The following is a 288,358-nucleotide window of genomic DNA, read 5'->3' as shown; positions in this document are numbered from 1 at the left end:
AAAGTCTCAAAGAACAGATGACCTTTGGAGCGTCTCCAAAGATGTCACAGAAAATTTCTTCCGCTCCCCAAGTGGAATTGACACAAAGATGCTTTTGCGCTCGTAGTTCTAATCCCTGATAGAACACGAAAATTCGGCGCTGGAGAAGCCCTCATTATCATCACGAAAGAGATACTCGAAAAGGTCGGGTATTCAGAGATGATACATCAAACCTCCGGGTAAGAAATCCCGGGTATTTCATCGATTTCTTTTCAAACTACCCAGAAGGTAAACGGGGTGTTTCTTTGAAAAAGAAAAGCATCTTGACTAGCTGGTCAAGATATTTCATACGATATTCAAGAATAGCCTCAGTTGTCTATTTCTCCGATGAATACGTATGTGTTTGCACAAAAAAACTTGTATGACAGGAGACACGCCCTTAAGAGGCAGGAACGTGCTTAGGTAAGTACATTTTACCCATGCCTGATTCCTAAAATCCATGTACCTACGATTGTTATGGTACCCTTTGAACATCGGATTGACCCCTTTGTTCACCCTCTGAACATCGGAGTGACCCCGTTGTTCACCCTCTGAACATCGGATTGACCCCGTTGTTCACCCTCTGAACATCGGATTGACCCCGTTTGTTCACCCTCTGAACATCGGATTGACCCCGTTGTTCACCCTCTGAACATCGGATTGACCCCGTTGTTCACCCTCCTGAGCATGGGACTGACCCCCATGCTCACATCAAATCCTCGGGCGAGGACCCCCAGGTGCTCATCGTTTGAGCCTTTTCAAGACCTGCTGGCGAGGACCCACCGGGCAAACCATCAAATCCTCGGGCGAGGACCCCTAGGTACTTTGTCAAAACAAAATCCAGTCAGTCAAGGCGACCGAAGAAAGGTTCGGGTCCTAGACAGACCAAATGAAATCCAGTCAAGGCGACCGAAGAAAGGTTCGGGTCCTAGGCAATCGATTTCCCCAGTCGAGGCAACCGAAGGTAGATTCGGGTCCGAGACAAATGAAATCCAGTCAAGGCGACCGAAGATAGGTTTGGGTCCTAGGCAAGCGATTTCCCCAGTCAAGGCGACCGAAGAAAGGTTCGGGTCCGAGACAAACGAAATCCAGTCAAGGCGACCGAAGATAGGTTCGGGTCCTAGGCAAGCGATTTCCCTAGTCAAGGCGACCGAAGAAAGGTTCGGGTCCTAGACAAAAGCAATTTCCGTCAAGGCGACCGAAGATAGGTTCGGGTCCTAGACAAACCATTTTTCCCGTCAAGGCGACCGAAGACAGGTTCGGGTCCTCGACACACAATATCAACTATCTTGAATTACTCTACCCTTCGGCAAGGTAAGTAGCCCCAGGTACGTTTTTATTTGCTTTAGCATGCATCATCTTATATCGCATCATAAAAATGGGACTCCGGTCTCGCCAAAAATAACATTCATTGAACATGCATGGGCCAAATTTAGGTGCCATTTTATCTTTGAACGTAACCTCTGCGAGCTCAATCTCTGCGTGCTCACCTTCAAAGAGGGGCAGCTGTTGACACCTATTTTTAATTTGCCCAAAATTAATTGCACAAAATTTAGGAATTAATTTTCTTTAATTCCTAAAACAAAAAAATTTCTATTTAAATGCATTGCATATAGACATTAGGCATATTTGCATTAATAGGGTCTATTAGAGCATATTTTCTTAATTAATTTTCAAAAAATTAAAAAAAAATTATTATTTAAAAAAAAAAAAATCGGATCGGGCAGGGCCAAGGCCGGCCCAGCCCTCTTTTTCTTTTTTCTCCTCCTCCCCGCGCGGACTGGGCCTAGCCCGGCCCAATCCCTTCCTTTCTTCTTCCCCCTCGCCAAGCGGTCGCTCTCCTTCCCCCTGTTTTCCTCTGCCGCCGACGCAGGCGACGAGCACTGAGCGCGCCGCCCCGTCCCCATCCGGCCGAGCGGGACCGGGCAAAGACGCCACGTGGACCGCCATTAAGGCCGGGCCCCTTCTCCCCTCGTTTCCGGTCTCTCTTTTTCTCTCTCTCTCTCTCCTTCTCCTCTCCGTCTCGGCACATTGAGCAGCCCCCCTGCTCTGCACCGGCCTGCCATAGCCACGAAAGTCGTGGGGTGGCGTAGGTCGGTGCGGGCCATCGTCACGCCGACGCGGCCGGGCCCACTGCTCGTCGTCGTCGGCTATGAAAGACGAAAGAGAGAGAGAGAGGGGGTCGGCCATTTTGGAGAAAAATACGAGAGAGCGTGAGAGCGTGAGCCGGGAGAGACGGGGAGCCTCCGGCGGCCACCGCGCCTCATCCACCCATCCCCGCCGCCGAGACGACGGCGGCGACACAGAGAGAGAGAGTGGGTCGGCCGTTTTGGGAAGCAGAGAGAGAAACCGAGAGAGAGAGAACACAGAGAGAATAGAGAGAGAGAGAGGGAGCCGAGAATTCGCCGGAGCTAAAGAAGAACTAGCAACGGTCGTCGACGCCGTCAGACTAGCCGGAAGCCGCCCAGACGCGCCGTCGACCGGTGAGCCCCCCTCGGCCGCGAAGCTCCCCTGTTTTCCCCTGATTTTTGGCTCGGTTTGGCCGGGACTCGCGACGGCCGTTTCGCGCGAATCCCGGCCCATACCGACGTTGTTCCCGGCCCCCACTCGCTGTTGAAGACAAACCACAGTCGCCGGAGCCGGCCGGGTCGCCGGGAGAGGTCGAAATCCTTCATTTTTTGTTGCGCACGCCCAGTGCTCGACAAAATGCCTCAATGAGGCCGGTTTTTGTCTCGTCGCCGGCCGGCGAATGGCGGTCCGACGGCGGCTCAGGTGAGTGGCACAGCCCACAGGCGGTCCTAGTCGGGCGATTTGGGGGCGGCGCTGGCCTGGGTCAGCCGGCGGACGGCCAATTTTGGCCTCTCCGCGCTCCCTCCCATGGGCCTCAGATGTTCGGGTCGGATTCGACCCGAATCAATCAACAGATCCGACCCGGTCAACACCCGGGTCGGATCCGTTGACTCGGGTCGGTTCCGACCGACCCGGATTAACAGATTCGACCCGGGTCAACGCCCGGGTCGGATCCGTTGACCCGGGTCGGTTCCGACCCGATCCGAATTGACCGATCCGACCCGGGTCAACGACCGGGTCGGATCCGTTGACCCGGGTCGGTTCCGACCCGATCCGGATTGACCGATCCGACCCGGGTCAACGACCGGGTCGGATCCGTTGACCCGGGTCGGTTCCGACCCGGATCCGACCCGACCCGGTTAATATTATATTATTATTTTATTTTATTTAAAAAAAAATTTTAAAAATTTAAAAAAAAATTAATTTTTTTTTCTTTTTCTTTTCTTCTGTATTATTATTATTATTATTATTATTTTTTTCGAAAAAAAAAAATTAAATTTTTTTTTAAAAAAATTTGTTTGATATATTCTAAATGTTTTATTTATTATAGTATTATTATGCATAATTTACCATGTTTAAATTAGATAAGCCTAGGATTGCGCGGTAGTATTTTGCATGATAGTTTTTATTACCGTTGTATTGTTATGCATGTTTTTAATACAATTGCATGAGCTGTTGTGTTTTGAATGTCATCTGACTTAGTTAAGGTTAGAACCTTAGGCTGCATGAATGGTTGTGTTCCTGACTGCTAATCGTTTCTGATTATGCACTCGCTTGATCACCTCACATGTTAGGAGAAAGGTCCTAAAATCAATTCAAATTGCCTGACAAATGTTTTCAGAAATGAACAGGGTAAAATGGTACCGAAAGGGCATTAGTTATCCAACTAGTGTAACCAAGTCCCCGAACTCATTTAATCTCTGGTTCGTAGGAATAGGGTGATTCTCCCGTCACCCTATTTGGGTTCCTAATCGACCCACCCCAAATCGATTAGTGGCGACTCCTCGATGTAAACCACTTGCATGTTAAAAACTTAAACCCTAAGTCGCGATATGGTATGGGCTTGGGAGAGCCCGAGTTAAGTCCCGAACCTAGACTTAGCACGTACCAGGCGAGCCCCCCTTCTTTTTGCATGTTCAATCAAAAAGGGTTCGGGAGTTCGGTCGCGACAATAACGTGTACCCTCGTTTATGAGATGTATTTTGGATTCAATTTTTGATATTGAAGGGTGATTATTTGATGCTCATTATAGCTGTGAACCCGGGTAGGGGTTATTGGTATGCATACTGGTTTGAAGATATCTTTTTGGACCGAGCTATTGGCTCATAATAGGTAGAGACCTTGCCAAGGGGAATTTTAGTCATTTTGTCCTTAGGCGTTGTGTCATAACCGTGATTGAATATTGAGCATGAGATGAATCAATGGAATAGACTCTTGATGTGTGATTTGATGAGATTGATTGATGGAATAGATAATTAAATTTAAGTTGATATTGATAAATGGATTAGACCATCGATATGTATATTGATGAATTACTAAATGGACCGAACGATTGATATTTGCTTTGATATTACATATGAAATGAATATTTCTGATATGTATAAAGTTTTGTTGAAAAGATAAAACTCATTTTTTATCTTGTACATATGCTATACTTTGGATTTGAATTAAATGAATTTCAGTATGGTTTTGTATATATATATATATATAGTGAGTGCTCGATCTGCTTACAAGAAACATGCACTACTCATTATGTTGTGGTTGCTCATCACATTCAATCCAATCTTTTCAGGTTTTTTAGCTAGTGACAAAACCCTAATGGCAAGGACCTTTTGGTTGTTGCGTTTTGGATATGAGTATAGTCAAGATAGTTGGATATATATATTGATATCAGGTTTGTGTTTGAGATTGCATCCTTTGGTGGAAGGACGGCCATATCATTCCCCTATTCTTATAGGATTCAGAGTGTGACAAATAGTAGTTGGGGAACTAGATCTTCTACAACCAAAGCAACCGACATTTGCATTTCAACAATTTCCATCTCACAAATACCGATCGCAAGAAGAGGGCATCTGGTCTAGGAACTTGAAATACTATGGTTGAAGTAAGATATGTGTGTTTGTGTTTCAACTTGAAATAGCAATCGCCCCCTCACAAATACTGGGGTTGAAGGAAGACAAATACTCTCTGTACATTTTCTTTATCCAGTTTATCCTTATAGGGAATCAGTATATGTGACATTCTGAAATCTGACCCACTTGGGATTTATGAAATGGATGGTTTTATGAACGTACTTGTAGTTATATTTCGCCCGGAACTGATCATTCCTGGGATACTAATCGTTAGGGAAAGGCTAATTAGGGATTTAAATTCGCACGACCAAAGAACTCGTTCGTGAACCAACTTTCAACTGTGAAAATTGTCGAGGTGACATTTTGAGCCAATGTAGGCCGATCCAAGGATAGTTAGGGATCAGTTCGCCGCTGTCATATTAGTGGATCGCGGGTGATTCCGCTTGACCACGAAATGAATCGACGAATGGCCCCGAACCTATACCAAATGATTGTGCCCGTCGGAACTAGCGATCGATCCTTGCAATTAAGTGACAATCAAAGTCATCCCGACCCGAGTAAACTTGTACGTGGCATGATTCAGTATCGGCCACGGGTCAAATGTGCGAATTTCCCCAAAAGCCACCCGTTAGTCTGAGATATGCGCAAGTTACGTTATTTAGAACTTAGTCATTAATTAGAGACCGAGTTGGGCATTGAAAATTTAGAAAGTCATGACAGATCATTTGGACGATGTTGTCATTTGCTTGGTTAGCCTCGGATTTGCCCGAATCCTTCAGAATAATCGAATTTCGGCGAGAAATGGAAAATGACCATTTTACCCCTGGAAGTTTGTTAAGGCCAATGTAATTGGGGAAGGGCATTTTGGTCATTTCGCCCTAGCATTAGAAATAGAAATTTTTGGATAATTTTGCCCTTGGACTTTTTGTGAAATCCCCAAATTGCCCTTGGATATTTTGGAAAAGATTCGATCCGGACCGTTGATCTCAAGATAAGATCGAATCTAGGCCGTTGATTTGGATTGTGAGAGGGGGGGCCATGATGGTCAATTGGCACACAAATAATTGACCTTAGATTATTTAAGTCCCAAACTCTTTTTCTCTCTCCTCACTCTCTCCCTCACTCTTGGCAAACCCCCCCTCACCGACCGACTGCCTCCTCGCCCTTGTCGCGCCGCCGCTTGCCGGCCACCGTCCGCCGGATCGTCGCCGCTCGGTCACCGAGCCATGCCCTCACGCCGCCGTCTCTCTCTCTCTCTCTCTCTCCTCTCCCGTGGCTGTGAGTGACCGCGGCTAAGGAAGCCACTTGCCGTCGCCACCGCCGAGCCGCTCGTCGCCGCCGCACGCCGCCGTGAGGCCACCGGCTTGCCGCCCCATTCCCACTCTAGCCGCGCTAGCTTAGAGTTTGTGTAAGTCACCCCTTAAACCCTATTTAGGATGTCGGGTATTGATAGACGCGATTAGGGGTTAAATTGGGTAATTAGTGACGGTTTAGGGGTTAATTGAGGCCGTTTAGGGGTTATATTGGTAGACTGATTTGTAGACTTGAATCGGCTGAATTGTGAGTGAAATTGTGATGTTTCGGGACTGATTTGATGTCGGATTGAATGCTGGAAATTGGGACTCGTGTTGACGAGCTTATGGTTCAATTTAAGGGCAATTGGTGTCGGTTTGGTGCATTGTATGGTGGCTGTATTGTGATGCTTGTTATGACTTGAAATAAGTTTAGAAATGCCGAAATTATGCTCACAATATTGGCTGTGATTGTGGGCCCGTTAGTGGCCTTGTATGTTTGTTAAAGCGTGAGCTGATTGATTTAAATGTGGACTATTATGTGCGCGCATGGGCTGAATTGATTTAATTCGTAATTGGCCATGATTGAGTGTGATTGAGCATGAAAAATGTGTGTGGTTTGGTGCGTGCACGGGCCAAGTGCGATTGGCTAAGATATTAGCATGTTGGTGTTGGGCAAGTGAACGAGTGAGAAATCGTGTGTGGTGCGGTATGTGTGGTTACGGAAATCCCTGAGGTGGTACCATTACGCGGGGAATTGATCCGTCCTAAGGTGGTATGACTATGCGGGACGATGCCCGGTATTACCGGAGGACGGCCAACCTGAGGCGGTACCATTACGCGGGTTGTGTTTTAGGTGGTGGGTGTTGAACCTGAGGTGGTACCATTACGCGGGCAAGATACACGGCCTGAGGCGGTACCATTACGCGGGCCCCGAAGTATTGTTAATATGAGTTGGTCGCACTGAACCTGAGGCGGTACTACTACGCGGGTCACTGGCGAGTTGAGTGAAAATTATGAGTTGGTCGCAGTGAACCTGAGGCGGTACTACTACGCGGGTCACTGGTGAGTTGAGTGGAAATTATGAGATGGTCGCAGTGAACCTGAGGCGGTACTACTACGCGGGTCACTGGCGAGTTGGGTGAAAATAGTGTGTGAAATGTGTGTGGAGTGGGCATGTGGTTAGAAATTATGTTATTATGGCTAACATGCAGGTTGCATGCATGAAAAGCCCTGGTATGTGCAATTGTGTGCCTGCTATGTGATGGCTGAGTGTGGTTGTGTTTGTGATTGTCTGGAGGTACGTGATAGCCTAGGTGGGGTTTAGGGTGTGTCCTTATTGAGATGTGTTCTCATGGTTGTCTCAACCAACAATTTCAGAACCCCGTCCTGAGCCGTGAACCTTCCGCCACCGCCGCCGCAATTTTTTTGGGATTCCTATGCACACCGATCACGATGTTGTAGAATACCCGGTAGACGACGAGAGGACCTGGATAAAACATACCACCGTAGTCTGGGTAGACGTAGGACTACCTCTTTGGCAGGCCCATACCTACGTTGCCTGGATCTTTAGAGACGGGATAGATGAGTTTGGTCCCGTCCGAGGCTTCGACGTCCCTTTTGATGGAGTAGGGGATTGGGATCCGACAGCCGTACCCCCTCTTGATGGTGAGATGACTAGTTTGGAGACTAGTCTGGCGTAGTCTGGACATCAGGCCGCTCCTGCAGCATCTGAGCCCCCAGGGGCTGAGCATGATCTGGAGCCTGAAGAATCCCAGGCGGGGTATGATCCGATGGATGTGGATCTCGAGGTGATACCAGAGGAAGAAGAAGACCCTGAAGCAGAACCTGAAGAGGCCCCAGAAGTAAAGCCTGAAGATGAGCCTGAAGAAGAACCAGAGGACATACCCGAGTATGAGCCAGAGTACGATCCCGAGTTTGTGCCAGAGGACGAGTTAGATGAGGAGCCAGTTGAAGAGGAGCGGGTCGAGGTTCCAGGAGAGTCGGGTGATATAAATAACCCGATTGAGATCGAGGCTGAGTTGGAGTCCTCAGAGGCGCAGACAGTTCAGGGGGATTCAGTTTCAAGTGCCGAGGAGTCGAATTCAGAGTGGACGCCGTCTCGAGGGCGTAGGGGCTAACGTAGGGGCTATTGTAGGGGCTAAGTGTAGGCTTTTTGAAGTGTACCATTTTTGGAAGATAGGGTATACCAGACTGCTGATCTTTTCGGATCTCGGTGGTGCATAGTTAGATATACGGTGTGCATGTATAGGAGATGGATTGTATATGATGGATGCTGTATAAAGTTAGTTAAGTAATGAATATGTTTATTCTCCCTTTTTAACCCTAGTTGTTATTGTCCGGGTATTTGTGGCTTTCACTGATTGTTTTAAATCTCTGATAAGTTTGATTGGGTCGGCGATATCCTGGGACATCGCATTATTCGACCAGAGAAGTGTGTCGCGTGCTTGATGGGGTTCGGGGCGTGACATTGTATATCTAACTAAATGTCTTGAATACACAAATACCCTCTGTACATTTTCTTTATTCAGTTTATCCTTCCGGGGAATCAGTGTATATCTAACTAAATATCTTGAATACACAATCTGCTGTTTCATTTTTTGTGGGAACTTGTGATGTGCACATGGACGGCACTAATATGCTAGCTCTTAATCTTAACTGTTAGGAATGTGCAGTAGAAGCTCGATACCTTCACCTAGGGAGATCGCCAAAGAGGGAGCTCAAGTCCGAGTCCGTCAACATATCCAGTTAGACTCACCTTCACTCAAAAGCTTAAGCCAATGAGTAATGGACCAACTAGGATATGTTAACTGCTCAACACCACATCAATTATCCAATGTGAGACTTCTCTAATACAACTCACACGTGTATCTCAACAATCTCCCCCTCACGTGTGAGCTTAGTGTTAGGTTTGCTCCCCCTTAATTTAAGTATTCTTCTGCATCAAATTATCTCAACTTGAATCTCCAAGTCATTGCAATGCACCCGCAACTATGCACAAAAACTATCATCAACTGCTAACTTGGGATTACATCACCCGATCTCTATCTCGCGTCACCAGACCAACTGTCTGTGGTCACTTTTCACCAGACCAACCGTGATGGCAATTTTCACCTGAAATAAGCGTCAATCATGAGATTTCTTTGTTGAGATATTCACCAAACACTGGAACAGATTGGGGGCCCACCAATCAACCATTGGCTCTGATACCATTTGTTGCGAAAGCCAAGCGATCGAATAATAAATTTGATAGAATAAGAAAATAAATCGGACACCAGATTTACGTGGTTTGGTCGTAGTGAACTACGTCCACGGGGAGAGTAGCACGAATTTCATTATAGATTAAGCGATACAACGAAGATTATAATCATACTCGAGTCACTCAAACACTTTCGGTGTTTCCCAAGCCTCAATTACACCCAATATCTCGCGCAGTGTTTAGCCCTACAATTTCTCACGAAATAATTTCTTAATCTCGCAAAAGAATTGTACACAAATCTTACCACAAGATTTAAACGCTATGAACACTTGAACTCTTGGTGTAATTCCACAAACAAAACCATGAACCCAATGCCAAGCACCCAGCACCTATGGGTGTCACTCGCACTCCCACGGCACTCACCGTAAACGGTGCTTCAAGACTACTTCGTAGTCCAAAGAATAGCCCATGAGAATATATGCCTATATCCAGCGCCTAAGGAAGTGCACTGATGCTCAGTCAAAGAAGTTCACGCCGAATGGGATTAGTAAACAAAGTCCAGAATTGACTTTCCTTTTCTTATCTTATTTATTATTTTCTTCCCAATCAGCAATAAAGTGCACGGTAACCTTTCCTGATCAATTTGCACTCTTCACGGTCAAAGTACACAAACAATTGTGACTTTCACGGAAATAAGAAGCCGCCTCCACTACGGAAATTTATTTCCGTAATATTCCCAACAGAGATCAAATTTGGACTTTCCATCTTTGGCTGTTCCAATACAGAAACAATATCCGCAATCTGTATTATTCATTTTTGAACTTTCACGTACCGAGTAATTCAATTCGAGTCGGTTCATTCAACGGCTCAAACTCGAGACATATTTCACATTAACTCCAGGCAAACAGCTGGCTTGGGAAGTGTTATATCATTACCAAATGCACTAATCATGTCGATCTGTTTGACAATTTGAAATTTTTAAGACCCTTTCTTTAACTATCAACATACATAACTTGTGACGTCCTGAGTCCCATGTTGCGAAGGAGAGGCTCAGATTATGTGCAGCCCTGGTATACTCAGGAGAGGCTCAGACAATTTAGATGTCTCTCAAGTATGCCACGGGCGGAATGTTTCTGTTCAGTTCTCTCATGCAAAACAGTCTCCGTTATACTGCAGGTGAGCCAACTAGTGTTTCATTTTGTTAGCTAAAAGATGGGCAGTCTGATCTGCCTGTGATTGGTAAATTGCCAAAACTCTTTAGTATGTTTCAAATTTTCTTGGTAACAATAATATGATCGGCAACTCGTTGGTCAGTTAACAACAAAGTAATGTGTTTATCAATGTGAAATCTAATAGTTAGTGGTTAACTCATTCGGAAATTTACCATTTAAAACAAAATTTACAGTCAATTCCTGGAGAAGATATTCCAACAAAAAAAAAACCATGGAATGGAACGAAAACCATAACTTGGTCCTCCTTTTTGCAGAAAATTGAACATGTATTGACCAGAAGCATAATTTTGAAACATTCTTTGCTAGGATGATAATAACATTAATTGTTTAATTCAATACGAAGATATGTGTGTTTGTGTTACATGTACGTCCAGAAGACAAAGATGCAGTGTGGACAAAAAGGCTAAATTTACCGCATTATAAAGAAAGAAAAAGAAGAAGCAAATGGCGATCCAACTGAAGAATTAAAGATATTCCATACACAGATGCCCAAAAAGATTTAGCACACAAATAACTTGAAAAATTGAGACATTTTTCACATTTTTTTCTTTTCAATTATAGACAATCATCATTCTGCCAAAATGCTTAATATTTTCGATAATCAGCTCATATTTTTGGTCAGAAAAACTTCAAGTTTCAGAAAATCCGAGATTTGATTCTTAGCGAGAATATTCGCAGAAGAGAGTTGGGTGAATCTTCGGGTGCCACCTTGAGGAACAAGCAATCAACAAGGTCAAAACTAGTACCGTGGTGAATTCCTGAGGCAGAAATAAATTGAGATCTCTTGGTGAAATAATTACCGTGGTAGATTGAAGTCCGGAGGCAGAAATAAATCGAGATCTCTTGGTGAAATAATTTGCTGGAATTGTAGAACGGCCATTTGAAAAGAGATTGTAGAGCCCCAAAAAGGAAAATTCAATTTTGGGATCGAAATCAAGAGGAGAAGAAATCTGTGAGTGCAACCTTTGAAGAGACGTCCATCCATGATGCTATAATTTTGAGTGCTAACAATCCGTTTCACTCTACTTCATGTAGAGTATCAATACACAATTTTGTTGCTGGGAATTTTGAAAAGGTTGATCTAACTGATGATGAACTTTTGGATATTTTGGCCAGGGTGATGTTCACATAAATCTGCTAACAGGTATCAATCGAAGTTGTAAGATGTCAGATTTGTTCCTGGCCTTAAGAAAAATTTGATCTCTATAGGGCAATTAGACAGTATTGGATACATAATTATTTTTTGGGACATCATGTAGAAAATAGTTAAAAGTGCTATGGCTGTAGCACGGTGAACAAAGTTGGTAATGTTGTACCTGACCGAATATGATTGAGAAATAATTCGGAAACTGATACCAAATTGTGGCACCGCAGACTTGGACACATTAATGAAAAGGGAATGAAGATGTTAGCATCAAAAGAAAAACTATTTGATCTAAAGTCCATAGATAGTAGTCTACGTGAGGATTGTGTTCAGGGCAAGCAGAAACGTCTCAATTTTTCAAAGATTGGGAGAAAACCAAAGAAAGGAAAACTAGAATTGGTGCATACAAATGTTTGGGGCCAGCCCCCGTGCATTTCCTTGGAAGCTCACGCTACTATGTCCCGTTCATTAATGACTCCACTAGGAAGGTACGGGTATATTTTCTTAAAAAAATAATCTGACGTGTATACTTTTAAGAGATGGAAAGCTTATGTGGAAAATGAGACTGGTCCAAAGATTAAATGTTTAATGTTTGACAATGGTGGTGAGTAACTGAGTATGATAATAAGAAGCTTAAGCAGTATTCCGCAGAGAATGGAATCAGGATGACAAGAACAATTCCTAATAGACCAGAACAAAACAGAGTTGTTGAGAGGCTGAAAGGAACTCTAAATGTAACAGCCCGAATTTCGATGTAATTTCCGGGATCAATGAAACTGATATTATTTCGCATTTCATTTTAGTAAGTCTCACCCAGAGCTGATCACTCTCGGGATACTAACCAATAGGGTATGGCTAACTAGAAGATGGTACGTGGACCGGGGACCCTATCGTGAGACGGATACCAATCACGAGAGATGCTGAGGGAATATTTTGAACCGATGTGGGCCGATCTTAGGAAAGGTAACGGATTTGGTTTGGCCAGGGCCAACGTTGTACACTCGGATCGCAGGTGAATCTGCATGACCGAAAAGTACACGTGGCCAATCAGTCCTGAACCTAAACCGAACGATCGTAGCCTCTGGGGCTAATGATAATTTCTCATTCTCTCAATGATCGAGACCATTACGATACGGGTAGCCCTAGGTCGATACGCGTAATCTCTAAACTGCCGCCCGTTAGTGAGAGACCCTGAAATTGAAAGTTTAGCGGGTTTTGTTCACGGAATTGGGCCCGGATTTCGGTATCGATTTTCAAAGGCTTAAGAGACTATTTTTGGGAATCTGACGTCATATTACGCTGGCCACTCACATGAGGAGTTAGTACGAGTAAAAATTGGAATTTCGGTCCGGGGGTGAAAAATTACGATTTTGCCCCCGGGATGTCAGCGTCGCTTTTCGAGGCCAAATGAGGTTATTTTTCGTGGCCGACGCCATTTTTGGGTGGCCACGCATACCAGGAGTCGTTTTGGACAACAATTGGAATTTCGACAAAAATTGGAAAAATAATATTATTTTATTCCCAAAACTTTGACGTGGATTTTCGAGGGCTTACGCGATGAATTTCGCGATTCCGACGTCATATTATGTTGGCCACGCATATATGGAACGCGTATGTGCGAAAATTGGAATTTCGGTTCGGGATCGGAAAATTACGAAAATGCCCCTAGTCCATTTTTGATTAATTCCGAAAATTGGATTTAATTTTGGGATTAACCAAGGTGAGTTAAGGTTAAACCAGGTCTGGTCAACCATGGTAAGGGGACAAAAGACCATTGTACCCCTAAATTATTGGATTTGATCAAATCTAGTCCATTAGATCAAGGGTAAAATTGTCAAATGGGCTTGGATAATGACACTTGGACTGCACTAAGACTATCTTTGACCCATTTGACCATACCCTCTCTCTCTCCTCCAGCAATTTCGCCGAGAGCTTCCCATTTCCCCAAATTCTTCTCCCTTTTCTTCCGTTTCGGTTTTGCCGTGCACTTTCGCAAGTTCCAGTTCACTGTCACGGAACAATACCCGCGGTCTTGCCTCCCGCCGAGCCGTAACCACCAGCACTAGTTCCACCTCTGTCACCACCACACCCGGTATAGTCCAAAAACAGCTCTCTCTCTCTCCTTTTTCCCTCTTTTCTCATTTTTTCTGTTTTACAAACAATACCGCCGGAGCTTCGCCGGAGCTCCGATCGCTGCCCGTCCGACACCCAGTGCCTCCAAAGACGTCCATACGTCGTCGTTCAGCCCGTCCGTACAGTGACCGTGCGGTTCTGCATTCACCGTCCGTACGGTCACCGTTCATCCGGACCAGTACGGCCGTCGCCGCCGTGACCGGCGCCTCGCTTGCCACTGTTCCCACCGTCCGTACAAGGTGTCCGTACGGTGGTACTTTCACGCGTCCGTACGGGGATCGCCTGCTCACCCGTCCGTACACCGTGCCGCCGTCCGTCGGGAATTCCGCCGCCGGTTTCACTGTTCATCGTGATCGGCCGCCATTCCCCGTCGTCGTGACCCTTGTTTTGGTGAGTAAAATTCCTAAACCCGGATTAGGACTGATAGTGCGTTTTTCCTGGACCGGTTTAGGTATTATCGGTGCATTTTTGACTGGCTTAGATAATAGCAGTGTGTATTTGAGACTGGGTTGAGGACCGATTAGTAGAATTTATTATCGGAAAAATTTAGTGGATTAATGAGAATCGTTGGGGAGGATAATAGGGGTTAATGACCAATTTAGGAGTTCATCGGTGAAATTGCCGGGTATGCCCGGGTTGTCTGAATTATATTGGTGCTCGTGGTTCATTGCATTGCATAACATGGACACGCATTGCGTATGGCAAGAGTGAGGCATGTGATGAAAATTGTGCGAGAATGCGTGTCTGCCATGAGCATGTGATCACCTAAAATACCCTGAAGCGTTATACGCTGGGTTCAGATAATAATGAGCCGTGTGATCACCTAAGGACCTTCGGGTCGATACCGTCCTCATGCACTTTGAAGCAGGACGATGCCCGGTACGTCCGGAAGGCGACCATCCTCATGCACTTTGAAGCAGGCTCTGGTTCGCAAGGAGAACAGTGTTGCGCCTCATGCACTTTGAAGCGTGCTCGAGACACCGGGCCGAGATCGGATGCTGCGCCTCATGCACTTTGAAGCAGCTAGACGCACCGGGCCGTGAAAAATTGATGACTCGAGTCGTAATAATAATTAATTGGGCAAATGTGCCAGTGTGGGCCAGTGGGCCAAAGAAATGTGCATGAAATGTCAATGACATTTGCATGCATAAACATGCATTGAATGGCATGCGAGTGTGTGAGACTCGGTGTATGAGCATGTGATTGGCGTACGTGTGATAATGTGTGCCACGTATGTCCCGTGATTATTACATATTGAACTATCTAACCTGCGGGGTCGTGAGAATTGTATGATTATGGTTGTGTTATGATTTTAAATGTTTGTTTCCGGTCGGAGATTGCATGCTAGCCTAGCCTAGGTTTAGGGGTTGAACTCATTGAGATTCGTCTCACGGTTGTGTAAACCGAAACATTTCGAGACCCAGTAGTAGAATGTCGAGGGCATCACCTCTTTTTGGGATACCGCACAATATTCAGCGGTCGTCAAGCGTGCACCCCTGTGGCGATGGAGCAGCCTATGTGAGATATTATGCTGTTTTGTTTATAAATGTGGAAGAGGCACACTACCACACCCAAGAATATGTGGCTTGGTGCTATCGAGGAGCCGACGGAGCAATCGGACCCCCGCTCAGGACCTTTGATGTCCCGGTAGACGTGAATAATGTCATGATCCCACAGATGGTAAGTGGTGAGATTTCCGATCCTCCAACTACGCTCGATTGGAGCAACCAGGTGGCGAGACCGTGGACGGACTCGCCGCTATGGTCGAGGAGGCCGAGGAACCCGAAGTGTTGTATGCTGGTCCGGAACCCTTGGACCACCAGAATGAAGAAGAGCCGGTAGCCATGGAAGTAGATCACGAACAGGATGGAGAGGTTGAGGAACTGGGATCCGATCAAGAAATAGGAGCCGAGGACGAGCTGGGATTATACTTAGACCCTGAGTTAGAACCGGATTCGGAGGACGAGAGTGATGCAGCAGAGGACATGGATTCCGAGGAGTCCGAGTCCCGGAGAGCTCGATAGAGGAGTCCTCGGGGTCCGACCCGGACCGGGGTCCCTAGGTTAGCAATACTCCTAAGTAAAGCGAGTACACCTTTTGACTCAAGCCCGTCTTAGTCCCATCCAGCACTCTAGCCACCGACCCTTTGACCTAGAGGCTGCTATTATGAGTGTTGACTGCTGTTGTTGTATAAACAAATATTGTAAAAAGGTTTTTATAGCAATGTAAGTATGTACCTATTTTCTACTGCGATCGTGTTTATTGCTTGGCTATCCTTGGCTCGTTTTTTTTTGAATTGTCAGGGTTGTTTATTTAATTGCTTCCGTTTGTGCTTGTTCTCTGTTTGGGCGTTGGGTCGGCGACGCTTCCTGGGACGTCGCACTGCAATCGACCAAGGTAGGGATGTTAGCGCTTCGTAGGGTACGGGGCGTGACATCCCCGTTTGATTTGGTATCAGAGCAAGGTCAGCTCGATTCCTTTGGTCGAGGTTTGGAGTGATAAGGAGCGATGAGACCCCGGGTAGCCGTAGGGTGACCTCGTGTGCTACATGCATCTCCCGACAGCTTGTGATTGTTTTTGAATTGTGATTGTGTGACCCGTAAGTGCAGGTGCGGCAGGATTCGAGGTGAGTACGCGAATCCCTTGGGTGATGTGTTGGATAATTGTTAGACCGCGTGCTGATTGCTTGATTGTTGTTTAATACCTGCCTAGGACTTAGACTGGGATAGATTGGTTTAAGTCTTTAATTCCTTCGTGGAATTATAGCAGGTAGTCGTAGAATCGAGTAGCCAAGATGAGTAGCGAGGGGAGAGGTATAGGAAGAATTCCCAGAAGGGGTGCGGGAAGAGGAATCCGAGGTAGAGGTCGTGCTCGAGTAGGAGCAGTAGACAATCTGGGAGTTAATGTGGGAGCTGCAGTAGACCCCCAAGTTGATGTTAGACCGTGGAAGATCCACGTATGGAAGGAGTTCTGCGAGTATTAGAAAGGATTGGGAACGTCTGGATAGGCGGACTCAAGGGCGAGATAATGTAGCCGCCGCCGCGGTAGATGAGAATCAAGCTAACGCCGGACAGCTACCAATGGGTTAAAGCAGATGCCCCAGCTTAGTAGAACAGTTTATGAAATTGAAGCCGCCCAAATTTCATGGTCGTGGTGACCCTGAGGCTGCGCCAAGATGGATTGAGGAACTGGAGAAAACTTTTAAAGTTCTGGGGTGCACCGATGAAGAGAAAGTGATGCTAGCAGCTTATCAGTTACAGGACGGTGCCAATGACTGGTGGAATGCCGTGGAGAATAGAGTGTTTCCAGTAGGAACGGCCCCGATTTGGGCTGTGTTTGTGGAAAACTTTTATGAAAAGTATTTCTCGGAAAATGCGCAAGAGAAGAAGTTGATGGAATTTATGCGCTTGCGTCAGGGACAAATGACCGTTGATCAGTATGAGGCCGAGTTCGCGAGATTAGCTAAGTTTGCCCCAACTATGGTGGAGAACCCGAGAGATAGGGCGCGAAGATTCCGGGATGGACTGAAACCGGACCTTCGAAGTCTGATTTTGTCTCATGATATCAAGGACTATGGGGAGATGTTCAGACGAGCTCAGATCATGGAACGAGATCAGCAGGAAAGGGCAGCCGCTTCAGGATCGCGGTTTGCTCAAAATCGAGATAATCGCCGTTTGGGAAAGAGGCCTATGACTGGAAATAGGCGATTTGTTTCACCAGCCAGACGGAATATCGGAAAACCGAATCCCCAGTTGGGTAGATATGGGGCGTGTTTTAAGTGCGGGAGTATGGGACATCGGATCCGCGATTGCCCACAGATGCAACCATCAGGACCGTCCAGAGTGCCGCCACCACGAGCTGGAAATCAAGCCGGACCTCCCCCACCGGCTAATCAGGGACGACCGCCAGCTCAAGGAAGGATTTATACAATGACGCGCAAGGAAGCTGAGAATGCGCCGGGCGTGGTCACAGGTACGATTTCTTTGTGTGATTATGCCGCGTATGCATTGTTTGATCCGGGGGCAACCCATTCGTTCGTTTCAGAGCAATTTATTGAGTTGGTTGGTATGAAACCAGTGCTGCTTGAGCATGTGCTTTGCGTGTCGACACCTATGAATGATAGGTTGCTAGTTTCTTTTGGATGTCCTAACTGTAAGATAATTATTGGAGGTAAAGAAGAGAGCATCGACTTGGCAGTAATAGCCATGTTCGATTTTGATGTGATTATTGGAATGGACTGGTTAGTCCGACAGAAAGCTGTAGTGGATTGCAGCGATAGGACGATCCAATTTAATCCGGATGGACGCCCTAGTTTTGTATTTCAGGGAAACCGAGGAGGAACCTCGATCCCTTGGATTTCCTCGCTCGAGGTAAGTAAGCTGTTGGACGAAGGGTGTGAAGGATATTTGGTGAATGTTGTGGATCCAACAGTTGTTGAACCTAAGTTGGAAGATATACCCGTAGTAAGCAATTTTCCTGATGTGTTTCCTGAGGAATTGCCGGGTTTACCGTCTGAGCGAGAGGTGGAGTTTGTGATTGAATTGGCGCCAGGAACAGAGCTGATTTCGAAAGCGCCATATAGGATGTCCTTATCAGAATTGAAAGAATTAAAGGTCCAGATACAGGAATTACTGGATAAAGGTTTTATTCGCCCTAGTGCGTCCCCATGGGGAGCGCCAGTCCTATTTGTCAAAAAGAAAGATGGAACTCTGAGATTGTGTATAGATTATCGGCAGTTGAATCAAGTGACAGTGAAGAATAAGTACCCACTGCCGAGAATTGATGACCTGTTTGATCAGCTGCAAGGAGCCTCAGTGTTTTCCAAGATAGACTTGAGGACCGGGTACCATCAGCTAAGGATCAGAAATGAGGACATTCCCAAGACTGCTTTCAGGACTCGGTATGGGCATTATGAATTTACGGTTATGCCCTTTGGATTAACGAATGCCCCAGCCGCTTTCATGGATTTGATGAATCGTGTGTTCAAGGAATTCCTGGATCAGTTTGTGATAGTTTTTATTGACGATATACTAGTGTACTCCAAGAGCCTTGAGGAACATGAGATACACTTGACTGAAGTGCTACGGACTTTGAGAGAGCACGCATTATATGCTAAGTTCAGCAAGTGTGAGTTTTGGCTCAACAGAGTAGGATTCCTTGGACATATCGTTTCTGGGGATGGGATTTCTGTGGATCCAGCTAAGATTGAAGCAGTTACCAAGTGGCCTAGATCGACGTCAGTAACGGAGATTCGAAGTTTTCTCGGATTGGCGGGCTATTACAGACGATTCGTAGAAGGATTTTCATCAATAGCCATGCCAATGACAAGGCTGCTTAAGAAGGAGGTGAGGTTTGAGTGGGATGACAAGTGTGAAAGGAGCTTTCAGGAACTGAAACACCGGTTGACAACTGCTCCTGTATTGACCATTCCGTCGGGCCCAGGAGGATTTGAGATTTATAGCGATGCTTCGCTAAGAGGATTGGGCTGTGTGCTGATGCAGCATGGAAAAGTGGTAGCATATGCGTCGCGTCAGTTGAGACCACACGAGATGAATTACCCGACGCATGACTTGGAATTAGCTGCTATAGTGTTTGCACTTAAGATTTGGAGGCACTACTTATGTGGGGAGAAGTTCCAGATTTATACGGATCATCAAAGCCTCAAGTACCTATTTTCGCAGAAAGAGTTGAACATGAGGCAGCGCCGATGGATAGAGCTTCTAAAGGATTATGATTACGACATCCTGTATCATCCTGGAAAAGCCAATCGAGTGGCAAATGCTCTGAGTCGAAAGTCTAGTTTGGCGCATCTAATGGTCAAGGAATGGACCTTATTGGAAAGACTCAGGGATTCAGAGTTTAAGCTGGAGATGAGTCACGTATCGAAATTACTAGCCGCCTTAAGGATTGAGCCAGAGATTCAGATCAAGATTAAGGAACTACAGACTACGGACCTAGAAATCCAAAAGATTATGGAGATGGATGCAGCTAAGAGGAAACCGGACTTTCAAGTGTCCGAGGATGGAGTTCAAGTTTAGAGGGCGACTGTATCGATGATGTAAAGCTAAAGGAAGAAATCTTGTCGGAAGCTCATAGGAGCAATTACAGTATCCACCCGGGAAGTACGAAGATGTATTAGAATTTAAGACAACACTACTGGTGGAATGGAATGAAGGTGGATGTGGCCAGGCACGTAGCTAAGTGTTTGACGTGCCAACAAGTGAAGGCACAACATTGTAAGCCTGGAGGATTATTGAGACCGTTAGAAATCCCAGAGTGGAAATGGGAACATATTACAATGGATTTCGTGTCGGGACCGCTGGAGAAGCCGAGAGAGGACATGATTCAATTTGGGTGATAGTGGATAGACGACTAAATCGCGCACTTTCTAGCGTGCGAAAGGACTTTGAGTTGGAAAGATATGCAGACTTGTATGTGAGGCAGATCGTGAGGCTGCATGGAATACCAGTAACGATCACTTCGGATCGTGATCCGAGATTTACGGCTAACTTTTGGAAAAGTTTGCAAATGGCCTTAGGAACGAAGTTACAGTTCAGTACGGCCTACCATCCACAGACCGATGGCCAGTCTGAAAGGACCATTCAAACCTTAGAGGACATGCTGAGAGCTTGTGTGATAGATTTCCAAGGCAAATGGGAGGAACAGTTACACTTGGTGGAGTTTGCCTATAACAATAGCTATCATTAGAGCATTCAGATGGCACCGTTTGAAGCCTTATATGGTAGGGCGTGCAGGACGCCAGTATGTTGGGATGAAGTGGGTGAACGGAGTATCACGGGTCCAGAATTGATCCAACAAACTGTTGAGGCAGTTGAGGTTATTCGAGACAGACTCGGGACAGCGTTAGAATCGTCGAAAAGTTATGCCGACGTAAGACGACGACCCTTGGAGTTTCAGTTGGAGATCACGTGTTCCTTAAGGTGTCGCCTATGAAGGGACTATCTAGATTCGGCAAGAAGGGAAAACTGAGTCCTAGGTATGTCGGGCCATTTGAGATTTTGGAAAAGATTGGGGAGATGGCCTATCGACTCGCCTTGCCGCCCAATTTGTCCCAAGTACACAATGTTTTCCACGTGTCGATGTTAAGAAAGTATGAACCAGACCCGACTCATGTCTTGCGGTACGAGGAGATAGAAGTGGACGATAAAGTGTCGTACGTGGAAAGACCGGTCAGGATCGAGGATAGAAAAGAACGGGTGCTGAGGAACAAAACGATCCCGATGGTCAAAGTTGTCTGGGAGCACCACGGAACAGAAGGTGCCACGTGGGAAAGCGAAGAAGCGATGAGACGTCAGCACCCCCAGTTGTTTGAGTAGATAAGGATAGATTGCAAATTTCGAGGACGAAATTTTGTAAGGGGGGAAGATTGTAACAGCCCGAATTTCGATGTAATTTCCGGGATCAATGAAACTGATATTATTTCGCATTTCATTTTAGTAAGTCTCACCCAGAGCTGATCACTCTCGGGATACTAACCAATAGGGTATGGCTAACTAGAAGATGGTACGTGGACCGGGGACCCTATCGTGAGACGGATACCAATCACGAGAGATGCTGAGGGAATATTTTGAACCGATGTGGGCCGATCTTAGGAAAGGTAACGGATTTGATTTGGCTAGGGCCAACGTTGTACACTCGGATCGCAGGTGAATCTGCATGACCGAAAAGTACACGTGGCCAATCAGTCCTGAACCTAAACCGAACGATCGTAGCCTCTGGGGCTAATGATAATTTCTCATTCTATCAATGATCGAGACCATTACGATACGGGTAGCCCTAGGTCGATACGCGTAATCTCTAAACTGCCGCCCGTTAGTGAGAGACCCTGAAATTGAAAGTTTAGCGGGTTTTGTTCACGGAATTGGGCCCGGATTTCGGTATCGATTTTCAAAGGCTTAAGAGACTATTTTTGGGAATCTGACGTCATATTACGCTGGCCACTCACATGAGGAGTTAGTACGAGTAAAAATTGGAATTTCGGTCCGGGGGTGAAAAATTACGATTTTGCCCCCGGGATGTCAGCGTCGCTTTTCGAGGCCAAATGAGGTTATTTTTCGTGGCCGACGCCATTTTTGGGTGGCCACGCATACCAGGAGTCGTTTTGGACAACAATTGGAATTTCGACAAAAATTGGAAAAATAATATTATTTTATTCCCGAAACTTTGACGTGGATTTCGAGGGCTTACGCGATGAATTTCGCGATTCCGACGTCATATTATGTTGACCACACATATATGGAACGCGTATGTGCGAAAATTGGAATTTCGGTTCGGGATCGGAAAATTACGAAAATGCCCCTAGGCCATTTTTGATTAATTCCGAAAATTGGATTTAATTTTGGGATTAACCAAGGTGAGTTAAGGTTAAACCAGGTCTGGTCAACCATGGTTAGGGGACAAAAGACCATTGTACTCCTAAATTATTGGATTTGATCAAATCTAGTCCATTAGATCAAGGGTAAAATTGTCAAATGGGCTTGGATAATGACACTTGGACTCCACTAAGACTATCTTTGACCCATTTGACCATACCCTCTCTCTCTCCTCCAGCCATTCTGCCGAGAGCTTCCCCATTTCCCCCAAATTCTTCTCCCTTTTCTTCCGTTTCTGGTTTTGCCGTGCACTTTCTACAAGTTCCGTGCTGTTCACGCCGGAACAAGACTTAGCCTGCTTGTCCCCGCCGAGCCGTAACCACCAGCAGCTAGTTCCACCTCTGTGCAGCCACCACAGCCCCGGGTATAGTCCAAAAACAGCTCTCTCTCTCTCTCCTTTTTCCCTCTTTTCTCATTTTTTCTGTTTTACAAACAGTACCGCCAGAGCTTCGCCGGAGCTCCGATCGCCGTTCCGTCGACACCCAGGCCTCCAGCACGTCCATACGTCGCCGTTCAGCCCCGTCCGTACAGTGACCGTACGGTTACTGTTCACCGTCCGTACGGTCACTGTTCATCCAGACCCGTACGGCCGTCGCCGCCGTGACCGGCGCCTCGCCGGCCACCGTTCCCAGCCGTCCGTACAGTGTGTCCGTACGGTGGTACTGTTCACGCGTCCGTACGGGGATCGCTGTTCACCCGTCCGTACACCGCGCCGCCGTCCGTCGGGAATTCCGCCGCCGGTTTCACTGTTCATCAGTGATCGGCCGCCATTCCCCGTCGTCGTGACCCTTGTTTTGGTGAGTAAAATTCCTAAACCCGGATTAGGACTGATAGTGCGTTTTTCCTGGACCGGTTTAGGTATTATCGGTGCATTTTTGACTGGCTTAGATAATAGCAGTGTGTATTTGAGACTGGGTTGAGGACCGATTAGTAGAATTTATTATCGGAAAAATTTAGTGGATTAATGAGAATCGTTGGGGAGGATAATAGGGGTTAATGACCAATTTAGGAGTTCATCGGTGAAATTGCCGGGTATGCCCGGGTTGTCTGAATTATATTGGTGCTCGTGGTTCATTGCATTGCATAACATGGACACGCATTGCGTATGGCAAGAGTGAGGCATGTGATGAAAATTGTGCGAGAATGCGTGTCTGCCATGAGCATGTGATCACCTAAAATACCCTCGAAGCGTTATACGGGTTCGATAATAATGAGCCGTGTGATCACCTAAGGACCTTCGGGTCGATACCGTCCTCATGCACTTTGAAGCGGGACGATGCCCGGTACGTCCGGAAGGCGACCATCCTCATGCACTTTGAAGCGTGCTCGGTTCGCAAGGAGAACAGTGTTGCGCCTCATGCACTTTGAAGCGAGGCTCGAGACACCGGGCCGGATCGGATGCTGCGCCTCATGCACTTTGAAGCAAGCTAGACGCACCGGGCCGTGAAAAATTGATGACTCGAGTCGTAATAATAATTAATTGGGCAAGTGTGCCAGTGTGGGCCAGTGGGCCAAAGAAATGTGCATGACATGTCAATGACATTTGCATGCATAAACATGCATTGAATGGCATGCGAGTGTGTGAGACTCGGTGTATGAGCATGTGATTGGCGTACGTGTGATAATGTGTGCCACGTATGTCCCGTGATTATTACATATTGAACTATCTAACCTGCAGGTCAGAGAATTGTATGATTATGGTTGTGTTATGATTTTAAATGTTTGTTTCCGGTCAGGAGATTGCATGCTAGCCTAGCCTAGGTTTAGGGGTTGAACTCATTGAGATTCGTCTCACGGTTGTGTAAACCGAAACATTTCAGACCCCCAGCCGTAGAATGTCGAGGGCATCACCTCTTTTTGGGATACCGCACAATATTCAGCGGTCGTCAAGCGTGCACCCCTGTGGCGATGGAGCAGCCTATGTGAGATATTATGCTGTTTTGTTTATAAATGTGGGAGAGGCGCACTACCACACCCAAGAATATGTGGCTTGGTGCTATCGAGGAGCCGACGGAGCAATCGGACCCCCGCTCAGGACCTTTGATGTCCCGGTAGACGTGAATAATGTCATGATCCCACAGATGGTAAGTGGTGAGATTTCCGATCCTCCAACTACGCTCGATTGGAGCAAACAGTGGCGAGACCGGGTGGACGGACTCCGCCGCTATGGTCGAGAAGGCCGAGGAACCCGAAGTGTTGTATGCCGGTCCGGAACCCTTGGACCACCAGAATGAAGAAGAGCCGGTAGCCATGGAAGTAGATCACGAACAGGATGGAGAGGTTGAGGAACTGGGATCCGATCAAGAAATAGGAGCCGAGGACGAGCTGGGATTATACTTAGACCCTGAGTTAGAATCGGATTCGGAGGACAAGAGTGATGCAGCAGAGGACATGGATTCCGAGGAGTCCGAGTCCCAGGAGAGCTCGATAGAGGAGTCCTCAGGGTCCGACCCGGACTGGGGTCCCTAGGTTAGCAATACTCCTAAGTAAAGCGAGTACACCTTTTTGACTGAAGCCTGTCTTAGTCCCATCCAGTGCCCCTAGCCACTGACCCTTTTGACCTAGAGGCTGCTATTATGAGTGTTGACTGCTGTTGTTGTATAAACAAATATTGTAAAAAGGTTTTTATAGCAATGTAAGTATGTACCTATTTTCTACTGCGATCGTGTTTATTGCTTGGCTATCCTTGGCTCGTTTTTTTTTTAATTGTCAGGGTTGTTTATTTAATCGCTTCCGTTTGTGCTTGTTCTCTGTTTGGGCGTTGGGTCGGCGACGCTTCCTGGGACGTCGCACTGCAATCGACCAAGGTAGGGATGTTAGCGCTTCGTAGGGTATGGGCGTGACACTAAATAAGCGTGCAAGAAGTATGAGGATGCATGCTGGATTACCAAAGATGTTTTGCGTGGATGCAGTTAACATAGTAGCATATGTGATCAATAGAGAACCTCGAGTTCCACTTGATTTCAAGATAATAGAAGAAGAATGGACTCCAAGAAGGTGAATATCTCGCATCTGATGGTTTTTTGTTGTGCTTTGTATGTCTAGATTCTGAAAATAGAGATAAATTTGATGCAGAAGTTGGAAAATGGTTTTCATTGGATATGGGTTTGATTAGTTTTGCTATCGATTCTAGGATGAACAAAGTATAAAAATAATAAGAACAAATGATGTTATATTAAATGAAAAAATGTTGCCCAATGATAAGTTTGTGGTAGAATCTAGTGTGAGAAAACAAACGAAGGAAACTAGAGACATTGAAATGGAGGGTTTTCTAAGAGTGGTCTGGTTAGGAGTCCCCAAACTATTGCTATAGACTTCAATGAAAAATGAAAACAAGAACCCACTTTAAAAAGATCTAGTAGAATATCTAAACCTATACAAAGATATTCTCCAGCATTGCATTATTTGCTTTTGACTAACGCTGGCGAACCACAAAATGTTAAAGAAGAAATGCAGGTTGAAGATTCTGTTAAATGGGAGTTGACAATGCACGATGAGTTGGATTCACTCAAGAAGAACAAAACTTGGGTGTTAGCTCAATTACTAGATGGAAAGAAGCATTGTAGAACAAGTGGGTGTCTCGAGTCAAAGAAGAGCCTAATAGGTACAAAGTAAGGTTAGTAGTAAAATGTTTTCAGCGGAAGAAAATGAATTGACTACAATTTTCTCTCTAGTTGTGAAGTTGACAACTATCAGGCTAGTGCTAAGAATCGTTATCGCTGAGAACTTACACCAAGAGCTATTAGATGTAAAGACTACGTTCCTTCATGGTGACTTAGATAAGAATATGTACAGGATAAAACGAGAAGGTTTTCAGGTTCCTAGCAAAGAAAAATATTTTTTGGAAATTGAAGAAAAGCCTCTATGGTTTGAAACAGACTCTTAGACAACAGTAGAAGAAATTTGACACTTTTTCGTATGGTAATAGATTCACTAGAAGTAAAATGGATCACCGCTGTTACTTCAAGAAATTTGATGATTGCTATTTATTATGCTATTATAAGTAGATGATATGCTCATTGCAGGATCTCAATTGAGGGAGATCAACAACAGCAATTGTGAAAAGAGTTTGAAATGAAGGACTTGGGAGCAACAAAATAAATTTTTGGGATGAGGATCATACGAAATTGATCAAAATGAATTTTAAAGTAGTCTCAAGAAAAGTACATTGAGAAAGTGTTGGACATATTTAGAGTTCGGATTATAAAGCCTAAAAGTACTCATTTAAGAAGTCATTTCAAGTTCTTGAAGAAGCAATTGTTAAAAACAGATGAGGAGCGGGAGGACATGGCTATGCTGTCTTCTGAGTGACCTGTTGGCAGTTTGATGTGTGGTGTGTACTAAACCAGACATAGCTCGTGCAATGGGAGTTGTGAGCATATATATCGCTAATCCAGGAATAAAGCATTGGGAAGTTGTAAAGTGATTGTTAAGATACAGAGGCACTTCAAGTATGGCCCTTTGTTTTATGAAAAATAGTGCGACTTTAAGAGGTTTTTTTGATGCAGATTTTGGTGGTGATTGGACAATAAGAGAGCACATTGGGTTATGTTTTTACTTTAGGTGGCACTGCAATCAGTTGAATGTCTAGATTTCATAAGTGTGAGTCCCTCTCAATCACTGAAGCAGAGTATGCTACTATATCTCAAGTTAGCAAGGAGGTGATTTGGTTGAAGAAATTTTTGAAGAAGATAAAAGAGGATAGTTGTGTTCTTTTCAGTCGCAGTCAAAGTGTTATCTGTCTTGCAATGAATCCAGTATTTCACTCAAGGACAAAGCATATTGAAGTAAAGTAGCATCACATTTGTCAGCTGATAGATGATGAGACATTATCATTGAAGAAGATTTATCTGTTAACCAAAGCTGTCACCACTAAAAACTGAGGTTGCGTATTAGCTGGCCTCCATGGTTAATAATGAGGAGGCCGCCGTACTATGACAATTTGGATTAAAAAGACGAGGGAAGATATGATGAAGTTGTGGAGTCTGATAGAGGATCGAAATATAAAAGTAGAGACTTTTTGTTATTAATGGGATACATGTAATTTCTATGTTAAAGTAGAGAAGAATTATTACTGTTAATGGCATACATGTAATTTTTATCATAATTTTGTTTTCCCTAAACCCCTGCTATATCACGGGGCAGTGTCTTTTGTAGTTGTAAGTTGTAACTCTTAAAACTACAGCATTGTGTTTTTCCCCTTTCTGATTTAAAGGGTTTCCACGCAAAAATTCTTTTGATTTCTTCTCTTCAACGTTTCGCATTCCTAAGACATCCTGCATAATCAGAATAAGAGAATCATAGGAGAGGCTCCTTTAACATCTGCATAAAAAGGGGAAATAAATACTGTAACAATGCGATGTTTAATTGTGATAAGCTGAAATGGATCAAGGTTCGGATCATTTGTCCACTTTTACTCCTAAATAAGTTCTTACCGATGATTATCTCATCTTTTCGGCTGGATAGTTTAATGTAGTTCTTCAATATAATACAGAGATTGGAGATCGTGTCATAAATTATTTCCGCGATGTATGCTCTTCTCCTTGACCCGTTTGGGTCAATCGTTTTGGCTTACAAAGATTTTTGCGCTTAATACATGTTTCAGCTGATGCTTCTGTTTGCTGATTATCTACAAGACATTTGACCGCTAGTTGTAGTATATAACGAAGCAAAATGCTACCTTAAAGTAATTTGAGTCAAGTCGTTATACAAAGGAAAGCCCCCCGAGGGGAAGAGGTGTGATTGTCAAGGCAAGGAAAAATTTGTAGAATAGTCAATCAACTTGTAAAATAGTCAAGGCAAGGAAAAATTTCACAAGACCGAAAAAGCCACACGGCATGACCATGAACCATCGCGATCCTAATACAATTTTACCAGTAAATAAATAAAGTTAATCAACTATTCATAGGTTGAATAAATTGTAAACCCCAAGAAACGTCACTTGAGTCAATCAGTGTAGATCTGAAAATGATCCAAACCCAAAAAAGAAGCAGCTTGAGTATGGAAGAACACAATTTATGGAGAAGAACAAACTTGAAGCTATCTGACACTTGGTTTTCCTTTAAGTTGCTTCTTGATTATTTTTGTGTAACAGTAACTACATTCATTTTGTGGACTTTCCATTTTGTCTTGAGTGTAGATCTTCATATCCATAACACCGAAATGAACTGTCACAAACTTGAGTGTATTTCTTCAGTAACATAATGGCTTCTGGCTTTAGTGGCCTAGAAAGCATATCAGGTGCCATAAATCACCCTATTCTTGTATACATTAGGAACTAGGAAGAATGGATACATTCAAGCTCAACAGATCACTTAAATGACCAGGAAGAGGGGATACATTCAACCGTTTCGTTGTACTTGTCCCATTCGACACCGATGATCCCTTGTACAATCTAACCACTCGTCCAATCCTAACAGGCTTGGCAATTTTGGAGTGAAGGCAGAGCATTGGACCTGATGGATGAAGTTGATGCCGATGCTTTATCAACGGCCCAAGTTGTTCGGTGCATTAAAGTAGGGCTTCTCTGCGTGCAGGTCCATGAAATGGAAAGACCCATCGTGTTGGCTACGGTCCTATTGCTAAGTGAGGAGTCAGGTCTCCCCCAGCCAAAACAACCGATGTTAGCATTTCGAAGCTCACCAAACTACGAAATCCATTCATGAGAAAAACTTGGTCCAGGAACACCGTCGCCATTTTATGGTTTAAGGAAGATAAAATCGCATTTGCATTTTCTCTTTTCAGTTTGTCTTTCGAGGAGAATAAAGCATTTTCTCTTTTCAGTTTGTCTTTCCAGGAAAATTAGGTTTGAACATACAGTTTGTTGTTGCACTTTAATGTTGATTTTGTGATGTAAACATAAACAAATTGATAAGATTATTATAGTTAATGGGAATATTACCAAAAAATCATAAATCCATTGCACTTGTGCCAATTCACTCCTAAACCATTCGATTGTACCAATTGAGTCATAAACCTTTTCAAATTTTGCCAATTAAGTCCATCCAGAAATTGCTAATGTAGACGTCGGCCATCCCTTTCTATTGGGCAAAAGGACACGATAAGTGCCATAACTTGTGTACGACGCTCACTTTAGTGTCAAAAGTTTTCGCCGGCTCACTTAAGTACCAAATTGGAGGAAAAACGATCATTTAAGTGCCAAAAGTTTTTTTTGGATCACTTAAGTGCTAAAATTTTTGAAAAACGATCATTTAAGTGCCAATCTCCGGCGAGCCACGTCAGCTTCAGAAATTAATAAAAAAATGCCACGTCGGATTTCCGGCGAAAAATTGTGTACGGCATCGGAGTTAGCACTTAAGTGATCATTTTTCAAAAATTTTAGCACTTAAGTTATCGTTTTTCAAAAATTTTAGCACTAAAGTGATAAAAAAAAACTTATGGCACCAAAATGAGCGCCGTACACAAGTTATGGCACTTGTAGTGTTCTTTTGCCCTTTCTATTGGTTCCGTGAAAATGGAAAATAACCCTAGTTACTAAAAGGCAAGGGGAAAAATTAGCTTGGGAATTCCTTGATCCCCTCCCAAGTTTGCAGCATGCCATCCGCGAGTATGTCCGGAATAGTCATTTCCTCTTCTTTATTTTATCTTTCCATAATTTCCCTTTTTTATGGGATATTACACAAACTCCCCCACTTTAAGAACTGATGTCCTTGTCAATGTTAGCCCATCAATATCATCCCTATTCGATGTGTGGCCCGGTCCATTGTTGTCCACCGACATTCTAGAGGCTTGTTACGATTCACATCTTGTTCGAGCCCTATCTGTAACACCCCGGGTCTACACTATGTAATATTGTCCGCTTTGGGCCCACTGACCCTCACAGCTTTAAAACGCGTTATACAGATATAGAACCCCAAGCCTTATAAGCTAGCCCGGAACTTCCCCCCTAGGCGATGTGGGACAAGAGAGATACCTCACTTCCCTGCGCACGTCTGGGGTAGTGGCGCGGACGCATAGCCATCCCTCCACCCCGCGCTCCGCCACTTGGCTTGGGCCGTCACACTCTCCACGCCTTACGGGCACAGCAACTTCGCTGTGGGCCCACACGCAGTCGGGAGTCGGCTCTGATACCACCTGTAACGACCCGAGGCCCCACCTTAGCACGATATTGTCCGCTTTGGGCCGGAGCCCTCACGGATTTAAAACGCGTCGTACTAGGTTATGGCTCCTCAAGCCTTATAAGCAAGCCTAAGGCTCCCTAGGTGATGTGGGACAAGAGAGGTACCCCACTTCCTTGCGCACTTTCGGGGTAGTGGCACGGACACACCGCCATCCCTCCTCCCCGCGCTCCGCCGCTTGGCTTGGGCCGTCACACTCTCCCTCCCTTATGGGCACAGCGGCCTCGCTGTGGCCCCCTTGTAACACCCCGGGTCTACACCGTCACGTCCCGAACCCCTACGAGCTCGCGACATCCCCTGCTCCGGTCTAAATGATGCGACGTCCCAGGAACATCGCCGACCCAACCCAAACATCAGAGCCACATGCAGAAACGGATAATAAAAACCCCGGACAAAAAGATGACGACAACGGGGTATAACATCAGAACTATCAAACAACAGCATGTCCATACAACACCAAATATACAAGCCTTTGATTACAGACGTAATTATCAAACGAACATTCTCAGCCACCGGCATTACAAAAGATCAGGGTTTTGGTTAACCTAGCTTCATTATCGGTCTACTCAATTTTCACAACCCCTAAAATGCCCTAGGGAAAAACCTAAGGGTCGCCCTTCTCCATTCTGCTCCTAATTCATCTAGCTCGATCCTCCGGAAATCTCTTGGGCATCGCCTGCGAATCCACCGGGCACCATGGGCGACTCTTCGTACTTCAAAAAGAGGAAGCGGGCTCCCTGGGTTTTCGGCTGGGGGTCTGAAAGTGGTGGTTATACAACCATGAGACGAATCTCAATAAGTGTACAACCCCAAACCCCACGTAGGCACTCACGTACCGCCAGACAGAACACGCATCTCACACAACGATCAATCAATCTAACAATCACACACGAACCTACCTGGAACCCATCATGCACGTTCCTGCACGTTAGACCATAATACAGCCAGCACCTCACAGTAATACATCACAGACACGCGCGTGCCTTAATTATAAGACAGAAACCACTTGGGCACGTCCCATACCATGCCTAGTAGTTTCTACCCCATAATTAAGCATCACATCACGCGATACAAGCACACTCGCACACTAACTCACACCATGCGTCACTTTCTCAAGCCTCGCACCTCAAGCCAATTCCCGCTCATTCTCAACTCTTCCACCACTATCGCGCCCGTGTAAAACGCATCAGGCCAACGGTCTTCTGACCACGTCAGGCATCGACACCCCGTCGGGCCGGGCATCGTCACCTCGTCAGGGACGGCATCGTCCCGCGTAAACGAACACGCCTCAGGACGGAATCCTACACACACTTTCCTTCTACCGCGCCCGCGTAAAACGCATCAAGCCAACGGTCTTCTGACCACGTCAGGCATCGTCACCCTGTCGGGCCGAGCATCGTCACCTCGTTAGGGACGGCATCGTCCCGCGTAAATGAACACGCCTCAGGACGGATCCTTTACCACAAATCCTACATTTCCATACCCTCGTTCCACTCAAACCACACTTACACACGGCCAACAATCTCACGACCAAACATACACATTTCACACACATTTCACATTCACACAACCTCGTCACGCAAACACCACACGAACACCCACGCTTGGCACGCGAACTCAATGCACAATCACTCTACCACACCGCCACACCTCACGGCCACATACACACGGTACACAGCCACGCCACATTCAGCCCAAGTACAATCCAGAACACAATTCAATCAGCCCACAAACGCAACCAAAACAAACATTCTAATAAACCCATCCAAGCCACAATAATTCCAATCAATCGCACTCATTAATCCCGATCAATCCACAACATCACAGCCATCATCTAGCCTCCTAAACCTCAAAATTTTCCTTGCCAACTCAGTCCCCGAATCAGCCCACAACAACCACACAATTAGCCTTCAATTTAGCCCCAAAATAGCCACATAAACTACCCGAACTAAACCCTAAACAAGTCCTACGATACCCGAAGTCCTAAATGACATTTGGGGAAAACACTTACCTAAGAAAAACAGGGCAACCGGCTTGGCAAGGGGCGGGAACAGGGCAATGCCCGAGCAAGCAAAAGAAGCGCGCCGGCGGCCAGCAGTGCGTGCGGGCGAGCTGCCTTGGGCGGGTGGCTGGCGGGCGGCTCACGGCTGGCTGAGGGCGGCGATGAGGTCGTACAGACCAGGGGAGGACGGCCAGGGGTGGCTCGGGGTCAGCTGGGCTGATCGGAACAGTGAATGGGAGAGAAATGGGAGAGGCGGACGGGCGGTGGGGCAGCCGGAAGGAGAAGCGGCGGCGGCAGGAGGCTGGGCTGGGCGGCGACTGGTGGCGGCGAGATGGTGGCCGGCCTGACTGGCTTCTCACGCACGGGAGGGGGAGAGAGAGAGAGAACCGGTCGGTTGAGGGGTGAGGAGAGAGAAAGATAAGAGAGAAATGAGAGAGATAAAGAGAGAAAAACCAATAAATAATCTAACCCAATAATTGCACCCCGGAAATTACCAAAATATCCCTCTAACTACCCTCCAATCCAACGGCCACGATTGATCTTATCCGCAATCCGACGGTCCACGCTTGTCCTTGCCCAAAAAGTCAGAGGGCATTTCCGTCATTATGCAAAAAGGTGAGGGGCATTCCTGTCCATCAATTTTCGGCCACACTGGGTATTTCTCAGTCCCCCGACTTAACCCAGTCCTTAAAATTTGTTCGCGGTCCCAGGGGCAAAACGGTCATTTTTCGGTCCCTGGTCAAAATTCCATTTTTTGCCTGTACCAACCCCAAATGTGTGTGGTCAACATAATATGGCGTCGGAATCGCGAAAATAGTTTCTTAAGCCCTCGAAAATCAACTGCAAAGTCCTGGGGATTAAAATAATATTATTTTTCACTTTCGAGCCAAAATTCCAATTTTTGACCGTAACAACTCTAAATGTGCGTGGCCACCCCAAAATGACATCGGCCTCGAAAAATAATCTCATACGGCCTCAAAATCAACGTTGGTGTCCAGAGGGGCAAAATCGTAATTTTTCCGGTCCCGAATCAAAATTCATTTTTTTGCAGAAATGGGTGGCCCCAAGGTTGACCAAGCCAAAAACGTCATCGGCCGCTCAAAATTGTCACTTTCAAAATTCTCGATTCCCGGGCCCGAATTCCAAGAAATGACTAAAATTGAACAATCGCAACTTTAGCTTATCTCTGGCTAACGGGTGGCTCATTGGGATTACGCGCTCTCGACCCGTGACCGACACCAAGTCAAATCACGTTTAAGTTTACTCTACCCGGGACGACCTCGGTTGTCATATAATTGCGAGGGTCTGTCGCTAGTTCCCTTCGGACACGATCAATCAAATAGACCGGTCTCGGCTGGCTCAAAACATTCCCTCGTCAATCCATATGGTCGAAGATCGGACCCAGGTCGAGTTCTTTGGTCATGCGAACTCAATCCCGTAATAGCTCTACCCCTAAGGTTAGCATCCTGTGAATGCGCTGTTCCGGGTGAGATCTCACTATAGTGTATTGGTCAAATTCATTTCTTAAATCCCGGGAAAAGGATCGAAAATTCAGACTGTTACATACACTGTGTAATATTGTCCGCTTTGGGCCCGTTGACCTTCACGGCTTTAAAACGCGTTACACAGATATAGAACCCCAAGCCTTATAAGCTAGCCCGGAACTTCTCCCTAGGCGATGTGGGACAAGAGAGGTACCCCACTTCCCTGCGCACATCCGGGGTTGTGGCGCGGACGCACCGCCATCCCTCCACCCCACGCTCCGCCGCTTGACTTGGGCCGTCACACTCTCCACCCCTCACCGGTACAACGCCCTTGCTGTAGGCCCACATGCGGTCGGGAGTCGGCTCTGATACCACCTGTAACACGCCGGGTCTACACTGTGTAATATTATCCGCTTTGGGCCCACTAACCCTCACAGCTTTAAAACGTGTTAAACAGATATATAACCCCAAGCCTTAAAAGCTAGCCCGAAACTTCCCCCTAGGCGATGTGGGACAAGAGAGGTATCCCACTTCCCTGTGCACGTCCAGGGTAGTGGCACGAACGCACCGCCATCCCTCCACCCCGCGCTCCGCCGCTTGGCTTGGGCCGTCACACTATCGACCGAACTATCTCTCCTGCCCCTTGTCAAATCGGGTATGGGCCTAGTCTATCCACGAGCCACGCGCCTACTAGAGGGGTCTTACTCTTATATCATCTATAACGAACCTAATTGGTCATGCCTGCCCAATTTCCAAAAGGAATACTCTGGGTAACCACACAAATGATGACCATTGTATATCCCAAGGCCTAAATTAGAAGGGAGAAGCCTTGTTGAGTCATATATAAGCTAACATTTACATCCAAATGTTCATCACCTTATGTGGTTATTCAGACTACTCATTTTGGGAGCTTGTCCCACATGAACTGGGATATCTTGTTACAATATCATCCACCATTCATGTGTTTTGACTCTTGCCAAGCATCGAAGAATAGTATTTCACCAATTTTCTTCTTAATGGGTATATCATCGTTACCTACTAAGATTTGTTTATTCATATTTTAGATGATGCCTCCTATTGTTTCAACCCTATGGAAATCTACAAGTCCATGAACTTTGATCTAATATGCAATGTCGTTCTTGAACTTTTAATTTGTGTAATGTAGTCCCTAAACTTTAGCCCAATATGGGCAAAAGGACACTACAAGTGCCTTAAGTTGTGTACGGAGGTCACTTTGGTGCCATAACTTTTTTTCGGATTACTTTGGTGCCAAATCAGAGGAAAAGAGATCACTTAATTGCCAACTCCAGTAAGTTTTGCTGGAAATCTGACGTGGCATTTTTTTATTAATTTCTGACGCCGATGTGGCTTGCCGGAGGATGAGTTAGCGTGTATAATCAGCATTTTTTTTAAATAATTTTTTTCTTTTTTTTTCCTCTTCTTTCCTTTTTCCTTTCTTTTTTTTTTTCTTTTCTCCCCTCGCCGGTCGGTTGACGGTGGCCGACCGGGCCACCGGCGAAACCCGGGAAGGGCTGGGCAAGGGCGGCTTTGCCCATGGCCGGCGAGGAGCGGCCTCACCAGATCTGGGCGAGGCGACCCTCGCCGGCGACAGGCGAGGCCGCCCCATGCCGGCCATGGGCGAGGGGCGGCCTCGCTAGATTTGGGCGAGGCGACCCTCGCCTGCGACTGGCGAGGCCGCCCCTCGCCGACCATGGGCAAGGCCGCCCCTCGCTAGATCTGGCGAGGGGCGGCCTTGCCTGTCGCTGGCGAGGGTCGCCTCACCCAGATTTGGCGAGGCCGCCTCTCGCTGGCCATGGGCCAGGGGCGGCCTTGCCAGTCGCCGGCGAGGGTTTCCTCGCCCAGATCTGGCGAGGGTCGCCTCGCCCAGATCTGGTGAGGGTCGTCTCGCCCAGATCTGGCGAGGTCGCCCATCGTCGGCCATGGGCGAGGCCGCCCCTTGCCCATGGCCGGCGAGGGGAGGCCTTGCCTGTCGCCGGCGAGGGTCGCCTCGCCCAGATCTGGCGAGGCCGCCCCTCGCCGGCCTTGGGCGAGGCCGTCCCTCGCCAGATCTGGCTAGGGGCAGCCTCGCCTGTCACCGACGAGGGTCGCCTCGCCCAGATCTAGCAAGGTCGCCCCTCGCCGGCCATGGGCAAGGCCGCCCTCGCCGGCCATGGGCAAGGCCGCCCTTGCCCAGTGTGACATTCCGAAATTTCCACCAATTGGAATTTATTGAATAATTGAGTTTTATGAGATGTGCTCGCGGTAAATTCTCGCCCGGAACTGATTATTCCTGGGAATGCTAACCATTGGGGAAAGGCTATTAGGGGGAATTAAATTCGAGCGGCTAAAGGAAATTCGATCGTGAACGGATTTTGACCATTAAATCGCGTAAGTGATATTTTGAGCCACTGTTGGCCGATCCAAGGATAGTTAGGGGTCAGTTTGCCACTGTCCTAGTAGTGGATCGCGGGTGATTCCATAGGACCACGAAACGACGTGACGAATGATTCCGAAATTATACCGAACGATCGTACCCCTCGGATCAAGTGATTGATCTTCGCGATTTTAATGACAACCGAGGTCGTCACGCACCGAACGGACTTGCACGTGACTCGATTCAGTATCAGTCATGAGTCGATTCTGCGAATTTCCCCAGCAAGCCGCCCGTTAGCTCGAGAAACGCTCGAGTTGCGTTTAATAGAATTTAATTATGGAATTTTTGCCCAAATTGGACACCGGAAAATTAGGAAGTCACGCCGGAAGGTTAGGACGACGTTGCACGTGACACGTGTGAATTTTTTGGTGCGCTCAATTCCTTCAGAAAAATTCGATTTGGACAAGAAACGGAGAAAGTGACCAAAATACCCCTAGGATTTATTAAAGGGTATGTTTTAAGGGTAAAGGGCATTTTGGTCATTTCCGCATTTAGTCAAAATTTACTATTTAGGTCAAGAATGTCATCTTTCTCACCTCATTTTTCTATTCCTTTGCCGTGAAAACACCTCCCCCAAAATTGCCGTGAGCTCTCCCTCTCTCTCCCGTGAATTTCCTTGGCCATTCTTCTTCGCGCCAGCGCCACCGCCGCTTGCCACACCGCCGGACCGCCACCTTGCCGTCGCCGTGCCGCCCTCCAACCTCACCGTCTCTCTCTCTTTCCCCTTTCTTTCTCTCTCTTCCCGTGACCCATTTCCGGTCGTGCAAGACCACGCCGCCGCCGGACCGCCGCCGTGCAAGCCGGAAACCACCGTGAGTTGTTCGCCTTCGCCGTAGAGCGCCACCGCTTTCCGTTCTAGCCGTTTTAGCCTAGAACGCGGTAAGTCATACTCTAATCCCGATTTAGGATTTTGGGTATCGCCGAACAATTTGATTTTGGGTGAAATTGGACTTGTGCGGGTGCGAAATGTTGGGGCTTTAGACCGGGAATGTATGGCGGGCCTTAAGGAATTAATTTGGAATTTTTGGAGGACGATTTGAGGGAATTTTAAGCTAAGAATCACTGTTCACGAGCTGTGATTCACTGTTCACGAGGCTGTGATGCTCGGTTCCGGACTCAAGTTGGATTTTTAGAACCGGTATTTAATGGCGAGGAAGTCCCATGAAGGACCGGAATCAATTTGGCGTCGTTTGGTGGGAGAAAAATAGAAATTTATGTGTTTTACGTGTGTTTTAATTATAATTGAGTTGTGGTGGTAGAATTGTGTGTGCATCTGTGCAATGGGCTGGTGTAAATATGTTTGATTCGTGCACGTTTAGGTTCAATTGAAATGATTGTTCAATTGACCATGAGATATGCTGAGTTAGCCAACGCGGGTAAGTCGCGCCTAAACCTAATTTAGGACTTTGGGTATCGACGGGTAATTCCGGACAATATCAGTATGAAATTAGGTGCGGAATTACATGGATAGGGAGTGGAAATTTTATGGTGGGCCTTAGGAATTAATTCGGGTAATATCTATTGGAAATTCAGAAAATGGGGGCTGCGAATTACTGTTCATACGCTGCGAAACACTGTTCACTGGCTGTGGATTACTGTTCATGGGGTTGTGATGGTCCGATTGGGATGCAAGTTGAATTTTTGGAACCTAGAAATTATGGCGAGAAAGTCCCGTGAAGGATCGGAATTAATCCGACGCCATTTGGTTAGAGAAAATTGGCAATTTACGTGTTTTGGGCATGTTTGAATTATTCTGGATGGGGTTGATTTAATTGAGTATTTGTTTGTGTGTTATATGAGGTAACTCGAGGATGAAATGAGGATGTTTCGAGGCTGGAGTGAGACTAAATAGAGTGTCGGATGTTGTGGGATGGAATTGGCAAACTTATGGCTCGATTTAAGGCCAGGTGGTGTCGGTTTGGTGTGTGGTAGTATGGTTGGATTGTGGTGTTTAATAGGCATGGAAATGTCGAAATTATGCCTATGAACGTGGCTGTGATTCTGAGCCCATGAGCGGCCTTGTGTGTTTATTGAACCGTGGTTTGATGGATTGAAATGTGTTTGATTATGTGCACGCGTGGGCCAGATTGAATTAATTGTTGAAATTGGCCATGTCGAATGCTGAGTGAGCATGTTTTACGTGTTAATTGATGCGTGCGCGGGCCGCGTGTGATGGGCCAGTTGGTTGTGGTAAATGCTTGATGAGCATGTGCATGGGTAAGAAAGAAAAGTGGTGTGGCTTGTGATTGTGGAAGTTATGTGAAGGTGTGTAAGTGCGAGAATGGGATCGGGCCGAGTATCATAAGCTCGGGCAGCGATCACGTAGGTCTGTTGCATTTGGCACAGGCTGAGGCTTGAAAAAGCAAGAATGAGAATCGGTCCGAGGCACGATCAGCTCGGGTGAGACCGGGATTGGACCGAGGCATCCTAAGCTCGGGTTCCAATCACGTAGGCCTGTAGCATTTGGCGCGAGCTGAGTTGGGATCGGGCCTGGGGCGTGTCATGCTCAGGTCGCGATTGGGGCCTGAGGCGTGAACGGGTACGCGGGCCGAATGTGGTGAATGATCGCAGTGTACCTGAGGCGTGTACGTTTACGCGGGTCACTGGCGAGTGATGTGGGAAGTGATGAGTGGTCGCAGTGTACCTGAGGCGTGTACGTTTACGCGGGTCACTGGCGAGTGATGTGGGAAAGAGGAATTGAGAACGGAAAGAATGTGTGCGAAATGAGAATTGTACATGCGTGTGTTTGCATCTGATGTAATTATGATCGAGTGTGGGTGTGCGCATGATTAAGCCTGACCATATTAATTGATGTACCTGTGTTGTGATGATTTGATGTGCGTGAATGTGTGTGTTTGTGCTATTGTTTGGAGGTACGTAATAGCCTAGGTTGGGTTTAGGGGTGTACTTAGTGAGAAGTGTCTCACGGTTGTTTTCAACCAAATATTTCAGAACCCAAACCTGAGCCGTGAATCCTCCATCGCCACCACCCCCAGTACGTTTTGGAGTTCCAGTGCATACAGAGTATGAGACAGCTGAGTTTCAAATGGGAGACGGGATGATGTGGAGTTAGATTCTGAGTGGACGCCAAGCAAGGGGTGTTAAAGGTTGTTACGGGTTGGATGGCAGGTCATCGGTTTTTGTTCTTACTCTTGAAGGGTTCAAATGTGTGCACTGGTAAACTAAGGCTTGTATTTTGTAAATATGGTGGTACAAGTTTGACCGAGTAATGGAAATGTATATATTCTCCCAATGTTTCCCCAGTTAAATTTTTGTTTGGGTGTTTTATGGTTTCCGTGTGCGCAATTAAATCTCTGATGTTTAGATGAGGTCGGCGACAACCTGGGACGTCGCAACTGATCGACCGGAGGCGGGATGTCGCGGGCTCGACGGGAGCTCGGGGCGTGACACCCAGCCCTTCCCGGGCTTTGCCGGTGGCCGGGCCGGCCACCGGCAACCGACCGGCGAGGGGAGAAAAGAAAAAAAAGAAAAGAAAGGAAAAAGGAAAGAAGAGGAAAAAAAAAGGGAAAAAATTATTTAAAATAAAAAATGCTGACTGTACACGCTGACTCATCCTCCTGCGAGCCACGTCGGCATCAGAAATTAATAAAAAAATGCCACGTCGGATTTCCAGCCAAACTTACCGGAGTTGGCACTTAAGTGATCTCTTTTCCTCCGACTTGGCACCAAAGTGACCTCTCTACACAACTTATGACACTTGTAGTGTCCTTTTGCCGCCCGATATGTAATGTCATCCCTATACTTTTAATTTATTCAATGTGATTGTTGAATTATTGGTGTTCAATATAATCCCTCGACTCTACGAAAATGTTTGAAAGTTTAGGGACCACATTGAATAAATTAAAAGTTCAGAAATTATATTACACATGTAATCTAAGTTCGTGGACTGTTATGTCATTTTCCCTAAATGAAAATACGAAAGAAAGAAGGGCAGTTGTCAAAGTAACCTAAACAATTTTTAACTCCAGAGGTAACCTTACTGACTGAAACGCAATCAGCGCAAAATTTGTAAATGATCGATGGTCAACCCAACCCAAAATAGAAGCAATTTGAATATGAAAGAATCAACTTCAGGAGAAGAAAAAACCTGAAACATACAAAGAAAATCAAAGCATGCAGACAAAGTAAAAGAAACAAGGGAGAGCGATGATTTTCCTTTCTGTAAGTCCTGTAGTGAAATCTACATTATCACAAACTTGTATATACTTGCAAAAATATCATCATGGGTTTCAGGTTTGTCGCTTAAGACGAATATCAAGTGCCATATAGCTAGTCATCACCCTATTCCTGTGGACAAAAGGAAGAGTGGATGCATTCAAGTTCCGCAGATGAATTCAATCTCCTAAATCCTGAATGTCTCGATATCCTCATCATTTCATTTATAAGGAAAAAGGAAAATAAGCGATAAATACTTCTATTGGTTCAGTAAGATCCAAATATTACTTACAAAACCGCGTCAACTTTGGAAAAGTGGAGTAGAAAAGCGTAACCTTAGTGGGTCATGGAGGTCCTACTTTAAAAAATGATTACAGTTCTGACTCAAACCATTTTACTATTGCCAAAAGAAACTCTTATGGTCATAAAATACCAATATCCCAAGGGAATATTGGCATTCTGTGAATGCACTTGAACGGTTCTAAACACTATAAGCTCAGTTTGCAGGCCTAAATTGGCAGTAATACTGTTTTTATCCTTTTTGATCTGCCTATAACAGGTGAAATTTCCCAGGGCAATTTTCACAAATGCTTCTTGTATTTGTTCATCATTGTTCCTATGACTCTGTACTTGTGTATTCTTTGCTCATCTTCTCCCTGTTTCAAGCTCTTGAAAGCAGCACAATTTACAATTTTACTGCATCAAGGCCACCCGTTCAGAACCAAACCCTTGTCTCTAGTAGTCAAATCTTCGAGCTTGGGTTCTTCACGCCTAATGGATCCGGAAAGCAGTACGTAGGAATATGGTACAGGAATATGACTCCCTCCAGGGTTGTCTGGGTGGCCAACAGGGACAAGCCACTTGGACACACAGATCAATCTGCAAGTTTAATAATTGGCGGAGATGGACATCCGAAGCTTCTTGATGGGCAACAAAACACTGTTTGGTCTACTAATGGCATGGCAAAGTCGAACTATTCTGTGGCAGTGCTTTCAGACTTTGGAAACCTCGTTCTTCAAGACGGGAATGCTAATGAAATGCGGGAAAGCTTCGATGAGCCAACCGACACTCTCCTGCCAAACATGAAGATTGGAGTAAACGTCAAAACAGGTAAGAAACAATTCTTGATTTCCTGGAAAGGCGAAGATTGTCACATCCCGATTTTTGGGCCTGGGAAGCCGCAGGTAAATGGTAATGAATTGGGCGAGTGATACGACCTGAGAGTCGGCAATGGGATGGACAGTATGGTCGGAATGTGCGTACTGAGGGTTGGTCATGGTTCAATCGAAAGATTGCTCATGAATTGGCCTAGGGATCGACAGTGGAATGACTCTCCGATCGTGCGTGTCAATTAGAGTGATATGACTGTGGAAAGACCCTTCGATCATAAGAGCCGTTAGTGAGACGGTCCGGGACAATCATGGATCGACGCAGTGTCGACATGTGTCGGTCGCGGGTGATACCGCACGGCTATGCTTCGGTCACGGGTGACCATGAGTTGATTCCGGGGTACCGGGTTTCATAAGGCCACATGACAACCGAGGGTCGATCATGAGTCATTGATACTCGAACATGGACCGGTAGAGAATCGGCCACAGATCGTTGCGTTAAGTCGGGTAGGCCATGGATAGGCCATGTGCCAGGCCACGAGCCTAATGGCTAGGCCGTGGACCGGCCATTGTGCCAGCCGCGCCGGCCAGGCCGTGTGCCCGGACATGACCGGCCCTTGTGCTAGTCAGCTAGGCCACGGACCGGCTACGTGCTCCGCCGTATGCTAGCCATTGTGCCTGACCTTCGTGCCAAGTGTTGTGCCGATAAGATCCGACTCCGACTAAGTCCCATGCCCGAGAAACTTGGCCATGAATCGTGCATTATGCCCATCCATGAGCCGCGGCATGTGTTAAGCCCATGACCCGACCCTCGCTTGTGTGGCCCAATGTGATGCTCGGCATGTTGCCCGTGTAGCCGGCGTAGTGCCCGGTCCCTTGCTCGTGCAGCTCGGCACGGCGCCCGTGCGCTCGGCCACGCGCCTGGCCATGTGCCCGGCCGTGTGCCCGTGTGGCCCGGTAGCGTGCCAGGCCATGCGCCCGGTCAGATCAGGCCAAGCGCCCAATTAGCCGGTTGGCTTAAGGTTATCCCATTCAACTTGAATTTTGTCTTGGTTATGTTTGGGGATATTTGAGGACATTCTCGTGTCGAACCTCGGATTGAATGGGATTATTAAGATTGTTTTGTTGCGGAAAACCCTCGAAAAATAGGGGAAACAAGTATGATGCGGGGTTGCGATTTTGGCATCGATTAGTCAATCTTGTGCACCGCGGTTGACCCGAGTTAATTGTAGGTGGAACCAGCATTTTCTGAGGACTTAGATTGGCTTCACGGTTTGGAAAATTATAGAATGAACTAGAAGATAAGGTTGGACCAAGTCAAATCTTCTTCTCCAAGCCATATTAATTAGCTTGGACTTTGAGGCCTCCCGTCATGATGATATGCAATAAATGAACGAAGACTTTAAGGCTCCCTTCATCATGACTTGCATTAATTAGTTGGACTTTGGAGGCACCACCATCATGGCAAGCATTAATGGCCATAAGACTTTATGGGCATTTCATAATGTTATTTTGTCCATTGTCCATTAATGCAAAAATTTCCAAGATCAAGTTATTAATGGCATTTTATGATGATATTTTGGCTCTTATTCATTAATACCGAGATTTTCAAGATCATTTCATTAATGGCTTAGATTCTCAAGATCATTTCATCATGACTTTTGGCTTATATTCATTAATGACTAAGATTTTAGAAGATTTTGTAATGAGGGAAAAATCTAGGAAGATTTAGTAATGATGCTATTTTGTCTCTTCTTTGCTTGAGCCACTATAAATAGAGGAAGCCCTCCCCTCTCTCTCACGCCATTCTCACGCCTCTCTCTCCATTCTCACACACACCACCAACCTTCTCTCTTGCTTATTTGCTTCTTGTTCACGCCGAGAAAGAGAGAAAGAGAGAGAGAGAGAGCTCACCGACTAGCTCGTGTCTCTTCTTGTTGTTCGGCAAACTAGAGAGCTCAAAGCCAAGACGCTATCTTCCACATGTTCAAGCCTCACGCCAAGATCCGTTTACTCACGTGTTCAAGCTCGAGAACTGCCGAGACTCCCGTGTTCCTTTCTTGTTCTTGTTTTTACCGTTGAGTAAGTGAATTCCCTAATATTGGGAAAGGATGTTGAGATGCATTGTGACGTGGTTTGCTTGGACCGTTTCTCGGTCGTTTGGTTGATCGTAGTTGGTTCATTTTCTTAGTTTGATCCTGTTTCATGTTTGATGTTATTTTGAGATAGAACCGAGCCTTAGTTGGTAAAGTGTACATGATGTGGCCATGCGTGATGTTCTCTTGTTTGAATTTTGCTATTGATCTGCCATCGATGCGGGTGCGGTAAGGGCCGACTTATGTTAACAGCGATCGATATATCCTCACTTGATATTAGTGTTTTCACTTGCTGAGTCTCTCCGACTCATCCCCCGTTGTTTCCCCTTTTCAGGTCCGTAGGATGGCATCTCCTCTAGCCAGCGTTGGCAATCCCGTGGAGCAGAGAGACGAAGTGCTCACCGTGATAGATGTCAGAGAAGACCGCGCCTATCGCCGAATCACGACGCTTGTGATGTTCGATGAGGGCCTAATGGACTTGGTGCCTCATCCGTACGTGGCGTGATATCGATATGCGAACGGAGAATGGGTTGGATCCCTATGTGGGTTCAACGGTGCTTTGGCGGTGCGGGCGGACCGGCTCCGGGATAAAGCCACGGGTGGAATGTGAGATGGCCAGGCGGACGGGACCGGGGTGGAGGTGAAGAAGCGAGGGGCGAGAAGCCGTAGTGGGTATAGGACAACCCAAGCCGAGTTTTGCTATTCATAGTGCGTGTGAAATATGTGTTATTTGCCATGGCCCGAAGGGCTTGTTAAAATATGTTTGCATGCCCTGTAAACATAATGTTTGCTCATGATGATGTTTGTCTTAATCCCGCTGTTGTTCTTAATGTGATTGTCCCGAAATTATGCTTCCGCTTGTGTGTAAAGAAAGATAACAATGAACGGGACGTTACATTAATGACCCCGAGGTGGGGGCATTACAAAGAAGATCCCTCATTCGGAAGCTTTGTCGTTGGAGTTACAACGGAGACCCCACCTCAGGGTTTTGCTTGGAATGGATCAAGTCCTTACTAGAGAAGCGGACAGTGGGATAAATCCAAGTTCATCGGAATACCGACCATGAGCGGCAAATACCTGAGCAACTACGAACTCCTGCAAAATATTGACCAGGGAACATCTTATTTTTACTTCAATAATCACAACTCCTTCTTTGGATATTTTTTCATCTCATCAGAAGGATCTACAAAGTTTGATTTGTTTAAAAGGGGCGATGGATGGTCAACATACTGGGAGGCACCGGTACCAACTAACCATTGTGAGATTTATGGAACATGTGGCCCTTTTGGAGTTTGCGACTGGTTTAGTCCACCTATGTGCAGATGCTTAAAAGGTTTAAACCAAGGTTAGATGAAGAATAGAACAGAGGAAACTGGACATGAGGGTGCCTTAGGGAAATGGAATTGAATTGCTGGAAATCCACAGGTGTAGCAGCTTCAACGACCGTGGAAAAAGATGTGTTCTGGCAAATGAAACAGATGAAATTGCCCGATTCTGCTGATTATTTGTTGAGCGTAACCGATGCAGAAGAATGTCAAAGTTGGTGCCTAGGAAACTGCTCGTGCTTGGCCTTTTCTTATGTGGATTCTATAGGATGTATGGCTTGGAGTAAAGACCTCATAGATACTCAACGATTCTCCACGGCAGGCGAAGATCTATTTATTCGACTTGCAGATGCAGACACAAGTTGGAAGGGTTGAATTAATATGCACTTGGTTTTGCCTTGCCTGTGGTTCTTATAATCTATTTTCCCATTTCAGGTGTACTGACGCAGACAAAACTTATCATCAGCCTAAGTACTATTTCTGTCATCATGTTATTTGGAGCAGGCATTTCAGTATGTGTGGTTTATTGCTGTCTTAGGGGTGATTCTGCACTGACCGCTATATGAATCTTGTATGATTGGTAAAATCATGACTTGAGAAGGTAGGCAGTTATTACAATAGAAATACTGCTCTGTTTCTAATTTTCTCATGCTTATCTTCAGTTTTTTTCACGCTGTTCATAAAATGCAGGGAAATTTAAGAAAATAAAAATCCCAAGGCTCCAGAAGTCAGTGGACACAGCCAACAGATCAGAAGAACTGATAAGGGAACGGAAAGAGTAATTGAAGCAAGATGATGCATTGGAATTGTGATGGCCCAAGCCAAGTGGCAGAGCACGGGGAGGAGGGATGGCGGTGCGTCCGCGCCACTACTCCAGACTTGCGCAGGGAAGTGGGGTACCTCTCTTGTCCCACATTGCCTATGGGGAAGTTCTGGGCTAGCTTATAAAACTTGGAGTTCTATATCTGTGTAATGCGTTTTAAAGCCGTGAGGGTCAGTGGGCCCAAAGCGGATAATATTATACAGTGTAGACCCGGGGTGTTACAGGTGGTATCAGAGCTGACTCCCGACCGTATGTGGGCTCACAACAAGGGCGCTGTGCCCGTAAGGGGTGGAGAGTGTGATGGCCCAAGCTAAGCGGCGGAGCGCAGGGAGGAGGGATGGTAGTGCGTCCGCACCACTACCCCGGATGTGCGCAAAGAAGTGAGGTACCTCTCTTGTCCCGCATCGCCTAGGAGGAAGTTCCGAGCTAGCTTATAAGGCTTGGGGTTCTATATCTGTGTAACGCGTTTTAAAGCCGTGAGGATCGGTAGGCCCAAAGCGGAAAATATTACACAGTGTAGACCCGGGGTGTTATAGGAATTGGTGGTTTGTGATCTTGATAGCATACTCCTCACGACATACAACTTCAACGCCAAAAACAAACTTGGGCAGGGAGGGTTTGGCCCTGTTTATAAGGTAAAAGAAAACCTTCTCCAAGGGCAATGCCCAGATCATCCGACATCTGATAATTCTGCTCGTTTGTAAACAGGGAAATCTGAACAATTGTAAGGAGATAGCTGCAAAGAGACTTTCAAGCAGCTCAAGCCAAGGCATTACAAAGTTCAAGAATGAGATCCTTCTAATATTGAAACTTCAGCACCGAAATCTGGTGAGACTCTTTGGTTACTGCACCAAGGGAGAAGAAAAGATTCTAGTGTATGAGTACTTGCCAAACAAGAGCTTGGACGCCTTTCTTTTCGGTTTGTGTCACTCTCTGAAGAGCTTGTTTCCGCTTTCAACCAAACCCGGTACTGAAACTAGATACTGTTCTTGTTTACTTGTTTAGATTCAAAAGAGAAGGCAAAACTTAGCTGGGGCATTCGCTTCTGCATTATCAACAGGGTCGCAAGAGGGCTGCTCTACTTCCACCGCGATTCCTGCCTCAGGGTCATACATCGAGATTTGAAAGCGAGCAACATTCTCTTAGATGAAAAGATGAGTCCCAAGATTTCAGATTTTGGGCTGGCGCGGATGTTTGAAGGCACTCAAGTTTTGTTAAATACTCACAAAGTTGTGAGGACTCTGTAAGCTTTCTTTTGTCACTCTTAAGAGTGCTTCTGAGGCAATTTGTCACCTAGACAGCAGATTAACAGTATAATGCGCTCACCTTTCCTTCATGCATGTTCCTACTGTTGTCCTCAAATATGACTGAGAAAACTCTTTTTTGTACATCCAATGGTTCCAATAATTCAGTTTGCTCAGAGGTAATTATAGACCAGCACTGTAATACGAATGCTGAAAGGTATGAGAAAAACGTACTTCTGGAGTTGGAAGTCTACCACGCTCCAATTTTCTAACCTCTCATATCATTGTCCTTGAGTCTCTGATTTCTTGTTTGAACTATATTTCGTGAATCCTCCACTTATATGATTTTTTATACCTTTATTATGATTTTGGCATCCTATGTACGAGATTATAACATGTCCAAGTTATATAGTGGCTACATGTCTCCTGAGAATGCAATGGGTGGGATATTTTCTGAGAAATCTAATGTTTATAGCTTTGGAGTACATGTATTGGAAATTATCAGCAGCAAGAAGAACACAAGTTTAGATTACCTTGGACAGCATCTCAATCTCGTCACTTATGTAAGTGCGAGATCTAACTTCAAAATAATGTATCTCCATATCAGATTTCAACCATTGGAAGACATTGGAACAATCTAACAATCGACCAGTTGTTGCAGGCATGGCACTTGTGGCGTGAAGGCAGAGGATTGGACTTAATGGATGAAGCCATCGTTGACACATTTTTGCCATCAGAAGTGATGGGGTGCATTCAGTTAGGGCTTCCCTGTGTGCAGGACCATGCCACAGATAGACCCAACATGTCGGCCGTGGTTCTAATGCTAAGTGGGTGTTGACACCTAAATTTCGGCGCATCATTTAGTGGTTAATTGCATAGAAAATTAGGGATTAAATTTTAACCCCTAAACAAAAATATTAAAATTGCATAGCATATAGTTTAGGTTCATATAGATTAATTGCATTCCGCATCGGATTGGCGGTGGCAAGCGAGCTTAGAATTCGTCATGTAAATTGAGCTCGGACATCGAACGAGACTCGGCTCACTCGGAAAGCATGGGCCGAAAATTACAAGTCAGAAGGGCTTGGTTGTCTTAATTTGAGCTTAAATTAGCCCATTATGCTTAATTAAATAAAAGCCCACATTAATTCAGCCCACTTGAAATTAAATGATAATTAAAGCCTAAGCCCAAGCCTAAGCCCATTAGGACTAGAAAGCCCGGCTAATTGACCTAGGTTTACATTATAAATACATCGTTATGTGTCATAATTAAAGGGGCTCTCAGAATTTTCAGAGAACACACGAGTGAATCACTTGAGAAAAGAGAGAGACTGGTGGAGCCTCTCGCGGCCAAGCCCCTCTCCGCCGTTGCTACTGCCGGCCCGACATCATCGCCTTGTGCTACTTCCTCCGTTGATCTGCTAAGCCGGCCCACGACGATCGCTGCTGTCCTCTGCCGCTCCCGAGTTGACCCGTGACGCTCGCCACTGCCCTTCGACGTGAGCTGTTGCTTCCCCTGACTCGGGCTCCTGCTGTTGCTGCCCATCGAAGCCATCTAGTCATCGATGATGACAAAGTAGTCACCGTGGAGGCCCCTGCTATACCGATGACACTTGCTGATCCGTGGCCGATCACTTGATACACGCGGAGGGATAGAGGTCAAACAAGTGGAAATTTTAATTGTGGGGCTTGGGAAGTCAAAGTCTTATAATCAAAGGAGACTTGGGCAAATTGGTCTATCTCCTCTGCAAGGACACCCACTTTCACGAAGCAGGGAGAAAAGAGAAAAAGTTCACTTTTTTTTAGTTATTTCTCTCATATTTGGGTTCTATTGCTTGCGATTCTTGGTCGTTGATTCACCTTGCTTGTAGACGCTGGTTTGTTCGCTGTGACACTACTGCACCATTGTTCATCAATACTCGACACCAGCCGCACATCCCGGATTTCTGAGAACCTACACTTTGGCCGCAATCAGCAACTACGGAGTCCAGCCGCGCCTCCGCTCGACCAGCCGGAGACCACCATCTCGACGCCGCCGTTCCCGACGCCGCGCCGCTGCTCCCGACGCCGTACCGCCGTTCCCGACGTCGCGCCGTCGTTCCCGACGCACCACCGGTCACCATCCCAATCCGCAATCCCGATCCGCTACAGATTCAAATTAGGAAAGAAATCTGCAAATCAGGTAATTATCATATCCCGATTTGATTCGAATATTTGGTTGCTTAATTTGTGCTTATTGATATCTAATTTTGCATATTTGGATAATAAGCATTATCCCAATTAGGATTTATTTCCTTTTTGAAATCTTAGATATCTATTACTTATCAAATTTTGATAGAATTTAGAATTTTCAAAATCCTTTGAATATATCCAAGATATTTGAGATATCTAAATTTTTTCAAGATGTGATCGATTAGGAAAATTTCCTAATCCGCAACCGCACACGTGGAAATAAATCTATCTATCAAGCTTTAGATAGAGTTATTTCCATAGCGGGTATTTCGAATTTTAGGATCGATCTGTCAGGTTTCAGATCGAAACTTAATTCGAAAGATTTAGCGGTTATTTTTTTACTCGATTTTAATTTCGAATTTCGATAAAAAAAATACCAAAAAGATTACTTTAGAATAGGTTAATTTCTTTAGTTTAAAATTGCATGTTTAGATAATTGATATTTTAATTCCGAATTTCATTTTAAAAAAAATACAAAAAATAATATGCCCGTCATTAGAAATAGGTCACGTCGTCGCGTGACATATAGTTTGCATGATATGTTGCATTAACGCATGTCAATTTTTTTGCACGTCATTACATATAGGTTAGCTTTCATTTAAATAAAAGAAAATCAAAAAGAAATTTCTGCACCTTTGAACTCTAAGCCAGGATTTATCAAAATTGTCAAATTGAGTATTTTTCCTGAAATTGGTACCGAAAGGGCGTTAGGGAATCTAGCGTAACCAAGTCCCCGAATTCATAATTTCTGGTTCGCAGAAATAAAATAGTACTCCCGCTATTTTATTTAGGTTTCTAATCAACCTACCTTAAATGATTAGTGGCGACTCCCATTGAAAATATTTGCATGCTCATAATTGGACCTAAGTTGCGATTTGGTAGAGTTTGGGAGAACTCGAGCTAGGTTAGTTAATTTAATTAATCTAGTAATCCATTAGCCTAAGATAGAAAACCTGATTGATTTTTTAGGTCGCGACAGTGGGCAGTCTGATCGTCCACAGCCAAAGGAACCGACATTTACATTTCAGTGCCCAACAACTCACGAAGTCCATTCACAGGAAGAAAACATGTGGTCCAGGAATACCATCACCATTACTATGGTTGAAGGAAGATAAATTCTCATATGCATTTTGTCTATGCAATTCATCTTTCAGGGATTCAGTGTTTATCAAATTAAATTGCTTGAATAACCAATCTGATGTTGCACTATTACGTGGATATATGATGTAAACATAGAGATAGTGAGAAGCTCTGAGTTGGTAGCTCCTCTAGTAGGATAGTTTTATGTGTGCATGGATGCACAAAATGTGACATCCTCGTTTTGACCCCAATTTCAGAAGCAGAAATCAAAAACGAAATTACTATTCGGTATTACGCAAATTGAAGACGTGCCCAATTGAAGAAGACAAGGCCAAGATAGTCTCCTTCTCTTCTTTTGTTTCTTGCATATGAATGCAATTTATGATAGTTGGTAAACTTGACTTGGAAGTTTAATTCCTAGCCAAGCATTCAAGCTTGTGGAGCAAGTTGCATTTCTAGCCAAGCATTCTAGCTTGTGGAGCAAGTGGCATTCCTAGCCAAGCACTCAAGCTTGTTGAGCAAGTTGCACTCCTAGCCAAGCATTTTAGCTTGATGAGCAAGAAGGAATGTGAACCAAGTGTTCTAGCTTGCTTAGGAAGTTTGCTTGAAGCTTGCATATAAAGCTTGCAATGAAACTTGGAGGAGAAGTTGGCAAGAGGGCTATAAATAGAAGAGCCTCTTTTGCATTTTCAACTTTTGGCTCACAATTTCACCACTCATTTCCCTCAATTTTCACTTTGGTCTCCCTCTCTCTCCTCTCCCCCTTGGTTCGGCCACCAACACCGCCCATCACCACCTCACGCCACCACCTCACCGCGTCGCCCTCACGACGCTCACCACTCACCAATCGCCGGACGTCAAGCCGCGCCGGACCGAGCCTCGTTGGTCGCCGACTAGCTCTTCCGCCACGTTCCGCGAAGTTGGTTCGTGCTTTGGAACGCTCGTGTGGCTCCATCGTCACCACACCGCCACTGTCACCGTTAAACGGTGAGTTAACTACCTAATCGTTGATTAGGCCGTTAATTACGCTTAAGGCTAGATTAGATTAGAAGTAAACCTAGTTATTGTTACTTAATTAGGATTGGCGCAATAAGTGATTGGGATAGGTTATCGGTATTTGCGACACGTTATCGTTGTATTGTGGATGCAATTTGGTGGCTTGCAAGTACGGTTTTAAATGTTTATTATGCATGTGTGTTCTTGAGTTCTAAATGGGTGTTGCATGTCCATTCAAGTTGCTGGGTATGAGTTTTGTTGAATCAAATTGGGTGGTTTTCCCATTTGGACTCAATTCTTGTTTTTGTTCTGGAAAACCCAAATTCGGTTCCTCTGTACCTCTTCGTTTTGTCATTTTTGTGGAGAATTTTGTGGACCGAATTTCCAGAAACTTCCCTCTTAAAAGTTGTTCCAAATATCTTTAAATTTAACATATTTTAATTTCAGAATTTTTGGACTTGATATGAGTATTACGAAAGCCTAGTTTTCGGACCGTGGAAAACTGCCCAGAATGAGTATTTCTGTGATGTTTACACATTCTCGATTTTCTACAAACTTTTCTGGATCGATTTTGGAAAATATTCCTTCACAAAAGTTCTTTATAACTTCTTTCTCTACAACATATAAAAATTTGATAATTTTTGGAGATGTTTTGAGTATGGTACAGAACTGATTTTGTGGAACAACGGTTCTGTTCCAGTAAGCAAGTTTTAGTCTGTCTTTGGGTTATTAAAAGAGACACTTACAGAAATATTTGGACTTTAGTTCCTTCATGAAAAATGTTTATCCAGGTTTATTTTATAACGTATCCAAATTTTAGAATTTTCTGAGTACATCCACCATTTATTTTGAACGAATTTCTGTTACTGTGCAAACCTGCTCAAATTTACCCAATTTCAAAGATGCACCATTTCTCACATGAAACCTTGGGAATTTGGACTTGATGTCTTCTGGTGACTTAATGTGTACATTCTGAGCTTTCAAATGAGATATGTTAACGTTTTATTCGAGGTCAAATGATGGGACAAATGTGATTATGCATGTGATGGCAGAATCTGGAATATGGTGTGAAATTTGCCATGAGTTAGAAGGGTGTCACACTACCATAGTGGCCTTTGAGATATTATAATATAAGGCTTGGTATTGAGATGTGGAATAATGTATGAGGTTTATGATGAGAAACGTTTGTCATGTGATGAAATATTTGAGTGCATGATGTAATCTTGGTGTGCAGTGTTGGTGCATTAACTGGTGACACGTGATCACGTAGGAATATTTTGTGCATTTTCACCTGTGAAATCGAATATATTCCGACGTATGAACATATAGCACTCTTGCATCGAGTTAAATGAGACAACTTTTAATTTGGCATGAGTGGCTGTGTGATCACATAATACCCTGATGCGTTTTACGCGGGGTTGAACCCGTCCTGATGCGTTTTACGCGGGACGATACCCGATTTATCGGATGCCCGGAAAGTGTTCGGATGCCTTGTCGCGGTAGAGACCGGACTCGATGCTCCGAAAGGAATGCCGTCCTGAGGCGTATGCATACGCGGGACGATGCCGTGCCCGATGGGGCGGGACGATGCCCGGGTAGGTTCGGAAGACCGCTATCCTTCAGGATGTGCCGTGGCCCGAGGGGTCGTTAATAATCGGAACACGCGTGGTGCATTGCGCATGGAACTGTTGTAATGTGTTCTAATTATATGTGATGTATGCTGCTTATTTATGTGATGTTATAACCTGTCGTATGCAGCAAGTGTGCCAGGACCAGGTAGGGTTGCCTGTGTGTGAATGTGCCTGGTTAATTTATCATGTTATGGTTGAGTTGCCATCCCGCATTGTAACTAAAGGCAGGGCACAAGGCGCATTGCTATTGATCTACTATCGTCATTGAAACGCGGGAACAGGGGACGCCTGAGGCGAATCAGCGTCCTAATCGGGGATTAGTTAGTTGACTCATCGAGATTTTATCTCACTCCCCGTTGTTTAACATTTTTCAGGACCGTAACGATGAAGGTGCATACGGTTTACTTTATGGAAGCCCGTTTTTGGAGTAGAAGCGTGACGTTAAACCCTGACCATCAAACCCTTTTTTGATTGGTTGGTCCTATAGGAAGTACTGTAGTGTTGGTTTATAAATATACTAATTTCTTGGGGTAAGGATGTAATGTACAAAAGCATCTTGTTGATATGTTTATGGATGGTTGTTTTCCTGCACTATTCCCGTCTTTTTAATTGTCAGGAGTTTAGTACACGTTTCCGCATGCTAATAATTGAAAGTTAAAAAGAATGGGTCGGCGACGCGTCTCGGGACGTCGCAACATAACAACCGCAAAAGGGATGTTCGTTTGCCCGTGGGTGCGGGGCATGACACAAAACTTCGTAATGTCTATATGCATAGGGGCTATCTTGATATGAATATGAATATAAATATGTTGGTTTGCTCTTTACTGTGGAATTGATATGAGATTGTTCATTCATTTTTGTTGTCAAACTTTATACCACATTTCTGATGTGGAAGCATATTCTTGAATTTCTCTGTGAAATCTCGATGTCATGTTAAGTGTCCATTTGGCGATACCCTCTCTTTGCAATTCCTGTAACTTCTCCTTCAAGTTTTGAATAATAAGATGAAAAAGAACAGAAGAGCAGGACAGTCCTCCTTAGGCAGTATTGTGTTACAGATGGTCAATGGCCAAATTACTTTATTCAAGATCATTACCACATACCAAATCCTTATTATTTGTGACAAGTCATAACGTTCTGCATGATTTTTGTTCCTCTTGGCTTTTCTTTGTTGAATATTTATACCAAGTGCTTCACAATCATTTGGATGAATAATGATACTCCAAATTCTCAAGAATCCCATGCGAATGGCAGGCCACTTGGCTTGTATGAAAGTATAGTCTAGTATACTTCTATGAATTCAAAGTCAAGGAGCTCTATCTAAAATATTGGGAAGAAGCCCTAAAAGAAACTGTGTTATATTCTGTCAATAAAGACCTGACTTCTTCATGCCAATCTAATGACAGAAGCTTCCTGTTGAGCGCATAATAATATTACTCGTGAGAAGTATGAATAACAGTTCAGTCCGAGGAACTAGTTATACGATAAAACTGTTCCTTAAAGATAGTCTGGTAATGTTTTGGAACTTGGAGACAAATTGCACACATCAGTGAACTACCAGTGCCTCCGCTGCTGCTACTTTTTATCAGTCTTCAATCCTGCAGGCGATACACTCTGTAGTGGCTCATGCTACTAAGTGGTTGCTCCATACCTGATATTGCAAAGACAACCAGTGGACAATCGACTTGTATAATGGTCCTGCATTATCAGCATGACAGAATCATAAGAGAGGCTTCTTTAGCATCTTCATAAAAACAGGAGAGAAATCTCGAAACAAATACGATGTTTACTTGTGACAAGCTGAAATAAATAATGGTTTGGACAATTTGTCCACTCTAATCCTAAATAAAATTTTCATACTGATGATTATCTCATCTTTCCGGCTGGACAGTCTTATAAATACAGAGATTGGAGATCGTCTTCATAGATTATTTCCATGATGTATGCTCTTCTCCTCTACTTGTTTGGGTCACTCGTTTTGGCTTACGAAGATTTTCACGCTCAATACATATTTCAGATGATGCCTCTTTTTGCTGATTCTCTAAAAGGCATTTCACCTTTAATTGTAGTAAATAATGATGCCAAGTGCTACCTTAAAGTAATTTGAGTCAAATAGTTATTCAAAGGAAAGCGCCCTTGGGTGGGAGAGGCGTGATTGTTAAAATGCCTCATAATCAATATACTTGTGGAACAGTCAAGGCAAGGAAAAATTTCACAAGACCGAAAAAGCCACACGGCATGATCATGAACCATCGCGGTCCTAATATAATTTGACAAGTAAATAAATAAAGTTAATCAACTATTCAGAGGTTGTACTAATTGTAAGCCCCAAGAAACTTCACTTGAGTCGACCAGTGCAGATCTGAAAATGATCCAAACCCAAGAAAGAAGACGCTTGAGTATGGAAGAACACAATTTAGGGAGAAGAACAACTTGAGGCTATCTGACACTTTGTTTTCCTTTTAATAGCTTCTTGATTATTTTTGTGTCGCAGTAACTACATTCATTTTGTGGACTTTCCATTTTGTCTTGAGTGTAGATCTTCATATCCACACCAACTTGAATGTATCTCTTCAGTAACATAATGGCTTCTGGCTTTAGCGGCCTGGAAAGCATATCAGGTGCCATACATCACCCTATTCTTGTATACAACAGGAACTAGGAAGAGGGGGTACATTCAAGCTCAACAGATCACTTGAATGACTAGGAAGAGTGGATATTTTCAACCTTTTTCATTGTACTTGTCCCATTCAAAACCGAGGATCCCTTGTACAATCCATCCACTTGTCCAATCCTAACAGGCTTGGCAATTGTGGAGTGAAGGCAGAGCATTGGACCTGACGGAGAAGCTAATGCCGATGCTTTATCAACAGCACAAGTAGTTCGGTGCATTCAAGTAGGGCTTCTCTGCTTGCAGAGCCATGAAATGGAAAGATCCAACCAACATGTTGGCTGCAGTCCTCTTGCATGTTCAGATTTTGAAGCTTGCCAAACTACGGAATCCATTCACGAGAAAAACTTGGACCAGGAACACCGTTGCCATTTCTACGGTTTATGGAAAGATAAAATCGCATCTGGCATTTTCTCTTTTCAGTTTTTCTTTCCAGGGAATTGGTGTTTTATTAAATTAGGTTTGAACATGCGTCTGTTACTGCACTTTAATGGGGATTTTGTGATGTAAACATAGACAAATTGAAAAAATTAGTACAGTTAAGTATACAATAACCATGTATGATACAATTAGTCAGTTTGTTCGGGTTGCATCATGAAGCAACCGTAATCTTTTGCTGAGAGCTATTAGTGATCCAACTCACAAGATCGACCCTCTTAGTGTTCTGATACCACTTGTTAGGGAACGATAACCATGCTCTTTGCAACGGAAAGCGTCTGCACTACCGCTAATTCATTTTCCTCTACCACAGGTATAATAATCTGAAAAATAGTATTGTCGGGAGAAGCAAGATTTAATAAGTTTTGCACATATTTACTGTCTGGCAACTTTCGAAAGAAAAAAATAGATATTTTTATATATGTAATAACAGTAGTAACTTCCTCATGTTGTAGGCAACTGTCACACCCCGAAACCTACTAGGACGAGGGATGACACGACCGTCCTTCCACCCGAAGGACGCAACCTGAAACCACAACCAAAGAACAAACTCCCAAAAGATCCCCGTTGATATCGCTCTCACTATAATAGCTACTAACTAAGGAACCTGAAAAGATTGGGGAAAGAGAGGGGTAAGCAACCACAATTCAGTAAATAATGCGTATCTCTTCTAAGCAGATCGAGCAACCACTATGCATACAGTTGTAAGACAAAACCAAAGCTTATTTAACCCCAACTCCAGCATATAATAAACGTCAATATCAAAATACGTTATATACTTCTTTAACATAACATTTTCACAATAGAAATGCTTATTTCAATCAATAATATCAAAGCAGAAAACAATAGTCCATTCCATTGACCAATCTCATAAAAAAAACACACACACCAATGATCCATTCCATTGGCCAATCTCATGCTCAGAAATCTAACTATCATCACGAATAATGCCCCGTGAAAATGCGACGAAGATTCCCTTTTGGCAAGGTCTCCACCTACTATAAGCCAGTGGCTCGGCCCACAAGGATATTCTAAACCAGTATGCACATACCCACAAACCCTCATTAGTTCACAGAGACATTGAGTATCAAATACTTATCCTCAACAATATCCTCCATAATGCCAAATCCAGAAATCATTTCATAAATCACAATATGGTTCTAAAACCATTTCATAATCAATTTTATAAATCACAATACGTTTCCCAAACTAATTACATAACCTTTTGTAACTCAGTTCATCCATAAAAATACTTTTTCGTAAAACGTTTCTCATATAATTTCATAAATATAATTCACAAATCGATATGTATAATTTTTAATAACATCTTCCATAAAACGTTTCTCAAATCATCTTAAAACTCATTCCATAAACCAATTCGCAACATAATACACATATATCCATTAACAATATTTTTCTTAAAACCATTCTCAAATCTTCTCAAATATCAAAAGGTAGTAATTGCCCGATCCAGGATTTTATGCAACAAACATACTTTAGTAACTCGTACAATACTCAAATCCCTATCGCTTTCAAAACATGAGTTTATAAACTCAAAGAAGAGATAGCACTACTTACCTGGGAAAGCCTATGATCAAACGACAAAAATTACTCAATCTGTCGAACTGCAATCCCAACAAATAAGCGAGAAACAACGTTAAAATCAAGTAAAACAATACATCAACTACGACTCGGCTAAACTAGGCTTAGAAGCTAACATAATGACTAAAAGGCACCCACAAATCGCTTACCCAAAGCGATTACTCAAAACCATCCACAACGCGGAGCTTGAACGCAAAACTTGATTACGCCATAACTTTCTCCACTAAACTCCATTTCAAGCGAGCTTGTAGTCAAAAGAAAGCCCATTCAGAGTACTAAAAGAACCCCAGCTTGCCTGACCCAAAAGCAGGCCAAAGGCAACGAAAATCAGCAAGGAAAGCTGCCGTCGTGCACTGTTCACCCCTTGCGGCCAACTTCAAAAATTCATATCGGGCAAACCGTAAGTCCAAATCGAGTTCCGTAAAATCCCATGGCCCCACAATATCCTAAGCTACCAATTCTATATATGTACATCGCTCGACAACTAAAAAATTGAACTACGTGGCTTGAATTTCACCAAACTCTGAAATTTGAACCCTAACCCGAAAAATACTTCGATTAGAAACGAGGGGTGCAAACACTTACCGAGCATTGCAATACGAAGTCGATTCTACTTGGCGAGGTCCCGTGGCAAGAACCTTTCCCTTTCCCTTTCCCTTTCCCTTTCTTCCCCTTCTTTCCTCTTTCTTTTTCCCCTTTTTCTTTCCCTTTTCCTTTTTTTTTTTTTTCCTTTTTTTTTTTGCCCTTTTTTCTTTCCCTTTTTCTCTCTTCTTCTTCTCTCCCGTAGGTGTCTCGGCCTTCTGTCTTTAAAAGCTGAACGCTACCACTTTTACTTTTGCTTCTCAAATTTCCTTTTTCTTTTTCTTCTTGTGGGTCCCACCATTTTCTTTTTGACTTGATCAAAAATCTCAAATATTACAGCAACTTTCTTTGACTTGGAGAAAACAGAATTTCTTGCTTGGCAATTTGAAGAACAAATTATCACTTATAAAAGCAATAAAGTCATTACTTTTTACCACCCGCCTGGGTGGCGCTTCTGGAAAGGGCACTCTTCCTCTCGCAAAAGGTTGGGTGTTCGAATCCCGGGCGCCGCAGGGTGACTTAACCGGTGCACGTGTGTGGTGGCTAGCACGTGTCGCCCCCAGGGTTTACCTCCCGGCTGTCGGCCGTGCGGGGGTTCTCTGGGTTACAAAAAAAAAAAAAAAAAAAAAAAAAAAAAGTCATTACTTTGGTAACATGGATTCAAATTTGCTCACGGCTAACAAAGAATGAGCAGCCCATGGCTTTGAAGACCACTATTTCATCGATGCATACAACACTACGACTATCCTGTATTTCAATTCAAAGAATGACTAAAGAATGATATAAAAGAAGACGGGTCAAAATACCTTATTATCAATATCAAGCTATGCACGTATTTTCACATTTAAACAAGATCTTATGGTCATTTCCATGAACCTTCACTTGACTTTGTATACTAATAATAATGATGCAGAAGTGAGGAATAAGGAATTTCTATATATTTCGATATATCATAATGAATAGTACATTAACCTATTTATAGGCTTTATGAGATGAATATCTTAGGTAACATATATCAATCAAGATATATACAATCAAAGAGAGATATATATAATCATTAGAATTATCAAATATCTCTAACATAAAAAATTATCTTAGAGAAATCCCTATTTATCTCTACCAACGTTTACTTATTTACGACATCAATTCATAAATCAATACAGTAATCTGATCTCTCGACATCCTCTGGCTTTGCCACATGCAAAAGGGCATGATAAGATGCTGATGATTTCGATTTGCTTACTGTCGTTCTCAACAAACAACTGTGCAAAAGCAGAAGCTGAGATGACCCGAAAATGAAAATTTAACTAGCATCCAGACTCGCACAGTTCGAAACCTGACCCGACCACTAGGTTCGGCATATCTTCTAAGAAGCCTCTTACTTTCTAGACAATCTATTCTCCGAGATTGTTCCCTTAGGGGTCAGATCCATTGCTAGACACCCGGAATTTAGTAATTACCCAGTGCATGTCGAACGAAGAAACTAGTAGGAACTAGGAAGGGAATATTTGAGGAGGGAGGATTATACATCACCTCTCAAAGGAGTCAACTTTGTGCACGGAACCAGAAAACGCCAAGCTTACATGGACGCTATAATCTTTGGTCGCCTTTGAAAGCCGCCATCTTGACTTGTACTATTCTAGTTTTGCCAAAACAAAACACAAGGTCATCATTCAATAGTTATATCCCAGTTGAATGTCGATGTCCGGCGACTGTCCTAGAACCAAGTCAGCCATTATCAGGGCCCAGTTGAAAACTGGTTTATTCTAAGACATGAACTTCTATGAACCACCTTAGTGAGAAATTAAGCATTATAGCTTGGTTAACAAGCCTTGCTTCTCGAGCGATACTGCATTCATCCATTTTGATCTGCCTACGAAAACAGCGAGGCTCTCGAGGCCAATATCATCTCTCTCAAATTCATCGGTACGTCTTGAGTCAGTCTCATCTTGTAGTTGCTCTTATGAATGCGTACTTTTATACCTCCGTCATCTTTTTCCTGCTTCAAGCGCTTCAAAGCAGAGCAGTGTTAAATATAACTGCATCAGAGCCGCTTCTTCAGAACCAGACGCTGTTGTCCAATAGTCAAATCTTTGAGCTCGGGTTCTTCACACCTAATGGATCACAAAACCAATATGTAGGAATATGGTATAAGAACATGACTCCTTCCAAAGTTGTCTGGGTGGCCAATAGGGATCAGCCACTCACAGGTACAGATCGATCTGCAAGCTTGACAATAGGCAGTGATGGAAATCTGAAGCTTCTTGATGGACGGCAAAGCCTGGTCTGGTCTACCAATGTGACGGTCAATTCAAATTATTCTGTAGCAACACTTTTGGACTATGGAAATTTTGTTCTGCAGGACAGAAATTCGAATGAATTATGGGGAAGCTTTGATGAACCTACTGATACCCTTTTCCCAAACATGAATTTGGGAATAAATGTGAAAACAGGAAAGAAATCATACTTGGTTTCCTGGAAAAGCGAAAATGATCCCTCATCCGGAAGTTTTGTCCTAGGAATCACGTCAGAGACACCACCTCAGGTATTCGTGTGGAACGGATCAACTCCTTATTGGAGAGGTGGGCAATGGGATAAGTCGACCTTCGTCGGGATACCTGATATGGATGACACATACATGAGCGGCTTTAGTCTTCAGCAGGATGTTCAGCAGGGAACATCATATTTCATCATTAACAATTACAACAACTCTTTCTTCGGATATCTATTGATCTCATCAGACGGGTCTTTAAAGCTACTGGATTGGGATGACCGTACTGACAAGTGGTTAACAAATTGGGAGGCACCGACAAATCGCTGTGAAATTTATGGAACTTGTGGTCCTTTTGGTGTTTGCAGTTCATTAAAATTTCCTATATGTAGATGCTTAAAAGGGTTTCAACCAAGGTCCAATCAAGAATGGAACAGAGAAAACTGGACAGGAGGGTGCATCAGGGAAACAGAATTAAATTGTCAGAGAAACACAAGCACCTCTGCTCCAGTAAAAGAAGATGTCTTCTTGAAGATGAGCCAGATGAAATTGCCCGATTCCTCCAATTATTTGTCAGACATAGCAGATGCAGAAGAATGTCAAAGTTGGTGTCTAAGTCATTGTTTGTGCTCGGCTTACTCTTATGTGAATACTATAGGATGTATGGTTTGGAGTGAAGAGCTCATGGATATTCAACAATTCACCACAGCAGGGGAAGATCTGTTTATTCGCCTTGCACATGAAGATAAAGGTTCAAAAACTTGAATTCAGATTAGTTTCATTTAGTATGTCCAATATTTCTGGTAATTTACTCCATGACTTCAGGTTTATCAAAACAAACGAAAGTGATCATCAGCCTAAGTACAATTTTTGGCATCATCTTGTGTGGAGCTGCCATATATGGTCTATGCAAGTGGAGAGTTAACAAAAGAGGTATGTATAATCCATATCATAAGCTTTTTATGGTAAATGTGATATGAGAATCTTGCATATTATATGCCCTGGCACTGGAAAATAGGCAGCTTCTATAACAGAATCACTTCTTTCCTTCTCGTGTCCTCATTCTGGGCTTCTTTTCTCCTGTTTCCCATAGTTGGTTTTATGTGAACTATACAGTCGCCGTACAAATGAAGACCAGAACAGTGTCTTCTAAATTGTTAGTTCCTCATTCTCGAATCACATAAAAAACAATGTTTCATCTATTGTGCCTTTACTTGCTCAATCTGTTTATAAACAAAGCATGCTCACTCTGCATACATAAAAATTGCAGGGATGTTTAAGACAAGGAAAACCCCACCACTACTTTACTCAGGGGATACGACGGATAGGTCAGAAGAAGTGCAGAATGCATGCAAAGAGCCATGGAGGCAAGATAATGCATCAGAGTTGACACTTTTCAGTTTTGATAGCTTATTACTTGCGACAAACAACTTCAACACAGGCAATAAACTCGGGCAGGGAGGTTTCGGCCCCGTTTATAAGGTAAAGCCTTCTCTAAGTATAACATAGAGGTCATCAGTCAAAGCTGAAGGTGTAATGATTCCATCAATTTGGAAACAGGGAAAGCTGAATGATGGAAAGGAGATAGCCGTGAAAAGGCTTTCGAGCAGCTCAGCACAAGGCGTGGAAGAGTTCAAGAATGAGATCCTTCTGATATCTAAACTTCAACACCGAAATCTCGTCAGACTCCTAGGTTGCTGCGCTGAAGGAGAGGAGAAAATCTTAGTATATGAATACTTGTCGAACAAGAGCTTGGACACCTTCCTTTTTCGTCGGTTTCACTCTCTAAAGAATTTATTTCCATTTTCTTATGAGGGATACAAAATCTAGTACTCAAACTAGAATTTCTTTCTGTCTGCTACCTTGCTTAGATTCAAGGAAGAAGGCTGACCTGAGCTGGGACATTCGTTTCCACATCATCCAGGGGGTTGCCAGAGGGCTCTTGTACCTACATCGTGATTCTTGTCTTAGGATTATTCATCGAGACTTGAAAGTGAGCAACATCCTCTTGAATGAAAAGATGGATCCGAAAATTTCTGATTTTGGGCTGGCACGGGTATTTGAAGGCGCTCAAGTCTTGGTAAACACACAAAAAGTTGTCGGGACACTGTAAGTTTTTTTTTCTTTCATACTAAGATATGACTCAATCAGGCAAATTTTTATCTAGCCGGGACATAATTAGTATAAACTGTTCACAAATCGCCTCGCACATGTCCCCAAGATCAAGAGTAATATCTTAAAAATTAAGAGCAAAGCTGTTGGTGCCTGGGATGTAAAAAATCTACCAGCCTCAAATTTCTGACCCTTATTTTATCTTAATTAAGGATTTTCTAACTTTGAAGTGCATCCCACAAATCTTCGGTTCTTCTGGTTTTTTTATGATTATGACATTATGTGGTAGAGACTTTGAAATGTTTAAATTATGCAGCGGCTACATGTCTCCTGAGTATGCCATGGGTGGAATATTTTCTGAGAAATCCGATGTTTATAGCTTCGGAGTACTGCTCCTAGAGATTGTCAGCAGCAAAAAGAACACTAACTTAGGTTACCACGAACAACATCTCAATCTCCTCCTCTGTGTAAGCGCAACATCTATCTCACATCTAACATCTCTCCTTTTTGGTGATTGGTAGTCCCTACCTACTCGTAGAAAAATCTGACAATCGTAGCATTCTTACAGGCGTGGCAATTGTGGATTGGAGGTAAAGCACTGGACCTAATGGATGAGGCAATTGCAGATGCCTTTTTACCGTCAGAGGCGATTCGATGCGTTCACGTGGGGCTTCTCTGCGTGCAGGACCATGCCGTGGATAGGCCCAACATGTCCCAAGTGGTTCTGATGCTAAGCGGCGAATCGGATCTTCCTCAGCCGAAACAACCTACTTTTACCTTTCAAAGCTTAAAAACTCATGATATTTTGTCATCACAACAACAAAGTAACTCGTCCACGAACGCCATCACGAACACTGTCGTTGAAGGTAGATAATCAATCATTGTGATCTGTAAAATTTGTATCTATGTATAGATTAGAATGGCTTGCATCTACATTTTGTTCAAAAGGATGAATGGACAGTTCAGTTTTTGTGGAATTTGCCATTCGAACAGCTACATGATTAAGTGGGTTTGGTCTCTAGCTGTCTAATAAGTTGTTTGAATAAACTATTTGAATCCGAAACCTAAACTTAACTTCGATTACATTAAGGACACAAATGGGTAAATTAGCACAGATAGTTCAAGCTGAACCACCCTGCAAGAATCACTAGTCAACTTCAAGTGCATCCTTGAAGCAAGAACACTTTACAATCCTGCCAAGATGATCATCAATAACTACATTTACAGTTTTCTTTAGCCATTCTTCTAAAAAGCCCAGATAAAGAACAATGTTGCTCCATTTCAGTGCACCATCATTGCTGAAGCGCTATCACTGAAATGATGGGAAATGAAAGAACCTCTGAAGGCGCAGTCAGAGCCGATTCTTCGATTTCGCGACATCCAAGTGACTCAATTTGGCGAATATTAGCCACATTAAAAAGGCGTTCTCTCCAAAACTTTATCTGTCGCAGTCGTAGCATAGCTTCTGGAGCTGAAGTCGCCATGATCGACATGGCAGAGTATTGCTGATCTCTTGGCTAAACTGAAAAGCAGAGGAGACATATGAGAGTGCTGAGACGAGGGGTTTGTTAGTGGGCAAATCCTTGCATGGACCTAGATACACGAGTATTCTATTATAGTTGTTGATCATGTGGACTCACCTATGTGCCACACCATTAATGATTGTGATTATTTTGGATACATGGACACTTATACACACTGAGCCCCACTCTTCAAAAACTTCAAATTTCTCCTTTTCTTTTAGGATTAATATTTCGAAAAACCTTATAATGGTACACTTAAGATAAATTTAGTCCAAATTCGTATACCTATGACAAATTTACCATTTGTGATAAATTTACACTTCATTGGTTTCCGTCAAATTGAATTAATATCACGAAAAACCACAAATTGATACACCTATGACAAACGGAGGGTAAAACCCCAAACTTGTACATCCGTCAACCGCCACATATCATCCAACTCAGCAATTTGACAATAAAATTTAACAGAAACTAATGGAGGGTAAAATTGTTACAAATATACCAATTTGGGGTTTTAAGTTATCAAAAAATTAGTTTGGGGGTAAATTTGTCGTGGCTGTACTAATTTGGCGTTTTTCGTGATATTAACCATTTCTTTAATTCTCAGGTTGCTTTCTCTCTTCTGACACTTTCTTTTCTTCTTTTTCCTCCTTGTAACAATCACCCTCGTGGCCATGCGATCCATCTCATCGTCGACACCTTCGTGGCCGCATGATCCTTCAAGCTCGCGCTGCTCAATCAAGTCTCGAATCTCGGTCTGTCGTTCAACGGGTTCATCCTTTTCGCATTGAAGCCACGATGGGTTGTGTTTGAGTAATGGAGCCAGACCTTGGTCACCGCCAAATCTTTCGTCGTCGAACAACTCGCATCGATTTTTGACCGGGCCCAAAGAAGTCGAGCCTAAATTGTTAGGACTCGATCAGTGGCCTAGCCCTAAATCACTAAAAGTTGTTTGAGACGGTTTGGTTACGTCTACCTAGGGTCAAAGCCTAATATTTTCTTTTAAACAAAGGGGTTATTTATTTACTATCAAATTTCAAAACTTCGACAAGCGATCAAGTAGTTAACAAAGTCATTTATATAAATGTCACCTAAAGTAATGAAATCCACACACCTCGATTTTAACAGGATATAAATTTGATTCGGGTAGATTTAGAAGTTTCGCATAGAGAATCATGACAAATTTTTTTAGATAATAAGGAAAAGTGCACTGAAAGTCATAAAACTTGTCACGAAAGTGCAATTGAATCCTAAAATATTTAAAAAGTGCAATTAAATCCTAAAAATTGTCAAATTGGTTCGATGAAATCATTCCTTTAACTATGTCTAACTAGGCGGATGGAAAATGCTGATGTGGCATTTTTTGTTACTTTCTCTCTCCATATGGAAGTTTTCAATATTTTCTTTATCAAAATTTACTTAAATTAGAATAAATTAATTAAAAAGGATAATTTAAAAAAAACCAAATACAAAAAAAGGAGAAATACACTCTCATTGGTGTCCGTTGCCACCACCCATCGTCGGGAAGAGCCAGCAGAGGTCGCCTATGCCTTGCTAAAGCCAGTGACCCTCGTCAGGGCCTATCCGCCCATATCTAGAGCAGGTCGCGACCCTCGCCCCAAATTTGAGCACGGGTCGCCAGCAAAGTGTTGCCTAGGGTCGAGTGAGCATCACCCACCACAAATGTGGTCTTGTCGGCCCTAGGTGAGGGCAGGTGACCCTTGCTCAAATCTAAGGTGATAGTCGCGCCTTCCCTTAGATCTAGGCTAGCAAACCCTCGCCGGGGGCCAGTGGGGCTTTGCTTGGGGCCGACCATCAATGGGGCCCAAGCAACTTCTGTCGGCCCTTTTCGATGACGGTGGCGATAGCAGCCATTGCCAAGAGCTATGATTAAGTTTTTTTTTTGTAGATTGTGTTTTTTTCTTTTTTAAACTTTTAGCTTTTTATTTTTTAATTTAATTTGGTTTGTATTTCTTTTAAATTTTTAAATTTTTTCTAACGTGGCTCTTTGTGGGTGCCACATCGACACCATGTGTCTTATGAAAGTAATAAAATAAGACACGTCAGCATTTTCCCTTAGCCTTGTTGGACGAACCAATTTTTCAAGTTTTAGGAGTTAATTGTACTTTCTAAAAGGTTTAGTACTCAATTGCACTTTCTTGATAATTTTTAGGACTTTAGTGCACTTATCCTTAGATAATATTAGAGTTTGTTCCAGGGTGGGGTCATTTCCACCCCTTCTTTGACCAAAACACCCCAGTTTTTATTAATTGACTTACAATCTCCTTTAATTTAGCGGTCCATTTGTTTCACAGAGAATTCATTTGAAAATATTTTTCTAAAAATGATTGTTGGCATATCTTAAAATAATTATTCAATAAAAGATATTTTCATTACCAACAACAATTTAAGTCTAAATATTTTCGTGAACGATGAAAATATTTGTTATTTATATGTTTTTATAAGAAACACAAATGATCAATTTTAGGCCTATAACGATGTGGATTTATGAGCTCACTCATCACACACACTGACGAAGGACAATCACTCGTATATATAGGCCTTCTCAACCAACTTAAATTACTTTCTTGGTGTTCTTTACAGCAACTTGTGCAATTCTCAACCATGGAATTTACTTTACTGACTACAAATGTTAACTAATTAAAATAATTTTCTTGCTTTAATGTCTTGAAGCAAACTTGCTTCCCACGCATGTCTAGACTTCTCTAGATTTGCTTAGAGAATTCTTAGAAAATGGTTCACAGATTTCATCAATTTGCAATTCCAATTTCCTCTGTTCTTACATGATCTTCACACGCGATGCAGCTCTTTTTGTGGAGGAAGAAGATTCTAAGTGTAGAGGTTGAGTCAAATTTGAACAGCGGCAAGGAACCATCCCTCGTTGAATTAGTCATTGAAGAAATGCTTCTGGAAAAGATTGATTTTATAGCCAGCCTTTTGACTCGAATGATTGTCATGTTAATCTTGATCTTTTGGGTCATTTTGGGCATGCAGTTGCTATCTGGGAAAAGCGTTATCGGCGCCCAGGATTGTGCTTAGTTTGTGCACGAGATGAACTTTAAACAAGCGCAGAAAAAGGACTTAAAAGACATCCTACCCTGAGCACCAAGGGTTGACTCTCAGAAAACCTTGCTCATCAATTCTTGCTCATCAATTCCTGTTCCGGCCAGAAAGTGCAGAATCAACCGACCCACAGAACTCGCTAGGGTCGTTCAGTCATTCTTAGTATGCCACTTGTGATTAGCTGGTGCTCTTGCTTGGTCTTCTTCATCCTACTTCAGGCAAGTCAAATAGCCAGGGGCGTGGTTTCCAATATCACGGCATCGGAGCCACTCTTCCCGAACCAAACCATCGTCTCCTCTGGCCAAATCTTCGAGCTTGGTTTCTTTACGCCGAATGGCTCAGAAAATCAATATGTTGGGATATGGTACAAGAACTTCCTGCCTTCTAAAGTTGTGTGGGTGGCCAATAGGGATTTACCGCTCTTGCACACGGATCGGTCTGCGAAATTAATGATAGGCAGTGATGGGAATTTGAAGCTTGTGGATGGACAACAGAATATAGTTTGGTCTACCATTGCCTCTTGTCGGTCTGATTATACGTCAGCAGCGCTATTAGATAGTGTTGGAAATCGCAAAGGATTTTTCAGATCTCAAGGAGACTCTTCGTAACCCAAGTTCATCTTGATACTTGGAATCTAGAAAGTTGTTACCTAGGAGGTTATGTCTTTCAAGATAGCCTTTAATATTATGAATCTAGACGTGTCTGTTCATGTGATTAGAGTAAACGTAGAGTCGTGTGTTAATCCTATATATATGTGCGTCTTATAATCTTTTTAATATACAAGTGAATACAATAGTATTTCAAATTTTGTTCTAACATTTGGTATCAGAGCCAGTTGGCTAAGTTTTAAAAGATCACGAGTCAGATGGCTTCTGTGAGTAGTGCCGGGAATGTCCAACCTCAACTCCCAAGGTTTGATGGGAAGAATTTTGAGCATTGGAAGATCCAGATGGAGGTGCTGTTCGGATTCCAGGAGCTGACCGAGATTATCGAAGAAGGATTCGTCGAGCCAGAAGCAGCGGCAGATTCGACAACGGAGGAGCAGAGGACAATAAAAGAAAATCGTAAGAAATATCGTAAGGCTCTCTTTTACATCTTTCAAGCGATAGATTCGTCAATCTTTGAAAAAGTGGCGAATTCGAAGACGGCGAAGGAAGCATGGGATACTCTCATCAAAATTTACAAAGGCGTTGAGAAGGTCCAGAAGGTTCGGCTTCAGACTCTTCGTCGACAATACGAGCTCCTTTAGATGGAAAAGTCGGAGTCCATTTCTGACTATTTCTCACGCGTATTGGCTCTTGTCAATCAAATGAAGGCCAATGGTGAGACTTTTGGTGATCAACAGATCGTCGAGAAGATTCTTCGCACGCTAACGTTGCAGTTCGAATATATTGTGACTTCCATTGAAGAATCCCGTGATCTCTCAGTTTTGACTGTGGATGAGTTGATTGGCTCTCTACAAATGCACGAGCAACGACTCAAGGAGAAGTCCAAGACGGTGGAGGAGGCTCTACAAAGCCAGTGGGTGTTACCCGATGAAAAGAAAAATCTTTCTACTCAAAAGAAAGATAAAAGGCGGCAGGAGAAGCAACCTCGACAACAAACAGATAAGTCCCATATTCAGTGTTTTAATTGTAAAAAGTATGGGCATTATAAATCTGAGTGTCGAAGCAAAAGGATTGATGGTCAAAAGTTTCATGCTAAAGTAGCAAGTTCTGTCGATAGATTTGTTGAAAGCAATGATGAGCATGGTAATGCTCTTTTATTCACGTGTAATGCTTCAGTGGAGAACTAGAAGAATGTTTGGTACTTAGACACCGGATGCAGTAATCACATGTGTGGCGAGAAGGAGTTATTCTCGAATTTCGATGACACCTTTCGTTCGGAGGTGAGGTTCGGGAATAATGCAAAATTTCCTATCACGGGAAAGGGGAGCATTAAAATCAAAACAAAAGATGGGTCGGTTCAAAACATTTTCGATGTTCATTATGTTCCCGGTCTTCGAGAGAATCTCTTGAGCATGGGACAGTTGTCCAAGTGAGGCTATCACATGATCATCAAGGATGAGGTTTGCACGATTCATGATGGCAAAGGAGGATTGATTGCAAAGGTAAAAATGGCCCGAAATCGCCTTTTTCGTTTGTATATTAATTATGCTACGTCATGTTTTAGTGCCTCAGTGCAAGATTCTTCATGGCTTTGGCACAAGCGGTTCGGACATTTGAATTTCGACAGCTTGAAGCTGTTGTGTCGAAAGAAGATGGTGCGAGGTCTGCCCGAAATTTCTTCTCCAAAGGAGATATGTGAACCATGCGTCATTGGGAAGAAGTCCAGAGAAAGCTTTCTTTCAGGAAAATCATGGAGAGCGTCGAAGCCATTGGAGTTAGTTCACTCCGATCTCTGCGGACCGCTTGGTGAATCGTCGAATCGCGGGTACAGGTATTTTGTTACCTTTATCGACGACTTTAGCAGAAAAACATGGGTTTATTTATTGAAGCAGAAATCCGACACCATCGATACTTTCAAGGAGTTCAAAGCCTATGTCAAATACCAAAGTGGGCACAAAATTCGGATTCTCCGAACTGATCGTGGCACAGAATATTTGGTTGGTGACGGCTTCTTTAAGCAATGCGGCATCAAGCATCAATTGACAGCACGATATACTCCTCAACAGAACGGAGTAGCGGAGAGAAAAAACCGCACTATTGTCGAAATGGTACGTACTGTGCTTTGTTCTAAACATTTGCCGAAGCATTTTTGGGCGGAGGCGGTTGCTTGTACTGTTTACTTGTTGAACAGATGTCCCACTAAAGGTCTTGAGTTCAAGACACCGACGGAGGTGTGGAGTGGTCGAATCCCTTCAGTTCAGCATCTTCGTGTGTTTGGGTGTATTGCTTATGCCCATGTGCCAAATGAGCTTCGTAAGAAGCTTGATGAGAAGAGCGAGAAGTGCATCTTCCTCGGTTACAGCAATGAAACCAAGGGTTATCGGTTGTATAATCCGGTAACGAAAAAGGTGGTAATCAGTCGAGATGTTACCTTCAACGAGGAAGGTGAGTGGACTTGGAACACGGAAGAAAAGAAGCAGTTTCGCTTTGTCCTAGATGAGGAGGAGACGGTTCAGCCCGATTCATATAGTCAATCTGAACCAGTAGCAATTTTGGTGGAACCAGATTCGATAGCAGATTCGATAGTATAGACTTCGACAGCAGTTCCTTCATCGAATTCTGTTGAAAATCCTATTGAAAATCTTGCTGAAAGTTCTTCACGTCCACAGCGAGAACGAGTTTTACCGGCTCGTTTGAAGGATTGTGTTTTGTCCAATGATGATGATCCCTCTGATGAAGAAATTATCAATTTTGCTCTCTTTGCAGATTGTGATCCGACAAAGTTTCAGGAGGCTTCCCAAGATAATGGTTGGGTTCGCACGATGAATGATGAGATCCACGCGATTGAGAAAAATGATACATGGGAGCTCACATCTCTCCCGGAAGGCAAAAAGTCCATCGGTGTGAAATGGGTCTATAAGACCAAGTACAAACCTAATGGTGATGTTGATCGGTTGAAGGCTCGTCTCGTAGTCAAGGGTTACAAACAAAAACCCGGGATTGACTATTTTGAGGTATTTGCTCCAGTTGCTAGAATGGATACCATTCGTATGATCTTTGCCTTGGCTACTCAGAAACATTGGAAAATGCACCAGATGGATGTCAAGTCCGCATTTCTCAATGGCGTACTTGAGGAGGAAGTGTATGTGGATCAACCTGAAGGTTATGTCAAGAAAGGACAAGAGGGCTTTGTCTACAAATTGAAGAAAGCTCTGTACGGCCTTAAGCAAGCACCGCGAGCGTGGTATACCAGAATTGACTCTTATTTTCTGAATCATGGTTTTACTCGATGTCCTTATGAGCATACTTTATATGTTAAGAATGGCTTGAACGGTGAGATGCTCATTACTTGCTTATATGTCGATGATCTCATATTTACTGGAGATTGTCAAGAGATGATTTGTGATTTCAGGGAGGCTATGACTCATGAGTTTGAGATGGTAGACATGGGTCTATGTATTATTTTCTCGGCCTAGAAGTTACACAATCGGAGGATGGTATTTTTATTTGTCAACAAAAATATGCCAAGGATATTCTTGAGCATTTCAAGATGGCTACTTGTGTCACGCCCCGAACCCCATCGAGCGCACGACATCCTCTACTGGTCGATTAATGCGATATCCCAGGGTATCGCCGACCTCACTTATAAATATCAGAGATTTAAATTAAACAGCGGAAACCTCAAAATACCCGGACAATTAAACTGGGGTAATCAGGAAGAATATACATATTCATTTCTGACTATCAAACTTATACAATATTCACAATTTACAAAACCACCACATATACAAGCACACCAAACTACGATCCACCAATTTACATAAGCACACCGTACTACAACCATCGATATCAAAAAGGACCGATGACCTGGATGTCCTATCCCCAAAAAGGTACTCCTCCAAAAACCTATCTTCCAAACCCCTATGCTAGCCCCTACGCCCCTTACTCGGCGTCCACTCTGAATCAGACTCCTCATCATCCGAATCTGAGCCTCCCTGATCAGCCTGTTCTTCCGAGGACTCCGACTCTGCCTCTATCACGATCGGGTGGTCTATATCCCCAGACTCTGCTGGAACCTCGATTTGTTCCTCCTCGACTGGCTCCTCAAAGAAATCGTCCTCCGGTACGAAATTAGGGTCCATCCACTGCTCAAATGGGAGTATATAATCCGGTTCTTCCTCAGGCTCTGCCGACTCAGCAGGCTCATTCTCGGGTTCCGCCTCGGGCTCTACCTCCTCTGGTTCTTCCTCGGGAATTGGCTCTAGATCTATATCCATTGGGTCGAATTCTGCTTGCGATCCTTTGGGCTCGGGTTCGTGCTCAGCCTTTGAAGATTCCTGTGCCACAGGCGCTGGATGCAGTCCAGACTGAGCCATACTAGTTTCCGCACTAGTCAATTCGCCGTCAGGAGGGGGTACGGCAGTCGGGTCCCAGTCTCCAACTAAATCGAAAGGGACGTCAAAACCACGAACGGTCCAAACTCGTCTACCCCGTCCCTGAAGAACCAGGCGGTATACTTATGCTCTTCCCATAGGGGTACACCTACGTCTACAAAAACTGTAGTAGTATGCTTAATCCAGGTCATATTATCAGCCATGGGAAACTCTAAAACTTCCTGTTCGGTGTGCACTGGTACTCCAAAATGCTCAGGTGGTGGCGGGGGATTCATTGTTCCTGTCGGGGTTCTGAAATGTTGGGTTAAAACAATCGTGAGACTACATCTCAGTAGTACACCCCTAAACCCCACCTAGGCTATTACGTACCTCCAGACAATTACACAAAACACAATCACACACAAACAATCATCACATAGCAGGCACATCAATTGATCTTACCTGGGCCTATCCTGCTTGCACCCTGCACGTTAGTCGCAACCACAATATATGCAATCACATGCATACTCAATTCTCATTCTTGCGCATTCGTTCTGGTCTAATCACATCGTTTCCACACTCTCGCCAGTGGCCCGCGTTACAGTACACGCCTCAGGTCCACTGCGACAAACTTATCACAACACTTCAGGGCCCGCGTTACAGTACACGCCTCAGGCCATGTTTCTTGCCCGCGTTGCAGTACACGCCTCAGGCTCAACATCTACCACCTACTACACAACCCGCATTGAAGTACACGCCTCAGGTTGGCAGTCTTCCGGTAATACCGGGCATCGTCCCGCGTTGAAGTACACGCCTCAGGACGGCACAATTCCCACGATCGCACATGCCACACCACCATACAACATACAATGAAACAAGGTAGTTAGGCATGGCCACGGGCCAGTTTTGGCTCGGAACAGGCCCGGTCAAACCCGGGCCCAGCCCATTGACCGAGCCCGCGCTTCGGAACCGGAACCGACGGTTTCGGGCCCGGTTCCAAATTATTTAAAATAATAATAATAATGAAATTTTTTTAAAAAAAATTCATTATTTAATTTTTTTTTATAAAACAATTTGAACTCTAATTGCCATGCATTGTAAGTGCATTGATCTCTAATTACAATGCTTGGCTTGGGTGTATTGAACTCTAATTACAAGGCTTGACTTGGGTTTTATGCACAATGATTCTAATGCCTCTTCGTTCCCATTCAATGTGGGACTCTCGCCTTGCCTTGAACACCTTCAGTGTGAGACTCTTGGCTTGTCTTCATGCAAATACCAAGAGTCCCACATCGAATGGGAATGAAGAGACCATCAAAGGGGTTGTGTATAAAACCCAAGCCAAGCCATGAGCATATGAAGTTGTATGCCTTTTGTGGCTATGATCATTTGCTAGTTAAGAGCAAAGGGTTTCATTGGACCGCCTAGAACCGGACCGGATCAATGGTCCAGTTTCCAGTTCTATGATTTGCCGGTCCGATTCCTAATTTTAAAATTAAGGGACCGGTCTTACCGGTTCGGTTCCCGGTTTCGAGCGGAACCGGACCGAACCGGGAACCAATCACCCCTACAATTTACATTTTGATTACAATTTATATTGAATAATTCATTATTTCATAATTTTATAATTCATTATTTTTTTATTTCATAATTTATTTTTTTTTATTTTTAAATTACGAACCGACCGGTTTCGAACCGGAACCGGCCGATTCCGAACCGTGGCCATGCCTAAGGGTAGTAGAGAGAGACGAACGATACACATCAACAAACCGCTTTTTAAGAACATAATGTTACTTACAAACGGCACAAGGTACTAGCCTTACTAGAGGCCACTATCGACGAACCGCACACAACAAAAAGGATCGGGTGATTGGTAAGCTTAACTCCTCCACAAAAAGGGGCACTCAAAAGACGAGGTAACTCGACCTATTCTCAATCCCCGTAGTACCTTGGCAGCGTCTCCGGATCAATCATGATCGCGGGTCTGAAATGGTTATATTACAACAATGAGAATAAATCTCAATAAGCAACTACCTAAGCCTCGCTTAGGCCAAAGCGTACCTTCGAACAATTCTAAACATGAAATTCGAACAATCGACGTGCCATAAACAATCACAGGCATCCTTACCTCACCTCGGCACATACACAAGCCCTGCACGTTAGAATATCACCATAACATGGCCAATTGCTCATCAAACAAGCACACTTCAAATCATGGCATAATCATAAGAAACATACTCAATATTCCGGGTTTCGAGCATCCACCAATGCATAGCATACGTTCACATGTATCCAGATTATTAACGACCCCTCGGGCCACCGAACTCCCGCCGGTCTTCTGGTGTAACCAGGCATCGTCCCGCTACGTCGGCGACGGCAACGTTGGGGATCGAACACCCCCCCGCAAGCCAGGTACCCAACGTCATTCTACTTAGGAGCATCAATCCGGCCTCCACCGCGATCGGCATCGTCTGGGATCGAACACCCCCCGGCAACCTTGGGTACCAGACGGCATCCGAACTCCCGCAGGACATCGTCTATAACTCCCGCCTAGACGGAACGTGACATGATCATGCACACACATTATCCACTCAATGCCAATTTTTATTTTTGAGAAATGGTCACATGCCAACCGAATACTTACTCGGCCAATAAAATGCCACCCTTTTCATTGATAACCCCACCTTTGAATAATTCCCCGAAAATGAGAAAACCGAATATACACAAATGGGTGATTCCGGGCAATTCTGGGCAGTAACACAGCCACCGAATTTCCTTTAAAATAAATAGTAAATCAACTCCAAAAATTCTGAAATTTGGATATATTGTACAAAACATCTTGATAAATATTTTTTATGAAGGACACAAAATCCATTTCTGACTGTAAATGCCTCATTTTGACACTCAAAGCTGGATAGAACCCGGTTCGATTGGACAGCCCCTCAAACCATAAAAAATACAACTCATTCAGTACCCAAATCACTTTGGAAAGCTCTGAAATGTTTATATGTCATAGAAACGGATGTTCTCAACAATTTTTGTGAAAAAAGTTTGTTGAAAAAAGGTCTGAAAAAATTTATAGAAATCGGAAAGACAAGAAGGTCGGGTGAACAGTAAATCCGGCAGACTGAATTCGGTCCAAAAATGGACTTACGAATGACCCTAAATGATCTCGAAAAATTCCAGATTTAATATATGTCATACGTCAAGATGTTATGAACAACTTTCATGAAGAACACTTCCTCCAATTCGGCCCACACAAGTCACAGAAAAAATAGCAAAATCCAGCGATGCAGCAGCAACCTTACCGGAAATCAACCAACAAGCACCACCAAGCAAACCAAGCATAACTAGCCACTAAACCAACTATCCACAGCCCTTAAACCATCCCTAACATGTCCATTAGTCACCCCTTAGCCTAGTCAAGGGTTAGGAGCCACTTACTTGGAAAAACCCAAGCAAACCGAGCAAGAAATGAAAGAAATGGTGGTGCGGTGGGCAGCGGCGGTCTCCAGCGGTAAGTGGCGGTTTTTGGTGACCTGGACGGCAGCTGCGGGCAAGGCGTGCAGCCAGAAGAAGCCAAGAAGCAGAACAAGAAGCAGCAGCAGGAGCAGCAAACCAGCAAGAAGGAAAAGAAAACAGAAGAAGAAGAAGAAGAAGAAGAAGAGAGGAGGAGGAGTTGGCCACGTGAGGGAGGGAGAAAGAGAAAGAGTGAAGGGCGAGAGAGAGAAAGAGAGAGTACAAACTAGGTCCTAGCCCTTTCAAGTGTGATCTAAGGGCCACAATTCCATCTTGTGGGTCAAGCCAAGATCCAAAGGCTCTCATTAATCCCAATTTTAAATTTAAATAAAAGGCTAAAATGCATAAAAAGGATTTAAATAAAGAGGAAGGTATATTGGCCTAAATCCGCACTCGGTCCAAATTTCACTTTCCGACAAATTCGGGCAATCTCGAGGTTGGCCACACTTATTTTGACATCATCCAATTGATTTCGTCACGAAACTCCGAGAAATTCGACACCCAAGTTCGGACTTTAAATAATGGCCAAATTCGATCAAACGCGACTTAAGCGAATCTCAAAATTAATAAATGGCTTTTAGGAGTTACGCGTATCGACTTGTGGCCGATTTGAAATCGAGCCACATCGAAGTTTTACTCGAGTCAGGGCGACCTCGGTCGAACCATGGTCAAGTTCTTAGGTCCACGTAATCAATTTCCAGTTAGCCTTTCCCTAACAATCAATTGTTGAGGATGATGTCTTGTATTCTGTTATCCAAGAGATTATGAGGCGGTTCCGAAAGGCCTCCTGATAACTGGACAGCACGGGGGTCCCGCTCATGTTCAGTCATAGAAGGATTTATGTTCAGTCATAGAAAGATTTATATGGGAAAGCTAAATATTTTAGGCTATGTGGGCAACTTTGTAATTTGTACCATGCAGGGTTTCGCTATATATATTAGGGCAAAACGGGTCTCTAGAATAGAGGCAGGGGGTGAGAAAAAGTGGCTGTACACTTTTCTACGTTATTAGTGAAATGGATCTCTTCTCTCCGTGGACGTAGGTAGGCGGAACATCTCCCCTGCTGAAACACGTAAATTCTTGTGTTGTGCGAATTTTCATTACTTTCTTGCATCGTTGATAGGATCGAATTTAGATATTCGACATCAATAACCCAAGAGTGATCAGTTCTGGGCGAGATTATACTACAAGTGCGTTGACGAAATAAACATTTTATAAATCCCAAAAATGGGCCGAAATTCGGAATGTTACGATATACATCTTCGTTTCGCCCGGAGGATCTCTTAAGTTCATGTACTGGGATGACAGAGCTGAGGCATGGTTCAAGGATTGGGCTGGACCAAACAATACTTGCGAGATTTATGGAACTTGTGGTCCTTTTGGAGTTTGTAACTCAATGTATTTGCCTATTTGCAGATGCTTAGATGGATTTGTGCCAAAGTCAAACAAAGAATGGAACAGTGGAAACTGGACCGGAGGATGTGTAAGAGAGACAGAATTGAATTGCCAGAAAAACACAAGCACTCCGGCTTCAACAATCAAAAAGAAAGATGCCTTTTGGCAAATGAGCCGGATGAAACTACCTGACTCTGAGGACTATTTATCAGACATTGGAGATCAAGAAGGATGTTTAAGCTGGTGCCTGAGCAACTGTTCTTGCTTGGCTTATTCTTATGTCAGCACCATTGGGTATATGGTTTGGACGGAAGAAGACCTCATCTACCTTGAGGAATTTTCCACAGATGGAGAAGATCTATTTGTTCGAGTTGCACATGCTAAAACAGATTAGAAATGGTTTCATTGAGATGCATTTGAGTCAACATCAATCGTCTTTTACATAACTCTCTTTCCTTCTTCAGGAGGATCGCCACAGAAAGCAGTTATCATCAGCCTGAGTACTGTTGCCGGGATCATGTTGTTTGCAGTATTTGTGTTTGGTCTTTGCAAATGGAGAGCTAAGAAAAGAGGTACTATTAAAGCGCCACATCAGTGTTTTCAGAGGATTGTGCTTCTATTTTGTTTGATCTTTCATCGCTATGAAGATAGTAAGCTGATTCTTCACCAATAATAAACACAGGAAACTTCAGAAAATTTTCAAGGCTCCTTGACTCGGTCGATAAACCTGAAAAGCCGGGCAAACTGCTACAAGGAAATGCATGGAAAGAGCAGCTGAAGCAAGATGATGCACTGGAATTGACCCTTTTCAGCTTTAATAACATACTACTTGCTACCGACAAGTTCAGCACGACAAGTAAACTCGGGCAAGGAGGGTTTGGCTCTGTTTATAAGGTAAAACCATTCTGCAGGACATTCGTTAAATGAAAATACAGAAATAATTCAAGGTCTAAAAGCTATGTAAATTGCGACACAGGCAAAGATGGATGATGGGAAAGAGGTAGCTGTGAAAAGACTTTCGAGTAGCTCTGCCCAAGGTGTTCAAGAGTTCAAGAATGAGATCGTCCTAATATCAAAACTCCAACATCGAGATCTTGTTAAGCTCATGGGTTGCTGCACTGAAGGAGATGAAAAGATTTTGGTATACGAGTACTTGCCGAACAAAAGCTTGGACACCTTTCTTTTTGGTTGGTTTTTTCTCTCCGAATAACTATTTTTTGGTAGTCTAATTTTTTGAAATAGCACTAAAACTTGAAAACTGTTCATGTTTGTCATGTTTGTTAGATTCAAGAAAGAAGGCAGAACTCGACTGGGGCAAACGATTCCAAATTATTGAGGGAATTGCAAGGGGGCTTCTCTACCTCCATCGAGATTCTTGCCTTAGGGTCATACACCGTGACTTAAAAGTGAGCAATATTCTCTTGGATGAAAAGATGAACCCGAAAATTTCGGATTTTGGGCTAGCACAGATGTTCGAGGGCACTCAAGTTTTGGTGAACACTCACAAAATTGTTGGAACACTGTAAGTTCTCTAATCCTACTTGAATTATCAATCCTTTGAGTCAATCTTTTGAAGGATATAGAAATGATTGATTTACCACAATGGTCCTGTCACTTTGTATATGTGTAATCCCATTGTCCTTCAATACAATTAAAGAGTACATAATATGTCCAATTCAATGCAGTGGCTATATGTCTCCTGAATATGCCATGGGCGGGATATTTTCCGAGAGGTCCGATGTCTATAGCTTTGGAGTGTTGCTCCTAGAGATCATTAGTGGCAGAAAGAATACGGCCCTGTATGACCAGGGATATCTCAATCTCCTTTCCTACGCAAGTGCCAAATTCCAACCTTAATCGATATTGTAAGTTCCAGGCAATATTATGACAGTGTTCTCTTGTAGGCATGGCAATTATGGAGTGAAGGCAAAGCATTGGACCTAAAGGATGAAGCAATTGATGTTAGCTTTCCATTGGAGGTAACAAGATGCATCCACGTCGGGCTGCTCTGTGTTCAGGACCATGACATGAATAGACCAAACATGACGAATGTGGTTATGATGCTAAGCGGTGAATCAGATCTTCCTCAGCCGAGACAGCCTATATTCACTTTCCAAACTGAAATGCCAAATCGTACTATTCCATCGCAGCAAGAAAGCATCTGGTCCGTTAACACTGTCACTAATACAATGGTCAAAGGAAGATGACGGCTATCTTTCTTCATGTTTATTTTCCTTTGTTGGCAGATGATTAAGTTGTTATTTTCCAAGGCATTAGTGTTTATTCGATTCAAGAATGGCTTTAGTCTGCTCTATGCAAAAGGTTGAATGAACTGCACCACATTTACATGGATTTTGTTGGAAATATGGGATAAATTGATGGGTGAATGAATGAGAAATTGATGCTCAAAGAACACCCTTGAGTTGGAAGTGGAATGTGGAAAAACACTAGTCCCACATCGGAAAAGAAAAAAAGGCTATGGAGTGCTTTATATACAGTTACACTTATTTGAAGTGGTAACTATCATAGCACAAACTCTCTGCCTCGCGCGCAGGCGCAGGGGGGGTGCAAATCCGACGCCCGACAAGCTGAAACTTGGGCACGATTGCAGGACCGAAAAGTGGGCCTCGCGACGAGCCCAATTTTGCCTTCTGATTTATATTTTTCTTTCAACTCAAACAGTTACGAATTTTTATAACGGCAGATGTAATCGTCCGTTATTCGTATTGATTTTATAACGGCAGATGTAATCGTCCGTTATTCGTATTGATTTTATAATGGCAGATTTAATCGTCCGTTATTCGTATTGATTTTGTAACGACAGATTTAATCGGCCGTTATTATTCCTGAATTGCTCTCCCCTCTGTTCCTTTTTATCGAAATCATTCTTCCTCTGGTTTTACACTCTCTCTGCATTTGCACTGTTTTTTCGGTAGTGTTCATTTCGAGTTTGTTCAAGTTCGCCGGAAGCTTGGAAGTGCCGTGCTCTCTTCTTCGCTGTCAACCGTTGTATCCTGGGAGACAGACGTTCACGAAACCTCGGTCGCGTACTGGAGGGAACGAAACTGTTTTAAGGAAACTGTGTCAAACATAGGCCTCGGTATTCATTTGTATCGATTCCAACTTTGTTATTCAATTTCGTTTCTTTATAGTTTTATATTGTTTGTAATATTTATACTGATGTCGATTTGAATTTCGCAACAGATTTTAGGCTGTAACGCAGGGGCTTGGAATAGCCAGAACTGTGGGTATTATGAAGGAGAACTACCAAGTAATCAGCATCAGGTCTTATCACAGTTGCATGAGGAAGATTTTTATTTTCTGGCTTTTTAGATGATAGACATGATTACTAAAGCTAGACTAAAGTTCCCAAATAAAAATCGTGATTATTGGCACAGCAAAAGTATTTTTAGCTTTAGTACGATTCACAGATATGATTTACCTTCTCCAGATTTGATAATAAGAGTTGTCTATGCCTATGGGAATTATATTGCTGCCTCGCAGCCATAAAATAATTCTTGGTTATCAAACTAGAGGAAAGAAAACAGAAAGTGGCCAAAAGCTTCAATGACTGAATAATTCACTTCAGATGAGCTTCGCGTGAAGATGGAAGGCCAATGTCAGCTAGTATGCTCAAACTGAAGTATTCAAGAGTCACCCTTTTCCTTGGAACCGGTATCAAATCTAGCTTTGCTGAACATTAAACCTGTGTTATTGCATTGACAGAAACAGATGATCAACAAAATTTGATCGGAAGCGGCTTCGACCCCTCATAAACTATTTGCACACTGGAAGGTTAAGTCAACTTTGAACACTAGTTGCAGGGGTTAAATTCATTTTGTGGGATTTGCCACTTAAACAGCTACATGATGAAATGGCTTTGGTTTGTAGCTGTCTAAGGCTGATGTAAAATTGTTTGAATTGAAAATCTAAACTTAACTTCGATTTCGTTAAGGACACAGGTGGGTAAATTAGCACAGATAGTTCAAGCAGAACTTCCCTGTAAGCATCACTTCTCCACTTCAAGTGCATAATCGAAACGAAAACACTTTTACAATCCTGTTAATATCACCATAAGTAACACGGTAACAATTTTCCTTCAAGCATTTTGCTAAAAAGCAGGAAAAACATCAATTATTGCTTCATTTCATTTTACCATTATACCCGAAGCACCATCACTGAGAAGCTAGGAATTGAATGAAACTTTGAAGATGCAGTCGAGCGGTTCCTCAATTGCGCAACATCCAAGCAACTTAATTTGGCAAATTGTTAGCCACATCAAAAGGTGTTCTCTCGCCTGAACCTCATCTGTCGCAGTCATACTATAGCTTCTCGAGTTGAAGTTGTTGTGATTGACATGGGAGACTATTGCAATCTCTTGGCTAAACTGAAATGCAAAGGAGACAAATGAGAATGCTGAATCAAGGGGTTCTCGGTGGGCAATCCTGGCATAGACCCAGGAACACGTGGTACGCGTCTATCATGATCTTTGATCACGTGAGCCCACGTATATGTGTCATGCGATCATGGACCTGGATTCAAACAAGATGCCCCTCTGTTAAAGGGTTATGCAGGCTAAGCCTAGTGCCATTTTTTGACCGGGCTTAAGCAGGTCGAGGCTAAATTTTCCGAGGCTCAATCCGTGGCCGCTTCAGGGCAATGCCCACTCTGAAAAAAGGAAAGATTTAGTCACTATCAAATTTCAAAACTCCGACAAGCAATCAGCTAATTAATGTAAGAATTATTTATGAATATATAAATGAAAAATTAAAGAAATGAAATCGACGCTTCTCAATTTTAACAGGACATAAGGTTTGATTAGGGTAGAGTTCGGATTTTCGCAAGAACAATGAAAACAAGGTTTTAAGACAATAAGAGAATATGTTTGAGGTTCTGTCACGCCCCGAACCCCATCGAACTCGCGACATCCCTCTTTGGTCGAATTAGTGCGACGTCCCAGGAAACGCCGCCGACCCAAACCAACACATCAGAGATAAAGCACTAGCAAAAGCCACAAAAACCCAAACAATAATTGACTAGGGGTAACAGGGAGAATATACATCTATTACCGATTCAAACTTATACAATATCCACCATTTACAATCCACATAATATACATGCACACCGAACTTCTAGATTGTACACCACCGACATCAAAAAGATCAGTAGCCTGGGTATACCCTAACTCCAAAAATGGGACACTTCAAAAGGTTTACTCAACCCCTAAATTAGTCCTACGCCCTCTAGATGGCGTCCACTCCGAGTCGGACTCCTCAGAACCCAAGTCTGAATCCCCCTGAGCCACCTGCTCCTCTGAGGGCTCAGAGTCTCAGAGGAGCCTCGATATCAATCGGGTTGTCCTCATCACCCGACTCTAACGGAACCTCAATCCGCTCCTCCTCTTCAGACTCCTCTTCTGGCTCTTCCTCTGGCTCATCCTCTGGTTCTAACTCTGGATCTTCTGCGGGTTCCTCCTCTGGTACCTCCTCAGGCTCTCCTTCGGGCTCTTCTTCTTCGGGTTCTTCCTCTTCAGGTTCCTCTTCTGGCACTGCGTCTAGATCCACATCCATCGGATCATACCCTGCCTGTGATTCCTCCGGCTCCGGATCAGGCTCAGCCACTGAAGGTTCGGGTGCTGCAGGTGCGGGCTGATGTCCGGACTGTGCTAGGCTAGTATCCAGACTAGTTATCTCACCGTCGAGAGGGGGTATGGCCGACGAATCCCAATCTCCTACTCCGTCAAAAGGGACATCAAAACCACGGACGAGGCCAAACTCATCCATCCCATCCCGAAAACACCAGGCGGTATAGGTGTGGGCCTGCCAAAGGGATTGCCCTATGTCTACCCAGACTACGGTAGTATGCTTGATCCATGCAATATTATCATCTATCGGATACTTAACAACTCCATGATCGGTGTGCATCGGTAATCCAAAACGCTCAGGCGGTGGCGGTGGGAGATTCATGGTTCAGGCCGGGGTTCTGAAATGGTTTGGTTGAAACAACCATGAGACACATCTCAGCAAGTAAACACCCTAAACCCCACCTAGGCTAACACGTACTTCCAAACAAGTCCAAGCACAACAACACTCAACAAGCACATAACAGGCACCCAATTGCACTTACCTGGGCTTTTAATACACGCAATCTGCAGGTTAGTCTCAATTACACAAATTCCAACCACATGCACATTCCAAATGAATTTCCATGCCACAGACAAAGTCAAATATATGTCATTTCTGAGCTCGACATTTCACACACACTCATTTATGCACCACCACATCGCTTTCATTCGACTTGCCAGCGACCCGCGTTACAGTACACGCCTCAGGTCCACTTTCCATCTACGGTCCACATACGACCGTCTCAATTTCACAACACTTCTTAGCCCGCATTATAGTACACGCCTCAGGCTATGTCTCTTGCCCGCGTTACAATACACGCCTCAGGCTCAACATCCACCACCTACGGCACAATCCGCGTTGAAGTACACGCCTCAGGTTGGCAGTCTTTCGGCAGTACCGGGCATCGTCCCGCGTTAAAGTACACGCCTCAGGACGGCTCAATTCCCCGCGTTACAGTACACGCCTCAGGGACTTTCGTGACCACACGCATGACATTTCACACAAATTTTTCACTCGTTCGCTTGCTCGAACATCATACGAACACACTCGATTGACACATCAATATGCTAAATTACCAACCGATCCAATTCAGCCCATGTACGCATCAATCCTCACACATTTCACATGCTCAATTGGCACACAAATAAGCCCAAATTTCCAGCCAATTCAATTCAGTTCGCATGTGCACAATCAACTCGAATTTTTGCATTTTAAGCCAAATTTCACCATTCACAGGCGTTGTACTCCTACCGACAACCCCCAAACCAACATGTACTATATCTTAATCATCAATATGCACCAATTCGGCCACAGGATGAACAGTAATTCGGCCACCACAGAAAATCACCATAACGGCGTATTTAGGCCCGTTTTTCGCGCAATAAGCCACAATAATCACGCGTAACCATTCCAATCACAAAATCAATCAATTCTAACCTCCAATCCACCTCTAAAACTATCACAATTCCATCCAAACCACTCAGCCAAATCAGTCCAACCATTAATCCACGATTAACCCCTAAAACTTGCTAAAACGGGCCCGAACTAACCCGAAAATACCCATTATCCTAGGCGAGGGTTAGGATATCACTTACTTGTGATTCCTATGTGAAATCGAGGCCTCAACGGTGGCTGGACAGAGAGCAAACAGCAGTGGCAGCAGCGACAAGCGGTAAGGTTTACCGGCGACTCACCGGCGGTCACGAGCGACGACGATTGGCTGCTGGCTTTCTTGGCTGAGCTGGGGCTGAGATGGGGCTGGTGAGGGTGTTTCGGTGAGGGAGAAAAACAGGGGAGAGAGAGACGGTGAGGCGGTGGTGTGGCGAGGACAAGGCGCCGTGAGCGACCGAGAGGCGTCGTGAGCGACCGAGCGGTGGTGATCCGGCTCGGCGGGTGGACGGCGGCGATGGGTGTGGCCGGCTGGCCACTTCACGATGGGAGGGGAGGAGTCGGCCGAGAGAGGGGTGAGGGAGAGAGAGATTGCCGAGATTGAGAGAGAGAATGAGGGGGAGAGAGAGAAAATGGAAGGAAATAGGCTAAATAGCCAATTATTGGTGTCTAATACCCCTAGGAAATGACCATCCTACCCTCCTCTCTATTTCCAAATCAACGGCCACGATTCAATCTTATCCTAAGATCGACGGCCAAGATCGATTCCCATAAAAAATATCCAAGGGCGAAATTGGAATTTCACAAAATTTCCAAAGGCAAAATTGTCCAAAAAATTTATCTCTGATATAGGTGTGAAATGACCAAAATGCCCCTCTCCCATTATACTTGGCCTTAACAAAATCCCAAGGGTAAAACGGTCATTTTCCATTCCTCTCCAAAATTCGAATTTTCTGAAGAATCTGAACAAATCTGAGGCTAACCGAGCTAATAACAACATTGTCCAATTATCCTATCGTGATCTTCATAATTTCCAATGCCCAAACTCGGTCTCTAATCAATGATTAAATTTAATTAACGTAACTTGAGCGTATCTCGAACTAACGGGTGGCTTTTGGGGAAATTCGCACATTTGACCCGTGGTCGAGACTGAATCAAGCCACATTCAAGTTCACTCGGGTCGTGATGACCTCGGTTGTCACGTAATCGCGAGGATCGATCACTAGTTCCGACGGGCGCGATCGTTTGGTATAGGTTTAGGATCATTCGTCAATTCATTTTGTGGTCAAGCGGAATCACCCGCGATCCACTCGTATGACAGCGGCGAATTGATCCCTAACTATCCTTGGATCGGCCTATATGGCTCAAAATGTCACCTCGACAATTTTTATGGTCGAAAGTCGGTTCACGATCGAGTTTCTTTGGTCGGGTGAATTTAAATTCCTAATTAGCCATTTCCTATTGGTTAGCATCTCAGGAGTAATCAGTTCTGGGCAAGATCTAACTACAAGCACGTTCATAAAATCATCCATTTCATAAATCTCAAGTGGGTCAGATTTCAGAATGTCATAGGTTCTATGGTTGGAAGTAATTCCTCAAATCAAATGGCTGAAAGATTTACTCATCTCAAAGTTTGGCTTGATATAAATTCAAGCAATTGAAACTTCTGGGACAATAGTACATATTGCCGACGAAAGTATGAAATCTTTCTTTCTTAAACCTGTGTTGTCATGCCAATCGAAAATTGATCTCATCCGATGTCTTGGTTAACACTTGAGCAATTCGAATTTGTGGAGGAGGATGATTCAAGTTCAAACTAAGAGGCTGAGTCAAAATTGAACAGTGGAGAGGAACAATCGCAACGTCAAATAGTCAATGAAGATATGCTCTTCTCAAAACAATTGTTTTCGAACCACCGTTTTGACTCAGATGATTGTGATGTCACATGTTATATTAGGGCCCAAACAATGAAAATTAACTAGTGGTTGTGCCAGCAACTAGAGGCCCAACTTAGCCCCCTGTCAGTCCAAATAAGCTTGAAAAAGTCTTCCTCATCATCTTGCAGTTGCCTTCGTAAGATACAAGGGAGAGGGAGAAAACGAGGCACGTAGAAACCGAGAGAAAGAAGAGAGGGAATACGCGATTGTTGATTGGAAAACATCTATTGATACAGGAATACGGCTTTTTCATGTGATTGGTAAGTGTTCCTCATTGTTTTGCTCGTCTGAGATATATCTATTTTCGAAATCTTCGGAAAATACGGTAATTCGACTGGGAACTTTCTGTGTCGAATTTCATATGTTGCTAGCCAGATTTTGGGTCAGAGAAGCTTATGGTTTTCTAGTACGATGAAAGAGGTTTCTTTTGACTCTAAACTTGCTTGAATTGGAGTTAGATAGGGAGATATACGACGAGACAAGGTTCGTCGTGCGAGTTGAGTTTTCCGCTGTTTGCTGCGACAATGTGGCTGTCTGTGTGGTGTTTTGTTGATCAGTAGTGGACATTTTGACCCCAAAAATAGGGTCACATTGTAGAGTTATAGATTAGTTTGACATTTTCAACTAAAAAAAAAGATTATTTTGACATTCGGTTAATGCTACTTTGCTACAATTTTGAAGCTTTCTAAGGGACATAGTTACCGGTTTGACTTAAATTAGTGGTGAGTGGTACTTATTTTTTCTATGATTTGTAAACTCGTGTTTTGAAAGTGATAGGATTTAAATACATTGAAAGTTATACAAGGTATCGCACGGTATGATTTTATTAAAACGATAAAATAGAATTTAGATAAATTTCCTTTTTTGCATAAAGTTGGATCAGGCTTTGACATGGCAAAGTATCTTTTTGAAATATTTTGAGTTGATTATTTGTTAATGGTATTTTTTCATGGAACGTATTCTATTTGATAAATTGAATTATTAAAGGTTAAATGTTTTGGTGTATAAACCCGATTTCTAAGACATATTCCAAATTGGTTTTGTGGGATATTGGATGTTTTTTTTTTTTTGGTCAGCGGGATATTGGATGTTGAGTTAGTGGGTTTATGCTCATTATCACTATGTTTTGAACCCATTAAGGGGTTGAGTATGCGTATGTTCTTAGGACATTCCATTTGGGCCAAGTCGCTGGCTAATTAATATAGGTGGCGTCCTAGCCAAAGAGAATCTCGATAAGTCTTATCACAGGACGTTAAGCATAACCATAGTATGATATTGAGCCCTAGATTGGTCAATGGACTAAACCATTGATGTTTGATTTGGTATTACTGATGAAATGAACATTTATAATATGTATAAACCTGTATCGAAGTTATATAACGCATATTTGGCCATTTATGTATTTTGTATCCTCTATTTGGGATAATGATTTTCTGGTATTTCTTTACAAATATACATAGTGGCTGTTCAATCTACTATGAAAAGATTTGTCTTACTCACTAAGTGGTGATTTACTCACACCATTTATCTCAATTTTTTTTCAGATTCTTCGGCTGACAGCAAATAGTCAAAAACGATATCTGTGGGGAATTTTGGGGAGTTGGACTTTTGGGTATGAGTTGAGACAGTTGTATATGTTTAAAATGATATTTGCTGGCTTTAGTTGTTGGTTTGCAGATGCCTATATATCATTTTTGGTGGATTTTAGAAATCTGATTATGAACTAAATCAGTATTTTATCAGATGTATAGACGAATAATAATAACGCATTCATGTTGGTTTGTATTTGAGGTTACATCCGTCGGAGGACAGCCGTGTCATTTCCCTTCTACTGGTTGAGTTGGGGGTGACATCACACCGTAAAATGCAAGTGATCTTCTGGGCCATTCTGAGCATGCATGCACTTGTACTCTGAGACAGGAATTGTCGGCACCCACGATTGTGCTTAGTTTGTTGGTGAAATGAACTTTGGACAAGCATAAAAAGTGGACTTAAAAGATGTCATACCTTGGGCACCAAGGTTTGAATCAAAGAAAATCTTGTTCATCTATTCTTGATCCGCAGAAAACGCAGAATCAACCAAACGACCGAACTGGCTAAGCTCATTCAGTGGTTCTGAATATGCGACTTCTGATTACTTGGTGCTCTTGCTTGGTCTTCTTCTTCCTACTTCAGGCAAGTCATATAGCCAGCAGCGCAGTTTACAAAATTACTGCAGGGGAGCCGTTTTTTCCGAACCAAACTCTCGTCTACTCTGGCCTAATGTTTGAGCTTGGGTTCTTCACACCGAATGGGACAAAAAATCAGTATGTTGGCACATGGTACAAGAACTTGCCGCCTCATAAAATCGTGTGGGTGGCCAATAGGGATTTGCCGCTTGTGCACACAGATCAGTCTGCGAAATTAATGATAGGCAGTGATGGGAATTTGAAACTCATGGATGGACAACTAGGGGTGAGCATGGTCCGGGTTGGGCCGGTCCACCCCCTAACCCTAGGACCAACCCGCACAGTATTGGTCCTCAATTTTTGGGACCGAGGACCGACCCTATTGAGCCTGGGACCAAGGATCGGACCAACCCAATGGGTTCGGTCCAGTTCCAGGGTCAACCCGGGACCAACCGGTAATTTTTTTGTTTTATTTTTTGTACTCCTTAAAAAGGAAAAACTACTATTTCAAATTACATATCATCGACAATGCGGCGCTGTGCAACCAAACTATAAATACCATTACATATTTAACAAATTTAAGATAAGGCAACAATAGAAATTTCACACCTGCTAAAAGTAAAAAACCATAAAAACGATTAAGACCGCTCATAGAGATATGGAACAAGATGGGAAGTTCCTGTAATCATCTATAAATAATACTAGTAACGCCATATGCAAAAACGGTTTCCTACATTCGATCAAGGAGAGTCCAATCAACCAAAAAATGAGCTTCACACCACTTGACTAGCAAATCATCGTAGCAACTGCAATACTACTCTTCAAAAACTTGGAGAGTATAAAATATTGCTGTGTTGATTCCAATCAGACTTCCTGAACTGTCTAGTAGCACCCCCCCCCCCCCCACTATTACCAGGATTGATTACAGCATCTGTCTGTATGACATCTTGTATTGGGCGCCCAAAGGCGGAGAACCGATTTCTCCGCGAAGGCCACCGCAAGAGGAAGGGGATAAAATGAGAGGGACATTCACTTCAAATATACAAAATTCTCTACTTATAACTTGTAAGTCAATCAAGCATGCTTGGCCCAAAAAAAAAAATCAGAAGCATGCATTTGTGTTTCACGTTATCTGCCCGGTTTCTTCTTTAATTCCAGACTTAGTGCAGGATGGATAAATTGGAAACAACTGATTCCTCAAGCATATCCTCCAGTTTAAGAGATCATTTCCTTTTCAACTTGTAAGAACTTTAAGATCACTATTTGAAGCTAGACTTCTTGATGACCCCAACAATCAACTCAAAAATAACCAGCTTCAACCCATAAACTCCAGACTCACCCTTTGAGTCAAGACTCACCCGCTCGAGCGACGAGCGGCGAGCGCTTCAACCCATAAACTCCAGACTCACCCTTTGAGTCAAGACTCACCTGCTCGAGCTACGAGCGGCGAGCGCGCGAGCGGCGAGCGCGGCGAGCGTCGAGCGGCGAGCGTCGGGCGTCGAGCGGCACGAGCGTCGAGATGCTAGAGGCGAGCACCGAACGGGGTGAGTGTGAAGTTTTTTTCTTCGATTTTGGCAAAATGGAGAGTCTGAACTCTGAAGACTAAAGAGACTTTACAAGGAAGACTAAAAGAGAAGATTAGAAGATGTTGTCAGTACCACTACCAGAGGAGGACCGAGGGTTTTGGACGTGTGAGAGGCGTGAAAAAAGACTAAAGAGAGACTCTGAGACTGTACAGGAAAGACTAAAGAGAGAAGTTGTCGAGGATGACGCCGTGAGTAACAGTGTAACACCGTTTTGGACACGTGAGAGGCTAAGAGCTGTTTCCCACCTTTTCTTTTTTGTCAGTTTTTCACAGTATTTCACAATTTCAATTGGGTTCTCTACATAAAAAAATTATAAATAATATATTAAATATATAATATATATAATATATTTCAGATATATTATATATAATATATATAGTCCGGGTTGGTCCGGGTTGGACCAACCCTAAACTATCTGGACCGAGGACCAACCCGCACAGTGCTGGTCCAGGGATCCCAGGACCAAGGACCGACCCAGTCCCCCTGGGAACTGGACCAGGACCGGCAAGGTTGGGCCGGTCCAGGGTCAGTCCAGGGTCAACCCTGGACCGATGCTCACCCCTATGGACAACTGAGTATAGTATGGTCTACCAATGTCTCTAGTCGGTCCAATAGTACGTCAGCGATGCTATTAGATACTGGGAATTTTGTTCTACAAGATGCAAATTATAGTGATATATGGGGAAGCTTCGAGGATCCGACAGACACTCTTCTTCCGGGAATGAAGGTTGGAGTAAATGTCAGGACTGGAGCGAAACAGTATTTAATTTCCTGGAGAAGCGACAGTGATCCATCCCCTGGAAGTTTCTCGAGTGGAATGACATCGGAGATGCCGCCTCAACCTTTCACTTGGAGTGGTTCGACCCCTTACTGGAGAGGCAGGCAATGGGACAAATCGAAATTTATTGGCATACAACACATGCACCAATCCTACTTGAATGGGTTCAATGTCCAACAAGATATTCAGCAGGGGACCACTTACTTCTGGATTGATAATTACGAGAACCCATGCTTGGTATATGTAACAGCCCGAATTTCGATGTAATTCTGGGATCAATAAAATCGACATTATTTCGCATTTCATTTTAGTAACTCTCGCCCAGAGCTGATCACTCTCGGGATACTAACCAATGGAGTACGGCTAACTGGGAAAATGGTACGTGGACCAGGGACCCGATCGTGAATCGGGCACCGATCACGATAAATGATGAAGGAATATTTTGTGCCGACGTGGGCCGATCTCAGGAAAAGTGATGGATTTGGTTTGGCCAAGGCCAATGATGTACAATCGGATCGCAGGTGATTCTGCACGACCGAAAGTGCGCGTGGCCACCCAGTCCTGAACTGGAACCGAACGATCGCAACCTCTGGGACTAGTGATAATTTCTCATTCTCTCGATGATTGGGACCGTCATGACTCGGATAACCCTAGGTCGATACGCGTAACCCCTAAACAGCCGCCCGTTAGTGAGAGACCCTGAAATTGGAAATTTAGGGAGTTTTGGTCACGAAATTGGACCTGGACTTCGGTGTCGATTTTCGAGGTCATGTACGACTGGTTTTGCAGGACTGACGTCATTTTAGGATGGCCACGCATATTTGGAGTAATTTCGGTCGAAAAATGGAATTTCGACCCGGAAGTGAAAAATTACGATTTTGCCCCTCTGGACCCCGACATCGATTTCTGAGGGCGTAAGTGACTATTTTGCGTGGCTGACACCATTTTTGAGTGGCCACGCACATTTGGAGTTGGTACGGGCGAAAAATGGAATTTCGACCCGGGACCGGAAAAATGACCATTTTGCCCCTAGGCCATTATTGGTTCCGAATTTTGAGAGAAATTAAGAGGATTAATTAATTTTGGACTTATCTCAATTATTGGACCTAAAGACCATTTTACCCTTGCATTATTGGATTGGATTAAATAAGAGCCATTAGATTAGGGGTAAGATGGGAAAATGTGTAGGATTGTGACAAGTGTCCCCCTTAGGTCCCCCATATTTGACCGATTTGACCCCCCCTCTCTCTCTCCTCCCCCTCATTCGGCCGACCTTCCTCTCCTTCTCCTCTCCCGACCGACTCTCTCCCTTTCTCGGCCAAGGACGCCGGACCAAGCCGCCGTCGCCAGAGCTGCTGGTCGCCGGCGCCGCCTAGCCTCATCACCATCCCGTCCCACTTTTTTTCTCTCTCTCCCATCCACGTTCGGCGTGAGGATCACCGCCGGACCGCCGTCCGCCGAGCTCGCCGGGAAGCCGCGCCGTGCACCGTCCACGCCGACCGACAACCACCGTCACCCTCACCGAACCACTTTCCCTCCGCCGACTCACCATCCCCTTCGCCCGAGCCGTCTTGGATAGCCGCCATACGGTTCGGCCAAAGGACGCCGTCCGTACCGCCGGCCGCCGTGAGCCGTCGTTGTCGCCGCCGTAGGAACACCGCCGCCGGTTCCACCGTTCACCGGTGATTGGCCGCCGTTCCTCGTCGTCGAGAAGTTGGATTAAGTGAGTGTACCTCCTAAAGCCGGATTAGGACTGGTAGTGCGTTTTCTGGACTGGTTTGGGTATTATTAGTGAATACTGGGAGGAATTAGTGAACCGAATGGTGGGGATTTGTGCTGAAATAATATTGGTGAATTAATGTGATTTAATTGGGAATGATTATGGGCCTCGGAGTGGCCGCGGTAGTGGTTGTCCATTAGTGGATTATTGGACCAGCATGGATTAATTTAGAATTGATTGGCGGAATTGCCGGGTATGCCCCCGGTTGACTGATTAATTGTTGTTGGTGCTCAATTGCAGTGAATTTGGTATTGCCATGTCGTGTGTTCGTCTGGCCAAAGTGTGCGGAGTGTGATTGGTTATTTGATGACCTAAATTGCGTACCGATTGGTGAATTGTGCATTGGGCCGCACTGTATTAAATTGGCCAGTTGAGTACGTTATGGCGACATGGATTGATTGAATACTTAAGTGAGATATGTGATACTCATGTTGCATTGTATTTGCATTGCATGGCCACGCATTGTGTATGCCTAGTGTGAGGCATGTGATGAAATTGTGTGAGAATGCGTGTCTGCCATGAGCATGTGATCACCTAATTATACCCTGATGCGTTTTACGCGGGGTTCTGATAAAATTGGCAGTGTACTGTGTGATCACCTATTGGCCTTCGGGTCGTGCCGTCCTCATGCACTTTGTAGCAGGACGATGCCCGGTACGTCCGGAAGACGACCATCCTCATGCACTTTGTAGCAGGCTCTGGTTCGTAAGGAGATTGGTGTTGCGCCTCATGCACTTTGTAGCAGGCTAGAGACACTGGGCCTGGGGCGTTTTTACGCTGGCCATGGAGTGTTGTGAGCCTTCGGGCCGTGGCCTTCGGGTCGGTTTCAAATTAAAAATGAGCTGTATGCCAGAGTGCATTAATTGAACCATATTATAAGCATGGCAAATGTGTGCCAGTGAGTGTTGGCTATGGTGCGTACTCGGTGAATCGTATGTGAGACGACATTAAGGAGCATGAACATGCGTATGGCGTACGTGTGACCGGTGTGCTCGCGTATGTGCCGTGAGTATTATAATGAAATGCCTAACCTGCAGGGTCAGTGGTACGTTCGATCTGGGCCTGAGAGCCTAGGTTAATTGATTTGCATCTGTTATGTGCTGTTTTGCCTGTTTGTTTGTCAGGAGAATGCATGTTAGCCTAGCCTAGGTCTAGGGGTCGTACTCGCTGAGATTCGTCTCACGGTTGTAATAACCCAACTTTTCAGACCCCCAGCCCTGAGCATGCCGAGGCAGCCACCTCTTTTTGGGATCTCTACGCAGATCCATTCGACTTCGAGAGTGTACCCAGCTGGAAATGGGGAAGCGTATGTGAGATATCATTCCGTAATATTCGTGAATGTGGGTGAGTATTTTTATCAGATGTAAGAGTATGTGGCCTGGTGCTTGAAAGACGCAGATGGAAATATCGGGCGACCCCTCCGGACATTTGACGTTCCGGTAGATATAGGTGGGGTGATGATACCCCAGATGGCCGATGGCGAAGTTGTGGATCCCCCAATCGCAGACGAGCCTGTGGCTATGAACCAGGAGCCAGGGGTATGGTACGAGGACCCCGAGCCAATGGATGAAGAGGAGCCAGAGCCGGAGCCCATGGACCAAGACCCAGGCGAGGACGGAGAGGTTGCTGAGTTGGGATCTGATGAGGAGATTGTGTCCGAGGAGGAATTAGATCTATACCTGGATCCGGAGCTAGAGATGGATTCGGAGGACGAGTGGGCAGCTACCCAGGCCACAGAGTCAAAGGAATCCGAGCCAAGCGAGAGATCCTCAGGGGATTCTTCGGAGTCCTTAGACCCGGCTTGGGAGCCTTAGGTTAGACTGGAGTTTGGTAAGGAGGACTGTTCCTTTTTTACTATAGTCCCCCTTGTAGGTTTAGTCTGACTCACCCTAGCCACCTACCCATTTTGTTTAGTAGTGGCTGTTCACTGACTTTTTGGATTGTATATATATATATATACACAATGTGTATATGTAAATGCTGTAAAAGAGCTTCGATAAATTATATAAAGTGTACATATTTTCAGCTAAGTGTTTGATTGTTGCCGTGCTATCCATTGTCTCGTATTAATAATATTGTCAGGGTTTGTTTACTTATTGCTTCCGCTTGTGCTTGTTCTGGCTTTTGGGTGTTGGGTCGGCGACGCTTCCTGGGAGCGTTGCATCATGATCGACCAAGGTAAGGATTTTGCGTGCCGTGGGGTTCGGGGCGTGACAGTATACATATTCGTTTCGCCTGGAGGATCTCTTAAGTTAATGTATTGGGATGATGGAGCAAAGGTGTGGTTGACAAATTGGGCGAGACCGAACAATACTTGCGAGATTTATGGAACTTGTGGTCCTTTTGAAGTTTGTAACTCATTCAATTCGCCTATTTGCAGATGCTTAGATGGGTTTGTGCCAAAGTCAAATGAAGAATGGAACGCTGGAAACTGGACCGGAGGATGTGTAAGAGGGAAAGAATTGAATTGCCAGAAAAACACAAGCACATTGGCTTCAACAAACGTAAAGAAAGATGCCTTTTGGCAAGTGAGCCAGATGAAAGTACCCGACTCTGGGGACTATTTATCATCCATTGAAGATCAAGAAGGATGTTTAAGCTGGTGCCTGAGCAATTGTTCTTGCTTGGCTTATTCTTATGTTAGCACTATCGGATGTATGGTGTGGACTGAAGACCTCATCGACCTTCAGGAATTTTCCACGGTTGGGGAAGATCTGTTTGTTCGAGTTGCATGTGTAGAAACAGGTTAGAAATTGTTTCATTGAGATGAGTTTGAGTCTACACTAATTGTCTTTTCCATAACTCTCTTTCCCATTTCAGGAATATCGGCACTGAAAGTTATCATCAGCCTGAGTACTATCACAGGGATCATGTTCTTTGCAGTGTTTGTTTTTGGTCTTTGCAAACGGCGAGCTAAGAAAAGAGGTACTATTAAAGAGCCACATCAGTGCTTTCAGAGAATTGTGCTTTTATTTTGTTTAATCTTCCATTGCTATGAAGAAAGTAAGCTAATTATTCACCAATGATAAACACAGGAAACTTGAACAAAATTCCAAGGCCCCTCGACTCGGTAGATACACCTGAAAAACTGGGCGAACTGTTGTTAGGAAATGCATGGAAAGAGCAGTTGAAGCAAGATAATTTAATGGAATTGACCCTCTTCAGTTTTGATAGCATACTACTTGCTACAAACAATTTCAGCACGACAAACAAACTTGGGCAAGGAGGGTTTGGCTCTGTTTATAAGGTAAAACCATTCTGCAGGACATTCGTTGAATGAAAATATAGAGATGATTCAAGGTATAAAAGCTATCCAAAATGTGAAACAGGGCAAGCTGAATGATGGGAAAGAGGTAGGTGTGAAAAGACTTTCCAGTACCTCGGCCCAAGGAGATGAAGAGTTCAAGAATGAGATCACCCTAATATCAAAACTCCAACATCAAAATCTTGTCAAACTCTTGGGTTGCTGCACTGAAGGAGAAGAAAAGATCTTGGTATATGAGTACTTGTCGAACAAAAGCTTGGACACCTTTCTTTTTGGTTGGTTTTTTTTCTCTGAATGACTATTTTTTGGTTATGTATTTTCCACGTAGCACTAAAAACTTGAAACTGTTCTTGTTTGTCATGTTCGTTAGATTCGAGAAAGAAGGCAGAACTTGACTGGGGCAAACGATTCCAAATTATTCAGGGGATTGCAAGGGGGCTTCTCTACCTACATCAAGATTCTTGCCTTAGGGTCATCCATCGAGACTTAAAAGTGAGCAATATCCTCTTGGATGAAAAGATGAACCCGAAAATTTTGGATTTTGGGCTGGCACGAATGTTTGAGGGCACTCAAGTTTTGGTGAACACTCAAAAAATTGTTGGAACACTGTAAGCTCTCTTGTCCTACTTGAATTATCAATCTGTCGAGACAATCTTTTAGACAAAAACTATTGATTTACCCACCAGCTTTGTCACTTTATGTATGTTCCATTTTGTTGTCCTTCAATACAATTAAAGAGTACATAACATGTTCAACTCAACTTCAGTGGCTATATGTCTCCTGAGTATGCTATGGGCGGGATATTTTCTGAGAGGTCCGATGTCTATAGCTTTGGAGTGTTGCTACTGGAGATTGTTAGCAGCAAAAAGAACAGGGCCCTCTATGACCAGGGACAACATCTCAATCTCCTTTCCTATGTAAGTGCCAAATTCCAACCAGAAATGATACCGTAAGTTCCCTGCAATATTACGACTGTGTTCTCTTATAGGCATGGCAATTATGGAGGGACTCCAAAGCATTGGACCTAAAGGATGACGCAATTGCCGTTAGCTCTACATTGGAGGTAACAAGATGCATCCATGTGGGGCTGCTCTGTGTTCAGGACCGTGCCCTTGATAGACCAAACTTGTCGAATGTGATTCTGATGCTAAGTGGTGAATCAGATCTTCCTCAGTCGAGACAGCCTACTTTCACTTTCCAAACCGAAATGCCAAATTGTGCTATTCCATCACGGCAAGAAAGCATCTGGTCTTTTAACACTGTCACTAATACAATGGTCGAAGGAAGATGACGGATATCTTTTTTCATTTTTATTTTCCTTTGTTTGCAGCTGATTTGTTGTAATTTTCTAAGGTATTAGTGTTTATTTGATTGAAGAATGGCTTTAGTCCTCTCTATACAAATGGTTGAGTAAACTGCTCCACTTTTACATGGATTTTAGGCTGTAAAGCAGGGGCTTGGAAAAGTCAGAACTGTTGGTATCATGAAGGAGAACTACCAAGTAATCACCATCGTGTCTCACCAAAAGTTGCGTTATGCAAATTTGATTTTTCTGGTTTTTCAGATGAAAGCTAAACTAAAGATCCCAAATAATAATCATGAGTATTGGCACAGCCAAGTATTTCCAGCTTCAGTATGATTCACAGATACGATTTACCTTCTCAGATTTGACATGAAGAATTATCTATGCCTATGGCAATTATATTCCTGCCTTGCAGCCATAAAGTAATTCGGAGTTACGCAAAAAGAGGAAAGAAAACAGAAAGTGGCCAAAAGCTTGAATGACGGAACAATTCACTTCAGATGAGCTTCGTGCGAAGATGGAAGACTAATGTCACCTAGTGCTCAAAATCGAAGCCATGTGATCCTCAAACTGTAGTACTCAAGAGTCGAGAGTTACCCTTTTGCTTGGAACCGGTATCGAATCTAGCTTCGTCGAACATGAAACTTGTCTTATTGCATGTAATATATGGGCCATAAACTAGCCCATTATTTTATAAGTTAAGTCCAAAGCCTAGCCCATTTTTTTCCTCCAGTAAATCGTGCGTTGGAAGCTTAAAGAAAGGAAAGAAGAAGCAGTAAGCGGCGGAGCTTAAACCAGAAGTAAGAGAAGCTCGATTGTGGAGAACAGAGGAAAAGGGGAAAAAGAGGGAGAGAAGAAAATTTCCACATGTTCACAATCCGAACGTCCTGACAAGTTGAATCAACTACGAATCGCAATGCCTGGTGAGTAATCAACCCGATTATTTGTTTAATTGGAGTAATTTTCGAGTTAAGGCTCAAATTTCGGAGTTGGGTGAAATTCAAGCCGCATAATCCGATTTTTGAGTTGTTGAGTGGCATATATATAGAATTGGTAGTTTAGGGTGTCGGGGAGTTGTGGGATTTTATAGAACTCGATTTGGATTTGCCGTTTACCCAAAAATGAATTTTTGAAGTTAAGCGCGCGTGGTGAACAGTGCGGGACCAACGGCTCTTAGGCCGATTTTCATCGGTTTTCAGCTCGATTTTGGGATGGCCAAGTTAGGGTGTCTTCTAGTTCTTTAAATGGGCTTTCTTTTGACTATAAGCTCGCGTGGAACGGAGTTCAATGGAAAGAGTTTTGATGCAACTAAGTTTCGCGCTTAAGCTCTGCATTGAAAATGGTTTGGATAATCGCTTTGGATGAGCGATTAGTAAGCGCCTTTGAGTTGTCTTGTTAACGTTTAAACGTCATTTAGCTGTTTCATAATTATCTTAGTATTTTGCTTGGTTTTAACATCGATTCTCGATCGTTTAATTGTTAGGATTATGAGATCGTCGATTAGAGTGAGTGTTGTTATTTGGTTTTGGGGAATTCCTATGTGAGTGGTACTATTTCTTCCATGAAATTTACAAACTGATGTCTTGAAAATGGTAGAGTTTTAATATAGTATGAATTATTAAGAGCATGTTTCTTGCATAAATTGGATCGAACTTTTACTGCATTTTTAGTCAATTGAAAAGAGATTGAGAATGTTTTATGAAGTGGTCTAAAATGACCAATTGTGAATGCTTTGGTTAAATTTTTAGTGAAAGAAATTTCCAAAAGTAGTTTATATCGATTACGAAATGTTTTATTAAATGCATTTTAATTGATAAATGGAATTGTGAAAGGTTATGTGATTCGGTTTGTAAAACCGGTTTATGAAATAACTTTCTGGTGTTGATTGTGTGTTGTTGGAGAAATGTTTTGGTTGATATGGCTCATATCGCTATGACGAGAACCCGTTGAGAACCCGTTGAGGGGAGAGTATGCATCCTGTCAGGATATCTTTCTAGACCGAACCGTTGGCTATATAGGTGGTAGACCTAGCCAAGGGGAGTAAACTTAGTCACCTTTGTCACGGTGTTAAGCATGACCATAGTTCAATTATGAGCATAAGATTAGTCGATGGAATGGACCATTGACGTGTGATTGATAAGATTAACCAATGGAATAGACCATTAATGATTGTTTGTTATTGTTATGTAAGTTTTGATGACCGATCTTGTACGTATAGAGTTTTTTTGGAAAGTTACCATTCATTTTCGATATTTTACGTATATTGTACATTGAATTTGAGATTGATATCAATTTATAATGATATATAGTGATTGTTTGATCTGCTTGGAAGAAATGTATTACACACTGAGCCGTGATAGCTTATTCCTTTCATTTTTCATGTTTTTTAGATTCCTTAGTTAGTGGCCGATAGTTCAAGAGTGCTTTTGATGGAGACTTTTGGGAGTTAATTCTTTTGATAGGGTTTGAGGTTACGTCCTTCAAGATGAAGGACGGCCGTGTCACTACCTCTATTCTTGTAGGATTTGGGGCGTGACATTGCATTGACAGAAACAGATGGTCAACAAAAATTTGATCGGAAGCAGCTTCGACCCCTCATTTACTATTTGTACACTGAAAGGTTAAGTCAACTTTGAACACTAGTTGCCCGGGGTGAATTCATCTTATGGGATTTGCCACTTAAACAGCTACATGATCAAGTGGGTTTGGTTTGTAGCTGTCTGATAGGCCGATGTAATGGACTGTTTGAAGCGAAAACCTAAACTTCAACTTCGATTTCGTTAAGAACACAGATGGGTAAATTGTAGCACAGATAGTTAAAGCAGAAACTACCTGTAAAGCACCACTAGCCCACTTCAAGTGCAACATCGAAACAGAAAACACTGTACCATCCTGTTAATATCATCATCCGTAACTACATTCACAGTTTTTCTCGAACCCTTTTGCCGTAAAGCCAGAAAAACAGCAAGGATCGCCCCATTTCCATGCACCATCATAGCGAAAGCACCGTCGCTGAAATGCCAGACATCGACCGAACCTTTGAGGACGCAGTCGAGCGGTCCTTTGAAGTCCATGCGACTTGATTCGGCGAATAATTAGCCACATCAGAAGGCATTCACTCAGCCGAACTTCATCTGCCGCAGCTACAGTATGGCTCCTGGAGTTGAAGTTGTTGTGATCGACATGGGAGACCATTGCCGATCTACTGTGATAGTTGATAATGTGGACTCATGTAAAGGTGGTGACACACGATCAACGGTTGTGATTACTTTGGACTCCTGGACCCGGATTCAAACAAGAGTTTCTATCGTCGGTGTCGTGGTCCAATCGATGCCCCTCCATCAAAGAGGCAATTTCTATAGTCGCTCAATGGTACACATCGACTAACTCGAGATCGCAGTGTCAAGAAGCGAACAGCACCCTAATATATTAGCCACTGAACATAGAATTATGTTTATCAGCTAATATATGAGTAGTAGATCTATTCATGTATCGAATCAACTATGATAGTAGCAATGCACTAGGTCAAGGCTCGAGTAGGAAGCGGAGGGTGCAAAAGGGCTTTGAGGGTAAATTTTATGGGTTCGATTAGTGGCCTAGACCTAATTCACAAATTATTTGGCTAAATCAGTTTAGTTCGGTCTAGGCTGTTTTAGGTCAAAACCCGATTGATAAAAAAACCAAAAGTTTGTTTACTTACTATCAAATTTCAAAACTTCGACAAACGACCAACTAATTAACATGAAGAATAGGCTCGTGTACTCTTTATTATTACACATAAATATCCAGAATATCATAAATAATCTAAATATTTATGACATTATATATAACTATATAAATGTCACCTAAAGAAATGAAATCTACGCAACTCGATTTCAACGGGACGTAAGTTTTGATTAGGGTAGAGTTAGAGTCCGGCAGGCATAACCAAAACAAGCTTTGAAGACACTATTAAATTTTTGTTTAAGGTTCAATAATTGAAAATAACTCATCCACTTTAATGGCTTAGCGAACCCATCTCAATGTTTGGTTTGATATAAATTCAAGCAATCAAAAATTTAGCAACGATATTGCACATTGCACGAAATAATAATGATAATAGTAATAATAATAATAATAATAATAATAATAATAATAATAAAACAAGACAGTGCGTATTGAAGAAACCAGAAACACTATTTTTGTCAACATACCAATTACCGTGTATCTATTTTGGTTGGAAGAAGTTTTTAGGGTTCACATACAATCACTTGTAAGTTGTAAGTGATGCTTATAGACCAGAAAAGATACTAAAGGTTTGACTTTTCTACTGAATTCACGTATGGAATCTTAACCCGTGTTCTCACACCAACCCAAATTGTATGGCCTTAAATTTGCGTTTGGTTCAGCCTTTCCAATTCTCCTTGGGGAAATGCAAAAAATGGGTCTAAGGAGTTGATTACACAACACTTGGACGAAAGGCTAACAACACATGAGCAATTCGAATATGTGAAGGAGAATGGTTCAACTGTAAACTGAGACGCCGAGTCAAATTTGAACAGCGGCGAGGAGCAACCCCCACGTTGAATTGTCAATGAAGATAATATCTTCTGAAAACCATAGTGTTTCAGCCACCCCTGAGCACCATGGCTTATTGACTCACAGGAAATCTCGTTCATCTATTGTTGATCTGCAGAAAGTGCATAATCGACCGACCCGCCAAACTCGCTAGCTTCATTCAGTCATTCTTATCATGTGGCTTATGATTTCTTGGTGCTCTTACTGGGTAGTGTTCTTCCTGCTTCAGGCAAGTCATACAGCCACCGGCACGGTTTACAATATTACTACGTCAGAGCCGCTCTTTCCGAACCAAACTCTCGTCTCCTCTGGCCAAATGTTTGAGCTTGGGTTCTTCACACCGAATGGGTCAGAAAATCAGTATGCTGGCATATGGTACAAGAACTTGACGCCTTCTAAGATCGTGTGGGTGGCCAATAGGGAACGGCCGCTTGTGTACACAGACAGGTCTGCGAAATTAACAATAGGTAGTGATGGGAATTTGAAGCTCCTGGACGGACAACTGAATGTAGTATGGTCTACCAATGTCTCTGGCCGGTCCAATAGTACGTCAGCGGCACTATTAGATACCGGGAATTTTGTTCTGCAAGATGGAAATTATAGCGAAATATGGGGAAGTTTCGAGGATCCGACAGACACTCTTCTTCCGAGCATGAAGATGGGAGTAAATGTCAGGACTGGAGTGAAACAGTTTTTAATTTCCTGGAGAAGCGACAGTGATCCATCCCCCGGAAGTTTCTCAACTGGAATGACATCAGAGACGCCACCTCAACCTTTCACTTGGAATGGTTCGACCCCTTACTGGAGAGGCGGGCAATGGGACAAATCGAAATTTATCGGCATTCAAAAAATGGACCAATCGTACAAGAGTGGGTTCAATGTCCAGCAGGATATACAGCAGGGCACCACTTACTTTTCAATTGATAGCTACAAGTTCCTTCGATACATGTTCGTTTCGCCTGGAGGATCTCTTAAGATAATGTACTGGGATGATGGAGCTGAGGCATGGTTCACGTATTGGGCAGGACCGAACAATACTTGTGAGATTTATGGAATTTGTGGTCTTTTTGGAGTTTGTAACTCATTGAACTCGCCTAATTGCAGATGCATAAATGGGTTTGTGCCAAAGTCAAATGAAGAATGGAACAGTGGAAACTGGACCGGAGGATGTGTAAGAGAGACAGAATTGAATTGCCAGAAAAACACGAGCACATTGGCTTCAACAAACGTAAAGAAAGATGCGTTTGGGCAAATGAGCCGGATGAAACTACCAGACTATGGGGACTATTTATCAGACATTGGAGATCAAGAAGGATGTGAAAGCTGGTGCCTGAGCAATTGTTCTTGCTTGGCTTATTCTTATGTCAGCACCATAGGGTGTATGGTTTGGAGTAGAAACCTCATCGATCTCCAGGAATTTCCCACAGCTGGGGAAGATCTATTTGTTCGAGTTGCACATGTAAAAGCAGGTTAGAGACTGTTTCATTGAGATGAGTTTGAGTCGCACTGATCTTCTTTTACATAACTCTCTTTCCCATTTCAGGAGGATCACCACAGAAAGCAGTTACCATCAGCCTGAGTACTATTGCTGGGATCATGTTCTTTGCAGTATTTGTTATTGGACTTTGCAAAAGGAGAGCCAAGAAAAAAGGTACTATTAAAGAGCCAAATCAGTGTTTTTTAGAGGATTGTGCTTTTATTTTGTTTAATCTTTCATCGTTATGAAGAAAGTAAGTTTAATCTTCACCAATGATAAACACAGGAAACCTGAGCAAAATTCCAAGGCTCCTTGACTCGGTAGATAGACCTGAAAAATCAGGCGAGCTGTTACAAGGAAATGCAAGGAAAGAGCAGTTGAAGCAACATGATTCACTGGAATTGACCCTTTTCAGTTTTGATAGCATACTACTTGCTACAAACAAGTTCAGCACGATAAGTAAACTTGGGCAAGGAGGGTTTGGCGCTGTTTATAAGGTAAAACCATTCTGCAGCACATTGGTTAAATGGAAATATAGAGGTGATTCAGGGTCTAAAAGCTATGTGAATTGAAAAATAGGGGAAGCTGGATGATGGGAAAGAGGTAGCTGTGAAAAGACTTTCTAGTACCTCGGCCCAAGGCATTGAAGAGTTCAAGAATGAGATCATCCTTATATCGAAACTCCAACATCGAAATCTTGTTAAACTCATGGGTTACTGCACTGAAGGAGAAGAAAAGATTTTGGTATACGAGTACTTGTCAAACAAAAGCTTGGACAACTTTCTTTTTGGTTGGTTTTTCTCTTGCCAAATAACTATATTTTGATAATGTATTTTTTTACATAGCACTAAAACTTGAAAACTGTCTTGTTTGTCATGTTTGTTAGATTCACAAAAGAAGGCAGAACTCGACTGGGCCAGACGATTCCAAATTATTCAGGGGATTGCAAGGGGGCTTCTATACCTTCATCGAGATTCTTGCCTTAGGGTCATACATCGAGACTTAAAAGTGAGCAATATTCTCTTGGACGAAAAGATGAACCCAAAAATTTCGGATTTTGGGCTCGCACGAATGTTCGAGGGCACCCAAGTTTTGGTGAACACCCACAAAATTGTTGGAACACTGTAAGCTCTGTAGTCCTATTTGAATTATCAATCCGCTGAGTCAATCTTTTCAAGCAGATAGAAACGTTTGATTTACCACAACAAACTTCTGACTTTATGCATGTTTTAATTCCATTGTCCTTCAATACAATCAAAGAGTATTTAACATGTTTAACTTAACTGCAGTGGCTATATGTCTCCTGAGTACGCCATGGGCGGGATATTTTCTGAGAGATCCGATGTCTATAGCTTTGGAGTGTTGCTACTGGAGATCGTCAGGGGCAAAAAGAACACGGCCGCATATGACCAGGGCCAAGATCTCAATCTCCTTTCCAATGTAAGTGCCAAATTCCAACCGTAATATCTATTGTAAGTTCCCTGTACTATTTTGACAGTTTTCTCTCTTTTGTAGGCATGGCAATTATGGAGTGAAGGCAAAGCATTGGACCTAAAGGATGAAGCAATTGCTATTAGCTCCCCATTGGAGGTAACAAGATGCATCCATGTCGGGCTTCTCTGTGTTCAAGACCGTGCTACGGACAGACCTAACATGTCGAATGTGGTTTTGATGTTAAGTGGCGAATCAGATCTTCCACAGCCGAGACAGCCTATATTCACTTTCCAAGCTGAAATGCCAAATCGTTCTATTCCATTACAGCAAGAAAGCATCTGGTCTGTTAACACTGTCACTAATACAATGGTCGAAGGAAGATGATGCCTGTTTTTCTTCATTTTTATTTTTGTTTTTTGGAGATGAGTTTGTTGTTATTTTCTAAGATATTAGTGTTTATTCAATTCAAGGATGGCTATAGTCTGCTCCGGACAAAAGGCTGATTGAACTGCTCCATTTTTTCATGGATTTTAGGCTGCGAAGTAGGGGTTTGGAGTATTTACTATTTTGATAGGAACACAATCAACGCAGGAATTTGTTCTGATTTACAATTGCCAGAACTGTTGGTATCACCAAGTAATCACCATTGCACTCACCACCAGTTGCGTTATGAATATTTGATTTTCTGGTTTTTGGGACAAAAGATATCATTACCAAATATAAACTAAAGTTCCCACAAAAGAAGCATGAGGATTGATACATCAAAAGGTATTTCCAACTTCAGTATGATTCACAGATATTATTTACCTTCTCCAGATTTGGTACGAAGTCCTCTATGCCTGTGGCAATTAAATTGCTGCCTTGCAGCCATAGAATAATTCTTAGTTATATAAGAAGAGGAAGGAAGACAGAAAATGGCGAGAAGCTTGAATGACTGAACAATTCACTTCGGATAAGCTTCGCATGAAAATGGAAGCGTGATGTCAGCTAATGATCAAAATCGGAGCTATGTGATCCTTAAACTGAAGTGCTCAAGAGTTACCCTTTTACTTGGACCCTATATTATTTCTAACTCCATTGAACATGAAACTTGTGCTAGTGCATTAACAGAAACAGATGGCCACAAATTTTATCAGAACTGGCTTCAACCCCTCATATATCATTTGTACACTGGAAGGCTAAGTCAACTTTGAACAACGGCCATGAGAAGAATGCCAATGTCTACTGGCTTCTCATCCAAAAACAGTTCTCTTTTTAAAAGCCACCATCTGACTCACAATGAAACTGCTATGGCGTAATCGAAACTGATTTGTCAAACACCAATGTCATCATGATCTCTTGGCTTTTTTGGGAATGTAGTTGAACTGGGACAGGCATCATCAGCTTCCAATATAAAACTAATTTGTTCAATAACATAACCTTTGAAACTATCTCCAAAAGGACTTATGACCTCACACCTTTCGCAACACACTTTGGTTTGCAGAAATCTTGTCTTCCTTTCAGATCTGCAGGCAAAAAGGAAAAGTGAAGAATTGGGAGCCTTTTAACATTCTGAATTTCCCGACACCTGAATGCACTAGTATTTTTTTTTGGTTGTCAGTAACGGACTAGGATTACTATGCTGGTTATGATCAGTCTCTACTCTTCGTTGGTTATCTTCTTCATTCTTCAGGCACATCAGAGCCCTGCAGTTTTTAACATTACTGCAGCCGAACCACTCTTTCAGAACCTAAGTCGTGTCCTCCAGTCAATCTTCGAGCTCAGCTTCTTCACCCCTAATGGATCAGCAAATCAATATGTGGGCATATGGTACAAGAACATGACTCCATCCAAGATCTTCTGGGTTGCCAATAGGGATACACCGCTTGCCCATTCAGATCAATCTACAAAATTAACAATAGGCAGTGACGGGAATCTGAAGCTTGTGGATGAGCAACAGAACATAGTGTGGTCCACCAATGTTTCTGTCCACTCAAATTGTACTGCAGCAATGCTTTCAGATGGTGGAAACTTTGTTCTACAAGACGGAAATTCTGTTGAAATGTGGGCAAGCTTTGATGATCCAACTGATACTCTTCTACCAAATATGAAGATAGGACTAACCAACAGAACCGGAGAGAGACAGTACTTATTTTCCTGAAAAAACGGCGACGATCCATCTTCTGGAAATTTCGTCACTGGGATTACGTTGGAGACACCGCCGCAAATTTTCTCCTGGAATGGCTCGAGCCCTCATTGGAGAAGTGGACCATGGGTTAAATCGGTTTTCATCGGCATACCAGAAATGGATTCCTCATATTTTGGCGGGTATGTTCTCCAGCAAGATCCTCAGCAGGGAACCACTTATTTCTCTGCTGATTCTAATAACAACTCTTTGCTTGCTTATGGCTTCATTTCACATGGAGGAATTCTAGCATTAATAAAATGGGATTGTGGATCCAAGAGTTGGTTCACAAATTGGGCAGTGCCGAGCAACAGTTGCAAAGTTTATGGAACTTGCGGTCCTTTTGGCATCTGCAACTCACTAACCTCTCCTATCTGCTGTTGTGTAAAGGGGTTTATGCTTAGATCGAAAGAATAATGGAACATTAGGAATTGGACCAGGGGGTGCATTAGAGAAATGGAATTGAATTGTCAGAAGAACGCAAGCCGGTCGGCTTCGATGCAGGTGAAGAAAGATGTCTTTGTGCAAATGAACCAGATGAAAGTGCCTGATTCTGCGGATTATTTATCAGACATCGGAGATGAAGGAGGATGCCAAAGCTGGTGCCTGAATAATTGTTCTTGCTTGGCTTATTCTTATGTCGGCACAATAGGGTGTTTGGTCTGGGCTAAATATCTGATCGATATTCAGAAGTTTTCAACAGCTGGGCAAGATGTATATATTCGTGTCGCACATGACAATACAGGTATAAGAGGTTTCACTACAATGAGTTTCCTTTGAACTGCATCACATATCCTGCAATTCTTTTCTCATGTCGGGCATGTCGACACAAGCAAGACTTATCATCAGCGTAAGTACCGTGCTTAGCATCGTCTTCGTAGGAGCTGCTATTTTCGGTCTCCACAAGTGGAGAGCTAGCAAAACAGGTACGAATAATTCATGTCTAATGCTTCACTTCACGTTAAATGTAATCTAGAAACTTTACCAAAATTCCCAAGGCTCTTGACTCACCGTATATAACTGATAACACAGGAGCATTGTCACATGGAAATGCATGGAAAGATCAGCTGAAGCAAGATGATGCATCCGAATTAATGCTGTTCAACTTTAGTAGCTTACTTCTTTCGACCAACAACTTTGATGGAACAAATAAACTTGGCCAAGGAGGGTTTGGCCCCGTTTACAAGGTAAGCGCCTTCTCTAAAATGTACATTTAGTGAATTTTTATGAAATTTTTCAAGGTCAGACACTGCTATGAGTTCGGAAACAGGGAAAGCTGAATGATGGAAAGGAATAGCTGTCAAAAGACTTTCCAGTAGCTCAGGTCAAGGCATGGAAGAGTTTAAGAATGAGATCATTCTTATATCCAAGCTTCAGCATCGAAATCTGGTCAGACTCATGGGTTGCTGCACCGAAGGAGAAGAAAAAATTCTAGTATATGAATACTTGTCAAAAAAAAGCTTAGATTGCTTTCTTTTTGGTTGGTCTCACTCTCTTCAAGTCATGCTTGTGCTGATGGAAATAATACATATTTTAGTAGTACTGCAAGTTACGAATTCTTTTCGTTTTCTTCCTCGCTTAGATTCAAGAAGGAAAGCAGAACTTAACTGGGATATACGTTTCCGGATCATTCAAGGAATTGCAAGTGGGCTTCTGAATCTCCATCGAGATTCTTGCCTTCGAGTTATAAATCGAGATTTGACGGCAAGCAATATTCTCTCGGATGAGAAAATGAACGCAAAAATTTCGGACTTTGGGTTGGCCGGATCTTTGAAGGCACTCAAGTTTTGCTAAATACTCACAAAGTTGTTGGAACACCGTTAAGTTTTCAAGCCTTGTTGCTGGAATTATCAGTTCAATTAGGAAACTCTATAACTTGAGTGATTAACATGATCAAATCAATTGCAGAGGATTCATGTCTCCCGAGTATGGCATGGGAGGGATATTTTCTGAGAAATACGATGTCTATAGCTTCGGTGTGTTGCTACTTGAGATCGTCACTGGCAAAAAGAACAGGAGCTTATACTACCGAGGCCAGCATTTCAATCTTCTTTCCTATGTAAGTGTGAGGAATACAGTCTCAAGTGATCATCTATAATATTTTCGGCCATTTATGCGCCCTATGATCTCTAATTCTTGCAAGGATGGCAATTGTGGAGCGAAGATAGAGGACTTGACCTAACAGATGAAGTGATTGTTCATACTTGTTTGCCATCAGAAGCAATGAGAAGCATTCAGGTAGGGCTTCTCTGTGTGCAGGACCACACAATGGACCGACCCAGCATGTCATCCATAGTTCTGATGCTGAGTGGTGAATCAGATCTTCCTTAGCCGAGACAACCTACATTCACCTTCAAACGTGAAATTTCAAGTCACGATATCGAGTCACAATGGGAAAGCATCTTGTCCACGAACACCATCACGAATTCTGTTGTCGAAGGAAGATGATGATCGACATCTTTTTCTGTTTTCATACACTCGTAATATTCTGTGCTGAAAGGTCAGCGTTCCCTCAATTTGAGAAAGTTAAAAATTAACTTTGCCATGAACTAATGGTCGAAATTCTGCATTTTTATTTTCACACAGACTTTGCAATACGAATGTGTATGTCTTGACAGGCGACTTACAGATCTCTGACAGGAAAAGGGATTCATTGAACAAAGGCAATTATTCAAGTGAACCTCTGAGAATCTCTCAGTATTCAAGTGAATCCCTGAGAATCAAGTTGACCTGTATTTCGAATAAGCGTGTCCAGGTTAGTTGGCGCGGCATTTTCGGTACGAGCCATAAGTTTTGTACCCCTTGACAGGGACTTGATGACCACCAGCGGGAAGATTGCCCTGAAACAATTAGTTATCTTTTGAATGACAAAAGACTAAGCAACTCCTGGGAGGTTACATGCGACCGACTAACCAGCCTTTCGAAAGACTTCTAGCCATTTCATATTCTAAGCTTGAAATAGGTTAAAATATGAAATCTAAAGTTGATAGGATTGCCTGGTTTTTAAGAAAACATTGTCAGCTCTAGGCCTTGGAGCCATTTCATAATCTACAATTGGCTTCGAATGCCAGGTGTTGTTTGACCGGTCTCCAGGAATTTTCTAGGAAAAACCGGAACCATATCCTGCTCACTTCAGGACTTCGAATCTCAATTGGGATTCTTTCATTAGAGTCCTGTATAGAGATTTCAAGGTGCGCAACATCAATCCCAAATTAAGTTATACATGTTGACCTGGCATTGATGATTATGTTAAACTCCATATATGTGATGTGGCATGGCAATGCGGGTCCACGTAGCTCAAAACCTTTTTATTGTACCCAAAGATATGAGAGATGACTTCTGCGCAACACTTTGTTGCTGTAATGACCCGGTCCGACAAGGGTGGGAAGTGGTCACCAGGACCAAAGGGCTTGAGCAAGATGCGGCTCCTAACAAGCTTCTAGGATGGTGAAGATGTACTGAACAGGGGAGAGAGAATCTAACATATATGTTGTAGAAGCAAGCGATCGAACGATAAAATTGACAATACAAGAAAATAAATCGGACACTAAATTTACGTGGTTCGATCATAGTGATCTATGTTCACGGGGAGAACAGTAACGAATTCCACTCAAGATCAAGCGGAGATTATAGCCATAATTGAGTCACTCAAACACTCTCGGTGTTTCCTAAGTCTCAATTATATCAAATAACTCACGTAGTGTTTAGCCTACAATTCCTCACGAAATAATCTCTCAATTTCACAAAAAAATTAACAAATCTTACACAAGATTCAATCCGCTACAAACACTTGAACCCTTGAATGTAATTTGCTGAAGAAAGATCCACGAAACTCACTGTCAAGCACTCGTCTAGGCGCTTCGAGCCTTTTCTGTTTATGGACGGCACGATGACCACGCTCTGCACTCATCAACCACTGCCATCCCAGGTGCCCACAGAATATATTATATTTGCCCAAGAGTTGACCGAATCATGGTCCAAATCAAAGCCACGTTGGGCTTTCTTATTCAAGCCGTAGACTCCAACATCAATTAGGAAAGAATATTTGTTTCCTCCTGCAACTTGGAATCCAATATTAACTTTTCTTTTCTTTTCTTTTTATTTCTTTCCTTTGCCTACTCTAATAACTCAAAGGATATTTTTCCGTGGATTTTAAAACATATTTTGTCCAATACTAAGCCCAAGCTGATATCTCTTTCCATTCTTGACCGCATCTTCAATACGGAAATTATTTCCGTAATCTTTAAGATTTTGCTTTGAATTTTCATGCATTAGACACATAATTCAATTCGGATAAGGTGGTTTAATAGGTTCAAACTCGAGACATATTCTAACAATATATATGTAAAAAATTGAAATTAACTCACAAATGCGCCTTTTTATGTAACGGCAAACTTTGTTTTGGAACTTCAAAGTTAAGCAAGCCTAGGCTAGGCCACTACCAGGATGGGTGAACTCCTAGGAAAGTGGCTGCGTGTACGCCAAGAACAAAACCGTGAGGCTCGGTATGAGACCGGCCAAAACAGACAATATCTCGAGTGAGTTAATTCAAGAATGTCACAGTTGCGCGTGACACATTTTAGTTTCCACACTTCCGACTGATGTAATGCTTTAATATACCATATTATTTACCCGGCTTCCGACTGGAGTACTCAATCCTCATGAACAAAGCTCCCAAATGGAATAGTTAAGTCGAAGTCTACTTATGTGTTGGGCCATAAGTTCTCTCCCGTTTGAAATGCTATTAGGATATTGCAAATCAAGTTCTAAGAAATGCTCGCAGAGTATTTGAGACACTATAAGAGCTTTCTGGCTTAAAGTCTAAATTGTGGATTCTGTCGGGGAATTTTTTAAGTAGATAGGATATAATTGGTGTATTTTTGGTAACCTTTCACTGCTCACATGTTTGATAACTTGATCTCTCAGTACACTAGGAAAATTTCTCCTTGTGTTCCATCCTATGATGATTTTTAAAGGTCAGTCGCATGTCTGGTACGATGGAATGAAGAGCAGATGAATGGAAAAAAAACCTACAAAAGATTGGTTAAATGAATGTAAGTTTATCTATGGGGGAGCAATAGTTCAGGTTCTACCCGGAACTATCATGAATAGTCCTGGCCGGTCTAATTCAAGGCCGGTTCTAGGGAGAACCGAGTAGATTCACGAGTTCAAAACTTGGGAACTGACCCTGTTTGGTTTAGTCTCAAGGTTGAGCCTTGAACCCATTTGTTTTATTCACGAACCAATAGACCGAGCCAGTTCCAGTAGATTCAATATTGAAACGGCTCTGATACGGTGAGTGTGTGTGTATATATTAAAAATTGCTTGTTAACAAGTTAACAACTAAAGATAATAAAAAAATAAGGGCTTAAAAAGACACAGTCTCAACTCAAAATAAAATAAAAAAGTTGTTCTTTTTTAATATGCTAAAAACTATAAAAAAGTTGGAGGATAGGTTCATCGTTTTACCCAGGAATTGGTCGGTTTGATTCCAGGCATATTATAGGATAGATCAATTTGGATTCGGGTTTCAAGTTTTCCAGGAACCGGTTCCCCAATTCGGTTCTAGGTTCCAGTTTTGGAGTATAACTGTAACAGCCCGAATTTCGATGTAATTCCGGGATCAATAAAATTGACAATATTTCGCATTTCATTTTAGTAAGTCTCGCCCAGAGCTGATCACTCTCGGGATACTAACCAATGGGGTATGGCTAACTAGGAAACGGTACGTGGACCAGGGACTCGACAGTGAACGGGACACCGATCTCGAGATACGATGAGTGAATATTTTGGGCCAACGTGGGCCGATCTTAGGAAAGGTGATGGATTTGGTTTGGCCAAGGCCAACGATGTACAATCGGATCGCAGGTGATTCTGCAAGACCGAAAGTGCACGTGGCCAACCAGTCCTGAACCTGAACCTAACGATCGTGATCTTTGGAACTAATGATAATTTCTCATTCTCTCAATGATCGGGACCGTCGTAATTCGAATAACCCTAGGTCGATACGCGTATGTCCTAAACAGCCGCCCGTTAGCCAGAGACCCTGAAATTGAAACTCGAGCGAGTTTTGATCACGAAATTGGGCCCGGATTTCGATATCGATTTTCGAAGGCTTAAGAGACTATTTTTGGGAATCTGACGTCATATTACGCTGGCCACACACGTTTGGAGTTAGTACGAGAAAAAGTGGAATTTCGGTCCGGGGGTGAAAAATTACGGTTTTGCCCCTGTGGGCACCGAGGCTGGATTCGGAGGCCGTTTGAGGTTATTTTTCGCGGCCAAGGTCATTTTGGGATGGCCACGCACATTTAGAGTGGTTTTGACCAAAAATTGGAATTTCGACAAAAATTGGAAAAATAATATTATTTTATTCCCGAAACTTCGCAGTCGATTTTCGAGGGCTTAGAAAGTGAATTTCGCGAATCCGACGCCATATTATGTTGGCCACGCACATATGGAACACGTATGTGCGAAAATTGGAATTTCGCCCCGGGACCGGAAAAATGACGGTTTTGCCCCTGGGCTGTTTTCGGGTCCGAATTTTTGGGAAATTTTTGGGATAAGTAACTGTGGTTATCAGCTGCATTATTGGCACCAAAGACCCAATTGCCCCTCAATTATTTAAGCCTATCTCTTTAGAACCGTTAGATTAGGGGCGTTTTGGTCATTTTTCACGGATCGGCGACACGTGGCACTATGGGCTGCCCTTTTTGACCAACTCAGACCAGTTTTCTCTCTCCTCAGCCCTCCCTCTCGGCAGATCAGCCCAGCCACAGCAGCTTCTCCCTCTCTTTCTCTCATTTTTCTCTCTTGATTTTGGCTCGCCGGAGCTTGCCGCCGGCCACCGGAGCACCGCCGCCGACCGCCGTGCCCCGCCGTCAACCCCCACAGCCCCTAGCCTCAGCCTCGCCTCAGTCCAGCCCTTTCTCTCTCCCTTTCCCTCTATTTTTCTCTCTTTTTCTCTCCCGGTAAAGCACCGCCGCCGCGTCCGAGCCTCGCCGGAGCTTCGCCGGAGCTCCGATCGCCCTTCCGTCGCCACCCAGCCGTCCAGCTTGTCGGTACGTCGCCGTTCGTCGCCGGCCGCACGGTGTCCGTACGGTCGGTACTGTAGCAGTCCGTGCGTCGCCGTCCGTACGGCCGTCCGCGGCCGTCACCGCCGTCTCGCCGGCACCGCCCGCCGTCCGTACAGTCCGTACAGTGTGAACAGTCCCCCCGTGAAACAGTGCGCGTGAACAGTACGCGCGTCGGGAATTCCGCCGCCGGTTTCACTGTTCATCAGTGATCGGCCGCCGTTCCCCGTCGCCGTGGTCCAGAAATTAAGTGAGTAAAATTCCTAAATCCGGATTAGGACTGATAGTGCGTTTTTCCTGGACTGGTTTAGGTATTATCGGTGCATTTTGGACTGGCTTAGATAATAGCAGTGTGTATTTCAGACTGGGTTGAGGACGGATTGGTAGAAATTATCATTGGGAAATTTAGTAGATTAATGAGAATTAATTGGGGAGATTAATTGGATTAAATGACCAATTTAGGAGCCCGTTGGAAAATTACCGGGTATGTCCGGGTTGACTGATTGTACGTCAATTGTGCTTAATTGTGATTGATTTCGTACTGCTATGTCGTATGTGGTGTGGCTGATTTTATGGAGTGCGATTGGCCATTGTTTGGTTTACAATGATTTACTGATTTGTGAATCGCACGTTAGGCCACACGGTATTAATTGGGCCAATTAAGCACGTGTTGTGACATTGGGTGTCTGAATTATAGTGGTGCTCGTGATGCATTGCATTGCATAACATGGACACGCATTGCGTATGCCAAGAGTGAGGCATGTGATGAACTTGCGTGAGAATGCGTGTCTGCCATGAGCATGTGATCACCTAAAATACCCTGAAGCGTTATACGCTGGGTTCAGATAATAATGAGTTGTGTGATCACCTAAGGACCTTTGGGTCATGACCTTCGGGTCGATACCGTCCTCATGCACTTTGAAGCAGGACGATGCCCGGTACGTCCGGAAGGCGACCATCCTCATGCACTTTGAAGCAGGCTCTGGTTCGCAAGGAGAACAGTGTTGCGCCTCATGCACTTTGAAGCAGGCTAGAGACACTGGGCCAGATCGGTTGCTGCGCCTCATGCACTTTGAAGCAGGCTAGACGCACCGGGCCGTGAATGTTGTTGACTCGAGTCGTAATAAATAATAAATTGGGCGATTGCCAATGTGCCAGTGTGGGCCAGTGGGCCGGGAAATACACGTGACATGTCGAGGACATTTGCATGCATGAACATGCATGGACTGGCATGCGAGTGTGTGAGCCTCGGTGCATGAGCATGTGATTGGCGTACGTGTGATAATATGTGCCACATACGTGCCGTGATTATTATATATTGAACTGCCTAACCTGCAGGGTCGGAGGATTATTTGATTGTTGTTGCACTATGGTTTCGCATATTTATTTTCCGGTCAGGAGATTGCGTGCTAGCCTAGCCTAGGTTTAGGGGTTGAACTCACTGAGATTCGTCTCACGGTTGTGTAAACCGAAACATTTCAGACCCCCAGCCGTAGGATGCCAAGGAAAGCGCCTCTTTTTGGTATACTGCAATTCATCCAGCGGTCATCTAGTGTGCACCCTTGTGGGGATGGACCTGCAGCCATGGTCGAGGAAGCTGAGGAGCCCGAAGTGATATACGCTGACCCATTTTTACTGAGTGACTGCTGACTGTGTGTTTTCTCGGCCGTTGTATAAATGAATTTGTGTAAAAAGTTTCCTATGGTAATACTAGTATACATATTTTCAGAGGTGCTGTTTACTTAATGTACTACCTTGGTCTCATGTGTTTTATTGTCAGGGTGTATATATATATTTATATACGTGCTTCCGCTTGTGCATGATCTCTGTTTGGGGTTTGGGTCGGCGACGCTTCCTGGGAGCGTCGCACCAAAATCGACCGTGACGGGATGTTGCGTTCCAATGGGGTACGGGGCGTGACAATAACCATCAGATCATGCTCATCTCCAAGTTTTTGAATTGCCATATAAAGTTTAGTTGAGACAGAAAAAAAATACGAGGGAGAAAATGTAAAAGATGGCCAAAAAAGAAAATTAGATTTGAGTCCAATTCTCCAAACCCTATTTTATACCCACGAAGCTACACCTCAGCTCACATTTCTCAGCTTATTTCTCAAATTGCTGCAGCTGGAGTTCAAAGCTTCTAATTAAACAAGTCTCAAAGCTTCTAGTTAGTGACGAGCGACAATTGTTTTAAGATCCAAATCCTAATTGACATATAAGTAAAAAGAAGCGTCAAAATTGTATAATCAGATCTAAACCTCTTGTAAAAATGTCAATTCACTTCTAAAATTTGTAACTTTGCTAATTTAGTTCTAAACATTTGCGGAAAATTCCAATTTGATCATTCCGGCCAATTTTGGCCCGAAATCGCTAACGTTACGTGAGCAATTGGGTGTATGGTTTAAGAAGGATGGTTAAGCCGGCACGCGAGCAATTATTATTGTATTCTTATGTCAACGCCAGTAAAGACGTCATTGATCTTCAGGAATTAGTCACAACTGGGGAAGATCTATTTGTTCGAGCTGAACATGTAAAAGCAGATCAGAAATTGTTTCATTGAGATGAGTTTGAGTCAACACCAATCGTTTTTGACATAACTCTGTTCCCATTTCAGGAGGATCGCCACAGAAAGCAGTTATCATCAGCCTGACTACTGTTGCCGGGATCATGCTCTTTTCTGTATGTGTATTTTCTCTCTGCAAATGGAAAGCTACGAAAAGAGGTACTATTAAAGAGCCGCATCAGTTTTTTCAGAGGATTGTGCTTCTATTGTGTTTAAATCTTCCATAGCTATGCAGAAAGTATGCTGATTCTTCACCAATGATAAACACAGGAAACTTGAGAAAAATTTCAAGGCTCCACAGCTTGGAAGATACATCTGAAAAATCGGCCCAACTTATCTAAGAAAAAGCATGGAAAGAGGAGTTGAAGCAAGATGATTCACTGGAATTGACCGCTTTCAGTTTTGACAGCATACTACTTGCTACAAACAAGTTCAGCACGACAAATAAACTCGGGCAAGGAGGGTTTGGCTCTGTTTACAAGGTAAAACCATTCTGCAGGACAATCGTTGAATGAAAATATAGAGGTAATTCAAGTTCTAAAAGCTATGTGAGTTGTGAAACAGGGGAAGCTGAAAGATGGGAAAGAGGTAGCTGTGAAAAGACTTTCCAGTACTTCAGCCGAAGGAGTTGAAGAGTTCAAGAGTGAGATCATCCTTTTATCAAATCTACAACATCGAAATCTTGTTAAACTCATGGGTTGCATTGAAGGAGAAGAACATATTTTGGTAAACGAGTACATGTCGAACAAAAGCTTGGGCACGTTTCTTTTTGGTTGGTTCTCTCTCTCCAAATAACTATTTTTCTGTAATGTATTTCTCGCCATAGCACTAAAATTTGAAAATTGTTCTTGCTTGTCATGTTTGTTTGATCCGAGAAAGAAGGTAGAACTCGACTGGGGCAAACGATTTCATATAATTCAGGGGATTGCAAGGGGGCTTCTCTACCTCCATCAAGATTCTTGCCTTAGGGTCATACATCGAGACTTAAAAGTGAGCAATATTCTCTTGGATGAAAAGATGGACCCGAAAATTTCGGATTTTGGGCTGGCACGAATATTCAAGGACACTCATGTTTTGGTGAACGCTCACAAAATTGTTGGGACACGGTAAGCTCTCTAGGCCTTTTGAATTATCAATTTATTGAGTCAATCTTTTCGAGCAGACTGAAATGATTGATTTACCACAACGAACCTCTCACTTTATTCATGTTTTATATCCATTGTCTATCGATACAATCACAGAGTACATAACATGTTTAACTCAACTGCAGTGGCTATATGTCTCCAGAGTATGCCATGGGCGGGATATCTTGCGAGAGGTCCGATGTCTATAGCTTCGGAGTGTTGCTACTGGAGATCGTTAGCAGCAAAAAGAGCAGGGCCCTGTAAGACGAGGGACAACATCTGAATCTACTTTCCTATGTAAGTCCCAAATTCCAACCTCAATCAATATTGTAAGTTCCGCGCAATATTTTGACAGTGTTGTCTCTTATAGGCGTGGCAATTATGGACTGATGGCAGAGCATTGGACCTAACGAAAGAAGCAATTGCTGTTAGCTCTCCATCGGAGGTAACAAGATGCATCCATGTTGGGCTTCTCTGTGTTCAGGAACATGCCACAGATAGACCAAACATGTGGAATGTGGTTCTGATGTTAAGTGGCGAATCAGATCTTCCTCAGCTGGGACAGCCTATTTTCACTTTCCAAGACGAAATGCCGAATCGTTCTATTCCATCACAGCAAGAAAGCATGTGGTCTGTCAACACTGACTAATACAATGGTTGAAGGTAGATGACGGGTATTTTTCTTCATTTGTTTCCTTTATTTTGGAGATGATTTGGTTGTTATTTTCTAAGATATCAGTGTTTATTCAATTCAAGGATGGCTTTAGTCCGCTCTGAACAAAAGGTTGAATGCACTGCTCCACTTTTTACATGGGTTTTAGGCTGCAAAGTAGGGGTATGGAATATATACTTTTTGGACAGAACAAAATCGACGCAGGAATTTGTTTTGATTTACAAAAGCCGGAACTTTTGGTCTTATTAAGGAGAACGACCAAGTAATCCCCATCGCTCTCATTACCAAAGATAGTCTAAAGTTCCCACATAAGAAGCATAAGCATTGGCACAGCAAAAAGTATTTCTAGCTTCAGTATGATTCACATATATGATTTACCTTCTCCAGATTTGGTACGAAGTGATGTATGCCTGTGGCAATTAATTGCTGCCTTGCAGCCATAAAATAAATCTTAGTTATCTAAGAAGAGGAAAGAAGACAGAAAGTGGCGAGAAGCTCGAATGACTGAACAATTCACTTCGGATATGCTTCGCATGAAAATGGAAGCCCAATGTCAGCTAATGATCAAAATCGGAGCCATGTGATCCTTAATACTGAATTGCTCAGGAGTTACCCTTTTGCTTGGATCCCGTATAATATCTAGCTTCATTGAACATAAAACTTGTGCTGGTGCATTAACAAAAACATATGGCCGACAAATTTGATCAGAAGTGGCTTCGACCCCTCAGATATCATTTGTACACTGAAAGGTTAAGTCAACTTTGAACAACGGCCAAGGGAAGAATGCCAATGTCTACTGGCTTCTCATCCAAAAACAGTTCTCTTTTTAAAAGCTACCTTCTGACTCACAATGAACCTGCTATGTCAAACACCATTGTTATCATGATCTCTTGGCATTTTGGGAATGCACTTGAACTGGAAAGGCATCATCAGCTTCCAATATAAAAATAATTTGTTCAATAACATAAACTTTAAAGCTATCTCTAAAAGGACTCATAACCTCACACCTTTGGCAACATGCTTTGGTTTGCAGAAATCTTGTCTTCCTTTCAAATCTGCAGGCAAAAAGGGAAAGCAAAGAATTGGGAGCCTTTTAACATTCTGAAGTAACCGACGCCTGAATGCACTATCATCTCTAATTCTTACAGGCATGGCAATTGTGGAGCGAAGATATAGGACTAGACCTAACAGATGAAGCAGTTGCTCATGCTTGTTTCCCATAAGAAGTGATGAGATGCATTCAAGTCGGGCTTGTCTGCATGCAGGACCACATGACCGACCAACCCAACATGTCATCAGTAGTTCTGATGCTGAGCGGTGAATCAGAACTTCCTCAGCCTAGACCGCCTACATTCACCTTCGAAAGTGAAATTGCAAGTCACGATATCTAGTCGCAATGTCCACGAACACCATCGCTAATTCTGTGGTCTAAGGAAGATGATGATCGACATTCTGTTTTGGTTTTCATACACTTGTAATGTTCAGTGCTGAAAGGTCAGTGTTTACTCAATTTGAGAGACCTAAATATTTAACACTCCCGTGAACTAATGATAGAAATCCTGACTTTTTATATACACATAGATTTTGCAGTATGAATGTGTATGTCGTGACAGGCAACTTACAGATCTCTGATGGGAAGTGGGATTCATTGAACAAAGGTAATTGTTAACTATGGCCAAAACAAACACATAGTTACTAGCTCAGAAGTTTATATGTGTCCACAAAATTTTGGCCTGTTTCAAATTGAAGTACCGGAACTCGTGTTCAGAGTTCATAAGCTCGTAAGGTAATAGTATTCAAGTGGACCTCCGAGAAGCAGTTGACCTGAATTTCGAATAAGCGTGTCCAGTTTAGTTCGTGGGGCATTTTCTGTACGAGTCATAAGTTTTATTCCCCTTGACAGGGTCTTGATGACCACCTATGGGAAGATTGCACTGAAACAATTAGTTTTCTTTTGAATGATAAAAGGCTAAGCAACTTCTGGGAGGTTACATGCGACTGACTAACCTTTCGAAAGACTTTTGGCCATTTCATATTCTAAGCTTGACATAGGTTAAAAAATGAAATCTTAGTCGGCAGGATTGCAAGGTTTTTAAGAAAACATTATCAGCTCTAGGCCTTGGAGCCATTTGATAATCTACAATTGACTTTGAGTGCCAGGTATTGTTTGACTGGATCCAGAAATTTTCTAGGAAAAGCCAGAACCATAACCTGCCCTTTAACTAAATAATACTGATGAATGCAGAATTCTAAGACAAAACACTGTTTCTTGGCTGCCAAATCATATTGTACTTTTCTGCTAGAAGAAATATATCCGAGAGGTTACTACTCACTAAAGGGCTTCGTATCTCAATTGGGATTCTTTCATTAGAGTCATGTATGGAGATTTCAAGGTGTGCAACATCAATCCCGGATTAAGTTATACATGTTGACCGGGCATGGATGATTAAGTTATAAACCACATATGCGATGTGGCATGGCAATGTCGGTCCATGTAGGTCAAAACCATATTCTTTGGTAGGATTTTAGAGATGGCTCCAAAAGATATGAGAGGTGACTTCTGCGCAACACTCTGTAGCGCGTGACATTCTAGTTTCGACACTTCCGACTGATGTAATGCTCTAATATGTAATATTAAGGGTTAATACCACGAAAAATTTCAAATTAGTACACCTGTGACAAATTTACCCCAAACTAATTTTTTAACCATAAAAAACCGTAAACTTGTACTCTTGTGACAAATTTACCCTCAGTTAAATTGGATTAATATCACGAAAAATCACAAATTGGTAAATCTGTGACAAACGGAAGGGTAAAATCCCAAACTGGTATACCCGCCAACTGTCACGTTCATAAAACTCAATAATTTGACAGTAAAATTTAATATAAACTAACGGAAGGTAAATTTGTCACAGTTGTACCAGTTTTGGGTTTTTTATGATTAAAAAATTAGTTTTGGGTAAATTTGTCATAGGTGTATCAATTTGGGGTTTTTGACGGTATTAACCCCTATATTAATGACCCGGCTTCCGACTGGAGTACTCAATCTGCATAAACAAAGCTCCCAAATGGAATACTTAAATCGAACTCTACTTATGTGTCGAGCCATAAGTTCTTTCTCGTTAGAGATGCTATTAGGACGTTGCAAATCAAGTTCTGAGAAATGCTAACAGGGTAATTGAGACTCTATAAGAGCTTTCTGGCTTCAGTCTAAATTGTGGATTCTGTCGGGGAATTTTTCAAGTAGATAGGATAAAATTGGTGTATTTTTGGTAACCTGTGACTGCTCACTTGTTTGATACTTTGATCTCTCAGTACAATAAGAAAAATTCTCCGTGTGGTCCATCCTATGATGGTTTTTTAAAGGTCAAATCACATGTTTGGTACAAGGGAATGAAGAGCAGTTGAATGGATAAACAAAAAAACAACAGAAAATTGGTTAAAATGAATATAAGTTTATCTTTGGGGAGCAACATTTCAGGTTCAACCAGGAACTGTCGCGAATAGTCCTTGCCAGTCCGATTCGAGACCGGTTCTAGGGAGAACCGAGTAGGTTCACGAGTTCAAAACTTAAGAACCAACCTTGTTCAGTTTAGTCTCAGGGTTGAGCCTAGAACCCATTTGTTTTATCCAGGAACCAAACAGACCAAGCCACTTCCCGGCAAAATCAATTTTGAACCGACTCTAATGTGGTGAGTATTAAAAAAGGTTAATACCACGAAAAACCCCAAACTGGTATACCTATGACAAATTTACTCCAAACTAATTTTTTTACCACAAAAAACCCCAAACTGGTACATCTGTGACAAATTTACCCTCAGTTAATTTTCATTAAATTTTATAGTCAAATTGCTGAATTGGATGACACGTGGTAGTTGACGAGTGTATCAATTTGGGGTTTTACCTTCCATTTGTCATAAATGTACTGGTTTATGATTTTTTCGTTGTACTAGTCCAATTTAACGGAAACTAACGAATGGTAAATTTGCCACAAATGTATCAGTTCGGGGTTTTTGCAGGTCGAAAAATTAGTTTTGGGTAAATTTGTAACAGGTATACCAGTTTAGGATTTTTGATGATCAAAAAATTAATTTAGGGTAAATTTGTTATTGATGTACCAGTTTGGAGTTTTTCATGGTATTAACTCTATTAAAAATTACTTGTTAATAAGTTAACAACGCATGATAGAAGGGCTTAAAAAGACAGTCTCAACTCAAAAAAAAAAAAAGTAACTCATTTTTAATATGCTAAAAACTATAAAAATAAAATAAAATTGGAGGATAGGTTCCTCGTTTTACTCAGGAAATGGCCGGTTTAGTTACAGGCAATTTATAGGATAGATCAATTCGGATTTGGGTTTTAAGTTTTCCAAGACCGGTTCCCCAAGTTGGTTCTAGGTTCCAGTTTTGGAATGGAGCCATCAGATCATGCTCATCTCCAAGTTTTTGAATTGCCATATAAAGTTTAGTTGAGACAGAAAAACAATACGAGGGAGAAAATGTGAAAGATGGCCAAAAAAGAAAATTAAATTTGAGTCCAATTCTCCAAACCCTTTTTTAAGCCAACGAAGCTACACCTCAGCTCACTTTTCTCAGCCCATTTCTCAAATTGCTGCAGCTGGAGTTCAAAGCTTCTATCGAACAAGTCTCAAAGCTTCTAATTAGTGATGAGCGACAATTGTTTTAAGATCCAAATCCTAATTGACAAATAAGTTAAAAGAAGCATCAAAATTATTTAATCAGACCTAAACCTATTGTTAAAATGTCAATTCACTTGTATACTTTTAACTTTGGCAATTTAGTTTCAAACTTTTGCACAAAATTCCAATGTGGTCTTTCCGGCCAATTTTCGCTAGAAATCGTTGAGGTTACGTGAGCAATTGGGTGTATGGTTTAAGAAGGATATCTAAGCTTGCGTGTGAGCAATTGTTCTTGCTTGGCTTATTCTTATGTCAGCACCAGTAAAGACCTCATCGATCTTCACAAATTTCCCACAACTGGGGAAGATCTATTTGTTCGATTTGACCCTGTAAAAGCAGATTATAAATTGTTTCATGGAGATGAGTTTGAGTCAACACCAATCGTTTTTGACATAACTCTGTTCCCATTTCAGGAGGATCGCCGCAGAAAGCAGTTATCATCAGCCCGAGTACTGTTGCCGGGATCATGCTCTTTTCAGTATGCGTTTTTTCTCTTTGCAAATGGAGAGCTAAGAAAAGAGGTACTATTAACGAGGCGCATCAGTTTTTTCAGAGGATTATGCTTCTATTTTGTTTAAATCTTCCAACGCTAGGAAGAAAGTAAGCTAATTCTTCGCCAATGATAAACACAGGAAACTTGTGCAAAATCTCAAGGCTCCTTGGCTTGGTAGATACATCTGAAAAATCAGCCGAACTGATCCAAGGAAAAGCTTGGAAAGAGCAGTTGAAGCAAGATGATTCACTGGAATTGACCATTTTCAGTTTTGAGAGCATATTACTTGCTACAAACAAGTTCAACACGACAAGTAAACTCGGGCAAGGAGGGTTTGGCTCTGTTTATAAGGTAAAACAATTCTGCAAGACAATCGTTCAATGAAAATATAGAGGTAATTCAAGGTCTAAAGGCTATGTGAATTGCAAAACAGGGGAAGCTGAAAGATGGGAAAGAGGTAGCTGTGAAAAGACTTTCCAGTACCTCGGCCCAAGGCATTGAAGAGTTCAAGAATGAGATCCTCCTCTTATCGAAACTACAACATCGAAATCTTGTTAAACTCATGGGTTACTGCATTGAAGGAGAAGAACAGATTTTGGTATACGAGTACTTGTCGAACAAAAGCTTGGACACCTTTCTTTTTGGTTGGTTTTCTCTCTCCAAATAAATATATTTCTGTAATGTATTTCTCGGCACTAAAAGTTGAAAACTGTTCTTGCTTGTCGTGTATGTTAGATTCGGGAAAGAAGGCAGAACTTGACTGGGGCAAACGATTCCAAATTATTCAGGGGATTGCAAGGGGGCTTCTCTACCTGCATCAAGATTCTTGCCTTAGGGTCATCCACCGAGACTTAAAAGTAAGCAATATTCTCTTGGATGAAAAGATGAACCCGAAAATTTCGGATTTTGGGCTGGCTAGAATGTTCGAGAGCCCTCAAGTATTGGTGAACACTCACAAAATTGTTGGAACACTGTAAGCTATCTATCTAGTCCTATTTGGATTATCAATTCATTGAGTCAATCTTTCCAAGCAGACAAAAATGATTGATTTACCACGACGAACCTCTCACTTTGTGCATGTTTCATCTCCATTGCCTATCAATACAATCAAAGAGTACATAACATGTTTAACTAAACTGCAGTGGCTATATGTCTCCTGAGTATGCCATGGGCGGGATATTTTCCGAGAGGTCCGATGTCTATAGCTTCGGAGTGTTGCTACTGGAGATTGTTAGCGGCAAGAAGAACACAGCCCTGTGTGAGCAGGGACAACATCTGAATCTCCTTTCCTACGTAAGTCCCAAATTCCAACCTTAATCAATACTGTAAGTTCCCTGGAATATTTTGACAGTGTTCTCGCTTATAGGCATGGCAATTATGGAGTGAAGGCAAAGCAATGGACTTAATGGATGAAGCAATTGCTGTTAGCTCTCCATTGGAGGTAACAAGATGCATCCATGTTGGGCTTCTCTGTATTCAGGAGCCTGCCACGGATAGACCAAACATGTGGAATGTGGTTTTGATGTTAAGTGGTGAATCAGATCTTCCTCAGCCGGGACAGCCTATATTCATTTTCCAAGCCGAAAAGCCAAATCGTTCTATTCCAGCACAGCAAGAAAGCATTGGGTCTGTTAACACTGTCACTAATACAATGGTCGCAGGAAGATGATGGCTATTTTTCTTCACTTTTATTTTCCTTTTCTTCGAGATGATTTTGTTGTTATTTTCTAAGTAGTAGTGTTTATTCAATTCAAGGATGGCTTTAGTCTGCTCCAAACAAAAGGTTGAATGAACTGCTCCACTTTTTACATGGATTTTAGGCTGCAAAGTAGGGGTTTGTAATATATACTTTTTTGACAGAAGATAATCGACGCAGGAATTTGATCTGATTTATGATAGCCAGAACTGTTGGTATTATTTAGGAGAAAAACCAGGTAATCCCCACTGCTCTCATCACCAGTTGTGTCATGAAGATTTGATTTTCTGGTTTTTTGGACGAAAGATATCATTATCAAAGATAGACTCAAGTTCCCACATGAGAAGCATGAGCGTTGGCACAGCAAAAGGTATTTCCAGCTTCAGTATCATTCCCAGATATGATTTACCTTCTCCAGATTCGGTACGAAGTCATATATGCCGGTGGCAATTAAATTGCTGCCTTGCAGCCATGCGGTAATTTTTAGTTAATTAAAAAGAGGAAAGAAAACAGAAAGTGGCGAGAAACTTGAATGACGGAACATTTCACTTCGGATAAGCTTCGCATGAAAATGGAAGGCTATTGTCAGCTAGTGATCAAAATTGGAGCCACGTGATCCTTAAACTGAAGTGCTCTAGTGTTACCATTTTACTTGGACCCCGGATCATATCTAGCTTCATTGAACATGGAACTTGTGCTATTGCGTTAACAGAAACATGGCCAACAAATTTGATCAGAAGTGGCTTCGAGCCCTCATATATTATTTGTACACTGGAAGGCTAAATCAACTTTGAACAACGGCCAAGAGAAGAATGCCAATGTCTATTGGCTTCTCATCCAAAAACAATTCTCGTTTTAAAAGCCACCATCTGACTCACAATGAAACTGCTATGGTGTAATTGAAACTGAGTTGTCAAACACCAATATCATCATGATCTCTTGGCATCCTGGGAATGCACTTGAACTGGGACAGGCATCATCAGCTTCAAATATAAAACTAATTTGATCAATAACATAACCCCTGAAGCTATCTCCAATGACCTCATACCTTTGGCAACACGCTTTGGCTTGCAGAGATCTTGTCTTCCTTTCAGCTCTGCAGGCAAAAATGATTAGCGAAGAATTGGGAGCCTTTTAACATTCTGAAGTAACCAATGCCTGAACGCACAAGGATTTATTTATTTTTTTCTGTTGGTCAGAAACGCACTAGGATTACCATGCTGCTTATGATTGGTCTCTACTCTTCCTTGGTCATCTTCTTCCTTCTTCAGGTAAATCAGAGCACTGCAGTTTTTAACGTTACTGCAGCCGAACCACTCTTTCAGAACCAAACTCTTGTCTCCTCTGGTCAAATATTTGAGCTCGGCTTCTTCACCCCTAATGGATCAGCAAATCAATATGTGGGCATCCGATACAAGAATATGACTCCATCCAATATCATCTGGGTCCCCAATAGGGACACACTGCTTGCCCATTCAGATCAATCTGCAAAATTAACAATAGAAAGTGATGGGAATCTGAAGCTTGTGAACGAGCAACAGAGCATAGCTTGGTCTACCAATGTTTCTGTCCACTCAAATTATACTGCAGCAATGCTTTCAGATGGTGGAAACTTTGTTCTAAAAGGGGAATTCTGTTGAAATATGGGCAAGCTTTGATGATTCAACTGATACTCTTCTACCAAATATGAAGATAGGACTACACGAGAACCGGAGAGAGACAGTAGTTAGTTTCCTGGAAAAATGACGACAATTCATCCTCTGGAAATTCGTCACAGGGATTACGTTGGAGACACTGCCACAACTTGTCACCTGGAATGGCTCGAGCCCTTATTGGAGATGTGGACCATGAGCTAAATCGATTTTCATTGGCATACCAGAAATGGATTCCTCAATTTTTAGCGGCGACGATCTCCAGCAAGATCCTCAGCAGGGAACCACTTATTTCTCTGCTGATTCTAATAACAACTCTTTGCTTGGTTTTGACTTCATTTCTTTTTCTGGTCAATATTATGGCTTCATTGCACCTGGAGGAATTCTAGCATTAATGAAATGGGATTATGGATCCAAGAGTTGGTCGACAAATTGGGTGGCACCGAGCAACAGAGCGAAGTTTATGGAAATTGCGGTCCTTTTGGCGTCGACAACACATTAAACTCTCCTATTTGCCATTGTGTAAAGGGGTTATGCAGAGATCGAAAGGAAAATGGAACATCAGGAAATCAACCAGGGGTTGCATTAGAGAAACAGTATTGAATTGTCAGAAGAACACATGCAGGTCGGCTTCAATGCAGGTGAAGAAAGATGTCTTTGTGCAAATGAAACAGATGAAAGTGCCTGATTCTGCAGAATATATGTCAGACATCGGAGATGAAGGAGGATGCCAAAGCTGATGCTTGAATAATTGTTCTTGCTTGGCTTCTTCTTATGTCAGCACAATAGGGTGTTTGGTTTCGGCTAAAGATCTGATCAATATTCAGGAGTTTTCAACAGCTGGGCAAGATGTATATATTCAAGTCGCACATGACAATACAGGAATAAGATGCTTCACTACGAGTTTTGCTTGAACCGTATCACACATCTTGCAATTCTTTTCTCATGTCGGGCATGTTGACACAAGCGAAGGTTACAATCAGTGTAAGTACCGTGCTTGGCATCGTGTTCGTAGGAAGCTGCTATTTTCGGTCTGCGCAAGTGGAGAGCTAGCAAAAGAGGTACGAATAGTTCATGTCTAATGCTTAACTTCACATTAAATGTAATTTAGAAACTTTACTAAAATCCCCAAGGCCCTTGACTCACTGTATTTAACTGATAAAACAGGAGAAATGTCACATGGAAATGCATGGAAAGATCAGCTGAAGCATGATGATGCATCCGAATTGACTCTGTTCAATTTTAGTAGCTTACTTCTTGCGACAAACAACTTTAATGCAACAAAAAAACTTGGCCAAGGAGGGTTTGGCCCCGTTTATAAGGTAAAAGCCTTCTCTAGAATGGTCCTTTAGTGAAATTTTGTGACGTTATCCGAGGTCTGATACTTCTATGAGTTGGGAAACAGGGAAAGCTGAATGATTGAAAGGAGATATCTGTCAAAAGACTTTCCAGTAGCTCAGGCCAAGGCATGGAGGAGTTTAAGAATGAGATTATTATAATATCGAAGCTTCAGCATTGAAATCTGGTCAGACTCATGGGTGTCTGCATCGAATGAGAAGAAAAAAATTTAGTATATGAATACTTGTCAAACAAAAGCTTAGATTCCTTTCTTTTCGGTTGGCCGCTCTCTCTCTTCAAGTCATTCTTGTGCTGATAGAAATAGTGTATATATTAGTAGTACTTAAAGTTACGAATACTTTTCATTTTCTTCCTTGCTTAGATTCAAGTAGGAAAGCAGAACTCAACTAGGATGTACGTTTCCGGATCATTCGAGGGATCGCAAGTGGGCTTCTGTATCTCCTTCGAGATTCTTGCCTTCAAGTTATCCATCTAGATTTGAAGGCAAGCAATATTCCCTTGGATGAGAACATGAACCCAAAAATATCCGACTTTGAGTTGGCACGGATCTTCGAAGGCACTCAAGTTTTGCTAAACACTCACAAAGTTGTTGGAACACTGTTCAGTTTCAAGCCTTGCTGGAATTATCAGTTCAATTAGGAAACTCTATGACTCGAGTGATTAATGTGATCAAATCAATTGCAGAGGATATATGTCTCCTGAGTATGCCATGGAAGGGATATTTTCTGAGAAATCTAATGTCTATAGCTTTGGTGTGTTGCTACTTGAGATCGTGGCTGGCAAAAAGAACAGGAGCTTATACCACCAAAAAGAACAGCATTTCAATCTTCTTTCCTATGTTAGTGCGTGGAATACAGCCTCAAGTGATCTTCTATAAGCTTTTTGGCAATTTTATGCGCCCTATGTTCTTTAATTCTTACAGGCATGGCAATTGTGGAGCAAAGATAGAGGACTAGACCTAATAGATGAAGCAATTGTTCATACTTGTTCGCCATCAGAAGTGATGAGATGCATTCAGGTTGGGCTTCTCTATGTGCAGGACGACACGACCGACCGACCGACCGACCGACCCAACATGTCATCAGTCGTTCTGGTGCTGAGCAGTGAATCAGAACTTCCTCAGCCGACACCGCCTACATTCACCTCAAAAAGTGAAATTCCAAGTCACGATATCAAGTCGCAATGGGAATGCATCTTGTCCACAAAAACCATCACGAATTCTGGGGTCGAAGGGGGATGATGATCGATCTTTTTTGGGGTTTTAAACACTTGTAATGTTCTGTGCTGAAAGTCAGTGTTCACTCAATTTGAGAGACCTAAACATTTAACACCCCCATGAACTAATCAAGGAAATTCTGAATTTTTATGTTCACATAGATTTTGCAATATGAATGTGAATGTCATGACAGGCAACCTACAGATCTCTGATAGGAAGTGGGATTCATTGAACAAAGGTAATTACTAACTCCGGCCAAAACAAAGACATAGTTACTAGCACAGAAGTACATATACGTCCACAATTTTGGCCTCTTTCCTTAGAGTCACGCATAGAGATTTCAAGGCGTGCAACATCAATCACAAATTAAGTTATACATGTTGACCTGGCAAGGATGATTATATTATAAACTACATGCGACGGGGCATGGCAATGTCGGTCCAGATAGCTCAAAACCATAGTCTTTCGTAGGATTTTCAGAGATGGCTCCCGCGTAATGTTTAGTCGGGACGGAGAAACAATGCGTGGGAGAAAACGTACAAAATGGGCCATAAAGAAAAATATTTGTGGAGTCCGATTCTGCAAACCCTGTTTTAAGCCCAGGAAGCCACCCCTCAGCTCACTGTCCTCAGCTCATTTCTCATTTTTGCGGCAGCTGGTGTTCGAATTCTGATTAAGCTAGTCTCAGTTACTAAGTTCTTGGTGATGAGCGACAATTGTTTTAAGATCTAAGTCCTAATTGACATACAAATACAAAAGAAGTATGACAATATCAGAAACTCCCAACCCTGCAACATCATTAGTTTCGAGCAGTGTTGAAAGTGCGGCCTTCCGGAACGAAGTTCATTCATGTGCTTCAACTTATACTCTATGGGGAAGCTCTTCCGGTATAAAGGATGCTCAACTGACTATGTGATAGGTTACAATTACCATATCTTACAGAACAATGTTCCGTACATAGTAAATTGGTAACCCGATTTGTAAATTCTAAAAAACAGCTGTAAAATCGTGTAACCTCCTACCTGCTGATACGACCATCAATGTAATTATACCTTAATAATTATGTTATATATTTACTGCTCAAAGCTAATTTCTAGCGGTGATAAAAGTAAGTTACAACTTAAGTTAATTGGTACTTTCGACCATCAATGCAACTTATCAATTATGTTATATTTATTACTCTCGTTAGTAACTTACAAACAGTTACACACCTAATTGTAAAATCCAAATGCAAGTGGTAATCTGCTATTACATTTTTGGATGATAAAAATATAATTTCATCGGCTGACAGTTACGGGACGGCTTCTAAAAACTATAAACAAATAGTAATCTGCTATTAGGTTGGTGCGTGATAAGAATGTTATTTCGTCGGTAACGTACAAACAATTACATGACCACTTGTAAAATCCAGAATAAAGTTTAGATTTGTGGATGGTAAAATCGTTATGTCATTGGTAACTTGGAAACAATTACATGTCTGCTCATAAAATTAAGACATAAGTGGTAATCTAAAGTAGGATTTGTGGATGGTATAACTTTTATATCATTATTAACTCACACAAACAGTTTATGCGCTCACTTGTAAAATCTAAAAATAAGTGATAATTTACTATTGAGTCTCAGGATGGTAAAATTGTTTTATCATTTGGTAAGGGACAAACAATTGACCTCGGATCCTTACAAAAAAAAAAATTTGACCTCGGATTGATAAACTACCGGTAATTTTGTTTTACTTGCAATAAGTATAATAAATTTACTACCGACGTTACGCGTTTACCATCCATGGAACAACACTCCTTTTTGGCAAACATAATATTAGAAATCTGCCATCAGAAGACGTGGGAAGGAGCTCGAAATACCGAAATTCTAAACAAACGGAGGCTCGATGATGAGACGAAATGAACTCGTGAGGTGGCTTTCACCGAACACGAGGTCGTATGACACAACAAGAGTATCAGAGGTTTGAAATGAGTGTAGCTTCAATATTTCATGACACAACAGCCTTTAACCTACACAATCTGGCAGGTTTGAAAGCAACAAATGGTCTCCATCATTGTGCAGCAGAATTTTACTGCACGAGACCTAAACGAAGCACCTGTAAAGTCACTATTCTGTACTATGGTGCTAGGTCCAGACGGTGACCAGGTTGTCGGTGCATCGCGTGTGCTATGGAATGAGATGGCACATCTCACAATTTCAACACGTCAAGCCTCTTTAAACGTACTTATATGTGTCGCACCACAAAAATAACATGTGCATTGTTTGTTAGAATATGTCTCGAGTTTGAATTTATTATGAGATGAATTGCAAGAAAATCTAGTCGATTAAAGTCAGAAATTTGGATATTTTGCAGATGTCCGAATCGAGCAAAGCAAAATAGTAACTTTTTTTGGCAAGTTGAAGTCGGCGAAGAAAGAAAGAAAAAAATTATACGCACGAATTAGCTTCCACGTTGAAGGAGAATAAATAAAAGGAAAGTGGACTTTTCTCAACTTTTTCTTTTCGGTGTTGGACTCTGCTTCAAGAGGAAAGTTTGACCGTGCACCCCACGTATTAATGTGGGCTGTCTGTGTTTTTTTGGTCGAACGGGGGTGCGTTGTTGTTCTCGTGAAGATTACTTGAAGTGCCGTTCGAGCACTTAACAAGGGATATTCTTCGTGAGATTCCTTTGTGAATTACATCTCATGAAGTAAGTGTGTAACTTATTAAATGTTTTAATAAGATTTGTGTAATTCTTTTATGAGAATGAGAGATTATTTCACGCGAAATTATGGAGCAAAACACTGCGTGAGTTATTGGATATAATTGGGGCTTAGGAAATACTGAGAGTGTTTGAATGACTTGATTGTGATTGTAATTTCCGTTGCATCGCTTGATCTATAGTGAAATTTGCTACTATTCTTCCCTTGGACGTAAGTCTCCACAATCAAACCACTTAAATCTGATGTCCGATTTATTTTCTTGTTATGTATATTTTATTATTCGATCACTTGCTTTCGCAACAATTGGTATCAGAACCAAGCTTGACTAAGTTAAAGCGAATCGATGGCAACGAAAGAAGGAAAGAATTGATGGATTTGATGGGAAGGATTTTGGTTTTCTGGAAAATGCAAATTGAGGATTATTTGTATTAGAGGAATCTGCACTTGCCCCTATCTGGGGAGAAACCAAAGTCAATGAAGCAAGATGAATGGGAATTACTTGATAGACAAGTGTAGGGTATTATTCGACTGACATTAGCTCGTAATATCACGTTTAACATCATGAACGAGAAGATCACTGTAGATAGAGGTGAGCAGTTTCAAGTTCCATTCAAGTTTCATCTGGAACTTACCCATCGGAATAGGTTTCCTAAAATTTGGAACCTAGAACCTAGCCCGCATATTCAGGAACCTAGAACTTACCTTGTCATAGGTTCCAAGGTTTACCTAGGTTCCACCTGTTCTCTTAATTAAACGTTTGCAGTAAATCATCACCTTTAATGACCACCATTTGCTACAATTCACTGATCACAACTCATATTTAAATATACGAAAATTATGAAACATTAATAAATTAAAAGTCTCAGTCATGGATATCGCCGAAAATGAAAGTTCATACTAGTGATTTCAGATTACACGCTCATCGTTTTATTTCTCTGCTGGTTCCAATAACAAGTCTTTGCTTGATTATGGTTTCATTTCTCCTGGAGGAATTTTACAATTCGCAAAATGGGATTATAGATCCAACGGTTGGTCGCTAACTCGGTATGTACCGAACAGCATTTGCTCAGCTTATGGAACTTGCGGTCCTTTTGGCGTCTGCAACATATTTAACTCTCCCTTCTGCCATTGCGTAAAAGGGTTTAGGCCGAGATCAAAAGAAGAATGGAACAGCATGAATTGGACCACTGGGTGCATCAGAGAAACAGAATTGAATTGTCAGAAGAACACAAGTAGGTCGGCTTCAATGCAGGTGAAGAAAGATGTCTTCGTGCAAATGAGCCAGATGAAAGTGCCTGATTCTGCGGAATATTTATCAGACATCGGAAATGAAGGAGGATGCCAAAGCTGGTGCCTGAATAATTGTTCTTGTTTGGCTTATTCTTTTGTCCGCACAATAGGGTGTTTGATCTGGGCTAAAGATCTGATCGATATTCAGGAGTTTTCAACAGCTGGGAAAGATGTATATATTCGGCTCGCACATGACAATACAGCCGCAGGTTCTTTTCACATGTCAGGCATGTCGACAAAAGCAAAACTTATCATCAGCGTAAGTACCGTGCTTGGCATCGTGTTCATAGGACCTGCTATTTTCGGTCTCCGCAGGTGGAGAGCTAGTAAAAGAGGTACAAAAAATTCATGTCCGATGGTTAACTTCACACTAAATGTAATATAGAAACTTTACCAAAATCCCCAGGGCTCTTGACTCATCGTATATAACTGATAATACAGGAGAAATGTCACATGAAAATGCATGGAAAGATCAGCTGTAGCAAGATGATGCATCTGAATTGACGCTGTTCAACTTTAGTAGCTTACTTCTTGCGACAAACAACTTTGATGCAACATATAAACTTGGCCAAGGAGGGTTTGGTCCCGTTTATAAGGTAAAAGCCTTCTCTAAAAAGTTCGTTTAGTGAAATTTTATGACATTTTTCAAGGTCTGATACTTCTATGATTTCGGAAACAGGGAAAGCTGAATGATGGAAAAGAGATAGCTGTCAAAAGACTTTCCAGTACCTCAGGCCAAGGCATGGAGGAGTTTAAGAATGAGATCATTCTCATATCGAAGCTTCAGCATCGAAATCTGGTCAAACTCATGGGTTGCTGCATCGAAGGAGAAGAAAAAATTCTAGTATATGAATACTTGTCAAACAAAAGCTTAGATTCCTTTCTTTTTGGTAGGTCTCACTCTCTTCAAGTCATGCTTGCGCTAGTAATAATATATATTTCAGTAGCTCTTCAAGTTACGAATTCTTCCTTGCTTAGATTCTAGAAGGAAAGCAGAACTTAACTGGGATATACGTTTCCGGATCATTCAAGGGATCGCAAATGGGCTTCTGTATCTGCATCGAGATTCTTGCCTTCGAGTCATCCATTGAGATTTGAAGGCGAGCAATATTCTCTTGGATGAGAAAATGAACCCAAAAATTTCAGACTTTGGGTTGGCGCGGATCTTCGAAGGCACCCAAGTTTTGCTAAATACTCACAAAGTTGTTGGAACACTGTTAAGTTTTCAAGCCTTGTTGCTGGAATTATCAGTTCAATTAGGAAACTCTATAACTTGAGTGATTAACATGATCAAGTCAATTGCAGAGGATATATGTCTCCTGAGTACGCCATGGGAGGGATATTTTCTGAGAAATCAGATGCCTATAGCTTCGGTGTGTTGCTACTTGAGATCGTTACTGGCAAAAAGAACACGAGCTTATACTGCCGAGGCCAGCATTTCAATCTTCTTTCCTATGTAAGTGCGAGGAATACAGTCTCAAGTGATGATCTATTATCTTTTGGGCTATTTATGCACCCTATGATCTCTAATTCTTGCAGGCATGGCAATTGTGGAGCGAAGATAGAGGAATAGACCTAACAGATGAAGCGATTGTTCATACTTTTTCGCCATCAGAAGCGATGAGATGCATTCAGGTAGGGCTTCTCTGTGTGCAGGACCACACGACGGACCGACCCAACATGTTATCCATAGTTCTGATGCTGAGCGATGAATCAGAACTTCCTCAGCCGAGACTGCCTACATTCACCTTCAAAAGTGAAATGCCAAGTCACGATATCAAGTCGCAACGGGAATGCATCTTGTCCTCAAGCACCATCATGAATTCTTTGGTCGAAGGAAGATGATGATCAACATTTTTTTTTAGACTTGTACTGTTCTGTTCTGAAAGGTCACCGTCCACTCAATTGAGAGGCCTCAAAATTTCACACTACCATGAACTAACGATCGAAATTGTGCATTTGTATTTTCCCATAGATTTTGCAATATGAATGTTTAAGTCATGAGAGGCAACTTACAGGTCTCTGACAAAGGTAATTATTTAAGTCTGGCCAAAACAAAGATGTAGTTACTAGCGCAGAAGTTTATGAAAGTCCACAAGATTTTGCCTCTTTCAAATTGAAGTAGCATGTGTACACTATTAATTGGATTTATTCAAATTTATGCAAGGAGCCATGTTCGGAGTTCATAAGCTCATAAGATGAAAGTATTCAAGTGAACCTCTGAGTATCACTTGACCTGTATTTCGAATAAGCGCGTTCAGGGTAGTTGGTGCGGCATTTTCTGCTTAAGTTCTTTTTACCCCTGGACTTGGACTTGATGACCACCAGTGGGAAGATTGCACTGAAACAATTAGTTATCTTTTGATTGATAAAAGACTAAGCAATTTCAGGGAGGTTACGTGCGACCGCCTAACCTTTCGAAAGACTTCTAGCCATTTCATATTCTAAGCTTGCCATAGGTTAAAAAATGAATTCTAAAGTTGGCTGGATTGCAAGGTTGCTAACAAAACATTGTCGGCTCTAGGCCTTGGAGCCATTTCATAATCTACAATTGACTTTTGAGAGCCAGGTGTTGTTTGACTGGACTTGAGGAATTTTCTAGGAAAAACCAGAACCATAACCTAATCTTTAACTAAACAATACTGATGAATTCAGAATCCTAAGACAAAACACTGTTTCTTGGTAACCATATCTTATAGAACTTTTCTGCTTGAAGAAATCCATCCAAGAGGTTACTACAGTCTATAGGACTTCGTATCTCAATTGGGATTCTTTCCTTAAGTCATGCATAGAGATTTCGAGGCGAATACCATTAACCCCAAATTAAGTTACACATGTTGAGCTGGCATGGATGATTACATTATAAAACACGTATCCGATGTGGCATGGCAATGTCGGTCCATATAGGTCAGAACCATATTCATTCATAGGGTATTACAGATGGCTAGCATAGATATGAGAGGTGACTTCCGCGCAGTATCCACACTTCCAACTGATGTAATGCTCTAATATACCATGTTAAAGACCTGGCTTCCAACTGGAGTAATGCTCTAATATCATTGAATGCCCCCTCAATCCTCATGAAAAAGGCTCCCAGATGGAACGATTTTATCGTTCTCTACTTGTGATTGGGCCATAAGTTCTGTGTCTTTTCAGATTGGACTAGGATGCTGCAAATCGAGTTCTGATAAATGCTCACAAGGTAACTGAGACCCTACAAAAGCGTTCTGCCTTTCATCCTAAATTGTGGATCCTGTTGGAGAATTTTTCAAGTAGATAGGATGTAATTGGTGTATTTTTGGTAACCTTAGACTGCTCACATGATTGATACTTAGATCTCTCAGTACAACAAGAAAAATTCTCCTTTTGGTCCATCTATGATCGTTTTTAAAGGTCAATCGCATGTTTTGTGACCTAATTCCCTAAAAAATCCTAAACTTTAGATTTAGTCTCAATTATGTCATAAGCTTCTTTCGTCTAAAAAATAACCTCAAACTTTCACTTTAGTCCAAAATCTACTCTCGCTAATCTTCCCTCCAAAATCTCCGTTACTCGTCCAAGGTGGCATTTCCACATCAGCTGTAAATCCACACCATTTGCTTGCGTGGATTTTTCTTCACTGTTCGTCATCCTCATTTACTTCTTCTTTTTTACCTCCATTAACGGAGGTGCTCAAGCGCGGAGGCCAAATGTGGGTCGGCGATTTTATCGAAGCTTCCTCGCAATCTACCACGCAGCTTCCTCCTGCCTTACCGGAACTGAAACTTGTTAGTTTCAACTCAGCAGTTTCTTGGTCAATCATTTCCAACTTAAAACCATGTCAAAGCTACGAATTTCTCAATCTCAGCTTCAAGAACTTGAATACAGTGGACTCGAACAACTGAAACTGAGAGCATTGATACTGACTAAAAGAGAACTCCTTGAGAGGTTAATCATCCCAGGAAGCTCAAAGAAGCTTTAATGAATTGTGGGAATTGGAATGTCCAAAGTTAGTTGAGATTAAAGCCTCGTCACTGTTCATGGTCCTCTTCGCACGGATTCACTCTGCCACAGCTTCCCGGCGCTCATCCATCGTCACCCAGACCTCCGACGCCGTGCCACGACCTTCGACAACCCCTCCGTGGCGGTTGGCAGTCGTCGGAATCATCTCCGGCCATTTCGACCGGGACCCTGTTTTCGATTCCTTCTATTTGAGCTTCAAGAAGCCATTTTTGTAGACCCATCCAGTGCCCGGACAATAGAAAAACAACCCCAAGCTTTCCCTACAGCCACCGTCGCTGCGAAGGCAAAAATAGTTTCCCCCACTATGTGCCCTATGGTCGGACTCCATTAATGGAGGTTGACACCCGCGATTGATGCGTACGACCCCACATTCGAGGTCATGCAAACTCAGATCTAAGGTCGCACGACTCAAATCCGAGGTCATGTAACCCAGAAGTGAGCTCCATGCCCGAGCACCTCCATTAATGGAGGTTGCAAGGAGCCAAGAAGAAGGAAAAGAACATAATGACGATGAACAGTGAAAAAAAATCCGCGAAAGCAAATGGTGTGGATTTACAGCTGACGTGGAAATACCACATTGGACGAGTAACGGAGATTTTGGACGAAAAATTAACGGGGCAGATTCGGGACTAAAGTGAAAGTTTTGGATATTTTTTTAGATAAAAAAAAGTTCAAGCCTTGAACCCGTTTGTTTCATTGATTCCAACGTGACCAAATTTGAACCGGCTCTAATAAGGTGAGCATATACATATTTTTCTAAAAAATTGCTTTATTTACTAGTTAACGACTCAAAGTAAAAAAGAAGAGCTTACAAAGACAGTCTCAACTCAAAATAAAAATAAAAAGGTCATTCATTTTTAATGCGCTAAAAACTAAATAAATAAAATTGGAGGATAGGTTCGTCATTATACTTGAGAACTGCCCGGTTTGGTTCCAGGCAAGTTATAGGATAGACCAGTTCAGTTTCCGGTTCATGGTTTTCAAAGAACAGGTTCCCCAATTTGCTTCTAGGTTTCAGCTTTGGAACCAAACCACCTAGATCATGCTCAATCCCAAGCTTTTGTATAGCCACATAAAGTTTAGTTGAGACAGAGAAACAATGCGAGGGCGAAAATGTAAAAGATGGGCTATAAGAATAATAAATTTGAGTCCAGTTCTCCAAACCCTATTTTAAGCCCACGAAGCTGCCCCTCGGCTCAGTTTTCTCAGCCCATTTCTCATTTTTGCTGCAGCTGGTGTAATAATTTTGGTTAATATCATGAAATACCCTAAATTGGTACATTTATGATAAATTTACTCCAAACAAATTTTTTGACTACCAAAAATCCCAAACTGGTACACCCGTGACAAATTTACCCTCCGTTAGTTTCTATTCAATTTTACCATTAAATTACTGAGTTAGATGACACGTGGCAGTTAACAAATGTATCAGTTTAGGATCTTATTCCTCTGTTTGTCACAAGTTTACCAATTTGTGATTTTTCGCGGTATTAATCCAATTTATCGAATGATAAATTTGTCACAAGTATCCCAATTTGAGGTTTTTGGTGGTTAAAAAATTAGTTTGGGATAATTTGTTACATGTGTACTAGTTTGGGGGTTTTGGTGATCAAAAAATTGGTTTGGAGTAAAATTGTTATATATGCACTAGTTTAGGGTTTTTCATGGCATTAACCCTAATAATTTGGAAATTAAACGAGTCTCAATTACCGAGTGTTTAAGGTTGTTTGTTTAGCCAAAAACCCATGTTTTTGAAAACATTGTCCTAGAACCGATCACTTATATTGCTTTCAAAAATGAATTAACGAAAAATATTTTCATCGTTTCAGAAGATGTATGAAAATGTTGAGGCATAAATTATTATCAATAGTGAAAATATTTTTTGTTGGCTAATAATTCCAAGTGATATAACAAATCAATTTTAAGAAAATATTTTTTAAATAATTCATTTTTCGCAAAACAAGCAAACCCTTAGTGTTGAGCGACAATTGTTTTAAGATCCAAATCCTAATTGACATACAAGTACAAAAGAGGTATGACCATACCACAAACTAGGGGTGTGCAATCCGACCGGGTTTACTCGGAAACCGGACCGGCCCACCCGAAAAACCGGTCTGGGAACCGGTTCTAACAAGAACGGGTTCTATTTTTTGGGAACCGGTTAGAACCGGTCATATTTCCGGTTCCAAGTAAAAATCAACCCGAACCGGTTTTAGAGCCGGTTTTGAGATAATGTAAAAAAAAGTAAAAACCCTAGATCATGTTACCTTATTTCACCGGTTTTAGAACCGATTTCCGGTTTAATATTGGGATATGTTTCACAACTATGAGCAAACACAGCATGGCCCTTAAAGTCATCTAAATATTGTGTGATTCAGATGAGATATATAGACATTTCTTTAGTGATAGCAGTTGCTTTACTGCTAAGTCTCTTGATTTTCCTTTCAGGATATTTCATTCGGAAACAGAAGTGAGGAGTTCTCTCATCATAGCGCAAAATAAAGAGCTCAACATGTTGAACAGATTCTTTGGAAATGTGACTCTTAAAGATTTATGCGATTGGACTATGTCTTGCCACATAGTGCTTTTGGATTGTTGATTTTGATTGATTGTAATTTCAATTGCTCATTTTGGGGATTGTTACTTTTGGTGGATAGTGGTTTTTGTTGTTCATCTTTTACTTTGAATTGTTTCATTGCTACCTATATTATTTTGCTGGAAAAAAATGAAACCGGAAAAAGGAACAAAAAAAAAAAAACAGGTTCTCGAGTAGACCCTGAAACCAGAACGGAAAAACAGGGTCGGTTCCAAAATAGGGTCCAGCGAAAACAGAGTTGGTTTCAGGTTCCAAAAATTGGGAACCGGTTATAATAGGGTTGGTTTCAGGTTCCAGGTTTGGACCCAACTCACCCCGGAACTGATCACCCCTATCACAAACTCCCAACCTTGCAACATCATTCGTTTCAAACAGAGTTGAAAGTTCGGCCTTTTGGAGTGAAGTTCGTTCATGTTCTTCAACTTGTACTCTATGGTGAAGTTCTTCCAAAATAAAAGATGCTCAATTAACTAAGTGATAGGTTACAATTAATGTCAGAGATACGGAATGATGTTCCGTTCATATTAAATTTGTAACCCGATTCGTAAATTCAAAAAAAAATGGATGTAAAATCGTGTAACCTCCTACTTGCTAATCGGTTATGTTCTTGTCGTTTACCGACAATGTTGGCGATATTACAACCATCAATGAAATTATATCTTGCTAACTATGTTATATATTTACTGCTCAAAGTTAATTTCTAGCGGTGAGAATAGTAAGTTATGAGTGAAGTAAATTAGTACTTTCTACCGTCAATGCAACTTATCAATTATGTTATATGTTTATTACTCTCATTAGTAACTTACAAACAATTACACACCTACTGGTAAAATCTAAATACAAGTGGTAATCTACTATTACATTTTTGGATGATAAAATTATTATTTCATTGGCTGACAGTTACAGGATCGCTCGTAAAATCTAGAAACAAATGGTAATTTACTATTAGGTTGGTGCATGAAAACAATGTTATTTCATTGGTAACTTACAAAGAATTACATTATCACTTGTAAAATCCAAAGTAAAGCGATAATTCATTAATAGATTTGTCTATGGGGGTAACTTACAAATAATTACGTGCCCACTCGTAAAATTAAGATATAAGTGATAATCTAAAGTCAGATTTGTGGGTTATACCTATCAAATTGGTGAGCTGATCGGGTTTGGGTTAGGTCGAAATGGTCTGAATTAAATAGATCCATTTAAACCGTTTTGACCTATTTTCATGCAATGTAAATATAGCGACCCATACACAATCCAATCCAATCTATATTGCTAAATCATTTACATATTTAAGCCAATCTACAAAAACTTGTATCCAAAATGAGTTGAGAGTGCAGAGTGAATGAGGGTGAGAGAATAATAAAAAGAGAGTCATAGAGATGGGTCGGGTCTAACTAAGTTATAAACCCATTTATGACCTATTTAATACCCATATTATATTTAAACTCATTCATGACCTATTTACTGAATATAACTAACCCATATAACAACTCAGCCCGTCATATATGAGTTAAGAAATGGGTTTATGACCTATTTTGACAAGTTTAGTGGATTGTAAAACTTTTGTTTCATTAGTAACTCGCATAAACAGTTAACGCGCTAACCTGTAAAATCTAAAAACAAGTGATAATTTACTATCGAGTCTGTGGATGGTAAAATTGTTCTTTCATTTGGTAACGTACAAACAATTGACCTTGGACTGATAAACTATCGGTAATTTTTTTACTTACAATCAGTTTATTAAATTTACTACCGACGTTGCACGTTTACCATCCATGGAACAACATTCCGTTTCTGGGAAAAGAGATAATAGAAATCTGCCATCACAAGACGTGGAAAGGAGCTCGAAATGCCGAAATTCTAAAGAAAAGGAGGCTTGACGATGAGACGAAATGAACTCGTAAGGTGGCTTTTACCAATCAGCACTGTCATTTGTCTTCCAAAATTCATTTGCTCCCAAAATTCCGTCGCCCCACCAAAGTAGTCGGTCCAAAAACATCATCGCTAATTCTGTGCTTCGAGGAAGATTAGCGCAGTTCCATGTACTGATTGAGCACTCTTCTTTGGGGGAAATATAGGGGTTAAAAATAAGTTTTGTAATATGTAGCTGCAAAAAGATTGAATATGTCTCCTAAGCTTAATGCTAAAAATGAGTTGAAATTTAGCACCGAAAGTACTTTATGTCACGCCCCGAACCCCTACGAGCTCGCGACATCCCCTGCTCTGGTCGAATAGTTGCGACGTCCCAGGAACATCGCCGACCCAACCCAAACATCAGAAACACATGCGGAAACGAATACAAAACCCCTGACTAAAAAGACGACAATGGGGTAATTCAACACGACAGTCAAAGAACAGCCACATTCATTTACATACAAAGCCAAAGCATCCAGCATACAAACATCATAATACAAACGTACGTAGCAAACTAGCATCCGAAATCATCGACATAACAAAAGGCTTAGATGGCTTGGTTAACTTAACTTTACTATAGGTCGACCTATCCAACGCAACCCCTAAAATACCCTAGGGAAAAACCTAATAGTCGTCCTCTTCCAACCTGCTCCTGAATCTCTGGCTTGAGCCTCCGGAAACTCACCTGCAGCTCCACTGGGCACCAAGGCAGCTCCCCGGACTTCCAAAAAGAGGAGGCGGACTTCCCGGGTTTACGGCTGGGGGTCTGAAATTGTGGATTATACAACTATGAGACGAATCTCAATAAGTGTACAACCCCAAACCCCACGTAGGCACTCACGTACCGCCAGACGCAACATGCATAACACACAACGATCAGCCAAGCTGACAAGCACATACGAACCTACCTAGAGCTCATCATGCGCCTTCCTGCACATTAGACAATAATACAACCAACATGCCACAGCAATACATTATAGTCGCGCGTACGCCCCGATTATAAGGCAAAACCTACTTGGGCACGTCCCATACCATGCCTAGCAGATTTTATCCCATAATCGAGTACTACGATACACGATACCAACCACACTCGCACACGAACTCACGCCACGCATCAACTTTCGCAATTCTCACTCGTCTTGCCAAATCCCACTCATTCTCAACCCTTCCACCACTACCGCGCCCGCGTAAAACGCATCAGGCCAACGGTCTTCTGACCACGTCAGGCATCGTCACCCTGTCGGGCCGGGCATCGTCACCTCGTCAGGGACGGCATCGTCTCGCGTAAACGTACACGCCTCAGGACGGAATTCTACACACACTTTCTTCCTACCGCGCCCGCGTAAAACGCATCAGGCCAACGGTCTTCTGACCACGTCAGGCATCGTCACCCCGTCGGGCCGGGCATCGTCACCTCGTCAGGGATGGCATCGTCCCGCGTAAACGTACACGCCTCAGGACGGACCCTTTTCCAACCAATCGTACATTCCAGTACCTTCGTTCCACTCATTCTGCATGTACCACATCGCCACACAAACACACGGTCACACACAATCTCACACCTCACATGCCTTATGCCAACACACATTACCATCACACAATCACGCCACACGGCCACACATACTTGGCACGCAGTCACACACAATTTCTCGCTCATAAAATGAACATCCATAGAATCAATCAGGGTAAATCTGGGCAGTTTACACAGTGACCGAAATCCCATCAAAATAAATAGTAAACAAACTCCAAAAATTCTAAATTTTGTATATATCATAAAAAAACATCTTAATAAACATTTCTTATGAAGAACACGAAATCCGGTTCAATCTGCAACCATGCCATTTTGTCCCTCGAAATCAGACCAAAATCAGTTCGCTCTATCAGACTGTTTTGTCCTCAAAATACATTTCTTTCAACACACAAATCACCTTGGAAAGCTTTGAAATTTTTATATGTTATAGAAAAGAAAGTTGCAAACAACTTTTGTGAAGGAGGTTTATTGAAAATAGATCTGGAAAATTTTATAAAAATTCGGTAAGACAAGAAGGTCGGGATGAACAGTATTCCGGAAAATTTTGATACGGCCTGAGAATGGGTCTTAGTACGACCCAAATGGTCTCCAAAAATTCCAAATTTAAAATATGTTATACTTCAAGATGTTGGGAGAAACTTTCATGAAGAAAACTTCCTCAAATTCGGTCTCCAAAATTCTCCATAAAAATAGCAAACCGGATGGGTACAGTAGTCACGAATCCGAGAATCACACCAAATCTCACGAATTCAAACCGTAATCGTTCCATATCATCACGGCCCTATCCGAACCTCCCAAATCTCATATTTCCACCCCTCAATTCAGTCCACGATTTCCGAACATCCAGCCTCACTCCAAGTCCCAAAACAACCACACAAATCACCTAAACCGAGCCCTAAACACGTCCTTCAATACCCGAGGTCCTAAGGTGAGTTTGAGGAAGTCACTTACCTTAGACAGACGGAACAAACGGGCTGGACAGAAGCTGGAATGACCGGACCAGCAGCGGCGGCGGCGGCGAACGGCGGCCGGCGGTGCTCCTCCGGCGGCGACGATCACGGCAAGGAAACGAGAGAGAGAGAATTTCGGGAGAGAGAGGGAGAAGGAGAAGTGGCCGGTGAAGTGATGAGTAAGAAACAAAGCTAATAAATTTGGTCCAAGGAAGTTTGACCCAATTTCCAAAATTCCAACTTTGCCCCTTAATACTTGGCTCACATTAATCCACATCAACTTAACTAGGGGTAATTTGGTCCAACTAAATTGGCATTATTGGGCTGAAACAATAATTAATTTAATCCATAATTTAATCCCCAAAATTGCCCAAAATTCGGAATACCCCAAAATAGCCTAGGGGCAAAATGGTCATTTTTCCGGTCCCGGACCGAAATCCATTTTTTTGCAGAAATGGGTGGCCCCAAGGTTGGCCAAGCCAAAAACGTCATCGGCCGCTCGAAATTGTCACTTTCAAAATTCTCGATTCCCTGGCTCGAATTCCAAGAAATGACTAAAATCGGACAATCGCGACTTTAGCTTATCTCTTGCTAACGGGTGGCTCATTGGGATTACGCGCTCTCGACCCGTGACCGACACTAAGTCAAATCACGTTTAAGTTTACTTGAACCGAGGCGACCTCGATTGTCATATAATTGCGAAGGTCTGTCACTAGTTCCCTTCGGACACGATCAATCAAATAGACCGGTCTCTGTTGGCTCAAAACATTCCCTCTTCAATCGATATGGTCGAAGATCAAACCAAGGTTGAGTTCTTTGGTCGTGCGAACTCAATCCCATACTGGCCTTACCCCTAAGGTTAGCATCCCGAGAATGCGCAGTTCTGGGTGAGATCTCACTATAAGTGCATTGGCCAAAATATTCATTTCATAGATCCCGGGAAAATGATCGAAAATTCAGACTGTTACACTTTACATAGAAGGCAAACTTGTTCTGCAAATGACATAATGAACAGAATCAATTACCGTGAAGGAAATATGTTGGAGGATGTTTGTACTTGTATGGCAGATCTAGGGACAATTGCTAGTCCCGACCAATGATGGTTTTGCTCCTTCGTAGACGGTTTCTGTATATGCTGGTTTTTTTTGGCTTTTCCTGTGTACGCAGGTTGATTTGTCCAATTTGTAGTCACAGGTCATTGGACAAACTACCAGTCCTAGCTCCAATGAGAAGGTTCAATTTAAGCTCATGTTTCGTCCGTAGATCCAACTAAACAAACTCATTAATCTATTCGCAGTTATTTCTGTCTACACAGGTTGACTCACCTATCGGATTAACACCTAAACTCACTTTTCCGTGTAAAAACAAGGAACATATTCCCACTGATCATTGCTACTTTGTACTTATTGATATTGAGGCTACTGTCTGTACAAAAGGGTTGCTCTTAAATAATGTCCTCAGGCTCAAAACCCGACCATTTCACAACATGAACCTGACTTATATTTGTCATATTAGAGTGGACAATAGGAATTCAATGTCAACCAAGTCATCCAAATAAGGTTCAAATTTGTAGCGAAGCGTTTGGCTCCTGTCAGAGTTTCTTGGAAACTCGAAATAATAAAAAATTTTAAACACCTAAGAGTTCTGACCAGGAACAATCAGGATAATAAATTGAACATCAGACATACTTCTTAGAGGCATTACAGAATCTCCAATTTCGTTCAGGCGAACAGAAGGCAAAGTCCTAGGAATACTCATAAGCTCATCTTTCCCATATGAGTATTTCATTTTATTCCTTCATTTTCCTCCTTTTCTTTAGTGTACTGCATTGTCATGCAGTTAACCAGATTACTCAATCACAACCACTCTTTCAAAACCAAACTCTTGTCTCCTCCAGTCAAGTCTTCGAGCTCGGTTTCTTCACTCCAAATGGTTCAGAAAACCGATATATTGGAATATGGTACAAGAACATGACTCCTTCCAAAATTATTTGGGTGGCCAACAGGGACAAGCCTATTGCATATAACGACCAGCTCGCTACTCCAAGGATAGGTGGGGATGGAAATCTGCAGCTTCTTGATGGTCGACACTACTTAGTTTGGTCAGCTAATGCTTCCAGTCAAACTAATGATTCTTCGGCAATTCTGTCGGACTTGGGAAATTTCATCTTGCAGGACGCAAATTCTGGAAATATCTTCTGGCAAAGCTTTGATAATCCAAGTGATACTCTTTTGCCAGGAATGAAGATGGGAACAAATTCGAGGACTGGAGTAAAGACTTATTTAACCTCTTGGAAAAGCGACACTGATCCAGCACCGGGAAATTTCAGTTTCGGTATCTCACCAGAGATGCCGCCTCAGTATTTCATTTGGAAAGGATCAACCCCTTACTGGAGAACCGGACAGTGGGACAAGTCGATGTTTATTGGAATGCCATACATGGATCAGAGATACGTGACTGATTTTAGTCTTCAGCAAGATCCAGAACACGGAACGGTTTTTCTCTATATACAAAGCTCCCCGAATTATCCATTCTTTTACACATCCATTTCGTCAGAAGGACATCTGGAGCATAACTTTTGGGATGAAAAGGCGATGAACTCGGTAACAAATTGGGAGGAGCCAAGAAATTCCTGTGATACTTATGGGAATTGCGGTCCTTGCGGTGTTTGCGTGGCGTTCGATATGCCTATATGCAGTTGTTTAGAAGGGTTCAAACTGAAGTCAAGCGACCAGTGGAATGAAAGAAACTGGACCTCAGGGTGCATCCGAGAAAGTGAACTGAATTGTCAGAAAAACATGAGTACAACTGGGAAAGAAGATGGTTTTCTGAAAATCGGTCACGTGAAATTGCCTGATCACTCTGATTATTTACCCGACATATGGGACACAGAAGACTGTCAAATCTGGTGTCTGAATAACTGTTCCTGCATGGCTTAGATAGTGAATGATAACCATTCTGTTCCGAAATGAGTTCCTGAACCAGAAATAGATTCTTTTATTTCTGGCTCCTGGATGAGTTTCTGAGAAAAAAAACTTGTTTGATAATGACAAAAAATTTCTATTTCTAGAACAGAAACCGGTTTGATAACAGCACAAAATTTCTATTTCCTGAAATAAAAACCCGTTTGATAAACAACAGAAAATTCTATTTCCAGGAACAAAAATCCATTTTTTTAGAAATGGAATAAAAATAATAAAAAATCCGAAAAATTCATAAAAATCTTTAAAAAAATTCAGAAAATCCCAAAAAATTAAAAAATTCCAGAAAAAATCATCAAAATGTCGAGAAAATAAAAAAAATTTAGATTTCGGGAAAATAGGAAATTTGTTGAATTTTTTCAAAAAAAATCAAGTAATCAAAAATTTCAAAACTTCACAGAATTGCTTAGAATACCTGTGGCCACCCACTTTTAGTGAAATTTAAATTTTTTTAGGTGCCCAAAAAAAATCAAAAAATCAAAAATTTCAAAACTTCATAGAATAGTTTAGAATACATGTGGCCACCCACTTTGAGTGAAATTTAAATTTTTTAAGGTGCCCAAAAAAATTCAAAAACTCAAAAATTTCAAAACTTTACTGAATGGCTTAGAATACTGTGGCCACCCACTTTGAGTGAAATTTTAATTTTTGGAGGTGAAAAAAAAGCAAAAAATCAAAAATTTCAAAACTTCACAGAATGACTTAGAATACATGTGGCCATCCACTTTGAGTGAAATTTAAATTTTTTTAGGTGAAAAAAAACATAAAAAATTAAAAATTTCAAAACTTCACAGAATGACTTACAATACCTCTAGTCACCCACTTTGAGTAAAATTTAATTTTTTTTAGATGCCCAAATGGTATTTTTTATTTATTTTTTTTATTTTTTTTGGTTCCTAAAGAAAATTAAATTTCACTCAAAGTGGATGGCCACATGTATTCTAAGCCACTCTGTGGAGTTTTGAAAATTTTTCCTTTTTGCTTATTTTTATTTTTTTTTGACACCTAAAAAAAATTAAATTTCACTCAAAGTAGGTGGCCATAGGTATTCTAAGCAATTATGTGAAGTTTTTTATTTTTTATTTTTTTCGGCACCTAAAAAAATTTAAATTTCGCTTAAAGTGGATGGCCACAGGTATTCTAAGCCATTTTGTGAAGTTTTGAAATTTTTTCTTTTTTTCTTTTTATTTTTATTTTTTTCGGCACCTAAAAAAATAAAATTTCACTCAAAGTGGGTGGCCACAGGTATTTTAAGTCATTCTGTAAAGTTTTGAAATTTTTACTTTTTTGCTTATTTTTATTTTTGTTGGCATATAAAAAAATTTAAATTTCACTCGAGTGGGTGGCCACATGTATTTTAAGCTATTCTGTGAAGTTTTGAAATGTTTTATTTTTTTTATTTTTTTCGGCACCTAAAAAAATTTAAATTTCACTCAAAGTGGATGGCCACAAGTATTATAAGCCATTCTTTGAAGTTTTGAAATTTTTTATTTTTTGCTCTTTTTTTATTTTTTTCGGCACCTAAAAAAAATAAAATTTTGCTCAAATTGGGTGGCCACAAGTATTCTAAGATATTCTGTGAAGTTTTTAAATTTTAGAATTTTTTATTTTTTTTTTGCAACTAAAAAAATTAAATTTTGCTCAAAGTGGGTGGCCATAGGTTTTCTAAGCCATTTTGCGAATTTTTTTATTTTTTATTTTATTTTTAATTTTTTTTTTCGGTACCTAAAAAAATTTAAATTTCACTGAAAGTGGGTAGCCACAGATTCTAAACCATTCTGTTAAGTTTTTAAATTTTTGATTTTTTGCTTTTTTTTCTCACCTCAAAGATCGTGACTTCCATATGAATATGTGTGTTGAAGAAAATGAATTCCTCAGAAATGGTTCTCACTTTTGTTCCAGAAATGAAAAATCAACTTTTTTTTGGTTCTCATTTCTGGTTTCAGAATCAGTTTTGGAAGCAAACTTGTCCCGGAAATAGAAAAATGAAATTGCGTTACTAAACGGGTTTCTGGTCCAAAACTGATTCTGGGAACAAAAAACCAGTTCTGGACAGAACCAGAATGGTTTTCATGCAGCACCTTATTCTTATGTGGGCACAATAGGATGTCTGGTTTGGAGTGGAGATCTGATAGATATTCAAGAGTTCTCTATGTCGGGTGAAGATCTATTTCTTTGCTTACCAGATGCCAAAGCAGGTGATTCGTCACAAAAAGATTGTAATTAGATGTTTGAGTTGGCATGGCATGTCTAGCATTTTCTTCTAATGATCTTTTTATTATTGTTTCAGGGGGACCAAAGATTACAAGGGAACTCATGCTTTATGTCAGTGTCGTGTTTGGCATCATATCAATAGGTGCAGCAGCTGTTTGTCTCGGCAAATGGAAATACAACCAAAATGGTAAGAATGTTCCAAATGATGCATTTATGAACTTTCTAGTGCTTCGAACTATTTGGCAAATCCAATGTTGACTTAATCATGACCTATCCAATTCTTCTTATGTTGGGGTTTGTCAAGTATCATGTCAATCATTTCTCAGAATTTCAACAGAAACTTGTCTATTTATAATTTCCCTAGTCCAGTATTTGCAATGCTCTGTGTTCTGCATTAAAAACAATCACGTTATGATAAGAGTTCAGAGAAGAATATGGAGAAGTATGTAAACCTATTTACTCTGCCATACTATGTGACCGCAGTAACTTATTTCGGATTCCTCTCAACACCCAGGAAATTTTAACAGATCAGCGGGGTTACTTTATGTAGATTCAAATTAGGAACCTAGTGACCAGGTCCAAGTAAATGCATGAAAAGAGCAACTGAAGCAAGACGACACCTCCAAAATGCAAATATTTGATTTTGATGACATTGTAGGTGCTACAAACAACTTCAGCGTCACAAACAAACTGGGACAAGGGGCCTTCGGACCTGTCTATAAGGTCAGTTTGATGTAGCTAGCAAGGATCACCTAGAGGGGGGTGAATAGGTGATCTTAAACAATTTTTGATAATTTATGCGGAAACAAAATAAATCACAGTAGAGTCTGAATAAAATTCAGATTCAAGACAGATTATAAAGACGGTGCTCTTGATGTGCAGAATGTAAAGCAAGAGATAAGAGATAGAGAATCTGCACACAAGTTTATAGTGGTTCGGCTTATAGCAAGCCTACGTCCACTCTCCTACGCTTACAGCCTACCGGCTGGATTTCACTACGTAATCAAGAGGAATTACAACTTCTGAGTGTTAACACTCTTGTGTATGATAGGACTCTCTATCTCATACAATCACTCTTACAAAGTGTCCCTCAAGATCTTAATGTTTTGCTCAGAACGACAAGAGAAATGATTGGAGTATGCTCAGACTTTGGACTTGTTGATTCTTGATTCTGTGTTCCTTCTGCTGCTCGTTGACCTACTTAAATACTCCTCTACTTCCAAACTAGCCGTTGGATAGCTTTCAGAGGATCATCTTCCAATCTTCACCTTGGACAGATTTGTATAGAAAGGATTGAGTAACCGTTGGATGACAGATTCTGAATCCCGCTGATTCTGGTCGCTCATACAATCAGAATCTTGGTTTCCATAAGTAGAGCTTTGTCCGTTGTAATGCATTCTTGTCGTGATGTTTGATTGTCAATCAATTTGATTTAGATTGAGACAATCAGAACATTCCTTCTGTGAAATCCATGCCAGATCACTAGCTGTTGTGATACGTTCTGAATTCTGCGTCTGAAGAAATTCTGCGTCTGCATCTGAAGAACTTCTGCGTCTGCGTCTGAAGAATTTCTGCGTCTGATTAATTTCTTCGTCTGCATCTGCATCTGAATAACTTCTGCTTCTGCATCTGCATCTGAATAACTTCTGCGTCTGAATATCAGAACCTAGATTATGTGGGTCTTAAAAAACATACTTGACAGTCTGAATAACTTTCTTCTGAACTTCCAGAATATACAGACCTGGAATAAATTAGCTCAGAATAAGTATCATATTTACAATAACATAGAAGGTTTTGTCAACTTCAAAATCAATAGGAGTTTTCCTCAACAATCTCCCCCTTTTTGATGGTGACAAAACTTCTTGCATTTTGAATTATTTTGAAAATGAATAAACATATTAAGCTCATTAAACACAGATTGAAAGAGCAAACTCTGTTGATATCTGTGTCTTTCTTTCCTTTTGAATATAACCTGCAAATCTGCACATAATTTCTCCCCCTTTTTGTCATCAACAAAAAGAATAATAATAGACAGAATAATGCACTGAGATTAAGTAATCAACCAGTCTAACAAAAAGTATGAGATATATTACAGACCAATTGAAAAGAAATGGAGAAAAAAGTTGAAAAACAGGCTATTTTTTAGGAGTACGAATCAATTGAAAATTTTCCAATATTGAGACAGCCTCCTCAATCTTCGAACTGCATTGACTGATGGCCTTATCCATGTTGGATGAGCACATAGTAATGGCTTCCTCTAATGCTGCTTTATCTGCTGCTGTCTGAAGTTGTTGAGCCTTGGTGTTTTCCTCAACAATATTCTGTAGATTCTGCATATGTTGTTCTAGAGCAGCTTGCTTGTCTTTAATCTCAAGCAGAATAAAAAGGATGTTCTGATTTTCGGATGGCTGACTTTGGACATTAGCTTCCTCAGACTGATTGTACCCTGTGGCTGATTCTGGAATCTCCCCCTGAACAGGTGATGGATCTTCAGAAATATGTTCTACATGAATTGATTCTGAAACCTTGGGATCTGGTTTAGGAACATGTTCTGAGCCTCCTGTTTCAAAGTGTTCAGCTTCTGCTTCATCATTTTCATCTTGCAGAAGAATTTTACGCTTTTTGCTGTACACTTTTATTGGGGTAGGAGAATCAGGCTGCTTGCTGGCTGAACCTGTTCTTTTCCTTTGCTCCTTTGCTTTCTGAACTTTCTTGCCAACAGATTTTGCCTCTGACTTTTCAGCCTCTTTTCCTTTTACTCTTTCCCTTATATCTTCAAATTTCTTCATTTTGGAGAGCATTCGTTCTCCAACAAACATACGAGGAAGCATAGTTTCTTGCAACTCACCAGGAATAGGTAGATTGAGAAACATGAAGATTCGAGAGATTAAAGCTCCATATGGCAAATGACCCTTATTCTTCTGTAATGCTCTGTACATATGGAATATGATGAGGTGAGGGAGAGAAAAGGATTGACCTGTCAAGATAGCCCAAATGAGCTTGATCTCTGATTTTGATAGGTCAGTTTTTGAGGCATCCTTTGGCTTCAAACAATTTATTATGATCTTATGCAAGATCACGGATCGTCTGGATAAGTCAGAATAGGAGAGATGTCGCTTTGATTCGTGAGCAAAATTCGGATTTTCAGAAGCTACCTGAGAAGCCTCTTCAAGATTTACTGCCAATGGAGTAAAAGTGGAGTGTGTGGCTCCAATTATCCTTGCCAACTCATGCGCCTTTAAATCAACCTTCTTGTCACCAACAGTAAACTGTATCCAATTTGGTGACAGAATTGAAAGATTGGAATAGAAGTAGGCAGTTAATTCAGCATAAGTATTGGCAGATTGAAGGCAAAATTCATAAATCCCTAACTTCTCAAACAGGTGCTATACAGAAATGCCAGCCTTCTCCAGGTATTCAAAATCCACAATTCGATTGTTCATTACTCCTCTAGCAAGTAACAACTTGTAGTACATTTGATGCGCAGTGCTTCTGAACAAGCCTCCTGTTTCAGGCAAACCAGATGCTATTCCCACCTTTATCTCAAAAGTCTCAAAAAATCGTGCATCATCATCAGGAACAACAAATTTTGAAGCACTAGTAGATTTAGGGCTTACATGAACCGATTTCTTTTCAGAAGGAGTTGAAGCTTCTCCAACTTTTTCTTTGCCCTTTCGTGAGGAAGTCTCTTGTGGGGTAGAACGGGTTGGAACTTGTCCAGATTTAGTGCAGTAGTCAGAATAGATTTGCACAAGGTGAGTTTCAGAGCGAAGATTGTTGTCTTTCAGACAAGCACGAAGAGCCGACTCAGAGGCATTGAACCTTTTCAACCTTTGATAATGTTCCCACACATGTTTAATGCTTCTGAACCGAAAATCAGTTTTACCAGACGATTTTGGAGGAGACGATCGCTGAGGTGTTGACGCTTAAGAAGGGTCTGCAGGATGATCGGATTCTGAGTCTGAAACTTCTAAATATTCCGGCGGTGCGGTAGATTTTGAGTCTTGATTAAGAATACGAGAAGATCTTCTATGGACCACCATCTTGACCGGCATTATGATCACCTTTGGAGACGAAAGTTTCGATCTTTGGATGAAGAAGAGGAGAGTCTCTGAATATCGGAAGGGTTTTGGGAGAGAAAGATCGTACTGATAGGGTTTTGAAAAGAGAAGGACGGGTTTAAAAAAGAGGTGGATAATTTTTGGAAGGAAAAGTTACTTTTAGAAAATAAAAAGATATCCCAAGCAAGTAGGAGGAAAATATACTCTTTGAAGCTTAACCAAACAGGATGATATCATAACAATATATTAAGCACAATTTATCAGATAAATTAGAATACATACCTGATTTGCTTCCAAAAGTAACGATTATAAAAATATCCTGCCAAACATGCCAAAAATATACCCGCCAAAATTTGAATAAGGAACGTACCTTTCTTTGTGAGTCTGAAAAATGTTCAGACTGAGAATACTTGAGTCTGAAAAATTCCTGTCTATCAAACACTTCAAGAAAATGGATAAATGATGCACATTTTGTCTCTTATGAATTCAAATGAGGATTTATCAAGAGGTTTTGTAAATATATCAGCTAATTGATTCTTAGAATCAATAAATTGAATATTTACATCACCATTTTGAACATGATCTCGAATAAAGTGATGCTTGATTTCAATATGCTTAGCTCGAGAATGAAGAATTGGGTTCTTTGTCAACTTGATTGCACTTGTGTTGTCACATTTGATTGCAACACTTGATTCTTCAATATCAAAGTCTTGTAATTGCTGCTTCATCCACAGAATCTGTGCACAGCAACTTCCCAATGCTACATATTCTGTTTCTGCTGTAGAAAGTGCAACTGTGTTCTGCTTCTTTGAGTACCAGGATACCAACATATTCCCAAGCAGTTGACATGTACCTGAAGTACTTTTCCTGTCCACTTTACATCCAACTAAATCAGCATCAGAATATCCAGTAAGAGTAAAATCTGAATCTTTGGAATACCAAAGACCTAACATTGGATATGTTCCAATGTATTTGATTATTCTCTTTACTGCAGAAAAATGAGATTCTCTTGGGTCTTATTGAAATCTCGCACACATACAGACACTAAAAAGAATGTCAGGTCGAGATGCAGTTAGATACAATAATGAACCTATCATGCTTCTATATACCTTCTGATCAACCTTTTTACCATTTTCATCTTTGTCCAGTTTGGATGAATGAGACATGGGAATGTCTGTCTTCTTGCAATTCTGTAATCCAAACTTCTTGATAATCTCCTTTGCATACTTCTCTTGGCAAATGAATGTACCATCTTTGGTTTGTTTCACTTGAAGGCCAAGAAAGAATGATAATTCTCCCATCATACTCATCTCGAACTCGTTCTGCATATTCTTTGAGAATTCCTTGCATAGCAGTTCGTTAGAGGATCCAAAGATTATATCATCAACATAAATTTGAACAAGTAGGAAATCCTTACTCTTTTTCTTAACAAATAAAGTTGTATCAACCTTACCTTTGGTAAAACCATTTTGCAGAAGGAAGTTACTTAACCTTTCGTACCAAGCTCTGGGTGCTTGTTTCAGACCGTAAAGAGCCTTCTTGAGTCTGTAAACATAATCAGTCTTTCTAGGTTCTTCGAAACCAGGTGGTTGTTCCACATATACTTCTTCTTTGATATATCCATTCAGAAAAGCACTTTTCACGTCCATCTGAAACAATTTAAAGTTATGGAAACAAGCATAAGCTAATAGTAGCCGAATGGCTTCTAACCTTGCAACCGGTGCATATGTTTCATCATAATCTATGCCTTCTTCTTGAGAATAGCCTTTTGCAATCAGTCTTGCTTTGTTTCTTGTAACTTTCCCTTTGTCATCCAGTTTATTTCTGAATACCCATTTTGTTCCAATGACTGGATAATTTTTGGGTCTTGCCACAAGCTCCCAAACTTTATTGATTCTGAACTGAAGTTCCTCCTGCATAGCATTGATCCAGCTTTCATCTGTTAAAACTTCACCAACTTCTTTTGGTTCTATCTCTGATATTAACGCCAAGTTGCTGATGTTCTCTTTGTGTTTGGATCTTGTCTTGATGCCATCTTCAATTTCTCCAATGATGAGGTTCTTCGGATGACTGGATTTATGTTTCCAGTTTTTGTCAAATCTTTCCTTCTGAAAATCTGCAGACTCTGAACTTTCTGGTTGAGTCTATATTGTATCTTCTTTTCCTTCTTTTCCTTCTGATACTGATTGTTGATGATCTTCTAATAATTCTTGAATGTTGGGAGAAGGTTCAGATTCATCTCTGTGAGTCTGAATGTTTTCTTCAAACCTTACATTCATAGATTCTTCAACAGTCTGAGAGTTCTTGTTGAAGACTCTGTATGCTTTACTTGAAGTAGAATATCCAAGGAAAAATCCTTCATCTGCTTTCTCATCAAACTTACCAGTGCGATCATTTGGATTTTTCAGAATATAGCATTTACAACCAAATACACGAAAATATGAAATGTTGGGCTTTCTACCTTTGTAAAGCTCATAGGGAGTTTTCTCAAGAATGGGTCTGAGAAAAGCTCTGTTAATGATATAACATGCTGTAAAAACTAGATCTGCCCAGAAAAGAAACGGAATTTTGCTTTCAATCAACAGAGTTCTTGCCATTTCTTGCAAAGAACGATTTTTCCTCTCCACAACACCATTTTGTTCTGGTGTATAAGGAGTAGAAAAATTGTGTTGAAAGCCATTTTCCTCACAAAAATCTGAAAAACTTTGATTTTCAAATTGTCCCCCATGATCAGTTTTAATGCTGGAAATGGAATAGCCCTTTTCATTCTGAACTCTTTTTGCAAATTTTGAAAAATATGAAAATGCTTCATTTTTATGAGCAAGGAAGAACACCCAAGTAAATCTTGTGAAGTCATCAACAATGACTAAACAATATTTCTTACCACCAATACTCTGTGTTCTTGTTGGTCCAAATAGATCCATATGAAGAAGCTGCAGGGCACGATCAGTGGAAACATGATGAATAGACTTGAAAGAACTTCTTACTTGTTTTCCTAGAGTGCAGGCATTGCATAACTCTGTTTTCTTGTATTTCAAATCTGGTAGACCTCGAACCAGTTTCTTGTTTGAGATCTTTGAGATTTGTTTCATACTGATATGCCCCAATCTTCTATGCCATAGATCTTCATCCTCTTTGATTGAGATCAAGCAATGAGTGGAGTTTGGATTGACATCTAGAATATAGATATTGCCATGTCTTCTTCCTGTAAATGTTTGAGAAGAATTTTTGCTTGTCCCTGAGCATGTATCTTCTTGAAAGTTGATTCTGAAACCTGTATCACATAGTTGGCTTATGCTTATCAGATTGTAGTTGAGTCCTTTCACCAAAGAAACATCATTGATTGTAAGTCCTCCAATTTCAACTGTTCCTTTGCCAACGATTTTTCCTTTGGTATTTCCTCCAAAGGAAACTTTTTCACCATTCAGATTGTGAAGATCAACGAATATACTTGGATTTCCTGTCATATGTCTAGAGCATCCACTATCTAGGTACCACTTCCTTTTTCTCTTTGTGGTAACCTGCAAAAATCACAACATCTCAAGTTTTCTTTGGTACCCAAATTTGTTTGGGTCCTTGAGTATTAGTATAAGCTGTCTTAACAAAATCTCTTCTAACAGGCCTCCAGACCTTAGGGCATTCATTCTCAAAATGTTGTGGATCTCCACATTTTGAGCACCTGAGTGCACTTCGGCCAACAGGTTTTACAAAATTCCTTTTGAAGTGGTTTTATAAGCTTGTCGAGGAGGTCTTTGTTTTAATCTCTCCTTGACCTTTGGAAAATCAATCAAGCTATCACTTTCCTTCACAAATCCGAGACCAGATTTGTTGTAGTAAGGAATTTGGATAGAAAGGATATGCTTCAAGGTTTCTGAACCCTTTGAAAACTTGGAAGTAATTTCTGAAACTTGCTTTTTCGAAACCACATTTTCTTTGGAAAGAAAATCTCGACTTTCCTTGACTTGATGAAATTCTTTTTGAAGGAAATCGATTTTTTCTTTTTGTGAAACATCCTGTTGCCTCAGTGATGAATTTTCCTTTTTCAAAGAAGAGATGCATTTAAGAGCAGTCTTGAATTCAAAGCATAATTCATCAATGTAATTTGATACTTCAATAGGCATGTCAGAATGTTTTACCTCAATCTCCACTTTGGGATCAGAATCTGAATCTGAGTCTGAGTCTGACTTAGCCATTAGACAGAAATTTGAGATATCTTCATCACTGTCTTCACACTCTGTGTCACTCCAGGTTTCTGCTTTTAAGGCCTTCTTTGCTTTCTCAAACTTGGTCTTCTTTTTCAGAAGTGGACAATTTGGCTTGATATGTCCACGTTTCTTACAGTGAAAGCATATAACATCCTTCGATCTCTCGGTTTCATCGAAAGACTTCTTCTTCTCAAAAGGCTTCTTACCTCTGAGGTTTCTTCCTTTGATCTTCATTTTCTTATACTTCTTTATAAAGAGAGCTAGTTCTTCATCATCAACGTCTTCATCTTCAGAATCTGCATCAGAATCAATGTTAGTCTTCAAAGCAATTGATTTATTACCTTTGGATTCAATCTCCTCATTCCGTTTCTCAGTCTCATATGATTGAAGAGTTCCAATTAACTCATTCACTGATAGAGGCTTGATCCTTTGTGTCTCTCGAAGAGATGTTTTGATATTATCTCACTGATTTGTCAGTCCTCTCAACAGTTTGTTGACTTTCATTGCATCTGGAACTGGTTGTCCTTGATAAGCAAGACCGTTTACTATATCAGTAAACCTGTCATACAAATCAGCAATTGATTCTCCAGGCTTCATTTTGAAGGATTCATATTGACCAAGCAAAAGATTGATTTGAGTTTCCTTGGCTCGATCTGTTCCTTCATAAGTGACAAGGAGAGTATCCCAGATTTCCTTAGCTGATTCACAAGCAGCAATTTTTTTATATTCAATAGGAGATAAAGCACAATAGAGAGAATAAATTGCTTTGGAATCTAAGGTTTCTCTTTTGGATATCTCAGTTTGAGATAATGGAGGATCTGTTGCTATGCTTGCTTCTGCCTTTTCTTTTAAATCAGAAGATCTTGGATTGACTTCTCTGATGATGACATCCCATTGCATGTGATCAATTGACTTTATGAATGCCTTCATCTTATTCTTCCAGACACTATATTCCTTGCCATCGAAATATGGTGGTCTGTTGTTGCTCTGTCCTTCAATGAGCCCTGGAGCACCATAGCTAGCCATATAGATCGTTAGCTCAGAAGTAAGACACTTCAATAAATAAGCTACCTGCTCTGATACCAATTGATGTAGCTAGCAAGGATCACCTAGAGGGGGGTGAATAGGTGATCTTAAACAATTTTTGATAATTTATGCGGAAACAAAATAAATCACAGTAGAGTCTGAATAAAATTCAGATTCAAGACAGATTATAAAGACGGTACTCTTGATGTGCAGAATGTAAAGCAAGAGATAAGAGATAAGAGATAGAGAATCTGCACACAAGTTTATAGTGGTTCGGCTTATAGCAAGCCTACGTCCACTCTCCCACGCTTACAGCCTACCGGCTGGATTTCACTATGTAATCAAGAGGAATTACAACTTCTGAGTGTTAACACTCTTGTGTATGATAGGACTCTCTATCTCACACAATCACTCTTACAAAGTGTCCCTCAAGATCTTAATGTTTTGCTCAGAACGACAAGAGAAATGATTGGAGTATGCTCAGACTTTGGACTTGTTGATTCTTGATTCTGTGTTCCTTCTGCTGCTCGTTGACCTCCTTAAATACTCCTCTACTTCCAAACTAGCCGTTGGACAGCTTTCAGAGGATCATCTTCCAATCTTCACCTTGGACAGATTTGTATAGAAAGGATTGAGTAGCCGTTGGATGACAGATTTTGAATCCTGCTGATTCTGGTCGCCCATACAATCAGAATCTTGGTTTCCATAAGTAGAGCTTTGTCCGTTGTAATGCATTCTTATCGTGATGTTTGATTGTCAATCAATTTGATTTAGATTGAGACAATCGGAACATTCCTTCTGTGAAATCCATGCCAGATCACTAGCTATTGTGATATGTTCTGAATTCTGCGTCTAAAGAAATTCTGCGTCTGCATTTGAAGAACTTCTGCGTCTGCGTCTGAAGAATTTCTGCGTCTGATTAATTTTTTCGTCTGCATCTGCATCTGAATAACTTCTGCTTCTGCATCTGCATCTTAATAACTTCTGCGTCTGAATATCAGAACCTAGATTATGTGGGTCTTAAAAAACATACTTGACAGTCTGAATAACTTTCTTCTGAACTTCCAGAATATACAGACCTGGAATAAATTAGCTCAGAATAAGTATCATATTTACAATAACATAGAAGGTTTTGTCAATTTCAAAATCAATAGGAGTTTTCCTCAACACAGTTTACTCCAAAACATCCCTTACATGCTAATCTGCCTACCTAATGAAAGGAATGATCCTATCTAGACTTTGGAAAATACAGGGAAAGCTGACAGATGGGAAAGAGGTGGCTGTGAAAAGGCTTTCTAGCAGTTCGAGCCAAGGAATGGAGGAATTCGAGAATGAGATAAGTCTAATATCGAAGCTTCAACACCGAAATCTCATACGGCTCATTGGATGCTGCGTTGAACAAGAAGAGAAAATATTAGTTTACGAATACTTGCCAAACAAAAGCTTGGACACCTTTCTCTTTGGTTGGTTTCCACTCTCTGAAAGGAACCCCTTATATACTTGTTTATTTCACCTTCTTTTCCTTCATATAAAGAAGTGTAGGGCATGGTGAGACTTAGACCAAGTCTAGAGAAACAAGTTATGTTTCTATAATACATCTTACCAGTATTGTATCATTTCTAAAAGATATTTTCTATGGTGTCTTTGGTTAGATTGGAAAAGGAAGGCCGAACTCAGCTGGGACAAACGCTTCCGCATCACCCAGGAGGTTGCTAGAGGACTTCTCTATCTCCACAGGGATTCATGCCTACGGGTTATCCACCGAGACTTGAAAGTCAGCAACATCCTCCTCGATGAGAAGTTAAATCCAAAAATTTCTGATTTTGGCCTTGCACGGATGTTTCAAGGCACACAGGATTTGGCTAACACTCACAGGGTTGTGGGAACACTGTAAGCACTTGAATTACAAGATTTATTGATCCACCCATAAAATTTTCATAATTCAGACAAGAACAGTAGAAAAATTTGTCAACTTTCATCAGCTTGCGTATCTCTACTTTATGTCATTTAATGAGAGGTATGATATGCCTTTTTCGGTAAAACTCATTAATTATTTTCATCATGCATTTTATGGAAGTGGCTATATATCTCCAGAGTATGCAATGGGTGGGATATTTTCAGAGAAATCTGATGTCTATAGCTTTGGAGTACTTGTACTAGAAATTGTCAGTGGCAAGAAGAATACAAGCTGGTCTTACGATGGAGAAGATCCCAATCTTCTATCATATGTAAGTGACAATATATAGTGAATTTAATTGTTATTCTTGGGTCGGACTAAGACCACATTTGCGTTTAAAATCTATATTACAGTCTTCCTTACACCTTGCTAATTGATCTATTTAAATGTTGACAATTTAAGGACTACACCTTACTGTTTCTCAATCTTGGCTCTTGAAGGCATATTAGTATATTTCCCAAAATTTCATCTGCGCAATATAATCATGATCTAGAGGATGTGTTATAACAAGTTCCCCATACTTTCTAGTTCATTTGGAAAAAGCATGATTATTGCAGGCGTGGCAACTGTGGCTTGAGGGAAGAGATTTTGATTTGTTGGATGAAACAATTGCGGATTCTTCTTCTCCATCAGAAGTAATGAAGTGCATTCAGATTGGGCTTCTGTGTGTCCAGGATCATGCGGTGGACAGACCAAACATGTCGACTATAGCTCTGATGCTGACCGGTGAAATGAAGCTTCTGCAACCAAAAGAGCCGACATTTACCTTCCAAAAGTTATTTGATCATAAGATTCAGTCGGGCTACAAAAGTAGTTGGTCCAAGAACATAATCACTAATTCTTTTGTTGAAGGAAGGTGATCAACTTTGCAGATTCATTGCTCTGTTGAATGTTCTGTTTTAACTTTAGGACAATTTCAGGTTGTAGGATGTGCACGGATAGATCATCATGTTAATGTTGGTGTGCGTTCATTTTATTTTTTGTCAAATGTACAGTGTCGCATTTGTTTTTTGGAATTTTATTGTTGAAATGAAGTCAGTATCCAACTTTATGGCGTTCGGTGTTTTTGTTTGTAGTAATATCAGAAGTTCCAAACTCTACCACAAGAATAAATCATCTTCAAAAGCCAAACTACCATAAGTGGATCTACTTTAGGTTCCCTCAATGACAGTAAAAACCCCAAGCAAATGCAATATGAAAATCAGCTCATCTTGAAGCATTCCATTCCAATGCATAATCTGTACATCATGCATTGTTTACAGCAAAACCGGTAATTTTTCTTGAATGACCACCACAACATCAGAGCAAGCAGGGTATGGAGTTGAGTTGACGCAGCGTTCCGCGAATAATTCAAGCAAAACCTTGCTTAGAGAGAAAAATCTCGAAATTCAATATTGATGAGAAGAATGTTCTGTCTTCAAAACAACCCTAAACACCCTTTTGTAGGGGTTAAACCTAATTACAATAGGAAACTTAATCATAATAGGAAAGTTACCTAATCTAAATTGGAAACCTAATCATAATAGGAAAGTTACCTAATCTGAATTGGAAACCTAATCATAATAGGAAAGTTACCTAATCTAAATTGGAAAGCGTAAAACATCAAAATTAGAAAACTGCCTTTTTAAATTAACTCATAAAAAATATTCGATGTCGTCGATCGGGTCCACCGGTTTTAGTCACATCACTGTTTCGCCTTCAGTTTGGACTTCTGCCTGTCCAATCGGTCCAGAAACGCACCACTAATAGATTCCGCATCATTCTCCTCCACTTGAAAAGAACTCGTCCTCGAGTTAAAATCAGGATCTGGATATAACGGCTCTGTGGACTCATGAAACGGTGACAAATCAGCAACATTAAAAGTGTTGGATATGCCCATGCTATGTGGAAGGTCTATAACAAAAGCATTATCGTTGATTTTCTTGCTGACAGCGTAAGGTCCATACTTCTTTGGCTGTAATTTACTATAAGATCCAGCTGGTAATCGCTCTTTACGAAGAAAAATTATGACTTGATCACCTACCGCAAACACCTGCTTCCGCCGGTGCTTAACTGCTGCAGCTTTATACTTTTGATTAGCTTCCTCCAGCTTCTGTTTGACTTCACGATGCACCTCCACAATCTGTTTAGCCATATGATCCGCTGTTACACTTTTATCCGCTTGCTTAGGCAACTGTACCAAATCCAGAGTATGCTGAGGCGCCTTTGTATAAACAACAGAAAAAGGCGACCTGCCAATAGAACTATGAACCGCATTATTATAAGCAAACTCTGCTTGTGATAAAGCAACATCCCATTGCTTTAGCGTATCTCCACAAATGCTTCGAATCAAGTTTCCCAGAGTTCTATTAACCACCTCTGTTTGCCCATCAGTCCGCGGGTGAGCTGTGCTACTGAAATTCAAAGATGAATCAAACAGTTTCCATAAAGTCCGCCAAAAATGCCCTAGAAATTTACTATCCCTATCTGAGGTAATAGACTTGGGCACACCATGCAAACGAACCACTTCCTTAAAGAATAATCTGGCCACACTTACTGCATCAGAAGTTTTCCTACAAGGAATGAAGTGCGCCATCTTGGAAAATCTGTCAACCACAACGAAAACAGAATACACGCCTCTTTGTGTCCGTGGTAAACCAAGCACAAAATCCATGAATAGATCTTCCCATATATTGTTAGGAACAGGTAAAGGCATATACAGACCTGTATTCTTAGATTGACCCTTAGCAGTCTGGCAAACATAACACTTTTGTACGTACCTACTGACATCTCTACGCAACTGGGGCCAGTAAAATCGCTCCCGGACTGCAGCAACAGTTTTATCACGACCTAGATGTGCAGCTAATCCACCATCATGTAAATCGCGACTTACCTTCTCTCGTAATGATGTTCGAGGAAGGCAAAGCTGGTTGCTACACATCAAATAGCCATCCTGCACATAAAATTCTTGTACAGGTTGACCAGCAGCACATGACTCCCAAATTTTTCCAAAGTCATCATCATCTGCATAACAGTCTTTCAACTGCTCAACCCTAAGATGTCTTGGCTTAATGTAATCAACAAGCCAGCTCTCCTACTCAATGCATCTGCTACGATATTATGCACACCTGACTTGTGCTGTAATCTGAAAGGAAATTTTTACAAGAATTGACACTATCGCGCATGCATATCTTTGCTAATCCTCTTCTAACTATTCAGATACTTCAAAACTTCATGATTAGAATAAAGGACGAATTCTTTCCCAATCAGATAATGCTCCCAGGTTTTCAAAGCCCTTACGACAGAATAGAATTCTTTATCATAAGTGCTCCACTTCTGCCTTACGTCACTGAGCTTCTCACTAAAATAGCAAACTGGTCTGCACTCTTGAGATAAAACAGCTCCTATACCCACTCCACTAGCATCACAGTCCACTTCAAACAGTTTATCAAAATCAGGTAAAGCAAGAACAGGTGCAGTACATAACTTCTCCTTCAAAATAGCAAAACTATTCTCAGCTTCCTCTCCCCATAGAAATTTGCCTTTCTTCATACATTCAGTAATTGGGGCTATGATAGTACTGAAATTCTTAATAAATCGCCGATAGAAAGTAGCTAACCCATGAAAACTCATAACGTCAGAAACTGTTTTAGGAGTCGGCCACTCTCTGATTGCTCTTACCTTCGCCTCATCTACCTCTATTCCTTCAGCAGTAATAATAAACCCCAAGAATAACAGCTTATTAGTTAAAAAACTGCACTTCTTAAGATTAATATACAGACTTATTAATGTAAGGCTCAACACCTCCCTTAAATGCATCGATGATCCTCCTCGGTCTTACTATAAATCAGGATATCATCAAAATAAACTACAACAAATTTGCCAATAAAAGATTTCAGAACCTGATTCATAAGCCTCATGAAAGTGCTTGGAGCATTGGAAAGTCCAAAAGGCATCACCAACCATTCGTACAACCCCTCCTTTGTTTTGAAAGCTGTCTTCCACTCATCTCCGAGCCGAATCCGAATCTGATGGTATCCATTCTTCAAATCCAGCTTCGAAAACCACTTAGCACCGTGTAACTCACGGTTATTTTATTAATAGCCCTGCTATCTACACACATCCGCCAACTCCCATCTTTCTTAGGAGTCAACAAGGCCGGAACAGCACATGGGCTCATGCTATTCTGAATGTGTCCCTTTCGCAACAACTCCTCCACCTTCTCTTTTAGAATCTCGCTCTCTTTTGGACTCATCCTGTAGTGCGGTAAATTTGGTAGACTAGCACCAGGAATTAAGTCTATATGGTGCTGAATATCGCGCATAGGCGGCAACTTATCTAGAATCTCTTCAGGCATCAGTTCGCTAAATTCCTTCATTAAAGGTTTAATTGATTCGGGCTGCTCCTCCACTTGTAATTCAGCCTCAGTCTCAATTGCTTGTTTCACGACCAGCACGTGAATCTGTCGGGTCTCCTTAACCTCAGCTTCAAATTTCCTCGTAAGGGTAAGGAAATTATTTTCAGCAGCTTGTTTTCCTTTGTTCTTCAGTGGCAGCAACGTATACTTCACTCCATCCTTCACGAGGTTATACTGATTGCTTCTTCCCGAATGCTGAGCATCTACGTCAAATTGCCACGGTCTCCCAAATAACACATGACATACATCCATGTCTACTACATCACAATACAGCTCATCATGATATTTACCGATGGAGAATGGAATTTTACATGGCTCAGTTATCCGAATGCTTTCCGCTTCAGATTTAATCCATCATAACGTATAGGGATTAGGATGCTTCTCCACGGGTATCCCCAGCTTCTTCACTGCCTCCTTCCCAATGATATTCTCCATACTTCCACTATCAATAACCACAGCAAAGATCTTTCCCAGAATGGTGCACCTGGTTCGGAATAACTGATGGCGCTGCGAATCATCTTCTTGTTTTGGGGCCAACATCATTCTACGCACCACACAGTTTACTTGCTCCTCTTCTTCATCTTCAAAATCATCGTCCTCACCATCCGGTGCACAGCAATATCCATCTTCCTCCTCTTCTCTCGCTGCTACGTTTATGGTCTTTCTCTGAGGGCATTCATTAGAACGGTGCCCGGGCTGATTACACCTGTAACACTTTATCGCGGCTGGTTTAGTATAAGGGTTAGGGTTCACAGTTTTCTGTGCTTGCGTTCCCTTATCCCTCGGCTCGTTCATAGGGCACTTTTCTACCGCCTTATCTTCCTGATTTCACCCTGCGTTAAAGCGATTATTGAAACTGCTCTTTTCTACTGAACTGCTCGAGCTGCTACCTCGATAATTTTCGTAGCCTCTTCATCCCCTATCTTGCTGCATCAATTCTGCCTTCATCGCCATATTCTTGGCTTCAGTTAAATTTCGCAGAAACTGCACTCCAATTTTATCTCGAATGAAGGGTTTCAAACCATCAAGATATCTAGCCACCTGCTGTCCCTCCGTCTCTGATAAATTATTCCGCTCCGTCAATCTCATAAATTCGGCCGTATACTCATGCACAGTCCGATTGCCCTGATGGCAACGTTGGTATTGCTGAAACATAATCTGCTCATAGTCGGGTGGAAGGAATTCTTGCTTCAGCAGCCTCCTCATCCTAGTCCAAGTTTGAACTCTCTCTTTCCCTTCTCGTTCTCTCCTATTCTGTAATCTCTCCCACCATGCAGACGCACCGCCCTTTAATCTACAGGCTACTAATCGCACCCTTTTCTCACCAGGGGTCTCCATATAGTCTAAAAATCTATCTATATCAGCAAGCCAATCCAGAAATTCTTCTATGCCCAGACTACCATTAAAATAAGAGATATCGACTTTTAATTTAAAGTCGTTACCTTCACGATCGTCATAGCGTCGTCTTCCATCTCTCCGATCATATCCTCTTTGAAATCCTCCATGACGACGTCTGCCGCCATAATCAGCACGTTCCTCATCAAAATTTTCAGTTTCTTCTTCTTCCGAACTCTCTGAAAACAGAGGGTTATTCTGCCTATGGACAGGAACAGGCCTATCAACAAGATCACCGCGAGCAAGATCTGCACCCGGCCTTCTGTCGTTCCGCCGATTCCGGTTCACATCAACGCTGAGACCTTCGAATCCTTCTGTTAACTCGTCAAATCGTTCTTCGAAACGACGAAGACTTTGATCGAATCGTTGATCCAAGCGTTCCATTAAACGCTGCTCCAAACGTTGCAGCGCGTCGTCCCCAAGGGTTGGGGCTCCAGTCTCCTGAGCATCATCACGAAGACCACCGCTAGTCGCCATAGGCTTTGATACCACCTGACATAGCGTTCCGCGAATAATTCAAGCAAAACCTTGCTTAGAGAGAAAAATCTCGAAATTCAATATTGATGATAAGAATATTCTGTCTTCAAAACAACCCTAAACACCCTTTTATAGGGGTTAAACCTAATTACAATAGGAAACCTAATCATAATAGGAAAGTTACCTAATCTAAATTGGAAATCTAATCATAATAGGAAAGTTACCTAATCTGAATTGGAAACCTAATCATAATAGGAAAGTTACATAATCTAAATTGGAAAGCGTAAAACATCAAAATTAGAAAACTGCCTTTTTAAATTAACTCATAAAAAATATCCGATGTCGTCGATCGGGTCCACCGGTTTTAGTCACATCACTGTTTCGCCTTCCGTTTGGACTTCTGCCTGTCCAATCGGTCTAGAAACGCACCACTAATAGATTCCGCATCACGAGTCTTCACATGGCCAATTTTGAGGGGCTACCATTTTAAGGAGTAAATGTACATTTTCTACTAGTCCTGATATATGCAATGCCTGAAGACAGACGGGATGAACTCGATGATCTACTGATGTTCTAGTGAAAAGGGTCCATGTCTAGCTGATAAAACATATAGCCACCATAAGAATGACTAAACGTCCTTAGAATAGTCATGTTCAGTTTGAGAGCATTTAAATAAATGATTGGAGGAGGAATGAACCATGTAACAACCCGGTCTGACGAAGGCGGGAAGTGGTCGCCGGGGCCAGAGGGCTTGGACAAGGAGCGGCTTCTGGCAAGCTTCTAGGATGGCGAAAGGGGCAGAATGAACTGAACTGTGCACCAAACAAGGGGATAGCGATCCTGAGATATATATATATATATATATATATATATATATATATATATATATGAAAACTGGAATTAACTCACGAAGGCGTCTTTTGACGTAACGGTAAGCTTTGCTCTGAAACTTCAAAGTTAAGCGAGCCCAGGTTAGAGTACTACCAGGATGGGTGATCTCCTGGGAAAGTGCTTGCTTGTATGCCAAAGGACAAAACCGTGAGACTCGATATAGGACGGGCCAAAGCGGATAATACCTCGAGTGAGTTAAATCCAGGGTGTCACAAACTAGCTAAGAGAACTTGACAGGAAAAAGAACTATGACGAGCAGGGGAAGAATTTTTTTTGTTCCTGATGATTGACGTGATAAACTTTCTTTTCATGATTGATGTGAAGAAATTGGCAGGCTTTCACACTTTGCTATAATTAGAAAGTTAACCTAACAGTAGTGGGCTTCCAAGGGCCGTCTGTGGCTACGCAATTCTTGTTTCATCCACGTTCACATAAGTTGAAAAGTTCAAGTACACAAAATGTCTTGGACCGTTTTCCCCCTTCCCCATTTGCTGGGGCAATTCTTGTTTGGCTGCTATATAAGTCCAAATGATGGGTCCTCCACATGTGAAAAGTGACACAGAAACAGATTCAAAGTCTCGGAAATGCTCATCAATTATTGGTTCATGGAATCAACAAATCAGCAAGAACTTTTCCACCTCTATATCATTTCAACTAACAACGGATTCTCTCAAAAAAATAAAAATAAAAGAATTAATATCACGAAAAGCCCCAAACTGATACATTTGTGATAATTTTACCTTGAATTAATTTTTTGACCACCAAAAATCTCAAACTGGTACACTTGTGACAAATTTGCCCCGAACTATTTTTTTGATCACCAAAAACCCCACACTGGTACACTTGTGACAATTTTACTCCGAACTAATTTTTTGACCACCAAAAATCCCAAACTGGTACACCTATGACAATTTTACCCCAAACTAATTTTTTGACCACTAAAAATCCAAAACTGGTACACTTGTGACAAATTTACCTTCCGTTAGTGTCCGTTAAATTGGATTAATATCACGAAAAATCACAAATTGGTAAACCTATGGCAAATAGAGGGGTAAAACCCTCAATTGGTACATCTGTCAACTATCACTTGTCATCAAACTTAGCAATTTGACAGTAAAATTCAACGGAAACTAACGGAGGGTAAATTTGTCACAAGTATACCAATTTGGAGTTTTTTGTGGTCAAAAAATTAGTTCGGGGTAAAATTGTCACAGGTGTACCAGTATAGGATTTTTGGTAATAAAAAAAAAAGTTCGGGGTAAAATTGTCACAGGTATACCAGTTTAAGGTTTTTTGTTGTAAAAAAATAGTTCGGGGTAAAATTGTCATAAGTGTATCAGTTTAAGGTTTTTCGTGGTATTAACCCAAAATAAAAATAAAACTAACACTAGATTTTCAGGGAAATCGATTTTTTTACTCTCCCCATGCGGATTCTATTTGCAAGCATGAAAGACTAATATGGACAGTCCATTACAAGATTTCTCTAGTAGATGGATATTCTGTGTTTTTCCGTACTCTATTGCATTTCAATTTCTTTGTTTTCTCAAGCAGAATTATGCAAATCAGTTGATGCGTTAAGCTCATCTGAGCCAATTCGCGATGGCGACACTCCAGTGTCGGCAGGAAAAAAGTTTCAGCTAGGATTCTTCTGCCCTGGAACTCCAGCAATAGATACCTTGCAATATGGTACCCCAAGATCCCCGATAAGACCATTGTCTGGGTGGCAAATGGAGATAATCCTTTGAATGATTCGTCAGGCGTTTTGAGGATAGGAAGTGAAGGGAAACTAGTCCTTGTCGACCGAGCAGAAAGAGTCTTGTGAAGATGACAGCGAAAATGTCTCCAGAAACCATCTTTGGAGTTTTGACCATCCCTCTGACACATTATTGGCAGGCATGAAGCTCGGGTGCGACCTGAAAATGGGTTAGGACCGGCACATGACATCCCGGAAGAGAGAGAGGATCCCTCAACCGGAGACTTCTCCTATGGTGCCGGTCTCGGAGGAAAAATGCCCCAATTCTTTGTTCATAAGGGACATGCCAAGTACTACGGAAGTGGGCCTTGGAATGGAATTCAGTTCAGCGGGGTTCGGATTACTCCTAATTTGATATTCATCCCAAAGTTCGTTGACAATTCTCCGGAGGTCTACTTCATGTTCAACACTTTCAATGAATCCACTGTCACACCCAGAAATCTACCAGGACAAGGGATGACACGGCCGTCCATCCTATGATGGATGCAGCCTGAAACCACAACCAAAAAACCTAACTCCCAAAAGATCCCTGTTAATATCACTCTCGCTCTAATGGCTACTAACTAAGAAACCTGAAAAGATTGGGGAAAGAGAGGGTTGAGCAGTCATAGCTCAGTAAGTAGTGCATATCTCTTCTAAGCAGATCGAGCAACCACTATGCATACAATTGTAGGACCAAACCAAAGTTTATTTAACCCAACTCCAGCAAATAATAAACGTCAAGGTCAAATTACGTTATATACTACTTTTACATAATATTTTCACAATAGGAATGCTCATTTCAATCAATAATATCAAAGCAAAAACCAATGGTCCATTCCATTGGCCAATCTCATCAAAAAACATATGCCAATGGTCCATTCCATTGATCAATCTCATGCTTAGAAATCTAACTATGATCACGAATAACGCCCTGTGAAAAGGTGATCAAGATTCCCCCTTGGCAAGGCCTCTACCTACTATAAGCCGGTGGCTCGGCCCACAAGGATATCCTAAACTAGTATGGGCATGCCCACAACCCCTCATTGGGTTCACAGAGACACTGAGCATCAAACACTTATCCACGACAATATTATCCACAATCCACAAAGCCAAATCCAAAAATCATTTCATAAACCATTTCATAAATCACAATATGATTCTAAAACCATTTCATAAATCATAATACGTTTCCCAAACTAATCATATAATCTTTCATAACTTATTTTATCCGATAGAAATACTTTTCGCAAAGCATTTCTCATATCATTTCATAAACATAATTCACAAATCGATATGTATAATCTTTAATAATGTCACACCCCGACCCTTGAGCACGCGACAATCCCTATTCACTTAGGTCATTTGCATACGACGCCCTAGGACTCGTCACCGACCTTTCATTTTATCTTTCAATTATGCATGCGGAAGTGACAATAATCACCCAGTTATAACAATAAATAATAGGGATAGTAATAACAATCAACAACAGTCATGCCAAAATGCCATTTTATTTAATTACTAGATTAACCCCAAGGAAACACATTTACAAGCCCTTCAAGGGCACTTTTCCTTATAAGCCTGCCAAAAAGATGCTAGGTTAGGGGTTAATCTACTTCATCCAAAAGTGGGTCATCCAAAAAAGAACCGATCCCGGGCATGTCCTTCAAGGACTATCAACATAGTGATTTGGCGAGTCAAAATAGGGCAAGTCAGGATCATGCTCCGACGGTTTGTAATCCGACGGATACACAGGATCAAGTTTGGTCTTGAGATTCTCCACTGACCCATCAGTGTGGGTCAATATCCATAGGGTCCCAAACATCCTACCCAAGGCCCCCATCTGGAGGACCATCGAAGCCTCTTAGAGGACCGTACAGACCTTCGCCCTCATGAATGAACCATGCTTGGAACTGATGAGGGACCCACATAGCTAGGCCCTCATCCACCCACATAGTAGACATGTGGTGCTCAAAAAGATGCGGCTTGCTAGGAAAATGATGGGTAGTAATAATACTATCTATATCCTGCGACACCCAAAACCGCATTGGATGGTTTGCCATGCTAAGGCTCTGGAAAATAGTTAACAACAACAAATGACATATAAATCTCAGCAAGTTAACGATTTAAATCTCGTTTAGGAAGTCAACTCGTCTCAGATGTACCTAACACATATAGTGATATAATGATGGCAGATCAATAGCAATGCAGCCCTTTGCTTTGCTTTAGTTATACACAGTGTTAAGCAACTCAGCACAGCATACACAAACACGCCATCACACAATCGCAGGCATCCTTACCTTGTCTTGGCACATGCCCTGCACGTTATAAATCATCATGTGCCATAATAATGCAACAAGCATACAATATAATTAGAACACATAACAACTTTCCCATGCACGATGTACCTATGCGTGTTCCGATTATTAAGACCATTTAGGGCCATGACACAACCCTACGGTTTGGTGGTCTTCCAACATGACCGACATCTATCGCGGCCACTCAGGGCACGCCCGTCCCCGTACGGGGTTCTTCTGGTTTAACCAGGTATTGTTCACGGCCACTTAGGGCACGCTCGAAATCCATAAAGGGTCTCATCACGGCAATTTAAGGCACGCCCGCAATTAGGCGGGGGTTTCATCACGGCCATTTAAGGCACGCCCACACTCATACGGGGGTAATGGGTTCTCATTATGTGATCCCGCAAGCACTTAAAGCACTTAAGCCAATTTCATTTTTCCTCATTTAACCAAAGTACACGTTATTGTGCTCACATATCAAAATATTGCAACTTTCATGCCTAAAAATGCAGTAATAAATTCACACTTGATCACATACACACAATTAAACCATCAAACTTTGCATGCTTCCCTTTTTAAACATCCTTGCCCTATTTAACTTATAAAATTTGACATATAAACCCGACACCTTGGGTTTACAATTTATATGTCCACAAGAATTCCTTTTAAAAAATTAAATAACAAGGTTTCACATAGGGCAATTATTTTCAAGGTAAAGCAGTCATTAAACAGCATAACACGAGTATAGTTCAATACTTAACTCAAGCGGAAAATGTAACAGCCCGAATTTCGATGTAATTCCAGGATCAATAAAATTGTCAATATTTCGCATTTCATTTTAGTAAGTCTCACCCAAAGCTGATCACTCTCGGGATACTAACCAATAGGGTATGGCTAATTAGAAAGCGATACGTGGACCAAGGATCCGATCGCGAAGCGAACATCGATCACGAGAAATAATGAGAGAATATTATGAACCAATGTGGATCGATCTTAGGAAAGGTAACGGATTTGGTTCGGCCAAGGCCAACGATGTACAATCGGATTTGCAGGTGATTCTGCATGACCGAGAGTGCACGTGGCCAACCAGTCCTGAACTTAAACCGGACGATCGTGACCTTTAGGACTAGTGATAATTTCTCATTCTCTCAATGATCAGGACCGTCATGACTCGGATAACCCTAGATCGATACGCGTAACCTCTAGACAGCCGCCCGTTAGTGAGAGACCCTGAAATTGGAAATCAAGCGAGTTTTGATCACGAAATTGGGCCCGGATTTCGATGTCGATTTTCGATGGCTTAAGAGATTTTTTTGGGAATCTGACGTCATATTATGCTGGCCACGCATATTTTGAGTTAGTACAGTTAAAAATTGGAATTTCGGTCCTGGGGTGAAAAATTACGATTTTGCTCCTCGGGACGCCAACGTCGCTTTTTGAGGCCAAATGAGGTTATTTTTCGTGGCCGACGCCATTTTTGGGTGGCCACGCATACCAGGAGTCGTTATGGCAAAAAATTGGAATTTCGACAAAAATTGAGAAAATAATATTATTTTATTCCCGAAACTTCGCAGTCGATTTTCGAGGGCTTAGAAAGTGAATTTCGCGAATCCGACACCATATTATGTTGGCCACGCACATATGGAACGCGTATGTGCGAAAATTGGAATTTTGCCCCGGGACCGGAAAAATGACGATTTTGCCCCTCGACTATTTTCGGGTCCGAATTTTTGGGATATTTTTGGGATAATTACCAGAGATTATCAGCTGCATTATTGGCACCAAAGACCTAATTGCCCCTCAATTATTTAAGCCTATCTCTTTAGAACCGTTAGATTAGCGGCGTTTTGGTCATTTTTCGCGGATCGGAGACACATGGCACTTGAGGGCTGATATATTTGACCAACTTGGACTGCTTTCTCTCTCTCCTCACCCTCTCTCACGGCCAGACCACCCCCACCAGCAGATCATCCTCTCTTTCTCTCATTTTCACTCTCTCGGTTTGCCTCGCCGGAGCTCGCCGCCGGCCGCCAGAGCGCCGCCGCCGGCCGTCGTGCCCCGCCGTCGACCACCACAGCCCCCAGCCTTGGCCTTGTCCCTGTCCGACCCATTTCTCTCTCTCTTTCCCTCTCTTTTTCTCTCTTTTTCTCTCCCGGGTTAGCACCGCCGCCGCGTCGGAGCCTCGCCGGAGCTTCGCCGGAGCTCCGATCGCTGTTCCGTCGCCACCCAGCCGTCCAGCCACGCTGTACGACGCCGACCGTACCAGTCCGTATAGTGTCCGTACGGACGGTACTGTAGCGCCGTACGGTCGCCGTCCGTACGGCCGTCACGCCGGGCCACCGGCACCTCGCCGGCCACCGTTCCCAGCCTATCCGTATAGTGTCCGTACAGGTTTACTGTTCACAGCGTCTGTACGGTCGCTGTTCACGTCGTCCGTACGCCGTCGCCGGGAATTCCGCCACCGGTTTCACTGTTCACCAGTGATCGGTCACCGTTCCCCGTCGTCGTGACCTTGGATTAGGTGAGTAAAATTCCTAAATCCGGATTATGACTGATAGTGCATTTTTCTGGACTGGTTTAGGAATACTAGTACATGCTGAGAGGGATTAGTGTACCGATTGGTGGAAATTATTATCGGGAAAAATGTAGTGGATCAATGAGAATTTATTAGGGAGAGTAACTGGATTGATAGGCCAATTTAAGAGCCCATTGGTAGAATTGCCGTATATGTCCGGGTTGACTGATTGTATGTAATTCGTGCTTAATTGTGATTGATTGAGTACTGCTATGTCGCATGTGGTGTGGCTGATTTTTGTGGGGTGCGATTGGCCAATGATTGGTTTGAAATTAATTATTGAATTGTGAATCGCACGTTGGGCCACACGGTATTAATTGGGCCAATTGAGCACGCGTTGTGATATTGAGTGATTGAATTTCATTGGTGCTCATGGTGCATTGCATCGCATAACATGGACACGCATTATGTATGCCTAAAGTGAGGCATGTGGTGGAATTGTGCGAGAATGCGTGCCTGCCATGAATGTGTGATCACCTAAAATATCCCGAAGCGTCATACGCTGGGTTCAGATAACAATGAGTTGTGTGATCACCTAAGGACCTTCGGGTCATGACCTTCGGGTCGATACCGTCCTCATGCACTTTGAAGCAGGACGATGCCCGGTACGTCCGGAAGACGACCATCCTCATGCACTTTGAAGCAGGCTCTGGTTCGTAAGGAGATCAGTGTTGCGCCTCATACACTTTGAAGCAGGCTAGAGATACTGGGTCAGATCGGTTGCTGCGCCTCATGCACTTTGAAGCAGGCTAGACGCACCGGGCCGTGAATGTTGTTGACTCGAGTCGTAATAAATAATAAATTGGGCGATTGCCAGTGTGCCAGTGTGGGTCAGTGGGCTGGGAAATATACGTGACATGTCGACGACATTTACATGCATGAATATGCATGGATTAGCATGCGAGTGTGTGAGACTCGGTGCATGAGCATGTGATTGGCGTACGTGTGATAATGTGTGCCACGTACATGTCGTGATTATTATATATTGAACTGCCTAACCTGTAGGGTCAGAGGATTATTTGATTGTTGTTGTATTGTGATTTAAATATTTATTTCCGGTCAGGAGATTGCATGCTAGCCTAGCCTAGGTTTAGGGGTTGAACTCACTGAGATTCGTCTCACGGTTGTGTAAACCGAAACTTTTCAGACCCCCAGCCGTAAAGATGCCTCCGAGGAGTTGCCAGATGATTCTACCGAGTCGTTCGACCCTGACTGGGAGCCCTAGAGCAGGCCAGTACCATGGGAAGCGAAGACCGTTTCTTTTTGAATAGCATTCATATCCTAGTTAGCCTAACCACCTGTGCCACCTACCCTTTTTGATATAGTGGCAGTTAAATGCTGATGTTGAGGTTTTTGGAGTTGTACAAATGGATAGTGTAAAAATGCTTTTACTATAACAGTACAAGTGTATATTCTTGTTTGATGGCTGTTCTACCTTGGTCTCACGTGTGTTGTTTTGTACGGGTGTATATATATATATTTATATACGTTGTTTCCGCATGTGACTTATCTCTGATTGGGCGTTGGGTCGGCGACGCATCCTTGGAGCGTTACATCACAGCCCGAATTTCGATGTAATTCCGGGATCAATAAAATTGTCAATATTTCGCATTTCATTTTAGTAAGTCTCACCCAGAGCTGATCACTCTCGGGATACTAACCAATAGGGTATGGCTAATTAGAAAGCGGTACGTGGACCAAGGATCCGATCGCGAAGCGGACACCGATCACGAGAAATAATGAGAGAATATTATGAACCAATGTGGATCGATCTTAGGAAAGGTAACGGATTTGGTTTGGATAAGGCCAACGATGTACAATCAGATTCACAGGTGATTCTGCATGACCGAGAGTGCACGTGGTCAACCAGTCGTGAACTTAAACCGGACGATCGTGACCTCTAGGACTAGTGATAATTTCTCATTCTCTCAATGATTAGGACCGTCATGACTGGGATAACCCTAGGTCGATACAAGTAACCTCTAGACAGCCGCCCGTTAGTGAGAGCCCCTGAAATTGGAAATCGAGTGAGTTTTGATCACGAAATTGGGCCCGGATTTCGATGTCGATTTTCGATGGCTTAAGAGATTTTTTTGGGAATCTGACGTCATATTATGCTGGCCACGCATATTTTGATTTAGTACAGTTAAAAATTGGAATTTCGGTCCAGGGGTGAAAAATTACGATTTTGCCCCTCGGGACGCCAGCGTCGCTTTTTGAGGCCAAATGAGGTTATTTTTCGTGGCCGACACTATTTTTGGGTGGCCACGCATACTAGGAGTCGTTATGGCAAAAAATTGGAATTTCGACAAAAATTGGGAAAATAATATTATTTTATTCCCGAAACTTCGTAGTCGATTTTCGAGGGCTTAGAAAGTGAATTTCGCGAATCAGACACCATATTATGTTGGCCACGCACATATGGAACGCGTATGTGCGAAAATTGGAATTTCGCTCCGGGACCGGAAAAATGACGATTTTGCCCCTGGGCTATTTTCGGGTCCGAATTTTTGGAATATTTTTGGGATAATTACCAGAGGTTATCAGCTGCATTATTGGCACCAAATACCTAATTGCCCTTCAATTATTTAAGCCTATCTCTTTAGAACCGTTAGATTAAGGGCGTTTTGGTCATTTTTCGCGGATCGGCGACACGTGGCACTTGTGGGCTGATATATTTGACCAACTTGGATTGCTTTCTCTCTCTCCTCACCCTCCCTCACGGCCAGACCACCCCCACCAGCAGATCATCCTCTCTTTCTCTCATTTTCTCTCTCTCGGTTTGCCTCGCCGGAGCTCGCCGCCGGCCGCCGGAGCGCCGCCGCCGGCCGCCGTGCCTCGCCGTCAACCACCACAGCCCCCAGCCTCGGCCTTGTCCCTGTCCGACCCATTTCTCTCTCTCTTTCCCTTTCTTTTTCTCTCTTTTTCTCTCCCAGGTTAGCACCGCCGCCGCGTCGGAGCCTCGCCGGAGCTTCGCCGGAGCTCCGATCGCTGTTCCGTCGCCACCCAGCCATCCAGCCACGCTGTATGACGCCGACCGTACCCGTCCGTATAGTGTCCGTACGGACGATACTGTAGCGCCGTACGGTCGCCGTCCGTACGGCCGTCGCGTCGGGCCACCGGCACCTCGCCGACCACCGTTCCTAGCCTGTCCGTATAGTGTCCGTACAGGGTTACTGTTCACCGCGTCTGTACGGTCACTGTTCACGCCGTCCATACGCCATCGCCGGGAATTCCGCCGCCGGTTTCACTGTTCACCAGTGATCGGCCGCCGTTCCCCGTCGTCGTGACCTTGGATTAGGTGAGTAAAATTCCTAAATCCGGATTATGACTGATAGTGCATTTTTCTGGACTGGTTTAGGAATACTAGTACATGCTGAAAGGGATTAGTGTACCGATTGGTGGAAATTATTATCGGAAAAAATGTAGTGGATCAATGAGAATTTATTAGGGAGAGTAACTGGATTGATAGGCCAATTTAAGAGCCCATTGGTAGAATTGCCGTATATGTCCGGGTTGACTGATTGTATGTAATTCGTGCTTAATTGTGATTGATTGAGTACTGCTATGTCGCATGTGGTGTGGCTGATTTTTGTGGGGTGCGATTGGCCAATGATTGGTTTGAAATTAATTATTGAATTGTGAATCGCACGTTGGGCCACACTGTATTAATTGGGTCAATTGAGCACGCGTTGTGATATTGAGTGATTGAATTTCATTGGTGCTCAAGGTGCATTGCATCGCATAACATAGACACGCATTATGTATGCCTAGAGTGAGGCATGTGGTGGAATTGTGCGAGAATGCGTGCCTGCCATGAGTGTGTGATCACGTAAAATATCCCGAAGCGTCATACGCTGGGTTCAAATAACAATGAGTTGTGTGATCACCTAAGGACCTTCGGGTCATGACCTTCGGATCGATACCGTCCTCATGCACTTTGAAGCATGACGATACCCGGTACGTCCGGAAGACGACCATCCTCATGCACTTTGAAGCAGGCTCTGGTTCGTAAGGAGATCAGTGTTGCGCCTCATACACTTTGAAGCAGGCTAGAGACACTGGGCCAGATCGGTTGCTGCGCCTCATGCACTTTGAAGCAGGCTAGACGCACCGGGCCGTGAATGTTGTTGACTCGAGTCGTAATAAATAATAAATTGGGCGATTGCCAGTGTGCCAGTGTGGGCCGGGAAATATACGTGACATGTCGACGACATTTGCATGCATGAACATGCATGGATTGACATACGAGTGTATGAGACTCGGTGCATGAGCATGTGATTGGCGTACGTGTGATAATGTGTGCCACGTACGTGTCGTTATTATTATTTATTGAACTGCCTAACCTGTAGGGTCAGAGGATTATTTGATTGTTGTTGTATTGTGATTTAAATATTTATTTTCGGTCAGGAGATTGCATGCTAGCCTAGCCTAGGTTTAGGGGTTGAACTCACTGAGATTCGTCTCACGGTTGTGTAAACCGAAACTTTTCAGACCCCCAGCCGTAAAGATGCCTCCGAGGAGTTGCCAGATGATTCTACCGAGTCGTTCGACCCTGACTGGGAGCCCTAGAGCAGGCCAGTACCATGGGAAGCGAAGACCGTTTCTTTTTGAATAGCATTCATATCCTAGTTAGCCTAACCATCTGTGCCACCTACCCTTTTTGATATAGTGGCAGTTAAATGCTGATGTTGAGGTTTTTGGAGTTGTACAAATGGATAGTGTAAAAAGGCTTTTACTATAACAGTACAATTGTATATTCTTGTTTGATGGCTGTTCTACTTTGGTCTCACGTGTGTTGTTTTGTACGGGTGTATATATATATTTATATATGTTGTTTTCGCATGTGACTTTTCTTTGATTGGGCGTTGGGTCGGCGACGCATCTTGGGAGCGTTGCATCACACACGACCGGAGATGGGATGCTCGCGCTTCGTGGGGTACGGGGCGTGACAGAAAACACCCATATAAAATCTACTTATCGCGCTAATTACGATAACTTATTATCCAAATATTGATAGCTTATCGCCTCTTGGTGATAGCTTATCATTAAATTAATCGATAGGTTATCACCTAATTTGTGATAGCTTATCGCTCAAATAACGATATCTTATCGTCCCTTTGACAATAGTTTATTACCCTTTTACCAATAGCTTATCGTCCTTTTGACAATAGTTTATCACCCTATTACCGATAGCCTATCTTCCTTTTACGATAGCTTATCATCATTTCCTCGATAGCCTATCGCCTATTTGGCATTAACTTATTACCAAAACTTCGATAGCTTATCGTCGAACTTTCCGATAATCTATCGCTAGTTGATAACCTATCAACTAATTAATCACAATTAATCACTAATCACCTAATTAACTTAATATAAACTAATCCTAATCAGTTTAATGTACTAATTGAGGGATTAGAGCGTTAACTCACCCGTTAACGATTTCTACGACACGGGCACGACGGTGGCGGCGAGGGCTATGCGTGGCTTAGTCTGGAAATGACACGAGGTGGCAACGATAGCATGGACAGTAGCTCAGTAGCTTCTACGTCACACCCCGAACCCGGCGAGCACGCGAACATCCCACGACGGTCGTTAAGAGTGCGATGTCCTAGGATGCATCGCCGACCCGATCGATTCACTAACGATCATACGCATATGAAAGCGAACTATAACACCCTATCAACCTCACATATAACTCGGGGCAGCCAAGGAGATAGCAGGAATACACATCAACAAAACAACTTTCGTAAACACACTGTTAACCCAAGTTCAGTACAATTTACAAGCCCAACCTGAGGGTGACTTGCCATCAACCGCACATACAGAAGGATTGGGTTAACCTAAACTCCTCTATAGCAAGGCCTCCAAAAGCGGAAAGTTCATCCCATCCCCACATCGACCCTGGTCTCCGATCCTTACATGACGTCTATTTGTCACTCCAAACCTGAAAATGTTTAATCACGGGGGTGAGAGAACTCAGCAAGTAAACTCCCTAAACCTCGTTTAGGAGAATACGTTGCCTCCGGTTTGTCCTAAACATACGAGTCTACCGAAGTAAACGTGCCATAACACAATCACAAGCATTCTTACCTGGCTTAGACACGCGTATATGCCACAATGATACATCAACCATATCACATAACCAAAGTATGTAATAAGAATTCACAGACATCAATGCATCACAGTCGCGCGTGTCTCGATTATAAGGCAAAATCCACTTGGGCACGTCCCATACCATGCCTAGCAGTTTTTACCCCATAATCAAGCACTATGCATCATATATATCCAGATTTTTCACGACCTGCGTAAGCACGCATCAGGTCTAAAAACTAGCCATCGATCTCTGACCTGCGTAAACACACCTCAGGTCCAACAACACTTCTATAGCCTGCGTCAAAATGCCTCAGGCTCAGTGTCTCTAGCCCGCGTAAACGAACATGCCTTCGGCGCAACACCGATCTCCCTTTTTACAACACAACCCGCGTAACACGCATCAGGTTGAACAACACTTCTATAGCCTGCGTAAAAACGCCTCAGGCTCAAGGTCTCTAGCCTGCGCAACACCGATCTCTCTTTTACGGCACAACTCGCGTAAAACGCATCAGGTTGGCGGTCTTCCGGTAAAACCGGGCATCATCCTGTGTAACACGCCTCAGGACGGGTTCAATTCCCCGCGTAAACGGCATCAGGGATTAGGTGATCACACGAGCACACCATCACACTACTTTTTATCTTTACCCCTTAGGGCTTTTAGTGATCACTCATGTCATGCAATGCATTCACTTCGCGTGTTAATCACACCACATGCTCACATAATGCATGTCAACTCAATCGCAACCCATGATCACCACCAAATCATCCTCGGTTTCGACAACATCAATAATTACAAATCAACTAATCAATCAACAAATCAATCAACATGGACACCGAGTATTCAATATCAAGTCACACGTGCATAAGCACCATTTAGGTCGTCAATCAAGCACCATTCAGCCACGAAACTGATCAATCCACACGCACATGCCGAATAAGCCACTTCCCCTCAATTAAATCCACAAGCCCTTCCACGCACACGGTCACAATTAGGTAATCACTAACCACCCTCAAATCAACACATACAACACACATTCAAGCATCAATTCCAGTCACGAGGGCAGCAACTATTCAACCTCGACACTCCCACCATTCCGCTCATAAAAATGAACATCCATAGAATCAGGGTAAATCTGGGCAGTTTATACAGTGACCGAAATCCCATCAAAATAAATAGTAAACGAACTCTAAAAATTATAAATTTTGGATATATCATAAAAAACATCTTGATAAACATTTCTTATGAAGAAGAAGAAATCCGGTTCAATCTGCAACCATGCCTTTTCGTCCCTCGAAACCAGACCAGAATCAGTTCACTCTAACAGACTGTTTTGTCCTCAAAATACATTTCTTTCAACACCCAAATCACCTTGAAAAGTTTTGAAATTTTTATATGTCATAGAAAGGAAAGTACCCAACAAATTTTGTGAAGGAAGTTTATTGAAAATAGATCTGGAAAATTTTATAAAAATTCGGAAAGACAAGAAGGTCGGGATGAACAGTGTTCCGGGCAGTTTTAAGACGGTCTGAAAATGGGTTTTCGTGCGACCCAAAAGGCCTCCAAAAATTCCAAATTAAAAATATGTTATACCTCAGGATGTGAGGAAAAACTTTCGTGAAGGACACCACCCCTGATTCGGCCTCCAAAAATCTCCATAAAAATAGTAATCTGGGAGGGTACAGAAAACACAATTTCGAGATTCAACCCAAACTTCAAGGATCCGAGTCCTTATTGATAACCACTAAACTTCAGCCCTCAAAATTCATTCCACAAGGTTCAAACTACCATGCCACAACCATTTGAACATCCAAGAACACAATAAAAGATCAAGCTCTCCTCTAATCTACCTCTAATCACCTCAATCAACCCCTCAACCAATCCATTGACAACCTATTACCCTAATCAAAGTTTAGAGAGAAACTTGCCTTAAACCTAAGTAAGAAAAGCCCAACAAGCAGCAGCAAAGGCCTTGGCAAGGCAGCAACTCCGGCGAGCGATAGCGGCGGTAACACACGGCGGCTGAACGGTGGCGACGGCGGGCTTGGCCGGTTGGCCACGGTCACGGGAGGAGGGGGAGGGGGAATCAGCCGAGAGCGGTAGAGAGGAAGAGAGGTGAGGCGCGAGAAATGAGAGGGAGAGAGAGAACGAGAGAGAAAAAGAATTAAATAGGCTAGTCAAAGTCTACCCAAGGTGAAATTACCATCCTACCCTCCTCTCTACTTTCCATCCGACGGCCATGATTCAATCTTATCTTAGAATGAACGGCCCATATCGATCCCCACCAAAAATATCCAAGGGTAAAATAGGAATTGAACAAAAAGTGCAGGGGCAAAATCGTCAAAATTTTTTTATCTCTAAAGTTGGTATGAAATGACCAAAATGCCCTTCTCATTTTATACTTGGTCTTCACAAAATCCCAAGGGCAAAACAGTCATTTTCCACTTCCTGTCAAAATTTCAGTTTTCTGACGAATCCGAACAAATCCGAGCCTGACCACGTTAATAACGATGTAGTCCAATTATTCTGTCATGACTTTCGAAATTTTCAATACCCAAACTTGGTCTCTAATTAATGACTAAATCCAAATAAACGCGACTTGAGCGTATCTCAAACTAACGGGAGGCTTTCGGGAAAATTCGTAAATTCGACCCGTGGTCAATAATAAATCGAGCCACGTTTAAGTTCACTTGAACCATGGTAACTTCGATTGTCATGTAATTACGAGGATTAAGCACTAGTTCCGAGAGGTGCGATCGTTCGAAATAGGTTTAAGATCGTTCGCAATTCATCTCATGGTCGAGCGGAATCACCCGCGACCCATTCGTATGACATTGGCGAATCGATCCGTGACCATCCTTGGATCAACCTATGTTGGCCCAAAATATTACCTCGACAATCCTTATGGTCGAAAGTCAGTCCATGGTAAGGTTCTATGGTCGTGCGAATCTAAATCCCTAATCAGCCTTTCCCTAATGGTTAGTATCCCAAGAGTGATCAAGTCTGGGCGAGATTTACTACCAGTTCGTTATTGAAATCAAGCATTTCATAAATACCAAGTGGGTCGAAATTTGGAATGTCACATTCTATGGGTTGGTTTGGCTTGTAGTGAAGGTGGACCGGCAAGGGGAGAGGTTCGGACGGATGGCGCACGACGACGGGCGGTCACGGCGTGTGGCTGTTGGTGGCGGGTGGCTCCACGGCACAAAACAGTAGCTAAGGGGCGGTGAAGTTGAGCTTAGCCGAAGGAGGGAAAGAGGAGAGAGAGAGGAGGGGGAAATGAGAGGGAAAAGAGAGAGAGAGAGAAAGAGGAAAGGAAATGAGAGACAAGAGACAGAGAGAGACATTGAGAGATATTTCTCTCTTCCCCAAAGTCTTCACTCATCAATGCCTAACCTTCCTTTGTCTCTTTGTTCAATAATGTAAGAAGGGTATTTTGGTCATTTCACATTTTTGGTACAAATTTTCCATTTTGCCCTTGGGCCAAAGTTAAGAGATAGGCCTTGGAATGGGCCCAATTGAATAGAAATGGGCTTGAAAAGTTCACAGGCTCAAATTGGGCTTGAAAATGGTAAAGTGAGCGTAGTGGGCCTCATTGGGCCCACTTGAACTTGTTTGGGCCCATTGGCCGAAGCACACTTTGGGCATGAGGCCTACTGGGCCTTCGCTTGGCCCACTTCCTCGTGGGCTCCATTTCTCGGCCCGAAATTTCTTTTTCCGAGAATTTCAAGCAAACCAATAAATCGAACGATTAACGAGGCGATGTCCAATAGGTTAGTCTTAAAATCCTTGAAAGTTCGATACCCAAATTCGGATTCTAATTCATGGTCAAAATCGATCAATTGCGACTTTAGTATATTTTAAACTAACGGAATGCTTTTAGGAGTTACGTGTATTCGACCCGTGGTCGATTTGATATCAAACCACGTTTAAGCTTTCTCGAGTCATGGGTGACCTCGATTGGCATGTAATTGCGATGGGTTAATCGCTAGTTCCAAAGTACACGATCGCTAAGAATTGGTTTGGGGTCGTTTACAATATATACAATGATTAGACGGAATCACCTGCAATCCGATTGTATACTATTGGCGAATCATTCTATAACCGTTCTTTGATCGGTTTATAATGGTTAAAAATTGTTCCTCGTCAATCCTTATGGTCGAATTGTCAATCTGTAGTCAAGTTTTTAAGTCGTGCGTACTTAATTCCTAAATAGCCTTTCCCTATTGGTTAGTCCTATCATGAGTGATCAATTTAGAGCGAGATTTAACTAACAGTACATCGATGAAATAATCGTTTCATATATCTCGAAAAGGGTCAAGTTTCAGGATATCACAAATAACATCTTCCACACAAAACATTTCTCAAAGCATCTTAAAACTTGTTCCATAAACCAATTCGCAACATAATACACATATATCCGTTAACAATATTTTTCTTAAAACCATTCTCAAATCGTTCTCAAATATTAAAATGTAGTAATTGTCCGATCTAGGATTTTATGCAACAAACATGTTTTAGTAACTCGTACGATACTCAAATTTTTATCACTTTCAAAACATGAGTTAATAAACTCAAAGAAGAGATAGCACCATTCACTTGGGAATGCCTACAATCAAATGACAAAGATTACTTGTTCCGTCGAACTCGTAATTCTAACAAATAAGAGAGAAACAATGTTAAAATTGAGTAAAACGCTACCTCAACTATGACTCGGCTAAACTAAGCTTAACCACTAACAAATGACTCAAAGGCGCTCATAAATTGCTCATCCAAAACAATTATCCAAAATCATTCGCAATGCGGAGCTTCAATGCGAAACTTGATCGTGTCATAACTCTCTTCACCGAATCCCGTTCCAAGCGAGCTTACAATTAAAATGAAGATCTTTCGAAGTACTAGAAGACCCACCACTTGGCTATCCTAAAATCGAGCCGAAAACAGACAAAAATCGGCCTAAAAACCACTGGTTGCGCATTGTTCACCACTTGCGCTCAACTTCAAAAATTCGTTTCGGGCAAACGGTAAGTCCAATCGAGTTCCGTAAAGTCTCACGGCTCCACGACACCCTAAACTACAAATTCTATATATATACACAGCTCAACGTCTCAAAAATTAGACTTCACGGCTTGATTTTCACTAAACTCCGAAATTGTGCCATAATTCCGAAAATACTCCGATTGGACGAACGAGAGGAGCAAGTACTTACCGAGCATTGCGATACGAAGTTAAATCGGCTTGCTAACGTCCACGAGGCATTTACGCGCATGCTTTTTCATTTCTCTTTCCTTTCTCTCTCCTTCTTTCTTTTCTTCTTTTCCTCTCTTTCCTTTCTGTTTCTCGGTCGCTGGAACTCTCGGCCCCGTTTAATCCAGAGTAATCTGAAGATGTCCACTGCTTGCTTCTTTGTTGACTTTTCAATCCCTCTCTTTTTTTTCCCTTAAAAAGTCCAAATATTACATCCACCATCACGATATTGGCAGCAAACCGTTACGGGAACTTCCAAAGGTAACTGTGGAACGAGAAAACTCAGGAGTGGTCCCCGATCTATATGTTGCCGCATGACACTTGTGATGTCTATGCAAATTGCGGACCCAATAGCATGTGCACGATCAGCAATCCTCAAATATGCAGCTGCATGATTGGGTATCAACCTAAGTCACAGCAGAGTGGGATACGCTTGTGTGGACCAGCGGGTGTGTCAGTAAGAGCCCATTTAATTGTTCTAAAAGAGAAGGGTTTAAGAGGCTCAAAGGTGCGAAAATTCCTGATTTGTTGCAGTTCACGATGAATACTAGTATGAGCCTGAAGGAATGTGAATTAGAGTGCTTCAAGAACTGCTCATGCACGGCCTAAGCAAACGTGAACGCCACCGGAGGTGGAAAAGGCTGTTTCCTATGGTTTGGAGATCTTGTTGATATCAGAAAACTCATCGAATATGCAAATCAAGATCTTTTTATTCGTGTTTCAGCCTCAGACCTGGGTAGTATGCATAACTTTGTTTTATTCTTCTTCCTTCACACACGATAATCCTATTCATCATGCATCTTGATGACCTTCAACCTCTCTCAATGTTCTCAGATTCGGCGAATTTCAAGAGGAAAGTATGGGTTGCAGTGGCAATTTCCGCTGCATTTGTCGTGCTTTTGGTGGTACTTTACTACTGCATTTTTTGGAAGAGGAAAAAAAATGCTCAAGGTACTCCATTTCCGTCGGTTGAGTAGAGCTCTTGCTCTATAGGAATTATGGCTCTGACTAGAACTTGCTTTCAGAACCTCAATTACAATTCTTGGTTCTCTTTTTTCGTATTTTGGAATCAAGTAATAGCATCACTCCATTTACTACTATCAGTTTTATTTACATGAGGGTTGACAATGAATAATCAAAGTCGATAACTTACAGTGAATAATCTTTTATGTTCTCATCATGTCAAATGAATTTTAGATCTATTGATACATGGAAAGTTCATCGACTTAGGCCACATTGCCAACACCTATGTCTCAGTCGGTACATGCAACAACTGTTCGTTGCTTGCATGTAACTTAGTCATTTATTATAGGGAAAAAAAGAATATGTGTTCTGATGAAAGTTCAATGGTCAGCAGGGATAAAATTCGACCTTCAAGCTGAAGATGACAATAGCTTACAGCTTCCGATCTTTCATATGGTCACCATGTTACGAGCAACAAACAACTTTTGTGATTCAAATAAGTTAGGAGAAGGAGGTTTTGGCCCCGTATACAAGTAGAGTTTAGTCTACAATTTCACACGTCGTACAAATGAACAGTTCTGTTCATTCATGCAATTTCATTTGTCTTGTCCTGTTCACTCGGGAAGAACTATGCAATTCACTTCTCAGGGTCAGCTGTCGGATGGACAAGATATAGCAGTCAAGAGATTGTCAGAGGACTCTCGGCAAGGTCTTAATGAATTCAAGAATGAGGTCATGTTAATCGCAAAGCTTCAGCACCGAAATCTTGTCAAGCTTCTGGGGTGTTGCATTGAAGAAGAGAGGATGCTAACCTATGAATACATGCCTAATGGAAGTCTAAGACACTTCCATATTTAGATTGCTTCGATCGATACCTTCTCCGATTTGAATCCCATTCAATGCGCAATTCCATCCAAATTACTGATTAGAAAAAGAATTGAATCAGGTAAAACAAGGAAAAATTTCCTAGTATGGAGAAGGCGATTTAACATTATCATTGGAATCGTGAGGGGACTCCTTTATCTTCATCAAGATTCGAGATTGAGAATCATACATAGGGATCTCAAAGCAAGCAATGTGTTGCTCAACAGTGAGATGAATCCTAAAATATCGGATTTTGGGGTGGCTAGAGTCTTTGGCGGAGATCTGTCACTAGCGAAAACCAAGAGGATAGTTGGCACTTAGTAAGTGGTGAGAAGTATTTTCATGGGCTTACACATTCATGTTCAAAATCCTATTCTAGTTATGCATGTTATTTTACCTGCAGTGGTTACATTGCACCAAAATATGCAATAGACGGGCTTTTCTCGACAAAAGCAGATGTTTTTAGATTTGGAGTACTATTGCTGGAGACAATATGCGGAAAGAAGAATAGAGAGTTCAATCATCTGAACCACAGCTTCAATCTTGTCGGACATGTGCGACATCGTTCTAAGAAGTCAAATTCTCAAAATACTTCGGTTGGATAGGGCCTACAAATTCTCCTTTTTTTTGTCAGGCCTGGAAGTTGTGGCTTGAGGGGAAAGTGAGCGACTTCATAGATCCTCAACTTCTGGATTCTTTCGATCTATCAGAAGTTGTTAAATGCATTCAAATCGGGCCATTATGTGTACGACGGCATCCTGACGATAGACCAAATATGTCATTTGTGCTTCTGGCTTTGGACAGTGAGAGCGCTTCGCTGCCACAGCCCAAGCAGCCCGGTCTCCACATTGAGAGGCGCTCTGAAAACACAGATGTTGAAATGAGTCGAAGAGAGTTTAACTCGAATGAGATTACAATGACATTAGTAGAAGGTAGATAGATTGCCAAGCATGTGAAGTTTCTTGCTTCTGCTGAGTTTTTCCATTGTGAGATAGCAATGCATCACTAATCGAGAGATGTTCAAAGTTCACTAGATGTACCTAATCATGGAAGAAATTGAAAAGGTGAAGTTTAACGTTGGTCTGGCTCCTCCACCCACCAAAGCGGATTGGTGAAAAAGACATTTTGTAGCCAGGAAAGCGGTAATTAGCAGCCGCCCCCAGCCCAAACTCTGGGCATATCCTGTGTCGGCAACATCGATTTCAATATCATGTGTTGATTATAGCAGTGATAGAAAAAGAATCTTAATAAATGAAATACTTGATTATGTTCATATCAAATGATGTTACAATCAATCATATAATATTTAAGTCTCGAAAAAATTTTGACTTGCACTTTCTTGGCATAATATCCTATCTGTTGCATGCTTATACTTATCGATCTGATCACCAGGCTAGGCATTTCCAATGATTAGCGAGGTTCCACATGCTTCAACCATGAATGAAGCATCAGGTTGAAGAATCAGGTTAGTTGCTTATTGTCGCTTTGCAGCTGTATCAGAATACCATGGACATGTTGCAAAAAATTCTGTTAGAATCGAACTTCCTCATGCTTGTACACCTTCAATAGTTAATTCCTGCACATGTTATCGACACAGGGTCGGTCACCTGTCAGTAGGTCGAAGCTGCACTTGCCCAAGGCTGAATACTTAGGCTGTCATCCTATGATCAGTATTTTACTAGACATTGTAGGAGCATAATTGGTATTCCCCACTGTCAAGCACCATCAGCCTTATACAATATATTGAGAACATTGCCATCCTCAGTGTACATCGGACTATGCGTACATCACATTCGTTTTGCTATGGAATACCTCGTTCTTCCCGTTATTCCACATGAATGTGCATGTGCTCTTCCGCTATTTACAACGGATAAAAGTTACGGACTGTTTAGACTTAGTTGGGAGAGGAGAGAAATACTAAGATAATATCAGTTGAAGAAGAGAGAGAGAGAGAGAGAGAGAGAGAGAGAGAGAGAGAGAGAGAGAGAGAAAGAGAGAGAGATGGAGGACAAACTAGGCTGATTTCGTTGACCAAAAATTCAACAATCTCATCACCAATTTCAGGGCCGTGTGTTCTCCTGTACAATAACTTGTCTTCAAGAATAGGAGAATATGACTAAGAAAGAGGGCAAAGAGCTTCTGATACGTGTGACAACCTGAGAGTGACACAACACGCTACACAAATACTAAAGTCACAATCTTCAACACTGACCCCGTATCTGTGCTTGTCATGAAGCTGACTCAATGGACACTTCAAGAAGCCAAAGTCTGCGGCCAATTCACTCTTGTGAGGTCAAAGGACTAGTGGCGAGTCAAGTACGGCACCCATAATCGTCCAGGATAGGACCACAGACTAATCGGCAACGGTCGGTCCACGTGAATTGGGTCTGTTTTGAAATTTGCGAGCACATGCATCACCCATACAGAATTTTGCGTCCCATAGTTTTTGCGTTCTTGTGAGATTATTTCTTTGCCTTTTCACATCCTAATCACTTAGCACCCTTTGTTTTCAGAACTACAATACTTTCCGTTAGAGAGCATTTAAGCTAAAGGATTGCAGGAGGAATGAACCAGCCAAGAGAATTCGACGGGACGGAGAAAAATAAATGGGGACGGCAAATTTTATTTGTACTTGATCATTGCTGTGATGAACTTGCTCTCCATGATTGTTGTAAATAAGTTGCCGGGCTTTCACATTTTGATAAACCTGACAGTAGTTGGCTTTCAAAGGTCTTTGTGGAAATGCGCATAAGTTGAAAAGTCCAATTACATGAAATGTCTTGGACCGTTTCCTCCTTCCCCATTAGCTAAGGCGAAAGTGACTCAGAAACGGGCCATCCGCAAAGACTCAGAAAGTCTGTCAGGTATGTGGTATGTGGCTACAATCTTGATCAATTTATTGGATCGTGGAACCAACACATCGTGAGGAACTTGTCCTGCTCTCTTCATTTCAACAAACACCGGATTTTCAGTAAACTCTATTTTTTATTCTCCTCCTGCTAATTCTATTTGCAAGCATGAAAGACTAATAGATGGATATTCTTCGTTTTTCCATACCATATTTCATTTCAATTTGTATGTTTGCACTAGAAGTATGCAAATCAGTTGATGTGTTAAGCTCATCTGAGCCAATTCGCGATGGTGACACTCTAGTGTCAGCAGGAGAAAAGTTTCAGCTAGGGTTCTTCAGCCCTAGAAACTCCAGCAACAGGTACCTTGCAATATGGTACCACAAGATCCCAGACAAGACCATTGTTTGGGTGGCAAATAGAGATAATCCGGTGAATGGTCCGTCAGGGGTTCTGAGGATAGGAAACGAAGGGAAACTAGTCCTTGTTGACCAAGCAGAAAGAGTCTTGTGGTCGTCGAACAACATGAATACTTCTTCGCAAAGCATAGTTGCTCAGCTCCTGGATTCTGGAAACCTGGTTTTGAAAGATGACAGCAAAAATGTCTCCGGAAACTATCTTTGGCAGAGTTTCAATAACCCCTCTGACACATTATTGGCAGGTATGAAGCTTGGGTGGGACCTGAGAACAAGGTTGGACCGGCACATGACATCCTGGAAGAGCGCAGAGGATCCCTCAACTGGAGACTTCACTTATGGCGTCCATCTTGGAGGAAACATTCCCCAACTAGTCATCCGTAAGGGAAATGCCAAGTACTTCCGAACTGGGCCTTGGAATGGCATACAGTTCAGCGGGATTACGTTTACTCCTAATCTGATATTCATGCCAAAGTTCATCGACAATTCCCAGGAGGTCTACTACATGTTCAACACTTACAATGAATCCACCATCACGAGATTTGTATTAAACAGTTATGGGAACCTCCAAAGGTACATGTGGAAAGAGAAAACTCAGGAGTGGACCCTGATGTATATGTTTCCGCATGACACCTGTGATGTCTATGCGAATTGTGGACCCAATACCATGTGCACGATCAGCAATCCTCAAATTTGTAGCTGCATGATTGGGTATAAACCGAAGTCACAGGCAGAGTGGGATACGCTTGTGTGGCCTAGCGGGTGTTTCAGTAAGAACCCATTTAATTGTTCTAAAGGAGAAGGCTTTAAGATGCTCAAAGGTGTGAAAATTCCTGATTTGTTGCAGTTCACGATGAATACTAGCATGAGCCTGAAGGAATGTGAATTAGAGTGCTTCAAGAACTGCTCATGCAGGGCCTACGCAAACGTAAATGCCACCAGAGGTGGAAAAGGCTGTCTCTTATGGTTTGGAGATCTTGTTGATGTCAGAAAACTCATCGAATATGCAAATCAAGATCTTTTTATTCGTGTTTCAGCCTCAGACCTGGGTAGTACACGTAACTTTGTTTTATTCTTCTTCCTTCACACACGATAATCCTATTCATCATTCACCTTGATGACATTTAGCCTCTCTCAATGTTCTCAGATTCGGCGAATTCCAAGTGGAAAGAATGGGTGGCAGTGGCAATTTCCTCTGCAGTTGTCATGCTTTTAGTGGTGCTTTACATCTGCATTTTTTGGAAGAGGAAAAAAAGTGCTCAAGGTACTCCATTTCCATCGGTGGAGTTGAGCTCTTGCTCTATAGGAATTATGGCTCTGACTAGAACTTGCTTTCAGAACCTCAATTGCAATTCTTGGTTCTCTTTTTTCGTATTTTGGCATCAAGTACAGAATCTTATATGTTCTCATCATGTCCAATGAGTTTTTGATCTATTGATACATATAAAGTTCATCGACTTAGGCCTCCTTGCTAACACCTATGTCTCAGTCAATACATGCAACAGCCGTTTGTTGCTTGCATGTAACTTAGTCATTTATTCTAGGGAAAAAAAGAACATGTATTCTGATGAAAGTTCAGTGGTCAACAGGGATAAGATTCGACTTTCAAGCTGAAGATGAGAACAGATTACAGCTTCCGATTTTTGATATGGTCACCATCTTACGAGCAACTAACAACTTTTGTGATTCAAATAAGTTAGGAGAAGGAGGTTTTGGCCCCGTATACAAGGTAGAGTTTATTCTACAATTTCATATGTCGTACAAAAGAACAGTGCTGTTCATTCATGCAATTTCATTTGTCCTGTGTCACTCGGGAAAAACTATGCAATTCATTTGTCAGGGTCAGCTGCCAGATGGACAAGAAATAGCAGTCAAGAGATTGTCAGAGGACTCTCGGCAAGGCCTTAATGAATTCAAGAATGAGGTCATGTTAATCGCGAAGCTTCAGCACCGAAATCTTGTCAAGCTTCTGGGGTGTTGCATTGAAGAAGAGAGGATGCTAATCTATGAATACATGCCTAATGGAAGCCTAGACACTTCCATATTTGGTTTGCTTCGATCGATACCTTCTCCGATTTGAATCGCATTCAATGTGCAATTCCATCCAAATTACTGATTAGAAAAAGAATTGAATCAGGTAAAACAACGGAAAATTCTCTAGTATGGAGAAGGCGATTCGACATTATCATAGGAATCGTGAGGGGACTCCTTTATCTGCATCAAGACTCGAGATTGAGAATCATACATAGGGATCTCAAAGCAAGCAATGTGTTGCTCGATAGTGAGATGAATCCTAAAATATCGGATTTTGGGGTGGCTAGAGTCTTTGGCGGAGATTTGTCATTGGCGAAAACAAAGAGGATAGTCGGCACTTAGTAAGTAGTAAGAAGTATTTTCATGGGCTTACACATTCATATTCAAAATCCTATTCTAGTTATGCATATTGTTTTGCCTGCAGTGGTTACATGGCACCAGAATATGCAATAGACGGGCTTTTCTCGACAAAATCAGATGTTTTTAGCTTTGGAGTACTATTGCTGGAGATAATATGCGGAAAGAAGAATAGAGAGTTCAATCATCCGGACCACTCCTTCAATCTTGTCGGACATGTGCGACATCTCTCTAAGAAGTCAAAATTTTAATATATAGCAATACTTCTGTTGGATATGGCCTAAAAATTCACTTTTTTTTTGTCAGGCCTGGAAGTTGTGGCTTGAGGGGAAAGTGAGCGACTTCATAGATCCACAACTTCCGGATTCTTTCGATCTGTCAGAAGTTGTTAAATGCATTCAAATCGGGCTATTATGCGTGCAACGGCGTCCTGACGATAGACCGAATATATCATCTGTGCTTCTGATGTTGGACAGTGAGAGCGCTTCGCTGCCACAGCCCAAGCAGCCCGGTTTCTACATTGAGAGGAGCTCTGAAAACAGAGACATTGAAATGAGTCAAAGAGACTGTAACTCGAATGAGATTACCATTACATTATTAGAAGGTAGATAGATTGTCAAGCATGTGTTGTCTCTTGCTTCTGCCGAGTTTTTCCATTGTGAGATAGCAATGCATCACTAATGGAGAGATGTTCAAAGTTCACTAGATGTACCTAATCATGGAAGAAATCGAAAAGGTGAAGTTTAATGTTGGTCCGGTTCCTCCACTTGCTAAAGCAGATTGGTGAAAAAGACATTTTGTAGCCACGACAGCAGTAATTAACAGCCGCCTCCAGCCCAAAAGTCTGAGCATATACTGTGTTGGCAACATCAATTTCAATATCTTGTGTTGCTTATAGCAGTGATAGAAAAGGAATCTTAATAAATGAAATACTCGATTATGTTCATAGCAAATGATGTTACAATCAATCATACAATACAAGTCGCGAAAAAATTATGACTTCTTGCACTTTCTTAGCTTAATATCCTATCGTTGCATGCTTATACGTATCGATCTAATCACCAGGCTAGGCATTTCCAATGATTAGTGAAGTTCCCCATACTTCGACCCTGAGTGAAGAACCAGGTTGAAGCATCAGTTTATAGTCTATGCTCGTACACATTCGATGGTTGATTCCCTGCACATGTTATCGACATGGGCACGGTTCCCTTTCAGTAGGCCAAGCTGCTATTGCCCGAGGCTGAATACTTAGAATGTCATCCTATGATCAGTATTTTACTAGACATTATAGGAGCATAATTGGTATTCCGCACTGTCAAGCACCATCAACCTTATACAATATGTCGAGAACAATGCCATCCTCAGTGTACATCGGACTATGCGTACGTCACATTCGTTTTGCTATGGAATACCTCGTTCTTCCTGTTATTCCACATGAATGTGCATGTGCTCTTCCGCTATTTATAACGGATAAAAGTTACGGAGTATTGAGACTTAGTTGGGAGAGGAGAGAAATACTAAGATAATATCAGTTGAAGGAGAGAGAGAGAGAGAGAGAGAGAGAGAGAGAGAGAGAGAGAGATGGTGGACAAACTAGGCTGATTTCGTTGACCAAAAATTCAACAATCTCATCACCAATTTCAGGGCCGCGTGTTCTTCTCCTGTACGATATCTTGTCTTCAAGAATAGGAGAATATGACTAACAAAGAGGGCAAAGAGCTTCTGATACGTGTGATAACCTGAGAGTGACACAACACACTACACAATTACTAAAGTCACAATCTTCATCAACACTGACCTCGTATCTGTGCTTGTCATGAAGCTGACTCAATGGACACTACAAGAAGGCAAAGTCTGCGGCCAATTCACTCCTGTGAGGTCAAATGACTAGTGGCGAGTCAAGTACGGCACCCATAATCGTCCAGGATAGGACCACAGACTAATCGGCAACGGTCGACTCACGTGAATCGGGTCTGTATCACCGGCGAAAAAATATGAAGTGGAGGATACAGAATTTTGCGTCCCATAATTTTTGCGTTCTTGTGAGATTATTTCTTTTCCTTTTCACATCTTAATCACTTAGCACCCTTTGTTTTCAGAACTCCAATAAGTTCCCTTAGTGTCACGCCCCGGTCCTATCTACTAAGGCTCCACCGCACGACTTCCCTTCTTTGGTCATTTAATTACGATGTCCCGGGAGACGTCGCTAACCCATCGTATTATCTAACAAGTAAGCACATGTGGAAACGAAATCCAAATCACCCAACCAACAACAATAACCAAACAACAACAACATGAATAGTAAGGGAAACACATTCACAAAAGCATGCTTCATATATAAGCATTAACGACCCATATCAGAAGCAAGGATAAATACGCGCCCATTACATGGGCCCTTTTTCCGATTACATCACAAAAACGAGAGGGGGTCAGGGTCTACTTAGCTTCTCTATCTATGAGGGGTACCTCAAAAAGAACATGGCTTCCTCCACGTTCAAGCATGCTATGGCTCGGGTTTGGGGTCGTAATTTGGATCCGACTCCATATCATTGACGACACCATCGGGGACGTTTGACGTCACAGGGTCCCACGGAATTGCATCCGGCGCACCTGGGGGTCCGTCAAAGCCCTGGAGAGGTCCCCAACGCTTCCCTCGAACCAAACTTACCATGCTTTATGTTAGGAATATGCTTCAGGACTGAAACATGTCCACGTACAGCATATGTTTTTGTTATTTCAGTTTGTTAAATGGTTGTCCTAGTCTTTAGGAAGCGGTTAAGCTATTTTTATTAGTGCTGTTGATCGTGGTTTATTTGTAGGGCCATGTTGTTAGTGGTTGGTTATTTTTCCTTCCTTTAAATTGTAATGTTTGCTGAAGTTATAAAACTGTTGTCTTTCCTCTCTCGACTAAAAAAAACCAACAATTGGTATCAAAGCTCTCTTCTTAAGGGACCTGTGTGAGTTTGACAAGCCATGGACGCCGAAGCTGGTCTCTCTTCAATTGCTCCACCAGTGTTCGATGGAGATAACTACCAAATATGGGCAGTACGCATGGAGACATACCTGGATGCTTTTGGATCTTTGGGAAGCAGTGGAAGAAGATTATGAAATCCCTGCACTTCCTGCCAATCCAACCATGGCTCAGATCAAAGCTCATAAGGAGAAGAAGACAAAGAAGTCAAAGGCCAAAGCTTGCTTGTTTTGTCACGCCCCGAACCCCATCGAACGCATGACATCCTCTACTGGTCGATTATTAGTGCGACGTCCCAGGAAACGTCGCCGACCTCACGATTCCATCAGAGTTCGAACACGGCGGAAACCAATGAAATAAACCCGGACAATAAAATTGGAGAACACCAGGAAGAAATAAATCACCCAACCACCAAACATAAAACTATACCTCGATATATAAATATACAACATCCAATTCTTTACAACCAAACACTTCCAACATCCATCAGATTCACATCAAATGATAGTACATGTAACATCCTAAATTTCGACCCATTTCCGGGATCCGCCGAAGTGGATATTATTTCTCATCTGATTAGTACGTCTCGCCCGAAGCTGGCCCTTCGCGGGATACTGACCAATGGGAAAGGCTAACTAGGAAAACGGTACGTGGACCGGGGACCCGATCGCGAATCGGGCGCCGATTCCGAGAAACGGCAGGGAAGTATTTTGGGCCAGTGTGGATCGATTCTGGGAAGGTGACGGATCTGGTTTGGCCAACGACGTACGATCGGATCGCGGGTGATTCCGCTCGACCGAGAGTGCGCGTGGCAAATAAATCCCGAACCTGAACCGAACGATCGTGACCCCTGGAATAATCAATAATTCCTTGCGCTATCCCGGTAATCGAGACCGTCACGACTCGAGTAACCCTAGGTCGATACCCGTAACCCCTAAACAGCCACCCGTCAGTAAGAGGCTCTAAAATTTTGAATTGAGCAAATTTGATCGCCAAATTGGACCCGAACTTCGATGTCGAAATTCTACGGGTGTTTGCGACTATTTTGCAAGGCCAACGTCATTTTGGTGTGGCCAAATACATTTGGGGCTAGTCCAGCTGAAAATTGGAATTTCGGCCGAAATTGGAAAAATTACGATTTCACCCCTTTGGATTCCGACGTCGATTTTCGAGGCCGTATGAGATTATTTTTCGAGGCCGATGCCGTTTTAGGGTGGCCACGCATATTTGGAGTGTGTACGGTCGAAAAATGGAATTTCGACCTGGAAATGAAAAATTTACTATTTTGCCCCCCAGACTTTGAAGCCGATTTTCGAGAGCTTAAAAGGTTATTTTTGCGAATCCGACGTCATATTATGTTGGCCACACACATTTGGGGTTGGTACGGTCGAAAAATGGAATTTCAACCCGGGATCGGAAAATTACCGTTTTGCCCCTATGACTCATTTTTAGGGTTCCGAATTTTGGGCCATTTTTGGGGATTAAATTTGGATATTTTAATGTATATTTCAGCCCAATAATTCAAGGGGTGAAAGACCAAAACGCCCTTGGATATTTTGGGTTGGATTATTGAGAACCAAGTGTGTAAAGGGCAATTTTGGAATTTGGAAAAGTTGGTCAAAGTTATTATTGCCCAATCCTCTCTCTCTCCTCCCATTTTCCTCCCCTTCAGCCGTGCACCCCCTTCCTTCCACGCCACTCCTCTTCTTCTCTTTCTTTTTCATCTTTGTTTGGCCGTGAGAGGCCCTCGCCGGAGGACCGCCACCGCTGCCGCCGGAGCCGATCCGCCACCACCACCACCTTGCCTTGCACCACCATCCAGCCATCCCACTCTCTCTCTCTCCCTTTCCTCAGCCACGTGAGCAGCCTCCACCGTGGACCGCCATCCGCAAGCCACCGCCGTGAGGACGCCGGAGCGCCGCCGCTGAACCGGGTCGATCCAGCTGCTGTTCAGCCCTTCTCTCTCCTTGTTCAGCCCACTTTTGAAGCCATAAACCTAGTGAGTGGAAATCCTAACCCTTAATTAGGATTATGTGCACTTTGGACAAGTTTTAGGGGTTATTAGGGTATTTTTAGGGGTTGATTAGAGTGGGCTGATTTGGGCTGAAGTTATGGTGATTTTAAGGACCTAATGTGATGATTTAGGGATGGTTTAAAGACTGTGGATCATTGGATTAGTGGTTGGTTGTGTTTGGTTTGCTTGGTAGTGCATAATTGTTGATTTCCGGTACGGTTACTGTTGCGTCGTCGGATTTTGTTATTTTTGGTGTGACTTGTGTGGGACGAATTTGAAGAAGTGTTCTTCATGAAAGTTCTTTCCAACATCTTGACGTATAACATACTTTAATTTGGGAATTTTTGGAAATCATTTGATGCCATTCGCAAGTCCATCTTTGGACCGAAATAAAACTGCCCGATTTACTATTCACCCGACCTTCGGGTCTGTTCGAATTTTTATAAATTTTTTCAGGCCTATTTTCGAAATACTTCCTTCACAAAAATTGTTGGGGAAATTTGTGGCTATAACATATAAAAATTTCAAGGTTTTTCCAAAGTAATTTGGGTACTGGATGAGATGCATTTTGATGGTCAGGTGGCCTGACCGGACGGGTTGATTTTTGTCTGACTTCTAGTGACAAAAACGAGGTGTTTACGGTAAGAACTGGGTTTCGAGTTCTTCACGGAAAATGTTCATTGAGATGTTTTGTACAACATATCCAAATTTCATAATTTTTGGAATTGATTTACCATTTATTTCAAATGGATTTCGGTCACTGTGCAACAGCCCAGTTTGGACTCGATTTTGTATATTCCCGGTTTTCTCTCTCTCGGACCGAGTAGTGGCTGTCCATTGAGGTTTAATTGGGCCTTGTACGGCTAATGTGTGGTTTATTTGTGAATTGCCATGTGTGAATGGTTGGGCCATGTAGTAGCTGATTTGGGTATAAATTGTGCTTGATTGTGTTAAATTTTGGGGTGCCTCGTTTGAGCGACTCGGTGGTTGAATGGTACTTTGTCGTGCTCAATTGTTTAATGCCATGCCGGCTGATTTCGTGTTCGAGCAATGCGGTGTGTGATTGGCCAATCATTAGTGTGAATGTTTATTGCCCAAGTGCGTGAATTATGATTTGGGCCACATGGTACTAGTTGGCCAAGTGCGCATGTTATGCGAATAAGTATGGGCAATTGATTGGCTATTTGAGCACGTTGATTTGGCATGTTTGTTTAAATGCCGTGCTGAAATTGAATGCTCATGTTGCATTGTACGACATTGCATGGCCACGCATTGTGTATGCCGAGAATGGGGCATGAGATGAGATTGTGCGAGAATGTGTGCCTGACATGAGCATGTAATCACCTAATTGTCCTGATGCGTGTTACGCGGGTTTCAGATAATAACTGGCTGTGTGTATGTGTGATCACATTTCGCCCTGATGCGTGTTACGCGGGGTGTGCCGTCCTCATGCACTTTGAAGCAGGACGATGCTCGGTACGTCCGGAAGACGACCATCCTGATGCGTTTTACGCGGGCTCTGGTTCGTGGGGAGATCAGTGTTGCGCCTCATGCACTTTGTAGCAGGCTAGAGACACTGGGCCAGATCGGTGTTGCGCCTCATGCACTTTGTAGCAGGCTAGACGCACCGGGCTGGGAATTGTGATGACTCGAGTCGTAATGAATAATAATAATGGAGCATAAGCCAGTGTGCAGTGTGAGCCAGAATGAAACATGGCATGATGATGACATTTGCATGCATAAGAATGCATGAGCCAGTGTGCGAGTATGCAAGACTCGGTGAATGGCATGCGAGATGAACACTTTAAGTATGAGCATGCGTATGGCGTACGTGTGAAAATGTGTGCCACGTATGTGCCGTGATTATTATATCGAACTATTTAACCTGCAGGGTCAGCAAGGTAAGCGATCCGGGCTCAAGGGCCTAGGTCATTTGATTGACATCATTGTCGGTTGTTGTGTTGATTGCTTGTCGGGAGGTGCATGTTAGCCTAGTTTCGGTTTAGGAGGCCTACTCACTGAGATTCGTCTCATAGTTGTTTAAATCCCATTTTTCAGACCCCTGTTAGAAGATACCTAGTGTACCCGATCAATATAAGGATCCGGAGCCCATAGAGCAGGATCCCGAACAGGTTGGCGAGGTCGAGCAGAAGGATTCGGAAGATGAGATAATCGAGGCTGAGTCCGTGTCATCAGGATCTGATCCCGATTAAGTTTCCTAGGATCAGTCTTAGCCTCCCTTAGGTTGGGCCGGTAACCCTTTGATTGTAGCCCCACCTTAGACTGCCCCCTTGGCCACTTAGTCATTTTGTTAGTAGTGGCCGTCGACCCGCTTTTGTTTGGAGATTTGTATTGGTGTATCGCGGACATTGAATATGTTTTGAAGTTCAATGCAAGTCTTGATTAGTAGGCTTTTAATTGTTTGTCGTTCCTGCTACCCTTGGTCATGTATTGTTTTGTACGGGTGTTGTAATTATTGCTTCCGCATGTGCCCTATGCTCTGTTTTGGGAGTTGGGTCAGTGACGCGTCCTGGGACGTCGCATCAAAATCGACCGGTACGTGGGTTGATCGCGCTTCGAGGGGTTCGGGGCGTGACAGTATACACCCGAATGGATTTCTTGATTACACCACCAACTATTCACATCATGCACTCACTAATTTAATATCAAACTTATAATACACGCACACCAACTGGCTTCTACGGATCGCGTCCTCGACCTCAAAAGGGATTAGCCGCCAAGGTATATTCTACTCCTAAATGCTTGGTGTGCATCGGGATCCCAAAACGCTGCGGCGGTAGCGGGCGGAAGATTCAAGGCTCGGGCGGGTACTCTGAAATGGTTTGGTTGAAACAACCATGAGACACTTCTCAATAAGTCACAACCTAAACCCTACCTAGGCTACCACGTATTCCAGACAAGTTCAGATGCACAATCAATCAATACACGCAACCACAGCCACGCAGTCACACTTACCTGGACTCTTGGCATACTCAGCTTGCACGTTAGTTCATAATCACAACATTCAACTCGCACGCATTTCACACTTCGCGCACCACAAACCTCACACATTTCCATGCCAAAAACACGCATCGATCACGCACTATCGCATCAATTTCATTTACTTTCCTCGCCTTGCCCCACTAGCTCAATCACTTTCTCGGCCCGCGTAAACACGCCTCAGGCCCACACGCTCGCGCCCCGAGCATTACACACCTCGGTCCGATCCCACTTTCTCTTACCATATCACACACCCCGTTCTCAATCACATTTCTTGGCCCGCGTAAACACGCCTCAGGCCCACACGATCGCGCCCCGAGCATCATCACACGCCTCGGTCCGATCCCATTCACACGTTCTTTCCTCAGCCCGCGCCAAATGCGACAGGCCTACGTGATCGAAATCCGAGCTTATAATGCCTCGATCCGATCCCGGTCTCACCCGAGCTGATCGTGCCTTGGACCGATTTCATTCTCACTTTCTTTCCTCAGCCCGCGCCAAATGCGACAAGCCAAAGTGATCGAAACCCGAGCTTATAATGCCTCGGTCCGATCCCACAATCATATCACAACTCGCATCAACACGCCTCCGGCCTTTTAGTGATCACACGCACATTGCACGCCATAAATTTCACACGTGTGCATACTCAGGCATTAAATACGCGTACTCAGAGGCGCCCAAATCAATCAAATCAATTCAGCCACATCACAACATACAATCAACACGCAATTTACCCTTTTTCGACACCAAAACTACGATCTCTCACTCCCGGCCCTTCACGACACTTTCACGAAATTCCGAGCCGGATCTAACGGCACCAACCGTACACCAAACAACACATCACAGCACTCAAAACAGTAATTTCCAGCCACCAATCAACCTCTAAAAATCCACCAAAATCTTCCGATTTCAATCTTAAGGCCCACCAATCGAATCAACCCCTAAACCACACCAAATCGCGTCTAAACGAGTCCGATAATACCCAATATACTAGGCAAGGTTTAGATCGCGACTTACCGGACTCTACACTAACTCGGCTAGAGTGGAACGGGGCGGCGATCGGCGCGGCGGCTTGGCTGTGAGCGGCGGCACGGCTCGGCGGTGGCGACGGTAAGCGGCGGCGGCGATGGCCTCCTTGCCGCGGCTCACTCACGGGAGAGGGAGAGGGAGAGGGGGACGGTGGTGGCACGGCGTAAAGGTGGGGGCATGGCGCGGTAGCGGGACGGCGGCGATCCGGTCGGGCGGTGACCGGCGTGTCGCGGCTCGGCGAGGGGAGGGACGGTCGGCGGTGAGGGAGAGGAAGAGAGAGGGAGCTCTCAGTGGAGGGGGGGAACCGTGAGATGAGAGAGAGAATGAGGAGAGAGAGAGAAGAATTTTGACTAAAAGGTCCAATTTTTGACCACTTTTTGGCTAATTACCATCTTGCCCCTCTCTAATCTTTTTAATCAACGGCCGAGATTCGATCTTATCTTGAAATCGACGGCCGAGATCGAATTTTTTCCAAAATTATCCAAGGACAATTTGGGAATTTCATAAAATTCCAAGGGCAAAATTGTCCAACTCAAAAGTTAGGGCAAAATGACCAAAACGCCCTTCCCTCTTAAAACTTGCCCTTAACAAATTCTTAAGGGCAAAATGGTCACTTTCCTCATTTCTCGCCAAAATCGAATTTTTCTGAAGGATTCGGGAAAATCCGAAGTTGCGTGTTCCAACCACAACGTCGTCCTAACGTCCCGTCGTGACTTCCTAATTTTTTGATGTCTAATTTGGGCTCAAATTAATAATTGATTCTTATTCAACGTAACTCGAGTGTTTCTCAAACTAACGGGCGGCTTTTGGGGAAAATTTGTATATTTGACCCGTGACCGATAATAAATCGAGTCACGTGCAAGTTCATTCGATCCGTGACGACTTCGGTTGTCACTTAATCGCGAGGATCAATTGCTAGATCCAAGGGGCACGATCGTTCGGTATAGGTTCAGGATCATTTGTCAATTCATTTCGTGGTCCAGCGGAATCACCCGCGATCCACTACTATGACAGTGGCGAACTGACCCCTGGCTATCCTTGGATCGGCCAACAGTGGCTAAAAATGTCACCTCGACGATTTTATGGTCGAAAATCAACTCACGATCGAACTTTCTTTAGTCGCACGAATTTAAATCCCTAATTAGCCTTTCCCTAATGGTTAGTATCCCAGGAATGATCAGTTCCGGGCAAGAACTAACTACGAGTACGTTCATAAAACCAAGCATTTTATAAATCCCAAATGGACGAATTTCAGGATGTCACATGTTTGCTGCAGTTTCAGCCACCATTTTTTCTCGAATTATGTCTCTCAAGACGGCAAAGGAGATATGGGATTTTCTCAAGTCTGAGTATGAAGGAGATGAGAAAATTCGTGGAATGCATGTGTTGAATCTAATCCGTGATTTTGAGATGCAGAAAATGAAGGAAACTGAGACCATAAAGGAGTATGCTGACAGACTTCTCGGGATAGCCAATCGAGTTCGGTTACTGGGTTCTTCATTGACAGACTCAAGAATTGTCGAAAAAATTCTTGTGACACTGCTTGAAAGGTTTGAGGCTACAATAACCACCTTCGAAAACACGAAGGACTTGTCCGCGATCACACTGGCAGAACTCTTAAGTGCCCTGCAAGCACAAGAGCAAAGGTGTGTAATGAGGCAAGAAGGAGTTGTTGAAGGAGCCTTATTAGCCAAGCATCAAAATGATGGCAAATTTAGATGGCAGAAAAGCAAGAAGACTCAAGCAACAGGCGAATGTTCAACATCGGGAAGCAAAAACAAGGCCGGAGATAAGAAAGCTGGAGTGAAAGGGAACTATCCTCCTTGTCAACATTGCGGGAAAAAAGGTCATCCACCTTTCAAATGTTGGAGAAGACCTGATGCAAAATGCAGAAAATGCAATCAAACTGGACATGAAGCCATCATATGCAAAAACAAAAATCCACAGCAAGGAGAAGAGGCTAAACTTATTGATCAAGAGGAGGAGGATTAACTTTTTGTAGCCACGTGTTTTGCAGGCAGTGAAGCAAGTGAGAGCTGGCTGATTGACAATGGCTGCACCAATCATATGACCAATGATAAGGAGCTTTTCAGAGATTTGACGCCTACCACTATCACCAAAGTGAGAATTGGGAATGGCGACTATATTTCAGTTAAAGGCAAGGGAACAGTTGCAATAACTTGTTGTTCAGGTACAAAGTTCATTCCTGATGTTCTTTTTATTCCTGAAATTCAACAAAACTTGTTGAGTGTTGGTCAGTTAATTGGAAGAGGGTTTAAAGTTGCTTTCGAAGACAATTTTTGCCTAATTAGAGATGCAGCCAACCAAGAAATCTTTAAAGTAAGAATGAAAGGCAAAAGTTTTGCTCTAAATCCATTGAAGGAGGAGCAGGCAGCCTTCTCAATTAAGGAGAATGTCACTAAGATTTGGCACAAGAGACTCGGGCATTACCACCACCACGGGATGCTGCAAATGAAATCCAATACAATGGTAGAAGGTCTTCCGGAATTTGAAAATCAGATTTCAAGCTGCAAGGCATGTCAATTCGGCAAGCTCAATAGAAAACCATTCTCAAAGTCAACTGGCAGAGCTTCAAGGAAGCTGCAACTGATCCACACAGATGTCTCGGGCCCTCAAAGAACACCTTCTCTAAAGGGTAGTCTCTATTATATTGCCTTTATTGATGATTTCACCAGAATGTGTTGGATTTTTTTTTTTGAAGTTCAAATCAGAAAGTGGATCAAGTTTTTTGGAAGTTCAAGGCAAGAGTAGAGAATGAGAGTGGCTGCAAAATTCAGATTGTTAGATCTGACAATGGGAAGGAGTACACTTCGGTACAATTCAACAAGTTTTGTGAAGATGCAGGCATTGAGCATTAGCTTACAGCCCCTTACACTCCTCAGCAAAATGGAGTTAGTGAGAGGAGAAATAAGTATATCATGGAAATGTCAAGATGCATGCTGCATGAGAGGAATTTGCCAAAGAAGTTTTGGGCAGAGGCAGCAAGTACGGCTGTGTTTCTTCAAAACAGACTTCCCACAAAGGCAATGAAAGATCAGACACCATATGAGGCATGGTATGGTTACAAACCAACTCTGAAATATCTTAAAGTTTTTGGTTGCTTGTGCTTCACTCATATTCCACAGAGTAAGCGTGACAAGCTAGATAGAAGAGCTTTACTGGGTATTTTTATAGGCTATAGTACAGTCAGCAAGGCCTATAAAATTTTCCAGCCACAAACTGGAAATATTATAGTTAGCATGGATGTCCACTTCGTGGAGGATGAAGAGTGGAACCGGGATGATGCAAAGAAGAGAAGTCAGATCGTGGTAGAGCCAAAATTCAAGCTCTTTGGTTCAAGCACTGAAGAAGATGAAGAAAGACAAAATGAAATAGTAGATAATGTCCCCGTGAGAGGAACTAGGTTGCTCTCTGACATTTATCAAAGATGCAACATTGCTGTGTGTGAACCTGCAGATTATGAAGAAGCAAGAAATGATCAAATGTGGATAGCTGCAATGAAGGAGGAGCTGTCCATGATAGAGAAGAACAATACATGGATTCTAGTGAAAAGGCCTCAAGATAGAAAAGTAATTGGAGTCAAGTGGGTGTTCAGAACCAAGCTCAATGCTGATGGCTCTATCAACAAACACAAGGCAAGACTTGTGGTAAAGGGCTATGCTCAAGTTTTTGGCGTGGACTACTCGGATACCTTTGCACCAGCTGCTCGATTGGACACCATAAGAATTCTGCTTGCTGTAGCTGCTCAAATGAATTGGAGAGTATATCAACTTGATGTAAAATCAGCATTTCTAAATGGTGTTTTGCAGGAAGAAATTTATGTTGAACAGCCTGAAGGATTTGAGAAGAAAGGAGAGAAGGACAAGGTGTTTCTTCTCAAGAAAGCTCTTTATGGTTTGAAGCAAGCTCCAAGAGCTTGGTACAGCAAAATTGATGACCATTTGCTGAGCTTAGGCTTTGAAAAAAGCATGTCTGAGGCCACTCTTTATGTCAAATGTCTAAGCAATGATGTCCTCATAGTTTCTCTTTATGTTGATGATCTTTTGCTGATAGGAAATGATGCAAAGCTGGTTGAGGAGTTTAAACATGAAATGATGAAGGTCTTTGAGATGACAGATATCGGCTTAATGTCATTCTTTCTTGGAATGGAAATTAAGCAAGCTGAGCATGAGGTTTTCATTTGCCAGAAGAAGTATGCGAAGGAGATCTTAAAGAAGTTTAAGCTTGAAGAATGCAAGGAAGTAAGCACTCCTATGAATCAAAAGGAGAAGCTATGCAAAGAAGATGGTGCGGATAAAGTTGATGAGGGATATTTCAGGAGTTTGATAGGTTGCTTAATGTATCTCATAGCAACAAGGCCTGACATTTTGAATGCTGTAAGTATTTTGTCCAGATTTATGCATTGTGCAAGTGAATTGCATCTCAAGGCTGCCAAGAGAGTGATTCGATATGTTAAAGGGACAAGTGATTTTGGTGTCAAATTCACGAAAAGCAAGGAGTTCAAGCTGGTTGGTTTTTCTGACAGTGATTGGGGAGGTTCCATTGATGATATGAGAAGCACTTCAGGCTACTGTTTTGTTCTTGGATCTGGTGTTTTCTCTTAGAGCTCGAAGAAGCAAGAAACCGTGGCTCAATCCACTTCTTTGACGGAGTTTGTTCTTTGCAACAGACTTCCGTTAATCAAGCTTTGTGGCTGAGGAAAATTCTAATGGATCTCAATCTTGAGCAGAAAGAAAGCACTAAGATATTTGTTGACAACCAAGCTACCATTGCTATTTCCCACAATCCTGTGTTTCATGGGAAAACTAAGCATTTCAACATCAATCTATTCTTTCTGAGAGAAGTGCAAAAAGAAGAATCTGTGACTTTGGTTTATTGCAAGTCTGAAGATCAGCTGGCAGATTTATTTACAAAGCCCCTTCCAATCAGCAAGTTCGAGTTTCTGAGGCAGAAAATTGGTGTTTGCAGCTCCTAAAGCAAGGAGGAGTGTCACGCCCCGACCCTCGAGCTCCCTAACATCCCACCACGGTCGTTATAAATGCAACGTCCCAGGACACGTCGCCCACCCAATCGAATCATTATCTATTAAACGCATGCAGAAGCGAACTTAATTCACCCAACAAAAATCAATAAACGGGATAGTAAGGAAAACACACCTCAATTTAAACAACATCATCAGCAATACATCGGGTTAATATATTACAAGTCCGCCACGCGAACCTTCCTGATTACAACCAGAACAGGTAGGGGTTAACCTAGCTCCTCTATCTATGAGGATAACCTCAAAAGGTGTTCTCCCTCAAAAAGCCGGTTCCTAAGGAATGGTACGTGTACTCATTTCGGATGACCTGAAAAGTGGTTAACAACAACGAATGAGATAAATCTCAGCGAGTTCACGACCTAAGCCTCGACTAAGAAGTCAACTCATCTCGGATGTACCTAACACATGCAACGATACATCGGTGGCAGACAACTCAATATAGAACATACAGGTACTTCACAACACAATCACAGGCAACCTTACCTTGCCCCGGGCACATGCACACGCCCTATACATTATGATTCACCGTATGTCATAATAATGCAATAAGCATATAATACAATCAGAATACACATCAATTTTCCCAAGTACAATGCATTCACACGTGTCCTGATTATAAAGTGAAACCGCTTCGGCCCGTCCTATACCGTGCCTAACAATTTCATTCCATAATCAAGCGCAATGCTACCACAATTTTTCACGCGTATTCCAATTACTACAGCCACACTAGGGGCTACGGCACAACCCGCGATATTCGCCTCAGGGTGGCAGTCTTCCGACATAACCGGGCATCGTCCCGCCCTATCGGGCACGGCATCGTCTCACCCGACCACAATGACGGCATATCCCATAAATGGGTTCATTCCGAATCCGATTCGCGAATGACTACGTCTCCCCTGCTACCAGCGACGGCTTCCAATTACCAAATTGGGGACACCCGTTAGGGCCACGGCCAAACCCTAGGTTGGCGGTCATCCGGTATACGGTTTTCCGATATAACCGGGCACGAAAGGAACCTTTAGGTGATCATGCACATATAGCAACACTCAGGTTCCATCATTATAATTTTCAATGGCCGATGCAAACATAATCCGTGCTAATACGTTGAAATATCCAACTTCCACACATAAAAAATGTACTAAAATATTCATATGTGATTATGCACATATCAATAAATTCCCAAACTTGGCATGCTTCTATATTCAAGTATCCACAACATATTTCTCACATAAAACTTAACAAATAAACCCGACACCTCAGGGTTTATTAATTAAGTACCCGACATGCTATACTTAAAATTAACCAAACAATTCAATTTGGCATACAAACCAATATATAAGGCAAATTCTAGCTTAGGCATCACAATTTAAGCCTAAAATAAACACAATTTAATTTCGAAATTTCCACAAAAATATTAATAAAATAATAATATTTTTAATTCCGAAATTAATAAAATATTATTATTTAATTTCCGAAAATTAATAAAATAATAATATAATTAATCCAATAGATTATCACTAATCCCTAATCAATTAGTACTAAGCACAATTAACTTAAACTAATCAATCCTAAGCAAGTTTAACATACTAATCAAAGGATTAGTGCGAAAACTCACCCGCTTAAAATTCCGGAGACACCGGTGCGTCGGCGGCGGCGAGGGCTACGCTTTGCAAGGTTCAGAATTGACACGGAAAGACGACTGGGTCTCGGCTGGACAGCAGCTTTGGGACGGCTGTTTTTGGCTCGGCGGCCTTGAACCGGCGGCGGAAAAAGGCTTGAACAGGCGGCGTGCGGCTCCAGGCGAACACGGCGAGCTGCTGGTGGTTCAGTGGTGGTGTAAAGCAGCAAGAACAGCAGCCCAAAGGCTGTTCTGCTGGTTTGGCCGAGAAAGGGAGAAAAGGGGGAAGAAGAGTGAAAATTGAGAGGAAAATGGAGAGATAGAAAAGAGAGAGGAGGGGGTGGTCGTGAAATGAGAGAGAGAGTGGGGAAAGAGAGACAAAAGAGAGATATTTCTCTCATTTAAGACAAGCCTTCAAAGTCCTCTTTCATCATTCAAAAATGCACAAAAGTCTTCTCTCTCTTAAATGCCTTTGTTTCTTTGTCATAAAAGCTAGAAGGGTATTTTGGTAATTTCACAAAGTATAAAAATACTTATACGCGTATACGAGCTAGAATTTCGTACGGGCTCGTATAATCAAATTTGGGCTCAAACGGATTATGAATGGGCTTGAAAATGCTAATGGGCTCAAACTTGGGCTTGAATTGAAATTGGGCTTGAAATTGGGTTCAATGGGCTAAATTGGGCCACTTGGGTTTGCCTTGGGCCCATGTGGCCGAATCACATTGGGCTTGAGGCCCAATGTGCCTTCATCCGACCCACTTCCTCGTGGGCTCAAATTCTCGGCCCGCTAAATCCTTTTCCGAGAATTTCGAGTAAACCGATAAACGAGCAAATCAATGAGGTGGTGTCCAATAATTTAGTTTTGAAATCCTCAAAGATTCGACATCCAAATTCGGATTCTAATTCGTGGTAAAAATCAATCAATTGCGACTTTAGTATATCTCAAACTAACGGGCGGCTTTTAGGAGTTACGCGAATTCGACCCGTGGTTGATTCGGTATCAAACCACGTTTAAGTTTTCTCGAACCATGGATGATCTCGATTGTCATGTAATTGCGAGGGATCAATCGCTAGTTCCAAAGTACGCGATCATCAGTCAATGGGTTTAAGATCGTTCGCAATACATACAACGGTCAAGCGGAATCACCCGCGATCCGATTGTATGCTATTGGCGAATCATTCTATAACCATCCCTTGATCGGTCTATAATGGCTCAAAATTGTCCCTCGTCAATCCTTATGGTCGAATTGTCAATCCCTGATCGAGTTCTCAGGTCGTGCGTACTTAATTCCTTAACAGCCTTTCCCAATCGGTTAGTCTCTCATGAGTGATCAATTCAGAGCGAGAATTACTAATAGTGCATCGATTAAAATCATCATTTCATTATATTCCGAATAGGGTCGAATTTGAGGATGTCACAAGGAGTGTTAGGAATATGCTTCAGGACTGAAACATGTCCACGTACAGCATATGTTTTTGTTATTTCAGTTTGTTAAATGGTTGTCCTAGTCTTTAGGAAGCGGTTAAGCTATTTTATTAGTGCTGTTGATCGTGGTTTATTTGTAGGGCCATGTTGTTGGTGGTTGGTTATTTTTCCTTCCTTTAAATTGTAATGTTTGCTGAAGTTATAAAACTGTTGTCTTTCCTCTCTCGACTAAAAAAAACCAACACTTTAAAACAATGAGGAACCAAGTTGGTAAACCCCTTGTCGACCCAAACGGTCATCGTATACTCTTCGTATGTCGTATCCATCCCCAGTGCTACGTACTTAATCACCTCTTCGTCTTGGTCTACCGGGACACCAAAACGTACAATTCGAGTATCCCTGCTAGGGGCCTGAAAAGGGTTAAGCAACAACACATGAGTAAAACTTAATAAGTAGAACCTCTAAACCTCGAGTAGGATGATACCTCGCCTCAGAAATACGAACGGTAGCCTCAACCTCTTGGCATGCCAAAACACAATCAAATAGTCACACGTGAATACTTACCTCCCGTCGGCACATACAATTCACACAATAATCACACGCGAAGCCTTGCTTCCAATTGGCATAATTGCACATAGTAATCAAGGACACTTCATATCACATAATCATGCACAATGCATGTGACATCCTGGAAATTAGTCCATTTGGGATTTATGTAATACTGAGTTTTATGAATGTACTCGTAGTTAGTTCTCGCCCGGAACTGATCATTCCTGGGATACTAACCAGTAGGGAAAGGCTAATTGGGGATTTAAATTCTTATGACCAAAGAAAATTCGATCGTGAATGGACTTTCGACCATAAAATCGTCGAGGTGATATTTTGAGCCACTGTTAGCCAATCCAAGGATAGTCAGGGGTTAGCTCGCCACTGTCATAGTAGTGGATCGCGGGTGATTCCGCCGGACCATGAAATGACTTGACGAATGATCCTGAACCTATACCAAACGATCGTGCCCCTCGGATCTAGTAATTGATCCTCGCGATTTTAATGACAACCGAAGTCGTCACGAACCGGATGAACTTGCACGTGACCTGAATTATTGTCAGTCACGGGTCGGATATGTGAATTTCCCCAACAAGCCGCCCGTTAGTTTGAGAAACGCTCGAGTTGCGTTTAGTAAAATTTGATTATTTAATTTAGCCCAAATTGGACATCGGAAAAATTTGGAAGTCACAACAGGACGTTAGGACGACGTTGCGGATGGAACGTGTAATTTTCGGTGGTCCCGATTCCTTCAGAAAAATTCGTTTTCGATGAGAAATGAAGAAAGTGACCATTTTGCCCCTAAGGACTTATAAAGGGTTAGTTATATTGGGAAAGGGCATTTTGGTCATTTTGCCCTAACTTTTTGGATTGGACAATTTTGCCCTTGGAATTTTATGAAATTCCTAAAATACCCTTGGATATTTTGGGTAAGGTTCGATCTCGGCCGTCGGTTTCAAGATAAGATCGAATCTGGACCATTGATCAAAAAGATTAGACGGGGGCAAGATCGTCATTTGCGATTTTTGGTCAAAATAAAGTCCAAGTTTATCCTTCTCTCTCTCCTCTCTCCCCTCCCATTCGGTTCCCCCACCGTGAGCACCCCCCTCCTCCGATCTCTCTCTCTCTCACGCCGACCGCCCCCTTGCCCGTACGCCGACCGCCATCCGTACGCCCGCTGGACCGCCGCCGTGCCGCGCCGTCCTCGCCATCACCATCACCCCCCCACGTCGCCGCCGTCCCACCCGGTTCTCTCTCTCTCTCCCTTGCGTGGCCGTGAACCACAGCCGAGAAGACCAAGGCCGTCGCCGCCGCGCCCAGCCGCTCCGCCGCTTGCCACTGTCCGCCGCAGTTTTCGTTTGTCAGCCGCCGCTATTCGTTCTAGCCGTATCAGTCTAGAACTCGGTAAGTCTCGCCTAAACCCGACTTAGGATATTGGGTATCGATGGATAGTTTCGGTTGGAAACCGGATTTATTTGGGTGCGGGATTGTGTGGATTAGGGGTAAAATCAATTGGCGGGTCTAGAATTGAATTCAGGAAAATTTTAATGGAAATTTTGAGGACAACAGTGAGCTGTGAATGACTGTTCATTGGACTGTGATGGGCCGATTGGGACGCAAGCTGGATTTTTAGAACCGGCAATTAATTGTGAGAAAGTGCCGTGAAGAGCCGGAAGTGATTTGATGTCGTTTGATTAGAGAAAAATGGCAGATTGTGCGTTTATTGTGTGTTTGAACCGCGACTGAATTGTGGTGACGAAATTTAATGCTTGGTTTTGTGATTACATGATTGAATATGCATGTTGGGTGTACGCTTGGGCTAGACTGATTTAAATTGTCAATATTGGCCATGTCAAATGCTTAGTGAGCATGTTTGAATGTGAATTGATGTGTACACGGGCCACGTGTGATTGGCCAATTGAGTGTGGTAAATGCTTGTTGAGCATGTGCATAAATGAAAAGTGGATGTGGTATGACATGAGTTCGTGGAAATTGTGCCGTCCTGAGGCGTCTACGTTTACGCGGGACGATGCCCGGTACTACCGGAAGACTGCCAGCCTGAGGCGTGTACTTCAACGCGGGTTGCGCAGTAGGTGGTAGGTGTTGAGCCTGAGGCGTGTACTTTAATGCGGGCAAGAAACATGGCCTGAGGCGTGTACGTTTACGCGGGCCCAGAAATGTTGTAGAAAGAGGTCGCAGTGTACCTGAGGCGTGTACTGTAATGCGCGTCACTGGCGAGGCATGTGGAAATGAGATAATGAGAACGGAATGAGTACATGTCATGAGATTTGTACACGATTGTGAATGTATGTGATATGCCTGCTATGTGATGATTTGATTTGTGAGATTGTGTTTGTGTAATTATCTGGAGGTACGTGGTAGCGTAGGTGGGGTTTAGGGGTGTACTTACTGAGATGTAGTCTCACTGTTATTTTAACCAACAATTTTCAGAACCCCGACCTGAGCCATGAACTCACCGCCACCGCCATCAGAATGTTTTGGGGTACCAGTGCACACCGAGTATGAGGTTGCGAAATTTCCTACGGGAGATGGTATGACCTGGATTAGGCAAACTACGACTGTTTTTGTAGAAGTAGGACTACCTCTTTGGGAATCACATGTTTATACTGCTTGGTTCTTTCGGAATCAGGCAGGGGATGAGTTCGGGCCTGTCAGGGGTTTTGATGTTCCGTTTGACTTAGTTGGGGATTGGGACCCATCTGCCATACCCCCTATAGATAGAGAGTTGACTAGTGTGGAGACTAGTTTAGCTCAGTCTAGATTGCACCCAGCATCCGCGGCACAAGGATCTTCAGAGGCGGAGCATGAACCCGAACCCAAAGCGTCTTAAGCGGAAGATGACCCGATGGACATAGACTTAGAACCAATCTTCGAAGAGGAACCAGAGGAAGAGGAACCAGTGGAAGAGGAACCAGAAGAAGAGGAACCAGAGGAAGTGGAGCCCGAGATAGAATCTGAGAACGAGCCTGACGAGTCTGAGCAGCCTGAGGAGGAACCGGAGTATATATCCCCATATGAGCGATATATGGATCCCAATTACGTGCCTAAGTACAATTTCTTCGATGCACTAGTTGAGGAGTATCAGAATGGAGCTCCAGCTGAGTCGAGTGACATCAATCACCCGATTGAGATTGAGGTGGAGCCGGAGTCTTCGGAGGAACAAGCCGATCATGGAAGTTCAAATTCAGAGGAGGATGAGTCAGACTCAGAATGGACGCCGAGTAAGGGGTGTAGGGGCTAGCATTAGGGGTTCAAGATAGTAGGTTTTTGGAAAGTACCATTTTTGGGTTTAGAAAGCCAGGTCATCGATCTTTTTGTGTATCGGTGGTTTGTATTAAGGTGTGCAAGTGTTTATGGTGGTTGTAAATTTCGGTGGATGTATTGTGAATATTTTATATGTTGGTAATGGATAAGATTATGTGTATTCTCCCTGACTTACCCCAGTCTTATATTGTCCGGGTTAATTGTGGATTCCGCTGTTGTATTAAATCTCCGATGATTAAGCAAGGTCAGCGATAACCTGGGATGTCGCTTTTATTCGACCGTAGAGGGATGTCGAGTGCTCGATGGGGTTCGGGGCGTGACATCCTGTCTGAATTGGTATCAGAGCAAGGTTAGCTCGATCTAGACTGGTCGAAGTTTGGAGTGATAAGGCGCAGAAACCATGGGGTAATATTTAGGGAGACTTTAGTAAGTTGTAGGGCGGAATGAGCTACACTTGCCTCCAGATTGTTTGTTGTGATTGAGTGAGTTAATTGTTGCGGTAATTAAAATGCAGGTGCGTCTGGACCGGAGGTAAGTGTTCAGACTTTTGTGATTGTGACCTCGTGATTTGTAGTGAGGAATTGCTTGTTGAGTGAACTCTTGTGTTAATTCACTGCTTAGAATCGGATTAATCTAGTTGGCCTAGATTGCTAATTCCTAAGTGGAATTATAGCAGGTAGGAGAGTGGTAGAAGTGTGACGATGAGCAGTGAAGGAAGAGGCGTAGGAAGAGTCCCACGTAGGGGCGCAGGTAGAGGAACAAGCGGTAGAGGTCGTGCTCGAGCCAGAGCCGTAGAGGACCTGGGTATGGGTGCAGGAGCGATAGAAAATCTTGGGGTCAATGCTGGAGCTGCAGCGGAACCCAGAGTGGAAGCTCGACCTGCTGAGGATCCTAGAATGGAAGCTGTTATGAGGACCTTAGAATAGATCGGAAATCTATTAGGACAGCAGACTCAGAAAAGAGCTGCTGCGAATGCCCAAGCTGCCGGGGCCGTTGTGGCCGCTGCGCTGATGTTGATAATGAGAACCAAGGGCAGGGGCATGTGATTGTAAATAGACCGATGCACCAACTAGTAGAATAGTTCATAAAGCTTAAACCGCCTAAGTTCTCTGGGAAAGGTGACCCTGAGGCTGCACCTCGGTGGGTAGAGGAACTTGAGAAGGCTTTTGAGGTGTTAGAGTGCAATGATCATGAGAAAGTAACTCTGGCGGTATATCAATTGCAGGACAATGCGAACGATTGGTGGAAGGCCACCAGAGATAGAGTTTTTCCGAAAGGTACAGCCCGGACTTGGGCTACTTTTACTGAGAGCTTTTATGAGAAGTATTTTTCGGCTAGTGCCAGGGAAAGAAAGTTATCTGAATTTATGAGACTCCGCCAGGGCCAGATGACAGTAGATCAGTATGAGGCGGAATTCGCGAGATTATCTAAGTTTGCGCCAAGAATAGTTGAACATCCTGATGATAAAGCGCGAAGATTTCGGGACGAATTGAAGGCTGATATTCGCAGCCAGTTGTTATTGGTAAATCAGAGGACGTACGAGGAAATATTTGATAGGGCCCAGATTCTAGAGCGAGATCAAGTGAATAGGGCCGCCGCTTCTGGGTCGAGATTCGTCCAGGGAAGGGACAATCGTAATCTGGGAAAGAGGCCGATAATGGATAATAGGCGCTTTACTCCTTCTGTTAAAAGGAATATTGGGAAACCAGTCAGGAATTTCAATGGTCAGTGTAGAATTTGTGGAGGTAGACACGGAAGTGGACCTTGTCCAACCAGGGGTGGAGCGTGTTTTGGATGTCGGGGATTCGGTCATCACATAAGGAATTGCCTCAATCCTAGACAGAATAGGCCGCCTGCATTGCCGCCACCTCGGAATAGGAATCAGGCTGGAGCGGCCCAGACAGCAAATCAGAATAGGCCTCAAGCGCAAGGACGAGTGTATGCTATGGCCAGACGAGAGGCTGAGAACGCACCAGGGGTTGTCACAGGTACGATTTCTCTGTGCAACCATGCTGCGTATTCTTTGTTTGACCCTGGGGCGTCACATTCTTTCGTATCGAAACAGTTTGTTGATTTAATTGGTTTGGAACCGCAACTGCTTGATGTGGTATTATGTGTGACAACTCCCTTGAATGATAAACTGCTGGTTTCGTTGGGTTGTCCAAACTGTAAGATTGTGATTGGGGATAGGGAGGAAATGATTGATTTAGCGGTTCTAGATATGTATGACTTCGATGTGATAGTGAGTATGGATTGGCTGTCTAAGCAGAGGGCTGTAATGGATTGCAATAGTAGGGTGATCCAATTTAATCCAGTTGGATATCCAGAGTATAAATTTGTGGGAAGTCGAGGAGGACCCTCGATTCCATGGATTTCGTTACTAGAAATGACGAAGTTGTTGAGTGAAGGATGCCAAGGATTCTTAGCGGCAGTAGTTGATTCGACGCCTGAGGAGCCGAGGCTTGAGGATATAGCTGTGGTGTGCGAGTATCCCGATGTGTTTCCTCAAGAATTGCCGGGACTGCCACCGGCAAGAGAGGTAGAATTTGTAATCGAGTTGGCGCCTGGAACCGAGCCAATCTCGAAGGCACCTTATAGAATGTCGTTGTCAGAGTTAAAGGAATTAAAGGTGCAGATGCAAGAGTTGTTAGACAAGGGATTTATTCCTCCCAGTGCGTCTCCGTGGGGAGCGCCGGTGTTATTTGTAAGGAAGAAAGATGGATCATTGAGATTGTGTATAGATTACAGGCAGCTGAATCAGGTGACGATTAAAAACAAGTATCCCTTGGCAAGGATTGATGATTTATTTGATCAGTTACAAGGGGATATCATCAGTTGAGGATTAAGAAGGAGGATATACCGAATACGGCATTTAGGACGAGGTATGGGCATTATGAATTTACGGTAATGCCGTTTGGATTGACGAACGCCCCTGCTGCCTTTATGGATCTGATGAATCGGGTTTTTACGGAATTTTTAGATCAATTTGTGATTGTGTTTATAGATGATATATTGGTATACTCGAAGAGCCTAGAGGAGCATAAATTTCACTTGAATCGAGTGTTGCAGACGTTAAGGGAGAACGCGCTATATGCTAAGTTTAGCAAATGCGAATTCTGGCGCAGTCGAGTAGCATTTCTCGGTCATGTAACCTCTGGGAAAGGAATCTCAGTTGACCAAGCGAAGATCGAAGCTATGATGAAGTGGCCTAGACCACGACAGTAACAGAGGTTCGGAGTTTTCTGGGTTTGGCTGGATACTACCGCCGTTTCGTGGAAGGATTTTCGGCATTAGCAACGCCGTTGACCCAATTGCTGAAAAAGGAAACGAGATTTGAATGGACAGATAAATGTGAGTAGAGTTTTCAAGAATTGAAGCATAGATTGACAACGGCACCGGTGTTGACTATTCCATCAGGACCCGGAGGATATGAGATATATAGTGACGCGTCATTGAAAGGATTGGGATGTGTACTTATGCAAAATGGGCGAGTGGTAGCGTATGCGTCAAGGCAGTTAAGACCGCATGAAATGAATTATTCGACACATGATTTGGAATTAGCCGCAATTGTATTTGCCTTGAAGATTTGGCGACATTATTTATGCGGAGAAATTTCAAATTTATACAGACCATCAGAGCCTCAAATACTTGTTTTCTCAGAAGGAGTTAAACACGAGGCAGCGTCGGTGGATGGAGTTGTTGAAGGATTACGACTGTGAGATTCTATATCACCCCGGAAAGGCTAACCGGGTAGCCGATGCTTTGAGTCGGAAGTCGAGTATAGCACATTTGATGGTCAAGGAGTGGCCATTGTTGGAAAAAGTGCGAGACTCGGAATTTAGATTTGAAATATTTCATGAGCAAACCATACAAAATTAATACATGGGCTTCCTCTTCCTAGAACAAGCAAAACAAAGCGGCTTCCTCTTCCTCTTACCCTCTCTTCCCCCAAAAGTGGCACCCAATCCCATTAAAACAAGACCAAATTTTGGCCTTTCCCCAAACTAAGTTTCTAGAAGTTGCATTAGAAGCTAAACTATAGGATAATAAACATAAAACACTAATCATGCATAAAGCACATTAATGTGTAATTATCCAAAAATTAACTAAGATCAAATGTGGCAAGATGGGCTTTACCCTCTTGATTAGTGCCTAATTGAGGTCGATCAAATTTAATGATGTGTAATTAAGCGATGTGGAATTGAGGATATCACAATTAAAAAGCATTTAAGCTAAAGGATTGCGGGACGAATGAGCCAGCCAAGAGAATTTGACGGGACAGAAAAATAAAGCGGGGAGGGCGAATTTTATTTGTACTTAATCATTAATGTGACAAACTTGTTCTTCATGAATGATGTGACTAATTTGCCAGGCTCTCAGACTCTGATAAACCTGACGGTAGTCGGCCTTCAAAGGTCTCTGTGGAAATGCGATTACTAGTTTGGTGCACGGTTGGCATAAATTGAAAAGTCCAATTAAATAAAATGTCTTGGACCGTTTACCCCTTCCCCATTAGCTACGGCAATAGTGACTCAGAAATGGGCCCTCCTCAGACTCAAAAAGTCTGTTAGGTATGTGGTATGTGGCTACCAGCAAATCTTCATCAATTTATTGGATCGTGGAACCAACACATCATGAGGAACTTGTCCTGCTCTCTTCATTTCAACAAAAACCGGGTTTTTAACAGACACAATTTTTTATTCTCCTCCTGCTAATACTTTTTGCAAGCACTAAAGACTAATAGATGGATATTCTTCGTTTTTCCATACCGTATTTCATTTCAATTTGTATGTTTGCACTAGAAATATGCGAGTCAGTTGATGTATTAAGCTCATCTGAGCCAATTCACGATGGCGAAACTCTAGTGTCGGCAGGAGAAAAGTTTCAGCTAGGATTCTTCAGCCCTAGAAACTCCAGCAACAGATACCTCGCAATATGGTACCACGACATCCCAGATAAGACCATTTTTTGGGTGGCAAATAGAGATAATCCGGTGAATGGTCCGTCAGGGGTTCTGAGGATAGGAAACGAAGGGAAACTAGTCCTTGTTGACCGAGCAGAAAGAGTCTTGTGGTCGTCGAATAAAATGAATACTTCTTCGCAAAGCATAGTTGCTCAGCTCCTGGATTCTGGAAACCTTGTTTTGAAAGATGACAGCGAAAATGTCTCCGGAAACTATCTTTGGCAGAGTTTCGATAGCCCCTCTGACACAACATTGCCAGGCATGAAGCTCGGGTGGGACCTGAGAACAGGATTGGACCGGCACATGACATCCTGGAAGAGTGCAGAGGATCCCTCAACTGGTGACTTCACCTGTGGTGTCGATCTTGGAGGAATAATTCCCCAACTAGTCCTCCGTAAGGGACATGCCAAGCACTTCCGAACTGGGCCTTGGAATGGAATACAGTTCAGCGGGGTTTGGCTTACTCCTAATTTGATATTCATCTCCAAGTTCGTCGACAATTCTCAGGAGGTCTACTACACGTTCAACGCTTTCAATGAATCCACAATCACGAGGTTTGTATTAAACAGTTTTGGGAACCTCCAAAGGTACTTGTGGAATGAGAAAACTCAGGAGTGGATCGTGATCTATATGTTTCCGCATGACACCTGTGATGTCTATGCGAATTGTGGACCCAATAGCATGTGCACGATCAGCAATCTTCAAATTTGTAGCTGCATGATTGGGTATCAACCGAAGTCTCAGGCAGAGTGGGATACGTTTGTGTGGACTAGCGGGTGTGTCAGTAAGAACCCATTTAATTGTTCTAGAGGAGAAGGGTTTAAGAGGCTCAAAGGTGTGAAAATTCCTGATTTGTTGCAGTTCACGATGAATACTAGCATGACCCTGAAGGAATGTGAATTAGAGTGCTTCAAGAACTGCTCTTGCAGGGCCTACGCAAACCTAGACGCCACCGGAGGTGCAAAAGGCTGTCTCCTATGGTTTGGAGATCTCATTGATGTCAGAAAACTCATCAAATATGCAAATCAAGATCTTTTTATTCGTGTTTCAGCCTCAGACCTGGGTAGGACGTGTAACTTTGTTTTATTCTTCTTCCTTCACACACGATAATCCTATTCATCATTCATCTTGATGACCTTAATTTAGCCTCTCTCATTGTTCTCAGATTCCGCGAATTCCAAGTGGAAAGTATGGGTAGCAGTGGCAATTTCCTCTGCAATTGTCATGCTTTTAGTGGTGCTTTACATCTGCACTTTTTGGAAGAGGAAAAAAAGTGCTCAAGGTACTCCATTTCCATCGGTTGAGTTGAGCTCTTGCTCTATAGGAATTATGGCTCTGACTAGAACATGCTTTCAGAACCTCAATTACAATTCTTGGTTCTCTTTTTCCGTATTTTGGTGTCAAGTAATGGCAATACTCCATTTATTACTATCAGTTTTCTTTACATGAGGGTGGACAATCAATAATGAAAGTTGATAGCATACAGTACAGAATCTTATATGTTCTCATCAAGTCAAATGAGCTTTTGATCTATTGATACATGAAAAGTTGATCGACTTAGGCCTCCTTGCTAACGCCTCTGTCTCAGTCGATGCATGCAACAACCGGTCGTTGCTTGCACGTGAGTTAGTCATTTATTCTAGGGAAAAAAAGAACTAGAGTTCTGATGGAAGTTCAATGGTCAACAGGGATAAGATTCGACTTTCAAGCTGAAGATGAGAACAGCTTACAGCTTCCGATCTTTGATATGGTCTCCATCTTACGAGCAACTAACAACTTTTGTGATTCAAATAAGTTAGGAGAAGGAGGTTTTGGCCCCGTATACAAGGTAGAGTTTTATCTACAATTTCGTAATCGTACAAAAGAACAGTGCTGTTCATTCACGCAATTTCATTTGTCTAGTCCTGTGTCACTCGGGAAAAACTATGCAATTCACTTGTCAGGGTCAGCTGTCAGATGGACAAGAAATAGCAGTCAAAAGATTGTCAGAGGACTCTCGGCAAGGTCTTAATGAATTCGAGAATGAGGTAATGTTAATCGCGAAGCTTCAGCACCGAAATCTTGTCAAGCTTCTGGGGTGTTGCATTGAAGAAGAGAGGATGCTAATCTATGAGTACATGCCTAATGGAAGCCTAGACACTTCCATATTCGGTTTGCTTCGATCAATACCTTCTCTGATTTTAATCCGATTCAATGTGCAATTTCATCCAAATTACTAATTAGAGAAAGAATTGAATAAGGTAAAACAAGAGAAAATTCTCTAGTATGAAGAAGGCGATTCGATATTATCATAGGAATTGTGAGGGGACTCCTTTATCTTCATCAAGATTCGAGATTGAGAATCATACATAGGGATCTCAAAGCAAGCAATGTGTTGCTCGATAGTGAGATGAATCCTAAAATATCGGATTTTGGGGTGGCTAGAGTCTTTGGCGGAGATCTGTCACAGGTAAAAACAAAGAGGATAGTCGGCACTTAGTAAGTAGTGAGAAGTATTTTTCATGGGCTTACACATTCATATTCAAAAACCTATTCTAGTTATGCATATTGTTTTACCTGCAGTGGTTACATGGCACCTGAATACGCAATAGACGGGCTTTTCTCAACAAAATCAGATGTTTTTAGCTTTGGCATACTATTGTTTGAGATAATATACGGAAAGAAGAACAGAGAGTTCAATCATCCGGACCACGGCTTCAATCTTGTCGGACATGTGCGACATCATTCTAAGAAGTCAAATTCTCAAAATATAGCAACACTTTGGTTGGATAGGGCCTAAAAATTCTCCGTTTTTTTTGTCAGGCCTGGAAGTTATGGCTTGAGGGGAAAGTGAGCGACTTCATAGATCCACAACTCCCGGATTCTTTCGATCTGTCAGAAGTTGTTAAATGCATTCAAATCGGGCTATTATGCGTGCAACGGTGTCCTGATGACAGACCGAATATATCATCTGTGCTTCTGATGTTGGACAGTGAGAGGGCTTTGCTGCCACAGCCCAAGCAGCCCGGTTTCTACATTGAGAGGAGCTCTGAAAACACAGACGTTGAAATGAGTCGAAGAGATTGTAACTCGAATGTGATTACCATGACATTATTAGAAGCTAGATAGATTGGCAAGCATGTGTAGTCTCTTCCTTCTGCTGAGTTTTTCCATTGCGAGATAGCAATGCATCACTAATCGAGAGATGTTCAAAGTTCACTAGATGTACCTAATTATGGGAGAAAATGAAAAGGTGAAGTTTAACGATGGTGGGGCTCCTCCACCCGCCCAAGCAGATTGGTGAAAAAGACATTTTGTAGCCAGGAAAGCGGTAATTGGCTGCCGTCCCCGGCCCAAACTCTGAGCATATCCTGTGTTGGCAACATCAATTTCAATACCATGTGTTGATTATAGCAGTGATAGAAAAAGAATCTTAATATATGAAATACTTAATTATGTTCATATCAAATGATGTTACAATCAATCATACAATATGTAAGTCTCGAAAAAATTATTACTTCTTGCACCTTCTTAGCATAATATCCTATCGGTTGCATGCTTATATTTATCGATCTGATCACCAGGCTAGGCAATTCCAATGATTAGTGAGGTTCCACATGCTTCAACCTTGAATGAAGCATCAGGTTGAAGAATCAGGTTAGTCGCTTATTGTGGCTGTGCAGCTGTATCAGAATACCATGGACATGTTGCAAAAAATTCTGTTAGAATCGAACTTCCTCATGCTTGTACACCTTCAATGGTTAATTCCTGCACATGTTAACGACATGGGCTCGGTCACCTTTCAGTAGGCTAAGCTGCTCTTGCCCGAGGCTGAAAACTTAGGCTGTCATCCTATTATCAGTATTTTACTAGAGGGTTAATGCCACGAAAAACCGTAAATTAGTACATCTGTGACATTTTTATCCCGAACTAATTTTTTGACCGTCAAAAATCCCAAACTGATATACCTGTGACAATTTTACCCCAAACTAATTTTTTGACCACTAAAAACCCCAAACTGGTACATTTGTGATTAATTTACCTTTCGTTAGTATCCATTAAATTGGATTAATATCATGAAAAATCACAAATTGTGAACTTGTGACAAACAGAGGGGTAAAACCCCAACTGGTACACCCGTCAACTATCACGTGTCATCAAACTTAACAATTTGACAGTAAAATTTAACGGAAACTAACGGAAGGTAAATTTGTCATAGGTATACCAGTTTGGAGTTTTTGGTAGTCAAAAAATTAGTTTGGGGTAAGATTGTCGCGAGTGTACCAGTTTGGGGTTTATGCTTGTCAAAAAATTAGTTCGAGATTAAATTATTACAGGTGTACCAGTTTGGGGTTTTTTATAGTCAAAATAATAGTTTGTGGTAAATTTGTCACAAGTGCGCTAGTTTGGATTTTTGGTGGTATTAACCCTTTACTAGACATTATAGGAGCATAATTGGCATTCCGCACTGTCAAGCACCATCAACCTTATACAATATGTCGAGAACAATGCCATCCTCAGTGTACATCGGACTATGCGTACATCACATTCTTTTTGCTGTGGAATACCTCGTTCTTCCCGTTATTCCACATGAATGTGCCATGTGCACCTCCGCTAGTTACAACGGATAAAAGCTACGGACTATTGAGAATTACCTGGGAGAGGAGAGAAATAATAAGATAATATCAGATGAAGGAGAGAGAGAGAGATGGTGGACAAACTAGGCTGATTTCGTTGACCAAAAATTCAACAATCTCATCGCCAGCTTCGAGATGGTGGACAAACTAGGCTGATTTCGTTGACCAAAAATTTAACAATCTCATCGCCAACTTCGGGGCTGTGTGTTCTTCTCCTATACAATATCTTGTCTTCGAGAATAGGAGAATATGACCAAGAAAGAGGGCCAAAGAGCTTCTGATACATGTGATGACCTGAGAGTGACACAACACTCTACACAATTACTAAAAGTCACAATCTTCAGCACCGACCCAGTATCTGTGTCTGTCGTGAAGCTGACTCCATGGACACTTCAAGAAGGCAAAGTCTGCGGCCAATTAACTCTTGTGAGGTCAAATGACTAATGGCAAGTCAAGTGCGGCACCCACAATCGTCCAGGATAGGACCACAGACTAATCGGCAACGGTCGATCCACGTGAATCGGGTCTGTCTTGGAATTTGCGAGCACGTGCATCACCCATACACAATTTTGCGTCCCGTAGTTTTTGCATCCTTGTGAGATTTTTTCTTTGCCTTCTCACATCTTAATCACTTAGCACCCTTTGTTTTCACAACTACAATATGTTCCGCTAGAAAGCATTTAAGCTAAAGTATTGCGGGAGGAAAGAACCAGCCAAGAGAATTTGACGGGACAGCAAAAAATAAAGAGGGGAGGGCGAATTTTATTTGTACTTGATCAATGACGTGACAAACTTGTTCTTCATGATTGATGTGAATAATTTGCCAGGCTTTCACACTTTGATAAACCTGACAGCAGTTGGCCTTCAAAGGTCTTTGTGGAAATGCGATTACTAGCTTGGTGCACGGTTTGCATAAGTTGAAAAGTCCAATTACATAAAATGTCTTGGACCGTTTCCCCTTTTCCCATTAGCTAAGGCAAAAGTGACTCAGAAACGGGCCACCCTTTGACTCAGAAAGTCTGTTAGGTATGTGGTATGTGGTTACCAGCAAATCTTCATTAATTATTGTTTCCTGCTCTCTTCTTTTCAACAAACACCGATTTTCAGCAAACTTGGTTTTTTATTCTCCTCCTGCTTATTCGATTTGCAAGCATGAAAGAATAATAGATGGATATTCTTCGTTTTTCCGTACTGTATTTCATTTCAATCAGTATGTTTGCACTAGAAGTATGCAAGTCAGTTGATGTGTTAAGCTTATCTGAGCTAATTCGCGATGGTGATACTCTAGTGTCCACAGGAGAAAAGTTTCAGCTGGGATTCTTCAGCCCTGGAAACTCCAGCAACAGATACCTCGCAATATGGTACCACGAGATCCCGGATAAGACCATTGTTTGGGTGGCAAATAGAGATAATCCGGTAAATGGTTCGTCAGGGGTTCTGAGGATAGGAAACAAAGGGAAACTAGTCCTTGTTGACCAAGCAGAAAGAGTCTTGTGGTCGTCGAATAACATGAATACTTCTTCGCAAAGCATAGTTGCTCAGCTCCAGGATTCTGGAAACCTCGTTTTGAAAGATGACAGCGAAAATGTCTCCGGAAACTATCTTTGGCAGAGTTTCGATAACCCCTCTGACACAATATTGCCAGGCATGAAGCTCGGGTGGGACCTGAGAACGGGGTTGGACCGGCACATGACATCCTGGAAGAGTGCAGAGGATCCCTCAACTGGAGACTTCACCTATGGTGTCGATCTTGGAGGAAACATTCCCCAACAAGTCCTCCGTAAGGGACATGCCAAGTACTTCCGAAGTGGGCCTTGGAATGGAATACAGTTCAACGGGGTTCCACTTACTCGCAATTTGATATTCATCCCCAAGTTCGTCGACAATTCTCAGGATGTCTACTACACGTTCGATGCTTTCAATGAATCCACCATCACAAGGATGGTATTAAGTGCTACAGGGAACTACCAACGGTATCTGTGGAACGAGAAAATGCAGGAGTGGACCCTGAACCATATGTTGCCGTATGACGCCTGTGATGTCTATGGGTATTGCGGGCCCAATACCATGTGCATGGTCGGAGATCCTCAAACATGTAGCTGCATGACCGGATATAAACCTAAGTCACAGGCAGAGTTGGATACACTTGTGTGGTCTAGTGGGTGTGTCAGTAAGAACCCATTTGATTGTTCTAGAGGAGAAGGGTTTAAAAGGCTCAAGGGAGTGAAAATGCCTGATTTGTTGCAGTTCACGACGAACACTAGCATGAGCCTTAAGGAATGTGAATTAGAGTGCTTCAAGAACTGCTCTTGCAGGACCTACGCGAACATAGACGCCACGGGAGGTGGAAAAGGCTGTTTCCAATGGTTTGGAGATCTTGTTGACGTCAGAAAACTCACCGAATACACGAATCAAGATCTTTTTATTCGTGTTTCAGCCTCAGACCTCAGTAGTACGTATAACTTTGTTTTATTCTTCTTCCCGGACACACGATAATCCTATTCATCATTCATCTTGATGACCTTTAGCCTCTCTCAATGTTCTCAGATTCGGCGAATTCCAAGTGGAAAGAATGGGTGGCAGTGGCAATTTCCTCTGCATTTGTCATGCTATTAGTTGTTCTTTACATCTGCAATTTTTGGAAGAGGAAAAAAAGTGCTCAAGGTACTCCATTTCCATCGGTTGAGTTGAGCTCTTGCTCTGCAGGAATTATGGCTCTGACTAGAACTTGCTTTCAGAACCTCAATTACAATTCTTGGTTCTCTTTTTTCGTATTTTGGGGTCAAGTAATGGCAATACTCCATTTATTACTATCAGTTTTCTTTACATGAGGGTGGACAATCAATAATGAAAGTAGATAGCATACAGTAAAGAATCTTATATGTTCTCATCATGTCCAATGAATTTTTGATCTATCGATACATGTAAAGTTCATCTACTTAGGCCTCATCGCTAACACCTATATCTCAGTCAATACATGCAACAACTGTTCGTTGCTTGCATGTAACTTAGTCATTTATTCTAGGGAGAAAAGAATATGTTCTGATGAAAGTTCAACGGTCAACAGGGATACAATTCGACCTTCAAGCTGAAGATGACAATGGCTTACAGCTTCCGATCTTCGATATGGACACCATCTTACGAGCAACTAACAACTTTTGTGATTCAAATAAGTTAGGAGAAGGAGGTTTTGGCCCCGTATAAAGGTAGAGTTTATTCTACAATTTCATATGTCGTACAAAAGAACAGTGCTGTTCATTCATGCAATTTCATTTGTCTTGTCCTGTATCACTCGGGTTAAACTATGCAATTCACTTGTCAGGGTCAGCTGTCAAATGGACAAGCAATAGCAGTCAAGAGATTGTCAGAGGACTCTAGGCAAGGTCTTAATGAATTCAAGAATGAGGTCATGTTGATTGCGAAGCTTCAGCACCGAAATCTTGTCAAGCTTCTGGGGTGTTGCATTGAAGAAGAGAGGATGCTAATCTATGAATACATGCCTAATGGAAGCCTAGACACTTCCATATTTGGTTTGCTTTGATCGATACCTTCTCCGATTTGAATCTGAATCAATGTGCAATTTCATCCAAATTACTGATTAGAAAAAGAATTGAATCAGGTAAAACAAGGGAAAATTCACTAGCATGGAGAAGGCGATTCGACATTATCATAGGAATCGTGAGGGGACTCCTTTATCTGCATCAAGACTCAAGATTGAGAATCATACATAGGGATCTCAAAGCAAGCAATGTGTTGCTCGACAGTGAGATGAATCCTAAAATATCGGATTTTGGGGTGGCTAGAGTCTTCGGCAGAGATCTGTCCCTAGCGAAAACAAAGAGAATAGTCGGCACTTAGTAAGTAGTGAGAAGGATATTCATGGGCTTACACATTCATATTCAAAATCCTATTTTAGTTATGCATATTGTTTTGCCTGCAGTGGTTACATGGCACCAGAATACGCAGTAGACGGGCTTTTCTCGACAAAATCAGATGTTTTTAGCTTTGGAGTACTATTGCTGGAGATAATATGCGGAAAGAAGAATAGAGAGTTCAATCATCCGGACCACTCCTTCAATCTTGTCGGACATGTGCGACATCTCTCTAAGAAGTCAAAATTTTAATATATAGCAATACTTCTGTTGGATATGGCCTAAAAATTCACTTTTTTTTTGTCAGGCCTGGAAGTTGTGGCTTGAGGGGAAAGTGAGCGACTTCATAGATCCACAACTTTCGGATTCTTTCGATCTGTCAGAAGTTGTTAAATGCATTCAAATCGGGCTATTATGCATGCAACGGCGTCCTGACGATAGACCGAATATATCATCTGTGCTTCCGATGTTGGACAGTGAGAGCGCTTCGCTGCCACAGCCCAAGCAGCCCGGTTTCTAAATTGAGAGGAGCTCTGAAAACACAGACATTGAGATGAGTCAAAGAGACTGTAACTCGAATGAGATTACCATTACATTATTAGAAGGTAGATAGATTGCCAAGCATGTGTTGTCTCTTGCTTCTGCTGAGTTTTTCCATTGTGAGATAGCAATTATTCACTAATGGAGAGATGTTCAAAGTTCACTAGATGTACCTAATCATGGAAGAAATCGAAAAGGTGAAGTTTAATGTTGGTCCGGTTCCTCCACTTGCTAAAGCAGATTGGTGAAAAAGACATTTTGTAGCTAGGAAAGCAGTAATTAACAGCCGCCTCCAGCCCAAACTCTGAGCATATACTGTGTTGGTAACATCAATTTCAATATCATGTGTTGCTTATAGCAGTGACAGAAAAAAATCTTAATAAATGAAATACTCGATTATGTTCATAGCAAATGATGTTACAATCAATCATACAATATGTAAGTCTCGAAAAAATTATGACTTCTTGCACTTTCTTAGCTTAATATCCTATCGTTGCATGCTTATACGTATGGATCTAATCACCAGGCTAGGCATTTCCAATGATTAGTGAAGTTCCCCATACTTCGACCGGGTGAAGAACCAGGTTGAAGCATCCGTTTATAGTCCCTTATTGTCACTCTGCAATTGTATCAGAATACCATGGACATGTCGAAAAAAATTCTGTTAGAATCGAACTTCGTTATGCTTGTACACATTCGATGGTTGATTCCCTGCACATGTTATCGACATGGGCATGGTCCCCTTTCAGTAGGCCAAGCTGCTCTTGCCCGAGGCTGAATACTTAGACTGTCATCCTATGATCAGTATTTTACTAGACATTATAGGAACATAATTGGTATTCCGCACTGTCAAGCACCATCAACCTTATACAATATGTTGAGAACAATGCCATCCTCGGTGTACATCGGACTATGCGTGCATCCCATTCGTTTTGCTATGGACTACCATGTTCTTCCCGTTATTCCACATGAATGTGCATGTGCTCTTCCGCTAGATAAAACGGATAAAAGTTACGGACTATTGAGAATTAGTTGGGAGAGGAGAGAAATACTAAGATAATATCAGTTGAAGGAATGAGATAGAGAGAGAGATGATGGACAATTTAGGCTGATTTCGTTGACCAAAAGTTCTACAATCTCATCACCAATTTCAGGGCCGTGTGTTCTTCTCCTATACAATATCTTATCTTCAAGAATAGGAGACTGTGACTAAGAAAGAGGGCCAAGAGCTTCGGATACATGTCATAACCTGAGAGTGACACAACACGCTAAACAATTACTAAAGTTATAATCGTCAACACTGACCCCATATCTGTGCTTGTCATGAAGCTGACTCATTGGACACTTCAAGAAGGCAAAGTCTGCGGCCAATTCACTCTTGTGAGGTCAAATGACCAATGGCGAGTCAAGTACGGCACCCATAATCGTCCAGGATAGGACCACAGTCTCGAATGGGCAACGGTCGATCCACGTGAATCGGGTCTGTATCACCGGTGAAAAAATATGATGTGGAGGACACAGAATTTTGCGTCCCATAATTTTTGCGTTCCTGTGAGATTATTTCTTTTCCTTTTTACATCTTAATCACTTGGCACCCTTTGTTTTCAGAACTCCAATATGTTCCGTTAGTGTCACGCCCCGGTCCTATCCACCAAGCCTCCAACGCGTAACTTCCCTTCTTAGGTCATTCAATTGTGACGTCCCAGAAAGTGTCGCTGACTTATCGTATTATCTAACAAGTAAGCACATGCGGAAACGAAATCCAAATCACTCGGCCAACAACAACAACCAAACAACAACAACAGAGATAGCAAGGGAAACACATTCACAAAAGCATACTTCATATATATACATTAATGACCCATATCGGAAGTAAGGATAAATACACACCCACTATACGGGCCCTTTTTCCGATTACATCACAAAAAGGAGAGGGGGTCGGGGTCTACTTAGCTCCTCTATCTACAAGGGCTACCTTAAAAAGAACATGGCTTCCTCCACATTCGAACATGCTATAGCTCGGGTTCGGGGTCGTAATCCGGATCCGACTCCGGATCACTAACGATACCATCGGGGACGTCTGACGTCACAGGGTCCCACGGAATTGCACCCAGCGCACACGAGAGTCCGTCAAAGCCCCGGAGAGATCCCCAACGCTCTCCCTTGAAACAAAAATACCATGCTTTAAAACGATGAGGAACCAAGTTGGTAAGCCCGTCGTCGACCCAAACGGTCTTCGTATACTCTTCGTATGTCGTATCCATCCCCGGTGCTATGTACTCAACCACCTCTACGTCTTGGTCTACTGAGACACCAAAACGTACAATCCGAGTATCTATACTAGGGGCCTGAAAAATGTGAAGCAACAACACATAAGCAAAACTCAATAAGTAGAACCTCTAAACCTCGAGTAGGATGATACCTTGCCTCGGAAATACGAACGGTAGCCTCAACCTCTTCGCATGCCAAAACACAATCAAATAGTCACATGTGGATAATTACCTCCCGCCGGCACATACTATTAACACAAATAATCACACTGAAGCCTCACTTCTAATTGGCATGCGACAATTGCACATAGTAATCAAGAACACTTCATATCACATAATCCTGCACAATGCATCCACACGTGTTCTGTCACGCCCCGTATCCTACGAAGCATGAACATCCGCGTATAGGTCGAAATGTGGTGCAACGCTCCCAGGAAGCATTGCCGACCCAACGCCCAATCAGAGATCAAACACATACGGAAGCAACGTATATAAATAAATATATACACCCATACAATTTATCGCATGAGACTAAGGATAGCCAAGCAATAAACAACGATCAACGCAGAAAATATGTACATACTGATATCACTATTTTAAAACTCTTTTTACAGTGCTCCCAACAACTCAAATAAAACACCAACTCCTAGGAATAACCAAACAGCCACTTCTCCGATCTGCTCCGTCTCCACAGGGGTGCACGCTCAACGACCGCTGGATGAAATGCAGCATCCCAAAAAGTGGTGGTGTCCTCGGCATCCTACGGCTGGGGGTCTGAAAATGTTTCGGTTTACACAACCGTGAGACGAATCTCAGCGAGTACAAACCACTAATCCTAAACTAGGCTAACGTGCAATCTCCTGACCGACAGCACAAAACAACATAACCAACCAATTTATAAATAAACTCCGACCTAGGCCCTCTGACCCAGATCTCTTACCTGGCTGACCCTGTAGGTTATTGACAATCATGATTTAAATCAAGTCACATACGTGAGCACTCAGTTCACGCGTACGTCAAACGTATGCTCATACTTAATAATGGTAATTACGCGTGTCAATCACCGAGTCCCGCACACCCGCAAACCGGCCCATGCATTCTTATGTATGCAATGCTATCGTCACACCATACTCATGCCTTGGCTCACTAGCCCACACTGGCACCTTGGCACTTGCTCAATTTATCATTTATTACGACCCGCGTAAAACGCATTAGGTCTCTTCATTTAATCACAACACTTCGTGGCCCGCGTTAAAACGCATCAACTGGCCCAGTGTCTCTAGCCCGCGTCAAAACGCATCAGGCGCAACACCGATCTCCTCACGAACCAGAGCCCGCGTAAAACGCATCAGGTTGGTCGTCTTCCGGACGTACCGGGCATCGTCCCGCGTAAAACGCATTAGGACGGTACACCCCGCGTAACACGCATCAGGGCGAAATTGTGATCACACATACACACAATCAATTATTATCTGCACCCCGCGTACCACGCTTCAGGGCATTTAGGTGATCACATGCTCATGGCAGGCACGCATTCTCGCACAATTCATCACACGCCTCGTTCCCGGCATTCACTATGCGTGCCATGAAATGCAAAACAATGCAACATGAGCATCAGCACAATTCAAGCATTCAGTTAATTTCATGCCGCAACAATCGTTCACTGGCCAATTAATACCATGCGGCTCAATTCCACAATGTGCAATTCAATAATCCAATCAAGCCATCATATGGCCAATCACACTCCGCACAAGTCGGCCACGCAGATCACGCGACATGGCATTACTCAATTTCCCAAGCAATTGGGTACGTAAATCAACCAGTCAATCAACCCGGGCATACCCAGCAATCCAATCACATAATCCCCGATTAATCTGTGCTAGTCCATTAATTATTTCTAATAATCCCACTAAATTCCTTAGACTTAATTTCCAACGATCGATCCTCAATCCAGTCCGAATTACACACTGGTACTACCTAATCCAGTCCAGACTACACCGATAATACTTAAGCCAACATGCCGAACACAATCATTCACCAAATCAACGAATTCAACGCATCCTTGGCACATTCAATATATTTCCACTTTGGTTCAACGAATCCCACATTCATTCGCACGTTCATTCCAAGGTAGTTCAATGCGTTAAAGGCCCGCCCTGGGCAAATCCATCTCAATAGTTGTTCTCACCACTTCGGGGTCATTCAATAGGATTTATACACGTCCTAATCATCCCCTAAAAATGCCTAAATTCTTGTCATTAGTCCATTATTCTTAGAATATTCAACTTGGGCACAAATTAGGCATTTTCGGTACTGAATGAACAGTACCAGGAAAAATTAACATTTAGGCACTAAACCACCTTTAAACCCTCTCATTAAGGCCTAATCACCTACCCCAAACATCCAACCACCAAATACATATAATTAAGCCTCAAATGAGCTGAATTAACACTTGAATTATCTAATTTCAAGCCTTGAATCATTGAATTCAATTAGTGCAAAACTTAGACAAATATGCACATTTTCGGTACTTTGTGAACAGTACCAGAACAGGGGCTGTTTTGAACACTAATCCACACTTAAATAACCTCATTAAGCCCTAATGACCTATCATAATCATCCTACACCCAAATAAACATCATTAGGTCCTAAATGAGCTTAATTAACCCCTAATTACCCCCTAAGAACACAATTAGACTAATTAAGGGTTTAGGGGTTTATACTCGCCTATTAGCGACTGGACGACGGAACGGGCGGTCGATCACCGACGCACGGTAAGGATCGACGCGGCGTTCGGTGCAAGCCGGTCACAGGCGACGACGGAAACGACGATCCGCGGCTGATTCTTGCTTCGGCTCGTGGCGGAACAGGGGCGTGGTGGCTGAATGATGAGAGGGAGGTCCAAGGGTGCTTGTGGCGACGGCTGGTGGGCGGCCGGCTCTCGGATGGTACTGTTCCGCGTGAACAGTGCACCGAGAAAATGCGAGCGGACCTAATCGAGAACAAGAAACGGAGAAGAAGAAAGAAATTCTCGGGGGATTTGGCCGAATAAACTGAGAGGAGAGAGAGAGGGTCTGGTCAAAGTGAGTCAATAAGGTGTGGGTGGAATCCAAGTGTCAAGATCTAGGCCAATTGGACAATTTTGCCCTTGATCCAATGGCCAAGATTAATCCATATCCAATTATTTAGGGGTAAAATGGTCATTTGCCACTAACCCAAGGCTGACCAGACCTGGATTAACTCTAACCAACCTTGGTTAATCCCAAAATTAAATCCAAAATTCGGAATTGGCCAAATTAGCCCTAGGGGCATTTTCGTAATTTTTCGATCCCGAACCGAAATTCCAATTTTCGCACATACGTATTCCATATGTGCGTGGCCAACATAATATGGCGTCTGATCTGCGAAATTCATTCTTTAAGCCCTCGAAAACTGACTGCGAAGTTTTGAGAATAAAATAATATTATTTTTCCAATTTTTGTCAAAATTCCAATTTTTGTCCATAACGACTCCCGGTATGCGTGGCCACCCAAAAATGGCATCGGCCTCGAAAAATAACCTCGCTTGGCCTCGGAAATGGACATCGAGGTCCCCAGGGGCAAAATTGTAATTTTCCCCAATTTCTGTCGAAATTTCCGTTTTCATCCGTACTAGTCCCAAACATGTGTGGCCACTCTAAAATGACGTCCATCTTGCAAAATAGTCGTAATTACCCTTGAAATTTTGATATCGAAGTTCGGGCTCAATATTGCGATCAAAATAACTCGTTTCGAAGTCTTAGGGCCTCTCACTAACGGGCGGCTGTTTAGGTGTTACGCGTATCGACCTAAGATTGTCCGAGTCATGATGGCCTCGAATTTCGAGAGAACGAGAGGAACTATCACTCGCACCGGGGGTTGCGATCGTTTGGATTAAAATCGGGGTTCGTTAGTCAGGCGTACTTTCGGTCGTGCGGAATCACCCGCGAACCGATCGTGCGTCGCTGACTATATCAACCCGTCATTCTCCTAAGATCGGCCTATATTGGCTCAAAATATTCCCGCGACGTTTCTCGAACTCGGCGCTCAATCGCGATCGGGTCCTCGGTCCACGTACATGTTCCTATTTAGCCTTTCCCATTTGGTTAGTATCCCGTGATTGATCAAGTCCGGGCGAGACTTACTAAAATCAAACGAGAATTAATGCACACTTTATTGGTCCCGGTAACGGGTCAAAATTCAGGATGTTACATGTTCCGATTATTACGACTGCTCAGGGCCACGACCGACACTCGCGTTGGTGGTCATCCGGCGTAACCGGGCATCGTCCCACTACATCGGGCACTGTAATGTCTCGACCTCACTCGAAGACAGCATTCAATTAAGAGTATCGTTCCGAACTCTATCGCGAATGGCAACCGAAATCCATCGGGCATCCGAAATCCATGAGGCATCGTCCCCTGCAATCATACAAGTATGAAACCATTTATGTGATCACGCAAGCATATCAAGCACTCAAGCCAATTATTGTCTTTCACTTAGGCCAATGCAAGAGTGTTTCATGCTCACACGATTAGAATATTTAAAATCCCGCACACATAATGATGCACTAAAATCGGAACCATTTCATGAGCAAACCATACGAAATTAATATATGGGCTTCCTCTTCCTAAAACAAGCAAAACCAAGCAAGACAAACATAGCATCACCCAACAATGGTTCCAATTAACCTTCCATAACCACATAATCCATCCATAACCATTTTTAACCAATGATAGCCACACACATGATAGAACAAGCTCAAACAAGACTAAACCTAAGTCCAAAATGCGTAGAATAACGTCCTATCCACGGATTAGAAGAACTACTTATGGACAAGACGGACGAATGGCGACGGCGAACGAACGGCGAACGGTGAAGATGGTGGTGAATGGCGATGGTCGGCACGATGGTGGCGAACGGCTTGGCGGCAAGCGGTGGTGACAAGTGGACGGCGGCATGGCGGGGTGAACAGCGCGGCGAGGGGCGTGGCATGGCGACGAGCGGCGGCATGGATGGCACGGCGCGGTGTGAGCGGTGTGGTGGCAGCGACGCGGTGGCGGACTGCGGTGAGAAGGGTGAGAGAGAGGTTTGGCAATGGGGGGTGGCCGAAGGTGAGAGGAAGAGAAATGAGAGTGAATTAGAGAAGTGAGAAGGGTTTCCCCCTTAAGAGATCTTGCAAGAAGACCCCAATAATGCACATGCATTAATGACCCAACCACCGAACCTAGCCTAGCTTCTTAATTTGCTCCAAATCAAGCAAATTTATAGACAAGAAGCCATCTTGCAAGCTTCCCCAACAAGCCTCTCCCTTAGGCAATCATGGCTAACCAAAGTAAGCTCAAGTACTTAGTTAGGGACTAATTGGGGGAACTAAACTAGAAACCAACCAAGTTGGCCTCTTCCCCGCTCTTCCCCCAAAAGTGGCGCCCAACCCTATTAAAACAAGACCAAATTTTGGTCTTTCCCCAAACTAAGCTTCTAGAAGTTGCATTAGAAGCTAAACTATAGGATAATAAACATAGAACACTAATCATGCACAAAACACATTAATGTGCAATCATCCAAAAATCAACCAAGGTTAAATATGGCAAGATGGGCTTTACCCTCTTGATTAGCGTCTAATCGAGGTCGATCAAGTCTAATAATGCATAATTAAGCGACGTCGGATTGAGAATGTCACAGTTAGAGAGCATTTAAGCTAAAGGATTGCAGGAGGAATGAACCACCCAAGAGAATTTGACGGGACAGAAAAATAAAGAGGGGAGGGCGAATTTTATTTGTACTTGATCATGGACGTGACAAACTTGTTCTTCATGATTGATGTGACTAATTTGCCAGGCTCTCACACTTTGATAAACCTGACGGTAGTTGGCCTTCAAAGGTCTCTGTGGAAATGCGATTACTAGTTTGGTGCGTGGTTCGAATAAATTGAAAAGTTCAATTACATAAAATGTCTTGGACCGTTTCACCCTTCCCCATTAGCTAAGGCAATAGTGACTCAGAAATGGGCCCTCCTCAGACTCGGAAAGTCTGTTAGGTATGTGGTATGTGGCTACCAGCAAATCTTCATCAATTTATTGGATCGTGGAACCAACACATCATGAGGAACTTGTCCTGCTCTCTTCATTTCAACAAAAACCGGGTTTTTAGCAGACTCAATTTTTTATTCTCCTCCTGCTAAATCTTTTTGCAAGCACGAAAGACTAATAGATGGATATTCTTCGTTTTTCCATACCGTATTTCATTTCAATTTGTATGTTCGCACTGGAAGTATGCAAGTCAGTTGATGTGTTAAGCTCATCTGAGCCAATTCGCGATGGTGAAACTCTAGTGTCGGCAGGAGAAAAGTTTCAGCTAGGGTTCTTCCGCCCTAGAAACTCCAGCAACAGATACCTCGCAATATGGTACCACGACATCCCAGATAAGACCATTGTTTGGGTGGCAAATAGAGATAATCCGGTGAATGGTCCGTCAGGGGTTCTGAGGATAGGAAACGAAGGGAAACTAGTCCTTGTTGACCAAGCAGAAAGAGTCTTGTGGTCGTCGAATAACATGAATACTTCTTCGCAAAGCATAGTTGCTCAGCTCCTGGATTCTGGAAACCTTGTTTTGAAAGATGACAGCGAAAATGTCTCCAGAAACTATCTTTGGCAGAGTTTCGATAACCCCTCTGACACATTATTGGCAGGCATGAAGCTCGGGCGGGACCTGAGAACAGGGTTGGACCGGCACATGACATCCTGGAAGAGCGCAGAGGATCCCTCAACTGGAGACTTCACCCATGGTGTCGATCTTGGAGGAATAATTCCCCAACTAGTCCTCCGTAAGGGACATGCCAAGTACTTCCGAACTGGGCCTTGGAATGGAATACAGTTCAGTGGGGTTTGGATTAATCCTAATTTGATATTCATCCCCAAGTTCGTCGACAATTCTCAGGAGGTCTACTACACGTTCAACGCTTTCAATGAATCCACAATCACGAGGTTTGTCTTAAACAGTTTTGGGAACCTCCACAGGTACATGTGGAATGAGAAAACTCAGGAGTGGACGCTGATCTATATGTTTCCGCATGACACCTGTGATGTCTATGCGAGTTGTGGACCCAATAGCATGTGCACGATCAGCAATCCACAAATTTGTAGCTGCATGATTGGGTATCAACCGAAGTCTCAGGCAGAGTGGGATACGCTTGTGAGGACTAGCGGGTGTGTCAGTAAGAACCCATTTAATTGTTCTAAAGGAGATGGGTTTAAGAGGCTCAAAGGTGTGAAAATTCCTGATTTGTTGCAGTTCACGATGAATACTAGCATGACCCTGAAGGAATGTGAATTAGAGTGCTTCAAGAACTGCTCTTGCAGGGCCTACGCAAACCTAGACGCCACCGGAGATGCAAAAGGCTGTCTCCTATGGTTTGGAGATCTCATTGATGTCAGAAAACTCATCGAATATGCAAATCAAGATCTTTTTATTCGTGTTTCAGCCTCAGACCTGGGTAGGACGTGTAACTTTGTTTTATTCTTCTTCCTTCACACACGATAATCCTATTCATCATTCATCTTGATGACCTTTACCCTCTCTCAATGTTCTCAGATTCGGCGAATTCCAAGTGGAAAGTATGGGTGGCGGTGGCAATTTCCTCTGCAATTGTCATGCTTTTAGTGATGCTTTACATCTGCATTTTTTGGAAGAGGAAAAAAAGTGCTCAAGGTACTCCATTTCCATCGGTTGAGTTGAGCTCTTGCTCTATAGGAATTATGGCTCTGACTAGAACTTGCTTTCAGAACCTCAATTACAATTCTTGGTTCTCTTTTTTCGTATTTTGGCGTCAAGTAATGGCAATACTCCATTTATTACTATCAGTTTTCTTTACATGAGGGTGGACAATCAATAATGAAAGTTGATAGCATACAGTACAGAATCTTATATGTTCTCATCATGTCAAATGAGCTTTTGAACTATTGATACATGAAAAGTTGATCGACTTAGGCCTCCTTGCTAACACCTATGTCTCAGTCGATGCATGCAACAACCGTTCGTTGCTTGCATGTAAGTTAGTCATTTATTCTAGGGAAAAAAAGAACTAGTGTTCTGATGAAAGCTCAATGGTCAACAGGGACAAGATTCGACTTTCAAGCTGAAGATGACAATAGCTTACAGCTTCCGATCTTTGATATGGTCACCATCTTACGAGCAACTAACAACTTTTGTGATTCAAATAAGTTAGGAGAAGGAGGTTTTGGCCCCGTATACAAGGTAGAGATTAGTCTACAATTTCATAATCGTACAAAAGAACAGTTCTGTTCATTCATGCAATTTCATTTGTCTTGTCCTGTGTCACTCGGGAAAAACTATGCAATTCACTTGTCAGGGTCAGCTGTCAGATGGACAAGAAATAGCAGTCAAGAGATTGTCAGAGGACTCTCGGCAAGGTCTTAATGAATTCAAGAATGAGGTAATGTTAATCGCGAAGCTTCAGCACCGAAATCTTGTCAAGCTTCTGGGGTGTTGCATTGAAGAAGAGAGGATGCTAATCTATGAATACATGCCTAATGGAAGCCTAGACAATTCCATATTTGGTTTGCTTCAATCGATACCTTTTCCGATTTGAATCCGATTCAATGTGCAATTTCATCCAAATTACTGATTAGAAAAAGAATTGAATCAGGTAAAACAAGGGAAAATTCTCTAGTATGGAGAAGGCGATTCGATATTATCATAGGAATTGTGAGGGGACTCCTTTATCTTCATCAAGATTCGAGATTAAGAATCATACATAGGGATCTCAAAGCAAGCAATGTGTTGCTCGACAGTGAGATGAATCCTAAAATATCGGATTTTGGGGCGGCTAGAGTTTTTGGCGGAGATGTGTCACAGGCAAAAACAAAGAGGATAGTCGGCACTTAGTAAGTAGTGAGAATTTTTTCATGGGCTTACACATTCATATTCAAAAACCTATTCTAGTTATGCATATTGTTTTACCTGCAGTGGTTACATGGCTCCTGAATACGCAATAGACGGGCTTTTCTCGACAAAATCAGATGTTTTTAGCTTTGGAGTACTATTGCTTGAGATAATATGCGGAAAGAAGAATAGAGAGTTCAATCATCCGGACCACAGCTTCAATCTTGTCGGACATGTGCGACATCGTTCTAAGAAGTCAAATTCTCAAAATATAGGAATACTTTGGTTGGATAGGGCCTAAAAATTCTCCTTTTTTTTGTCAGGCTTGGAAGTTGTGGCTTGAGGGGAAAGTGAGCGACTTCATAGATTCACAACTTCCGGATTCTTTCAATCTGTCACAAGTTGTTAAATGCATTCAAATCGGGCTATTATGCGTGCAACGGTGTCCTGACGATAGACCGAATATGTCATATGTGCTTCTGATGTTGGACAGTGAGAGCGCTTTGCTGCCACAGCCCAAGCACCCTGGTTTCTACATTGAGAGGAGCACTGAAAACACAGACGTTGAAATGAGTCGAAGAGATTGTAACTCGAATGTGATTACCATGACATTATTAGAAGCTAGATAGATTGCCAAGCATGTGTAGTCTCTTCCTTCTGCTGAGTTTTTCCATTGTGAGATGGCAATGCATCACTAATCGAGAGATGTTCAAAGTTCACTAGATGTACCTAATTATGGGAGAAACTGAAAAGGTGAAGTTTAACGATGGTGGGGCTCCTCCACCCGCCAAAGCAGATTGGTGAAAAAGACATTTTGTAGCCAGGAAAGCGGTAATTGGCAGCCGCCTCCGGCCCAAACTCTGAGCATATCCTGTGTTGGCAACATCAATTTCAATACCATGTGTTGATTATAGCAGTGATAGAAAAAGAATCTTAATATATGAAATACTTAATTATGTTCATATCAAATGATGTTACAATCAATCATAGAATATATAAGTCTCGAAAAAATTATTACTTCTTGCACTTTCTTAGCATAATATCCGATCGGTTGCATGCTTATATTTATCGATCTGATCACCAGGATAGGCAATTCCAATGATTAGTGGGGTTCCACATGCTTCAACATTGAATGAAGCATCAGGTTGAAGAATCAGGTTAGTCGCTTATTGTGGTTGTGCAGCTGTATCAGAATACCATGGACATGTTGCAAAAAATTCTGTTAGAATCGAACTTCCTCATGCTTGTACACCTTCAATGGTTAATTCCTGCACATGTTAACGACACGGGCTCGGTCACCTTTCAGTAGGCTAAGCTGCTCTTGCCCGAGGCTGAAAGCTTAGGCTGTCATCCTATGATCAGTATTTTACTAGAGGGTTAATGCCACGAAAACCGTAAAATAGTACACCTGTGACATTTTTACCCCGAACTAATTTTTTTATCACAAAAAATTCCAAACTGATACACCTGTGACAATTTTACCCCAAACTAATTTTTTGATCACTAAAAACCCCAAACTGGAACATGTGTGACTAATTTACCCTTCGTTAGTGTCCATTAAATTGGATTAATATCACGAAAAATCACAAATTGGTGAACTTGTGACAAACAGAGGGGTAAAACCCCAAACTGGTACACTCGTCAACTATTACGTGTCCTCAAACTTAACAATTTGACAATAAAATTTAATGGAAACTAACGGAAGGTAAATTTGTCATAGTTGACCAGTTTGGAGTTTTTGGTGGTCAAAAAATTAGTTCGGGATAAAACTGTTGCTAGTGTACTAGTTTGGGGTTTATGCTAGTCAAAAAATTAGTTCGGGATAAAATTATTACAGATGTACCAGTTTAGGGTTTTTTGTAGTCAAAATAATAGTTTGTGGCAAAATTTATCACATGTGTATTAATTTAGATTTTTTGTGGTATTAACCCTTTACTAGACATTGTAGGAGCATAATTGGCATTCCACACTGTCAAGCACCATCAACCTTATACAATATGTCGAGAACAATGCCATCCTCAGTGTACATCGGACTATGCGTACATCACATTCTTTTTGCTATGGAATACCTCGTTCTTCCCGTCATTCCACATGAATGTGGCATGTGCACTTCCGCTAGTTACAACGGATAAAAGTTACGGACTATTGAGAATTACCTGGGAGAGGAGAGAAATAATAAGATAATATCAGTTGAAGGAGAGAGAGAGATGGTGGACAAACTAGGCTGATTTCGTTGACCAAAAATTCAACAATCTCATCGCCAACTTCGAGATGGTGGGCAAACTAGGCTGATTTCGTTGACCAAAAATTCAACAATCTCATCGCCAACTTCGGGGCCGTGTGTTCGTCTCCTGTACAATATCTTACGGAAAATTATCAAATCAGTCATAAATCTATTGTACGGCGGTCAATTCAGTCCTAAACCTTTTAATTTTATCAATTAAGTCCTAAACCTTTCTAATTCTTGCCAATTCAGTCATTTTGGCCAATTTTGACCGCCAGCCGGCGCCGACCGTCCGGCCAACGCTGACGTAATAATTTTTTATTATTATTTTTTTTAATTTTTTAATCTTTTTTTTTCTAATTTCTTCCTCTGGCCGGTCCGGCGACCGGCGGCCAGCCAAAGGGGAGGGCCGGCGAGGTCGACCTCGCCGGCCTCGTCGCTGCTAAGGCGAGGCCGACCTCGCCGTCGCCTGGGGCACGACGGTGAGGTCGAGCCTCGCCAGATCTGGGCGAGGCTCGACCTCGCCGTCGCGACCCAGGCAACGACGAAGTCGAAGTCGGCCTCGCCTCAGCAGATCTGGGCGAGACTCGACCTCGCCAGATCTGGAAGAGGCTCAACCTCGCCGTCGCCTGGTTCACGACGGTGAGGTCGAGCCTCGCCTCGCCAGATCTGGCGAGGCTTGACCTCACCGTCGCGAACTAGGCGATGGCGAGGTTGGCCTCGCCTCAGCAGCGGCGAGGTCGGCCTCGCCTCAGCAGCGGCGAGGTCGGCCTCGCCTCAGCAGCGGCGAGGCCGGCGAGGTCGACCTCGCCGGCCCTCCCCTCTGGCCGGCCGCCGGTCGCCGGACCGGCCAGAGGAAGAAATCAGAAAAAAAAAGAAAAAAAAAGATTAAAAAATTGAAAAAAATAATAAAAAATTGCCACGTCAGCGTTGGCCGGACAGCCGGCGCCGGCCGGCCTAAATTGACCGGAAGGACTGAATTGGCAAGAATTAAAAAGGTTTAGGACTGAATTGGCAAAATTAAAAGGTTTAGGACTGAATTGGCCGCCGTACAATAGGTTTAGGACTGATTTGACAATTTTCTCCGATATCTTGTCTTCAAGAATAGGAGAATATGACCAAGAAAGAGGGCCAAAGAGCTTCTGATACATGTGATGACCTGAGAGTGACACAACACGCTACACAATTACTAAAAGTCACAATCTTCAGCACCGACCCAGTATCTGTGTCTGTCGTGAAGCTGACTCCATGGATACTTCAAGAAGGCAAAGTCTGCGGCCAATTCACTCTTGTGAGGTCAAATGACTAATGGCAAGTTAAGTGCGGCACCCACAATCGTCCAGGATAGGACCACAGACTAATCGGCAACGGTCGATCCACGAGAATTGGGTCTGTCTTGGAATTTGCGTGCACGTGCATCACACATACAGAATTTTGCGTCCCATAGTTTTTGCGTTCTTGTGAGATTATTTCTTTGCCTTTTCACATCTTAATCACTTAGCACCCTTTGTTTTCACAACTACAATATGTTCCGTCAGAGAGCATTTAAGCTAAAGGATTGCGGGAGAAATGAACCAGCCAAGAGAATTTAACGGGACAGTGAAAAATAAAGAGGGGAGGGCGAATTTTATTTGTACTTGATCAATGACGTGACAAACTTGTTCTTCATGATTGATGTGAATAATTTGCCAGGCTTTCACACTTTGATAAACCTGACAGTAGTTGGCCTTCAAAGGACTTTGTCGAAATGCGATTACTAGCTTGGTGCACGGTTCGCATAAGTTGAAAAGTCCAATTACATAAAATGTCTTGGACCTTTTCCCCCTTTCCCATTAACTAAGGCGAAAGTGACTCAGAAACGGGCCATCCTCAGACTCAGAAAGTCTGTTAGGTATGTGGTGTGTGGCTACCAGCAAATCTTGATCAATTTATTGGATCGTGGAACCAACACAACATGAGGAACTTGTCCTGCTCTCTTCATTTCAACAAACACCGGGTTTTCGGCAAACTCTATTTTTTATTCTCCTCCTGCTAATTCTATTTGCAAGCATGAAAGACTAATAGATGGATATTCTTCGTTTTTCCATACCGTATTTCATTTCAATCTGTATGTTTGCACTAGAAGTATGCAAGTCAGTTGACGCGTTAAGCTCATCTGAGCCAATTCGAGATGGCGATACCCTAGTGTCTGCAGGAGAAAAGTTTCAGCTAGGATTCTTCAGCCCTGGACACTCCAGCAACAGATACCTCGCAATATGGTACCACAACATCCCGAATAAGACCATTGTTTGGGTGGCAAATAGAGATAATCCGGTGAATGGTTCGTCAGGGGTTCTGAGGATAGGAAACGAAGGGAAACTAGTCCTTGTTGACCAAGCAGAAAGAGTCTTGTGGTCGTCGAATAACATGAATACTTCTTCGCAAAGCATAGTTGCTCAGCTCCTGGATTCTGGAAACCTTGTTTTGAAAGATGACAGCGAAAATGTCTCCGGAAACTATCTTTGGCAGAGTTTCGATAACCCCTCTGACACAACATTGCCAGGCATGAAGCTCGGGTGGGACCTGAGAACAGGGTTGGACCGGCACATGACATCCTGGAAGAGTGCAGAGGATCCCTCAACTGGAGACTTCACCTATGGTGTCGATCTTGGAGGAAACATTCCCCAACTAGTACTCCGTAAGGGACATACCAAGTACTTCCGAACTGGGCCTTGGAATGGAATTCAGTTCAGCGGGGCTCGGATTGCTCCTAATTTGATATTCATCCCCAAGTTCGTCGACAATTCTCAGGAGGTCTACTACACGTTCAATGCTTTCAATGAATCCACAATCACGAGGTTTGTATTAAACGTTTTTGGGAACCTCCAAAGGTACATGTGGAATGAGAAAACTCAGGAGTGGACCCTGATCTATATGTTTCCGCATGATGCCTGTGATGTCTATGCGAATTGTGGACCCAATAGCATGTGCACGATCAGCAATCCTCAAATTTGTAGCTGCATGATTGGGTATCAACCGAAGTCACAGGCAGAGTGGGATTCGCTTGTGTGGACTAGCGGGTGTGTCAGTAAGAACCCATTTAATTGTTCTAGAGGAGAAGGTTTTAAGAGGCTCAAAGGTGTGAAAATTCCTGATTTGTTGCAGTTCAGGATGAATACTAGCATGACCCTGAAGGAATGTGAATTAAAGTGCTTCCAGAACTGCTCTTGCAGGGCCTACGCAAACGTAGACGCCACCGGAGGTGCAAAAGGCTGTCTCCTATGGTTTGGAGATCTCATTGATGTCAGAAAACTCATCGAATATGCAAATCAAGATCTTTTTATTCGTGTTTCAGCCGCAGACCTGGGTAGTACGCATAACTTTGTTTTATTCTTCTTCCTTCACACACGATAATCCTATTCATCATTCATCTTGATGACCTTTACCCTCTCTCAATGTTCTCAGATTCGGCGAATTCCAAGTGGAAAGTATGGGTGCCAGTGGCAATTTCCTCTGCAATTGTGATGCTTTTAGTGGTGCTTTACATCTGCATTTTTTGGAAGAGGAAAAAAAGTGCTCAAGGTACTCCATTTCCATCGGTTGAGTTGGGCTCTTCCTCTATAGGAATTATGGCTCTGACTAGAACTTGCTTTCAGAACCTCAATTACAATTCTTGGTTCTCTTTTTTCGTATTTTGGCGTCAAGTAATGGTAATACTCCACTTATTACTATCAGTTTTCTTTACATGAGGGTGGACAATCAATAATGAAAGTTGATAGCATACAGTACAGAATCTTGTATGTTCTCATCATGTCAAATGAGCTTTCGATCTATTGATACATGAAAAGTTGATCGACTTAGGCCTCCTTGCTAACACCTATGTCTCAGTCGAGGCATGCAACAACCGTTCGTTGCTTGCATGTAACTTAAGTAATTTATTCTAGGGAAAAAAAGAACAAGTGTTCTGATGAAAGTTCAATGGTCAACAGGTATAAGACTGGACTTTCAAGCTGAAGATGACACTAGCTTACAGCTTCCGATCTTTGATATGGTCACCATCTTACGAGCAACTAACAACTTTTGTGATTCAAATAAGTTAGGAGAAGGAGGTTTTGGCCCCGTATACAAGGTAGAGTTTAGTCTAAAATTTCATACGTCGTACAAAAGAACAGTGCTGTTCATTCATGCAATTTCATTTGTCTTGTCCGTGTCACTCGGGAAAAACTATGCATTTCACTTGTCAGGGTCAGCTGCCAAATGGACAAGAAATAGCAGTCAAGAGATTGTCAGAGGACTCTCGGCAAGGTCTTAACGAATTCAAGAATGAGGTCATGTTAATCGCGAAGCTTCAGCACCGAAATCTTGTCAAGCTTGTGGGGTGTTGCGTTGAAGAAGAGAGGATGCTAATCTATGAATACATGCCTAATGGAAGCCTAGACACTACCATATTTGGTTTGCTTCGATTCTCCGATTTGAATCCGATTCAATTCGCAATTCCATCCAAATTACTGATTAGAAAATGAATTGAATCAGGTAAGACGGGGGAAAATTCTCTAGTATGGAGAAGGCGATTCAACATTATCATAGGAATCGTGAGGGGACTCCTTTATCTTCATCAAGATTCGAGATTGAGAATCATACATAGGGATCTCAAAGCAAGCAATGTGTTGCTCGACAGTGAGATTAATCCTAAAATATCAGATTTTGGGGTGGCTAGAGTCTTTGGTGGAGATCTGTCACAGGCAAAAACAAAGAGGATAGTCGGCACTTAGTAAGTAGTGAGAAGTATTTTCATGGGCTTACATATTCATATTCAAAATCCTATTCTAGTTATGCATATTGTTTTACTTGCAGTGGTTACATGGCACCTGAATACGCAATAGACGGGCTTTTCTCAACAAAATCAGATGTTTTTAGCTTTGGAGTACTATTGCTTGAGATAATATGCGGAAAGAAGAATAGAGAGTTCAATCATCCGGACCACAGCTTCAATCTCGTCGGACATGTGCGACATCGCTCTCGGAAGTCAAATTCTCATAATATAGCAATACTTCGGTTGGATAGGGCCTAAAAATTCTCCCTTTTTTTTTTATCAGGCCTGGAAGTTGTGGCTTGAGGGGCAAGTGAGCGACTTCATAGATCCACAGCTTCCGGATTCTTTCGATCTGTCAGAAGTTGTTAAATGCATTCAAATCGGGCTATTATGCGTGCAACGGTGTCCTGACGATAGACCGAATATGTCATCTGTGCTTCTGATGTTGGACAGTGAGAGCGCTTCGCTGCCACAGCCCAAGCAGCCTGGTTTCTACATTGAGAGGAGCTCTGAAAACACAGACATTGAAATGAGTCGAAGAGAGTGCAACTCAAATGAGATTACCACGACATTATTAGAAGGTAGATAGATTTCCAAGTATGTGTAGTCTCTTGCTTCTGCTGAGTTTTTCCATTGTGAGATAGCAATGCATCACTAACCAAGAGATGTTCGGAGTTCGCTAGATGTACCTAATCATGGAAGATATTGAAATGGTGAAGTTTAACGTTGGTACGGTTCCTCCACTAGCTGAAGCAGGTTGGTGGAGAAAGACATTTTGTAGTCAGAAAAGCAGGAATAGCAGCCACCCCAGCCCAAACTCTGAGCATATACTGTGTTGGCCACATCAATTTCAATACTGTCCGTTGATTATAGCAGTGATAGAAAAAGAATCTTAATAAATGATATTCGATTATGTTCATACCAAATGATGTTACAATCATACAATACAAGTCTCAAAAAAGGATATAACTTCTTGCACTTTCAGCATGATATCCTATCTGTTACATGCTTATACTTATCGATCTGATCACCAGGCTAGGCATTTCCAATGATTAGTGAAGTGTTCCCCATGCTTCGACCGTGAATGAAGCACCAGGTTGAAGCATCAGGTAATAGTTGCCTATTGTTGCTCTGCAACTGTATCAGACTACCACGGACATGTCGAAAAAAATTCAGTTAGAATTGAACTTCGTTATGCTTGTACACATTCGATGGTTGATTCCCTGCACATGTTATCGACATGGGCACGGTCGCCTTTCAGTAGGCCATGCTGCTCTTGCCCGAGGCTGAATACTTAGGCCGTCATCCATGATCAAGATTTTACTAGACATTATAGGAGCATAATCAGTATTCCATACAGTCAAGCACTATCAACTTTATACGATATTGTCGAGAACATCGGGGAGGGGTATTAGGTTGCCAAGGTTTCAGCAAAAATGTGGTTTGTAAAAGACCATGGATCCCCATCCGGTACACATGATTTATCCCGTTCTGTTTTGCAAGCAAACAAAAATAAGCCCTGTTCCAGCTGAGATACCACCACACTATCATTTTTCCACGCTTTTTTCATTGTATTCTGAAACGTTTGGAAATTAATGAAGGGGTTTGTGAACAGTTGCCCAATCAACATTAGACGACATTCAATCTCCTGCTTAGCAGTATCTACATCATCCATCACTATTATATCATCAAATGACCAAAGATTACCTAACTTCTTACAGAGAGAGTCCAGGCATAAATCTGCTTGAATGTCTTCCATTTAATGATTCGTCCCAGGAGTTGAAGGTGTCATCTAGAAGTGCCCTGTAGGAGGCACGTTTTAGAGCAAAAGGTCCAGCGAGTCGGTCACATTGGGATAAATGCAGAACTCGAAACTGACAATGATTGCTGTAGTGATAATGAGGGGTAAAAGGTGTTTACGATGGGAGAATGTTGTGATTTTGAAGTGGGTGTGGCCAGAAAACCAGGTTTCCAGAGGGGAATTTAGAAAATTGAGGATTCAAGTGGGTGCATAAAGGTTAATGAAACAAGAGATTTTTTTGAGGGCACGAAGGATAGGTAGCGGAAACAGCATTAGGGTTTCGTGTAGGGTATGGAATAAATCAGAAGTGATAGAATATTAAATATTAAACTATGCTTTAATATAACAGTTTAAGTTTCTAGAATAGTTGACAGTGGTCTCACAAATTCTCACATGGTACAAAGCAAAAAAACCAGACTAAGCGTGAGGGAGAATCGTAGAATATTTAAATATTAAACCAAGCTTTATCACAAGCAAAATAGCGTGGGATTAGCATTTGGTTTGAGAAATAAAGGAGACATTGCTACACCTGAGTGATAGAGAGAGCTCTTCTTGCGGGCACGCGAGAGAGAGAGAGTAACTTATTAAAAACTGGGAAATATAATCAATTATTATGGACATTATCTATATATTTTTTTTTGGTCGAAGGACATTATCTATATAAGCATTTTTGGTGTTCGTGCGCGTTAAAATTGATAATCATTCTCATGCAAACAATGCACGGGTTTCCCGCATGAGAGTAAGCAATCAAGCATGTAGAAACATCCAATTGAGCTAGGCCAAAGGGTAGCCAAGTCAAGAGCTAGACTCCAATCAAAGGCCTCGAAGTTTACAAGAGGGCATGCTAGATTTTCGAAGGATACGACCAAAATCGGATTCTTCAATGCAGACATCCTCACCACCGCGCTTTGAAACTATCTTTTTGAAGTGCCCCTCCAGCTGTGGAAACTCTCGTCCGAATAACGAATACTGCCGCCAAATTTATACTCAAGTCTGTTTCTTGCAACCGTCTTTCTAGAGAAAATACCCTCCTCTTTAGTCGCCAAACATGTTTGAAAAAACACAAATTTAACGAAACTCCAAGCCACACTATTGCTTATAATTCGCTATCTGGGTTCTGTTTCTTCAAATGGAGATTCTTCACTCTCCTCTTCGCTTCTTCACCTTCATCACCTTGCTTTCAACAGCAGCAGAGCTCAGCAGATCTGCTGACACGGTAACTCTGTCTCAGCCGGTGAGAGATAATGAGACTCTTATTTCAGCGGGAGCAAAGTTCGAGCTCGGATTCTTCAGCCGTGGAAATTTGACTAACCGGTATGTCGGGATATGGTTCTACAACATCCCGGTGAAGACCATTGTCTGGGTCGCGAATAGAGACAATCCAATCAACGGCTCGTCAGGAGTCCTGCAGATTGGGACAGGAGGGAATCTAGTCATTGTTGACGGAACAGGAAGAGCCGTTTGGTCCACGAACACAGCGAACGTGACTTCCAATAATGTGGCTGCACAGCTCCTTGACTCTGGGAATCTGGTCCTGACAGATAAAAGCAACAATGGTTCGGGGAATTTCCTGTGGCAGAGTTTTGACCATCCTTTCGATACGTTACTTGCAGGGATGAAGCTAGGATGGGACCTGAGGTTCGGTTTGAATTGGTACCTCACTTCTTGGAGGGATTCGGACGATCCTTCAACAGGAGACATCACATACGCATTCGAACTCCAGGGACTGCCCCAGAAGTTCCTCCGCAGGAATTCTTCGGTAATTGAACGAAGTGGGCCATGGGATGGTATCCAGTTCAGCGGATTGCCCCTGAACCAGAATGCAATCATCATTCCCAAGTTCGTGACGACCGCTCAAGAAGTGTACTATACTTATCAACTCAACAATGATTCCACCATCACGAGGGCCGTGCTCAGCCACTCTGGCACGCTTCAACGCTGTGTCTGGAACAATGACACGCAGTGGAAAGTCATATATGAGCTGCCAAACGATTCTTGCGACGAGTATGCAAAATGCGGGCCTAACGCTGTGTGCACAATTGGTGAGGCCCAGATATGCAGGTGCCTGACTGGGTACATCCCAAAATCGCCCCAGGAATGGGCGATGCTCGTTTGGTCCAGCGGGTGTGTTAGGAAGAAGCCCTTGAATTGTCCTAAAGGAGAAGGGTTCGAGAAGCTGAAGGGTGTGAAGGTTCCTCATATGTTGAGTTACTGGGTGAACATGAACATGAGCCTCGACGAATGTAGAGCCAAATGCCTGAAAAATTGTACTTGCACCGCATATGCTAATACGGACATTGTCGGGAAGGGAAGTGGGTGTCTGCTTTGGTATGGAGATCTTCTCGACATCAGAAAGCTCATCCAATCAAGCAGCAATCAGAATGTTTTCATCAGGGTCATGGCGTCCGACCTAGGTATATATTCGAAATTCAGTGAAGTTAGATTTTTGTCCCCACATTGTCTACCAATCTGTTCCTGAAATTTTTCTTACATTGTGGGTCATAGGCAATCATAAGTGGAAATTGCGGTTGGTGCTGGCAGTAGTCGCCGCATCACTCACTCTAGCAATTCATTTGCTACTCTGTGTCTGGAGGAGGAGAACGAAAAAACATCTAGGTAAAATGTCTTTCTTACTCAGCAAATATTGACCTTGGTTAATAATCGCTGGTGCAACCGTTTCAGTTTCCTCGAGGCATTTTCAACCATTGTAAATGTTATTATGCATCTTTCATGCCTCAACTTTGTAAGAATGCTAGAATCAGAGCTTCATTAGTATTGTTGCAGCAATGAATGGGAGGTCTATATAGATGAGGACTCAAACTAGCCAAAGGATCAACTTAAAGTTCGTTGCCATTCAAACTTCAAGATCTTTTCCAGAAAAAAACAGAGTGATCGAAAAATTTCGAGCTCATATACTGCAAAACTCTCTCCCTCACACAAGCCTTTGACTATTTTTGGCAGGGAAAATATCGGAGGAGCAAGCTGGGAGGGAAGACAACTTAGAGCTGCCTATACTAGACTTGGAAGACATTACTAAGGCGACTCAAAGATTTTCGTCTCTCAATAAAATCGGCGAGGGTGGTTTTGGTCCCGTCTATAAGGTAAGGACCTTTTCAGTATTACTATCTATGAATATGGATATTGGTTCTATGGATATTGGCTGGATCTATAAGAGTTTACCTATCCCAATAACAAGAAAGGGAGAAGGGATGCCTCCTCGAAAAGGGCGTCAGTGTAGCAGAATAGGGTTGCGCATGACAACGATTCTGTGCCCGGGAACAGATTCTGCTAAAAAATTATTCTTTTTAATTCTGTGCCCGGAATTGATTCTGAGCATTTTAAGGCGTTTGTTAATGGCCCAAAATTCCATCCCTGGAATAGAAAAAGAACAGAAATGCGTTTGGTAACGCCACAAAATTTCTTTTTATTAATAATATTTTTAAATATTTTAATATTTCTTTCTTTTTTTCTTTTCCTCCTTCTTGGCCATACTTGCTCGCCGGCCATGACCAGTAAAATATTTTTTTATTAATAATATTTTTATTAAAAGTATTTTTTATTTTTTTTGGCCATGGCCTGGTCGCCGGCAATGACCGGTAAAATATTTTTTTGAATAATAATATTTTTTATTAAAATATTTTTATTAAAAATATATATTTTTATTTTTTTGGCCATGGCTGGTAAAATATTTTTTTTTATTAAAATATTTTTATTAAAAATATATTTTTTTTTTTTTTTGGGCCATGGCGATCGGACCATGGCCCGTAAAATATTTTTTTATTAATAATTTTTTTATTAAAATATTTTTATTAAAAATATACACATTTTTATTTTTTGGCCATGGCCAGTCTGTGCCTATCTGGTAAAATATTTTTTTATTAATAATATTTTTATTAAAATTTTTTATTAAAAATATATATATATTTTTTTTTTTTGCCATGGCCTGGTCACCGGCCATGGCAGGTAAAATATTTTTTTATTAATAATATTTTTTATTAAAATATTTTTATTAAAAATATATATTTTTCTTTTTTATGGCCATGGCCTGGTCGCCGGCCATGGCCGGTAAAATATTTTTTATTAATAATATTTTTTATTAAAATATTTTATTCTCGTCAGATCCGGCGAGGGCGGTCCTCGGGCCGGACATTAGAAGCTAAATTAAAAACCAAGAAAAGGAGGAAGAAAAAAAAATTGATTCTCAAAATTGTTCCGAATCAAGAAGCTACTTTTTTATTCTTGATTCTCGCTCAAACGATTAGGGAACAATTTTTGACAAAATTGTGCCCAGAATCAAAAAATTAATCAAACGCATTTCTGTTCCCAAACTGATTCTGGGAACAAAAGAACAGAATCAAACACTGTTTGGCAAGTTGTCATGCGCAGTCTAGAAGTTAAAGAGGGTATTTATGCTCGTCAACTCTCATATGAGCGCCGGGGGTTCATTCATCTGACCGTCCTTTATTTTAGAGCAGTTAAAAAATACTATGTTGGTCCCCATATAAAGAAAAGAAGACTTGGATATGTACTTATCGAATAAGACATGTATATGTGACTTCAGCTTCATCATTTTGAATGGTTCTCTTCAATGATTAGCGTAAATGTCGCAGGGTCTAATGTCCGATGGAGTTCAAATAGCTGTCAAGAGGCTGTCGCAGAACTCGAGACAGGGTTGCAATGAGTTCAAGAATGAAGTCTCGTTGATTGCAAGACTTCAACACCGAAATCTTGTCAAGCTATTGGGATGCTGTATTGACGGAGAGGAAAGGATGTTAGTATATGAATATATGCCGAATGGAAGCCTCGACTCCTTAATATTTGGTCTGTTCCTAGCACCTCAACTTAGTCTCATAATGTTGTTGATTACTTAAAAATTTTCTTTTCAGATATGATTAATCCTATTTTGAGTTAGTTTGTAGTTTTTATTGTGATTTCCTATGTTTATTTGGGCCCCCCAAAAAAACTTGTAGGTACTGGAGCAGGTAATTCTCTTGTATGGAGGCGGCGGTTCGATATCATTGTGGGAATTGCAAGGGGACTTCTATATTTACATCGCGACTCGAGATTGAGAATAATTCATCGGGATCTAAAAGCTAGTAATGTATTGTTGGATAGTGAGATGAACCCAAAGATATCAGATTTTGGCATGGCTAGGGCTTTCGGAGGAGATCAATTCCTGGGAAAGACGAAACGTGTAGTCGGGACTTAGTAAGTGCCTTTCGAAGTTCTCAGCAAACTAAATATTTCCCATATTCTGATGCATTATTTAGTGGCTATTTTTTTTAATTTACTACATATTTTGCCTCGAAATGTAATGCAGTGGATACATGTCTCCAGAGTATGCAATAGACGGAATTTTCTCTACTAAATCAGATGTGTTTAGCTTCGGAGTCCTCATCCTGGAAATAATTAGTAGCAGGAGGAACAGAGAATTTCATCATCATGATCACAATTTTAACCTTCTTGGACATGTAAGCTTCTACTCCAAGTTTCTACTTCAAGTTCTGATAGTACTCGTATAAAATTGCCTAAAACTCTGCAACTTTCAGGCCTGGAAATTATGGCTTCAAGGGGAGGCCAACGAACTCATAGACAAACAAATGGAGGATTCATTTCCAATCTCGGAAGTTATCAGGTGCATCCAGATAGGCCTCTTGTGCGTTCAGCAAAGTCCAGAACAAAGGCCGACCATGTCATCTGTGCTTCTGATGTTGGACAGTGAGAGCGCCTCATTGCCGCAGCCCAAGCAACCGGGATTTTACACAGAGAGGTTTAAAGATCAAATAGACAGCGAAATGAACGAGTTAACTATGACCACAGTAGAGGGTCGGTGAAGATCCCCGAGATTTTATGCACACATGGTTAACAACACATAGTCAAGGTATTAGCTGTTACATTGTAGATGGATACTCTAGTACATGGTATTGTCTGCATAAAAATATGAAAAGAATCTCTGCCGTCTTTGACAAAGTACTTGCTCTTGGGAATGCACCTGGTATATACTTCTCTTTCCCTATAAGTATGTAACTCCATTAAAGAACACATTTAATTGTTCTAAAGGAGAAGGGATTAAGAGGCTCAAAGGTATGAAAATTCACGATTTGTTGCAGTTCACGATGAACACTAGCATGAGCCTGAAGGAATGTGAATGAGAGTGCTTTAAGAACTGCTCTTGCAGGGCCAACGTGAACATAGATGCCACGCGAGGTGGAAAAGGCTGTCTCCTATGGTTTGGATATCTTGTTGATGTCAGAGAACTCATCAGATACGCAAATCAAGATCTTTTTATTCGTGTTTCAGCCACAGACCTGGGTAGTACGTATAGCTTTGTTTTGTTCCTCTTCCTCGACACACGTTAATCCTATACATCATTCATCTTGATGACCTTTCGCCTCTCTCAATGTTCTCAGATTCGGTGAATTCCAAGTGGAAAGAATGGTGGCAGTAGCAATTTCCGCTGCATTTGTCATGCTTTTGGTGGTGCTTTACTTCTGCATTTTTTGGAAGAGGAAAAAAAGTGCTCAAGGTACGTTTTTTCCATCAGTTGAGTTGAGCTCTTGCTCTGTAGGAATTATGGCTCTGACTAGAACTTGCTTTCAGAACCTCAGTTACAACTTTTGGTTCTCCTTTTTCCTATTTTCGCATCAAGTAATAGCATAACTCCATTTATTACTATCAGTTTTCTTTACAAGAGGGTTGGCAATCAATAATGAAAGTCGATAGCATACAGTAAAGAAACTTATATGTTCTCATCATGTCAAACGAATTTTAGATCCATTGACACATGGAAAGTTCATCGACTTAGGCCTCATTGCTAACACCTATGTCTCAGTTGATACATCGCCCATGTTGGGAGTAGTTAAATGCATTCAAATCGGGCTATTACATGTGCAATGGCATCGTGACGATAGACCAAATATGTCGTCTGTGCTTCTGATGTTGGACAGTGAGAGCGCTTTGCCACCACAGCCCAAGCAGCCCGGTTTCTACATTGAGAGGAGCTCTGAAAACACAGACGTTGAAATGAGTCGAAGAGACTGTAACTCGAATAACATTTACCACGACATTATTAGAAGGTAGATAGATTTCCAAGTATGTGTCGTCTATTGCTTCTGCTGAGTTTTTCCATTGTGAGATAGCAATGCATCACTAATTCGAGAGATGTTCAAAGCTCGCTAGATGTACCTAATCATGGAAGAAATCGAAAAGGCGAAGTTTGATGTTGGTCCGGTTCCTCCTCCCACTAAAGCGGATTGGTGGAAAAAGACAATTTGTAGCCAGAAAAGTGGGAATTAGCAGCCGCGCCAGCCCAAACTCTGAGCATATACTGTGTTGGCCACATCAATTTCAATACTGTCCGTTGATTATAGCAGTGATAGGAAAACAATCTTAATAAATGAATTCGATTACGTTCATACCAAATGATATTACAATCATACAATACAAGTCTCGAAAAAGGATATAACTTCTTGCACTTTCAGCATGATATCCTATCTGTTGCATGCTTATACGTATCGATCTGATCACCAGGCCAGGCATTTCCAATGATTAGTGAAGTTCCCCATGCTTCAACCGTGAATGAAGCACCAAGTTGAAGCATCTGGTTATAGTTGCTTGTTGTCGCTCTGCAACCATATCAGAATACCATGGACATGTTGAAAAAATTCTGTTAGAATCGAAGTTCATTATGCTGTTACGCATTCGATGGTTGATTCCCTGCACATGTTATCGACATGGGCACGGTCGCTTTTCAGTAGGCCAAGCTGCTCTTGCCCGAGGCTGAATACTTAGACCGTCATCCATGATCAAGATTTTACTAGACATTATAGGAGCATAATCGGCCTTTCGTACAGTCAAGCACTATCAACTTTATACGATATTGTCGAGAACAACGTCATCCTCAGTGTACATCGGACCATGCGTGTATCACGTTCGTTTCGCTGTGGACATGTGTGTCGTGCTCCTCCTGTTATTCAGCATGAATTTGCATGTGCTCTTCTGCTAGTTATAATGGACAGAGTCACAGACTAAAGAGAATTAGCTTGGAGAGGGGAGAAATACTGCCATTCTCATCACCAGTTTCAGGGTGGTGTGTTCTTCTTATACTATAAAAGTGTCAAAAAATTCCTAAATCTATTGCATTTGTGACAACCCGGTCCGATGAGGGCGGGGAGTGGTCACCAAGGTCTAAGGACCTGGACAAGGAGCGGCTCCTGACAGGCTTCTAGGATGGCGAAGGGGGCACGTCTCCTGTCCCACATCGCCTAGGGAGGGAGCCTTGGGTTGACTTATAAAAGCTTGAGGAGCCTTAACTTGCAAGAGGCGTTTTCTGGGGTAGTATGGGCTGCCCTCAGAGGAACAAAACCGTGAGGACTTAGTGTCCAAAGCGGACAATATCTTACGAGTGGGACCTAGGTCGTTACAGTATTTGTGCCAATTTGATCCTAAACCTTTTGACATAGTGCCAATTTAGTCCTTCCAGGTAATTCTGGCTGGATATTGCTTACATGAACGTTGATGGGCCTGCGTGACACCGTCAGCGTTGACATGGATAATTTATAACAATATTTTAATATTTTTTCTATTTTTATTATTTTCTGATTTTTTTCTGTTTTTCTTTCTTCCTTCTTTTTGCTGGTGACCGGCCACTGGCCATGGCTAGGCGGGCTGGCTTCGCCTGGGCAAGGGTCGCCGTTGACCGTCCAGTCGAGGGTGAGCCCCGGCTAGGAGAGGGCTGGCCTCACCAGATTTGGCAAGGGGAGCCCTCGCTGGAGCTTGCCCTCACCCAGGAGAGGCCTAGCGAGGATCACCCTCGCCCAAGCCAAATATGGCGAGGCCAACCTTTGGCAGCCTCGTTCTGAATTGGCACTTTATCAAAAAGTTTAGGATTAAGATGGCACCTAAAAAATATTTAGGACTAAATTGGCACTAATATAATAAATTTGGGACTTTTCTGACACTTTTTCCTGTGGTAATGAGGAGAGTGACATAACACGATAAACAATTACTGAAGTCGCCATGATCTTCAAGACTGACCCAATGTATTTGTGCTTGTCCTGAAGGTGACTACAATAAACACTTCAAGATGGCCAGGTCGCCGGTCGATTCTCTCTCTCATGAGGTCTTATCGAGCAATGGCGAGTCAAGCACGACGCCCGCAATTGTCCGGGATTGGACCACGGACTAAGCAGCAACGGGTCAATTCACGTGAATCAGATCGAGACATGCCCAAGACATACTTGCCTTCTCACATCTTTTGTCACTTAGCACCCTCTACTTTCATAACTACAATCATGCACCACCAATTTCAAGGGAGAGTATAACAATTAAATTTTCGTATTCTTAATCGATGTTCAATTTGGTTCTTCATCTTTAGTTTCTTTAATTTACTCCTTATACTCTTTCAAATGAACCCGATTTGACGCATCTAATCAATTAAGTGTCTTTCTCTCTCTCTCAATTTGGTCATTTTGGTTCCGTTCAAAGAGTATAAGGATCGCATTTAATATTGGCCAGGCGCGCGTGGACTATTTTCGACATTGCCCTCTCTTTCTAATTATAGAACCCCTATCCCTTTTTCTCCGTCACAGCCACTAATATACCACTAGCTTAGTCACCGCCGAACCCATCGACACCATTGCCAACACCTACCGTCGAGGTCTCCTAGCCACCGCCGCTCCGGCCACCATCGTCACGACGGAACCCACCATAGCACCTCCTCTCTCTCTCACACATAAAAAAAATGCCAAAAAGCAAACGTTCAGCGAAACAGGAACATCAACAATGCCCTAGTTTCGTGGATTCCGGAGTAGTTGGACCGACCGCAATTGTCAAAATCGAAAATTGACTCTTTCCCAGTGTACGCCGGCATTGACGGAAAAACACAAATCCATGTCTAAACCTTAATCTTCCCCCAAACTTCCCTTCTCGTGTGGGGATCCTCAAATGGAAATTGCACAAATTAGAACGGCCAGTGTCCCAAACCACACACTCCCCAGGATCAGAGTCAATAGACCGGACATCGTCAACCGATAAAATCATATGGTATCTGCATGGATAGATTGTGTTATTAATCAATGGCGATCGGCTCAGTTCGCCATATCTAAGTTAGTATTTCGCACTACCACATTTCTTTGATATTGTGCGATATCCTCTCCCAAGCTCCCCTCGATTATGCTCTCATCTTAATTTTTAAGCACACAATGCTCGAACTAATAAATTTCATTAGAAGTCCCATAACTTTATGTACGGGTTTGATTGATCAGTTGAATCATTTGATTATGCAATCAAGTACTTGAGCAATTTCAGGAAATTATGATGAAGTCCCTCTTGTCATCATCACTTCTCTTATGCCGGCCAAGTTGAGCTATACCGGGTAAAGGACTTTGTTGCACTACTTTGAAGACAAATTACAAAACCAATGGGCCAGTGCATATAAATACGGCCGACCCCATTGTTTGATATCTAATCTATTGGAATTGACCTTTACTTATTTTGGGAAAAGTCCTGCTCAGAGAGATTAATTCTTATCGCCAAAAATGAGCATTCTTGAGCCTGAAACATGTTAGAGGGAAACAACATAAGAACCTCAAAACATTCACTAGAAAGATCTGATTCCGCAACTCGAGTCCAAATACCCCCGAGGAAATGTGCCAATCTCGCTTGATTGTGGAGGGGGGAGGGGTGACCCAACGGTCTCGTGAGAAGGGTTGTCCACCGTACCTGGAATAAGTTACCCCACGAGGCAATGTCCCAACCTCGTTTGAGTGTGCAGGGGATTACCTCACGGTCCCATAAGGTGATTTATCTGCCGCAACCGGCATAAGTAAGAACGGCACCTGCAAGACGATGTCCCAAACTTCCTTTGAGAGTGGGGGAGGGTCTTACCTCACAGTCTTGTAAGGTGATTCGTCACCAGCACAAGTAAGAACGCTGCGAATCCCCTTGTGATTGTAGCAAAAATTGGCTCATAAATCACTCAAAAAGTGATGTAGCATAATTTGCCTAGAGTTATATCATTCTCTTTTCTTAATTACGACTATTCATTGGACACATTACTTTCCAAATCAATTATATAAATATCTCGCATCAACTTTTAGTATTCTTTCCCCCAAATGTTGGGTCGCGGCTTGCGTCTTGTACACCCGCATGTCTCTGGAGGTCAAGTTCGGTTTAATTCAATATTGATCTGCCACTTTCTACACATTTAATTAATCGTACATATCTTCTAGCAAAAAACATACATCTATACAATACTTACGTCCATTTCATGCAACCATTTTCCCCATGTTGGCCTCCAACTTGACTATGAGATGTCCGCCATGTGTAAACCTATTATAGGGCCAATTTTTTCAGCAATTATAATCAGGGTGGGTTAATTCGAAGCCTAACTTCAACATGTAGGATAAAGATTGTTAAAATGCGACAAACGTGTCGCACTGTCGTTAGCTTGCACTAAACGTTTTGGATTCTACTAATTTCTACCATAGAAACGATTTTTTTATTAGAAGGTGGAAACATTAAAAATTGGAGCATATTCTAAACGGGTGTTGGGTCAAAACCCCAGTTTGACTTTACCATCTGCATTGAACGAGTAATAATGATGCTTGGTGCTTCTGTTGCTTTGGCATATGGTCTACGTTTCACATGGTTGCCGACTCAATTGACTTCAATTGCTGGGTGCTTCTAGAGTCCCGTGGGGACAAAAATGGGGACCGGTCCGAATTTTAGCCCCACTTTTCTTTTTAATTTATCTGAATTTATCTGAAATCATGTGAAGGTTGGTCAAACTAATATGTAGCTGTTTCACTTTGTAGATCATTATTTACGCATTTCTGTATGTGGCTAGTAATTTATCGTTTTGGACGGTAGTTTGACAATAGAGTCTTTAACGTGTAAAAGGCTAACCACTCAGTGATTGACCTGTAACATGATAATATGCCTCGGATTTCCGTAAGTGATGATACAGGTTTTTTTGGGTAATCGTAATTTTTTCGGTAAGCCATCGTAATTCACAAGTTAATGCCTCGAAATCTCGTAAGATTGAATATCCTATCATAGGTGGCTTCCTACGAAAAATCTTGAACTATATAAATATATCGTGAATTTGCTTTTCCAATCTCAGTAACTTATCTCAATGATTGGAACATCTTTTCCAGTTTGTAAGCTTAAGGGCCCTCTTCGTTAGTAAATATTCTCATGTGTCGTAAATTTTTTTAATCAATAATGATATCGACAACCTTACCGCCAGTAATTTTTCTTCGAATGTTTGTAAGTAATTATAGTAAATAATCGGAGGGTCATTTTGCTACATGGGACCTAAGAATCTCCTATGGTGATTGGACGGATTTTCAATTGGAAAGGCCTCTCATTGAAGCTCCATGAGGGTGCCCCATGGACCAGAGGGGTAGTAGTATCTTGGAATTGTGGAAGCTGATGGGTGACATTAAAGAGGTCGATTTGTCAAAGTCAATGACCGAGAAGAAAGAAGGATGCAAGAAAGGTCAAATATCCTATCGAAAGGAGTCCCTTATTTTATTTTTCTTAATCTTTACAACGAGGACATTCTATAAACTACTTTACTAACCCCGTGAATCACATTAGGTATGAATGGAAACCACACAGGTCAGTCGTTCTTTACCGCCTTAGCCAATAACGAACCTAATCAATATATGTGCTATGTCTCCGGGACCTATTGAACAAGTTTTTCAACTTCTTAAATTGACAATGCGAACCCAACTTCAAATGTGTCATATTTGAATGGACGACAGGAATTATCCAAACACAATGAATGAAACGAATAGATTTATTGTGGACGAGTCGACAGGACGAGAAAGTTCTATGAACTATTCGACTAACCTCATGAATCAGATCAGATGCGAATCAAAACCAATTCGAGTAATCCAAACACGAGATTGCGATAGGCCTAAACCACATGGATTGGTCCGCTCTTTACCGACTAAGCCAATGACGAACCTAATCAAGAACTGTACTCTCTCTCTCTGGGATTTATCCAACAAATTTTTCACTTGGTCTTCGACCAAATAGGCGTCGTAAATTTTACGTACGACTTTGGTGAAACCAATTGAATATTTCTTTCTGCCACCATCAAGCTTGTCTGAATAACGAATACTGCCACAGAGTTTACACTTACGTCTGTTTCTTGCAACCATCCTTCTAGAGAAAATATCCTCCTCTGTAGCCGCCAACCATGTTTGAAAACACACGAATCCGACAAAACTCCAAGCCTGAACCACACTATTACATAAAATTCGCTATCTGGGTTCTGTTTCTTCAATGGAGATTCTTCACTCTCCTCTTCACTTCTTCATCTTCATCACCTTGCTTTCAACAGCAGCAGAGCACAGCAGGTCTGCTGACACAATAACTCTGTCTCGGCCGGTGAGAGATAACGAGACTCTAGTTTCGGCAGGAGCGAAGTTCGAGCTCGGATTCTTCAGCCCTGGAAATTCGCCTAACCGGTATGTCGGGATATGGTTCTACAACATCCCGGTGGAGACCATTGTCTGGGTCGCAAATAGAGACGATCCGATCAACGGCTCGTCAGGAGTCCTGCAAATTGGGAAAGGAGGGAATCTAGTCATCGTCGACGGAGCAGGAAGAGCAGTTTGGTCCACAAACACAACGGATGTGACTTCCGGTAACGTGGCTGCGCGGCTCCTTGACACCGGTAATCTGATCCTGACAGATGAAAACAACAATGATTTGGGGAATTTCCTGTGGCAGAGTTTCGATCATCCTTTCGATACGTTACTCGCGGGGATGAAGCTAGGATGGGACCTGAGGATTGGTTTGAATCGGTACCTCACTTCCTGGAGGAATTCGGAGGATCCTTCAACGGGAGACATCACATACACAGTCGAACTCCAGGGACTGCCCCAGAAGTTCCTCCGCAGGAATGCTTCGGTAATTGAACGAAGCGGGCCATGGGATGGTATCCAGTTCAGCGGATTGCCCCTGAACCCGAATGCAATCATCAATCCCCAGTTTGTGATGACCGCTCAAGAAGTGTACTATACCTATCAACTCAACAAAGATTCCACCATCACAAGGGCCGTCCTCAGCCACTCTGGCACTCTTCAACGCTGTGTCTGGAACAACAACACGCAGTGGACAGTTATACATGAGCTGCCGAACGATTCCTGCGACGAGTATGCAAAATGCGGGCCTAACGCTGTGTGCACGATTGGTAAGGCCCAGATATGCAGGTGCCTGACGGGGTACACCCCGAAATTGCCCCAGGAATGGGCGATGCTCGTCTGGTCCAGTGGGTGCATTAAGAAGAAGCCCTTGAATTGTCCTAAAGGAGAAGGGTTCGAGAAGCTTAAGGGAGTGAAGGTTCCTCATATGTTGAGTTACTGGGTGAACACGAGCATGAACCACGACGAATGTAGAGCCAAGTGCCTGAAAAATTGTACTTGCACCGCATATACCAATACGGACATTGTCGGGAAGGGAAGCGGCTGTCTGCTTTGGTATGGAGATCTTCTCGACATCAGAAAGCTCATCCAATCAAGCAGCAATCAGAATGTTTTCATCAGGGTCATGGCATCAGACCTAGGTATATATTCGAAATTCAGTGAAGTTAGATTTTGTCACCATCTTGTCTCCCAAGCTGTTCCTGAAATTTGTCTTCCATTGCGGGTCGTAGGCAATCATAAGTGGAAATTGCGGTTGGTGGTGGCAATAGTCGCCGCATCACTCTCTCTGGCAATTCTTTTGCTACTTTGTTTCTGGAGGAGGAGACCGAAAAAACGTCTAGGTAAAATGTCTTTCTTCCTCAGCAAATATTCACCTTCGTTAATAATCTCTAGTGCAACCGTTTCAGTTTCCTCATGGCACTTTCAAACATTGTATAAGCTATTAGGCATCTTTCATGCTCAACTTTGTAAGAATGCTAGAATCAGGGCTTCATCGGTATTGTTGCAGCAATAAATGGGAGGTTTATATAGATGAGCATTTCAACTAGCCAATGGATCAACTTAAGTTCATTGCTATCAAACTTCACGAAGTTCTTTTCCTAAAAAAGCAAAGTGGATCGAATAATTTCGAGCTCATACACTGCAAAAGTCTCTCCCTCATACAAGTCTTCTACTATTTTTGGCAGGGAAAATATCAGAGGTGCAAGCTGGGAGTGAAGACAACTTAGAGCTGCCTATGCTAGACTTGGAGGACATTACCAAAGCCACTAATAGCTTTTCGTATCTGAATAAAATCGGAGAGGGCGGTTTTGGTCCCGTCTATAAGGTAAGGACCTTTTCATTAATAGTCATACATATAAAGAAAAGAAGATGCGGGTATGTACTTATCAAATAAGAAATGGATATGTGATTTCAGCTTCGTCGTTTTGAGTATTTGTCTTGAATAACGAGCATAAATATCACAGGGTCTAATGTTCGATGGAGTTCAAATAGCTGTGAAGAGGCTGTCGCAGAACTCAAGACAGGGTTTTGATGAGTTCAAGAATGAGCTCTTGTTGATTGCGAGACTTCAACACCGAAATCTTGTCAAGCTATTGGGATGCTGTATTGACGGAGAGGAAAGGATGTTAGTATATGAATATATGCCGAATGGAAGCCTCGACTCCTTGATATTTGGTCTGTTCCTAAGCACCTCAACTTAGTCTCTAAATGTAGTTGATTACTTCGAACTTTTCTTTTCAGATAGGATTGATCCTATTTCAAGTTAGTTTGCACTTTTCATTGTGAATTCCTATGGTTGATTTGGGCCCCCCAAAAAAACTTGTAGGTAATAGAGCGGGTAATTCTCTCGTGTGGAGGCGGCGGTTCGATATCATTGTGGGTGTTGCAAGGGGACTTCTATATTTACATCGTGACTCCAGATTGAGAATAATTCATCGGGACCTAAAAGCTAGTAATGTGTTGCTGGATAGTGAGATGAACCCAAAGATATCAGATTTTGGCATGGCTAAGGCTTTCAGAGGAGATCAATTCCTGGAAAAGACAAAACGCGTAGTTGGGACTTAGTAAGTGCCTTTCGAAGTTCTCAGCGTACTAAATGTTTCCCATGTTCCGATGCATGATTTAGTGGCAATTTTTTTTAATTGACTATGTATTTCTGCCTCGAAATGTAATGCAGCGGATACATGTCTCCAGAGTATGCAATAGATGGAATTTTCTCGACTAAATCAGATGTTTTTAGCTTTGGAGTCCTGGTCCTGGAAATAATTAGCGGCAGGAGGAACAGAGAATTTCATCATCAAGACCACAATTTTAACCTTCTTGGACATGTAAGCTTCTACTACAAATTTCTACTTCGAGTTCTGATACCACTGGAATAAAATTGCCTGAACTCTGCAACTTTCAGGCTTGGAAATTATGGCTTCAAGGGAAGGCCATCGAACTCATAGACAAACAAATGGAGGATTCATTTCCAATCTCGGAAGTTATCAGGTGCATCCAGATAGGCCTCTTGTGCGTTCAGCAAAGTCCGGAACAAAGGCCGACTATGTCATCTGTGCTTCTGATGTTGGACAGCGAGAGCGCCTCGTTGCCGCAGCCCAACCAACCGGGATTTTACACGGAGAGGTTTCAGGATCAAATGGACAGCGAAACAAATGAGTTAACTATTACCATAGTCCAGGGTCGGTGAAGATCCACCAGACTTTTATGCACAGAAAGTTAACAACACGCAGTCAAGGTATTAGCTATTAAATTGTAGATGGAAACTCTAGTTCACGGTATTGTCTGCATAAAAGTATGAAAACAATATCTGCCTTCTTTGACCATGTACTTTGCTCTTGAGAGTGCACCTGGTGCATGTTTCTCTTTCCCTATATGTATGTAACTCCACTCATATTGACAAATAAAAAAAGTCTCTTTCGGTGGAAAAGCAAAGATTGGACCTTTTTGAATTGATGAATTGGATATATGGAAACAGTTATCTGCTTGGTTGTTACGAATCCTAACCCAAAAGCATAAGTTCGATAGATTAGGTATATGAGTTTCCATGTGGCCCATCGAAACTTCACAGTACTTTGTCAGTGTGAATTCTCTTACTTTCCAAGATGCCTTCGAAAAGAGCAATATTAGGACTGAAGTTTTCCATTCCCCCTGTAGTCTGAAATCATGGGTAATTACCCTTTTTCTCTTTCATAATGTGGAAAGCAAGTGCAAGCGCACACAAATTATCATTGTTTGATGTTCTCATGAGAAGATAATTCTTGTTTGATCTTGCTGTCTCTTCATGCTTTGAGTTTTAATCTAATCAGCAAGGTCAAAAAGGACATAAGGCGTCTAGCTCTGTCAGTGCATGACATTCGTTAGTTAGTCGGAAAATGGAAAATTTCTCTGCCGTTGCATTTATCGAATGTTCGTTAACTGAAGGAAACACTTCCGCTGACCTCATTCCCAACAACAAAACTTGTTCCAAAATCTTGCTTGTTCAGGACAACGAATAGATGAAAAAGGAAAGAGTTAAGGTGCAAAGAGTCGTCAGATTCAACAGACGACAAAACCACAAAGCATAGGAAATGATGCTTGCTAGAGAATACAGAAATTTTGAGAAAATTGAAATGGTATAGATTCGAAGTCGATAGATCGGTGCTATCCAAATCATCCGACATTGTCTTGTTTGATTGTACCATTCACCAGGGGCGGGTCAATCTGGCCGTCTAAAGTTTAAAGTCCGGGTTTGTGCAGCTGTCGACGTGGGTGGTAAAAGGTGGCAAGTGGGTCAATTTTATTACCAAGCCAAAGGAACAATGCGACTACTTTGCACATTGAAGTGCCATCGGAAAATCGTGATCCTTACGTTGTCCGGCAATTTAAAGGTAGCTGACGTAAAACTACCGGGTACTTGGACCGCGTATGTCGGCATCAATATGACTTCGAGAGAGTGCAAACACTGAGTGCTTGTGGAATTGGTCATGCACAGCCCACGCCAACGCAGATCTGATAAAGAGGAGGAAATGGTGCTTGAAGTGTGGTATGAAGACTTGATCGAAAGCCATAAATGACACATTAGCTTTCCTAATTTGATTCGGTTCCGGTCACCATCGTCTCTTCAAACGGAAAATAGACAGCTTTCAGATGTCCTATTTTCACTCATGGAGAATTAATTCTATAGACGGTAGGTCAATCAGTTACTTGAATTTATCGGAAATTCAAGCAAAGAAGGATTCTGAGGGATGCATTTTAACTGCAAATGTAATGCCACAATTCTATAAATACAAGGGAAATGAGACAACCGTTCGCCTATCCAAAGACAGCCTCAAACACGTAACAACATTAACCTATTATCAAAATATGTATATCCATCTATATATTTAATAAAACAAGAAGTTGGTTACAAGATCAGTGTTCTAAATTCCAACAAAAGGAATATATACATCTCATGACTAACAAACTAAACTTAAATACTATTTCAAACATATACGCAACTAGCTTAACTTATATACCAAAATCCAACTCCCAGAAAATTCCTTGTTAATTACCGCTCTCGTCCTATTCGCCGATAGCTGTAGAACCTGAAAAAGATTTGAGATGAATTTTATGAGCAAACCACCACTCGGTAAGTAGTATAAATTTATTCTAGGGTTAATACCACGAAAAACCTCAAACTGATATACTTGTGACAATTTTACCCGAAACCATTTTTTTTACCACAAAAAATCCCAAACTGGTACACTTGTGACAAATTTACCCCGAACTAATTTTTTTACCACAAAAAACCCTAAATTGGTACACTTGTGACAATTTTACCCCAAACTAATTTTTTGACCACCAAAATTCCCAAACTGGTACGCTTGTGATAATTTTACCTTGAACTAATTTTTTGACCACTAAAAATCCTAAACTGGTACATTTGTGATAAATTTACCTTCGTTAGTGTTCGTTAAATTGGATTAATATCATGAAAAATCACAAATTGGTAAACTTATGACAAACAGAGGGGTAAAACCCAAAATCGGTACACCTGTCAATTACTACGTGTCATTAAACTTAGCAATTTAATAGTAAAATTTAACGGAAACTAACGGAAGGTAAATTTGTCACAGGTGTACCAGTTTGGAGTTTTTTGTGGTCAAGAAATTAGTTCGGGGGTAAAATTATCACAAGTATAACTGTAACATCCTGAATTTCAACCCATTTCCGGGATCCAATGAAGTGGATATTATTTCTCATTTGATTTTAGTACGTCTCGCCCGGAGCTGACCCCTCGCGGGATATTGACCAATGGGAAAAGCTAACTAGGAAAACGGTACGTGGACCGGGGACCCGATCGCGAATAGGGCACTGATTCCGAGAAACGGCAGGGAAGTATTTTAGGCCAGTGTGGACCGATTCTAGGAAGGTGACGGATCTGGTTTGCCCAACGACGTACGATCGGATCGCGGGTGATTCCGCTCGATCGAGAGTACGAGTGGCAAACAAATCCCGAACTTGAACCGAACGATCGTGACCCCTGGAATAACCAATAATTCCTTGCGTTCTCCCGGTAATTGAGACCGTCATGACTCGAGTGACCCTAGGTCGATACGCGTAACCCCTAAACAGCCACCCGTCAGTGAGAGGCTCTAAAAATTTGAATTGAGCAATTTTGATCGCCAAATTGGACCCGAACTTCGATGTCGAAATTCTATGGGTGTTTGCGACTATTTTGCAAGGCCAACGTCGTTTTGGTGTGGCCACATACATTTGGGGCTAGTCCAGCTGAAAATTGGAATTTCAGTTGAAATTGGAAAAATTACGATTTTGCCCCTCCAAACTTTGCAATCGATTTTCGAGAGCTTAAAAGGTTATTTTTGTGAATCCGACGTCATATTATGTTGGCCACACACATTTGGAGTCGGTACGGTCGAAAAATGGAATTTCGACTAGGGATCGGAAAATTTCCGTTTTACCCTTATGGCCTATTTTTGGGGTTCCGAATTTTGGACAATTTGGGAAATTATGTGGATAATTATCAGTCCAAATGCATTGGACAAGAATACCCCTCAATTATTGGACTTTGGTGTAATGTGAACCAAGTGTTAAAAGGGCAATTTGGTCATTAAAGGAAAATTTGACTATTTAGTCAAACCCTCCACTCTCTCTCCTCATTCTCACCATTATCACCTCCGGCCATCCCCTCTCCCCCACGATCAGCCCCTCCTCTCCCGTCCTCTCCCGTCCTCTCCCTTGCTCGACCGTGAGCCACCCCCGTGCGCCGCTGCTCGCCGGAGCAAGCCGCCGGCCACGCCGCTCGCCGCTTCGCCTTGCTCATCCCACCCTCACCGACCAGAACCTCCGCCGTAAGCCGCTGGAACGCCGCCGCTGATTTCGCCGTTTACCGGCAATCGGCCGCCCGTTTCAGTCGATTAGAATTTTGGGGAGCGTAAATAGGTGAGTGGAAATCCTAATCCTTAATTAGGATTATGTGCACTTTGGACAAGTTTTAGGGGTTAATTAGTGGGGGCTGATTTGGGCTGATGTTGTGGTGATTTTAAGGGCCTAAGGTAATGATTTAGGGATGGTTTTAAGGCTGTGGAGACTTGGTTCAGAGGTGTTTGAGCTGGATTTGCTTAATGATGCAAGTTTATTGATTTTCGGATTACTGATTTTACTGTACCTCTGCGCTTTGTTATTTTTGTTGTGATCATTGTAGGCCGAATCTGAAGAAGTTTTCTTCATTAAAGTTGTTCCCAACATATTTAAGTATGACATACTTTAATTTGAGAATTTTTGGAAATCATTTGAGGCCATTCGGAAGTCCATCTTTGGACCGAAACAAAACTGCCCGATTTACTGTTCACCCGACCTTCTGGTCTGTTCGAATTTTTTATAAATTTTTCCAGGCCTATTTTCAAAATACTTCCTTCACAAACATTGTTGGGGACATTTGTGGATATAACATATAAAAATTTTAAGGCTTTCCAAAATGATTTGGGTAATGAATGAGTTGTATTTTTGATGGCCTGAGGGGCTGTCCGAGCGAATCGGATTTTGTCCGACTTGGAGTGTTAAAACGAGGTGTTTACGGTTAGAACTGGGTTTCTAGTTCTTCACGGAAAATGTTCATCGAGATGTTTTATACAATATATCCAAATTTCATAATTTTTGGAATTGATTTACCATTTATTTAAAATATATTTCTGTCACTGTGCAACTGCCCAGTTTGGATCCGATTTTGCATATTTCCGATTTTTCTCTCTCTCGGACTGATTAGTGGCTGATTTGGGTACAAATTGTGCTTGATTGTGTTAAATTTTGTGGTGCCTCGTTTGAGCGACTCGATGGTTGAATGGTACTTTGTCGTGCTCAATTGTTTAACGCCATGCCGCCTAATTTCGTGTTCGAGCAATGCAGTGTGTGATTGGCCAATCATTGGTGTGAATGTTTATTGCCAAGTGCGTAAATTATGTTTTGGGCCACATGGTACTAGTTGGCAAAGTGTGCATGTTATGCGAATAAGTATGAGCAATTGATTGGCTATTTGAGCACATTGATTTGGCATGTTTGTTGAAATGCCGTGCTGAAATTGAATGCTCATGTTGCATTATACGACATTGCATGGCCACGCATTGTGTATGACTAGTGTGAGGCATGTGACGAAATTGTGCGAGAATGCGTGTCTGCCATGAGCATGTGATCACCTAATTATACCCTGATATGTTTTACGCGGGGTTCAGATAAAAATTGGCAGTGTGCCGTGTGATCACTTATTGGCCTTCGGGTCGTGCCGTCTTCATGCACTTTGTAGCAGGATGATACCCGGTATGTCCGGAAGACGACCAACCTCATGCACTTTGTAGCAGGCTCTGGTTCGTAAGGAGATCGGTGTTGCGCCTCATGCACTTTGTAGCAGGTTAGAGACACTGGGCCTGGGGCGTTTTTACGCTGGCCGTGGAGTGTTGTGAGCCTTCGGGCCGTGGCCTTCGGGTCAATTTCTAATTAAAAATGAGCTATATGCTAGTGTGCAGTGTGAGCCAGAATGAAACATGGCATGATGATGACATTTGCATGCATAAGAATGCATGGGCCAGTGTGCGAGTGTGCAAGACTCGGTGAATGGCATGCGAGATGAACACTTTGAGTATGAACATGCGTATGGCGTACGTGTGAAAATGTGTACCACGTATGTGCCGTGATTTTTATGTCGAACTGTTTAACCTGCAGGGTCAGCAAGGTAAGCGAACCGGGCTCAAGGGCCTAGGTCGTTTGATTGATATTATTGTCCGTTGTTGTGTTGATTTGCTTGTCGGGAGGTGCATGTTAGCCTAGTTTCGATTTAGGAGGCCTACTCACTGAGATTCGTCTCATAGTTGTTTAAATCCCGTTTTTCAGACTCCTGATAGAGGTTGCCTGGTGTACCCGATCCATATGAGAATCCGGAGCCCATAAAGCAGGAACCCGAACAGGTTGGCGAGGTCGAGCAGATGGATTCAGAGGATGAAATAATCGAGGCTGAGTCCGAGTCATCAGGATCTGATCCCGATTAAGTTTCCTAGGATCAGCCTTAGCCTCCCTTAGGTCGGGCCAGTAATTGTAGCCCCACCTTAGACTGCCCCCTTGGCCACTTAATCATTTTGTTAGTAGTGGCCGTCGACCTGCTTTTGTTTGGAGATTTGTATTGGTGTATCGTGAACATTGTATATGTTTTGAAGTTCAATGCAAGTCTTGATTATCAGGCTTTTAATTGTTCGTCGTTCCTGCTACCCTTGGTCATGTATTGTTTTGTACGGGTGTTTTAATTATTGCTTCCGCATGTGCCTTATGCTATGTTTTGGGAGATAGGTCGGCGACGCGTCCTGGGACGTCGCATCAAGATAGACCGGTACGTGGGATGATCGCGCTTCGAGGGGTTCGGGGCGTGACAATAACAGTATGGGCTTTTTGGTGGTTAAAAAAATAGTTCGGGTAAAATTGTTACAGGTATACCAGTTTGAAGTTTTTGGTGATAAAAACAATAGTTTTGTATAAATTTGTCACAGGCGTGCCAGTTTGGGGTTTTCGTGGTATTAACCCTTTATTTTAAGTATATTGAGCATCCACTATGCACATTCTCAAACGACAAATTTATCCAAATTCAGTATATAAATACATGTACAAGATTTGATATGAATTATATCGCTTCAATGAAACTTCATACATATTAGAAATACTCATTCAGTTGATAATATCTATGTAGACATTGTTGGGGCTAACTATGCAACCCTGAGGCGGGATGAATGTGTTGTTTTGATGAACTTTGAAAATTATGCGAAAATTAGCAAGTTATACTTGGAAATCAGGACAAGCTAACATTAGGAATATTAGGGGTGCTAATGCGCTAAAGATTAGAGAATAACGGAGATAGGAGAAGTACACAACAACTTATAGTGGTTCGCCTTTATCACTAAGTCCACTTTCTATAGACCAACGGCCACAAGCTGGGCTGGATTGCACTAGTAATCACCAAAATAAGTTACAACTTACAAGCACTGATCATATCAAATGATAACTCACACTATCAGGATTTGGATGCTACTTTCAAGCTTGTACACTTTATCTTCACACAATTACAAAGCAACAAGAACACTATACTGGAAATCTTGAGAGAAGAAAACACTATTTGCTCAGGATACAGCGTTTGAATACAATACAATGTTGAACACTTTTCAGCTTGTTCTAGATTTTTTCGTCTAACCCTTTAGGCTTCAATGAACTCCTCTTCTATAGACATTTTCAATCTTCTAGTTGGAGATTGTCTTAAGAAACAAGTAACCATTACGAATCTTCACTAGCTACTGCTCTGAGCTAGATTGCCGATACAATCCTTCTCTGTAAACATCAACAAGCTTTCTTGAAATATGTTATATTGCTGCTGTCACATCACAGTTTGCTCTAATAGTTCTAACAAATGCTGTTTGTCATTCTCTCACGATATTCGATTCTTTTGCTGTGCTATTCTAGCTGCCAACGACTATATTGAAGAGTACAACCACATTTGCAGAAAATCATTATTCCAACATTGTCAGTGACTTGATATTCTCGTATGTGATATAGAAATCATCATGAGCCGATAATCATAGTCTGTTGATGCTATTTACAGTCAGTCCATAGAAGGACATATTGCAATCTTCTTCCAATTGAAACACGTCATGGATATCATGTACTCTTTAATAATTATCGCAAATGTCTGCACTTATCATAGTAGATTGGAGATCACAATTCTTAGGGATGTTTCTCCAACATTCTCCCCCTTTTTTATGATGACAAAACTATCCCCCATATGTGATAAAACTTTGTATTGAATTTTGCAAGTAATTAAAAATATCTGCATAAATGATGATTGTCAATGAAGTATACTTGAGCAGATTTCAGATCTCCAAATGATTTTCAATAAACACAAAGATAAGGTTTAGAAGAATTTGAGTGATATGATCAACAAGCTTCATTCTACCAGACCAGAAATATTCTGATGATAATTCGAAGACATGACAGATAAGATAATCATGAATATCAACCATAGACAAGCTTTGAGAGACAACATGTTATCAGTTTGAATAAACTATTAAAAAGCTTAGTATTAATCGTTGCTCCCCCTGTCTTGGTACGATTATTTCAATTTATCACAAGATAATCATGCCGATTTTCCACGCTTCTGAATATTCTCTAGATTACATTTTGCAATATATCGCATCTAAACCATTCTTCCCCTTTTTATCATCAGCAAAAAGAATAGCACAAGCTAAAACGCCAAAAAACAAAAGCTTCATTTGATATTAGCAGGGGCATACATCAAACATTAGCAACAAAAACAAGATAGCAGCGGTAAGGATGTGCAATCTAAAAATGAAGCAAGTGCTTGTGTTGTTGGGAGGAGAGGGTCGGAGCAGATTGTTTTAGGGCTGGTTTGATGGAGTTGTAGCAATTGAGGCTAAGGATGGTTCGCTCTATTTTCACGAGATATTCTCCAATGGAGGCGACCAAGGTCGTGAGTTCATGGACATCTGCTTGGAGTTGCACAACAGCAAGAGAGGTAAGCAAATCCACAAGAGATGGTGATTTTTCGGGATGGGGTGGATGAGCAGCTGATTGCCTTTGCATAGGCACAAGTGCCTTTGCCTTCCTTTTCCGATCCATCTCAACCTGTTCATTCAGTCTTTGTTTCAGAACTTCCTTCGTTCTTTCATCATCACCTTGGTCAATAGTGTTGGGGCTAACAATACAACCTAGAGGGGGGTCCATAGGTTGTTTTTAAAAGACTTTGACAGTTTTGCGGAAATTAGCAGCTACTATGCAAAGATTGGATTAGGCAAATATTTCAAAAAAACATGAACAGGTTGAGTGCTGGTGTAAGTAAGAGTGAGAGAAACAAGAGCACACAACGATATATAGTGGTTCGGTTTTATCTCCAAGCTTACGTCCACTGTTACCATTTACAGCCACAAGTCGGGCTAGATTGCACTAATAATCTGCTAGACAAGTTACAACTAGCAAACACCAATCGAATCAGATGATGATAGATTACACCATCATGAATCAAGTATTACTATCACTCATGTACACTTGATCTTTCATACAATTACAAGCCAGCAAGAATGCTATAGTGAAGATGTAAGAGAATGAAACACTTTTTTGCTAAGAACACAGTTCAGCAGATTTTTGAATTTTACATATTGCGCGTCTCTAAGGTTTGGCCTTCAAGATCTTCTATTATATAGAAGCATTTTCAATCTTCCTGTTGCAGATGTCTCAAAGAAGAAAAGAGCCGTTACAGATCCGTTGGTGCTGCTGTCCAAAGACAGAGTTGCCCATATAGTCCTTTATCCTGAACATTTGCATGCTATCTCGAAATAGATTCTACTATTGTCCCTTTGCTGATGGCTCTGACAAGTCTGTTAGAAAGCCTGTTTTCAGTACTTTGACGTCTTCCAATTCTTATGGTGTGCATCTCCAATCGACAATGGCTATATTGGACTTCTGCAACAATCATATGGAATGGTCGTTGCTCCAACATTACCAATGTGCATTAACACAAACATTGCCATCAGTTGATCTTTTAGTTTGTTGGAGCTGCTTACGAACATAACATATTTGCGATCTTTTTCCTTCCTGGATATCACTTCTGTCTTTTATATACTATAACAAACATCTGCAAATATCATAGTAAATATTATACTAAGGGTAGTTTTGGGATCATCAAAATTCTTTGAGATGTTTCTCCAACAATCTCTCCAATTTTTATGATGATAAAACTATCTTGCAGATGCGAGAAGTTGATATTTGATAAAGTTGCTGTAAAAGTAAAGATCTATACTAGTGTTGATCTATTAAAGAAGTTGCACATTGCAAATGTCGGAATCTCCATAATATTTTCAAGGAATGAGGAGAAAAAATCTAAAGGATCTTTAGGGATTAGAAAGAATTACAAGGATCCACGGTTTTATGATGATTCAGAAGTATAAGATAAGTAAGAAATCATCACAAAGACAGACATTGAGAGACAACATGATAAATGTTAGAGAACAATAATAACAATGCGTATAACTCTCCCTGTCTAACTCATGTCTCGATGCTAATGATTTTTTAGCATATTTTTATAATCATCAAATATCAGCTCAAACATTATCACATCAAGTATCTATATCTCTCCCACTTTTTGTCATCAGCAAAAATATGATTATAAGAACAATGGACATTGTGCAAAAGATAACTTCATTCATTCAAAAGCACGGGAGTACAAACTAACATCGGTAATAAGAAAACAGGAACACAAAAGATAACAATATCTAAGAGGTGCGAGTGTGTTGTCTCCATTTGGAGGAGGTAGGAGGTTCAGGTTCCTCTGAAATAGCGCAGAGGGGATTGTAAACATTCCAATCTCAAGATTGATCAATCAAGTTTTACTAGATAGAGATCGAAGATATGGTAGTCTTGATTTCCCGAACATCAACTTGGAGTTGGGCTAGGAAAGTTGCAGTAGGAGCATCCATCACGAGTCATTCTCAACATCATTCTGTCTAGGGTTTTCTTCCCAAATTCTACGTTCAGCAAGCTCTGAGGGGTGACATCAGTAAAGTCGATTCCTTTGCGCCGAAATATTCGAATGATTAGTGTACCGTAAGGAAGCTTGCCAATCTTCTTGCTTGTCATTTGATACATGTCGATAAAAATCATGTGCGAGAGGGAGAAAGCTTTGAATTTGGTGAGAATGGCTCAAATAACTCTTGCCTCATAACGAGATACATTGTTTGTCGAAAATGATTTTGGACAAAGGAAGAGGGTCAAAATCTTTTGAATGAAGTTCACTTTGAGGAGTAAAAGGTTCAAGGGGACAATTTCTTTGAAACCTCGGGTAAAGTTGGGAATTTCCAAAATATAATTGTAGGCTTCATCTCGTTTAATGGGAATCTTTTGAAAGACACCGTACTCGGTTTTGATAATCTCAACCAACTCATCCGTAGTGACAATGAAATTTTTCTTTGCGAAAGTGAAAACAAAAGAGTCGTGGTTTGGAAAGTGAATATTTGAGTAAAACAGGACCACGAGAGTTGGATGAAGTTTTTCTTTCAAGGAGCAGAAAAAGTTCAATTTGAGATCGTCAATGAGTTCAGAGATGAAAATGCCATGAGCTTCGAGGTAGTCAAAATCAACATAGCAATGTGATTATTCAAAAGCAGACCCCACTGAAGAAGACAACTACCCGTTTTTCCTCCTGTGTGGAAAGAGCAAGAGCTCAGGGGGAGGTCCTGCTGTTGAGGGACAAGGGGAGTGATGCAACCACGAATGCAGAGCTTCAAGCTCCGATCAAGGAAGTAAAGGCCTTTGTTGATGGAATAGATGTCAACTCTCTCCGTAGATATTTGCTGAAAATCGAGCGGTCCATCCAATCCTTATATTGTATTAATCCTCTTGGCCAATTTCTTGATCCCTCTGTTGCTACCACCACACCCTCCTCTCAGTACAAGAAGAGACCTAGAAAAGATTGAACTATTTTCTTTTCTTTTGATTGTATATGCCGCTGTTCATTTTCCTTTGTTTTTGTCTGCCAGTGTATGCTACTTTCTGTTGAATGGAATTATCTCTTATGCATACTGCCTTATGTCTTTTAATGATAATAAAAAGGGGGAGATTGTTGATATGCATTTGTTTTTATGTTTTATCTTTACATCTGTCCAAATAATTGAACATGCAAACTTGGGCTGAAATTTTGAAATCTTACTCACGTGTTTGATGTATTTGTATGAATTCGATAGGGGAGAAACATTGAGAAGCATCAATTGGCCTAAATAGTTAAAATCAACTGTGATATGTTGCCTCTCGATGCTTGTCTTGAAATAGATTTCATGATTGCTTTATTTATCATCTCTTCTAATTTATATTTTGGAATCTAAGCTAAATAGAAGTGTATGTGTTGACTTTCATATTATCTCAAACATCTATTAACTATCTCAAGTAATCCACTAATAATATCTATACTTTGAGACATTGTCAATTGCTCGTATGCTCATTCCTAAAATTGCATGAACTCATTGAGCAGTTCTTTACTTTCACTTGCAACTTCAAATTCGAAATTATCTATCTATATCACATTTGCAAGGTAGTTTTGTCATCATAAAAAAAAGGTGAGATTGTTGGGAAAACTCCCTATGGCATTTTCATGATCCCAAACTATCATTGGTTTAAAATCTACTTGATGATTGCAAATGTTCTTCATGTTGAAGTGATGATAATTTTAGGAAGATTGTGATAATATTGATGGTCCATGTAAGTACAGAGAAGGACGTTTACAAGGATGAGAATCTCGATAAGAGGTGAACAAGTATGATATGACGAGTTGCTCATAAGGACTTGGAGGTACCATAATAAGGTGATCATCTAAGAAAAGCTTTTGTATATTGATATGCTCAAGGGGACCATTGGATAATGGACGGCAAGTCATTCCACAAGGAAAATGGTGGACAACACCAACGAAATGCTAGCAAGAGGATGTGCTACTATCAAGTGATAAGGAGCAACATATCATGCAAATGTCAATTCCTAGAAGGTGCTGATAAAAAAATCATCTTAATATGGCCGTTGAACTAGTCGTTAGCAAGCTGGGAACCTGTGGCAAGAGGACTGGAGACGAGTCGGACAACTCTGCCAATTTTGGTCAAACCATCATACTAAATAGTTGATGTGTAACAATACCATCAGACTCCATGTCACGAAACCATGCTATTGTCAGAGGAAAAAGGTTATATGGGCGATCCGAATCTCGGCAATTGCTCCAATCAACTCCCAACGGCTCTTAACTCTTCAGAACTATCTCCAGCAGTTGGATTGGAGGTTGAACTTCTATATAAAGAGGATCGAAGCAGTTGGAAGGGTTGGACTGAAAATAAAGTTACTCCATTATTACATCCGTTTATCTATCACAAACTAGTTGTGCTACTGTATATTTGATATTCATGCTTTGTAGAGTCTTTGTTGCGTTGTTATTAGTGATATGAGATTTGTACAAGTGTGATAGTAGTACTTGTGTTCTGATAGTGTAATCTATCATGTGATAAAACCAGTACTTGCTAATTGGAGTATCTCTTAAAAATTATTAATGGATCTCAACCACTGTTAAACCTGATAGTGTGAAGAATGGATTTAAGCTTGGAGATAAAATTGAACAACTATAAATCTTTGGTGCTATTTTCTATCTGCTCATTATTACCTATAACTGTCCGATAGAACTTGCTTGCTTGATACTTTCAATCTATTTCTGCAACTGTCAAACTATATCTTGCTAACTTCCACGAGAATTTCTTAAAGTTTTCAAATAACTTATTCACCCCTAGGACCGTCAAATGGGTGGGTCGGGTCAAATATGGTCCGACCTATATTGACCCATATAATTCGTTTTGACCCATTTTCACGCAATGTAATTTTTATGACCCATACCCGACCTGACCCGACCCGTACTCGACCCATACCTGACTTGACCCGTATTACCAAAACACATTAATATTCTACGAAAACTCATACCCACCCATTTAACTTACTTTAAGCTTTTCACATGTATACGTTTTATGGATAAAAACGTCACATCATATTAAGCAATAAAAAATGTAAAAAACCTATAAATTGAAACATGTTTTAATTTTTGGATAATGCGATCAATCATGCATCCAGTGAAACATATGTTTTATTTTTGTATAAATCCGACGTGAGAATTATAATTATGCGTAAAAACCGATAAAAGAGAAACAAAGTCAAAAATGAAAAGTTACAATGACATTCCTTTTTTTTTCCTTAAAAAAAAGGAAAAATCGAATAAACACAAAATGTTGTCGGTACACCTCCCTCTCTCTCTTGCTCTCTCTCTCCTTCCATGTAAATCTCCATCTTGGACCATGATTCGGTCAACTCTTGGGCAGATATAATATGTGCTGTTGTGGACACCTTGTGTAACGACCCGGTCCAACGAGGGCGAGGAGTGGTCGCCGGGGCCAGAGGGCCTGGACAAGGAGCGGCTCCTGGCAGGCTTCTAGGATGGCAAGGGGGGCATGTCTCTTGTCCCACATCGCTTAGGGGGGGAGTCCTGGGCTAGTTTATAAGGGCTTGGGAAGCCTTAACTTGCAAGAGGCCTTTTCTGGGGGTAGTATGGGCTGCCCTCGGAGGAACAAAACCGTGAGGACTTAATGTCCAAAGCGGACAATATCTTGCGAGTGGGACCCAGGTCATTACAAATGGTATCAGAGCCGACTCCCGACCGCGTGTGGGGCCACAGCGAGGACGCTGTGCTCGAAGGAGGGGAGAATGTAACGACCCGGTCCGACAAGGGCGGGGAGTGGTCGCCGGAGCCAGAGGGCCTGGACAAGGAGCGGCTCCTGGCAGGCTTCTAGGATGGCAAAGGGGGGCATGTCTCTTGTCCCACATCGCTTAGGGGGGGAGTCATGGGCTAGTTTATAAGGGCTTGGGAAGCCTTAACTTGCAAGAGGCCTTTTCTGGGGGTAGTATGGGCTGCCCTCGGAGGAACAAAACCGTGAGGACTTAGTGTCCAAAGCGGACAATATCTTGCGAGTGGGACCCAGGTCGTTACAAATGGTATCAGAGCCGACTCCCGACCGCGTGTGGGGCCACAGCGGGGACGCTGTGCCCAAAGGGGGGGAGAATGTAACGATCCGGTCCGACGAGGGCGGGGAGTGGTCGCCGGGGCCAGAGGGCCTGGACAAGGAGCGACTCCTGGCAGGCTTCTAGGATGGCAAGGGGGGGCATGTCTCTTGTCCCACATCGCTTAGGGGGGGAGTCATGGGCTAGTTTATAAGGGCTTGGGAAGCCTTAACTTGCAAGAGGCCTTTTCTGGGGGTAGTATAGGCTGCCCTCGGAGAACAAAACCGTGAGGACTTAGTGTCCAAAGCGGACAATATCTTGCGAGTGGGACCCAGGTCGTTACACCTTGGATGGCAACGGTTGATGAGTGCAGAGCATGGTCTTCGTGCCTTCCATGTCCAGAGAAGACTTGAAGCGCCGAGACAAGTGCTTGACAGTGAGTTTCATGGGTCTTTCTATGACAAATTACATTCAAGGGTTCGAGTGTTTGTAGCGGATTGAATCTTGTACAAGATTTGTTAATTCCTTTATGAGATTGAGAGATTATTTCGTGAGAAATTGTAGGATTAAACACTACGTGAATTATTTGGTGAGTTATTTGGTGTAATTGAGACTTGGGAATCACTGAGAGTGTTTGCGGTTGTAATCTCCGTTGTATGCTTGATCTATAGTGGAATTCGTTGCTGTTCTTTCCATGAACGTAGGTCACTATAATCGAACTACGTAAATCTAGTATCCGATTTATATTCTTATTCGGTCAATTTTTTCGTTCGATTGCTTGCTTCCGCAACATATATCTTAGAATCGCTCTCCCCCTATTTAATGCATAGTTTGGTTAATTTCTGCCCCATTCACCATCCTAAAAGCATGCTAGAAACCACTCCTTGTCCAAGCCATCTAGCCCTGGTGACCACTCCTTGCCCTCGTCGGACTAAGTCGTTACAGCAACAGGAGTGTTGCGCACAAGTCACCTCTCATATCTTTGGGAGCCATCTCTAAAATCGTACCCAAAAAAAAAGGTTCTGAGCTACATGGACCGACATTGCCATGCCACATCACATATGTGGTTTTTAACATAATCATCCATGCCAGGTCAACATGTATAACCTAATTTGGGATTGATGTTGCGCACCTTCAAATCTCTATACACGACTGTAATGAAAGAATCCCAATAGAGATACGAAGCCCAGTATTGAGCAGGTTATGGTTCCGGTTTTTCCTAGAAAAATTCCTGCAGTCCAGTCAAACAATACCTGGCACTCAAATTCAATTGTAGATTGTCAAATGGCTCCAAGGCCTAGAGCTGACAATGTTTTCTTAAAAGCCTGGCAATCCTACCAACTTTAGAATTCATTTTTCAACCTATGCCAAGCTTAGAATATGAAATGGCTAAAAGTTTTTCGAAAGGCTGGTTAGTCGGTCGCATGTAACCTCCCAGGAGTTGCTTAGTCTTTTGTCATTCACAAGATAACTAATTGTTTCAAGTCCCTGTCAAGGGGAAAAAGTCTTATGGCTCGTACAGAAAATGCCACACCAACGAACCTGGACACGCTTATTCGAAATACGGGTCAACTTGATTCTCAGGGATTCACTTGAATACTCAGAGATTCTCAGAGGTTCACCTGAATAATTGCCTTTGTTCAATAAATCCCACTTCCGGTAGGAGATCTGAAAGTTGCCTGTCATGACATACACATTCATATTGCAAAATCTGTGTGCAAATAAAAATGCAGAATTTCGATCATTACTTCATGGGAACGTTAATTTTTAAGTCTCTCAAATCGAGTGAACGCTAAACTTAAAAAAAAAAACGCTGACCTTTCAGCACAGAACATTACAAGTGTATGAAAACAAAAAAGATGTTGATAATCATCTTCCATCGACCCCAGAATTCGTGATGGTGTTCATGGAGAAGATGCTTTCCCATTGCCAGGGCGGCTCTCGCCCAAACTGGTGAGGAATCACCTTGGCCAATGCCGGCGAGGGTGGCTCTTGCCCAAACTGGTGAGGAATGGGTCGAGCAAGGGTGTTCCTCGCCCGCCTAGGCGAGAGCAACCCTCGCTCGATGCCAACAAGGGCAGCCCTCACCTGAGGCCAGCAGAGGTCGCTAGCGACGGCCAAGGTGGGAAGAGAGAAAAAGAAAAAAAAGAAAGGAAAAGAAAAAGAAAGTAAAAAAATCAATTTTTTAAAAAATATATACTTAAATATTTTTTTTACTAAACCACGATGACCGGAATAGTCACCGGCCGGTCACAATCCATATTTGAGACAATTTGGCCACTTTAGGCCTTTATTTGACACAATTTGGCACTTCATGCCTTTATTTGAGACAATGTCCACTTCAGGCTCTTATTTGAGAAAATGAGGGTATTTCAGGTCCTTATTTGAAATTTTCCCATACTTTTGTTGTGCCAATAGTCACGATTATTCTTATTTGGGAACTTTAGTCTAGCTTTAATAATGATGTCTTTTATCTAAAAGGCCATAAAATAAAATCATCATAACGCAACTGTGATGAGACCTCATGGTGATTACTTGGTAGTTTCCCTTCATAATACCAACAGTTCTGGCTATTCCAAGCCCCTGCTTTACAGCCTAAAATCCATGTAAAAGTGGAGCAGGTCATTCAACCTTTTGCATTGAGCAGACTAAAGCCATTCTTGAATCGAATAAACACTAATGCCTTGGAATATAACAACAAAATCATCTGCCAGCAAAGGAAAATAAAAATGAAGAAAGATAGCTATCATCTTCCTTCGACCATTGTATTAGTGACAGTATTAACAGACCAGATGCTTTCTTGCTGCCATGGAATAGCACGATTTGGCATTTCAGTTTGGAAAGTGAATATAGGTTGTCTCGGCTGAGGAAGATCTGATTCACCGCTTATCATCAGAACCACATTCGTCATGTTTGGTCTATCCATGGCATGGTCCTGAACACAGAGAAGCCCAACGTGGATGCATCTTGTTACCTCCAATGGAAAGCTAACATCAATTGCTTCATCCATTAGGTCCAATGCTTTGCCTTCACTCCATAATTGCCATGCCTACATGAGAAGACTGTCATAATATTGCAGGGAACTTACAATAACGATTAAGGTTTGAATTTGGCACTAACGTAGGAAAGGAGATTGAGATATCCCTGATCATACAGGACCGTGTTCTTTCTGCCACTAACGATCTCCAGTAGCAACACTCCAAAGCTATAGACATCAGACCTCTCAGAAAATATCCCGCCCATGGCGTACTCAGGAGACATATAGCCACTGCATTGAGTTGAACATATTATGTACTCTTTAATTGTATTCAAGGACAACGGCATGAAACATATATAAAGTGACATGGTCGTTGTGGTAAATCAATCATTTCTGTCTGCTTCAAAAGATTGACTCAAGGGATTGATAATTCAAGTAGGGCTAGAGAACTTACAGTGTTCCAACAATTTTGTGAGTGTTCACCAAAACTTGAGTGCCCTCGAACATCCGTGCCAGCCCAAAATCTGAAATTTTCGGGTTCATATTTTCATCCAAAAGAATGTTGCTCACTTTTAAGTCACGGTGTATGACCCTAAGGCAAGAATCTCGATGGAGGTAGAGAAGCCCCCTTGCAATTCCCTCAATAATTTGGAATCGTTTGCCCCAGTCGAGTTCTGCCTTCTTTCTTGAATCTAACAAACATGACAAACAAGAACACTTTTCAAGTTTTAGTGCTATTTCGAAAAATCCATTACCAAAAAATAGTTATTCGGAGAGAAAAAGCCAACCAAAAAGAAGGGTGTCCAAGCTTTTGTTCGGCAAGTACTCGTACACCAAAATCTTTTCATCTCCTTCAGTGCAGCAACCAATGAGTTTAACAAGATTTCGATGTTGGAGTTTCGATATTAGGACGATCTCATTCTTGAATTCTTGAATGCCTTGGGCCGAGCTATTGGAAAGTCTTTTCACAGCTACCTCTTTCCCATCATTCATCTTTCCCTATTTTGCAAATCACATAGCTTTTAGACCTTGAATTATCACTATATTTTCATTTAACGGATGTCCTGCAGAATGGATTTACCTTATAAACAGAGCCAAACCCTCCTTGCCCGAGCTTACTTGTCGTGCTGAACTTGTTTGTAGCAAGCAGTATGCTATCAAAACTGAAAAGGGTCAATTCCAGTGCATCATCTTGCTTCAACTGCTCTTTCCATGCATTTCCTTTAAGCTGTTCGCCCGGCTTTTCAGGTTTATCTACCGAGTCAAGGAGCCTTAAAATTTTTCGAAAGTTTCCTGTGTTTATTATTGGTGAAGAATCAGATTACTATCTTCATAGCGATGGAAGATCAAACAAAATAGAAGAACAATCCTCTGAAAACACTGACGTGGCTCTTTAATAGTACCTATTTTCTTGGCTCTCCATTTGCAAAGACCAAAAACAAATACTGCAAAGAACATGATCCCGGCAACAGTACTCAGGCTGATGATAACTGCTTTATGTGGCGGTCCTCCTGAAAAGGGAAAGAGAGTTATGTAAAAGACGATTGATGTCGACTCAAACGCATCTCAATGAAACCATTTCTGACCTGCTTTTACATGTGCAACTCGAACAAATAGATCTTCTCCAGCCGTGGAAAATTCCTCAAGATCGATGAGGTCTTCTTTAGTCCAAACCATACACCCGATGGTGCTGACATAAGAATAAGCCATGCAAGAACAGTTGCTCAGGCACCAGCTTAAACATCCTTCTTGATCTCGAATGCCTGATAAATAGTCCCCAGAGTCAGGTAGTTTCATCCGGCTCATTTGCCAAAAGACATCATTCTTTACGATTGTTGAAGCCGATGTGCTTGTGTTTTTCTGGCAATTCAATTCTGTCTCTCTTACACATCCTCCAGTCCAGTTTTCACTGTTCCATTCTTCATTTGACTTTGGCACAAACCCATCTAAGCATCTGCAAATAGGAAAATTTATTGAGTTACAAACTCCAAATGGACCACAAGTTCCATAAATCTCGCAAGTATTGTTCGGTCCCGCCCAGTATGTCAACCACACCTTTGCTCCAACATCCCAATACACGATCTTAAAAGATCCTCCAGGCGAAACAAACATGTATCCAAAGAACGGGTACTTGTAATTATCGTACGAGAAGTAAGTGGTCCCCTGCTGAATATCTTGCCGGATATCGATCACACTCAAGTACAATTGGCCCATGTTTTGTATTCCGATAAATTTCAATTTGTCCCATTGCCCGCCTCTCCAGTAAGGGGTTGAACCATTCCAAGTGAAAGGTTGAGGCGGCGTCTCCGATGTCATCCCAGTCAAGAAACTTCCGGGGGACGGATCACTGTCGCTTCTCCAGGAAATTAAGTAGTGTTTCTCCCCAGTCCTGGCATTTACTACCCCCTTCATGTTTGGAAGAAGAGTGTCTGTCGGATTGTCGAAGCTTCCCCATATTTCACTATAATTTGCATCTTGCAGTACAAAATTTCCACTATCTAATAGCGCCGCTGACGTATAATCAGACCGACCAGAGGCATTGGTAGACCAAACTATATTCTGTTGTCCATCCACGAGCTTCAAATTCCCATCACTGCCTATGGTTAATTTTGCAGACTGATCCGTGTACACGAGCGGCATTTCCCTATTGGCCACCCACACGATTTTAGAAGGGGTGAAGTTCTTGTACCATATCCCAACATACTGATTTCCTGAGCCATTCGGCGTAAAGAACCCAAGCTCGAAGATTTGGCCAGGGGAGACGAGAGTTTGGTTCGGGAAGAGGGGCTCCGATGTCGTAATATTGCGAACCACGCCCCTGGCTATTTGACTTGCCTGAAGTAGGATGAAGAAGACCAAGCAAGAGCACCAACTAATCATAAGTGGCATAATAAGAATGACTGAACGACCCTAGCGAGTTCTGTGTGTCGGTTGAATCTTGATTCCGCACTCTGGCCAGAACAAGAATTGATGAATAGACAAAATACGCTACGTCTATTAATCAGAATTTGACCCATGCGTGGTCAAAAATCGACGCGAGTTGTTCGACGACGAAAGATCTCGTGGCGACGAGGGTGTCTCACCTGGAAACGCTTGCCCTGTTTACACGAACATAGCCCGTCATGGCTTCAACACGCAAAAGGATGACCCCTACGGACCGAGATTTGAGGCTTGATTGAGCAGCGCGAGCTCGAAGGATCGCGCGCGGCCGCGAAGGTGTCGAGGGGCGAGATGGATCACGCGGCGGCGAGGGTGAGGAAGAAGAAGAAGAAGAGAACGTGCGAGAACAGAGAAAGTAACGGGGAGAATAAAAGGAAAGTAACTTGAAGTTTCTGATGAGTGGGGCCTCAGTGTGTATAGGTGAGTCCCACATGATCCTCATGTACGCGGGTCCAATGCAAGGATTTGCCCACCGACCAAACCCCTCGCCTCAGCACTCTCATTTTGTCTCCTCTGCTACTCTCCCCTGTCGATCAACTGCATTTCAATTTCTGCAACGGATCCTATATCACTATTCTATGGTTGTGGTTTGACTGGGAGGGAGAGAGAGAGAATCTGACGCTTTTGGGGAAAGGGTCGTTAGAGAGCAAGGAAAAGAGGGGGGATTGGATTCATAAGGCACAAGTCAACGAGATCCTGATCAATACTTTTACGCCCTCGCCAATCACGAGGCAGCATCTGCGGCTTCACTAAAAATCAAACTTTCGATACGATGTGTAACGGCACCATCGCATACGGAGCGAGAACGAAGGGTGTGCAAAATGAGTTCACACGATGGGTGTGCAAAATGAGTTCACACGATATGTTTTTGTACGAGAGTGAGGAGTTCAGATTGGATGCTACAGATCATTACATAAGCCATCAATCTGGAATCAGTCATATTGATCATGCTGCTAAAGTCAACGTGCGCCAATTAAACGGTAGAACACTTTTGAGTGGGTCGGCTCTTTCGTAGCAAACGTGCTGTAACAGTAAAGCTATGATGGGAAACCTGAACCGGAATGACCCTCAACTTTCTTAGCCTAGCCTAGGGCAACAGATGTGGGAACTTTGGTGGTGACTATTTGACTAATATTCAAACAAAGAAAACATAGTGCATGTCTAATGGGGGAGTCGGGTTGGATCTAATTTAGGTCGCTAAAATTGAATTGCATGAAAATGAGTCAATTCGGGTCAATTCAACCCGATCTAATCATTTGACGGGCCTAATTTCAAGCAATGTATTGCCACTTTTGAAGGAGTGTCTGTTTTTTTATTGAAACATGTACTATCTAGAAATTCTTGTCTGAATTCGGACCCAGTTCACGTAAGCTTCAAATGCGGAGAGTCTGTGCAATCGAATGTCTGAATCGGAATGGACTCAATTCAAATAGATTCAGGGCAAGTGTTTTTATGTATTAATTTCATTTGTTTCCGCGGAAAGAGCTACACATATTATTCCAGGAGCTATGCTATGACCGCAACAGATGAAGTTCGGTCCAGAAAATGCCTTTTTGATGTGGCTAGTAATTTGCCAAATCGAGTTGCTTGGACGTCGCGAAATCGAACAATCGCTCCGACTGCATCTTCAAAGGTTCTTTCATTTCCCATCATTTTCAGTGATGGTGCTTCCAGAATGACGGTACACTGAAGTGAAGCAACCATTGTTGCTTTTCTGGGCTTTTTAGCAGATTGGTTAAAGAAAATTGTAAATGTAGTTATTGATGACGATCTTGGCCGGATTATAAAGTGTTTTCGCTTCAATGATGCACTTGAAGTTGACTAGTGGTTCTTGCAGGGCGGTTCTGCTTGAACTATCTGTGCTAATTTACCCATTTGTGTCCATAATGTAATCGAAGTTTAAGTTTAGGTTTTGGATTCAAATAGTTTATTCAATCAGCCTATCAGACAGCTAAAAGCCAAACCCACTAAATCATGTAGCTGTTTGAATGACAAATCCCACAAAAAATGAACTGTCCGTTCATCCTTAGAACAGAATGTAGATGCAAGCCATTCCAATCTATACATAAATACTAATTTTACAGAAGACGACAATCGATTATCTACCTTCAACGACAGTGTCAGTGATGGCGTTTGCGGACCAATTACTTTGTTGTTGTGATGACTGGATATCATGAGTTTTTAAGCTTTGAAAGGTAAATGTGGGTTGTTTCGGCCGAGGAAGATCCGATTCGCTGCTTAGCATCAGAACCAATTGTGACATGTTGGGCCTATCCACAGCATGGTTCTGCACGTAGAGAAGCCCTACGTGAATGCATCGAATTGCCTCTGACGGTGAGAAGGCATACGCAATCGCCTCGTCCATTAGGTGCGTGATCTACCTCCACTCGACAATTGCCACACCGGCAAGAATGGTACGATTGTTAAATTTTTCTAGAAGTAGGTAGGGACGACCAATCACCAAAACAGAGAGATATTAGTTGTCTATTAGATGTTGCGCTTACGTAAATGAGGAGATTGAGATGCTGTCCGTGGGAATCTAAGCTAGTGTTCTTTGCCGCACACAATCTCTAGGAGCATTAGTCCGAAGTAGAGCCGTAAAATGGGTGGATCGAGTCGGATCGGGTTTGGGTCGGGTCGAATATGATCCGACCCATATTGACCCATATAACCCGTTTTGATCCATTTTCACGCAATGTAATTTTTATGATCCATACCCGACTTGACCCGTACTCGACCCATACCCGACCTGACCTGTATTACCAAAACACATTAATAGTTTAGGAAAACTCATACCCACCCATTTAACTTATTTTAAGCTTTTCACATGTATATATTTTATGAATAAAAACTTCACATCATATTAAGCAATAAAAAATTAGTAAATAAAATAAAAAA

At 42.3% G+C, this 288,358-nt stretch overlaps 11 protein-coding genes, 1 long non-coding RNA gene and 9 pseudogenes across 17 annotated transcripts; 19 read left to right on the top strand and 2 right to left on the bottom strand.

Moving 5' to 3' along the window:
• Positions 1 to 45,190: 45,190 nt before the first annotated feature.
• Positions 45,191 to 50,532, top strand: LOC115673806 (G-type lectin S-receptor-like serine/threonine-protein kinase At1g61370; annotated as a pseudogene).
• A 9,578-nt stretch (positions 50,533 to 60,110) lies between these two features.
• On the top strand, positions 60,111 to 63,997 carry LOC115673801 (G-type lectin S-receptor-like serine/threonine-protein kinase At1g61370). 2 transcript variants are annotated; one of them, XM_056316070.1, is made up of 8 exons: positions 60,112 to 60,343; positions 60,427 to 61,659; positions 61,734 to 61,841; positions 62,179 to 62,390; positions 62,469 to 62,679; positions 62,780 to 63,017; positions 63,337 to 63,487; positions 63,589 to 63,997. In XM_056316070.1, the coding sequence occupies exons 2-8, from the start codon at positions 60,576 to 60,578 to the stop codon at positions 63,892 to 63,894; spliced, it is 2,310 nt and encodes a 769-aa protein (XP_056172045.1). In that variant the 5' UTR covers positions 60,112 to 60,343; positions 60,427 to 60,575; the 3' UTR covers positions 63,895 to 63,997. The 2 variants fall into 2 exon arrangements, with proteins under 2 accessions (XP_030451900.1, XP_056172045.1); XM_030596040.2 differs by having other exon boundaries at positions 60,111 to 61,659.
• Positions 63,998 to 72,161: 8,164 nt separating this feature from the next.
• Positions 72,162 to 72,611, bottom strand: LOC130139365 (uncharacterized). Its single transcript, XM_056316173.1, has one exon. It carries the CDS (start codon positions 72,609 to 72,611, stop codon positions 72,162 to 72,164), a length of 450 nt encoding a protein of 149 aa, XP_056172148.1.
• A 4,759-nt stretch (positions 72,612 to 77,370) lies between these two features.
• Positions 77,371 to 77,997, top strand: LOC130139364 (G-type lectin S-receptor-like serine/threonine-protein kinase At1g61360; the record flags this gene model as incomplete). The annotated part of the gene is made up of 1 exon (XM_056316172.1): positions 77,371 to 77,997. A coding segment is annotated over one exon (546 nt), but the record flags the coding sequence as incomplete, so codon positions are not given.
• Positions 77,990 to 79,818, top strand: LOC130134653 (G-type lectin S-receptor-like serine/threonine-protein kinase At1g61480). The gene is made up of 6 exons (XM_056316071.1): positions 77,990 to 78,094; positions 78,205 to 78,416; positions 78,499 to 78,709; positions 78,807 to 79,044; positions 79,208 to 79,355; positions 79,427 to 79,818. The coding sequence occupies exons 1-6, from the start codon at positions 78,040 to 78,042 to the stop codon at positions 79,727 to 79,729; spliced, it is 1,167 nt and encodes a 388-aa protein (XP_056172046.1). The 5' UTR covers positions 77,990 to 78,039; the 3' UTR covers positions 79,730 to 79,818.
• A 15,257-nt stretch (positions 79,819 to 95,075) lies between these two features.
• LOC115673814 (G-type lectin S-receptor-like serine/threonine-protein kinase At1g61370) lies at positions 95,076 to 105,241 on the top strand (annotated as a pseudogene).
• Positions 105,242 to 106,276: 1,035 nt separating this feature from the next.
• Positions 106,277 to 135,605, top strand: LOC115673843 (G-type lectin S-receptor-like serine/threonine-protein kinase At1g61370; annotated as a pseudogene).
• On the top strand, positions 107,736 to 129,696 carry LOC115673809 (G-type lectin S-receptor-like serine/threonine-protein kinase At1g61550; annotated as a pseudogene).
• Positions 109,202 to 109,920, top strand: LOC130139268 (uncharacterized). Its single transcript, XR_008817454.1, has 2 exons — positions 109,202 to 109,295; positions 109,603 to 109,920. It is a non-coding gene; the product is annotated as an uncharacterized LOC130139268 (long non-coding RNA).
• On the top strand, positions 117,502 to 118,417 carry LOC130139267 (G-type lectin S-receptor-like serine/threonine-protein kinase At1g61430; annotated as a pseudogene).
• On the top strand, positions 123,349 to 129,086 carry LOC115673804 (G-type lectin S-receptor-like serine/threonine-protein kinase At1g61370). Of its 2 annotated transcripts, XM_056315872.1 has the most exons (10): positions 123,374 to 123,639; positions 123,751 to 123,962; positions 124,045 to 124,255; positions 124,347 to 124,584; positions 124,754 to 124,904; positions 124,978 to 125,237; positions 125,488 to 125,677; positions 126,579 to 128,020; positions 128,127 to 128,281; positions 128,365 to 129,086. In XM_056315872.1, exons 1-7 carry the CDS (start codon positions 123,585 to 123,587, stop codon positions 125,498 to 125,500), a joined length of 1,140 nt encoding a protein of 379 aa, XP_056171847.1. In that variant the 5' UTR covers positions 123,374 to 123,584; the 3' UTR covers positions 125,501 to 125,677; positions 126,579 to 128,020; positions 128,127 to 128,281; positions 128,365 to 129,086. The 2 variants fall into 2 exon arrangements, with proteins under 2 accessions (XP_056171846.1, XP_056171847.1); XM_056315871.1 differs by lacking the exons at positions 125,488 to 125,677; positions 126,579 to 128,020; positions 128,127 to 128,281; positions 128,365 to 129,086 and having other exon boundaries at positions 123,349 to 123,447; positions 123,532 to 123,639; positions 124,978 to 125,380.
• Positions 135,606 to 146,297: 10,692 nt separating the features above from the next.
• Positions 146,298 to 147,461, top strand: LOC115673842 (G-type lectin S-receptor-like serine/threonine-protein kinase At1g61480). Its single transcript, XM_030596094.2, has one exon. The coding sequence runs from the start codon at positions 146,298 to 146,300 to the stop codon at positions 147,459 to 147,461; it is 1,164 nt and encodes a 387-aa protein (XP_030451954.2).
• Positions 147,462 to 150,273: 2,812 nt separating this feature from the next.
• LOC115673813 (G-type lectin S-receptor-like serine/threonine-protein kinase At1g61370) lies at positions 150,274 to 161,848 on the top strand. Its single transcript, XM_030596071.2, has 5 exons — positions 150,274 to 150,440; positions 160,262 to 160,472; positions 160,662 to 160,899; positions 161,087 to 161,237; positions 161,524 to 161,848. The coding sequence occupies exons 1-5, from the start codon at positions 150,345 to 150,347 to the stop codon at positions 161,824 to 161,826; spliced, it is 999 nt and encodes a 332-aa protein (XP_030451931.1). The 5' UTR covers positions 150,274 to 150,344; the 3' UTR covers positions 161,827 to 161,848.
• A 7,767-nt stretch (positions 161,849 to 169,615) lies between these two features.
• Positions 169,616 to 187,050, top strand: LOC115673812 (S-locus-specific glycoprotein S13-like; annotated as a pseudogene).
• Positions 187,051 to 187,498: 448 nt separating this feature from the next.
• On the top strand, positions 187,499 to 188,840 carry LOC130134651 (G-type lectin S-receptor-like serine/threonine-protein kinase SD1-1; annotated as a pseudogene).
• Positions 188,841 to 190,802: 1,962 nt separating this feature from the next.
• LOC115673841 (G-type lectin S-receptor-like serine/threonine-protein kinase At4g27290) lies at positions 190,803 to 194,170 on the top strand. 2 transcript variants are annotated; one of them, XM_056315870.1, is made up of 7 exons: positions 190,803 to 192,214; positions 192,313 to 192,429; positions 192,755 to 192,894; positions 193,006 to 193,213; positions 193,303 to 193,540; positions 193,624 to 193,774; positions 193,863 to 194,170. In XM_056315870.1, exons 1-7 carry the CDS (start codon positions 190,933 to 190,935, stop codon positions 194,166 to 194,168), a joined length of 2,442 nt encoding a protein of 813 aa, XP_056171845.1. In that variant the 5' UTR covers positions 190,803 to 190,932; the 3' UTR covers positions 194,169 to 194,170. The 2 variants fall into 2 exon arrangements, with proteins under 2 accessions (XP_056171845.1, XP_056171844.1); XM_056315869.1 differs by having other exon boundaries at positions 190,803 to 192,217.
• A 24,925-nt stretch (positions 194,171 to 219,095) lies between these two features.
• On the top strand, positions 219,096 to 222,671 carry LOC115673811 (G-type lectin S-receptor-like serine/threonine-protein kinase At4g27290; annotated as a pseudogene).
• A 2,470-nt stretch (positions 222,672 to 225,141) lies between these two features.
• Positions 225,142 to 240,559, top strand: LOC115668832 (receptor-like serine/threonine-protein kinase SD1-6; annotated as a pseudogene).
• A 3,326-nt stretch (positions 240,560 to 243,885) lies between these two features.
• LOC115666761 (G-type lectin S-receptor-like serine/threonine-protein kinase At4g27290) lies at positions 243,886 to 247,556 on the top strand. Its single transcript, XM_056315868.1, has 7 exons — positions 243,886 to 245,265; positions 245,361 to 245,477; positions 245,885 to 246,024; positions 246,140 to 246,347; positions 246,429 to 246,666; positions 246,750 to 246,900; positions 246,992 to 247,556. Exons 1-7 carry the CDS (start codon positions 243,981 to 243,983, stop codon positions 247,295 to 247,297), a joined length of 2,445 nt encoding a protein of 814 aa, XP_056171843.1. The 5' UTR covers positions 243,886 to 243,980; the 3' UTR covers positions 247,298 to 247,556.
• Positions 247,557 to 249,638: 2,082 nt separating this feature from the next.
• On the top strand, positions 249,639 to 265,451 carry LOC115666762 (uncharacterized). Its single transcript, XM_056316168.1, has 17 exons — positions 249,639 to 250,923; positions 251,015 to 251,125; positions 251,471 to 251,610; positions 253,120 to 253,330; positions 253,480 to 253,717; positions 253,830 to 253,980; positions 254,059 to 254,339; positions 254,688 to 254,828; positions 254,920 to 255,035; positions 255,282 to 255,548; positions 261,765 to 263,090; positions 263,181 to 263,291; positions 263,637 to 263,776; positions 263,916 to 264,126; positions 264,278 to 264,515; positions 264,629 to 264,779; positions 264,857 to 265,451. Exons 1-17 carry the CDS (start codon positions 249,639 to 249,641, stop codon positions 265,139 to 265,141), a joined length of 5,403 nt encoding a protein of 1,800 aa, XP_056172143.1. The 3' UTR covers positions 265,142 to 265,451.
• Positions 265,452 to 282,038: 16,587 nt separating this feature from the next.
• LOC115673803 (G-type lectin S-receptor-like serine/threonine-protein kinase At1g61370) lies at positions 282,039 to 286,046 on the bottom strand. 3 transcript variants are annotated; one of them, XM_056315713.1, is made up of 8 exons: positions 284,576 to 284,720; positions 284,107 to 284,474; positions 283,924 to 284,031; positions 283,602 to 283,813; positions 283,309 to 283,519; positions 282,975 to 283,212; positions 282,664 to 282,811; positions 282,039 to 282,592 (listed from the first exon to the last, which is right to left on the bottom strand). In XM_056315713.1, the coding sequence occupies exons 1-8, from the start codon at positions 284,587 to 284,589 to the stop codon at positions 282,290 to 282,292; spliced, it is 1,602 nt and encodes a 533-aa protein (XP_056171688.1). In that variant the 5' UTR covers positions 284,590 to 284,720; the 3' UTR covers positions 282,039 to 282,289. The 3 variants fall into 3 exon arrangements, with proteins under 3 accessions (XP_056171688.1, XP_030451901.1, XP_056171687.1); XM_030596041.2 differs by having other exon boundaries at positions 282,042 to 282,592; positions 284,107 to 286,046; XM_056315712.1 differs by lacking the exon at positions 282,664 to 282,811 and having other exon boundaries at positions 282,415 to 282,592; positions 284,107 to 286,043.
• Positions 286,047 to 288,358: the final 2,312 nt, after the last annotated feature.

Source organism: Syzygium oleosum, unplaced genomic scaffold (genome assembly GCF_021117445.2).
Source record: "Syzygium oleosum isolate NSW1041296 unplaced genomic scaffold, Sole_v2.1 Sole_v2.11, whole genome shotgun sequence".
In the NCBI taxonomy this organism is placed as follows: Eukaryota; Viridiplantae; Streptophyta; class Magnoliopsida; order Myrtales; family Myrtaceae; genus Syzygium; species Syzygium oleosum.
Note: the sequence above shows the minus strand (reverse complement) of the source record. Positions and strands in the feature narration are given on the sequence as shown.

Coding starts and splice junctions, on each gene's coding strand:
- LOC115673801 (XM_030596040.2), top strand. CDS start 60,201: ATGAACCACCTTAGTGAGAAATTAAGCATTATAGCTTGGTTAACAAGC. Junction 62,391..62,468: donor GTTTCGGCCCCGTTTATAAG/GTAAAGCCTTCT, acceptor ATTTGGAAACAG/GGAAAGCTGAATGATGGAAA. Junction 62,680..62,779: donor CTTGGACACCTTCCTTTTTC/GTCGGTTTCACT, acceptor TACCTTGCTTAG/ATTCAAGGAAGAAGGCTGAC.
- LOC130139365 (XM_056316173.1), bottom strand. CDS start 72,611: ATGGCTCAGTCTGGACTGCATCCAGCGCCTGTGGCACAGGAATCTTCA.
- LOC130134653 (XM_056316071.1), top strand. CDS start 78,040: ATGTTGTTTGCAGTATTTGTGTTTGGTCTTTGCAAATGGAGAGCTAAG. Junction 78,095..78,204: donor ATGGAGAGCTAAGAAAAGAG/GTACTATTAAAG, acceptor TAATAAACACAG/GAAACTTCAGAAAATTTTCA. Junction 79,356..79,426: donor ATCTCAATCTCCTTTCCTAC/GCAAGTGCCAAA, acceptor GTTCTCTTGTAG/GCATGGCAATTATGGAGTGA.
- LOC115673804 (XM_056315871.1), top strand. CDS start 123,585: ATGCTCTTTTCAGTATGCGTTTTTTCTCTTTGCAAATGGAGAGCTAAG. Junction 123,963..124,044: donor GGTTTGGCTCTGTTTATAAG/GTAAAACAATTC, acceptor ATTGCAAAACAG/GGGAAGCTGAAAGATGGGAA. Junction 124,905..124,977: donor ATCTGAATCTCCTTTCCTAC/GTAAGTCCCAAA, acceptor TCTCGCTTATAG/GCATGGCAATTATGGAGTGA.
- LOC115673842 (XM_030596094.2), top strand. CDS start 146,298: ATGAGTATTTCATTTTATTCCTTCATTTTCCTCCTTTTCTTTAGTGTA.
- LOC115673813 (XM_030596071.2), top strand. CDS start 150,345: ATGCAAATATTTGATTTTGATGACATTGTAGGTGCTACAAACAACTTC. Junction 160,473..160,661: donor CTTGGACACCTTTCTCTTTG/GTTGGTTTCCAC, acceptor GTCTTTGGTTAG/ATTGGAAAAGGAAGGCCGAA. Junction 161,238..161,523: donor ATCCCAATCTTCTATCATAT/GTAAGTGACAAT, acceptor TGATTATTGCAG/GCGTGGCAACTGTGGCTTGA.
- LOC115673841 (XM_056315869.1), top strand. CDS start 190,933: ATGGATATTCTTCGTTTTTCCATACCATATTTCATTTCAATTTGTATG. Junction 192,895..193,005: donor GTTTTGGCCCCGTATACAAG/GTAGAGTTTATT, acceptor TTCATTTGTCAG/GGTCAGCTGCCAGATGGACA. Junction 193,775..193,862: donor CCTTCAATCTTGTCGGACAT/GTGCGACATCTC, acceptor TTTTTTTGTCAG/GCCTGGAAGTTGTGGCTTGA.
- LOC115666761 (XM_056315868.1), top strand. CDS start 243,981: ATGGATATTCTTCGTTTTTCCATACCGTATTTCATTTCAATCTGTATG. Junction 245,478..245,884: donor GAGGAAAAAAAGTGCTCAAG/GTACTCCATTTC, acceptor AATGGTCAACAG/GTATAAGACTGGACTTTCAA. Junction 246,901..246,991: donor GCTTCAATCTCGTCGGACAT/GTGCGACATCGC, acceptor TTTTTTTATCAG/GCCTGGAAGTTGTGGCTTGA.
- LOC115666762 (XM_056316168.1), top strand. CDS start 249,639: ATGGAGATTCTTCACTCTCCTCTTCGCTTCTTCACCTTCATCACCTTG. Junction 253,331..253,479: donor CCTCGACTCCTTAATATTTG/GTCTGTTCCTAG, acceptor AAAAACTTGTAG/GTACTGGAGCAGGTAATTCT. Junction 255,036..255,281: donor GAGGAAAAAAAGTGCTCAAG/GTACGTTTTTTC, acceptor AACGAATTTTAG/ATCCATTGACACATGGAAAG.
- LOC115673803 (XM_030596041.2), bottom strand. CDS start 285,409: ATGCCACTTATGATTAGTTGGTGCTCTTGCTTGGTCTTCTTCATCCTA. Junction 283,213..283,308: donor CTTGGACACCCTTCTTTTTG/GTTGGCTTTTTC, acceptor CATGTTTGTTAG/ATTCAAGAAAGAAGGCAGAA. Junction 282,812..282,974: donor CACAAAATTGTTGGAACACT/GTAAGTTCTCTA, acceptor AACTCAATGCAG/TGGCTATATGTCTCCTGAGT.